Raw genomic sequence first — 288,358 nt, 5'->3', positions numbered from 1 at the left:
GTTATAACACTAAATAACAATTACCCTCAGGTGGTTCTTCAGGAAAAGCCTTTGTTGCCACAGTAATGTGGAGAATTAAGTTGATACGGCTTTTCCCTTTAGTTTTTATTGTTGCCATCAGGTCAAACAAAGCAAAACAACATGTAGTTGGCAAAGAGGAGAAAATAATTTATCAGGAGAGCTAAAATATTAGGTGGTTATCAGGATAATGAGGCAGAGGATATAGGAGTGAGCCAGAATGTGACCTACAATGCTGCAACCTAAACCATATTAGACAAATACTTGGAGGTCACAGCTGCCAGTGGATGCTAGTAATGATGGCTATGTATTCCATCAATATCCAGAGGTGCAATGCCCTTGGAATATCAGTTTCTGGGGAACAGCAGCAGAAGAGAGTTATTGCTCTTCCATGCCACTTTTGGGCATCCCATGGGCAATTGTTGGAAACAGTGCTGGACTAGATAGGCCTGCAGTCTGATATAACAGGGCTGCTCTTATATTCTTTTGTTCTTGCCACTCTGGAAAGTACCATGCACAATGATGGTGTTATATAAGTAATAAGAAGAAATGTTTTTGCCTACACAGCAAGGGGCGCAAGCATGGATGATATGAGTAGCTGACACAGAACTTACCTTAGAAAGCTTTCCAAGACTGGGCGCATTCTGGTAGCACTGCAAAGCTTCTTTGTCTTTGCTTCATTTTATAATTATGTTGATGTCTTAATAGCATTGTTCCCTATTGTGAACCGTTGGGAATGTTTGGTTTCTTCTTCATTGTCTGTATATTTCTGACACCACAGTGCAATTCTAAAACTTGTTTAATACTTTGATTTTATTATTTTGTTTTAGTGGTGTGCCTGATTGCCTATCATCTATTTTTCATGATGTTTTTGTGGTCTTACTGGAAAACAATCTTTACGTTACCAATGAATCCATCCAAAGAAGTAAGTTACAATTTGGTGTTAGAAAAACCTGTATGTTAATTTTGTTTGTGATGGGTAAGGTTCCCATTAACTTGTATTTTTGGAGTAAATTCATTCATTTATTTATGTATTCAGTATGCCACTCAGTAGCCAAAGCTCTTTGAGCAGTATATAACAGTTAATAAATGCAATAAAATACAAATACAAAATACAAAAAATAAAATTTAAACAATAAACTCATAAAATTACACTTAATAAGTTAAAAACAAATTTGAACAACTTCAACAACTAATACTGATCCATACTGCTAGGCCTGCTAGAAAAACAGCTGGGAATATCCTAGTTCCCATGTGCATTTTAGAGTTGGTAAATGCCTTTGTCAAGAGGGCAGTCTTAACTTGGACCTGAAAAGATAACATAGTTTGTGTCAGGTGGACTTCAGTGGGAAAATCATTGCATAATTTGGGGACTTTCACAAAGAAGGCCCCCCTCCTTTTTGCCTCTAACTGAGCCTCACTTGGAGATGGTATTATGAGGAAAGCTATGTTGCATTTAATGTTCAGCTATGTTGTGGTTGGAAAAGGCATTCTATCGGGTACTGTGATTACATATAATGTCTTGTATGAATTTGTTATTTTTAGTTCTATATCCCAGTCTTCTAACGGCCACTACTTAGCATCATATTTTTATTGATAGTGGCAAACATTTTACATCTGGGGAAATCATGGCTGATGCAACACATTTAAAGGAATAATTATTTCACATCATTTGTTTTTACCTTTCATATTTCCTGGCCTGCTAAAGTAGTATGGAATTGATATAAAAACAAATTGAACTTGATATACAAAAGGAAATGCTGTTGGATATTTGAGTTGCACTTCTGAGTGACCTTTATAATTACCTGATTTTCCCCTTAATGAGTATATTCAGTTAAGTGAAATCACCTTTCCATCCCTCACTCCTTAAGATTCAAAAGCTATGAGTTGAAATTAATCATGGAAGAAAGAAAATATAAAGTTTCTTTTTAAATAGCATTCTTTCAATGATAAGCATATGTTAGTGTTAAATATTGGCTTGATATGAGCTAATCAGCTTACTTGGGCATGATTAGGTTATATTAACCATATTCTTCATATTTTGAGAGAAGTCAGAAAAAAACGATCGCAAAGAAAAAAATTATTGTTTCCAAAGGTGTTGTTGTGTTTGATAAACATTTGTGCTTCTGCTGTTAAATGTTTTCTCCTTGTTACTCCAACTAGTTACTCTATTAAAAAAAAAATCTTACTCAGTAGAATGAGGCCCTCTGCAAAAGATTGGGAGGCATAGGGAACTGCAGAGAAGGAAAGACTGAAAATTGTTCTCATTCTGTTGATAGGTGTCTTCCACTGACACAGAGAAATGAGTTAAATTCCACGTACTGGGAAGCTTCACACAACACAATAAAACTCCTGAATTAATCACCCACTGGGGTTAAAATTCCTCTGTTCCTGACAGACAATCAGGAACGAGGGTTATGTGCTTTTTTACCCCATCCTTTGTTCCTCCTGCCATATTCAAGTGGATACTGCAAGAGTGCAAAGATGTCCTCTGAGCTTTGGCAAGCCACTTGGTGTTAGCCACACCTTGACTCTTTTTTTTTTTTTTAAGATCATGAAAACTTAAAGGAACCTTTCCTGAACTTGTTTTGGGGCATTCAAGGGGTGCCTCTTCAGATAATTCCAGTGGTAACTTGACAGTGCAACCCACAATTTGATTTAACTTAAAGGATCCCCCTCACTTCACTTTGCAGAGAGACAACCTGTCAAAATATGACCAGCTGGTTCCTTGCAAGGCCCTGGGAGAGTATGCTTCATGGCAAGGGGCTTTTTCCTCCTCCTTGCAGCAATTCCCCATTTTATTTGGGTAACTCCTACCTCAAGAGGTAAAGCAGCAGAGCACTTCAAAACTTGGGGAACCCTCATGCAAAGAGAAGGGTGTGTCCCTTTAAATCACAAAGCTTTCCACTTTCTGAGGTAAATTGCAACAATATGAGTCTAACTGGGGCTTCCTAACACTGGATAACCCTGGGATCATTCCATTGCATTACACTTATGTCTCACCCTCTTTTCCTGTTGCAAGGACCCCAAGGGTACTAACATAGCTCCATTCTAGTCTCACAACCACCACCATGTGAGGTAGATTGGGCTAAGAGACTGTGATCTGCCCAAAGTCACCTAGGGAGTTTCATGACCAAATTGGGAATAGAACCCAGATCTCTCAGGTCCCCAGTCCAACATTCTCACCACCATACCAGTCCTGCCTAGATGGGGCAAAATGGAGGAGGTGTCCACCAAAACATTCTTTTTAACATGTTCTTGAGGGTTTTTTTTTTTTTTTTAAGAAGGGCCCTTATACCTCTGTGTTATCCATACTTGGGAAGTGAGGGCAGCCAGGGTTACATGAGCACCTGCCAAAACCTCCAAGGATTCTACTGCAAAAGGTGCTGAATAGTTTGAGAATAGTTCAAAATTGTTAGCACTGGACTACACAGTTGCAATTTGGCATGTAAACTGTGGCCACATAGAGAAGTGTTCATGCCAAGGTGCATCTTTGGAACCTACTGTTAACTATTGTTTCAGATTTTTTTAAAGATGGGGGGTGTGGAAAGCATCCTTGACAGGTCCTTTGCAATCTAAAAAATTAAAGTCAAAGTGTTGCCAGTGCTAGATGACTCACTGCAGCTGTGGGGAGGAGGGAAGCTGTGGGGAGGAGGGAAGTGCTGGTTTGGCTTGTTGTGGTGCCTGAGAAAGGTGTCACTTGCTAGCCTCTTGGCTAGAGCAGCAACCATTGCTGCAACTTCTGCCAGCAGACTAGGTTTGGTTTTGTTTTTTACTTGACCGTGGATTATTTTATTGTCCTTTAAGCTCTACATAAGCCATGACTAACTGGTGTTCATAAGAGTGCTGGCTTTGGAGAACATGCTAAACTGACAAACAAGAGTAAAACAACCCACTTATGGGTAATGTGAAGGATGTTAGTGCAGGAGTGTGTGTTCCCCATCTGGCCCATGAATGTTTGAAGTTCATCTTTGGACACCACCCCTGGAGGATAGCAGAGGCTTAGGGAGCGGAATTCTTCTCACATTTCTGGAAAGCACTGATGATGGTGTGAAGGGGCTAAATGGACTGCACATGAATTATGAATTTTCTAAATGTTCAGAATGGATCACAATGATAGAGCAGTTCTTTTTTATTGGCTCTAAGGTTTTAAAGGACCCTGATTGCAGAGGTAGTCATCTTGCTTGTTCGCTCATTGTTTGTACTTTATCTGTACAACTTGTTGCTAACTTTGCTAATATTTTAGGCCTAGCATGACTATGCCAGAGTATATTATTCCACATTGTGTCTGCAGGCCCATTGCCAAGAGATGGTTCTTTCACTGATTCATTACCATTCCCCAAGCCATGAAACTGTGTACTGCATTTCCATTGCCTTTCTTTTTTTCTATAGCAAAATACACAACTTTTCCCTGATATTTTTTCATAAATAAATTAAAATGAATACTGCAGCATCAAACTAGAACATTTCAAGGAGTCATAGTATCATTTTCAGATTACACCCTGTCTTTGGCACACATTACTAACTTGCAGATTATAACTTTATTTTACAGGGAGTAAGGATATTAACTTATTCTGCTAGTAATTAACAATTGCATTATTTCTTAGTTCCACCTGTCCTATGCAGATAAAGAATTAATGGAGAGAGAATCTAGAACTGAAACTCATCAAGAAGTGCTGAAAAGAGTAGCCAGAGACCTCCCCATCTATACAAGAACAATGTCTGGAGGTAAACAGAAGTGATGTTCTGTTGTACATTACAGAAGACTCATTGCATAATCACATGCAGTGTAAAAGTTACATGTGAATCTTGGGATGTTACATATTAATTAGGGATAAAGAATGAGTCCCATTCTGGTCCATGTCACTTTTGCATATGTTCAGTTTGAAGTCCATTACATCCCGTTTCTGTACTAATTCACACAAATATTGCATTTAAAAATGTATTTTTCAATGGCTTTTCTCTCAAAAATGTGTTTCTAAAATAATTTCAGAGATTGAAATATACATTGTAAAGTATATTAATACATTTTTGAGCCAAGAACTACAACAGAACAATTAAGAAGTATAAAAACCAATGGATAACAAAATTCAGATCCAACATTCATCTGGAATCATGTTGGAATTTGCACAGGCTGAATTCCTTAAACATTTATACCTAAGCTAGAGTGATTTAATATCTAAGAAAAATACCAGTTGAGAGTAATTTTGGGATTAGTGAGCTCTTCAGTTTCCTTTTTTATTATATTTATGCCCTACCTTCTTTCTGCCAATCCCGGTGGTGCGAGGGAAGGGTTATATTTTCTTCCTTCTCTCTATTTCATCCCCATAACAATCCTGTGTGGTAGGTTAAGCTGAGAGTCAGTGACTGGCCTAATCTTCAGTGAGATTAATGGATGAGTGTGAAATAGAACCTAAATATACTGGGTCCCAGTACAGTACTCTAACCATTATACCATATTGGTTCTGATTTTATATTTAGCATTCTGAAAATATGTATGGCTGTTCTGTCAGATAATTGGCAATGGTCCTGTGTTTCCAGAGGAGGCAGAGAAGCATATGTTGAACACAGTTCCTGCCCAAGTGCTGACCAGCACAACTGCCAATTTCCTGTCAGAACTAGATGAGTACAGAGTGGGCTTGGGGTTAGAGACTCAAATCAGAAAATATTTTTCACCTGACAAGATATGGTTAAACAATACTACATTCACACTAAGGTATGGCAACAATACTATACATGATTACTTTAGAAAGCATCCCATTTAAATCAGTGGGATGTATTTCTAAGTAGACGTATACATGATTGCATTATAGATTTTTTTTTCTGCCTGAAGAAGAGAATCTTGGCAGAATAGTTGGAATTTGAAGTACTACCTATTTTTTGCTCCAATCTCTTGGTCTATGATAGCAAGAATATTAAAAATGTGTGCAAATCAGCAATAATGTTAAACAGAAGTATTTTATTTATTTATTTAATTTTGCTTTTACAGCAATCAGATACTGTGATAGATGCCAGCTTGTAAAGCCAGACCGGTGTCATCATTGCTCTGTTTGTGATAAGTAAGGAACAAATATCACAAGGCTAAGTGGAATTCATTACAATTTTCCCTTGTACTAAAAAAAATAACTAATGAAAGTACCTGTATAGGTTACTGAATAAATTATATACATAATTTATATGTATACATACAGACATACATATATATTGTGCTTATTTAATTAATTAATTTCAATCTAAAACAATTATTTGTTTGCTCAGGATGTGATCCTGCTATTTAAATTTGAGTAACTGTTTTGAAAATTATATCCTTTATATTTTGGAATATTGCATTTGTATAGGTTATTGCATTTGGCATAGGTTATACTGAGGGAACAACAACTTTCCTTTCCTGCCTGAATGCATGCAAAGTTTATACTCCGTTCTAGATTATTTATCAGTGGGAATTTTCTGTTGGAACTAGACACATGTATTATCCTTCCTGTCTCATATTTTCACACATATTAAAGTATGAATTAACTCAAATTTCAAAGGTTTTTCTTGAGGAGAAAGAACAGTTGTATGGAATCTCCATGTTATAGCACATGATTCATTTTACATAAATGTGAAATCTCAGTAATAACTATTGTGTAGCAGCCATTTATTACTTTTCCTCAAATATTCAGCTGCATCTTACAGAATTGAAATTTTGTCACAAATAGTATTAAGTTAAATATGGATTCAGACATTGGTTACTTACAAGGATTTTAGAAGCTGTACTGGATCATAAATTCATCTTTAGTGCTTGAAGCAGGAGTTTACAGAACTTACCTGCAGGAAGGTTCAGATGATTTCATGAATCCTCATTGTAAGAGGAGAAATAAAAATCTCACTTCATTGTCAGGAAACTGTATGTAGATGGCATCCATTTAATATCTAAGTGAACTGACACCTTTTGAGATTAATTTTGAAATTAGTTAGGCTTTTGGTTTCATTTCCTATTTAGCATTCTAAAAATATGAGTTCTTAGACTGCTAAAAAAGCAGCTTAGATGATGGTGGGGTTCGAGAGTTGCTGCTCCCAAGACAATGATTTGGTTCACATGGCAGCCCACTGTGGCTTAATTTATCCACAGGAACTGTTGCATTGTGTCAGGCATCTTGGGGTGCCCAGCTTGCCATGCCATGCAAATCCAGACAGCAAGATTGCCTCGTTCTCAACCTATGGCTTGTTTTAGGGGTATTTGACCAATGTCTAACCCTCAAAACAATTCCATACAATACAGCAAATCATAGCAAGAAAGCCTGGCACAACTCAACAGCCACTGCAGGTAGATTAAACCACAGTGGGTATCATGATGTGCAAACAGCTCTATTGGGTTAGATTTAGACCAAGTATGTCATATTTAACTTGACAAATTGACTTCTGCATTGATTTTGGTAGGAGCTAAGTATGACTAATGTAGCCCAGCTCCTACCCACTATGCTTCTTGGTGCGATAATACTACTTAATATGTTTTTATTTGAAAAACTTCACTTTTCACTGTGATTTCTATAGAGTAAATTATATTATTGTTGTTTGTCTTTTTAAGGTGTATTTTGAAAATGGATCATCATTGTCCTTGGTAAGTAGGGTGGTACTTCATGAGTTTGGACTAGATAATACATTGGAGAATTGCACTATCCTATGTCTTCTCCTGCCCCAGACATTGTGACCTCTCTATAGAGGTCAAGAGCAGGGTGGGAGTACCAAGGAGAATGGAGAGGCAAAAGCCACCTCCATCTCTCCTGCAGCAATCATCTGCCTGCCCACCACAGAATATTTGGAGTGCTGGTACACTGAAGCACTCATTTCAAGCTACTATATAATTTTAAAGGCTAAATTTAAAAGATTTACCCTTCCGGTAAACCAAGAAAATGAGAACTAATCATAGCTCTTCAGGGCATTCATTCCATAGTTTAGGAACAACACAAGAAAAAGCCCTTCTACACATTTCTAGCCAAAACAACTCAAAGCAGCCTCTCCTGTAGATCATAAGTCACAGGCAGCTATTTAGGGTTAAAAACAATCTTGAATTCAGAATGGAAAACAACTGGCAAACAGTGTAGGTCTTTCAAGACAGGTGTAGTGTGTTTCTAGTCTTCCTTTGTGCCAAGTAGTAAATGATTAAAATAGAGGAATATCAACAGTTGTTATAGGTTGGGAAAAAATCAGAGATAAAGTCTTCAGCTGGCTGATGAAGGGATATTATGGATGATACTAAATTTGTATGTTTTGTATGTATATGTGCATTTGCAGTGATTTATGCTTTATTTTTCTCCCAGGGTGAACAACTGTGTTGGATTCTCCAATTACAAATTTTTCCTTCTGTTCTTGGCATATTCTCTATTATACTGCCTTTTCATTGTTGCAACTGATCTACAGTATTTTATTAGATTCTGGACAGTAAGTTCCCTGAATTCAAATGTTTATATCTGTAAATATATCTGCTAGATTTACACTGCATTCCTAAACAAAATTACCTGGATGTAAGCCCTATTGAATACAGTGGGACTTACTTCCAAGAAAATAGGTATAGAAATGTGCTGTAAAAGAAATTAGTTGTTTCTAGATTGTATTTACAAACTACCATAATGACTTCATATTGTATATTGTTTTTACGTAAGGTCCTGGTCAATTGCAACAAGATCCACTGTCACTTGGCTTTAGAAGGATTTTTTATGGTGACTGAGAATTTACCAAAAAAATGTTTGGAGTACACCATGTCACCTACATTCATTCTCCAAGCTGATCCATGTAGTTCTGTAGTTCTTCAAGTATTGCCCCCATATAGGGCCACCCTTGCATCCTGTAGCTTTTAGTGTGAAAGGTTGATTGATTTTAATAGCACTTAAGTGCAACTAAATTCATTGAGATTCTATCTGTAGTCTCCCATTTATATTCCAGCCATACTTGAATGGAAGGCACAGCAAATATGTAGGTGCCTCTTTAAGAACTTAAAGTGTTTATTACATTTCTGAAATAGGCTGAAATCCAAAAATCAAGTGTTCACCGTATAAAGAATATTTATTTATTTATTTATTTATTAAAACATTTCCATGTCGCCCCATTCGCCAAAGCCTCGGGGCGGCTCACAACATAATACAAAAATAACAATATAAAACTAACAATATAAAATAAATAACAATATAAAAGAAGTCGCCCTGGCCAGATAAATAATAATATAATCTATCATTATTGAAGCATAGTGTATCATAAAAACCCCCTGTGTGAGATGGTAGAAAGTTGTCAGTTTTCTTCTTAGATTGTTCACATCATTGTCTATCTTCATTACCTCTGATATTGTAAGGAATATACAGATTTATTTATGAAATACAGTTCTTACTTGTTCAACCCCATATTGTGTTTGAGGCAGTTACCCCAAAAAATAAATGATAAAATATAAAATTAAAGTGAAACAAAAAGCTAACCAATTAAAATGCATTGGTTGTGTTGGATGGTATATTCATATCTGCTTTTCACATCCTTTATTTTAAGATCCTTCCTTACTTTCCAGTATTTAATACAACGTTCTTGCTGTTGTTATCATATAAGGAGTTAATAGCTCCTCTTTATGTGTGAGCAGAAATATTCAAAATCCCAGATTTATAAGTATTCTACTGATAGCAGATCAAAATTTCTTGGGCAACGGGACATATTCAACATAAAGAAAATGTTTGCAAATATAAAATGTTTTATTTTTATGGTAAACAATTGCATTTACCAGCTTTTTAAAACAATGTATATATTCTTTATCATCATCAAATTTTATTGTTTTTTGCCAGTGGATTACAGCGTAAACATATTTATGTAGTGCCCCAACTACAATTTTCTCTGCTTTCTTCCTTTATAGAACGGCCTTCCCGATACTCAAGCCAAGTTCCATATTATGTTTTTATTCTTTGCTGCAGCCATGTTTTCTGTCAGCTTATCCTCTCTCTTTGGATATCACTGTTGGTTAGTCAGCAAAAATAAATCAACGTTAGGTAAGTGATTCTAAATTTATTTGGTTTGTAATCCATTCTGTTCCATGCGGTGCATATGCTACTTTGGGTGAATTAAGGAATGTAAACATCTTTATTTTTCAGAGGCATTCCGGGCACCTATTTTTCGCCATAGAACGGATAAGAATGGCTTTAGCTTGGGCTTCAGCAAAAACCTAAAACAAGTCTTTGGAGATGAGAAAAAATATTGGTTGTTGCCAATTTTTACCAGGTATTGCTATCAGTATTAAATAATATGAACTGAATCATGTTTGAAGCTAATGCTTATATTGACATTTTGAAATAGTTTTAATGTTGCTTGCCTAGATAAGATGTTATATTTACTTTCAGCCTAGGTGATGGATGCTCCTTCCCTACCTGCCTTGTTAATCAAGATCTTGAACAAGCTTTTACTCCAACAGGACACAGTTCTTCAAGCAAAAAGTAAGCCTACATGAATTTCTTGTGAAATTTTTCTACTTACCTTGTTTATTTTATCTTATACTGTACTGCTTGAGTAGTGATTGTGTATATATTAAATTTGCATTGGCATAGAAGAGTATAATAAGTAGTATTTAGTGCATATTTATTTTTATTTATTTATTTAGGAGACTTCTATGCCACCCCATTCACTGAAGCCTCGGGGTGGCTCACAACCATAAATAAACTTCAAAATAGAATAATATAAATTAACAATATAAATTAAGTCACCCTGGCCAAAGAATAAAATGAATAAATAGTATTAACAATTAAAATAACATTTGAATAAAAAGGTTTTCTCCTGGCGCTGAAAAACAACGACGGCGCCAGGCAGACCTCTCTGGGGAGTGCATTCCATAGATTGGGCGCCACCGCAGAGAAAGCCCTTCTCCGAGTACTCACTCTCCTAATTTCCTTCATGGAGGGTTCCCGGAGAAGGGCCTCTCCTGCAGATCTCAAGGGGCGGGTGGGCATATATAAATAATGCTTATCAAAAATTCATAGATACATGACCATACATGTAGAAATGACCATAGGCAGCATTCCTTGGCATGACTGCTTTATGAAACAAAAAATAGTTCACCTTATCCACATGATTGATGGCACTTTCAAAGGACAGCATCTGCAGAAACTACCTAAGTAAGATTCTTTACCTTGATTTATTTTCAGTCAGATATTTATTTTTCTCAGTTTTATATTTACTAGCCTTCAATATACCTGGGAAGTGCCTGTTTCAGTAGAGTAACATAATTATATTTGCTTTATAGTGTATGAGACAACTTGTTTTCACCAATTTATACTAGATTAACTGAAAATGGCCTGAGAAAGTTTCCTGAGGTGCTTAAAAGTTTGCAAGAGCTCAAGACTTATACAAGACAGAAAACAGAAAGCACATATCGATTCCTTATATACAATGCATTAGCACACCATAAAGACCCGGTTAAATATATGTATTGGCAAAACACTCAGAATGGTAAATAACCATTATTGAACCTGCATACTTACAGGGTAAAAAGTTACATAGCTATAATGAAATTTACAGTATATTTTCTTCCCTTTAATCACTTAATATTTTCTAACAGTGAGAATAATCATCATTTTCCTGCTAAGCCTCTACGAGACTCCCAAAGCCACCTTCTTACTGACCCTCAGTCTTGGATAGAAACCAGTACAAGTCTTGAAAAGAACAAATTGGGTAAGAAATATGATTACTTTTCTGTACTGAGCCTTTTATAGGCAGGCTTGTAGGACCCAGGCATCAAACCTGATTTCAGTCAAATGTGGGGGAAAAACGGGTTTTCTGACCCATCAAATTAAATACAGCAAGAGGAATTTTACTTACTTACTTACTTATTGCATTTATATACCATCCCAATAGGCCAGAGGGCTCTCTGGATGGTTTACAAACATTAAAACCCCAAATACAATATCCAATCCTAAACAAATAGATTGGCTACACCACGACTGTGTATAAAATAATATGGTTAAAATGAATTGAATAAATATAAAATTAAAATTAATTAGTTTTAAAATATTGGTTAAATAAAAAGATCTTGACCTGGCGCCGAAAAGCATATAATGACGGTGCCAGGCAGACCTCTCTAGGGAGCGCATTCCATAGTCGGGGGGCCACTGCAGAGAAAGCTCTCCTCCGAGTACTCTGTCTCCTAGCCTCTTTCAAAGAGGGTTCCCAGAGGAGGGCCTCTGCTGCCAATCTTAGGGGGTGGGAGGGCATATAGGGGAAAAAGGCATACCTTTAGGTATCCTGGTCCCAAGCTGTTTAGGGCATTATAGGTAATAACCAGCACCTTGAATTGAGCCCAGACTTCCATGGGAAGCCAGTGGAGCTAATAGAGGACTGGAGTTATGTGAGAATAACAACAAGTCCTTGACAGCATCCTGGCAGCTCTGTTTTGCACCATCTGAAGTATCTGGACTGTCTTCAAGGGCAGCCTCACGTAGAGCGTGTTACAGTAGTCCAAACGGGAGGTGACCAGTGCATGTGTTACTGTTGCCAGGCAGTTCTTCTCCAGGTAAGGGCACAGCTGATGGATCAGCCATTGCTGAAGGAAAGTGCTCCTCGCCACCGCTTTCACCTGGACTTCCAGAGACAGTTCCAGGTCGAGGAGCACTCCTAAGCTGCAGACTCTGTCCTTTAGAAGGAGTGCAACCCAGGGCAGGGCCCAGGTCACTTACCTGGAAACTCGAATCACCTACTAACAGGACCTCTGTCTTATCTGGATTGAGCTTCAGTTTATTGAGTCTCATCTAGCCCATTACCTCGGCCAGGCACCGGTTCAGGACAGCCACCGCCTCACCTGGAGCAGATGTAAATGAGAGGTAGAGCTGAGTGTCATCAGCATACTGATGACTCCACACCTCAAACCTACTGATGACCTCTCCCAGCGGTTTCATGTAGATGTTAAATAGCAAGAGGGACAAAATGGAGCCCTGCGGTACTCCATGGCAGAGTTGCCATGGCACAGAGCCAAAGTCCCCCAGCACCACCTTCTGGAATCAGCAAGCAAGGTAGGAGTGGAACCACTGCCAAGCAGTGCCTCCTACTCCCAGTCCTGGCAGCCTATCCAGAAGGATATCATGGTCGATGGTATCAAAAGCCGCTGAGAGGTCCAGGAGAAGCAACAGGGACGCACTCCCCCTGTCCCTCTCCCTCCACAGGTCATCATACAGGGCAACCAAAGCAGACTCAGTACCATAACCAGGTCTGAAGCTGGACTGAAATGGGTCCAGATAATCAGTTTCATCCAAGAGTGCCTGGAGTTGTCCCGCCACCACCCGCTCCAACACCTTGCCGGAAACAGGATGTTGGCCACCAGTCTATAAGTGGCGGCCATCACTGGATCCAGGGATGCCTTCTTTACTATACTTTATAGCTAAAATGAATTCTAATTTGGAAACAGTACATTCTTGGACATACATATACTAAATTAAGAGGAGAAAGCTGGCAATGAAAATGGTACTGTGATTTTTTAACTAAATGTGTTGGACGCTAGTACAGGTCAACTTGTCCTTGCAAAATGATTTTCTGAATTAATTGATGAATTGGTACCTCCTTTATAATTCTTGAAACTGGCATTTCTTCCCATTAAGGAAGGAATAAGCCAACCATCCTTCTAAATCGCTGGTGACTGTTAATCCTCCCCAGTCCATCATGCCTGTTATGAATTGGCCTGACTAGAGCAAAGCAGGACTTTTCATGCAAGCTTTAAAAAACAGATGTAGGTTTTCCAGAGTTGGACTATAGCATGTTGGGGCTATAACCAAGCAACCTATGGAGAGTGCATCTACAAGTGAGCACATATCCAAAAATATTCCTATGTAGGAATTAGTGTGAGAGGTGTACAACTCCAAGAAGGTCTTGCCTAGGGTGCTACATTCTTATCACCAGGGAATGTGTCACTGAAAAGTACTCACACACTCCCAACAACTCTTGCAGAGTTTGGTCATACATATAGTTCAAATTAAGTTATCTCAATGATATCAAATGCCAATGTACAAAGACATTATTAGCTGCTTTCAGTTAAGTTAATACAGAGTGAAATTTATGTAGCAGCTAACCAAAGATATTACCAGATATCATGTAAAATCCTTACCACGATGCATAATCACCCACTGAGGTACAGCCTGTCATGCCATCTGAATCTGGGGCAGCACAGCTTACTGAAGAAGGAAACATCCCTCAAATATCCATTGAGTTATTGATTTCTCCCTCCAGTAAGCCATGCTGCCTCGGTTCAGATGAAACAAGCTAAAGCCAAGCAAATGGCACCCAGCATGCACCAAGGGTTGTAGAAGCTTCCCATGGCTTTTTAAGCCATGGTGATCTTGCAAATCAGTCCACTATGTAAATCAGGGGTGAGGTTAATGGCTTTGTATTGAAGAGACGTAATAGTCTATATATGAGCCTATTTAGTAAAGTTAAGAATCACTGTTTAAAAATATTATTTTGTTTCTTAAAGGTATAAGCAATCCTGCACTAACTATGGAAAATGAAACCTAGTCATGCAAGTAAAAGGGAGAAATCCTGGATCTTCAAAGTAAGCTACTAAAAAAAAACTTTGCTGAGTCCTGTCTTTTTTTAAACTTTCTGTAGGTCATAATATTCATGTCATTAGGGTATGGAGACATAAAAGCTGTTAAATGAGCTGGTTTGTCCTTGTTTTACAAACTGGTGTGCTTTAATGCTTTGTTGTAGTTCAGAATTGTTGATGAGAGAATAAGAGGATGAAGGATTCCTCCACAACTTCAGCGTCCATCAACCAGGTGTTCCAGTCCACTGCTGCGTGGATATGCCCAGAAGATTTTGCAAGTTCTACTTTAGCTGTCTCCCTGTTGTCACTTGAAATATAAGACCTGTTGACATCTCCTATGTGTATAAAGAATATTCTGGTTAACACAAAATATTGTTAAAATACAAAAGAGAAGTCTTGAAACTTACATCTTGGGGAAACAGGAAGCCTTAATACATACAGGACAACATTTACTCCTTTGCAGATTATAAGAGCAGTTTGTACATTGGTATTAATAACTCAGATGAGTGTGAGCTGTTTAACGTAAAACCTGAACATGCTCTTGCAGCAGTTCTTGAACCTTTAAGTCTTGCCTTCAATTTCTACCTGGAAACTATATCCTAATGAATATACTGTCAGCTCTGATGAATGCCCAGCAATCAATGCTGATGGTTTGCTCACTGGTTGGGTATAATGACTGTAACATATTTTGATTCCCTATCTTCAGCTGAATTAGCAACATAGTTTTAATTGTAAGCTAACCATGAAAATGTTTGCAAAAGGCTTTGTTGATACTAACATAATATTCCTGCCACACCTTTCTACATGGATCATCTACTTATAGCTAGGCTATAATTCTCTTAATTATATTGGAGAAACAGAACAAAACTCCACATATAATTTATGTCTGTGTAAGTTAAGGTCATGTAGTTAAACATGCTCAGAGCAAAGTTTTGTGAAAGTGTAAATGTGTGACAGCTTACTATTTGGTTAATCAACCTTATTAGAACTGTTTGATGTTAATATTTCTTGAGAATGCTTAACTTAAAGCTTAGCCCAAGTTTGCACCTGTAAGAGGCTGTTTTAATTACACGACCCTTTTCTCTGTTTGATTTACATTCCAGGAATTGCTGCATTCCTTAACATTACCCTGATATACATACAAGGAGATGTGTACTATGATTTTGACTGCGCTCTGTTAAGCCAAGAGGGCCTTGCAGAGACCCATTAGAAATGAATCTACGTTACCAGGGTTTTCAGGATAGCTTTTGTATGATCAGTTTAACTGCAAAGGTTTAAAACCTTTTCAGAAGTTTCTGATGCCAAGGAAATTGCAGTTTCATAGATGAGCTTTTAACAGTGCCTTTGCATGCACATTATGTCAAATGAAATGAATTTAATGTATCACACAAAATACATTATGCTGTTTACATAAGATAGGTAGTCATATATCTAATATCAAAACGGTTCATAAATGTTGATTATATTATTAGCTATGAAACAACAGTGAAGAAAATGTTCATCTCATTCAAGTACATACCCGAGGAGCAGAAACTGCAGCATCAAAAGTCAGTTTGGCTATCAATTTAACATTTTATATACACCCAGTACAATATAGGTCTGGCTTTACGACTTCACAGCTACAGTAGCACTAAGTGTTTCATACAACCATTATTTCTTTTGAGTGTAGCCAAGTAAATGGACTTTAGTTATTTCAAAATGATTCTTCTGGGTAGAGCAGTTCTATTAAAGTCAGATAGTGTGATGTCTCTGTGATGACATCAATGCAATTATAAGAATATGAATTTGAAGGAACATTTCCTCCTTAACATATGAATCCATGTGAAGAATCTTTGCAAGCTTAATCACCAAAAGTGCCAGAGTAGAACCCCTATGAGTTAGAATATTTGAGAATTTTATGTGCTGTAGTACATGGTTTTATACAGTGTATGTAGGCATTTTGCATTCCTTAGCATAGTGTTCTTTTCTATCTCTATTAAGACTTGGAAGTTGTCACAAAATCAGAGGGACAGAATAGCAAATACAGGTATTTCCATTGCTTGATCATAATGTTTGCTGACCTGGCATTGACAGTCGTGCAGTGGTTAACAAGCCAGACTTGTCTAATTATCCTCACTGGCAAGGCTCGGCACTTTGTCTGACCCATGGTGGCATGGCTTCTATAAGGTAAGGAAGCCATAACCCTCAAATAACCTACTGGTTATTGTTGGGTTGAGGGTTACTGCCCCTCCCACTACCAACAAGCAAGCCGTGACACTCAGATTTGGGTAGCAGAGCATGCTGCACGGACAATAGTAATTAGTGAAATCTGGCTGGCATATTTGATGGAGGAAATAGGTCACCATGGCTTATTTCGCTCACTGCAATCATGCAGACCTTATCTGTTGTGATGTGCTTTTCTGTTCTGTTGGGTTCTGTAATACTTGCTAGTGTTCATTAAACTGCATATAAACTGAAGGGTCTAGAGTTAAGGTCTAGAAAGGCAGAGGACATATCTAATATGGCTCTCACAACTGTTGTCATCAATATTTTCTGGAAAGGTGGGATTCATGCAAAAGATAAAGAGAGCCTTATCACAGAAAAGGTAATAAATGTAAATTAGGAATAGCTTTTCTGTGCTTCAACCATGACCGTATTACTCTGGAAATAAATTCCACTGATTTTGTGAGCTGAGACTTCCAATAAATGTACATGGTAGTCGGGGGGTGGTGCCAATGGAGTAGTGCTGATAGTAAGTATAGCTGTAAAGGACGAGCCTACCTACAGAAATCTAGAGAAGCTCTATAACTTCCAGATTGTGGGAAAGCAAATATCAAACTCCCTCTCCAACAACACCGAAGGAATACGTTCTCTTACTCCATCACCACTAACAGTAGGCATGGTTAAAGAAATTTTAGTTAATTGGGTGTGTGAGTTTGTCGATCAATTTTGTCTTATTTACTGAACTTGTAAATGGATAAAAACAGTAGCTTGGAAGGAAGAGGCATACTCTGTTTTTAGATGATTCAAAGCATTATATTAGAGTTACTCCCTTTTAGGCAAATGAAAAATGAAATGCCTATTATGATGTTCCTTGCTATCTTTTGTGTTTATGCTTATTTGTGTTAAAAATGTAAAACAGATCTCTCCTACTGAGCTGGGGTTCTTGGTTTTCATGTGGTTTATAGTGCAGTCCAACACAGCAGGAGTGTAGGACCATTGGCCCCTTGGGCAGTCCACAGAGTTTTCTGGGTTTCTTCCAGTGGATGGGAAGCCCCAGCAACAGAACCATCACTGTTACCTGAGGTCTCAGATTGGAGACAGTGTGAGGGAGGGAGGGGTTCGGATTCCCTCACACTGTAAGTACACACATAGCTGGGACTCGTGAACTTAATAGTGCCTGATTAAACGTGCACTAGAGATTGCACTGTAAACTAATTTCTAAACCATTTATGCCCCAATTTAGCACTAAAAAGTTGTTGTGATTGCTTTTCTTTTACACATCAATGTTCAAGTTTACAAGCTTTGGACTGGATCCAGGTTTTTGTGGGTGGCAGTGGTCATCTCCATCCTTTCCTCTCTGTAGCAGCCCCTTAAACGGCAATGTAGAGTCAGGTGATTCTGTACTGTCAGCAGAAGCAGGGATCCCAAGGTACCTTCCATACTTCAGAAGGCACATGTGCCCAGTTTTCAGAGATCTAATCCCATTCAGCAGGGTCTGCTAACTCAATAATATTTGAAGGGCTGTTTTGGTGGGACAGAGCAGTTTGCTTCCACCAGCTGTATTGCACAGACCTAAATCTGATTCTAATGCATGTGCCTAGGACATGAAGATATCAGTCCTATCAGTAATCAGTTCAGAAAGTCTACTATTACAATACATGCCTAGTGATACTTCAGTAATTAGAATACCTAGGACAGGTTTTGCAACCAATGGATCATTTGCGGCTAAGTATTTCTTTTAGAATTATAATTTTTACTGAACATTCAATTTAAGTGTAAAGCAATATTTGTGGAGTATATAGGATGCTGCTAAGACTTGCATACCTGCTTACAATGTTGTTATACCATTGTTGCATTTCAGAACTCTACCATTCCCTGACATTGCTTGTATAGAGCAGGTGCTTGGCCTCATATACCCTACTTTTTCATGTGAAAGTTTTTTTTTTTTTTTTTACTGCTATGGGCAACATATTTTTACTGCTTAGTTCAGTATTAATAGTCCAAGTTCCAGCAGCTCTGATTCTTTGTTTAGAGATTTAGTGTAGCAACATTTTAGTACACAAACCACTAACACATACTGACCAGAGGCCAAACCTCTCAAGTGTTTCCATTATGTCCTTACTGCTATCAGAAGTGTTTCAATTAACTCTTTCCAAAGTTTAAAAAAAATCTTTTAAAATCTTTTTTAAAAATCTGCAAAGACTAGCAGTGAGATGCGAGGGTTCACTGGCAGTACCAGTGCAGTTTTTATTGTTGACTTTTATAACTTTCTAGAACTAGTTATTTTTGGATGTTTCTTCTGCACATGGAAACACTCACCTATCTGATCAAATTGTCTCCATCACAACCATATACCTTTCATAGAAATCTGAGTAATCTCAAGCATTATTTTTAATGAAAGTCTATTAGCAGCAGTTGAAAATATATTTTCCTAGAAAAAAGCTTCAGAGAGAATACTGCCAGTCTTTATTGGAGATAATTTTATTATAGTGCTGATTCCTAATAGGGCTTTTGGTACAGCACATAATGTGCATTGAAAAGGGGAACAGGAGTGGAACTCCCATATGTGGCCAATATGCATGCAGTCATAGCTATTTTTTTTTAGGGGGGAGTACAACTGACCAACAGTACAGTAGGCTGGATACTCCCCATCTAACAAAGAACAGGCTGTTGCTATGTCTGTATTGGCTGATGACCTGCCATGTCTTTCTGATCAAAATTATGGACATACATTGTGAATAGATTTGGTTTCAAATATAGGTTTTGGATTGAACCTGTATTGATGCAAACCACCTTATACAGATGTTGAATTTTTTACATTGGACTATATACCAGCTCACACACTGACATGCCCACTGGGATATCTAAATCAATCAATCTCTCTCTCTCTCTCTCTCTCTCTCACACACACACACACACACACCATCAACTGCTTCATAGATTTCAGCTCACATGAGCTGTCAGCCAGCCACAAGCAATACATTTGTGAAATTATTGCCACTAGCTGTTTCTATTTAAATCCTGCCTCTCCAGATGGCTATTCCCCCATGTTTTGCAAGTCACAGTTGCATCAATTGTACCGCAAATCACTGCTCTTCTAGGGGAAAATATTAAGTTTGTAGCATACAAAACCAACAGTATTTCCTTCTATGAAGTATTTTCTCAAACACATTTCAAATTTGCCCAATTCCCTTTATCATTTTTTTAACTTCTTCAGATAGGCATTTGTCTGTAAGTAAACTCATTGCATGTGCTAGAGATCAAAGCTGCTAGCTGCCAAAACTTCCGTAGACTTGTGAGGGCCTATTTCCCAGCTTCTAGGAGCATGGGAGATCACTATTAGCTCACCAACACGATCTGTTCCCAGACCTATTGATGCTTACTCACATAAATGCCCCCTCAAGTACAACTGAAAATGCTTATGTGAATAAAAAATTTCCTCTGAACCAATCTTTAAATGAGTATCAATTATAACTAAGCAGATGGTGTAATAATAGTATTATCCACTTAGATGTGAAGCCCCTGTTTTGCTCTGTTTTAAGATGACGAAATAGGGTATTATATTGTAAAAGCCACTCAATGCCTGACATCCTTGTAAATACTAGTGTTCTTACACATAGCGGGTTTTACGTCCCTAGGGTGTTTAAATACTTAAACTATTTAACAGTGAAAGCAAAATCATGAATTATTGTCAAGCTCAGTTCCCAGTATCTTGTTTAACTGACAGTAGCTAACTCCTATAATGGCTAGATTCGGGTGCTAAAAACCAGCTGAGTACTAAGTATTAGAAGCATGCCCCTGAGGTCAACAGGTGTTTACCTTATGAAGGTGGTTACACATTCTTAAGGTGTTTTCTTGCAATGTTAACTTTATACCTTGAGCACCAATTTAATATCCAGAAGAGGTCCCTCTCCATGTGATTATTTGGCAAGAGAACTCTCTTTCTCTGAAGGGCAAAACATTTCCAAGGCTACCACACTTCTGCTGGTTAAGCCTTTAGACTTCAGTTTAGAAGATCATGATTTGTGCCTAAAAAGTTTGACAGAACTGAAGTTTCATATTACAGTAGAAGCAGATCTATAGGACAGGTCACCCTAAGTGGCAAACAATCCCATATGTGCAAGCTTGATAAATAGAGTAGACATGCATAGTCTTAAAGGGTGTTAATTTTGAAAACTCAAGGACTTTTATAAATCCTCTATATGGAGGCTTGGAATGCAAAACTAACAGGCAGACATTTCCTTTTACTATTTTAATATAGCTTTTACTAGTGCAAGAGCTTTTAAAATTCAGATTTCTGGGTAACAACTCCTAATGTTTATTGTTATTTTCACAGAAGAAAGTCCACTTTGAATGAATGGCTGTTTGAACTAAGGAAACTGCAGGGTAGGGTCCCTTCTGCACACTAGCATCAGTGCCAAGATCACCTCTCTACTAGTTGAGAACTATAATAATTAATGCACTTTAGTAATTGGGGTTCTTGTCAATTGCATATATGAAAACCAGTTTGAGACTGAAATCCTCTATGTGCTTACTTGGGAATAAGTCCTGTTGGATATGATGGAACTTCTACTTAGATATTTCACTGTAAAGTTCTGATGCTAAGCGAAAAAAAGGAGCTGCAATCTTGTAAAACAAAAATTCTCTCAGCAAAGTTTAGAACAATCAATAACAGTAAGATGTGATGTAAACGCAAGACCCACCACTTAATACTAAACAAAATCCACATAACTCAAACATACTCCACATCAAATAGGCAAACTATGAAAGAAAGAAAATGCTTATGAGTATTGTATGTAAACAGATTCAGCCTAGGATCTTTTATGCTCAAAAATATGGCATTTGGGTGAACTTTGATTCCAAATCCAATGCAGAGGCTGGGGGAAGATTTATGAAGAAAATGAAAATTAATTGCATCGTTTTCCCCAGCAGATAGCTTCAGTGATTTGACTGGTTACTGTATTACAGCATTGCTTTACAAGGATACCAAGTATGTCTTTACATGCAGAACATTCTGCAGAATGACTTGCAAATTAGCCTCTCAGAATACTCAGGGTACTGTGAGTGGACAAATGTTACTTTGCCTACCAGGAATCGGTTCTTGAGGACACAGACAACATTACTGCATACATTTGTTCTACTCATTTTCTTTACTCCTCTTCATGCTTTGCTGTTTCAGTAATCTTGGCAAGACTTTTGAAGCAGAATGAAGAATCCTTGCCTCCCAACTGTTCTGCTTCAGAATGGCTTTGAAATATCTTTTCATGAAACTTTTGCAATGCTTGCCTGAGTGCATGTTGCTAAGATGCAATATTGTACACAGCTACAGGTCTTGCGCAGAGTGAAAGAGCTTCTTGCTTTGCTTTCTTTTGTACTCTGTAAAGCAGTATTATGTATTTTTGTATATTAACTTGCTGCTGGAAAATAAATTAAAAACTTTAAGACAAATGACTTAAAGCATTCGGGCTTTGAATCTGAAAACTGGTAAATGTGTAACAGAGTACATACTGTTATTGAGAGTGTTATACTAATACGACTAAGATACATCACACCGAGATATGTTTGGTATTAACATTTGTGGTTTTTATGGTAATAAAACTTAGAAGGGGGATGAGCTACTGGATGCCAAGGGACAGATTGGCTTCTGTTAGGAGTAGCAGCAGCTCCTTCCTCCCTGCTTGTCAATCCAGAGCAAGAAATTTCTGAGAAGTGATTGTTACAAGCCTTGCTTGGTAGTCCACAGTAGTGATAGTGCTCTGGCCAACCTCAGGAGTTGCTTTCTAGAAAAAAACTAAATGGAGATTAGGGACCTAGATTAGGGACCTAGATTAGGGACATGTCCTAAAAACCGATGAATCCTTGACAGAAATATTGGCTGCAAACCTATACATGTTTGGAAAAAAGATGTCTTACAATTCCCACCATTCACAGGCTGAAAAGTTCTAATAGGTATAGGGCCTTTTTCTGTTAAATGTGTAAGGTTTGGACCCTCACTGGCTCAACACCATTTAAAAATTTACAATTATGCAACATAGTATAACACAGCCCATTTACTACATTGTTGTGCACAGGGGTTTTGGCTGTCAGTTATAACTCTATATTCAACATTGCTGGTAATGGAAAGCTGCATGGATTACATTAGAAACAAAGATAGTGTAATTTAAGCCAGGAGAGCATGAACAAGCTAGTCTGCCTTTCTCACATGTCTAAACTTACTTGGCACAAACAATTCCAGGGACTGCTCATTTTCCTCTGGGGAAAACTGACATATTCATTTATGGTGCTAATTCTACTGCCTGCTGATTATTGTTCTTACCATGCAACCTACTTAGGGCAGTTCCCTTAAAACTGTATTAAAAATTTAGGAGCAATTCTGGGGTTAACTTGACATCATTTGTTTAGGCCATTATAACTGGGTTAACAACAGAAGCAAATGTATATTAACTGGTGGAATATAGGGGCAACAAAACCAGCTATTAAGTGATCTAGTTGATGCATTTCCCAAACTGGTATCAGGATATAAAGGTAAAGGTTTCCCCATGACATTAAAGTCCAGTCATGTCTCTTGGGGACGGTGCTCATCTGCTAGCAGAGGGAGCCAGCATTTGTCCACAGTTTCTGTGGTCATGTGGCCAGCATGACTAAATACCAAAGTGCACTGAATGCTGTTTACCTTCCCACCAAAGTGGTACCTTTTTATCTATTTGCATTTGTATGTTTTCAAACTGCAAGGTTGGCAGGAGCTGGGGGCAATTCAAGGAGAGCTCACCCTGTTGTGTGGATTCAAACTGCCCAGTAGTTTAAACCACTGCGCACCCGCAGTCCCATCAGGATATACTGACAGTATAAAATTACACCAACTCTTTTCTGGCATGGGCTTAGAACATAGTAGTTCTGCTAGTCTGTAATTATAAGTTGGGTAGGTCAGATTAGGTTTTCTTGTGGATAGATGCAGGGAACAGGATAGGGAAGGGCTCCCACTCTAACACTTAGCTGAATCTTCCTGACAGCAGGCTCCACGCAGCCACACAGCGCCCTATGTGTGATGCACAGAGACCATGATGAACCATAAGAACAAGCCTGGCCCTAGGCCATGGACAGAGAGCCAATTGCTTTCCAGATGTTCTAGGTTATAATACCCATCAGCCCCAGCCAATGTGGCCCATCGTCAGGAATTAGTAGTATTATAATCCCAAATATCTAGAAAACACTAGGTTGCCTACTGGCTATGCTATTTCATACTGCCTGCCCTAGTCTAGGCAAGGATCCACATGATTAAAGCTTCTCCGTACAAACATTTCCTGCACTTAGAATATTAGGTGCCCAGCTTTCTCCCAAATAGGCTCATTTGCCATGTGTGGGATTTCTGTGTGTTTCTCAGGGTGGGTAGGGGGGCATTCTAGCATGTGGACTTCTATTTGTTGGCCAAAGAGGTACAATCCAGATTACCTCATCTGCTTATGCCTAAAATCTCCTGTCAGCAACTAAATTGTTTCTTAAAATTAAAGGAACACCCAAGAAAACAGCCACAGCTGTCACCTAGAAATGAAACTAAGTCCCCAAGTGCAGATCAGATGGCTCAGTTCATATATGTTTGCTGGGCATTTAAAATGTGGACACAAGAAGGGGACACTGCAAAGTGAGCACACACTGGGCTTTTCCCTGTTACAGGTACTAGTGTATACAGACCCGACATGTAGCCCTTAACCAAGTCTCCTTCTTGCAATTACATATGCTACATTGGTACTGAGAATAATAACACCCACACCACACAACAAATTCAGCTAAGTTAAATTAGCCAAGAATCCTGATTGACAAGAATCCTGATTGCTTGTAATGCAGCCTTCGTGGCCCTTTCAAAACCAGTGTTTACTGTTCAGCTTACACATGCGGCAGAATTGGTTCTTGGCCACAGGCAGCCACCTATCAGAGTGAGCTATTTCAGGAAAACATGTGGATTTGCTTAACATGCTCAACTGCAGTTTGAAACTAAAACCACAGTGGTGAAGAAATTTGCATCTATAAACAACATATTGCACTGGGGACAAAAAAGGCAATAGAATATCTTTCTTTGTAATAAACAGACAAGGGATTAGCTGGGTACACAGACATGCCAGTGGAGTTTTCAAAAAAAAAACCACAAGTCTGTAGATACGTAAGAAAACTTTTTCAAGCCTTTATTTACAAAAGCTTTAAAAACAAATACCCTCTTATGCAAATGTCTTTGTTTTTCTTTAAAAAGGACCACCCAGTTATACCATTGTAACTTAATGAGGGGGGAGAAGGAAAACAGGTTAAAGTACATGGTAAACAGATCAACTTGCTGAACATTGCTAATGTTTACGCCAATTGATTTTCAGTGTAAATGGTGCACGCAAAATGCTGCCACAGGCACTCCATTATTTCAGGGTAGGGTTTAGCTATTCAATACCAATTAAAGTCTTCCTGCACAACTGCTTTGTATGAGCATGCTCTGCATGGTTAAGAAAGTACTTTGTGGTTCTTTAATATAACAATGCATTTATACAATATATTGCTACGGTAGACTAAAAAAATAAGCTAGCCTTACAAGCCTCAGGTAACTTTATTAGGTACAAATGGATTTGTTGTTTTACAACATCTTTTGTAGCATCTCCAAATAAAGGACACATCTTCCTTTTCCATTTAGCTCAATATCAAATTGGCTTCAAATCTTTGGATATTATTCTTGAGATGAGTTGTGTTCATCTATTCAAGTAATCAATAAATAAGGTTTTAAAATAGAAAGTGTTTTGGGGCATAGCTTGCTGAAATAGGAGTTAGGAAATGGATCCACAATTAGGGAATGCTGTTAATTTAACTGCAGTTACCATCCTTTCAATTATTCCACTCACAGCCACAAAAGCAAAAAAAAAAAAAAAACCACGGAAACTTTCCTAAAGGCTTGTTTTCAGTCATGGGACAATTCACAAGGAATTTCTCTTAAATACTCCCATGAGAGCTGAAGAGTAGCACAAAGTATGTGTTGTGCCAGAGCCTTTCAGTTTAGTGAAGGGTACACTGGAGAGATTCTCCATGACTGCACCTAGTTATTTCCATCACAGAGCAGTGTTAAACCGGCAAGTCAATTGCAAGCTCGTGCGTACAAAACACACCTGGAAGACGAAACACCAGCTTAACAGTGAGAGCAGCTGCTAAGATTTCAGTAGTTTTAAACAGAGGTTATGCAGTGAGTGTGGATGATTCCATGGGTTTGAACCCAGGAGTGGGTTTGCTATGTTGGTGAATGAACATTTTTGTTTAGGTCAGGGAAGGAAAACCAGAACTTCAGATAAAACAGAGGATCTGACTCAGAGTCACTCTTCTAAAGTGCAAATGTGATGGTCCACAATCTTGAATAGCTAAAACTCCTGTACACTGGAAGGGATAAACATCAAATGGGGAAATTGGTTACAATCAGTGCCTAGTTCAGTTCGGGGGCAAAAGGGTAGGGAAGATAATAAACCAATACTAAGACCAATTAAAGTTTACCAGAAATTTCATTATCATTTTAGCTTTCCTCTTCTATCTGCCACACTGCTCCTACATGTGCTTACAGATGGGCAAGTTACAAGGCCACATTTAACCCAGAAATGCCTACACATTAAGGTCAAAGAACCAGGATAGGAACAGTCAAGTTTGGTACATATGAAGGCAGGAAAAACATGTCTGATAGAGAGGAAAAGAACGCCTTATTGTCCAAGGGATTCAACCAGAGATAAAACCTATGTACAAGCATGTGGAGCTCAGAAAAAGTGGCTTCCTATTTCATGTCATGATTGCTTGTTGGCTTCTTCTTCATATGCATTTCCTGTCCCATTCTGTACATAAGATGAACCAGAACCAAGGCCGTATAAGTGACCACAGTACTTGGCATCATCAATGTGATCTTCAAAGAACATCTGAAGAAAAATTATAACAGAAGTCATGATTGGCCTTTCTTTGAAGGCAAGCAATACAGAAGAATAATTATTAAAACCCTGCTCTTCTACTAGAAGTAGTCAGAGTAGTATACAGCATAAACATAAACCATAATATAAATCAGTAACATGTACAAATACCACATGCAATTTCTGGAAGCATTAAATACAGCCAATATTTAAAACACAAAACAAAAACCCACAAATAAAAGTTATTAAGAAATTAAAGCTGATTATAATAAAACTAAGTGTTACACATCCCATCAAAGTTAAGAGTATCCAAGTTCTAGTGAAAGACACACAGGAGGCCAGTTTTAATTGGGAGAACACTTCAGAGCTGCAGTACCTCCACACTTGTGCTCCCTTGCCAAATCTCAGGAATGGCCCCAAAAGCAAGGCCTCTGGGATTGAATGTAATTCCCAGGCAAGCCTATAATGGTTCAAAAGATAACCTGTTGCTACGTTGTTTAGAGATTTATATATCAGGCCCTACACTGTGAATTGATCCTGGAAGCCAAAGCAACTTAGTAACAGGTTATTTTCTTTAACATACAAATGCCAGACAAATTCTAGTAACTGCATTCTGAACCAATTAAAGCATCCTTCTTATCTTAAACAGCAGCCCCAAGCCCCAGTATTCCAGTCCAGAGGAAACAAGCATGGGTGACTGAAGATAAGTTGTTCTTCCCCTTTATGAGAGGCCATACTGCCAAACGAATAAAAGATAGTTCAAGCAACTGCCACCACCTGAATGTCCATAGACTGAAACTCCCTTGTCACCAAGCTGTGTATCTCATTGCTCAAGGCGGGTGTGGCTCCATGCAGAACAGGTTGAATAATCTCACAAAATTCACCAGTGCAACTGACTGAGTGTATTTTCTTGTCTGGGCAACTTTCAGCTTGCTAGCACCCATTCAACCCATTCCCTACCTGAGGATTCTCTATGCTTCCATCCAGCTGTTAAAGAAAAAATGAAGCGACCTTTGGGCACATCCTATCTCTTCCTACGTGCTCTCTATCTCAACTTTTTCTGCATTAACATAAATTTGCCTTCATGCCCTCACAAGATAGAAAACGGCAGGATATAAAATGCAATGTAATAACAATAAGAATAAATGTATCAGAAGACTGGCAATCACCCACATTTCCTTTGTTACTGCACCAGAGAAAATTCCAGATAAGTCTTGGCCACCCAGAATAAGAAGTCTCTGTCCCTCAGGAAAAGGCAGATGATTTGGAAAGCAATGGAGCCTGCTTGAACTTTTGTACTGGAAAGTTCCACTTCTCCAAGGTAGTAACTACACAGGCAGGCATGACCAGATCTTGTGAGAAGGTGGCCTACAGAAGACAGTGATTCGCTCTCCATCCACTATCTTAAACATAGCATATGGCACAAAGCAATCAATGAACAGCAAAGTGATGGGCAGACCATTACTAAATTTTAATAAAGTGTACAAGTATTTCCTACAGGTGAACACGGCATACTATAAAAACAGAAAGCATTATTGATTCTGTTTAAAACAAATGATAGGCCTTCATACTTCTTACATTTCCATGCATTCAGTCTACCCATGAAGGACATTTGACTGGCCCATCCCATTTATTTATTTATAGCTTTTATATCCTGCCATTCACTGTGTCTAAGGGTGGTATCACTGTGTCTTCCAAGACATTAGAAGCCAAGAGAGGGCTGTCTGGTCAACAACATACATAAAAGTTCCACTGTCATGCATTGATGACATTGATGTCATGCATTGATGACAGGTTCCAGAGGGTGTCCTCCACATCTGGCCACTGAGGGAACCATCTTACACTTTGAAAAATCCAATTCAGGGATTAATTTAACCAAGAAAAATCTCAGAGACATGTTAAATGATAGATTACTTTTATCTAAAGATTTAATATGGAACAAAAAATTTACACCAACCTCTCTCATTTTGAAGAAAGCCATGCCTGTTAGTAGAGAATCAGATCCTGCCTGATGCTGCGGGCCTATCCTCTCTAACTCTAACTGCTCAGCAACTTCTTGCAATCCACCCTGAAAGACAATATTGCAGCACGATCAAAAGATATGACAACATCTGCCAACCACTGAAGAATTGGTCTCCATCTCTCCACCCATTTTGTTTATCACAGTTTCTGAGGAAAGAAATGGACAATGAGTATGCAACTGGAAAACCACGTTTTTGTGTCAACCACATATTTAGCTGAAGTTACATGTTCTTTAAAGTCTTAGCAAATGGTTAAAGCAATGGCTTTCACCACACCTGTTTAGTTTTCTTTTTTTACAATTCGAGCTGCCAGAAACAAATGGAACAAAACAAATGTTTAAGTGTACCTAGTCCAGACCATCACTGAAGAATGCTAGTTAGTTCAAATAGTCTTTTAATTGTTCCCACAGCAGGCTTTGGTGGGATGAAGAGAGCTGCAGTGCTGCATAATCTATTCCCTTGGCTGAAATGAAGGGCCACTCGCTTCCCAGATGCCACTACCAAACATCAGCCAATTCAAGTAAAAGACCCAGTTTATAGGAAGCAGGCACCATGGCTCTACACAGGCCTTTGACTGACTTGCCTGACCATGACACTGGATGTCTTTTCAGGCCCAAAAATGCAGCACACACTCTCACAGTGGCATCAACAGACGTACTTTTCAGGGCCAAGACATCTGAGCAACAAAACACAGGCCTGCAATAGTGGGATGCACATTTTGCCCTTAAACTGTTATCTGAAATAGAAGATGCCAAATCTCCTCTTCTACTTAAGCTCTAGATCTGGATTTATGATATTCAAAGATTCCATCACTTAAGAATTCAGGAAATACCTGCATTTCTATTTTACTGATGTGGAACCCATAAATAGGAAGCATGCTTCATATATCAAATTCATCAGGGAATCCAAAGAAAGTAGGAACTTCACTCACTGATTTTCTTCTGAAGGATACCACACTGAATTTGAATATACAGTGCATTTTTCAAACCACACGGGCTTGAGAACTACTCTCTATATGCAGAATATATGAGCTAAAGCAGGCAAACCCCATTATTAAAATGAGTTATGACTCTGAACTATATTGAAGCACACAGAAAGAGAATAGAAAATTACGGAGTATCACACACAGAGAGACTCATTTTCCATAATTACGTTCCATTTATGACTGTGGGGTTGTATCACATCAGAGATCAGATAGCCTACTATCTAATAATAGGCTTGTACTTAAATATGAAGACAATTCACTTCGGGAAAAGAATGGAAGATGCCTTTTATCTCATGTTATGAGTACATTTATCCTAGCCATCACGTTTGTGCATTTGAGGAGCTCCCATTTCATCTAGCAGCCCAATTCATGTCAATTTCTCCTCTCCAGAACTATGCATACAGAATTGCAAGACTAGCTATAGACTAAAGGTATTTTTCAGAACTACCTTACATTTCTGCAAAGTCAAAAATCCTAGTACAAATTTAAACTGTGAGCAACTCCATTTTTGTGGGGTGAAAATTAGGTAGTTTTTAAAATTCATTTAGAGTAAGCAATGTACAGATAAACATAGTGACATGATATAGAACAGCCTTTCCCAATCTGGTGCCCTCCAGATGTGTTGGCCATGCTGGCTGTAGCTTATGGGTTTGTAGCCCAGTGTGAGCCAGTGCAGTAAGGTACTTAAGGGTGCTGAACTGGGTACCTGGGAGATCCGGGTTCTAGTCCCCACTCCCACCTGAAGCTCACTGGGTCAGTCACTCCCTCTCAACCCAGCCTACCTCACAGGGTAGTTGTGAGGATCAAATGGAGCTATTCAGGCTACCCTGGGTTCCTCGCAAGAGGACAAAAAGGCAGGATATAAATGCATTGTCATAGTAATGGTGGTAGTGATGACAGCAACAGGTCATCACATGTGGAAGGCACTGGGCTAGGGAAGGCTGATGTATAAGAATTCTACTATAGTAATAAATGGAAAATAAAAAGCGTATCTGTGAACTGGGAAACAAAATTACCATAAGGTAACGAACAAGCCAATTTATTTTGCAGTCCATGGATAATGATCAGGGCCCCTTTGCATCCTGGAAAGACCTAGCATAATCCTTGGTTCTAAGTTATATCACTCTTGCTTTTAAGCACATCTGCACTGAGCAATCTTCACTTAACTCTACCAGAAAGGTTGAAAATAAAGCCAGCAGTCAGACAGCAGTTGGAGGAAGACAGTGAATGCAGAATGACAGAGAGCGGTTGTGGGGAAAGGGATACATCAAAGCAAGTTGCACAAAGGTATCACCCAGTTTTTTTCTAATGCTGATCCTTCAAGAAGATTCAAAAGAACCTGCAAAAATAACTTCAGTCCTCTGAAGTTTTAAAAAGCAAACCATGATAAAGTTAGTGTTTTGTTCAAACCTGATTCAAATGTGCCTATCCTCCCCTGCAATGAAATTGCCTTCAAGTTGCCTGCACCACAAGAAATCTAAAGCACGGAAGAGATAATGCCATTTATTCCAAAAACCTAAGTAGATCCTTTTCCTAGCAAGTCAGCATAGCAAATAGCATTTGATTAATAATTTGTAGAGATTTAGGCTTGAGCAGCCATTATTACTTTGAAACAACATTAATTTTATCACTAGTGAGGATGAACATGGAAATCAAGCTGCAGAGTCAAAGAATTCTATGTAGTTCAAACAGTGAGCAATATTCCAGTAATGCAAAATGTCTAGTCACCTTGTTCTCAGTGACTAATTCACTGATCAGGCATAATTTCTTAGATTAATTCAAAGCAGAATAGGATGTCTCACCCCATTCTACAAAACCTTCAAGCACAGAATTTCCAGCATCTGGATCCTTTTCTTTAAAACCATATGAATTGTATGCAAGCACTTCGTAAGTTCGATTATAGGGCAAACAGCCTTAACCACAATTTTCATAAGTGACCCTTTTCTTTGTAATACTAAGCTATCTCTCGCCTGAGGTCAGTCACTTTTAGTACCAGTCTGTTTTGAAGGACAGTTTTCTGATGTCTGTTAACACCACAGGAACAATAACAATCCTCTTTGCTTTTCTTCCATTCATGCCTCAGTTTCCAGCATGCACTTGTCTTCCGGTCCAACATGTATCTTTAAATGATATGCCCAAAGGAACAAGCTGGTTAGAAGCCCAACTGGCTTCTGAACAGAGAAAAAAAAATCTCTATTTGACATGTCCAGTTGCCTTTAGCTGCATGCAGCTAATTTGCTGTTTCACGAACTACTTGACTAATTTCACTAGGTTACCCTAAGAAACTGAGCCCAGTTCACACAGGAGCACTGAACAGAACTGTTATATGAAGGGATATTTCCAGGAGACTGCAGTATCTACCACTACTAACAGCTGCTACAGCGACCCCTGGAAAGCCTTCCCGGGTCCCTCACAATGGTGCTGCCTTATAGACATAGCAAGTTTCTTCCTCCAATAATAAAGAAATTAAAACTCTACTAAAATACGCTGCGAGTTATTTATTCACCTCTGCTGACACCCAGTGGTAAGCTTTAGAGCTCCTGCATGAACTAGTCTCAGACTTGCATCACTGTCCTACCTCAGGCTTCAGGAAACTCTCAATGGACTGAGCACTTTGATTATAATTAAACAAGACAAAGGGCATGGACACATAGTTGGACTTTTGCCACCTAAGGTAAATGTAAAGTACTGCAAATTACTTGTGAAACTTAACCTTGTATTCAGTCTTAGGACTACTTACACTGTGCTCATGACTAGTCCCATTTCTTCAGTAGGTCTGCTCTAAGTAGGATTAACATGATTCAACCTCAAGTTTCAAAATCAGCTTATTACGCATTTAGCTTTCAATGAGAATCTCTCCATGCAGATATTTCTCTGAGGAGCAGGTCTAGTTGTAATGGTTTAGAGTTGATGACATAAAAGCAAAAGACAAAGCTTGTTGTATGTTCTTCATGTAGAAAAGAAAGACCAGTCCAGAAAGTGCTGCTTAATATCTGTAGAAAGCATTAGACCATTTACCTTGAGATTTTTGCAACTCTTCATAAGGTACTTCACATCATAAATGACAGGGAAAAACAATCTCAGTATCTCAAAGAAGTCCAGTTCTTCTTCAGGTAAATTGGAATTCGTCAAGATCTTGATCAGATATCCAAAGTCATAGCCACTGCAAAGTAATCAGAAATGGAAACAAAATAAAAACATTAAAATTAGGCAGGTCATCATTCCAAAAGGCCTTTACTTTTAAAACAGCTGCATGCTCAAGAACCATTTCCAGATCCTTTTTCTTTCCTTATGCATTTTTCCAGTATGAAAGACATGTTAGAATTCAATCACGCACATGAATCTCTTCCTTGTATGTAGTTATACCTTTATTGGTCAGAAGAATTATTGTTTTATTGTTGTATTTTATGGTTATAGTATAGTGACATTATGTTTAGTTTTGATAAGGTTTTTGCTTAGGAATAGATAATTTTGTGAAATATGCAATAAATGGGAAATACGTGTTCCCAAGGACCACTGGATCTTTCTAAAGATCTACAAACCTCTTTTTCCATGTCCAAATGCTGGTCTGACCCAAAAAAGGGCGGGGGGAGTCCAAGGCTTGTGCACATCCTCATTTCCTCCCTTGCAGAATCTGAACTGACAAACTATGGTCTCTGCTTGCTGTACAAAACAGGCTTGTAAACTGCAAGCTAGTTTGTCAAAAAACAGATCTGATGCATATTTTTCCATATAATATGGGTTCAGACACTCACACTTAAAATAATTGTCAAAAGGCTACTTTAAGTTAATGTAAAGTATCTATATTAAATGGGCATGAACAAAGTTTGCTAATATTTCATTTGAGTGTGGTACACAAAAGTACACACAGAGGATAGCTTGCCATGCCAGAGTATATCTCTGCAGGTGTTCTTTGTTTTAAACTGAGAGAGGTTGAAGAAGTAACCACCACCCCCTTTCTGCATATATGTATATAAACACTAGTTCCTGTTAAGTAAAAGTAGTCTGTATTTGGTCCACAACAGAGGAAGGATTCAAAGCACTGTAGACAGAAATCCACCCATATTATAGAGCTTCCAAATCACTCCATTCCCATGGCAATCTCCAAAAATAACTCCTCCAAAGGCTACACCTCCAGTGTAGCACAAGAAGCTGAAGTAGAAATGGAACCTGAAGTAGGAGCTACAGTATGTACACTGAAACAGCCATGCATGTACACATACATAGATGGCTCTTAAGACCCTGGGCATGAACTTTAAAAAAAAGATTTGGAATGTTATGTATCTGCACTTCTTAAAGCGCATTCCTGACAAACACACATACTTGTATACTTTTGAGGAACTGAGTTTTATGAACAAGCCATTCCTGAAAAGTGGCTTTTCATTAAAGCTTTTTTAGATCTAATGAATATTAGATGGCATTAGATGACATTAGATCTATTTTAGGAATTCCTTTCAAACATGGCCAATTTTATTTACAAGTCTTTCCATTTTCACAGATTATGAATGGATGCTAATACAATATTTTTTTAAATATAACCATCCAACTTAAATAGATAACATACAACTTAAGACATGAATGTGCATTGACATGTCTTCCTTAGACGGTTCCCTATCATTGTCCTTTTAAAAGAAAATATACCAGAGGTTGCATTTAATGGAGGTGAAACTGGGGGCATAACAACATGTTAGTTAACTTTTCTCTTAAAGGAATGATGAACAATAGATATATGAAACCTTCAAAGGCTGTTTATAACAAGTATGAGCAATTAGGCATAGTGCTACTCCTTTTCTACTCCTAGTGCCACTCTCAGCTCCTGTAGGTCAGACTTGGTGCCCTCCAGATACTTAGGATCTAAAGTTCCATTAGGCCCAGTCAGCATGTCCAGCACTCAGCAATGATGGAAGCTGTAATCCAAATGTCTCAAGGGCATCAAGTTGGGGAAGGCTGGGTTCTGATAAAAACATAGCAGAACATGGTGTCTTTTCATTCTCTATGTCTGCTCAAGACTTCCAGGTGTTGGACCTACAAACCAGTGGAAAGCATGAAAGGATAATGGTATTAATGTTGCTCATTGTAGGGATCATTGGCATGAAAGAACAGCTTAAAGAACATTAAAGGAAATGTAAATCTAAGCAACCTAGTCTTTTAAATCTCTCTCCACTATATTTATTTGTTGTTGTTTTACAGAGCTTTGAAGTTGTACTCTGCAAACCGGAGCCGCACTCTGAACCTTGATAATGGCCCAAATCAACAGAAAACAAAAGGTAACTTGAAGTTGCATCTGTATTTATTCTTTCCAAAAATTAGATACAGGAGGTTTTGCTACTACAATTTTTTAAATTGTTCTTTCCACAGTATTTATACCACATGCATATATATCTGCTCTCTGGTGCTTGGCTGTAAATATGCATACTTTGAACATTTGTTAATTTTAAAATACAGGAAAAAATCATCCCAAATGTATTATATAAATGTATATATTAATTTCTATTAAAATAAAAATTGATCTGATTTCATTACAATACTTAACTAGTAGCATTTTGTATTTTAATTGTTTAAAATTATATGCAGTTTTATGTCCACAATAATAACCAATAAACATTTTTTTCATAAGATGAAGCCTCTTTTTTTATAATCTATGAAATTCTCAATCTGTCTTCTGTTACTTTCTTGAGGTCTAACTGCATTAGAGCAATTGAGTATCCTTTCCTATACCACTAAAAAGGTATAACTGCCTCTCTCCCTATATAATAGTTATGGTTATGTTCATCATTACACTCCACATTTTCCCATCATTTCCTTTGCAAACTGTTAACCACAGTTTGCATATTCAAAATCAGTTCAGACACTATTAACAGTTATCCCACCATTGTAGGTTTCATCTATTTCAAAGGTCATATACAGTTCAATCCTACCCATGTTTACTTGAAAATCAGTCCAACCAGTTTAAATAAGCATACAAAGAATTGGAGCCAAAGCCTGTAGAATAAGTTCTACTCAATTCTGTGGAAATTATTTCTGAGTAAGCATGCTTAAGTTTGCCCTGTCAGAACTGTCTGCAGAGCTAACCTAAGAACATCTCATGTTATTTCTCTTAGCATTTACCATGTCCTTCCAATCATTGTCTACAGTGTTACATTACCACATAGATATAAGTGAATCACCTATGATTTGACAAGAAAAATATCTAAGCGGTATAGCAAAATCTCAAATTCTCAAAAAATTATAAAATGGTCTTACTTGCAATATTCAATATGGCAGGCTGTGTTGCATAAATGTTTCTAATATTTTATACCTGTACCATTCTGATGTTTTCAACTAGAATTCAAGTATAGTAAACGCAGAAGGAATTCTGAGTTTTTATATTCAGTAAAAAGTTGTATAAAACCAGTACTGTTTCGGGTCATCTAATTACTTTATAAAAGTTCTCTATGAACCTTATTTGCACAGGCAATGGCCCTGTATGTTATTGCTTGCTGCACTGCATTTCCATAATTTATTTCCAACCTGCAGATCAGCCTTCCTGGCACCTTTAAGCTATTTTTGACTACAACTCCCATCATCCCCAGCTAGGATGGACAATGATTTTGTATGATGGGAGCTGAACTTTAAGACATCTGGAGGGCAACATGCAGGGGGAAACTGATGCAAACCTGGTTACATTTTATGATCCCCAAACAATATGTGTATCAGATCTCAGCAAAATAGCAATATTTGGTTAATACATAAACAAGCCTTAAGATGATTATGCCAAAAGATTTGCATTTATTCCAAATGTTAAAATAATTCATCTTAAACAGGTTCTCTTTAAGGTTCAGTCTGGGTTTCTCTGCCAAATAATATCCTGTCTCCCAATGCACAAAGTAATTACTACACCAAATCTCCTGTGTTGGCACCCAGCAGTCGATCATGCCACAAAGTTAATGTATGGATAAGTTTGAGACTGCTGGCTTACCATTACTACACTGACTTGTTTCCTAGGAAATGACAACCCACCATATGAAACCAAGCATGCTTTTTACAAGCAAACCACCAGAAGAACTCCTGGCTTGTTTTATAGTTGTGATGGCCTGTTATGTCATCTGACCGCAGCAGAACTATTTCATTGTGGGTTTCCTGGAAGGACTACAAAGCCAATTGACAAGAGCTAGTGACACTCTGGAAGGACCATCACTTGTTCTCAGCTTATTACATTATTTTGGTGCCTCAAAAATGTGCAATTGGTGTCTTTATTTTTGTGCACACTTGTAGCTACCTGATACAAGCCGAGATCGCTCATCAGCAAATTTGCACACAGTTGCAAAGACTGGGGGATAAATAACCACAGGAGAAAGGAGGAACCCCATAATGCAAGTCAAAAACACTGAAAATGGCAGGAAGGGGGGCCAAAATAGTAAGTGCACCAAAAGTGTGGGGGCAGAGCACAATCTCTTCTTTGGCAATATGATCCTCTCAACCGATACTTTCCCATGTCTTCCACCTTTTCAAGTCCGCCACTACACCAGAAAGGATAGATATTAATTTCCTCCACCTTTTCAAGATTCTTTTTCACAGCTGCAGCTAGGACTGCAGGGCTTAGGGCTGCAATTCCCTGATAACACGTACACAAATGTAAAGCACAGAAATGTACTCCAGTGTAATACCTGCAGGTAAATGGGAAAAAAACTTGCACACTTGTAGTAATTGCTCCATTACTGCAAGTGTGCAAATTTCATTTACTTCCCAGAACTTGCATTTGTACACATTTCTGCACATGTGGTGCATTTATTTATTTAACCACTGGGGAAATGCAGTTTCAAGTACTCCCAAAAGAAGCTGCAGAAAGTACAGAAAGTTAGCATTTGATCTTTCTGGAGTAGATGTAAATTCAAGGAAGTGATGGTAAGTATCAACATTTAAATTGAAAGGGTTACATTAAAAATGTCTCCCCTTGGTGCACCTACGTTTGCCACTTTTCTCCCTTTACCTGGGGGGGAGGGGGGATACTTTTAATTTACAACTAGTCCCTGGCAACTGTAAATAAATTAGCCTAACCGGAGTCTTAGTCTTGTTAATCTGTTACCTACTCCACAGTTTCCTTTCACAGCAGAAACTAGCAAGGAAACTGATTAGGCACATAATGGACTCCAATAATGTGCAAGACCAACAAAACAAAAACTATCAAAAGAGTTGCATAATTTTCAAGGGCCAAAATATGAAATATGACCCCAGCTACACTTTTCTGAGGCTGTGAAAGGCTTTTCTAAGGCTTTTAAAAAGCAGCAGAAAAGAGGTAGAGGTAGCAATCAGAGCAGGGTGGAAGACAATTTGCCGTCTGCTGCAGATGACACTGGAATACATTTCAGAGCGGGCTGGTAAGACTGGGGGAGGGAAGGGGGAGCAACCATAGTAAGCCCCAGCAGTGTGCACCAAGCCCACTCAGGCTTACTGTCACAGTGGCTTAGCATGATGTGCAAATGAACCTCTCCCTGTTCCCTATTTCTGTGCTGGGTTTGTAATATATTGACACTACAAGCCTAAACGCATTAATTCTGTACTAAGCCCCACTGGAACCCATAGGATTTATTTCAGCTTAAGCATATGCAGGATTGCACTGCATGTGATATTCCACATTGACATCTTATTTAAAAAATATTTAGGTACTATTTTCAGTTTTGATACCACAGTTTCACCCCACATCCAGGATATTTTGTACTACATAGGCCTTCAGGAATGCTATGACTGTTAAAATCCTGCAGATTGCATTGAACTAGATGACCCGTAAAGTCAAGTCTCTCCCAACTCTAACATTATTTTATTCTATAGCATTATGTAGATATCAAATAGTCCCAACTGAAATGCATGGAATGGCTCAGTAAAAATTCTGGACAACAGAAAGGAGCTGCTAATATCTACATCTAATTAACCTACACAGCTAAATCTTAGCCTAAGTATCTAAACCCTTTGATATGATAGTTCACATTATCACTGCACTCTAGCATTTAGAATAATAAATTCAACAAATAATATATTAACAGAGGATTAGTAAATATTCAACATTAATCCTTTCAAAGCTACCTACTTATATTCAAAACATGCTTGCTACCTTTAAGACAAGTCATCCCATTTTTATTTTTATTCCATTTTCTCAATGTTTTGCATTGCTGCCTTTCATCATCTCTCTAAATTAATCCCAATTCACAGAAAACCATCTATTGAAAGATGACAGTAACAGCAAAGCATAAACTGATCCACTCTCTTCCTTTCCACAAGATTTTGTGGGACATCAGCCAAAATTGACCGTGCTATCATCAGGAGAGGAAAAGCATGGAAAAACAGACCTGTAATTTCAAAGGCTTTGAAATTATTTGAAGATTTATAGTATTCCTACAGCAATATGTAAACTGCAAACATGAACATAGTTCGTGTTTGGCTAGAATTAAGTAGTCGCAATTATGAAATGTGGTCTAATAATTTATTCTATTTACACAAAGTAGAATTTAAGCTCAACTAAAAGCTCCTGCTCAAATGAACATGTTACCTTCCCTTACTAGGTTCTTAAAAACATGTTCTTAAACATGATTAATGCAACCTACCTAAAATAGCTACTGCACACCCACTGTCATTCCAAAAAGCTGTGTTACTAGACCATTCAAGCCTGCTGAAACACATGCAGCCTGTGAATTAACACTTGACAAATCATGTCCATCAGCACTGGGTAATCTTGAACAAGATGGCTGATTTTAAGGCAGATACCTTTGCTAATGACTTTCCTCATAAAACTGTACTGTGTGAACACATGCCAATGGTAAGTTTCAGTAGGAAGCTATCCATGCAACAACCCAAGAGAAAATGGGGAACTTTTTCAGAACAGTTATCAAACTTTTATAGAGTAATCTACAGCAGTAGTGGGTCCAGTGGGCCACAGAGAGCTCAGCAAAAATGACTCAAATAATGAGAGTGCCTACACAGATACCTAGATCACAATCCAAAGCCTTCAAAAGTTTATCTTCACCACCTTCTCCTGTGTGGAGTGGGGTGAGGTCAGGAACACCAAAGGACTAGTACACTGGAACCAGAAAAGAAAATAATCCATGCACAAACCAAATGCAAGTTTAATTCCTCCATTATTTGGCATTACAATTAAGATAGAAGGTTTGTGTTTTCCCTACCAGTGTTATCAAAGAGTCTTCAGAGCTGCACTGAATTTGGGCTTTCCAACGATGTTAATCAACTAATTCCAGTTTCCATTTACCTGCTAAGCGTACACAAAGGGCAGAGATATGTGGCTGTTCCTTCCTCTGACCTGGGAAACTGTCAAAGCAAAATAGAAAAATACAGTGCTCCCTCTCTACAAGGCTTGACACTTTAGTGCCTCATTTCAAGATACAATTTCTTTGTTTCCAATTGGAGCCAAAGCATAAACTTGAGGTAACATTAAAGCAGCAAGGCCTTTAGAAAAACATCACACTTTTATGTCCGTAACTCATCCAGCCCTAATATTGCAGCTTAATTAGCATAGAGAATTTTTTTCATAGCATTAAGCAAAAATTAAGAAAAACAACAATTGATATGCTATGTGCTGCATTTACCTATGAAATGACAGCCACTTGACTCCTTCGCATAGCACTACACCCGATGTCATAAGAAGTTCAGCAAAGTACTGAGTCTCAATTCCTTCTTCCTCATGTTTTTTGAACTGGATTCCAGATGTTGTTAGTAGCTCTATAGAATCCTGGGCATACATGTCCTCTCTAGGAGAAACAATATGGAAAACAACCTCACTTTAATAGAGAAATACTGATGTAAAGCTGCAAACCAAAATCCAGCATCAACTGTACATTTTTAAAAGTGAATAAATGCAGAAACCATTGCACTAGTTAAGATTTACAACTTACTCCCACATGCGTCTACTTAGAAGTACGTTCCACACAGTCCTGATATTTACTGCCAGATAAGTGCGTGCAGGTTTCGTGCTGTTATATTAACTGTTAAAAATAGTTAGGATGTATCTCCAGAATACTCAAAGCATGCCGTTGATGATGAAAAAATCCTTCTTACAAAGTACTACTACTATGACCATAACACTCTACTCCCACTATGTTGCTCCTCCCTGGCCTAAGCTTTCTCTCTTAGCTTGACATCCCTTACCACTGACAAGTTTGCAAGATCAACTCACAAATGAGCATTCAATCCAACATTTCAGTTACAGCCTGGAAGAGCACTAGCTAATTAAATGTCTTCCCAGAGACTAAGGCTACAATTCTATGCATGGAAGAACTTAGCAGAACTTAATTCTGGGTAACTGAGGAAGAGTCCTGCTGGCTCAAAGACCTATCTAGTCTACCATTCTGTTTACACAGTGGTCCAACAGACGTCCATAAAGAGCCCACAAGCAGATGAGGGCAAGGGCCCCCTCCTGCTTGTGTTCCCAGCAACAATGGAGGCAATATGTACTCATCATGAAAGGTAGCCTTTGTTTAATTCTGCTACTAAAGCTGTCCAAGTTGTGGCATTCACTTTATCTTGCAATAGCAAATTCTGTAGCTTAACTTGTACTATGTGAAGTACTTTTTCCTGTCTGGATCTCCCATTTTATCCCATGGGGACGTTACTAACAGCCCACTGATCTTCTGGGTTGCCCATTTCTGCACATTTCCCAGCAATACTATGCGTTTTTACCAGCTCTCAGATGCACTGTGCAAATTTTAAACATGCTTAAGCCCATTGCCCTAGAAGCTTTTATTTTTAATAACATGGCTCAGTTTACAAAGTGTTTACAATGTTTTAGTTCACTTATGCTTTAAGCAGTACATAAATTGAAGCAGAAGTCCCTCCCCAAATCCAAATGCAGGTTCTTAAATTATCATACATTTGGGGGGGGGGACCTTATGCGAGTTGGTACCCCGATTCAACCACTTACTTGGAACAAACCTCTATTTCAGTCAAATATATGTATTTCCAGTGCTATGTTCTGCACATCATGATGGTAAGCAACCAAACTGGCTCCTACACTGTCTAGTGTACAACTGTGATATTTTAGTCCTACCACTAAAGCAGTAAGTACCTGTTGCCTTCAGTTCTACAGCTAAAATGGAACTCCCTAAAGTAACTAGCCCTTTTGTTTTCCGGGAGTAGCAGCAACTGCAGAAGAACAGATCTGGGTAATGGTAGCTGTCCAGACCACATTAAAGATTCATCCCTGGGAAATGGCATTTCTTTTCAGTTTCTAGCCCTATTTGTACATAACCAATATCTTTCTACACTAAATACATTAAGCTAAATTCCACTAATATCAAACACTTTTATTACAGAAAGTCAGTCAAGCAAGAGGGTTTTCTCACTTCCTCATCACTCCAGTCCTCAAACACTACTACTGAGGGTCCAGGGAACATCATAAATTACACTGGATAAAAACATTCAAGAATCTCTAAGGTGGAATGGGTAATTTGACAAAACTAAGCAAGAGGATACACCCAATTCAGCCAATCTCTCTGTTAATACAGCCCCATCCACACCATTCCATGCCATTCTGGAAGTTGCCGTGATCATCAGGATTGGCTTTCTCAAATGCAATGGGGACTGCAGTGGAAGGGGAAAGTCTCTGTGGTGAGCATTCTTCTTTCACCATACAAAACTCAATGAAATTGGGCCATTTTAAAATGTACATACATTCATACACAGATTGCATTATAACCCTTTCACATCCACGTTGTGTTTTGCAAATAACAATCTTAAGACAAGTGAATGTGATTAAAAAGCCTGAGCAAAAGATTAACTTAACATGGACATTTCATACCATTTCTACAATTGGTGCAAAAGCAGAGAAAAATACACAGAAACTGTTAACATCACTCCTTCAAACTTTTAAGATTATCCTTTATTATTCTAAAAGTAAAAATATATACAAGGTCAAGGTCTAGAACTTACGTTAAATTAAACTTAAAATTAAATTGCCACGTTGAAGTTCCCGGAGGGTATTCGCCTTGCTCATTCATGAATGTCAGCCCTAACTGAATTATCTTTAGTAAGTCTACATTACAGCGGAGAAGTTGGTACTGATAGTCTGCATTGCTTCTGAACTCTCCAATAGGCCGTGCAACTACACCTGGAAACTCTGTGTCCTGAAAAATTAACCACAAATAGCAATGACAAAATATTAATTACTCTTAAGAAGAGTATTCATACAATCTTGAATGTGTCTCCGACATCCATGATCAGGTCTGAGAGCAAACCCAGTCCCAGTGGCTGCTCCCAAAAAACAGTGCAAAGTAAGCTGTTAAATTATGAACTGGAGTATTTGGTTTGCATGATTTGTAATCAGAAGTAATAGCTTGTGGTTGCAACAAGGGCAGCAAATGGGTAGTCTTGTTAACACAGGTTATATGTGCAGCTGATAGATAATACAGCAGATAGATAATTACCTCCCACAGCAGCCTTCAGTTGTGCTGCTGGTACAGAAAAAAACAGTACCATTCACCTTCCCACTCATCTCCTCATTTCAAGTGTCATAAGTGTTGGACAAGACCCAATCAAAAACAACCAGCCACAGTGCTATAAGGCAGGGATGTAGAACCTTAGGCCCCAGGAACTAAATCCAGCTCTTCAGGGTTCCTTCAAAGTCCATGCCCCTTTCTCCAGAGACCAAATATTCTGTGCTTTCCTGGCTTTTGTGCATTCCTCCACTGCCTAAATTTAAAAGGCTAGAATGTCTCTTCTATTACTTAGCTACTGCCAGCAAAAATCAAGCTGAAATGTGTTAGTATTTAACCCTGTCGACCACTGGAATGTGGCATCAAGAGTTACTTTCTCATGGAATTTGGACCTCAGGCTGAAAGAGGATCTGCACATCTGCTGAAAAAATATTCTATACACCCATGCTTATGTGAAAGCAAGTCTTGCTGATTATTTGGAGCTTTTTCCAATAGTTTCTAAGATTATATTTTTCTCCTACTCCTTAATATGTACCCTACAACCTTCTCTTCAAAGCAGTTTTTAACCAATATTCCCACCTTTTAAAAAGAGCAACAAAAATAACATCATACCATAGCAACATAGTTAAACTTTCGTATAACTTGACGAATTTTCTTCATCTCTTCATCCAGGTTGCAAGCCCAAACTTCACAAATTCTTTGGCTGTGATCTACTGTAGCTGCTGGCATAGTTGGGAGGTTTCAGATACCAGACATCAAAGAGGTATACTTGGCAAAGGGTTAGTTTCATAAAATAGGTTTTAATTATATACCTAAAGAAGGAAATCAAAACAGAAAGTTATTACAAATTTATAAAACTGTTTGACAACTATAAAATGAAATTAAATAACTGAGGAATTTTTATTATGTTGGATGAGTTAAGTTATGTTTGCAGACACAAGAAAATTTACACATCAACTATTCCTAAATTTGATCTGCAAATTGTAAACAAAGAGCTCTCTTGGGCGGAGTAATTAATTACTAGACGGATACTTTTGTAAATGTGTATGATCAGAATGAATTTATAAACTGATGCCAGTTTTCCTTTTTTTTGGGGGGGGGTGTTCTTTCATTATGACTCCTTTCATCCCATTAACTGAGTGAAGTGATATGTAAATTTAGAGAGGGCACACTCCCATGCTTTCCAAGCTCAATCCGTGTAAGCCTTCAAACATGCATGCACAGAGCTAAGTTGTTACGCCAATGTTCACCACCTCACACTTCACATCCTGCACTTTATCTAGAAGCTATTTGCAGACCCATAGGTGAAGCACCATGGATGGGAGGAAGAGAGCCTGGAGAACCATTTGGATATGTTTGTATACCCTTAGCCCCGAACCTCCTTCCTTTGCCATTTTTCCTGGCACACCCTTTTCTCCTTTCCAAGGGCTGACATCTGACGTCAGAGATAGCGATCCCTTGCCCTGTCCTTCTTCCAGGTAGTTCCTACAGTTCTTTCTATGCTGACTGCAAAAAGGGCGGAGCAAGGGCTGCTTATTTGGTATCCCAGCTCCAAGGTTACAGGACCTCAGAGTCTGGACACTGAATAATACTGTTTCCCACCCAGACCATATAAGAAGGCCACTGGACTGCCCTCTTCACTAATTTAGATATTTGTCTAACCAAGACTAAAATTGTATACACTTAAGGAAATAAGTTCCACCATTCCTATCTCAAAAGGCCTTGAGATAGTTAACCGTTCTAAACCAAAGAATAATCTTACAAAATTTGCTTGCCTAGGAAGTAAGCGCCACTGCTTTCAACAGCACTTATGCCCAGGATTGCAGCTTTTGACTATTTATTTCAATGTAACTTGCTTCCAAATATGCATGCTTAGGAAGTCGACCATAACCAACTTCAATTTAGTAAAATATTTATTCTCACCATTTAAACTTCTTTAGTTCAAACAAACTCATGTAAGTGATTGACAAGGATTACTACAATGAAGGCCACTATTTGTAAGAGGCACTAACGTAAGCTAAAATGAAACTATGTCAATAGGTCAAAATATGCAGATAGTTAACACAAAAATAATAGCTTAACACCCTGCTGCCAGATGGCACACTCACTTCCTGGGTGTGTTAGAGGGGAAAAAAACAAACAAACAGGAGCAACTACTATATAATTGACAGTACCTTCTCCTGTCACAGATTTGTGCAAAGTAGAACAGAAGGTGGTACAAATTTGCACTGAACATGGGTGTATGAAAAACACAGAAAAAGGATAGTGCATATGCAGCGTACACACTTGTTTCTTACAGCCCTAACAACGTATGCATGGTTGTCCTAATTTGCAACCTCTCTTAGATTTTTAAAGAGCAGATTTGTACTTCTAGACTGTGAGCCAGATATGGCTTACCTGATATCCCAAATCCATTCCCTAAGTTCACCTGCTACCCCCTTTTTCCTATTCACAATCGTCTGGTGTGTTCCAGCTTTGCATGTTTTCTCATTCGAAAAGACTAAGATGCCTCCACTAAGGATCTGTAGCCCGCAATAAGTGCTTTAATACATTCTGATAGCTGCTCCTGCCCTTTCTTCCTTGGGCTTCCCTTAATGAGTGAATGAGGCCTCTAAAAGCTTCTCCAAAATAGAATCGGGCTGAAAGAGGCTCGGTATCCCTGTTGTAAAGCACACAGCAGACCAAAAAAAAGGGAAAGGGGCACATAAGCCAAAACGTTTCGTGAAACAGTTGCACTCGCAGCCCCTAACAATCCGGCCATGTGCATCTGCTGCCGTATGAACGCATTAGCACTGCCAGCGTCCTTTTCCAACTAACTGTAGAGCTTTGCCAAAAGCCAAACTCCGAACCCAGCATTGCTTGCTCTTGTGCTTTCCCCGAAAGAACGCTCAAAAGGGGATAAGCAAACAAGGCGTGCTCGTGGGTGAGCAACAGGTGGGCGAAGGGAACCCTTTCCAAAGTACATCCTGGGCGCCAGACCAGCTTCGCGCGCTTCCCCTCTCCAGCCCGCCTCCTTCCACGAATGGTGAAGCCCGGGCCAGGGGCCGCCGCTGGCTCCGAATCGCGCCTCCCTGCCCGCCCGGCCGACTCCTTCCCCTCCCACCTGCCCCCCGCCGCCCGGAAACGCCGCCGTCTCGCGCCCCACCGCCATCGCCTACCGGAAGAGGGGATGGCTACTCACGCGGGAAGGAAGAGGGCGGGTCTAGCCGGGACCCGGAGGCGGCGGAGGCAGCCCCAGCGCGGCAAATGGCAGCGAGAAAGCGCGGCAAGCTGCAGCTGCTACTCCTGCTGCCCCCCGGCCGCCCAGCGCACAAAGCCATTACATCATCACAGTGCGCTGCGTCCCTATAACCTTTCAACTCTCTCGACTCTCTCACTCGCTACTCTCCTCCTCCTCCTCCTCCTCTTCTCCGGATTGGAGAACCGGCTCTCAGCCAATCAGACCCTGGGATTACTCCTACAGGCACTTCCCACCAATAGAAGAAGGCGACCAGTGATGATGCAGCGGTGGTGGTAGTGGGCGCACGCGCAGCTCTTTCGAGGTTAGGCATCGAAAGCGGCCTCTCTCTTCTCTTCGGAGTCTCACCTTCCTGCGCGAGCGGAAGCAGGGTTGACTGAGGGGAGCTGAAGAGGCGAAGGGCGCGAGAGCAGCGGTGGCGGAGGAGGCAGGGAAGGCTCGGTCGCTTCCGCGCGCAGCCTCCGCCTCCTCCTCCCCCTCCTCCTCCCGTTCGTGAAGCGAGGAGGCAGGGCGAGAAAGGATGAACTGGCTGTTCCCGCTCTCCAAAGGGAGCAGTAGCGGCGGCGGCGCCGCCTCGGCGTCGTCCGCCTCAGCCGGCGGAGCTGCGCTGCCTGCGACCCTTACCAGCCTCCAGCAGCAGAGGCAGCGCCAGATCGAGTCCCTGCGCAGCGCCCATGCCGCGTGAGTGACGCGCGTCCCGGGGGTGGGGGAGACCGCGGGGGGGAGCTCGGGTGACAAGCGTCTTTCCCACTCACCAAGCGCCGGTCTCGAGATCCCGCAGGGGTGGCGGTGGGGTCGGGAGCCCCATGAGGTCGCTGACGCTGCTCCCCGCTTGTTCAGGTCTACAGGAAAATGCTGTTTACAACAGTCGAAATCCAGATGGCTTTGAATTGCTGCCAACAATAAGTGGTGAATTATGAGTTGTAAAACCGCCCAGAAAGCTGCTGCTATTGGATTTTATAGAACTGTAATAAATAAAAAGTAATAATTCGAGCTCCTGTTTATTTGATTAACAAATTAATTTTATACCGCCCAACAGCCGAAGCTCTTTGGGTGTTTCATTTGCCCTTCTAGTTGAAACCTGTTATTAAAGAAGAATGGAACGAAAGTAATATCTGAGTTGAACTGTTTGGTAATACTAAGAGGGTGGTGTCTGTGCATGGAAGTTGATAAAGTGAAATCTAGAGAAATAGAAGTGAAAGTATGTAGAAGCCCAGATAGGCGTGGTGGTTATGGGCACTTCACGTAAGGAAGACAGCACTTGCCATAATACAGAAACCAAAAATTGTTACCACTGCAAGTATAAGAGCTAAAACTGTCTAGACAAATTCTGTCTCTAGCTAAATAATTTACTGGCAGTCCACATTAGAGGATGGGAGATTTTTAATGCTGGCTCATATCAAAAATATCAATTGAAGCCAAGATCACCAAAGACTGTCATACTTTGGTCATGTCATGAGAGCTGACTCACTCAAAAGGTCAGTCATGCTGGGCATGATCAGTGGACAAAGGAGAAGGGGCTGTCCCAGCACCACTGGCTGGACACCATAAAGAAAGACACTAGGATGGACATGGCAGTCTTGAAGGAAGCAGTGAGGGACAGAGAGGCATGCAGAGCAATGGTACAATGGTGGCCAAGGGTCAGACACAGCTGAATGGTTGACAACAACAACTTTCACTTCTGAACACTCATTTCTATCTCAGCATATTCCTGTGAAGAAAACTAATTGCTATCCTGGCGTTTAAAATGTCCCTGTCAGTTTGTTTTTGTGGGATGGGGGGCACTACATATTTACCAGCTTTAGGTATCAAATTATCTTCAGAAGCCACTCCATAAGGCTTGAAAGTTAACCATAGCTTGTACTGCAAGTCAGTGTGACAAAACTAGAAGTAGTACATGGATCTGGAGAAAGCTAAGCATTTTTGATGAATAGATTTGGGTAAGAGAGTTAAGTTTAACCCTCCCTTTGAAATCATTGAAATGTTAAAATGCTTGATCATGTTATTTCAATCAGTGGATTTTGGTGAGCCAGCAACTATTGATATATATGTATTTGCATTTCTCTTTAACAGTATAGCTGAAATACAAAAAGATGTGGAATATCGATTGCCGTTCACTGTAAACAACTTGACAATTAATATTAACATGTAAGTAGGATGTGATTTAATTATAAGCCAGTAGCAATACTTAGCTGTACTTTATGGGTTGGGTCCAGATTTAACTACATTGGTGAAAGCAGACTTACTTCTCCCCTAAGTCGCTCCTTTTCCTAGTCCCTGCATGGCATGTAGAGTAGCCATGCTTTTTTTCAGCTGTTCTTGTCTGTAGCCGGCAAAATAGCTCATTTTGCACAGAAAAACCACCCAAAACAACGCAGTTCACAACTCAAGAATAAGCCATGAGCTTGCTCTGTGGGTTGTTCATTGTTGACAACCCATAGTTGACCTGTAGCTTCAGGTTTGCATGTAAAAACAACCTAGGGTTCAACAACCCATACCCTGGGCTGTCATTACATACAAGCAAGATTCACGCTCATCCAAGTAACTTGTAGGGAGTGGTTGAAACCATTTTCCCCTGTCTGTTTTAACAGAAGTTCACTGGTTGTATCTTTTATTTTTTTAATTAAACATTACCGATTAACATAATTAAACAATACTTTAGTATCAGTGCTACCGCCACCAGGACCAACAACTCCAGTTACTTAATGTAAGATTATTTATTCATTCAGGTTGCCCACTTCCCTTCCAGAACTGCATTGACTCTTGTGGTGGTTCATACCCCTTTCCTTTTATTAAAACATATTCAGTAAAAGGTCTGCAAATTTCAAATTTGTTTTCACTCATCAAACCCTTTTTCCATTTAATATCACATGTTATCATTAATAGCTATATTCCAGACTTCTTTATACCAGTCAACTATGATATTTGCCTTTTATTTTCCAATTCCTTACTATTATTAATTTTACTGCTGTTAATAAATTTATCATCTTTAGTATTTTGCCCCATTTGTTCTGTAAATAATGACAGTAATGCTAATCTAGGATCAACTTCAATATTTAAATTCAATATTTCACCAATTTCTTTAAATGTACTTTCCCAAAACTCATTTATATATTTATACTTCCACCACATATGGAAATAGGTACCCACTTCTTGATTGCATCTCCAACAAACATTGGAATATGCATTATTCGTGTAATTCAATTTAACTGGAGTTAAGTACCATTTCCAAATCAGTTAATACAAATTCTCTTTAATTGTTAATAACATAAATTTTGCAATTCTCTTGTCCCAGGTGTTATTCCATTCTTCAGCCCTAATATTTCTTTTTAAATCTTATTTCCCAAGACTCTGAGAGGATCATAACAATCCTCCTGTTCTAGTAATATGTTGTAAATTTTACTTCTCATTCCTCTAATCCACATATTATCTTGATTTTCTTTCTGTAAAATTATATCTTCAGATTTGTATATTCCCTGCATTTACTATTTTTCTTGAACCAATATTGGAACCATTGTTTAGTCCAGTAATCTAATTGAAGTATATTATACCAATTTACCCTGTCCCAGTGTTGCTCGTATCACTGTATGCACTGGTTGCATCTTAGTGGCAACATTGTCAATATTACATTTACTGACATTCAAACAAATGATCATGATTAAATTTTGCAAGCTTCTGTTCGGGAACTTTTCCTGACTAACTTTTTTTGAGAACATCCATTCACAGAAGTAAATACTTCTATGGCTGTTCCTCTGCCAGCAATGTAAGTGTGTCAGTAATCAGTCTTCTAAGAGATTTGAATTAAAAGCTACCTGGTGACCTGCTTTCAAAAGCTTGATTCAGATAATGACATAAAGCATGGTTTATGTCAATCTTTCCTGACCAAAAGAAGGGAGGTTTAGCTGATCACAAATGAGCCATGGCAAGCTTTTGAATTCTTAGGATTCCTTTCTTCTCCTTCATGAATGAGAAGAGGGGTGTGAGATGGGCCACTTTAGAACTAAGTGCAGTTTTTTGACAGCAGCAGTGTTTACTAACCTGCATCAGATCGTGCTTTCAGATCCTGGGTTGCTGAGTTTTGTTAAATAACATTTCCCAAACTTGTACATAACTCTGTCTTTCTCCATGTATATGTGGGAAAGAAGAATTCCAGGCTTGCTTTATTTTGTTTGTGATCATTCTAACCTGGCAGAAAGAGTGCCTTTTAAATTGTTAGCTGATTTGCTAGCAGAGGGATTAGGGGTAAGTGTAGGTTGAGTCTGTCCCATGGACTGTGCAGTGTCTGTACTGAAACCATTTGAATATGAATGGATATACAAAGTTTTGTGACAAAATACAGGAAGGAAAGTTCACCTCCTTTGCCAACTGTTCACATTTTCTAAGAAGGCAATTTTTATGCTTTGAAAAGAATTGTGGAAGCTAAAAAATACTTGATTTACATGAAAGTGATGGTGGTAATCAAGTATCTTGGTGTTTACAGCTTGCTTCCTCTTCAGTTTCCTCAGGAAAAGCCAGTCATCAGTGTTTTCCCTCCAATAGGACATCATTTAATGGACAAACATGGAGTGTATGTGACCTGCCCATTAATAAGCAATGTATGTATCATTTTCTCTCAGGTTGCATAGGTAACAATTATATTGCGTAGCAGCAATGATACTATTTTGTAAATTACTAAAGTTTCAGAGGTTACTGAACTATTGAAATATATGTTCTGTTTCGAAAAAGTTTTTTCTTATTTTATTTGAACTGGAAGCTTTAGCATTTCTGAGTAGTTTTCAAGAGTTAATTTCTTCAGTCTAGTGCCTTCCCGGTGTTTAGATTGCAGTTCTCATCAACCTTAGGCAGCATAGCCAATAATGGTGAATGATGGGAATTGTCATTATCTGCAGGGTACCATGTTAGGGAATGTGGATTTAGGGTTGTTTAAAAAATTAAGAAATTTGTATAACTATATTCTTCAGAGTTCATGATGTTTTATGGCCATAATAGGAAATGGAGATGAACACTGCCCCCAAGAGTCAGACATAACTGGACTTTAATGTCAATGGAAACCTTCACCTTTTTAATAATCTTGCAAATCCTAGATTATATTAGATTATGGGCATAACTCAGCCATTGTGTGGGTTGTTTTGGTGTTTTGCATGCAAGATATAGAGGCCTTCATATGTCCAAATAACCATTGGGGCCCAAATCTATATGCCATTGGCCTTGGAATTTCTCAGAGCAGATATAAGCAACATTGTGCTCCTGAGCATCATTGGTACCACCACAGTGCCCAACTTCTCCCATTTAAAAAATAATAATACATTTTCTTACTGTCAGAATCGCAGCAAAGTGAGGGCTTCCAGCAGCTGCCATTGATAGTTCACATGAATGCCTCTAGGCTTCATAGTGACTAGCCACACCTATCATGACAGCTAATGTAGGGTAGTTTCTTAAACTGGCAAATATGACCACTGCCCAAAACATTTGCCTTCCTCTGACCTAGAAGCAGCCTCACAAACGGCTTAACTACAGAATGGTCTCTTGTATAACATATAATGTGTTAGACATGCTTAACTGAACACAATTTTTAATCCTCTAATAGTTCACGATGCACTCAGACCTTGGAAAAATTGTTCAAAGTATACTGGATGAATTTTGGAAGACTCCTCCAATTTTGGCTCCTAGCTCAACAGCATATCCATAGTAAGTAAGCACAAAGGAATAGGGGCAAATAATTCTAAAGAAATGCATAAATACTTTTAATTCTAGATACACAGTTTTTAAAGTTTTCTGCCTTGAGAAGTTTCTGCATTTAAAGGCTGCCTCAAAATAATTTAAAATGCATTAATAAATCCATATATTGGAATTGACAAACTATGTTCCTGTTTTGGTGAAATTTCATAGCCTCCCTCTTTTTTTGTCTCCCATATTGAGATACTGTTCTTTACTTCCTGTTTGTAATGGGAAGGATCTGACTGTGTCAGGCCACTAGGCAGTATCTACTTAATGCTAGCAGAAAGCAACACTTGTATAATATCGCTGGTGCTTGCTAGCACAATAGATCTCCTATATGTCATGAACATCTGTTCTTCAGAGAAACCAAGTGAAAAATTTCCACTTGACATGCACAAGTCATGTTGCACTGGCATTGCTAGTAGATATCTTGATACTGACAATCAGGTTCATTGTGAGGCATGTTTCGGATTATTACAAATGTGCTTTATGAGAACCTGTTCAGTAATGCCTTCTGTATACATTGGCAAATATTTTCTTTGGGAAATGTGGCTGATGGTAATTTCCTCCCCTTTTCTTAGCCTTTACAGCAAACCAGCTGGAATTCCTTCCTATGGACAGAACTTTACATTTCTTTCTCCATATCTGCCACAAGAAACAAATAGATCGGTAGCAACTGTGCCACTTGCAGAATCCCTTTCTTCAGGTTATATTACAGACCGTCCTGCTGCTCCTTCCTTTGGCATGATAACAGAACTGCCATTACCTGTTCCAACAGCAGAAACACTGCCACAGGTATGCATATCTGTACTGAGCTTTATGGTCATACATCTCATTACATCAGATAATCTGGGGAAACCTGGAATAATGACAGGAATGCAAATTAAAGCATTTTGTAAAGATAACAAAATAGCTTAAAGAAATATTTTATACTTTTCTGCAAGTGCTGAAGTTATGTCATTTTATAATGAGTGGATGGCCCCTTCCCACTGATAGGCATTGCTGTTTCGTCTCACTAGTGGCAACATGGAAGCAGTAATGCCGTGGAGTGTGGGCATTCCCCTCTTCTGCACTGTTGCTGGAGAGTCATTTTTTCTGTTTAACTCGGAATGTGGTTCTGCATCTAGTTACCTAGGAGTAAGTTGCACTGATGTCGTTGAGTACACAGATACAGGATTGCTTTGTTTGTTTGTTTGTTTGTTTGTATTATCAGACAGGAATACAGTTTTGTTGCTTTTACAGATCTGATAGTCATGATTTCTATTAGAAAAGAAGTAATACTCATTGCCTCACTATTTCTTTAAAATTTTCAGGGGAGTCAAAATGGATTCAGTTACAAAATGCCTGAAATTCCTGATGCATTTTCAGAACTATCAGAACTTAGGTAAAAATGTTAAAAATACTTGTATCATGTAGAGATGTATTCTTAAACCATGAACAAGCTTTTTCCATAGCTGGATTTTTGTTTATTTGTTTAGAACAATGGTCCTCAAACTTTTTCAATAGGGGGCCAGTTGAAAGGCTGCGGTGACCCTCCCGGGCCAGTGGGTGGGGGTGCCTGGGGGCGCAGGCTGGTGAGGTGCCGTTGGGCGCATGTGGCGGTGGCTTGCTTGCTCGGAGATCTCCCAACGAGTCTGAAACAACCTCTGAGCGAGCAAGCCACCACCTCCCCACCCACACAAGGCAGCGGCGAGCACATGCATGCGGAATGCAGGCGGCAGCAGCGGCTTGCTTGCTCAAAGACCATCTCCGAGTGAGCAAGCCACCGCCTCCCCACCGACACAGCAAGCAGGCGCACAGGCAGCAAACGGCTGCACAGTCCGGATGGATGGCCATGGCGGGCCGGATCCGTCCCATGGACCATAGTTTGAGGACCCATGGTTTAGAACATTTGCATACTGCCTACTATGCAGTTCACTGGGTGACTTCCAATTAATAAATATAAAAAGTACATTCAAAATACAATATAAAATAACATTAAAGTCAGTGTAAATACAACAAACAAAATTTCCAGCAACTTCAAAGTGAAAACATAGACTTTATAATCTGAGAGGCCCTAAAATGTGCATCAGTGAGATTGTGTTTGGAGAAATTGATAAGAGAAATTCTTCTCTTGTGTTCTTAGAAAACATCAGGCTTAATAATTTTACTTGCAAAATGTTAGCATATGAAAATGAACCACCAGTGGCCGTAACTGTTATAATGAGAATTGTAATTCAACATAATTTAGAGGGGTCAGTCTTTTCCAGCTAGAGAACTTTTTTGCCTGAGGACAGGATATCTAGATGGTAGCTGGGACTATAAGTGAATTGAAGACTTTTCTGCAGATTGGCATAGATAGAATTTTGCAATGATTTCTAATAGTGCAAACGGTTACCTCAAAATCTGAAACAAATTCTAGCAGAAAATAAATATTCCCAGTGTCCTAGGCCTGCATGTTAAGGTTAAAAAGACAATATTTTTGTTCACTACAGTATATGGTACTATAGTTCTGTACTGTTCCTTCATTGTTTTGTGTGATTCTACAAAGAACAATTCTGGTTTTGCCTGAATGTAGCATCATGTCATGGGTTATTCCAAAAGCATTTGGCATTCACCAGAAATGTAGCAGTGATTGAACTTAAGCTTCTGAAATGACATTGCATTATAAAGTAACTGTGTGTGCAAGGTTTTGTAAAGAAGAATTAGCATTGAATACAGTGGATAAGCAGAGTATCCAGAAAGTTTGTCAAAATTAATGCCTAAAATAAAAATGTGTAGCTGATCTTACACAGGATTCTGTTTTGTTCCTTTTGAAATTCAGCATATCACAGTTGACAGACATGAATGAACAAGAAGACATACTGCTGGAACAGTTTGTTACTCTGCCCCAATTGAAGCAAGTCGTTACTGATAAGGATGACTTAGTGAAAAGTATCGAGGCACTAGCAAGTAAGACTTTAACATATTTGTTGGTGGAATAATGGTGTAGGAGTAAGCAGTGTAACCTTCTAAAATTGAACAGCGGGTTTACTTTGCAGAAAAAAATCTATTACTTGAACCGACCTTGGAGACAAAAAGACAAGCAGTGTTCGATAAAGTAAGTGAGTGAGGGGGAGTCATTTTCTGGGGCTTGGGAGAAGATACTTGAGCTTGCTTGCTAAACCTTTTTCCCTCCTAGTATGAACAGCTTACCCAGCTGAAGGCAGCATTTGAAAAGAAGATGCAAAGGCAGCATGAACTTAGTGAGGTAAGAGTACATAGAAAAAGAATCCATCTCAAGGCTCTGCGATTTTGTTCCTACATTCTGCTGTAAATAATAAATCTATTCCTATTTAATGCATCTAAATAAGGTTTAAATAAAGCAATATTACAGTAGTTAATATTTGTCCTGTATCCTGTTATTTAAAACAAATTCTAGGGTGGCTTTTCAATATTAAACTAGAATGCAGTCAGTCAATGAGGGAGAGAAAGTTTCCTCAGTGTTTTTTCTTTCTTGCAATGAGAATAGTATTGTCACTAAGCTTTTCTCAGTTACATGGTACTTTGTTTTTGTAGAGCTGTAGTGCAAGTGCTCTCCAGGCAAGATTAAAAGTAGCTGCTCATGAAGCTGAAGAAGAGTCTGACACCATTGCAGAAGATTTTCTGGAAGGGAAAACTGAAATAGACGACTTCCTTAGTAGCTTCATGGAGAAGAGAACAGTATGTAAAATTCTTGATGTTTTAAACATCTTTAGCTTTACAGTGAGCATATGTAAAGCTGTAAAACTGAGGGAATTTTTGAAGCCTTGGAAAAAACGTAATTTTTAGGAGGCAGTGATGAAAGAAAAATATAAAGCAGTATTTAACATCTCCATGCTCTTTACAAATCTGAAGTTACTTTGTTACTTTAGGAACATAAAATATATTAGGTGTAACTTGGCTCACTCATAAGATTATCAGTTCAATCAAAATCTTTTAAGGAATTCAGGAAATAATGCTTTAAACATCTGAATTATTCTTGAATCCAGAAGCGGGAAGAGCTAGAGGCAAAGGAACACTGGGGCATTGCATCTGTTCAACTTTGTGAGGAATTTCTTAGGGTGGCATTTAGGCTAATCTGGTCTGGAATTAAAACTATTAATGGCTTGTTTACCTGGATGCTTATCTGTTAGGAATAGTGACAAAGTATTAAATATGCAAGCAATGTCAATCTGTTATTTGGAGAGGTGACATTTTACTCCCTTTTGTAAATTCCCCTTATGAGCATCTTAATTCCTAATTTCTGAAATTTCTGCAGTGGTGGTATCTGTCCCATTCTTGATGTCTCAAATGAACCAGGCTACCAGTTTTTTTTAGGTGGTTGTCACATGGTGTTAAATTGTCTTCTGCTTATGATGACCCGATGTGAATGCTTTACAAAATACCCTGCCCTTGACAGCCCTGTTCAGCTCTTGTAAACTCAGGTCCATGGCTTCCTTTGTAGAATCAATCCTTCTCTTATTTAGTCCACCCCATCTTCTGGCTTCAACTTTTCCTCGCATTATTTCTTCTTCAGTGATCATTTATTTTGGTGGCAGCAGAGGTTTTGTGCAATATCCAACAGGGCCACTGCACTTACACAGTTGAGGTCAGTTATGTAAACACCACGTCAAGTGCTACACTAATAGCATAAGATGGCTCAGTGAGTAACCAAAACCCATTGTGCTAATTTAAGCTATTAGCATTGCACAAGAGGTTGATGATGGTGGCACTATGTATCCAAGAACAGTGCCCTTGTTGGATACAGTTTTTTATAGTTGAGGCTGCTTTCTATAACAGTGAGGTCTAATTGAGAAGTTTGCTAAGAACAAAGGCTGTGAGTTTATAGACCCAAGCTTCAATGTGTTTTGGTTTAAAATGAAATATAGATAACTATGTGGTAACTAGCAGTGGCAGGATAAGCTACAGTTTTTTCCCTGATGTGTGATTTGGAGCTATATTCATTGGCTGCTACATTATCTAACAAAACATGAGAAGTAACACAAGAAAGAACAAAACCTAATGATCAAAGATGCACATTGTTTTACCTGTTATGATAGGGAAGCTGAAATGAAATGAAGCATTCATAAATGTCTACAACTAAAACATACATTATGTCACTAATCTTAATAAGGAGTGGAAGAAGTAACTATGATGGAAATCTTAGAAATAATTAAGAAAACACTTTTCTCCCATGGTTTTAAAATATGCTAAAATTTTACATCTCTAGTGTTACATACAATGCATAGTTTTAAGAAATCGTTTTGTGCAAGTTAAGCCGGGGTAGTAATATATAAACACCTTGTTCGTGAAAAGTATATTCATTTTGAAAAATATTTCAGAATCCAAAATTTTTCAAATGCATGTGTGGGAAGGAAGAAGATACTTGGGAAAAAACAGAGACTGTTTTCCCCTGAATTTTTCCAGTTTTTCTGTACACTCACTTCTTTAAAATTGAAACCAGCTGAGAATTGCTTAAAGGATAGCATTAAGTTCTCTTATGGTGTTTTGAAAATAGGTACATAATTGTTTATCATATAGTTGAAATGTGTCTTGGTTCTCAGGAAGAGTAATTCTTGTGAAGTTTTCCTGCCACCCAGCACCTTGGGTGGCAGGAAACTTGGTATCCCAAGTATGCACTACATCAAATTACTACTTCATGAAAAATTAGTGTATACCAACCAGAGAAAAATAGCAATCTCAGAATCTTCCTGACTCCCTCAGTGCTTCAATGGATAATTACATTGCACTGATGGTATAACACAACTCTGTGTTTCATATTGGTAAATACACTCATCATTTTAGATATTGTCCTGGTTCATACCTAAGAGCAATTTCTGGGTTGAGCGTTTTGTACAAGCCTTTCCCAGTTTGATTTAAAAGCACATTTTTGTGATGTGTGAACATAGAAACTGGGTTGATTATGGGCTACTAGAACCTACGGTCATCACATGAATCTGATGGTGAGAGGTCCAGAATAGAAGAAAGGTAGTATTTCTTCAAACAGTGCATGCTTACATCATGGAATTTATTTCCACAAGATGGGGTGATGGCTACCAATTTAGATAGCTTTAAAAGGGAGTTGGATGAATTCATAGAGGTTGTCAATTGGTACTAGTGCTGATGGCAATATGGTGCCTCCAGTATCAAGATGGTCTGCCTGTTTACACCATTTCCTGTTGCAGTCATGACCTGCTTCTGGTTTTCTCATGGGCAGCTGTTTGGCTATTGTGTGATCAGAGAGCAGGACTAGATAGAATCTTGGTTTGATTCAGAATTGGTCTTCCGTTCTTGACCCAGAGCTGCTACAATGACAAACAATGAGTAATTATTATATTGAGCTAGGGTTGTTTAGTTTCAGGGTTTGCATATTATGAACCAGCCCAGAAGTGGAATATTCATTAGTTGTTCATTGACATTGGAAAAGTTCTCTCTGTGCAGCATCATTCCCCAGGAATTCCTGGTTTGAAATAGGGTCTCGTCTCTTTTTCTTTTCTTTTTTTTTTTTTTTTTGCACAACTGAACATGTGCGCAAGTATTATCTCATGCACTTGTGTGTGCACACACAGAGCCAGATGTGCAGAACTGTGGAACTATGCAACATTAAGTGAAATAGGCTTGCCTGTGCAATGTCCTAGGAAATATTTGCTTTCAAAGTTCATCAGATACCAACCATGGACAGTGGCCAAGAGAACTTGACAGTTGTCAAAGGAAAGCAAAGCCATGAGGAATCTTTTACCATGAAAGGAGGTGGCATATTTTTCCCCATTTGCAGCGAGATGCTCAGGAAACTTATTTTGGTAGCTAGCAAAGGCTTTTCTGTATAAAACTCAATGGCTAATTTCTGCACTTGCTTTTTGACAGGAAAACTTGGAGAGAGATGGCTATGCTCTGCAGACGGGGGAGCCCTAGTTTTTATGAAAGGGTTCATAATCAGAGCAGGAAAAGGAGACTAGATGGCTTTAGTCCCCAAGTCCCCTGCAATACACCCTGGGGAAATGAGAGGGAAGGAGCAGGAAGAATACACAGTGAGGCGTGCAAGTGTCAAGTGCACCCTGGGTAGTTTTACAAGCGGCCCATATGACATGGCTTATTTGCAGGGTATATGAACCATTATGTAAGCCGTCCTGAGGCCTTCGCAACAGGTCAGCATATAAATATTCTAGATGGTGATGATGAAGAATGTGTTTTGTGAACTTGGTCATTGGGCAGGCTCACTTGCCGTGCCAGCCCATTGTGCTTTGCCACAGTGGGTTGGTTGGTTCTGCAAAGTGCCTGCAATGAGTAGAACAGACAATATAACAATATTTTAACAATATAATTTTAATCCCTCTCCTCCAGGGGACACTGCAAGAGGAACAAGTGCTCTGTATCTCCCTGTTTTTGTTGCCAAACCAATTTCAGATCGCAGCAGCTTTTTCACACTTAAATAAATAAAAATATTTATTTATTTATCATTTAAAACATTTCTATGCCGCACCCATTGCAACAAAACCTCGGGGCGGCTCCCAGTAAAATTCTGGAGACTGGGAAAGCTGACTTGGCAGCCTGCTTTCTCAAGCACTGTTTGGGCAGCCACAAGTTGCCCCTTCAAAGTGACTGCAGCACTTTGAAGGGATTCTCCATGACTGCCCAGTATATTTTTAATTTAATTTGTGCCCACAAAAAAGTGCAAAAAAGTTATACTTTTACCAATCTTTATTTCTGCTAGAAGAACTGTGCTCATTTATAGAAATGCTAATGGGATGATTCTAAGCATCGGCTGGGGCATGCTCCCAAGGAGCATCCATCTTGGACATTGCACAGCAGTAGAGTAGCCTGAAAACCTCCCACCCCTCCACCCCATGGCAAACTGTCAAGAATCGTCTAAGCCATGAGGGATCTTTGGCTGACCAGGGAGTGTTGGAGGGAATTTTCCTCCACCTTTCCTCCCTTCCTCTTTAGTCCCTATCGGAGAACTTTCTTTGCACTTGCCCCCCAACCCCCATGGAACGTTTAAAGTGACTCCCCACATGAAAACACCTTTTCTTTAAAGGAAACTGAAGCTTCACTGTCATACTCTGGGGTCCTTTAAAATGAGGGTTTTGAGTGGAATCCCCAGGATTTGTACTGGGACATACCCAGATGTATGTCCTAGTAAAAATCCAAGCAGTTCCTGAGAATAGAAAAAGATCCCCATTTATACCAAAAAATAATCTGATTTTTTCTTTTCTTTCTTTTTTTTTGTAAATGTAACAATGATGTTCATTTGCAAAATAATAGAGCTGTTAAAATGTGCTTTGTGGGAGGATTCAGTCACTTGGATTACAAAGTCTAGTTGGCTGGAAATACCTGTGAAAATACTAACATAATTCCAGTGAGGGGATTTTTATTATGCACAAATCTAGCATTACAAATGCAGTAGTTTCAAATTAATCCAGGAAAAAAGTGGATGTACTTCCTTTATAGCCTTCTGAGCCCTTTGTACAATTCAGGTATTGTTGAAAACTTAAGAGTGGCTGCCACTGAGCTCATTATAACACAGCCTTATAAGTCAACTGTGTGGGATCACTTTTCTTTTAACTGTTATTCTTAATCATTTTCCCTCTCTGTTAAGTGCGGTAAAGACAATCTGTTCAATTGGTCTGTTTTTTGGTTTTTTGGTAATTATACAAACATGTTTTCTATTTAGGGAAGGAGAAACACTATATAAAGATGTGTATCCTTTCTTTTCCCTTTCTTACTGGCTGCCAAGTCTATTTGTTAAAGGTAGTTCAAGAACACAATTTGTGGCAGTTCAAGACAGAGCCACAATTTCTCTAGATAGAGCTATTCATTGGCTTCCAGTACCATATTCTTTGGAAACACTGCAAATGTGGATTCATATAATAAAGGGCCTGCGAACTGAAATACACCATGTGTGGCAGGATGGGGAGCCTCCAGTCTGCAGGCTTAGCCCATACACTGTACAGAATAAGAGCAATTTTAACTATTATTATCTCTTTTAGATTTGCCATTGTAGAAGAGCCAAAGAGGAAAAGCTTCAACAGGCAATAGCAATGCGCAGCCAGTTTCATGCTCCATTATAGGTACGTTTTGTGCACTGGGTTCACACCAGAATTACCTTGCATGCCACACACCCAACTGGCGGTACTGGCTCACACAGCCAGTGTATGCAAATCATTTGTGTTTGCTGGGACACTGTGAGCCCACATACATATTATATACCTGCACATATCCTGAGTCGGGCATTTCATAATTCTGCAGTGAGGAAGATATACACATGCTATCAATGTATGTGCAAAATGTTGCTGTGATGAGTTTGTTAATAGACCCTTAAAAATTCTCACAATGTTTTATATAAAAGCAGTGGCTAATCTTTTACCAACCAATCTCTTTGGAACATTTAAACTGCCCTGTAGCACTTTTCAAACAATAGCAGCTTCTGCATTCGGAGCGCACAGTGCTTAGATGCCAGAATTAAAAGAAATTCTCTGCATCCTATTCCATCTTAATGAAAGCTATGATATCATCAAAAGGGAAGAGGAAGTACATCAGCTTTCTTTTCTGGATTAATTTGAAACTGCTGCATTTGTAAAGCAAGAGTGTGCACAATGAGATATTTGACTAACTGTAATTATCCTTTTGTGTTCACAGGTTTTTCCAGCTAACTAGAATTTCTAAGGCGAGTGAATGAATTCAGCAAAGCACATTTTAATAGATTTATTATTTTGCGAATGAGCATTTCGTCATGGTTGTATTTATAGAAAAACTGTATACAGAGCTCAGATGATTTTTTGGTACAAATTGGAATGTTTTTTCTATTCTCATTTTACCACCTCCCCCCAAAAAATCATCCTTCTAATGCAATTTTTGCACTAATATTTCCTGTCTTTATTGATAAACCTTATATTTAAGTTCCCGCTGCTGTCTCCACCTACTTTATAGATTAAATATCTAAACATGTAATTTTGACTAGATTTTTAAATTTTATACAACATAATTCATAACTTTTGTATTAAACACTGGCTGGTTTGGTTTGGAGGGGGTGTAGAGACGCTGGTTACTTGCCAGTAAACTGTAAAGTGTTGAAGCAGGTTGTATCAGTTAAGCCCTCTTCACAAGAAAGTATCAGAATTCCATTTCTCAAAATACATTTTTATTTATGTTGACAAATGGTAGACTACATATTGGAATCCAGTGCTGATGGCTGAAAACTTAAAAGGCAAGGAGGTTTAAGCGCTCACTGACTTATCCCCCATTGGAGAGAAGGTAGTCCATTTCCTACATCTGGGATTAGGTCTTCCTTTTAGGGCAGGTATTGGGCAACCAGATGATTTGGTCCTACAGTTCCCATCACTCCTAGCCAGCATAGCCATTGCTTAGAAATGTTGGAAGCTATAAGACAAAGCATCTAAAAAGCCACAAGTTGCCCATTCCTGTTCTGTAGGGAGAGGCTGATGTTACAGCTTTTATTTTCTCTCCAGTTCGTGATCCTGCTATTCACTACATTAGGGGTATACACAGCCCATGAAATGGAAAAATCTGTACGTACATCTAAAACAGTAAAAGGTGTTGTTTCTATCAGACTTGCTTCTTCCCAACTTCCAGTTCCACAAAGAAGGGGAACAGGTTAAGAGAGAGGAAGTACAAGAGTGTAGGCAAATGTTTCATGAATACTTGTCCGACTTTCTCACCTCTCTTGGGTTTGTGTATAAGCCCCTTTTAAAATCACAAAGGAATGAAGGAGTTTCATCTTCTTTACATAATATATACATACAAGAGAAGGCTGAGAATAGAGCTTTTCCATTATCCAGTGGGGGCTCAGTGGGGATCAGAAATCAATATGTTGAGCAAAGTTGTCCATATATTTTTCTATATTACATCGATAGACATTTTTAAAGCCTTTCTAACTCATTCTCCTTCAGGGTGGAAATACAGGCTATGACACTTCTCTAAAACTAAACAATGTTGTTGTATAAAAATATTTTAGACTGCCCTCGTGGCTTGTGAGGCTGCAGAATGATGGCATCACTTCTCCAAGAAACTCAAAATTATTCCATTGATAATATAATTGAACCCTGTTTTCCCCCATGCAACTAGACAAATCTGTAAATGTGAATTCAGCAGATAACTTCATTCCAAGTGCAATCACTTGTCATCCCCATTGCCTGCCACACTTCCGTTACTACCTTTGTTATGAACTAAACTTGCTTTTCCTGGATGGCTTTATGGGCTTTTTGAAAAGTTGAAAAGTTTTTGTGTTGATACTTGTATTTGCAAAGCAGAACTTCTGGTTCCACAAGTGGAAAAATAGCTGTAGAATTCAGCTTTACTTTGGAAACTCCTCTTCATAATACTGAGTCTTGACCTGGAAATAAAAAGTTTGGTGGAACAAATATTGTTGCTTAATGTTTCATTTAAACTGTATTACCAACTATGTTGGCTTCAGGAGTCTTGGTTTATTTTCCTCAACTGCTTTTAAGAGCATCTGGAAATATTTTTGGTGGGGGCACACTTTTTTACATATCTGATAACAATATCAGTCTTATTCTGTGCTTCCAGTTTCTGGTACATAAGAATTCTGTTCAAAATTTACAAGCCCGATCCACTTGAAGATTTACTCTCTTGGAGGCTTCAGGAAAATACTGACTAGTATGAAAAGTGAGTTTCAACGGTAAGGCTACTTCCCCTCATTCTTCAAAATGTCCTTTCCATTGGTTTTTATTATAAATACTGGATACTAATGACAAATGTGCTGTGTGTGGGCAAAACAGTGCATGAGCGATGCACCCTGAGGCTTGGAAGGAACTACAGCTTTGGTAGAAGTACCCCAAAAATGCCTAGAAAAACACCTTGCTGGGGAAGGGTGGAATCCCAAAACATTCCAGTAATGACCAGGTGTGCAGTGGCAATGGAACACTGCTGTCTACTGCATGGGGCTGAGTGAGATGGATATCATGGAAAAGGCTGTGGCTGGCTGGAGTCCTGTGCAAGATCAACTCCAGACTGCAGCATTGCAGTCTCACTTGTTTAGATCTTCTTGTTGCTTTCCTTAACCCTTCAAAACGGATAGAATAGGAAACTGGCATGCTGCCCAGCACCAGAAAAATACCGTAGAAACAAAGTTCAAAGTGCATCTATGATACAAGAATTCTTAACTATGGATTTTTCCATGTTTCACATTTCTCAAGGGTTTAGTTGAGAACTTGGATTACAAAGCTCATGGAAGTGGGTTTCAGGGTGTGTATCCCTGCTGGATGGGGGGCTCCCTTGATCCAAAAGCTAGTGGTATGTGCAGGCATTTCTTTCTAGAAAAATTAAGCCCAGTACCCAATGGAACCAAGATTCTTACTTGCCTACTAAACAGTTGACTAGAGGGATTTAAACTTTTCATGGGGCCTGCATATACAGGTGTTTCTGCTCTGTGAACACTGCAAGGCTACAGCAGAACATTTTTTATAAAAGGGGCTAAAAAGAAGAATATGGATGGGAGAACTGGAAATTGCACTAATAAGGTATTGAATTTGCCACAGAAAAGCAAAGTAATTCTTGTGTCATATGTGTTTATTATTTAAATAGTCTTCATATATTTAATGCAGCATTAATACAGTACAATGCCAACTGTAACATTTAAATCAAAGAGCTCTGAGCTCCAAGTAAAACCACCAGGAGTTGATCAGTAACATCAGAGGTCTAGAATAGGCTGCATGAATTTCACTATGTGTATTCTAGGTTTCTGAAATACAAAGTAATAATAGTACATTTGCATAAATAGAACGGCCAGTTTTTACCCTCAAATCATCCATTCATATTTCACATAGAATTATGCACAATACATTGTGTTCTCCCGCTTCAAAGTTTTTGCATCATTTTCTTCCCTCTGGAAAGAAAACATTTTCTTCCATTGAGAGTGTACGTTGATATTTTGGGCAGGCTGTACATGAGTCCCCTGCTATTAGATTCACAGGCTTGCTTTGGCAAAGGCAGTAAATGTACGAGGAAGGGGGAGCATTCTAGCATCTCCCCCCCCCCACCATACACATACACACTTGCCTTGGGCAGACTGTCTTGACCTTGGGCTCAGCTTCAGTATTCATCACCTCTAGCATATAAATGTTTCTGAGCACCCAGTTCTTTAACTGCACACAGCATATTTATTATACAGGTTAGCTCTTGCAACCTGTGGCTGGGCTCATTTGCTTCAGTAGCATGCTCTGCCTTAATTTTAGCTCTTGCTTTGCACAATGCAACCAGGGTCTGGCTTACATTATGTGTTTTTAATAGGTACCGGTATGATTATGGGGAGTTAGAACGACGTAATGGTTCAGAAAGCATGTGTGATAACTGTACAGCTAAGACAAAACATTTTCTAAGGGCTTAGGTTTCCCCACCCCTAAACTCTACAGAATTCCAGGGTTCAGGAGGGGAGAGTTATGCCAGTTTGAACATCAGCTCCTTTAACTTTAAAAAATGGAATACATATCTTTATGGTATCACAGATACCTCCCCCCAATCAAACCATAAGTACATCAAATATTTTCCTTATGGTCAATTCCATGCTAACTGCTGGATGTGGTATAATCGTTTCCCCTGGGTGCATGCTGATATAAAATGCCTCCCTGGTATAAAATTGTCCCAGGCAATATGTCCTTCTTGACCACTTGCTGTGCCATCTTCTAGATCTTTGGAGACTGCTAGCTTAGGACAGGCAAGCAAGACTTCTTCAGCTTAACATCCTGAGTTAGCTTAGGACACTAATGTAGGCCCATGGTTTGTGATGGGGCACTGATGCTATAATTGATACTCCCCATCTGAACTGGTTATCTGCAGCAAGAAAGAGGCTTCTAATTGGGCTATAAATTACATGGAAAAATTATTAACAAGATTTTCTAACAGACCTTGGATTTACTAAGTTTCTTATAAAAGGAACCTCTGTCTGTGAAAATGCACCTCATGAGTTAATTTGGTTCAAGGCAAGCATCTCTACTCAATATAATTTAGGTACTCTCATACTAAAGTATAGTCATACTAGATATCCCTTTAAGCTACACTTTAGTGTAACCTTCTGAAAATACCAGTTTTTTGTTATATTGAGAATGAAATACAGACAGACTAAACCGGCCATTGGACAACTGATCAATTACTGCAAGATGATGCTATCTTTGGGGGAAGGGTGTATCTTCAACACTCAGGTAGTCTTACAGAAATAAAGGCTCATTGTAAAAAGTCCAGTGGGCATTTTTTCAGCCCAACTCCTGTGATTTGTGATGCCCTGGACAACTTGTATAGACAAAAGGAAAACCACTACTTGCCACACAAGGTAGTAAAGAATCTTCCTGATCAAAGCCTAAAGAAGCATTGCACTTCACTTGGAGTCTCAGTGTCTATGCCACAGACTTGAATTGATCTAAATGGGTATCAGCCTATGCTGACAATGGATTGAATCCAGTTAGTCCTTCTTAGAGTAGACCTATTGAAGAAGAGTTAACGAACATCGATGACAACCCAGTGATTATGATGATGGATCATTTCCAAATGCTGTCCTTCCACTGATAAAAGGCATTTAGTTGGTGTCTCAAGAGGGAGCAATCAGCCGCAGCAGTATCCTGCATAACCTTTCTTCCTCTGCCAAATGGTCCACCCAACCTTACAAAAAAGATTTGGAGAGGCACAGGAAAGGGGGAGAAATTACCTCTTGCCTGAAAACCACCTTCCCTCACGGGAGAAGCATTAATTGGAAATGAACCACTAGGAAAAAATGTGAGTCAACTTCATATTTGAGTTCAGCTTGACCTTCTACCTCTGCCTTTTCTACCCTGTCATTTTGAGCTACCTGTTTTCTGTCAACTCAGTGTTTGTAAGACCATAACAAATAAGATTAGGTGGTTTGGTTTTTTATTTTGGCCCATCTGAACTCCGGAAAAACAACAATGGCTTAGATAAAAAGGAAGTCATTGAAGGTTGCTAGGCAGTCACCAGTAATTGTAGGAAAAAGGAGCACGTCTAAAGTTCAAAAAGGTTAACCAAGGTATATAACCAAAGTAAGATATCTGGAGTTTCAAAGGAAAATGAATACAAGTGCTGAGTGAAGGACATTTTGCAAGTTAGTGATTTTTTTTTGCAAACTCATAAGGAAAAATAAGTTCACTGAAGCACGCTGGTTCTTCCAGTACAACACTGGCAAAGATCGAATCCTTCAATTATTTTTCTTAGGCAGGAATTCTATACCTACCACTGGGAGTAAGCTGGATTCAATGGGACTTTTGAGTTGGCATCTATAGGGTGACACCTTAAGTTCACTGTAGGTTTATTCAGGCACACAATTAGAATAAAGCAAGCAAGGGAGGGTGCCAATGTGCTGCCTATAGTTTGTTTGTTTTTTGGCATCATTTATATAAACATCTTTTTTGTGGCTTCTTCCAGCATCTACTATGGCCTACAGACAAAGCACTAATCAATAATTCTAAGCTAAATATAAAGCATTCATTCTGTATGGCTCTGAAAAGTAATAATGGATGAAATACTTAAAATACACACCCTCTTTAAATATGAAAGATGCTTCCCATTTTACATTCTGGCTTACAGCTGTGTTACATCTGGACTTGTGAAATGTGCAACCCCCCCTTCTTTGGACTTTTTGAAATACAGTCTGATCACCTGCTAGCTAGCAGTCCTTTCAGACAGTGAGACAGACAGCTTCATCTGAATCACGGTCTTTGGTGCTATCCTTTCTGGGCAGGCACCTTCCTCCATTCGGAGACTGACAACTCATATCCTCCACGCCTGATTCCTGGTCACTGTTGGCAGAAAGATCTGGATCTGAGCTTTTCAGGTTGTCTTGTGTCAGGATCAGGGCTGAATCTTCATCTCCCTGAGAAGGACTCCGGGAAGGAAATGATTCCAGATTGCCAGTATAATCCTGCGGGGTATTGGCTATGCTTTCGTTAGAGGTAGAATGTCCAAATCCATTGCTTCCATTTTGTCGTTTTGTCTTTGTCTCACCATGATTTAATTGCACTTTTGTAAGCTTTGCCAGTCTCTGAAAGATGAGAAAGAAGAGTTTGTCCCATTCTTTTTTATTTTCATTTTTATTTCCCAAGTAAGATAGAAACTGACCAACCAAGGGATATTACACAAATATATCTTAATTTCAACATCTAATATGTTCACAAAAAAGCAAACATTTCTTCTCTGCTATCCACAGTTAAATCAGCTTAATTAAGATATGTAAACAAACTGATCTAATTTATCAAACTAATTGTAAATAACATGGCATTAAATTAAAGCTGACTAATACTATTTTTACAAGTTCTGTTTTCTCAAATACTAATTACATTGCTTCTAATAAGCTTTCCATTTTTCATTGAATTCTTCTTTGGCAGGTCTTCTGTTTATATATAATTGGTTAGTTTTGCCATTGTTGCATACTCAGCTAGCTTATTTTTCCAAACAGTCTTCTGCTTTCCACTTTGATGCAACTGAATTCTTCCTTCATCTAACCATATTAACATCTGAGTAGGACTTAGTGCCAAGGGGTCAGAACCTCTGACATGGCTTATGGGGGTGATGCAAGCGCTGTAGGCCAGATGCAGGGCCTCCACACAATCTGCCCTGCCACTACTGGGAGCTGGAGAGAAAGGAAGGCTGCTGTTAGAAGTATCCTAACAGCAGGTTCCCCTTGCTCTGCATTGCCTTTCTCAAGGAAGACCTACTCACAGCAAAGCTGAAGCAGCTCCTCACATGAAATGACTTGGATCAGATCAACAAGAGGGAAGTAGTGAAGCTGGTCTCCCTTGGGGACTTAGAGAAGACTGCCTGCTTGTGAATTTTCCAGGCAGAATGGCCTCTTTTACACTTGAGAAAACATGTTTTGATGTTTCCACTTTTGGAAGGCTCTGTTTTGCCTTCAGAAGGACATCCCTGTTCCAAGTCTTCATATTTTTGCCTTATGAAGGAGGTGAAAAACTATTAGAAGAACATGATCAAAAGGGAGAAAAATACCTCTTCTTTCTTTCTTTTTCACCTCTTTCTATGGTTTTTATCACGCTTCAGAAATAGTTTTGTACATGTCTATACAGAAGTAAGTCCCACTGAGTTCAATGGGGCTTGCTCCCAAGTAAGTAGGTATATGATAACATTCTCGACTACTGCCATTGGTCATGCACCTCAAAGAAGGAGAAAAATAAACTCCACAAAATGTTACCACGGTTAAAGTTCCCAGTCTAGAAAACGAGACCAGTATGACACAGATGTGAATCGATGCCCACGTAATCGGTGCATAAATGGGCTCTGCTGAATTGGATGGATGGATCTATTGATAGAGGGGACAACAGCCATAGCTACCCAGGGCCACTTAGATAGGCATCATCAGAGCTGGATCAAGGTAGGGCAACAGAATGACTTCATCAAACCAAGAACCTGTACCTCCTCAAGAACCACCAGTTCTTCCTCTAACTGCTGTGTCTCCTCCTTCACCGCCATGAGGTAGTCAATAACAGACTGCCGAGGATGCAACCCTTTCTCAAAGCGGTTGTACATTCCACTCCAGAACCTGGAACATAAAACAGGCCATAAGAGGGGCTGTAGCTCAGCGGCGGTGTGTGTGCTTTTCAGGCAGGAAGTCCCAGGTTCAACCCCAGACATATTTGGGTAGGCAAGGAAAGAAACCCCGAGGAGTCACAGGTGGTCCAAGTGTCTGACTCAGTATGAGGCCGCTTCCTGTGATCCTAAGAATAAAGACGCAAGATCGACACTACACTCCTATACAAATCAAACTAGTAGTAAGTGCTGCTGACCAGGTTCACACCGCACAGCAGCACATCATGGGAAACTACTCAAGAAGGAGCTGCAAGAAGCAGGTGGCCTTAACATCTCCCCTTTCTGGACTAGCTGGAAATTTGGGAAGTGTCCCACAGGTGGAGGACCCTGAAAAGAACCAGTTCAGTACTTAAAACCCAAAAGCTCACCTTGGTAAGGGAGAGAGATACAGTCCACAACCCCTTTGGTGTTCTTAGATTCATTTTTTCCCTGCCATCTCTTCAGAATGTAAACTACAATGCATTCTTGCCTCCTTATTCAGTTACAATTTGACAGGTGTGATTGACAAGGCAATAGACAAGGTGAGGCTGAATATATCGGAAAGGCAAAAGAACTCATGCAACTCTGATTTTGGCTAAAAACATAATAGCAACAATATTTTTTAAAATAAAAGATGCACACACATTTCAGGAGCCAAAACATTAAAAAAAAAACCAACACAGCCCTCATTGTGCTTTTCTGAGTCTCCAGAAAAGAAGAAAACAAAACCACAATGAATGACAAAGGGGCACAATTGGAGCATGGCTGGGTGGGAGAATGCAAGCTGTATGGTAAGAGATCCTAGGATGCTGGAGTGGGGAAGGGACCCTGGAAGAACCAGGGCAGGGGGAAACGGAGGAGGACAACCATGGTGAACCTGCTGGTTCTGAGAGCAACCTAACCGTGGAGCCGATTCACAGGGTGGGCTGCTGTGTCATGCAACCTTATCCACTGAGTTCAATGGGCAAATGCCTAGACAAGGGCTTTAGGATTTGTTAGGACCAGTTTACCACACAAAAATTTAAACTGGCATCTGAAAATTTTTGCTCAGATTTTGCTTATATTTTGAGAGCACTTTTTTCATGGAAGGGTGAAAAAGCACTGACTTCAACCTCTTCTGAAGAAAGTTATTGCTCCCTTGGATGAGGGCATGTGCTTGTAAACAAAATGCTGTGTTCTATCAGAGTCTTGCTGACATGATGTACACATGGATCCCCTCCACCTTCAAGAGCTGACCATTTCTTTAGCGGAGGCCCACCAACAAGCATATTCATATACTTTGTAGGGGCCCCTCTATTGAAATAACAAGACAGTGCATGATAAGAGTTTCATGCATGGGTCAGGGCCCAATCTGATTTATGATGCAAATATTCCCAAAAAATGCATGTGTAATATTTGGACAATTTCTGTGCAATTGCTAAGTATCCTAGCTTGCTCTACATTCTGGGTGTTACTGAAGTAGGAAGTCAGTTCTTACTCAGCTCTTCAGGGCTGGAAACTGCAACCCTGACCCAGCATACAGGCAGCTGTTAAGCGATGCTTGCTTGCTTGCTTGCTTGCTGAAAGCACAAGGGCAAGAGAGGTGTATCCATGTACAAAGCAGTTCTTGGCTGGAAGTCGCATGAGAAACATTTCACATCTCACAGCAAGCAGGCATGTGATCACTGCAGCGGTTGGAGCTGTCAACTGAGCTGTGTGACTACTCTGGTTTTCTCTCTTGGCACAGATCAGTTCCCCATTAAGCTTGCAAATAAATTGCAGCAAACTGGGGTGAATTCTAAGGGAGGTTGTGGAAAATCTGAATGTGACAGAGCTGCCTAGCTGATTGCTGAATTCCTCCGGTTACATGTGGAGTGAGTCAATTTGTGTACACATAAGCAGCTCAGCAGCTGGGTTAAGTAACAGTAAGCATGGATTCAGAAGGGAGCTCTCTTGAAGGAGCTTGACACGCTAATTTAAGAGGCTTTTTAACATGAAATTCTAAGGATAGCACTCAGGAAACTTCCCCTCCCAGTGTCTCAAATCATTCATACCTCACTGTCATTTTCAAAAGGCAGTACTTGCCTGAAAACCTTTTGTTAAAAGCCCATTTCCTTACCAAGGAAAAAGAAAATAATAATAAACAACAAAAACTTCATTCCTATGGAGAAAGCTAATAAGAAAAGAATTTCTAACATAATTTTCACCATTTGCCTCTATTTATTCGTAACAATATTGTTTCAAATTAACAATAATATATATCTTAACTATATTATTGTTATAGTATGCAATAAAATGTTATGGGAGGAGTAAATAGCCATTAATATACTGCTAATGAATTTAGGGACTCGATGCCATGTTTTGGTGTATTTCTTTATTAATTAGAATATTTTAAAGTCACCTTTGAGGGCACATGGCCATGAGAAAAATGTCATCAGATAATATTATATAAAACATAGCATTATATACATTCATCAAACTAAAACCATACCCCTTAAATGAGCAGTAGTAACTAATCCAAACCACAGTAACTCATAGAATGTGCTCTGATTTATTTATTTATTTATTTATTAGTTCTAGAAGTCCTCTTAAAAAGCAAGAAACAATGGGGCCACAAGCAAGGGGCTGCCAAGGAACAAGATTGGTCCCTGCTCTTCCTCAGTTTAGTATCTCTATTTAACTGCCTATAGCATATCACGATTACAGTCAGGCTGGGCCTTCTCCCATCAGGTCTCTGACCTTGCTATGTGGAATGGAAAGCTCTGCCAGGGGTTTCTCCTTGCATTGGCTGGAAGGATCCTGCAGGCTTCCTGACTGCACTGAGAGCTGTTCTCACATTTAAGGGAGCATGAGTAGCAATCCCCAGCAGACTTCACCATTCCACACAGCAAGGCTGGGGAACCTGGTAGGCAGGGAGGAGCACAGAGGGAAGAGGGCAGGGCCAGTACGGGCATCCCTCTCCCCAGTTGCAGCCATCACACGTTCAGGGGAATGTGTAAAGAGGGCTTGCAAATGTTGCAATTCCACAAATGCACAGAAAAGGCAAAGACTTTTATACTGATCACAGAATTCAGCCTCTTCACAGTCTTATCTTCCTGTGACTTGGGCTGGTGGGAAGGAGAGGATGCCAAAGCATTCTCCAGCTCCCCATGATACAATTGCAGCTGAAATTGCCTATGGCAGCAGCGAAGCACCAGATTGGGGGGGGGGGGGTGGAGGGCACGCCAAAGCTGTCCAGCACAGGTCAGAGGGCCTCACTCAACCCATGGGCTCTGCACCCTTAACAAGAAGAACAGGTCTTATCAGAGAGAACCAAGATGGTTTCTGCAAAAGGGAAGTGCTGACTCAGTCACCACTCAGAGATCTTTGAGACGTCAAGAAGTGTGACTGGGACTGGCAAAGGTGCATGTGGAGGAAGTGGAGCTGCCATGATTAATATGCACCCTTGCTCCGGGGTTGCTGTGTCATGTGAACCTGGCAAGTGTGGGTTCAGCAAGCCATCGTCTCTTTTGGGATTATGCAAGTGTTGCTTAAGCCTTGCAAAACCCCTGGATGGCCAGGTTTGGATGTCATGGGAGCCCTCAAGTGGCGATAAGAGAAGCAAGCTGGAGCCCCCGAGGAGCGGTGGCATTGGATGCCTAGCTGAACCTGCTCATTGGATGCTTTCAAAAGACCAAGTCCCTCTGCCCAGGGCTCCTCAGTTAGGTTAACTGGGCAAGAGAGGAGGGGAGAGGTTCTCTTATGCCTAAACTGATTAAAGAACAGGAAGTAGAGCATAGGAATAAGCAGTCAGCTCTCACAAGGGAGGGAAGTCAGAAGTGAGCTCCTCCAGAAAGATGTACTGGGACTGGTATCTTCAACTTCTTAATAGATAACCTAAAGTTAGAGGTGGACTTTAAGGTAGCCATGCTTGTTGACAGCAGCAGATGTTCAGAATGGTCAGGACAAAACAAAACAAAAGATTGTGAATTGTTCCAAATGGATCTTTCCAAGCTAGAGGAATGGACAATAAAATGACCGACTTAATTGCCATTAAATGAAGGGACTGTCCAGGCCTGTTTCAACTGGACCACAGTCCACCTCCCACCACCACCAATATGGAGCAAAAGTGGTCCAGTGAAAAAGAAGAGGTGATGGAGACAGGAGCCCCAGGGAAACATCCGGGCCTTCTCTAGTTGGATTCTCACCCCTACCAGGGCTAATTGACATCAGCTCCCAGTAGGAGTGAGGGAGACAGGAAAAGGTTAAAGGGAGCACCTAGTTAGATTGCATCCTCATCCCCACTGGGAGATGAGAAGGGATTCAAGGTCATTCTACAAGCTCTGCTGATAGCTATTTATTTTTTTCCTCTTCCCTCCCCACCCCCATTTCCTCTTGTGTCAGATCTTTTTTGCTGGTAAGATGTTCTGTGGGCCTCTTTTGGCAAAAGGGGAGAGAAAAATACTTTAAATAAAATAAACACCTGTCCATTCTAAATGTAATTTCTTTGAGAATTGGCCCCAGTATTATTTTTGTGAATAATCCAGTAGCATAACACAATTTCTACATGAGTCATGACTATACATCTAAATCGAATGTGATTACCATATTTGTTCAGATCCTGGAATGAAACAAAGAATAAGCAATGGCATTTTGTCCCAGCGTTTTCCACTGCAGGAAATACAATGTCAGGAATGTCACTTACTTGTAGATAAAATGGCAGGGAGCTGACTGTGGGTGCAGGGTCCTATTATGGTCTTCCCTGTACAAAGGATTCACATAATCAGCACGGTTCTTCCACAAGTGAGCCCAAAGTGAATATGTCCGTTCCTGAATCCTGGGAGGTGTAAAAGACAGTTGCGTGAATTACACTGCATTCACCTTCAGCTCAAAGTCTCATTGTGCAGGTGGGTTAATCAGGTAGATCTATCTTTAGAAAGGCAGTAATTTAAATGTTCTGGATTGGGTACCCTTTGCTCTAAAGAGAGAGTGAACTTCCTCCATTCTGAATAGGGAAAAGCGTGCTGGTAAATTCAGCTTCAAATAAAAGCCAATAAATAGATTTAATGGCACACAAGAGTTTTGAATGTCAGGCTCCGTCTGTCTCCATCACCTGTTGCACCCTTAAACAGTGCTTGTGGATGCAGAGACAGCACCAAAGACATGGGAACGTTGGACCACCAGACCTCTAGAGGGGACTGAGCCCTCTTCCCTTCGCTTTGTGTTCTATTTACTTTGTGGTCCATAGTGGACCTTGCCATGTCCTGCTGCGATGCTGCCACAAACCGTTTTTTCTGCCGCTTTCATACGGCAAGAGTGACATCTAGGACTTCTTGTCATATTTAAACATTTTAAACATGAGCTCTCCTTTGTAACAGCCACATAAGTGAAAGATTCATCAGGTAGAACAAAGAATCAACTGGAAAAGTACCGAGATGTATGAGATGACACAGGGGATCATTTGGTTGGACAGAAGGCAGTGAAAGCAAGTGTGTGAGATGAGCGATGGAGTCAGCAGAGGGTAGACTTGAACCTGAGTTAGAGAATTTGGTGGGATCAGAGGTTGAAAGAGATAGAGAGGGAGAGAAATTGTATGTGAAAAGGCTGGTAATAAGTTTTTAACAAGCAGAACTAGTGAAGTTAAGTTAGGTTATTAGGTAGAACCATGATGTATCAGTATGTATTAAATGACAACTTGTTCCAGATGTTCCAAAAATAAATACATGTTTATTGTTTTAACCACTGGGTCTGTGTAAATTCTAAGGCTAGTGTATCTCAGCCCATAAACTGGCTTGGAACAAAAGAGCCAGATACCTTAAAGAAGAAGGAATGTCCTGCTGCCCTTAGAAAATCAGGCGGTGTGGGACAGTAGGGGAGCTGAACCAGCTGAGTATCTGATCCAGTGGGGACATGGCCTTGTAGAGGACACTTAGGTACATTGGCTGCATGTCATTTCGACTGCCATGGCCATCACCCTCACATCAGCATCCAGAGAACTGGCATGGCTGAAAAGTCTCTGCGTGTCTTCTCCAAACGAACAGCTTCCAGGGGTTCTCAGCGGTAAGCCAAGGTTATTAAACAAACTGAGGGCTATAGTGAGATGGAGAAACCTTTGGTCTGTAAAGTGGCGAATGGCATTTTGAGTATAAAGATCAACAGGCAAGACTGCCTTACTTCAGCTCTTGTCTTTCCTTCTGACTGTTGCACAAGAAATTTCCAAACTGGCAGGAATATATATGATGCTGTATGTGGATCAGGAACCTTTCGTTGAATTCAAAGGCACAAGGGAATTGTTCCATAAGCTGCCAAACACACTCAATGAACTGATCAATAACTGGAGATATCTCCTTTGGGTCTCCATCCAAATTGCCGTACCTAAACCAAACCCAGAAAATAAGTTACTTCATTACATGTGATCTCTTTAAACTAAGCTGAGTGAGCATCATGGCAAATCTAGTCCTAAACTTCAGTGTAAGACGTTGGTGTTTTCATTAAAGATTGCTTTGGCATTATTGTTCCCAGTGCCTGAGAGCTAAGATCAAGTGTGAGGTTTGCCATGTGGCATATACAGGACAGTCAGCCAGGCACTGCATAGTTAATATCTCAATATAACACAGACACATGAAATCAGGAAAAAGTCTGGAATGTATATTTAAGAGATTCTAACTAACTTTATTATTGGGAGGAATTAAACTAAGTCTAAACTTGCATAGAGGTGTATCCCTAGCCAGAAGTGCGACTTCTAGATCGAGAGAGGTATTACTACCACTCTATATGACTCTGGTGCACCCGCAACTGGACTATTGTGCTCAGTTTTGGGCCCCTCATTACAGGAAGGCTATAGCCAGGTTAGAGTCAGTGCAGCGTAGGGCCACAAGGTTGGTGACCGGTTTGCAGGGGATGCCGTATGAGGCGAGACTTGAGGGAACTGGGTCTCTTTAGCCTGAAGAGGAGGAGACTCAGGGGGGATCTGTTGGCAACATATGGGTATGTGAGGGGATGCCACACAGAGGTGGGTAGAGACCTGTTGTTCCCTGCAGAGGAAGGCAGGACGTGCTCCAACGGAGCAAAGCTCAGGGAACCAAGGTTCCATTTAGGTGCCAAGAAGCACTTCCTGACAGGTAGGACCCCAGGGGTATGGAATGGGCTTCCACAAGGAGGTGGTTGAGGCCCCATTGGTGAGGGTGTTCAAAGATAGGCTGGACATGCACATGGTGGGCATGTCATGAGAGGACCAGGAGACCCCTTCTGACTCACTCTGTTTCTGTTTCTGTAATGATGAGGTGAGCTTGAAACAAAATCCATTAAAACGAAATTCTATCTTAATTCTAATTAGACTGCATCAGATAATGGGACCCAAGCCTTCTTCATCAGTGCCCTCTCTCTTAAGCATCTGAGGACAGTGCCATACATCTCATGGAAGCTGGAGCTTAGACACTGCAGTGAGCATACAACAACATCCAAGCTTCCTGGACAGATTCCTCTTTTCCCTGCAGCTTCCTAGTATCTATTCTTTGAAAGATCTGAAGTTGAGGAACCCTCCCAAAAAGCTGGATGCTGCAGGAGGAAATGGAATGCTGGCCCCAAATCCACTCCTGCCAGCAAGAGCCTCCCTTCCCTTAGAATTCCTTCTGGAATTCCACTGAAAGGCAACTCAGGACCCGAGGCAATAGATGTACCCAATGGATACATTAAAAAGCAGGCATGAAAAGATAGAACCTCATTAGACCATAGCTTGAAGCAAATGGTGGCTTCTTGTGGACCGCAGTCTCACTGAAAGTCCAATAGTTCCTGCTGCCAACAGAGCTCACTCCAAAATGTTTCAAAATGCCACACAGTCATGTCATCCCATGTGCTCTGCCACACTGGGCCGTGGAGGCACCATGCAACAGGAGACCATGGTGTTTCTGCAGGCACGGAAGCCGCAGCTGCTGTGGCCATGCACAGAGTACTTCTTTCATGAACTTGGACTGTCCCTACATTGCCATTGCACAATTGCAAGATGCCTTTGCTGGCACAACAGTTCACTCATTATAGAGGAGATGCAGCTCAGGGAAAGAACAGTCTATGTGGAAAGCACAGTTCCTGTTCCACTCAGTCCTGACTAACTGGATGGCAGCTCATAAGACTGACATATATCAAACCATGCTTACCTGTGATTGAATTTATGACCAAATGAAACCCAGTCTTTATCAATCAATACCTAGAATAAGAAAGGGGTGCATAAGTAGCATCCAAGGAAGCGGGCATGAATTTTTAAGGAAGCAGAAGATCATCTTTTCTGTTGGCCTAAAGCAGCCTTCCACCTCCCTGCATTCCCAAAATATTTCAAAAACCTGCAATACCTATTTATTTAGAGGTGACAGTGGAAGAGAGTTTATGTTCTGGGAAGAAGTGCCGTATCAACCCCAAGCTACAGTATGTTCTCTTCAAAACTACTATCTGCCTCTCCTACGTGCTTGCGCAAGGGTTACAGTAATGGCTTGCTAAACGTTTGGCTGGATTTCCTTGGACTTCAAATTGATTCACGGCAACTGCTCTCATTTCACTCTTCCCGGCCTGCATCCTTTCTCAAACTGTGTACATGTCTACTAGGCATAAATATTAACCCTAAATGTAAGGACAGATTTCCAAAATAACCTCCCAGCCAATCTGAGGGTTGTTTCTCTTGTGTGCTGTCAAAGGAGAAAATGTCTCTTGCTGCCTAATCATTCCTGCTTAGAGGGGGAGAGTAAAGAATATGACCAATGCATCCCAGATCTATGCAGTTGCTTGAAGAGGCAGGCAAGCTTGGGCCCTCCAGAGTTCTGGATTAGAATTCTCAAATTCCCCGACCATTTCTACACTGCCAGAGGCTGATGGGAGCTGTAGTCCAGCAATTCTGGCAGGTACTTTCTTGCCTATCCCAGAATACCTCAGGGCACAGTTTAATGCCCTCTGAACCAGCGGCATTTTTGGCTGCCCGGATTTAGTGCCTGGATGGAGGGGGAGGAGGCTGGGACACCAACAGGAATTGATAAACTTTGACAGCTTCACCTTCTCTGCTTTCCTGCTCCTATTCCCTCCCTTTTCATGTTCCCTGATGCCCAACTGCAACTTCAGGGTGGCAGCAAGTGCAGTTCTTTCCACACTGCAGGTGAAGGGGATGGACAGAGGCTCAGCCTTCCTAAGCCGAGCTCTGAGGTTGCAGGACCTCACTGCCAGGGCTCTAAACCATCCTATGGCATCAGATTGTGCCCTTAAATAGCTTCAACAGACAGAAAGGGGAAAACCACTTAAACCCACTTCTGCCCTTTGGCGTGAAGTTCCCTCCTATCCCCACTATTCTAAAAGCTGGATGGGCCAGTATTTGGGTTTCCCATAAAACTAGAAGGCCCATAGATCCGGGATGTGTTAAAGGCTCTCCCCTCCTTGCCAGAATCAAGGGCAAGAGGAAACAACAGCTGCTGCTCCAGTGTGAGGGCTAAGCTGGGAAGCCGGAGTTTACTGCCAAGGTAGACCAAGTGACACAATGCTGCATGCAGATCTGCCAGCACAGAAGGAAAGAGAATGATCCATTATTTATACCTCCTTAAGCACAGAAACATCGCCATCCAGTGAACAGTCAAGCACATCACGTCCTTTTCTCTGTAAGGCAAGCATGCTTACCATAAATCCTTTCATGGTTCTGTAATACGGATCCAGTAACAGGCTCGCTACAGAGCACACCTGAGCTGTCCGGTCCCATCCATCTGAGCAGTGAACAAGGACGCTCACTCCTTCTTCAGCAACAGCCTAAAACACAGAGGAGGTGGAAGAGACGTCTCTGACAGTGGATCAAAACGCCAATGCTCCCTAGAAGTTTGGAGAAGAAAAGCTGCAGGATGGGATACACCAGAATGGTACATCCACTCTGAAGAATGACTTGCTCTGACTTGGGGGAAAGGCCATAGCCCGGTGGAAAACACATACCTTGCATCAGCCTTCTCCAACTTACTGCTCTTCTCCAATCATCCATGAACGGGCCATGGACTGGCGGTCCAGTCACATCTGGAAAGCAGCCGGCTGGAGAAGACTGCTTGCATGCAAAGACAGGTTCAGTCCCTGGTATCTCCATGTAGTGTGGGAAAGATCCCCGTAAGAAACCCTGGAGACCCTCTGCCAGTCAGTGTTGACAGTACTAAGCAAGATGGACTAATGGATTGGCTCAGGGTAAGGCAGCCTCCTACTTTCCTATGTTAAACTACACAGAACACTCAAAGGCAATCATAATATCATAAATTAATTGCTTGCTTGCTTGCATTTATTCACTGCCCCATAAAAAGGATTTCTCTAGGGCTTGTACCTTAATGATCAAATGCAAATGCAATCCCAATAAAATCAATAATATCAAACTATTACACATGCCAACACAACATCATATGCAGCATCACTTTGCAAGCACCAGGATATAAAGCACAAAAATGCTAGAATGTTAAAACAACAACTCTGTGGGAGCAATTCTATGGTCCCTGGGAGAGCATCCCAAAGACCATAGGGCAGCTCAGAATTCCTCCTCCAAAGCCTTAAGCACTTCTTTGACCTTGGAAAAGGGCATTGAATAGGGGTGATTTCCCCCTGCTCCTTGCAGCTTCCTCACCTGAGTCACAGCTCTGGTGTTGGGTGAGACAGCAAATAAGAAGGATGGGGGCATGGACTGGAGATGCTGAAGATCCAGAATATCTGGAAGCCTCCCAGCTCCTCTCCCTGTCCCTCCCTTTTCCATGACTCCAGTGAGAAAGGAGGAAAGAGCAGTAACAATTGTGTCTGCTGCTCTTTTTGCTCCCAATGACTGGCAAGACACGCATATTCAGAGCACTCCAACATTAGACTGCTATTTCAGAAAACACAGGACTGATCTCTAAAAGATGATGAAACATTTAAAGGCCTGGGGGATCACAAAAGGCTTAGCCTGATGCCAGAAGCATTGCAGTGTGGGTGCCAGGCAAGCTTCCAGCAAGAGAACATTCGAGAGCTGAGGGGGGAAATGCTTTCTCTTTTACTGTCTGAGCTTCAGAAGGGAGCACTTGAAGAAGGGTTCTCTGGATTACCCCAAGCTTCCTTTGATAGAACTTTGTCCATGAGGGAAAGCCTGTTCTGGGGGACCAGTGTGGGAGATACCATGCAATTTTCTTTTGTCGTCTTGGTTTGGTCACCTCAGGCTTGTGAAGACACAACACACATTAATCTTCTGTGGTGTCGCTCTCTGCATCCCACCGTTGTCCTTTGCTCTCATGCCTGTGCTTCAGTTCTAGCTACAGTGTTCCTTTCTGACAATCCACATGAGCACATATGAAATATAAGAAGCAAACTTGGATGCTGGGAGGGTGCAGTGAGGAACAGGTACTTCAGGTGTGTGAGAGCATGGTAGCCTGAAGGGACCCATGCCGCGATTTGTTTGAGTAACCCTGCTCCACAACATGCCTGTTGTCACACAGCAATGGCACCCCTTTCTCCAGAGCACAACTGATTTGGGCCATATTTTTCTTCTCTATAATGCATAATGTAGCAGTGAGCTGCAGTACAATCAGGCTTCCTTGTACCTGGAATCCACACTTTTCCAGTTTTTCTGCAAAGAACCTCATGCTGTACCTTTGCAATAAAGATGCCCGCATCCATGATGGCTTTGATATGTTTTAGCCAGCCTGAATTCTCCAGCCCCCAGAGGAAGTCACTCATCGAAGGAGATCTTAGCTCACAAACTGTAAAATAAACCAGTTTAGTAATTTAAAAAACTTCATTTACTAAGTTTTATAGATCCAGTATGACAACATAGTTCCACAGCGAACCTTTGCTGCTTCTCACAACATTGTAAAGCACAGCGCTTTTAAATGGAGCCAGCTAACGCCTTCAGGAGCAAACTGCAAATTATCACCAAACATTCATAACTTTTTAATGAAAAATAATCTAAGGAGGACAAAATCTTAAGTGACGGAATGACCTAGTTCTGGGAAGAGCTGCTTACCCCTTTACACTTACTGGCTGAGTGCATGAGCTCCATGTTTCAATCCCCAGCTTGCTTAGCTCAAGACACGATCATATCATTCACCTAGAGATGCTTATCCCTGTTTATCCCAAAGGCCATCCTCAAAATGGCATTGCACAAAACTGTCCCCATGATGATGCACTGCTGACAGCAAGAAATTTGTTAAGTGATTAATGTATCCCTGCAGATGGGAGTGCAGGCAATTAGCATCTGGATCAGATCTGAGATGGGCTGCCTCTTGTTTGGAAAGCACAGATGAAGCCAAATGAGAGCTTTTGCTCCCATATCAAAAACCAATATTTGCTCTTCACTTTACTGAGCAAAGTCCATAACGTCCTAAATTGCTGGCCTACGTCATCTGTGCAGCAAGCGATGATAGCCACTGACCAGGGGTTCAGCAAGGTGAGGAATTAAATCTCTAAGCAAATGTTCCATCAGACCCGCCCCCCACCCTCCAGCACCTCCGGATCTGCACATCAGCACCAGAAAACCTCTATCCATGGAAAGATTTCTCAGGGAGGAGAATGTGGGACAGATCTAGCTGTAAGGACGTGATGGGTGAGAGGAACAACGTACATCTCCTGCAAGCTGCAACTCACAAAATAACCTTATTTCTTTCTCTTCCAGGAGAAGGGAGTGGGGGTAGGGGGGAAATCAGGGGTAGAGATCCAGCCCTGTTAAGTAGAACACTCACACCTGTGCTAAGTTGCAAATTCTCATACTCAAACCCCACATTCTGTGCAGACAAACTCTCTTCCCCAACCTATTTTTGATAGCATAGGAACTCTGTTATACTTGGAAGAAGGGAGACTGTAGGCAGGAGAAAATATTTTGCCTTAAAGTAGGCAGGGTCCACCCCACCCAAGAACCTGATCTTAAAAAAAGGAAGAAGTGGACATCCTCCTAGTCTTTCCCCCAAAAGGAATGTTGGTGGGTTCACCAAGGTGAGCACATCACTTGATGACTGCCAGATCTGTTTGAATGGGCTATCCCAGATCTGACACATCTGGTGTTGTATCTTTTTACATTCCCTAAGGCACATGTGGAATAAATTCACATTGCCAGTCATCAAAGGATCCGCATGGTCAAAACCATAGCATCAAATGGCTACTTGCATATGTGAAGAGGCAATCACAGACAAAAGCCAAAAGAGAGCTTTTCATTTCACCTGAAAATGCAATGTTTTCAGTAGAGTGAGTTCACACATGTACATATGTGTTCACTCATTGAGTGTGACATGCGTGGTAAGCCCAAGTTGGGAGAAACCAACCAAGAGGTGTACACACTCATCTGAGTCAGCCCAAAGGCCCTTTTACACATTACATCGTTTAAACAAGGCAAATCTCTGTCTGTCTGTCTGTCTGTCTGTCTGTCTGTCTGTCTGTCGCTCCATCTCCATATTACTGTAACCTGGCAAAAGCGCATCTATGGCTCATGAGTCCATGGTGGAACCAGACAGATGTATTATTCCTTTTCACAAGACAGTTCCATTAAAACCACCTCAACCTTTTTTAACACTATAGAATAGTGATAGGCTAAATAAATCACTACAGATATGGGAGGGTCTTGTAGGAATTGTGCTCTATTTAAAATGTACCACTTCCAGATATGCATAACTGGAAATATTACCATGGTACTGCACTAATATACACATCAACATGGAAATTAGGTCCCACTGATGTGAGTGTCAAGGAGGAATGATAATTCAGTGGCAGAGTACATGCAGAGCACTAATTAAATAATCTCAGAAAACAACACTGGGAATGATTTATGTGTGAGTCTTTCACAGCTACAACCTGTTAAAGTTGACAGTCCTGGATGAGCAGGCTGACTCAGTTTAAGAAAACTCCTTATATTGTTAATGGAACACAGCTTCCATAAAATTGTGCTTTAAAACTAAATTCTTAAGACAGCCTTCCTCAGCTCTGAGCTCTCCAGATAGGTTGGGCTACAACTCTCAGAATTCTTCGTCTTGCATACCAAACCATTTGGAGGATGCCAGGTTGGGGAAAGCTACCTTAAGACTTTGACACCACAGTCTTAACTTTGCCGAATTAACTTTGAAGCAGACTCTCTACATTTATGTTATTTCTTGCTGAAATCCAGAGGCGTATGCAGCTTGGGACTGATATTTCTGAAACCCTTCGGAACCTCCCTGAAATACAAAGATGAAAGATAAGTGTTGCAAATTTGCCCTCGCCTTCTGCACAGGGAAAGTTTTACCTTCTAGCATTTTCTGGAGGCTGTTCCTCATGACATGGATGTTCTCAATCCCTATGAACTGAAACTTGATGTTGGAGTAGTTGTCTTCATTCTCATAGCCCTTGCCAGCTGCTCTGTTTGCCATCGCATTAAGCTGCAAAAGTAGAAAAAGGACAAAAAAAAAAGCCCTAAAGAACAACCCACACCTGTTCTTTCACCCCAAGATAAAAGAATAAAGCTCAATGTTTAGAAAAAGCAAAAAAAATGTACAGTTGAGCATTTAGCTTCATTCTATATCTAAACACTAATATCCATAATTTAACATAGGGAGGACTCCAAGCAAAACTAGAGCTTTGAAGTTGAAACTGGAGCTTTCTTTGAAGTTGGTGCTGCAGCAGCTCCAAGAAACAGTGACCCCAGAGGTGTGGGTGGGATCAAATCTAGGAGGATTTGGATCCTGGGGCTCAGAGTAGTATACATAGTCCCAACATATTTTATCCTTGCAAAAACCCTGTGAAATAGGTGAACCTGAGATACAATGATTGGGCGGAGAATCACCCAATAGGGGTTTGTATCCTAGTCCCCCGGTCTAAATCCAACACTCTAACTATTAATAAATGTAGCATGTAGCTTGCATCTAAAAGGCTCACTTTGTACAGGCCTAAAGACACAAGCTTTCTGTCAGTTTGGGCCCAGGCACTGGATGCTGGGGAAGAAGCCCATGTCCCCAAAAAACATTGTCCCCATTTATACTTTTCTCCATAGAAGTCATTGGCAGCTCAAGATGTTAGAGAAAGTAAAAAAAGCCTACCTACGAACACCGCTGGAGTATAGGCTGAATTGCTGCTCCCTGCTTAACCCCATTTTAACTTCTGTCATGCCCAATTGTGATGGAAAGTTTAATATATATACTGGCTTTAATACATACTGATGATGATTATTCTTATACAAATGTGTTGGAAGCTAAAAGAGCAGCTGCCTCTGTGTTAGCAGGAGTTGGTGCGGTAGAAATAGCAAAAGGGTCTTTCCAGCCAGTAAGGACCCTGCATTTTTCTCTTGGCCCTAAGACCAAAATATCAGCCAGCTTGTACGTGTGCTGGGATGCCCTTTCTTTTCAAAGTAGAAGGGCAAAGTCTGCCACTCTAAAAAAAAAAAAAAAAACCAAGGAGAGGTGGGCACTCCATTGGGATGGAAGATCACTGAAATAAAAACAGCAATGCTTAGTTCTTACCTAGTTGCGTTAGTGAAAATTTTGAGCCCTCAAATCAAATCCTACTGTCAGCTGCACATTTCATCCAGAAGATGGCAATCTCTTTTCTCTCCAGTACTACATTAGATCTGTTAAGCTGACCTGCTTTCAGATGCTGAATTTTTGATGGCCTGCATTGGTTTGCCAGAGTTATCAGCTGTTTAATTAACACTTTTAATAATTTGCAATTAATACTTTTAAAAAGCAGGAGAATTCAGGACTTTGTATGATGTTCTAGATGCAGAATATGAAAGGAATCTGCAAATGAAGTAAACAGCTGTTTCCTGTGTTGGAAAGGAACGGTCTCTTCATTCTGAGTGGTCAGTTTCTAAGATTAGATTGATCAAATCAACTTCAAGGAGTGCCTGCAGGGAGAAATCAGTGGCACATCTGCCCAGATACAAGTAATCTGGAATGAAACCTGCACTGGAGCCTAGAAGATTTTCCTGATGGCACATGCCATGCTGTGCATACCCAGAGGCCTCCCACATCAGTCCAGCATCTTGATTTCTTTATTGCACAACTCATCGGGAAGCCTTTGTAAGCTGTGTTACACATGCCCAGAGTTGGAGAAGGATCCAGAAGTGTCCATTAATTGCAATTTTTGTGTTGGTGGATTAGAAATTCTTACCTGAATTAGAATGTGTGTGAACGTTCTGGGACATCCCAGAATGGATTCCAGTCATGCAAGCAGTAGCACAAGAAAGCCCAGAAGAGCAAGCAGTTGATTTTATTATGGTGTTATAACTTTGGCTGGCTTGTCTCCAGGATGGAGAGCATCACCTGCAAATTCTGTCTGGGGTTTTTGGGAACTAGGGATATTTCCTTAGGAAAAGGGGCTGTGCAAATTATTCTCTGTGATCCTGCCAGAGCGGTATCCATTTGCCTCTATGCATGCTCTACTTGTATACAGTGGTACCTTGGCTCACAAACTTAATCTGTTCCAGGACTCTGGTCGCGACCCAAATTGTTCATGAGCCAAGTCAAATTTCCCCATAAGGTTCAATATAAATAAGGTTAATCCATTCTGTAAATTTTTTTTTTTAAATCACAGGGAAGACAGGCACAATTGCGGGCGCACTGGGGGGATGGGTGCAATCGCGGGTGCACTCGTGCAGGGAAGACGGGCATTATCGTGGCCATCTTCCTCCCCACCCCAGCATGATTGCACCCCTCTTCCCTGAATGAGCATGCCCATGATCGTGGCCATCTCCCCCCTCCCCCACCCCAGCATGATTGCACCCCTCTTCCCTGAATGAGCATGCCCATGATCGTGGCCATCTCCCCGCACCCCCGAGCATGACTGCAATCACACCCATGCAGGGAAGACAGGTGCGATCGTGATCGTCACCTGATGCAGAGTTCGCGACCTAAGGAGATTTTTTTCTGAAACCAATATTCATGACCCGATTTGGTCATGAACTGAGGCATTCGTGAGCTGAGGTACCGCTCTGTTTCAGAAGGAAGTCATTATTGCCAGGTATCCAATGCCCTTTCAATAGCATTGGATACCTGAGCCGCCCCGAGGCTTTGTGAGCCGCCCCGAGGCTTCGGCGAATGGGGCGGCATAGAAGTTCTCTAAATGAATAAATAGGAAACCAATCTGGTAGTATTGCTGCTGAAACATCCTACTGCTCTGGAAAACACAAGAGCAATCTGATGATGGCTGGAAATGTGAGATACAGCATTCTACTACACAGCTATTTTACTTTGCTGCGTGAGCTCTCCATTCCTTGGACTAAACTAGCCCAACAATGCACATGGCCCTTCTGTTTTGACCAAAACAGTGCTAGGTTGGACTTGCTTTAGCAGACAAACAGCAGCCTGTTTCCAGCACAATAAAACCAGAGTTGCACTGGGAAACAGTCATAGGTTTACTCAAAAGGAAGTCTCACTGTATTCAATGAGTAAGTACATTAGGATCAGAGCCTTCTTCAGATCTGCCAGACTCTCACTGGTTTTGCACCTCCCTATAAACATCTACCAAATGATGCTCTAGGAAGCAACATCCCTTCAGTCTTTCAGGATATGCCATAGCACAAATAGTCAAGGTTAGATCACAGGAATGACGAGTCCAGACATTTTGCAGCTCCTGGTCCTAATGCACCCAGACTTCAGGACTACAGTTAGTTTGAAATATAAATACAAACTGGGGGTAGTAATCCAAGTTCCCACCTGTTTTCTGCTCTTCTCTCCAGAGCACTTGGCACAAAAGAACATATTTCCACTTACTGAGATATATGCTGTTCACTTCAATGCAACTGAATGCTACCCAGCTCACTCCAATGAACTCTGTCAAACTTTTGCTTTCTGTGGATTTGTCAGTTCTCACTTAATAGTTACACAACCCAAGTATGAATCCTCTTACTTTTGGCCGTGTATCCACAACATAGATGAAATCACTTCCTGGATTTGCCTTTCTGATCAATTGTAGCATCTGCTCATCTTCTAGGCATCGTGCGCTGAAGCCCGACAGAGGCTGACTACTCCTGCATATAGAAGCCTGTACAAAAACGAAACAGAGACAGGAACATTTAGATTAATACACCTGGTTTGATCCAACATAGTCAACCACTTGGTAATGGAAGTTACAGCAGGTAGATTTGCCACTTGAAAAGTCAGAACACACCCTAGGTTACTGCGATGGCCATCTGGCCCTTCACATATCCTCCAGTTTCAAGGAAGCATGAAGTACTTGGGGCCAGGCTACCTTCTCTCATAATGGCTTGCTCAGGTTCCAAGATCTTCTGCGGAGGCCCTACTCGTGGTAACACCAACATCAGAGGCACATCTGAAAGGTCTTCTCTGGAACTGCTTGCTGAGCGAAGCTGGGTTAGCCCCATCTGTACTGACCTTCCTCCAGCAGGCAATCGTGTTTTTATTCAGGCAGGGCTTTGACAGATACCTTGGTTTGTTGCCCAAGAGGTTTATAAACATTACATTGTTGTCGTTTTTAAAGCTGTATTGCTTTTCGTGTTATGTTTTACTGAGATTTCATTTGCACATCAAATTGTCAAATTCTGCATATCAAATTTTCCTGTGAGCTGCTTTGATCATTTTCTGTGCAAAGGCAGGCCCAAAATATATCCATTATACACTTAGGCTGTTTTCTGCTAGGTGAACCAAGGGCTCTTTAAGTGTGGAATTTCTTCAGAAAACCCAAGACCAGTTAACTCTGCTTGTGGATTCAAACTACTTTCCAACCACCACAACTGTGGTGAACTGACCTTCTGGGTTGTCACAAACAGCTATTACACTTTCCACTGTGCACCTCCCGGTTAGCATCCTGCCAAAGGGCAGGCTTTCAAATGCATAGACAACTTACTCTGAAGGGAAGGCTGAACAATGTAATCGATCAATCAGTTAAATGGTTGCCTCTGTTCTGAATGCACTGGGCAGCGGATGTTAAATATTTGCAAATAATTTTAATACAAATATCTACAAAAACCATTGGTAGCAGACATCTTAGAAGAGTATCCATTCTCTCATGCAAACAAGCAAGATTTATAGCATCCTCTACAATACTAACTACATTACATGGCTAGAGAAATCCAGATAGTGCACTGAGATGTTTTCCATAGCATCATTTCTTCTTAATCATTTTAAAATTATGTTTAGATGGAAAACCAAGCCAAGCAGATTAAATTAGCCAAGATTTCAGTCCCATACTTACATTATTCTGCTTATAGTAATATGAAAGTGCTGGGAAACGTCTTCTACTACGGAATTTAGAGCTTCCCACAATGATATGGGCAGTGGCTGATTTGGGAACATACACTTCAGTGGGATAAGAGTTGCATACCTGTCCAAAAGTAGAAGAAAAAAAGTGAATTTTCTCGATTGGTTAAGATGCAACATAGTTGATCTAAATGATCAGTCCAAGGCATGCCTTCTCCTCCAATTTCTAGCTCTGCTGCATTTATCCCATGCTGTCAAACCAGTTTTCATGATGATTGAACAGGGAAGCTAATTGAAGCACCATTTACAAACCAGGATATGAAACCAAGATCAGGTACTGCTAGTGCTTAAACCATAGTTTTTCTTACTTTGGATGGCACTAGAGGAAGTAGTTTAACAAGACAGGATAATGAACGCTAAAGCTTGAGGGAACAGTAAGAGGGCAGATGGGCCAATAAACCTCTTGAAGTCCAAAATGGTAATTCCCATCTTGGGGGCCACAGTCCAGCTTTGGGTTGGGCCAAAGACAGAGTAGGTACAACTAACAAGTAATTCTTACGTCTATGTATTAAGCCTTCTCAGAAGTAAGCAGGACTATGCCTCTGCATGTCTACTCAGTGGCAAGCAGGCTTGATCATTCAGCAGAGCTTTCAAATAGCACCCCAAATATTGAGCCCCTGTATGCCTTCTCATACAAAAGCCTGAGTCCCGTATCAGCAAACCACTCCACAGGGTCCTTCCCAGGCCTTAACCCCTGTCTCCAGTGGGGAAGAAACTGACCCTCAGTCAGCCACTCCTCCCTGCTGGAAAATGGGGCAGAGCCTGGGGAAGTAGCAGTCTGGAGAAGGAAGCACTGAAGGCTGTAACTAGCACTTGGCCTGGTGACTCCCTATGCCTGCAATAAAGGATTATTTATTGTCCTGAGATTGTTGCAATTAAATTGGGCCATTAAGTTACCAGGGAGATGAAGAAAGGAGAAGTGGTTACTGCTGTCCTTCATGTTGTGCATAGTAAGTGGTTTCGGGCACAGATAGAGACAGGAATCAGCAAAGCAAGGACAGCCAGCCAACACTCTGCCTTCCCTCATCCTTGACTGAAGGGCTTTGAATTCCATCCTGGAGCTCATTCCGACTCAACTCTGTATCAGATTGCTGAGTTTTGGGGGGGGGGGGTTTCTCTCTTTTTGCATCAAAACTGCACGCACTTTTGTGCATACTGTTCCAAATGCATGTGCCTTTGAAATGCATGCATTCCTCTCCCACTTATGAAAGTGTTATTTGTCCTCCTTTTTGCAAAAGGGCACATGCTGTCAAATATATTTTTGGCGGTCCACAAATCACCCAGCAAGGTCGAAAATGTACAGACGTTGATTGCAGACTGGGTCCAAGTCTGTGTCCCGTCCAGAAGAGAGCAAACTCTGTAAATCCTGTTCAAAATGACTTAAAACTAATTTCTTTTAAATCCCTGGCCACGGACCACACCTTCGACAGCAGTGACTCACTCGATAATCTCTGTTAACATCACTGATCTGCCAGTAATTATTTGGAACTCCCATCCTATTATACTCTTCCTTCAAGTTTGTTAGATTCCAGCCCTTTTCTCGCTCTTCTTTGTTGAGTTTTGGGTTGAAAGAAAAGCAGTACAATTCCTCATATTTCACTGAAGGGAAGGAAAAAAAGACAAGAACAGATACTTATTATCCATTTGAATTATTATTCTTTCACATGGTTTAGTTGCTGAGTTGTGCCAGCTGTCATATTTTTCCCAGATAAAATACCAGAGGCAGAGTGCCAATGTGAACTTGGTTCTGGTCACTGAGCGTTATGCACTAATCTGGTAGGAATGCTTGCGCTGGGGGCCGGCTGCCTCAAGAACAGGGCCCTTACCTTCATGTCCATTCCTCCTCTGCAGATTTATTTATATGCAATGCCCACACCGTGATCACAATGAAATACAAGCCTCAACAAACTGGTCTCTTGCAACAGCTGTGTCCCACAGAAGCAGACTCTTCCAGGAAGTATTGCAGCTCTGGGACTTCTCCCCATGCAGCTTTAAAAAGAATGCACTTGTGTTGTGTTGTGTTGTGTTGTGTTATGGGGCAGACGGGGGGCGGGGTGGTCCTGCTGCAATAAGGTCAACTGGATTCAGTAAGGAACATGAACTGGCATTACCAGAGGTGACAGCTTCCTAGGTATAACTAAGGATCTTCTAAACATCTCCTTTGTCCAGTGGCATGCATTATTGTGCATGTAATAGCCATGCTCGTGGGCCAGCACACCAAACTACTGCCAACATCAACAGTGCTGTGATACTGACAGCTGCCAATCACACCCCAGTAACAGCATCTGCTGCAGAAGAGACAGCATCTGCCAGAAATCGAGCATGATACCCAGGAATATGGGTTACCTCATGTACAAAAAGACAACTTTTTTAAAAATTCAAAATACTATGAAACAGAGTGATACAGAATTAGTTTGCATAGAGCCCACTGAAACATACTAAATTCCCAAGCTCAAATTACTGACCTGGGTGCCATCTGGGAAGTGTATTGTACGCTACATAAATATGCCTGGCATTATTGCTAAGGCATTCAAACTGCATGCACCGCACTGCTCTTCCATGCCTCTCCATGAAGAGTAGGTCACAGTTTTGGGAAACTCAGTGTGGGATACCTTGAATTTGTTCTGCTCCATATTTACAGTCTCTTGGGTTAGTGGGTTTGAACAGAGTATAGAATTATTTGAATAATCTCTTCTTTTACCATGCATGAAAACTACATTTCTGGACCCAAAGGCTTCCAAGATAGGTTAGGTAAGAGTTCAAAAGCCAGAGCGAGATGGGATTTAGATGCTCTGAATAGGTCTTTTTTTGTATTATTGATTAATATTTTGTTTGCCATGGAGAAGTTCAGTCAGACATATTTAGTTCATTTGCATACTTCTATACCTATTGGAAAATCCATCCTTCCTTAGTATAGAATGAGGGAGGAGTGTTCAAAGAGGATTTTTATTTATATTTGTAGATTTATTTTGTGTAGACTTCCAAGAATATGCACAAGCTTCCCAAAACGAGTTGTTCACCATTGCTTTTTCCTGTAACTCACCCTCCTTCTTTCCCTTTCTAGCTCCTGTAATACTAGGACTCCATGTCACCAACTGACAGTGGTTGCCAGTAAGTGCTGAATGGATCAGACATTTTTGCATATGATGCACAATGCAGGAAAGTCACCACCACAACAAAGGGGAATGGCCTGTCATTGAGATGGCTTGTTTTCAAAGGGAATGTGCAAATTCACGGTGAGGGATAATCCAGAGTCATCCCTGGCCATGTCGACGTTTATATATCCTGGGGAACACACGGGCGCTGCTATTGGCGTGGTCACGGGCAATGGTCGTTACAGCAATAAGGGCTTAACATGTCCACGTAGAAGAAGGATGGACAGATGGCTGACACCTATCCCTCCTTCTGGTTCTGCCCCCAACCAGAGGGCTCCAGGTAGCCTTGTCAACCGCCCCTCGGGTCTGACGGTGCTGCTGCTCAATGCCAGGTCGGTCAATAACAAATCTTCCCTCATCCATGACTTGATTGTGGATGAGGGGGCCAACCTGGCTTGCATAACGGAGACCTGGGCGGGAGAGGGAGGGGATGTTGCCCTCTCCCAATTGTGCCCGCCCGGGTATCTGGTTCAACACTGTTCACGCCCAGAAGGGAGGGGAGGGGGAGTCGCGTTGGTTTACCGAGCCTCCATCTCTCTCACGGGTCTTCTGGTCCCTTCGAGACCAGGGCTGGAGTGCCTCTACTTGGTGTTGGACGAATGAGACAGATTGGGGATTCTATTGGTGTACCGTGCACCCTTCTGCCCAGCAGTCTCCCTATCTGAGCTGACAGAGACCGTCTCGGACCTGGTGTTGAGGACCCCCAGGATGTTGGTCCTGGGGGACTTCAATCTCCATGCCGAGTCTGGACTGACCGGGGCGGCTCAGGACTTCATGGCCTCTATGACGGCCATGGGCCTGTCTCAACACGTCATCGGCCCGACCCATGAACGTGGACACACTCTGGACCTGGTTTTCTCGACGGGGCAGGAAGAGGATGACCTGAGGGTGAGGAATTTATGTTTGACTCCCCTGTCATGGTCAGATCACCTCCTGGTGAGGTTTGTGCTCGAGAGCGGCCTCTCCCTCTATAAGAGTGCGGACCCGATTGTATGGGCCCGCCCCCGGAGCCGGATGGATCCGGATGGATTCCTGAAGGCCCTGGGGGAGTTTCCGGCTGACAAGACTGGTGCTCCTGTCGAGGCTCTGGTAGAACTGTGGAACGGAGAGATGACCAGGGCTGTGGACACGATCGCTCCCAAGCGTCCTCTCCCACCGGGCAGAGTCCGCTCTTCCCCTTGGTATACACCTGAATTGCGGGCGATGAAGCGGGTTGGGAGACAACTAGAGCGTAGGTGGAGGAAATCACGGGATGAATCTGACCGAACACACTTGAGAGCCCACTATCGGGCCTATGCTGTGGCGGTGAAGGCGGCGAAAAAGAAGTTTTTTTCCGCTTCCATTGCCTCCTCACAATGCCGCCCGGTGGAGCTTTTTCAAGTGGTACAAGGCCTGGTTCGCCCAGGTCCTAAGGAAGATCCGATGCCACCCTCAAAGGCCCACTGTGACGACTTTGCCAGGCATTTCAAGGAGAAAATTGCTCAGATTCGTCACGAGCTGGACTCCACTAATGAATCAGAGGTCTCTGGGGAGACGCCAATGCTACTGTCTGGTCCAAAATTATTGGAGGAATTTCAATTATTGTGGCCCGATGATGTGGACAAGGTGCTTGGACGAGTACGTCCCACCACTTGCCTATTGGATCCTTGCCCGTCTTGGTTAATAAATAACTCCAAGCACGGGATTGGGACCTGGATCTTGGAAGTGGTTGACGCTTCTCTGAGGGAGGGTCGAGTGCCTGCCCCTTTAAAGGAGGCGGTACTACGACTGGTCCTGAAGAAAGCGTCACTGGATCCAGAGATGGCCACTAACTATAGACCTGTGGCCAACATCCTGTTTCTGGGCAAGGTGTTGGAACAAGTGGTGGTGGGACAACTCCAAGCACTCTTGGATGAAACTGATTATCTGGATCCTTTTCAGTCCGGCTTCAGACCCGGGTACAGTACTGAATCTGCCTTGGTCGCCCTGTACGATGACCTATGCAGGGAGAAGGACAGGGGGAGTGCATCCCTATTGGTTCTTCTGGACCTCTCGGCGGCTTTCAATACCATCGACCATGGTATCCTTCTGGATAGGCTAGCAGGATTGGGGGTCGGAGGCACTGCTTTGCAGTGGTTCCGCTCCTATCTCAACGGTCAATTCCAGAAGGTAGTGCTGGGGGACTATGTCTCTGCGCCATGGCAGCTATGTCATGGAGTACCACAGGGCTCCATTCTATCCCCTTTGCTATTTAACATCTATATGAAACTGCTGGGAGAGGTCATCAGGATGTGTGGGCTGCGGAATCAATATGCTGATGATAGCCAGCTCTACCTCTCATTTTCCACTAATCCAGGTGAGGCAGTGGCTGTGCTGAACCAGTGCTTGGCCAAGGTAATGGAATGGATGAGGGCCAATAAACTGAAACTCAATCCAGACAAGACAGAGGTCCTGTTGGTTGGCGGATCAGGCTTCGGAGAGGGTGGATTTGACCTGGTCCTGAATGGTACAACACTCCCTCTTAGGGACAAGGTCCGCAGCTTAGGAGTACTCCTCGACCTGGAGCTTTCTTTGGAAGCTCAGGTGACAGCGGTGGCGAGGAGCGCCTTCCTTCAGCTTCGGCTGATTAATCAGCTGTGCCCCTACCTGGAGTACGACTGCCTGGCGACAGTGACACATGCGCTGGTGACTTCCTGCCTAGACTTCTGTAACACGCTTTATGTGGGGCTTCCCCTGAAGAAGGTCCGAACACTTCAATTGGTGCAAAATAGAGCTGCCAGGTTGCTGACGGGGACGGGGCATTATGCTCACATGACTCCAGTCCTCCGTCAGCTTCAATGGCTTCCCATTGAAGTCCGGGCCCAATTCAAGGTGTTGGTTATGACCAATAAAGCCCTAAACGGCTTGGGTCCTGGCTACCTGAACGAGCGCTTATGTCCGTATATGCCCAACCGCCCCTTGAGATCTGCGGGAGAGTCCCTTCTCCGGGAACCCTCCATGAAAGAAATTAGGAGAGTAAGTACTCAGAGGAGGGCTTTCTCTGCGGTGGCGCCCAACCTATGGAATTCACTCCCCAAAGAGGTCCGCCTGGCACCGTCGTTACTGGTTTTTCGGCGCCAGGTAAAGACCTTCTTATTTAAACATCATTTTAATTGTTAAAATATATGATCTGGCCAGGGCAACTTCTTCTTCCTTCTCTTTTCTCCTCCTATATTCTTTATTTACTTATTTTATACTGTTAATTTTAATTTTACATTATTATGTTTGTATCTCAGTGTATTTTTTGTATTTTTGTATTTAGTGGTAATTTATTATGTTCTATTGTATTTCAATGTATTTTATTGTGTTGTAAGCCGCCCCGAGGCTTCGGCAAGGGGCGCGGCATAGAAATGTTATAATAATAATAATAATAATAATAATAATAATAATAATAATAATAGTTTGTAAGCATGGGCAGGGATGGTAGGAACAAACTACAGGGGAAGCCAAACCTCTTCGTACCTTGCTTCTCAAGAGCCCAGAGACTGAGCACTCTTTGAAGCAGAATGGTAGGCATGTTGGAACTTTGGCCTGGTCCTGCAAAGCAATTTATCAGCTGGTGTCCCCGCCTCTGTAGTTTTCTGCCTCTTGCTTACACTCCTGACATTCAGAAGGTGGCAGTGATATTCAGACCCTGTGCATCCATCACTGCTCCATCACAATCACTAACCAACAGCTGCAAGTCAATACACTTGGTTATTTAGAAAAACACCATTAAAAATCCAAATGGTTGACCCAAACGGGCCTTTGCTTAAACATCTAAGCAAGAAATTAGGGCATTCTGTCAGTCAACAGAAAAAAATGGCCGTGACAAAGCAAAACTTGAAGATGAAACTCTTGATTGAAGGGAAACAAATATCAGTAGAATAATGAGAATATAAGAAGGAAGCCTAAAAAGAGAGAAGAAAGACGAATGGTACAACATAGGAAAAAGAGAGAGATGAGAAAATATTTCTAACAAAAAATAAATAAATTTAACTTGCCTATGACAAGAAGGAAACTAGTGAAGAGAAGTTAATAATGGATAGATTCAAGGGAGAGGAAAGCAATGGGACACACCTCACGAGCAACAGGGTTCAAAACAGATGTGTGAGACTGTAGAAGAGAAAAACAGACTAGAAAGAAGAGCACAGCAGCCATTGTGCAAGAAGGAGGAGGAAGTGGTATGTTTTTTGTTGTTTCAATGGAACAAAATGGATATATTTTGAGACGACTAAGAAATATAAACTGAAAAGGGAGACTGCATCTCCACCCCCACTGTTACAAGTCTGAGGAGAGGAAGAAGGAAGGTAGGGTAAAGAATATTATCGAGGCAAAGAGAACAGAAGGAGATTTTGGGTATAAAGAAATATGTTCCATTTTAGAGATACTGCTCAAAGAATGAGAGGATGTTAAATATGAAACTGGGAAAAGACTGAAAGAAATTTTGGTTAGTAATCAATCTGGAGATTAGAAATACTGTTCCAAATGTAAAAGTGACCACTGGATTTAAATGAGTAATACAGTCAAGTAGAACAAGTCAAAGCGTGAAAGGAAGGCTTCCAGAATGAAGCTCTTTCGAGCCTCCACTGTCAGCAGAAACAAAGAGACTCTAAGAGAGAAATCTGATGGTCCCTAGACATCATTGGCGACAGGGGCATAGAACAAGTCCAATTCCCAGAACCAAGACTGGAGACAGAGCTCTGACCTTGGGTCAGAGATTCTGCACTCCAACCCATCTCCCCTGCTTGACCCAAGAAACAAAAGCAAGAAAGCACATGATCAGGAATGGCTGAAGAGAAGAGAGATGAATGGGATTATCAGTAGTATCAAACACTGAAAATAGGTATGTAATTATTTTTTCACAGGTATATTATCAGAGAGGACAGAAAACTTTTAAAAACAGTAAAACAGGAATGACATTATGTCGAGTGAAGTTGTGTCCTTAATTGCTCTGCCTTCTTCTATGGCTTTTCTAGATGAACCTTTTTTTGTGCTTGCTATTCCTCTCCTGGTAGTTTATGGGTGCTTTAGGCAACAGTGTCATCCTTCAGGGCTTCTCCTGTGCTTCCCAAGCATTTTCAGGGGTTTGTTGACTGGGGAGAACCTGGCATTTCCAGGGATGGCAGAATGCAAACACTAACACAGTTTGCAATTCTGCTATACCACAGTGGCATGTAGGGGTTACATTGCAGAATATACATAAAGGCAGAGAAACCCCCAAAAGAAAGCCATGTGTACTGATCCAATCTTAATCACATGGTGGCAGTAAAGTTAGGGGCTAAAAGCCTCATCTAGAAAAGTCCATGCTCAGCATTACAAGCTGCAGGACAGCAGTCTACCAAATAACATCAGTGCCTGTGAGAGAGAGTCCATTCCCTACCAGGCCGTGCCAGACGTATTAAAGATATGTAGACATCATGGCAATCTCTTTCTTGAGGCATGATGAACTGAATGTTCTGGAAGTTCTTGCAACGAATCAGCAAAGGGCAACCAGTAGCAGTTGTAGCCTGTTTCTCAACAGAGGAGATTTGACTGTGAAGAATCTGAAAAAGAGAAAACAAAGGTCAGCCCGAATGGCAACAAAGGGTATGTCCCCATAAATCCACTTGGATGTAATGCCCCATAAGATAAGGAATGTAAAGCATAGTTAAAAGGAACCAGATTTAGACTAGACACCAGGAAGAATTTCCTCACTGTAGGAGCAATACAGCAATGGAACCTATTACCTGGGGGAGTTGCAGGCTCTTCCCTGCTGGAGAATATCAGAAAGTGTCTGGACAGTCACCTGAGTGGGAAGGTGTAGCTTGGTGTCCTGCAACAGCAGGGGGTTGCACCCAATGGCCTTCTGGCCCCTTCCAGCTCTACTATTCTATGATTCTAGTGCAGTCTTCCTCGAGATGGTATTGCAATTGAGCTCCCATCAAACTTGGCCAAAGAACCCATGGTTAGAATCCGTAGGAATTGTTGTTCAAAACATTTGGGAGCTCCCAGTTAGGGAAGGATGCATTTGTGCACTACACAGTTACAGAGGAGAGAAGGAGATGAATTTTGGGGCAGCTACCACCCAGCCGAAGTTTTGCTGCGTCATTATTGTTGCTGCTGCTGCTGCTGTTGTAGTTTATTTTGTTTCTATCCTGGCCGTAGCTGAACCTCTCTAGGTGCTTTACCACAAAATATAGATACAATAAAATATAATAGATGAAATATTAACAAAATTAAAATTACTTTAAAATAGCATGAAAAAGCATTTTTAAAATAATTAAAAGACAATAAAAAGATGTGGTCAAGAATTTAAAAAAAGGACTTGGATAATTGTCTCAGGCCTCTGAATGACCAGGAAGGTCTTTAAAGGCCTCTGCAAAGACAGTTGCCTTAACCTGATGCCAAAAAATTTGGTGCCAGGTGGGCTGCAGCAGGGAGGTCGTTCCAAAGATAGGGGACACCACAGGAAAAACCTTCTACCTAGTTGCCACCCTCTGAGCCTCATGAGGGGTTGGCACCCAGAGGAAGGTCCCAGAAGTTGAGCGTAGAGATGTGAGACCTGCTCTGACACTTATTGCAATCCCAAGGTCTTTATAGGTTAAGACCAGTCTCTTGACTTTGGACTGGAAGCATACAGACAGCCAGGGCAGGCAGGCCAGAACTGGTATTCTACGTTTGGACCTCCAAGTCCCAGTTATTAACCAGGCTGCTGCACTCTTGCCAGCTTCTGAATTGTCTTCAAGGGCAGCACCTAGATTATGTTGCATTAATCTAATCTACAGATTATCAAAGCATAGATCACTGAAGCCAGGCTGTCCCCGTCCAGGTAGGTGCGCAGCAGCTCCACCAGCCGAAGTGGGTGGAAGGCACTCCAAGCCACCAATGCCACCTGCACCTCAAGTGATAAAGGTGGATGAAGGAGCACTGCCAAGCTACAAACCTGCTCTTTCGGGGGGAGTGCAACCTCATCTAGAACAGGTTGAATACCTCCCGTCTGGCCAAGGGAATCACCCACCAACAGCATCTTAGTCTTGTCTGGACTGAGTCTCAGTTTGTTAGCCCTCATCCAGTCCATTATTGTAGCCAGACCAATTTAACACATCCACAGCCTCACCTGCCAACAATGAAAAGAGGAAGTAGAGCTGTGTGTCATCAGCCGACCGATGGCAACACACTCCAAAACTTTGGATGTCCCAACTCAGCATTTTTATGTAGATGCTAAATAGCATGGGGGGCAGAACAAACCTCTGAGAAACTCCATTATGGAAAATTCAAGGGCTGAGCAATATTCCCCAGTCACCACCTTCTGGAGACAGCTATGCCGTGCCTCCTATTCCCACCTCAGCCATCATCTCCAGAAGGAGCCCACGGCTGAAAGCCACTGAGACGTCCAGCAACATAAACAGTGTCTCACTCCCCTTATCATTGCTAGTTACTGGAGAATTGATCATACTTAACACTGAGAGCCAGTGTGGTGTAGTGGTTAAAAGCATGGGACTGGGACTCAGACGATCTGGGTTCTAGTCCCCGCTGAGCCATGGAGCCAACTGGGTGACTTTGGGCCAGTCACAGACTCTCAGCCCAACCTACCTCACAGGGTTGTTGTGGGGATAAGATGGAGGGGGAGATGTAAGCTGCCTTGAGCCCTTTGTAGGAAAAAGGCAGGATATAAATCAATCAATCAATCAATCAATATCATACTTAACAGCAAGGTTCATTTCAGGTGATATGTATGCTGTATTTCTGATCTTGCATTTATTTTGGCAGTTTGTTTGGTATAGCTATACTGACTGAAAAATATTTGAAAATATAATGTAGAAGAGAATACATTTTGGCATACTGGTTAGAGTCTTGACTTGGACCTCAGGAGATCCAGATTCTAATCCTGGCCTGACTAGGAATCTCCCTGGGAGACTTTGGACCAGTTACTGACTCTCAGCCTAACCTACTTCACAAGGTTGTTCTGTGGATAACATGAGAAGCAGATAGAGATACACAAGCTGTCTTAAATTCCTTGCAGGAAAAAAAGTGGGATATAAATATAGTAAATACATACATATGTATATTTATGTGGCATGTACCATGTACTCAGAACACATTGATGTTCAAGTGTTCGTTAAGGCAGTTGCCTTTATATGCCTGCATGATATATTTTACGTAGAAACAGGACACTTGAAAGGCCCAGAGTTCTGATTTCAGGATTGCTGTTGTTTGGTTTTTTAGATGCAAATGCAAATTCTTGCATACACAATGCAAATTCTTGCATTTGCAAACCACAACCTGGAAACTTATCCTGGGGCAAAATGTGTAGCACATGGATCCTCAAACTATGGCCCGTGGGCTGGATCCGGCCCGCCATGTCCATTTAACTGGCCCGCCCCAGAGGTTTTGCATTCGCCACGGGTGCGGGCGGGCACGCGGCTTGCTCACACGGAGATTGGTTTGGATTTGCTCGGAGAAAATGATCTCCTCGTGAGCAAGCTGGTGCCTCGCCTCGCGTGCCCTCCCCGCCGGCACCGCCTTGGTGGCCTGCGCCCACCACGGGCACCTTTCAATTGGCCCCCTGTTGGGAAAGTTTGGGGAGCCCTGGTGCAGCAGGAGGGTAACAGGAAAAGGTGAGGGCATTTTGTGGTGGGGCCCAGGACAGTTTCTCAGATTGTCAGATGTGCCCATAGTCCAAGCAAGGTTTTCTACTCTGCTATACACCGCAGGACAGGCAGTTCATGTGTTCTGCTTAGCTCCCAGACCCATCAAAACCAGAGCCAGCCATACCATTAGCCCCTGGGAGGCAGCCAGCCCCAGGCAGCTGATCTGGAGTGGGAAGGGCAGCAAAATTATATTTATTTTTCTCTGCCATAAAGTGATGTAGGTGCTTCTGGGATTTTCCCTGGTGCCAAAATGATTAAGCTGGCTTAGGATGCTATGCATCTTGTTATGGGGAGAGGCAGAAGAGAATATACAGTGCTTTCCCACCCGATGTAACAAAATGACTTGTCTGGCCCTGCTCTTGGCTCACACAGGATCCATTCTAGGCAGTGGCTTTTAAATTTTTTTCAAAACTTGGCACTCATATCACTTAACAGGTTCCATACCCAATTCACCAACAAAACTATACCATCTTCTAAATATGAGAAGTATAAACTGTTTATAGCCAAAGCCAGGGCTCTCCAGATGTTGAACTCCAACTCCCATCAGTCCTAGCTAGCATGGTCAGTGATCATGGAGAATGGGAGTTGCAGTCCAACAACATCAGGTAGGCCATAGCTTCTGTATTCCTGTTTTATAAGTTTTCTGCCTTCAAGCTGTAGATTTAATGTCAACTCCCTTTGAATGTGTTCAGTGTATGTTTGCAAAGCATTTTAGTTAAAAAAAGAAATAAACTTGGCTCCATCCAGATTAGCTTTACAGGATTTATTCAGCCGTAATCTGTAAACTGTCATACCCAAGTTTCTTTGCGAGCATCGGACTCATTTTCTACAAAGATGACATGGGTGGCTGTTAGATACAGCGTTCCTAATGCAGCTCTTTTGGAAGACATTCCATCAAGTAAGCGAACATTTTCCACCTAAAAGAGGGAAGACAAGAGTGAGAGGATTTAATTATGGGGGTCAAGGGGTTTTTTAAAATAATTTGCCAGAACATAGGTCTGCAAACATTTTTATGCTGAAAGATAAAATACCTATCGTTCAGTCTTTCTCCAGTTCTTCACATTATTACATGACATGAGACAACCCAGCTAGAAAGTTTCATCCTGTGTTCAAATGCAAAGAGTTATCAGAATTAACGAGGCTCCTCCCACCCCCGCAAGCTTCGAGGTAGATGGGGATTTGAACCTGCTAAAACTACCTTTACCAAAAAGATGTATGGAATCCTTCCTGTGTCTTTCCTGAAGCCAAGATTCTCATGCCTGTCTGTTTTCAGGTTTATCCTGCTCTCCTCTCCAGCCTCAGCTTGTTTTGGTAATGCAGGAGTTAAGAGCAGAACTCCAAGCTTTGACCCAGCAGCTTAACCCACCCGCCCCATTATGATTCACTGTTTTCTTGGTTAGAACTTACATGACCTATGTCAAGAGCTGGTCCCATAGCAAAAACTAAAGCACTTTTCTGACACAGATTTTCTAACAAGCTTGGCCTCTGGGAACTATTTTTGTGCATCTCTTACTATTCCCAGTGGAGAAATGAGCTCTGCTATATCAGCTCAAAATTCACCCTAAAAAGTGACTTACTGCCAAGTCAAAGTACTTAGGCCAGTAGGAGCTTCATTTTAAAAAAGCAAGACTTGCTCTGAAGAAAATGCTCAAAAAGGGCTTAATGGAAGGCTCAAATCGCAAAACTCAGGCCTGAAATAGATTAACTAGGGTTGTCAATTTAAATATTCAGTTGACTAAATTAAAATATAGTTTTATATTAACAAAACTTTATGAAAAGATACTTCTCTGGCTATTGAGGGAAGTCAAGATCAACCTGCAGTTTAGCAAACAAATTTGCTCACTTGTCGTCAGAGTGGACGTCTATAATCCAGTAACACATCAAATTGCCAGTCTTCATTACAGCACCACCACCTGAAAATCCTAGATGCGCCAGTTCCTACTCCAGAGTCAGTTCATTGTGTCCACAAGCCACTACATGTGGGTGCAGCTTTCTACATATATTGGCAAATGCTCAGAAGCATAACTGATTAGATCCAGTCCAAGTTGGTTCAACTTAAGTCATGCCTAACTGTTCTCACTGATTTCAGTAGGAAACACATCCAACTAGATGCAACCCAACATTTGCAGAGGCATGTCAAAGCTTCAAAGCCTGTATGTAGCAGGAGATATGTATAGCCAACTGGCCAAAGTATATAGGATTTTTGATATAGAATTGTTTCATTTACTCATATATTACACACAGTGTTAAAAGTTGCATTTAGCCAGAAGAAAAAACTTGGAGGAGAATAGGAAAAAATAGTATCTTGCTAAAAATGTTTAAATAAACATAAGGGTTCAGATGTGGATCATTTAGAACAAAATAATACCTATACCCAATCTATATAATGAATTCAGTAAATCCAAACAACGACAGAAATCTTTTTACATAAACTAATGGGTGTGCACCATTTTGCTTGAAGTGAATCAAGTTTAGCCAAACACTCTGCAGAAGGTGATTTAGTGCATTAGTTTTTTTCATAAGAGCCACGTCTCCAAAGACACTGGTTCCAAGAACTGTGGGTGAGTGGCCTTGTAAGCTTCCCATTGCCAAGCAAACTCCATCTGGGCAGCTGTAATGACAGATATTATCAGTTCTCTACGCAGTAATGAGTTCAGCTCTTCAATACACAAGCTGAGAAAAGACACCCATAGATCAGGGTTAAATATTTGTCCTGTGATTTTGCAAATCACTTAATGTGCCCATGTTCAAAGGTCTACCACATGTGGTAGAATAAACTTTGTGTATTGTAGCTTCAATAGCAATTTGGGGAGAACATTTTAACACACACAGTAGATACCTGCTAAGTTTTAAATGCATCTTTAAATGCCAGTGTGGTGTAGTGGTTAAGAGCATGGGACTGGGACTCAGAGGATCTGGGTTCTACTCCCCACTCAGCCATGGAGCCAACTGGGTGGCTTTGGGCCAGTCACAGACTCTCAGTCCAACCTACCTCACAGGGTTGTTGTTGTGGGGAAAAGATGGAGGAGGAGAATGGTGTAAGCTGCCTTGAGCCCTTTGTAGGAAAAATACAAGATATAAATCACAATATAAATAAATAAACAAATAAATCTTTGATTTTCCTAGAAATTGCTTTGAGTATTATATCACACAGAAAGGCAAAACTTGGATTGTACTGTTTGCCCTAGATGGACAACCTCCCATGCTATTTGTAAGTATGTAAATTATGAATTGATTAATGATAATGGAAACCAGTCATATATAGGTACATGAATTTTGAAGTATTAATTTTCCTGAGTCAGAGAAAACCTTAACCCAAAACTTATATGGCAGCTCCCTTGGCATCCACCATGCTCCCTGCACTTCCTGATTTCATTTTATTTCTTAAGATTAAAATAATAATGGAGATATTATTTGTATTATAAACCAATAATAATGGTTAGCATGCTGCAAAGTGAAGGTCTTCCCTCCTGAGTCTTTATTATTTGGGTTGAAAATGATGGTTTTGTGTTTTGGACCCAGGCCCAGCTTCTTTTTCCTTGCATTTAGGTTCTTCGGCAAGCTGCTTATATTTTCATGTCACTGGTTTGTCTTCTGGGAAGCAAACATTTTATGACTGGCCATGCCTACCATGGCAGCCATTTTATGAATGGACAGGCTCCTCCCTCATGGCAACCGTTATGTGAGCGCACCCACAAGATTCTTTAAAAGTTCACACTGACCTGAAAAGGCTGGGGACACCTGTTCTCATTTGATGGATTTTAAAGCAGTTAATTACTCTGTCTTGGAACATAGATAAAATTTGTTCTTTAAATAGGTGCTTATTTCCTTCAAGAAGAAGTAAAACTCTGGAGCAAGTATGTGTACCCAAGGACTTGCGGACAACAGAAATAGGCCAAAATCACCTCATAGGAGGGTGTTCCTTTTTAAATAAATAAATCAGAGAGAGAACAAGAAAAAGTAACACGAAAAAGCAAGAAAAAGCTATTGAGGGACCTTATACAAAAATTATGTATAGCACTAAGTTCAAGAAGTTACACAAAAAGTCAATTTAACATGGAGGGTTTTCAAAGGGTTGTAACATCCCTTTGTGAATCTACCATACAAGAGTTTCAAAAACCTGTAATTTTATCCCTGTTCCTTTACCATGAAATTCATATCCTATCTTTTTAAAGCACATTTCAACTCAGGTCAGTTTACAAGAACAGGGTTTTTTTAAAGACAGGTATAATAAAAGCAGTGTAATACACAGTCAAAAACAAAACCATGGAACAGTTAAGACTACAGGAAACAAGTGTCCCTTGGGATAAGGCAACTGACAAGGCAAATGCTCAGTTGATTAGCCTGAGTTAATTATAGGGTTCCATACAACAGATGGAAGGAGACTAGAATTTGGAGCAAGGTAAACAGGAATAGCCTGGCTTCTGTCTCTAGCTATCATTGGTAACCAGTGGAGCGTAGTTTATCATGGCACATCCCAAGGGCAAACACTGAGCCAGCTTTGTTGAGCCATATTCAACCTTCCCCAGGCTGGTATTTTAGATGACTGCCCCCAGAATTCCTGACTATTGGCTGGGGCTATTAGGAGTCAGCTGGAAGATGACATCTGGAAGGTGTCATCTGGGGAAGGTTATAGACACACACATTACATACTGAAAGACCACAATACCCAAATATATACCCACAAAATGCTGCTTCCCCAATGATCCTGGTCCATTACACCACAAGACGTAACTAAATGTTAGAAGGCCAAGTTTAGAATTTTGATTTAGCACCTCTTTGGAGGCAGAGCTGGCTCCAGACTTGAGGGCCCATCTCTAAGATATCCAGAACAAGTTAATCTACATTCTCCCCACCATTGCCACTAGCTGCTATTGCACCTAGTCTTCATTTTCATCCTTGGTCCCCCTTTCTTGTTTGATGGGTAGACAGCCAGGGAGGAAGCCGGCAGTGGCATCTGCTGCTCTTCCTCCTTCTCCTTCACCATTGCTATGGCCAGTGTGGAAGGATGAACAAGCAGATCCACTGGTAAAAAGAAAGAGCAAGTCCAGGAGCAGCAGAACACCTTGCAGGTGCCAAGCCATGCCTACCCTTGTCCGGGAACCAGTATTCCAAACAGAGCCATACCCAGCCCCAGAGGTCTCCTCAGTTCATGCTGAAATCTGATCCAGGTGATGGCTAAGTGGGGCTTTCTTACCCATGGACATGGCTGCAGTTGCAGGAAGGAAGGTTTTTCCCCCATCTCCTTAGCATTTGAATACTTGTGTAGCAGCAGGGAGAGAGGGGGGTGGGAGGGAGAGAGGAAAAGCTCCCTTCCTGCTGCTGAGGAATATGCAGCCAAGGCAAAGTAAGGCCATGAGAGAATTGCTGGCAGCAATAAGGGAAACCAATTTCACCTGATTGCAGGAGCAGCTCAACCGCACAGAGCCCTTATCTGCCAGCAACGCTTCTGCGCTGGGGTCCCTTTGCAAACAACCGTGCACTGATGGACACGTGAGGTTGGGGGTGAGGCTCAAAGAGTGGTCCTGCTCCCCTTTCAACACAGCAAGGCCATTAGAATGACATGTGAACAGGGCTCTTGTTCTGCACCAAACAAGGCCCAACTGAGCTCAAAATGAAGCATGTTTCCCCTCTCCCCACTCCACTGGCTTGTCAAATCCAACTTGAACTGTGACATGGGGGGAGTTTTCCCAAGACCAACCCTTGGAACTCCCAAAGTGTCCATGGAGATGGATTCCATTCTCAGGACACAATGCCAGGAAGTCTCATGCAGTCTTGATTAAATGATCCTAAAATAAAGAACACGCTTAGATATCATAAAATCCAAGAAAGAAAAATTACATGACATGTGCACTCACAACTCTCAAAAGTGGGCAAGTTCATGTTCATCTATAGCCTTTTTTTTTTTTAGCCATCGTAAATATTGGTCATGGGCATCTTAGACAGATTCTGAAAGGTGCAAAAATGTATCCATGTTCTGAGATCCGATTCTCCACCTGCACAATTTGGATCTGCAGATACATAAAGCTATTGGAGATTATGAGGTATATAAGAGATCACAGTGAGGAGTGCCAAGTCCATTGGATAGGTCACCTGCCCACATAAATCAGAAGTGACCGTAGTATTTATTTAGAACCACATCTGCCCATTACATTTTTTTCCTCGTGACCTTGGCTTTGTAGGATAAAAGGAGTGAGTCAGAAGAGAGTCAAGGGTTATATGGTGACTACTGCATCCCCTTACATGGAATAAAGTCAACCAACAATGCCGTTTTCAATACAGCCCTTCTTACATGCCAGGATCAGAGAGAGGCCAAAAAAAATAGAACTTAAAGGGAATTCAAATTGCAAACAGATGTTATGCTCTTTCAGAGAATAAACTTGAAAACTGACCTTCTGGAAAAGGTTACTGGGAGGCCATTCAAAAAAGAGGATGTCATATTTGGGAACAAAATGGGCAAATCCCTTTCCAGACTCACTTCGGAAAAGAAAATTCCTCACATTGACAGATCAGTTCTGTTTAAGTATTTGTACTGTTTTTGGTGTTCCAAGACATCTTTTGTCTATAAATAAATTCTTGCTGGAAAGAACAGTGGCATAACCAAAAACCATATTTTTGTATGTAATGTTCAGCTAGTTGACCTGCAGGGATTTGTAGGGCTGTCAGCTGCCATTTTGACTTATTCTAGGGTCATGTGGGGGTTTTGTAACCTTCACATAACCCATACACTCAGGTTTGCATGACTTGACAAGCCAAGGTATACTCCCTTCACCATGGCTTGTATATTCAAAATGGTGGCAGCAACCCACTGTGTCTTAAATGATCCATGGTTGGCTAAAGTTATATGAATATGATCAGTGTGGAGCAGAGGCCCTCTCTGCTCTGGTTCCTTTCAGACATTTAATCCACTTGTTCAAATAAAGAATAAAGGGGCCACTGGATTGTCTTGTTCCCAGTATCACTTGGTTCCCCACTGCTCTTCACTTGCACTTTATGTATTTGCATTAACATTAGGTCACTGCAAATTACTTGAAACAAAGGTGACTGCACAATACACACAGTATATAAAAAGTCATTTGGATACAATGGCATTAGAATATCTTCCAAACCTCTGTAAATTCCAGCAATTTGCTTATAAGATCTTGATTTTTTTTAAAAAAAGCAAATCCCCCAAACTTAAAGAGTGGACAATAAAAGATTTTGCATCAATATTTAATTTAATTATAACCATAAATTCCTTCTTTATGGCATGCTCTTATATTTCCAGTTTAAGTGCAGAAGGGAAAATGTGGCAATGCGATCTAGTAAGAAATTTTTTTATAGAGAAGTCAGTAAGTTCCAACAGGTACTCTGAAGACTATGACATATCTCATAATGATGATGGCATGCGGAGAAGTAGGCATTTTGGATTTCTGCCATTCTTCTGATCTCCTTCAAAGAGGGTTCCTGAAGAAGGACCGCAGACCTGGATCTTAGGAGATGGCCAGGCGTAAAAGGAAGGAGATGTTCCTTCAGATACCTAGGCCCTAAACTGTTTAGGACTTCATGTATCATTATTAACAGCTTAATTTGACCTGCACTTCAATTGACAGCTACTGTAGACAATATAGGACCAGTGTTACATGAGCATACCTACTGGTCCCTATCAAAAACTTGACTGCTCTGTTTTGGACCAACTGAAGTATCTGTACCATCTTCAAGGGCAGCCTCACGTAGAGCACATTGCAATAATCCAATTGGGAGGCTGCCAGCACATGGGGCACTGTTGCATCCATTTTGTTGGATGTTCTGCAATTACTACAAGAATAACCCCAGCATTTTCTGCACTCCGGCTTTTAGCGAGGCTCTCAGCTTTGGAGAGAGCTGGAAACTTGCCAGAAAGTAAGCAAAGCAGAACTTGGAGGATCAACATTATCCAATATCGATAGGACAGGGTGGGCAACCTGTTGCCTTCCAAATGCTTTGGACCAAAACTCCCATAATCCTTGACCATGAGCCATATTGTCTGGGGCTGATGGGAGTTTACCCTTGACTTAGAGGCTTCCTATGCAAGGCATTTCATGTGTACTCATGGTTTCACAATCATTTTTCATGAGAATGTCATCCTCCAGGGCCTCTCTTGTACTTTGTAACTGTGAAAGTGTTGTGTTTTTTTAACTCCTTAATGAAGAATAACTGATATTTCAGTGAATGGCAGCATGAAAACTTCCTGTATTTGCACAGTTCTTCTATACTGCAGAACCACATAATGGTTGTATAATGGAACATATAGAAACTTCTGGAAGAAAAATACCTGTAAAGAAGCTGATCTGAATTGCACAAGAATCTGGACACAAAGGCCTTGGTAAAATGGCAGGTTAAAAGCCTCCTGTGGAAAAGCTCCAAGGGATGTACATGGGGTTTTCACAGAGTAACAAAGAAATGGCAGATAAATACCAGGCGGTATTCACAATCAGCACTGAGGGAGCTGGGATGAGGGCCTTCTCTGCAGTGGTGCCCCATCTGTGGAATGCACTCCCCAGAGAAGTCCGCCTGGCACCATCGTTATTTGTTTTTCGGCGCCAGGTCAAGACCTTTTTATTTAAACAGTATTGTAATAATCTTTAATATTTATAGTTTTAATTATGCAGTCAGTGTGTTTCCAAGTTTTAATTGTAATTGTAATTTTATTTGTTTTATTTATTTGTGTTGTGAGCCGTCCCGAGGCTGTGTAGCAATGGGGACGGCATATAAAAACTTTAAATAAATAAATTAAATAAATATATTGCAATGAACAACAGAAAGATGGCAGGAATGAGATATCCAAGGATGAACATGAGCAAATGCAAGTACATACATGGGAACGTTGCTAGGTGGGCATGGGAAGCGTCCCAAGCACTTTGAGTTGGTGGGCACATTTGCAATTTTGCATGTGTATCCTGGATGCTCTCATAAAAATGGATGTCATGGGAAAGGAAGGTTTCCCATTCATACCATGGCTACCACGGTGAGCACGGCCAGTCACAAAATGCTCATTTCCCAGAAGGTGAACTGGTGAAATTAACTTGCCCAAGGATCTAAGTGCACAACAGAGAGATCCAAAATACAAAACCCAAATAAAGATGTCACTGGAAGGCAGCAATTTGCGTTGCAATGCCAATTTAAACAAGCACACATAATAAAATGAGGAGAGGCTTGAAATATTTGTATGTGTTACGTATGAACATATATGTTATTACTTTCAAGACCAGTTCAATATATTTCTGATCATGACTGTGTGGCTATGTTTGTTGTTGTTCTTTGGTGTTTTTGTTTTGATTTGTTCTCCCCTTTTTCCTGTGTATGTGTTTGTAGTTCTACTCTTGTTTTGTATTCTTAGCAGTTTTTTGCTGATGTTTGTTTTGTTGAAAGATTGTAAAAAATCAAATAAAAATTGTATTTTTTTAAGTGAGTGCCAGGAGCCTAGTGAGCATGAAGAGAAATAGCTTTGTACAAATCAGTACACACAAGCACCCCATTGGAGGCCTAACAGTTAAGTCAAAGGTCTCACAGAAAAAAATAGGTCTTGACTTCAGGTTGAAGAAAGCAGGCACCTGACTGTCATTCTGGGGAGGCATTTGAAACTTATGGGTCAGCAAGAGAGAACCAACAGATTCACTTAAGACAGCAGGAAATATAATGGTGGCTTGAGGGGGGCTGAGGGAGGAGGTGAGGGTCCTTGGTAGGTATGTAACTGGATATGGGCTAAGAGATGGGGCAGCAAGATTAACCAAGGTAAATTCAAGGAGTGCCAGATGTGGAAGTGGATAAGCCTGTTAAGGAGTTACCATGACAGGTATTTTGCAGGCTACAGCTTATTTTGTTAGATGTGTAACGTGGTGTGAAAATATTCCACAAATGTGATGGGAATGGGGTACATTACACATACAAGTCAAATATAGCATAAATCAAATCCTATGAAGACTTCCAGGAAAGAAGTCCAATAACGGGCTGGGAAATCCTGGAAATTGTAGATTTTTTATGTTTAAGTGTGGATAGGATTCCATCCTTCAATATGCTTGTAACTGGCATTCTTAGTGAAAAGTACCATGCAACCAGCTAGCTGTCTTTGGAATTTTTAAACACAAACCCAGACATATTTGCAGGCCATATGCAATTTGCCCTCGGTGAAATCATGGACATCAAAAGTCTCTCTCAGAAAAATAAATGCTACCAAAAATAAAGTCTATTTTTAAAATATTTGGTGGTCACAAGACTGCCATGGACATGAGATGGTTAACATAATATACTTGGCCATTTTTGTTTGGAAAATAGCATTATACAATTAGGAAGTAGCATTTGCACACCTGAGTTCAAACTAGCACAAAACCAAATACTTGGGGTTGCATCTTTTCCAAGTGAAATTCCTCACAAGATTTCACTCTAGAGGATAGCTAGAAAGAAAGCATTTCCACAGAGCCAATGCAATGAGCACTGAAAAAAGGAGGACACGAGACAGTCCAAAAGAAATAGACATGCTGTCCTTTTCCTTAGATAACCTCAATTCTACTGGCAGCAGAAGGTTATATGATTAAGTAGATGGAATAGGGGAATTTTCTAGCCTGTTGTAGGATAAAGAGCGCTCTATAAAATAATGTCAGTTCAGAAGGTGGCATAAGCTTCCAGCACAGAAACAAAGGCATTTGGAACCTGCCATTTAACAGGGTTTGGGAAGAAGAAACATGCAGTTGGAACAACAGATCTTAACTTGGCTCTGCCCATCCTTTTCTTAACAGAATGCTTTTAAGAACCTTTACCGCATTGAATGCATGTATATTGTGCATAACAATGCCGAAGAAAAGCCGGGCTTAAAGCTATGGTTGCGGAGATGTTTTGGACTGCAACTCCAATCATTCCTACCCAGTCACATCTGGGGGGCTAGAAAATATATTCAGTTATATACCATGAATATCATCCTAAATGTTCAGCATTTAGGCAGCTTCTGAGGGAAAGGGAAAGGTTTGTATCCTTTTGATTTTAAGTTAGGGTGGACGATGGGGAAGACTCATAGTACCCAGTTCTTTCTCAAAAACAGTGGGCTCCCTTCTTGACCATGAGGCATCCTACAGTGGCAAAGACATTCCACCGGTGCAAGGAGTCGCATACACCAAATACAGCTGTGAAAGCCACTGCTGATGCAGAACTGTCTCTGGGGCTCAGCCACTAAAGCCACTGACAACAGATGCCTGAGATCTGCTATCAGCTCCTAAAACCATAGGAAGGTTGTATTTTTCAGCTCCAAAAATGCACTGGAGGACTGAAGTAGGTTTCTCCCATAACTCGTCACAACAGCACCTATGGTCCTTCAAAAATGCTTCACAAACAGATTTGGAGAAACCTACTGGATAGTCTGGCTGTTGCAGGGCTGGTGTCAAAGATAGGCATGGCTGGACACCTGTTAAGGCCCCAATCCCAGAAGGGACCCACTAAAAAGACAACTCAGAGTCGCACAACAAAATATTATTCTGACTCAGCCATGATTCAACAAATTAGTTGACAATAAACCTCTTGGATTGGTGATGTTCATCAGATGATGAAACTGGACCTTGAAAACCTGGAGTGGAATTAAATCAGTTTCCTAAACCCCAACAACTATTTTATTCATTGTTTTCATAAAAGCTTCGACTGGTCAATTTCAAATGGATACACATTAACAACTTGCTAAAACCATGCATTTGAAGTGCAAATATCTTTCCAACTTCCACAACATTGGCCAAGGTTGTTGTGCTTCAGGTGTTGCTGCTTTAGCAGCAGGAGGGTTAAGTGTGCCCAAAGCAGCTCACACAGGATTCTTCTCATAGGACTGTCCCAGCAAAATTATGTTCATTAACTTCTCCATCTCACTTTTGCATGGCATTACATTCTTCTCTGAATAGCTTCACTTTGGGGAGCTCCAAAGGTGACTTAAGAATTAGTCCTGAATTTATATGAAATGGGACATGAGGATATCACAGGCCAGGCTGATCTCAGCCGGGTTTTGCAACAAACAAAAAATACTCAGGTTTTCAGCATCACCATCTTTGAACTCCACAGCCCTGCATATCTGTGGCACAAATATAATTTTTCCATAGATCATTTAAATGCTTGCTGTAAAAGAAAAAACAAAATTGCAATCACATGGAAAAAGTAGAACATCAGAGCAAGCTTTGACCACCCAAAATTCTGAATCAGAGAAGCAGATACAACATCAAATGAACCTCTGGTGTTATTACTGTAGACTCTAGGGACAGATTTGGCATGCTCATTGGAAATGCATTTAAATAACTCTACTGCCTATATATATATAGCTGCACTGATATAAATGGAAGAAATAATCCATCATGTGGCTTAACAAACTGTAAACTGTATAAAATGTCTTTGCTGTCCATCTGTTTTTTTGACCCCAATATTCCACACACAAGACACAGGGCATTTTCGTACTGTACAGGGATATGGCTTTCCCTCCGTGCTTCCATCCCATACTCTACTTTTTTCTGTCTTTTATTGTAAGGCCTGTTAAAGACCAATTATTCCTCTCTGTAGAAGGTTCAGTTTTCAGCAGCTTTCCCATGGACTTGGCTTGCCACAAACAAACAAAGGACAGCCTTTCACATCAGCCGTGACGCAGGCGAGGCCATAGGTAAGGGATGGCCCATAGCTCACTGACAGGGCAGATGCTATCATAGGTTCCATTCTTAGCATCTGCAGGTAGGACTCCACCTGAAACTTGGATGAGACACGTTTGAGCCAGAGAATGCTCAGTATACAGCAGCTTCCTATGCTCCTATGTGCTGAAACTTTGAAGAAGCAAAAAGGAGACAGAGAATGGATAGTTCAGATTCCCAGGTCCAAAGGAATCCCAGGTCCCAGGTCCAGCCAGTTTCAGCATCCCTTTCTCCTCCTCCTTTCCTTTCCTAGACCCTAGCCTTACTCTTTTTCTCCCACTCACCCCTTTATTTTGCTGCCTTGCTGTCTCCCAGATCTTTGCCTTGCGGTTTCTCCCCCTCCAAGCCCATTCTTCACCATTTCTCTCTCCCATTCTCTTTTCTCACCATTCCTCCCCCTTCACATTCTTTCTCCCCCTTCCTAGCTCCCAGCCTTTCCCCTTCTTTCTTTCCCACTCACTTCTTTACCTTGCGGTTTCTTGCCACTCCCATCCTCCAGCCTCACTCTTTTTCTCCCCTCTGCTTTTTGCCTGGCTTGCACTTCCTTTCCACTGCTCAGTGACAGGTTCAAGAACGGGAAGGGGAACCCACCACCCTGACATTTGCTAATGTGAAGGGTTTTGCAGATGCCATTGGAGGGACTTTCAGAACATCATGGCTAGATACTTTTTTCTTAAATTGTGAGACAAATTCAAAACAAAGTAGCTGTTTTTGTGTCTATTCACATATATCATCATGCATGACTTTTCCTAAAAATGATATATCAGTTTTGCTTATCATTTAATAATTACACTTTTTAAAATATTGTCTTCTTCCTTTAATCTTAGATTGTGTACACCAAGAAACAGTTACATATGTATTATTGCTACTCAGAAAATTGATAATAAATGTCAAAGATGAAGACTTCTTGCTCAGTCTACAAAATGAAAGGTAAAAAATTAATGAACAAGCAATGAGATTTGTTTAAATGAAGGGGAAAATATCCTTGCATACTTTCATCACATTTCCTGTCCAGGTTCCAAAGGCCCAATGATATTAAACTAAAGAAAAAGAAGCCATTATTTTGGGTCCATATTATTATAGTGACTAATAGTATGCTACCAGAGTTTGCAAATCAGGACCACAAAACCCATTTTAACTGGTTGGGACCCTATTATTTATATGCAACACTACCTAGTCAAAAGTCAATTCAATTAATTTTAGCATCATCACGACCATTTATTGTTACCTTTCAATGCATCAATTAGTATCAATTTTATTTATAAAGAAACAACGGCATTTCAGACTGTTTTTATGCTGTAATATTTTTTCTACCAGGTTAGAAGGAATTATAGTTGCATGGGTGCAGGTGTTCCTAGCAAACATGAGGAAGGGACCAGCATCTGAATTTCAAAAAGTGCAAGGAAAAAGTGAAATCAAGTCACTGGGTTGGGGTGAGGAAACGACAGGCCCTTTGCCTGTTTTCAAGGATGGATGCTGCATTATTACCAGTCATGGACAAGGAAGCGTCATCATATTGCTGACAGACTGAGGCATGGCCCAGTTTAACTGAGATGCAATACTGAAGCTAATTGCAATTTGCATTCAACATTATTAAAAGCCAAGAAGGAAGCCCAGGTATTCACGAAGAGTCACTTGTCTACCCTCATCCATTTAATAGATCTGGGTCAAGTTATTCCTGCTTGACCTCCACACCCACACAGAAGGAAGGGGGATGGGGTTGAGGGACCACTTTATACCTAATTAACCAGTTAAAGCAACATTCCATTATTGGAATGATTCTCTAGCCAGCTAAAGCAGCAGGCCCGGGCACCTCTTCCATCACGAGCATCCGTCGCCTGTCCTCTCACCGCCCTTTCCGATACTAACCTTGGGCATTCGGATGTACTCCATGGCGACCCGATCGCTCAGCCTGGGCTTCTCATGCACCTTGCTCCAGCAAAACAGATGCGCGCATGGAGCGCTGGGCACCTGAGAGGATCAGAGGATCCAGGGAAAGAAACTGGGGGTGGGGTGGGGGGGATGGATTTCTAGAAGGAAGGTGCTGGGAGGCAGGATCGGGTTCTCAGATAACGTGTCTCGGCTCTGATGCTGGCAGGTCAGCTCCTGGCTCCACCTCCTGCAGTGGCTGCCATGCTGCTCCTCTGCTTCGGATGCAGACGCGGCGAGCCAGAGCTGAACGGCTTGGCAACCCGCAAGGCCCTAGAGCCTGACGGGTTCCTCCTTGCCCTGCTTGCAAGGTGAGGAGCCTCCCGTGTGTCTTTCCAGGCCCGGCTCGCATTTTGCGAAGGCAGTCCCTGCCAGAGCTGTGGCAAGGATGCTCCTTGCTTCGCCCGCGCTGTGCTTTACCGCTGCCGGGCAGGCAAAAATGCAAGCGAGGGAAGCGTGTTTTCCTTCGGTATTTTTCCTGCAGGACCTGCAGCCCTCCAGATATTGCTGGACTCCGGTTCCTATCAGCACCAGCCAGTCTGGACTATGATGAGGGTCTGTGGGGAATTTGTATTCATTTACACAAATGCATAAATTACCAGTCCACATCACCAAATTATCAAATCATCTGTGCATGTTTAAAACACAAGTTAAGGAGGGGACTTGATCTAGACAGGAGAGAAAAGCGTCCTCATTTTTCATCTTCACAACAGCCCTGTGAGGCAGGCTAGGCTGAGAAGGAGGGACTGCCCAAAAGTCATCTATTGAGAAATGAGTCAAGCTGGTTGCAATGGTGAAGACGAGGAACAATTCCGAGCACCTTTTCTTAATGGACCCTACCGTGGAAAGGACTGTAGAGGGAAGTCCCACCATGCCTAACCTGGACACCAACCCTGAGCCAGCCCTGACTGTGTCTCTGTGTGGACCCTATCCTCTTGTGTCTGAATGAGGCAGCAAACCTCTGCCACTTCCCAGAGCGTATGTATGTGCATGACTGAGAGATTCTCTATGATTCTGGGGGCTTGTATGCACTGGGGGCTGGCAACTCCAACATCAGTGAGGTGGTATACCCCCTCTGGGATTTAGCCTGAACTTTTAAGGTGCAGTCTGTGGTGCTGAACCCTCAGCTCAATTAGATTCAGCACTAGGGATAGGTGCTTCAAAACTCTGACTGCAAGCCCTCACTGCTACATAATATGATGGACACTGGATCCACCAGCCTCTAAGTATGATGTTGTAATGGGGGAAGTTTGTGTTTGTATTTGAGTCCTCTAGCATGGGTGAGGTATTCATTTTTTGTTTCCAGGAAGGCAAAGAAGGTGATTTGTAGTAAAAAAATGTTTCTCCCATTATTGTTGTGCATAGAATAACTTTCTTTGACTGTGTGTACTTACATGTCATGAGCAGAGCCAGCTGGAGCTGGGGCAGACTAGATGACCCGGGAGACCCCTTCTGACTCTCTCTGTTTCTATATTTCTAAGTACAGATATTATGTGTATGTTCAGTATTTAGGAACAAGTATGGAACATGCTGCAAACAGCTAGATCTGGGGCCCATCATGCTTTTACAATTGAAGACCTTTTCTAAAAATTGTCTCTAGTGTTTATTTAAGGGAACTGGGTTTTCCTGCTGCTTTTGACTGAATCTGCAATACATTCTTACCTGGGAATAAGTCTCTCCGAACTTGAATCAACTTAGTTCCAGCTTACACTTTTAGTAAGGAGGAAGTTCCACTGAACATAGTGGGACTTACTTCCAAGTAAACATCCATAGGATTCCACTGAGGGTCTTATTTGTGGATTTTATTGGGGTATAATTAGAACATTGATATCAGCCTTGACAGTATTTGACTGAGAGCAAACTATTATTTTAATAATGCCTTTTCTTTTTCTTTACACAAACATACCCACAAGAGAATCCAAAAGGCAGTGTGGTATGGTGGTTAGAGTGCTAGGCTAGGGGTCTGGGAACTCCAAGTTCCAGTCCCCAACCAGTTATGGAACTCACTGGGTGCCTCTGAGCCAGTCACAGATGCTTGACCTAACCTACCTCACAGGGTTGTCATTGTCAGGATAAAATGGAGAGAAGGATAGCTGCCTTGAGTTCCTAGCAAAAGGAAGAAAAAGAGGGTATCAATGCAACGTAATAAGAATAATATTAGTGTGTGCTGGCAGTGGAAAGAGGGTATTACTCCTTTGTCCACAATGTCATCTTTGGGCCATACTAAGTGCCTGAAATTTGCATAGAGGAAAAAGCTCCCATTCACTTTAATGGGAGTTTTTTTTTTCAATGCAATTTCCTGGGAGGGCACAAAAGGTTAAAGCCCCCCCCCCCCAAGGTCTCTTCATGCTTTCCTTTGAATGAAAAGAACAGACTTGGCTCCATGCTGCATCTTAAAAGTAGCATTTAGTTTGGCCTTGAGCAGCAGGGTCTAAATATTTTAATGTATTTTCATTAAAGAGCTACACTAGAGAAGATCATTTCTTCTTTCCAGGGAACCCTGGGAAGGAGTTCTGTTAGCAAGGAGGGGTGTTTAAAATTTCTACTAGCTCTAGACACTCCTATCAAACTAAACATTTTCAGAATTCTTTTGGAGAAGCCACAACAGTTAAACGGACACAGAATTAATGTACTGTTTTTCATGTAAGCATGCCCACGGAGTCTAATCTTTGAGGTGTCAGGCTCAAGGAAAATGTAAGATTGATTTCTGTGTCACATGTTTATTCTGCCCTTCCTTCAAGACATTCAAGGCAGCATGCATGGTCTAACCAAAGGGGTTCAGAGCAGGTTGCTATGCTGGCCTCACAAGAACCTGTGAGGTAAGTAAGGCTGACAGGTAGTGATTGGTATTTACTGAGCCCATCCCATGAATTTTCCAAGAAATGGATCTGAACCGGAGTTAATCCATTGATCAAGAATAAGAATTCTTAGAGCAGACTTGTATCATTTCATCCAACAGGGGTTTTTCTAAGCATTAAATAGCTTACATGTACATTTATATAGAATTTCCTTTAATATGTTGATCCAAGCTGCCACTGTCACCATTTGGCCAAATATATGTATTACTCACTCCACATGATGTGGGTTTTCAGCTGTATCATCTGGGCTAACTTTATCACGGTATTTACACTGTGACAATCTGCTCCTTAAACTATAGCCGAGATTTTATGGTTAGTTTTTAAGCATACTTAGGGCCAAAGTAAACATAAAGTGAAGCTTTCGGACATCTTTTTCTTTGCCTAAAAGCAACTGTGGAGGTCTCTCAAACTGTATGAGGGTTGCAGCACCCCGGAAGTTGTCACCTTATATCCTATATCCTTTTTCTGATAGACATGCCCCCGCCCCACAGAGAGAGAGAGAGAGAGAGAGAGAGAGAGAGAGAGAGAGAAGGAAGGGGAAGCGGAAAGTGGCTGCTTGTCACTGCCAAAGTGTGGAGGGTAGAAGAGCAAGACGGGTGCTCCTGTCGAGGCTCTGGTTGAACTGTGGAATGGGGAGATGACCAGGGCTGTAGACACGATCGCTCCTAAGCGTCCTCTCCCACCGGGCAGAGCCCGCTCTTCCCCTTGGTACACTCCAGAATTGAGGGCAATGAAGCAGGTTGGGAGACGGCTAGAGCGTAGGTGGAGGAAATCACGTGATGAATCTGACCGAACACACTTAAGAGCCCACTATTGGGCCTATGCTGTGGCAGTGAGGGCGGCGAAAAAGAGACACTTCTCCGCTTCCATTGCCTCCTCACAATGCCGTCCGGCGGAGCTCTTTCGAGTGGTGCAAGGCCTGGTTCACCCAGGGCCAAAGGAAGAGCTGACTCCACCCTCAAAGGCCCGCTGTGACGACTTTGCCGAGCATTTTAGGGAGAAAATCGCTCAGATTCGTCACGAGCTGGATTCCACTATTGATTCAGAGGTTTTAAGGGAGACACCAACGCTGCCGTCTGGTCCAGAATTATTGGATGAATTTCAGTTATTGCGGCCCGATGATGTGGACAAGGTGCTTGGACGAGTACGTCCTACCACTTGCCTTCTGGACCCTTGCCCGTCTTGGTTAATAAAGGATTCCAAGCACGGGATTGGAACCTGGATCTTGGAAGTGGTTAACGCTTCTCTGAGGGAGGGTCGGGTGCCTGCCCCTTTAAAGGAGGCGGTAGTCCGACCGGTCCTGAAGAAGGCGTCACTGGATCCAGGGATGGCCGCTAACTATAGACCAGTGGCCAACATCCCGTTTCTGGGCAAGGTGTTAGAGCGAGTGGTGGCGGGACAACTCCAAGCACTCTTGGATGAAACTGATTATCTGGACCCATTTCAGTCCGGCTTCAGACCCGGGTACGGTACTGAATCTGCCTTGGTCGCCCTGTACGATGACCTGTGCAGGGAGAAGGACAGGGGGAGTGCGTCCCTGTTGGTTCTCCTGGACCTCTCAGCGGCTTTCGATACCATCGACCATGGTATCCTTCTGGATAGGCTGGCGGGATTGGGGGTCGGAGGCACCGCTTTGCGGTGGTTCCGCTCCTATCTCAACGACCGATTCCAGAAGGTGGTGTTGGGGGACTATGGCTCTGCGCCATGGCAGCTTTGCCATGGGGTACCGCAGGGTTCCATTTTGTCCCCTTTACTGTTCAATATCTACATGAAACCGCTGGGAGAGGTCATCAGGAGGTGTGGGCTGCGGACCCATCAGTATGCTGATGATACCCAGCTCTACCTCTCGTTTTCCACCAATCCAGGTGAGGCAGTGGCTGTACTGAACCGGTGCCTGGCCGAGGTAATGGGCTGGATGAGGGCCAATAAACTGAAGCTCAATCCAGACAAGACGGAGGTCCTGTTGGTTGGCGGTTCGGGCTTCAGAGAAGGTGACCTGAACCTTGTCCTGAATGGGGTTGCACTCCCTCCTAGGGACAAGGTCCGCAGCTTGGGAGTGCTCCTCGACCCGGAGCTTTCACTTGAAGCTCAGGTGACAACAGCGGCGAGGAGCGCTTTCCTCCAGCTTCGGCTGATTCATCAGCTGCGCCCCTACCTGGAGTACGACTGCCTTGCAACAGTGACTCATGCGCTGGTGACTTCCCGTCTTGACTTCTGTAACACGCTCTACGTGGGGCTACCCTTGAAGACGGTCCGGATACTTCAATTGGTTCAGAATAGAGCTGCCAGGCTGCTGACGGGGACTGGACGTTATGTTCACATGACGCCAGTTCTCCGTCAGCTTCACTGGCTCCCCATTGAAGTCCGGGCCCAATTCAAGGTGTTGGTAATGACCTATAAAGCCCTAAACGGCTTGGGTCCTGGTTACCTGAAGGAGCGCTTACATCCATATTTGCCCAGTCGCCCCCTGAGATCGGCGGGAGAGGCCCTTCTCCGGGAGCCCTCCGTGAGAGAAATTAGGAGGGTGGTTACTCGGAGAAGGGCTTTCTCAGCGGTGGCGCCTAAGTTATGGAATGCGCTCCCCAGAGAGGTCCGCCTGGCGCCGTCGTTATTTGTTTTTCGGCGCCAGGCTAAGACCTTTTTATTTAAGCAACATTTTAAATGCTAAATACAATTGAATTTTATCTGGCCAGGGCGGCTTATTTTATAATGTGAGTTTTAATTAAGATTATTTTATATGGATTTTAACTTGTTTTATCTATGTTGTAAGCCGCCCCGAGGCTTCGGCGAATGGGGCGGCATAAAAATGTTTTAATAAATAAATAAAATAAATAAAGTACGAAACAGGCTGAATATTTATGAGTGAATATTTGTAGCATGTTGCTATAATTACATGGCAGTCTCCCTTTGATGTCTCATTACTGGAAGCCATTCTATGTTGGTCTTACATTAAATGATAACATTACTGGGCATATAATTAACCAGCCACTCAACATGAATGAGTAGAACTGGCCATCAAACTAGACTAACAGGATTGTGTAAGATGAGAGGAAAAGTAGAAGAACACGGTGACTTGCTCTCCAGAAGGTGCATTCCAACAGGAAATGGCCCACATGAAACATTAGTAGTGATTTCAGGCTCGTGTATCTACGTTAGGGGCTGGGCCACATTTTTGGCACAAGGGCTTCCCATACCACTAACAATTATGATCCAGATGACTTTTCCCACACCTGTTATTATATTTATTACATTTCTATACCACCAATAGCAAGAGCTCTCTGGGCAGTTTACAACCATTAAAACCATAATATACAACAAGTTAAGACATGGTATAAAACATTGCTATATGATATATGGTATATAAGTCAGGATATAAAACATATAAAAGCATGAAGGTTTAATATAGGATTTAAAAAATCCCAACTAAATCCTAGCAGTGCTGCAAAGATTTAAAATAGAGTAACATTTTAAAACAACATCAACTGAAAGAATAACAGAGCAATCTTATGGCTCAAGTCAGCATCCAGAAATCTTTGGATTCCCAATTAAGAGACTATTAAATATTAAAAATACAACAAGCCAATAAATAAGCAGTGCCATGCTTGGTAGAAAGGTAGAGTATAAATAAAATCAGATCAATAAATAACACCCCTTTAAACCCCCTTCAGCTTAGGGTTTGCATGCTGGCCGAAGAATAACAGAGAGGGGACCAACCTCATTTCCCTTGACCAACGTTCCAGGACCTGGAGTGACCCTTGGGAAGGGTCAGGGTGGGTTGAAGCCTCTCCCTTACCACTGGGCAGTTGTCTCAGGGAGCAGCTTCTAGGAGGTGGCAGCAACACGTGGGGGGGGGGCAGGGGGACTGTGCATAGCAACCTGCTCTGAACCCCTTCGGTTAGCCTGGTGCCTTCAGGTGCAGTGGACTGTCATCAGTGTTACTGATAGATTCATCTGCTAATCCCACAGGCTTTTGGATTTGGAATGGGAAAGAGGCTCCATCTTGTTCTTTGCCTTCAGCCAGCCCTTTGGAACAGTGGCCTTTAATCTAATGCCCCGCTGATGGTTGATCTAGATTCTACAGACTTTAACAGAAATCAGTTTAAGGAATGACAGACAGGCAGACAGGCAGACAGTTGGTAAATCACATATCATCATCGTGACATACTTGCCCTGAGCACATCAACTTTTCCCCTACTTGGGCCCACCATGAAAGAACTCACGAGATGTTGCTCCTGAGAGAATGGGTCAGTTTTGTAAACTTGTAACCTTTAACTCTGCTTAATGCTGTTTAGCTTAACTTTTAACATGTACCTTAAGAATTACTCATTGATGTTCTCACAGAGGATCAAAGAAAATGCAGAAGGAAAGTAGCCATTTGGCAAAAAACAAACACAAAAAAAACCAGAACCCCGCTGCTACTTCTGTGGCTACAACTATAATATTCCTTTTTTGAGTTAATAAAATTGAAATGGGAACTTGGTAGTAATCATTGATGAAAAGGTCCCTCCAAACAGCACTTCTGACTGAGAGGGTAAGTGGGTGAGAGGGATGAGAATTACTGTATTGCACAATATTAAAGCAGCTATTTTTAACAATAAGACGGGAAATGTCTGGTCTTTCCATAAATTCAATCTCAGTACTTTTAATAAAATGTGGGATTAATAAATATTAGTATCATCATGTGACAGAAGGGAAACGATGCCTAATTTGATGAAAATATTACAGTTACAACTTAAGCAACTGAGCCACACAACTTAACAGAAAGAGGAAATTCCTTCTTTTTATGAATTGCTGCGCCACAAATAAGTTTGATAATGGTTCATGTGTAAGCTGCACAGAGAATCCTTATGGACTAGCAGGCAGCACATAAAAATACATAAATAAATCTGTTGGGTGAGTTCCATGTCATACATCTATGTCTTCATACCCCTTTACTATGGCCCTTCTCATGTACACAATTGTAGCTACGTGTTTGTAGGTTTGGCTTTAAAAATCATATTTTAATTTTTATAGTTTAATCTACATTTGATTTCAATTATTTTAAAGTTCACAAAATACGTTTGAGCGGAGACAGGATAAGTGTACAAAGCAAAGAAAGTGAATCAGAGAAAGAAAGAAAGAAGAAAACTACACCTGAGTGCAATCAACAGATTTTGAGGGTAATTAGTGCTGGGTACTGTTGGTCTTAGTGAAAATAAAGCACTTTGTACAATAAATAATTAAAAATGATAATTTTGTCTGCTCGATTAGTTACAGCAATAGGAAGTTTATATGTTCTCTTTGACTCCAAAATAAATATATTTAAGGAGCTGCTTGAAATGCTGCATTTGTGTGTGTTAACTGTATTACAATCAAGATATTAAAAAAAACAACAAAATGTTACCTCAGTGATAGGAATCTTAAGTAAATATTTTAGATATCTGTGGGGAACGTAGATAAAACAAACCAGTTTCATAAAATATCTTAGTTTTTTTCACTGGGTTATGTATAAGGCCCCTCATGTCACATTTTGGAATTTAAAATGATTGTATTAGTAAGTGGGTTAGAATAATTATTGGCTGACCCAGCAAGCCTTGTGATTCTCTTTTAGGGTTGCTTGTCTTGGCATTACACTGTGGTGCTAAAGACTTAAGCTAACTTCTTCAAAGTTCTGTCCGACAAGTTTTATCAAATGTACTGATGAAGAAGTGTTAATCTTCTAAATACAGAGAAGCACTTGAGATTTCCAAGAAAACTGATGATTAGGCAAAGGTCATAGGCAAACCCTGTTGCAAGGGGGAAAAGCATATAAAGTGGGGATAGACTAAAAGAACGAAACAAAATTAGAGTGAATAAAGGGGGAAATGCCTTTTCTTCAGATAACTGTGCAGGCAAGATTGTCACTACCCAGAGAGGTTGGAAGCCCAACTGCTGAAAGCATGATGGTTACTTATTTGCATTTGCAGCATCAGGTAGTAAGGGCATGCACGCTTAATTTCTTACTGCAATTGCAGACATAATAAGATTCAGCATTATACATGACACTTGGTTCATACTGGAACTCCAAGCAACACGTGTGATTATATATAGCATGAGAGAAAGTGCAGTCTGATTTCTGCATGGATGTTCTCTGCATGCATTCCTCTGTTCATTAACCCCCACTACCCCCTACTCAGAACAAGAAAAAAAATTACAAACTTAATTTCCAAAAATACTCAAATTCTTTAATCAGGAAGGGAGAGCAGAAGCAGGTGGATGGGTTTTCAAATAAATGATATCTTGTGAACACTGTTCAGAGAGGGGAAAGATCTGGGTTCAAGGTTTTCAGACCCATAATAGATTTGCTGCTGGCCATGTCCCACAGCATCCGTTTTTCCATGGCTTTGTGATAAAGATAAATCAGATAAGGTGATGGCGAACTGATTGGGCAATTCAGTGCATGGGTTGTATCCGATGTTAGTTCAACTTAAGGGTATATCCACTGAAATAAATGGGTTAGTTAGACTACTGCTGGATACAGTCCTATGTTTACTCATAAAATAACTGAGTTTAACCATATTTACTCCCAGGTTAGTATCTGTACAATTGCAACCTGAAAGTATTATCAAATAACAATACAGATTCAGAATAAGGATATACAACTTACTTTATTTGAGCCCCTTCATAGGCACTAGCATTTTCTGTTCTAGGGTTGAACTAATTAAATGGCCACCCTTTTTTCTTCCCTTCCTTTCTCACCAGACTTAATGTGTCACTTTACCTGTGGGGGGAAATGGGAAAATTTAATATGACCACATAACAGAGGACACCTTAGCCGATGGTCCTCTGGCAGCTCTTCACACTGTCCTTTGTAAAAGAGGATGCATGACCACCTTCAATTGTGTCACTCAATTCAGCACTGGAACCTGAATTGGTTTATTTTCTTCCTCCCTCCCTATTTTTATTTCCCTTTTCTTTCTTTCATAACTACTATATTGTTATCCTATGAGCAAGAACCATCTCACATTTTACTTTCTGTACACTACTTAGAAAAGGGCTAGGTCCTTTATAAGGGATCAGTAAAAATGATCTATCATTATGTGCCTGAGAATGTGAATTTATATAAATCATGCAGATTTATAAACATGTGGAAATACAGCACACACATACTCAAGCACATACATGATCCCAATGATTAATTTTACCAGATACACTCAAAGGTAAAGAGGGCAAACCCAAATCTGTCTGTCTGTCTGTCTGTCTGTCTTTCCTTCTGACCGTCCTTCCCTCTCTCTCCCTCTCTTTTTCTGTCAGAAGCATCACAGTTAAAATAAGGCATATTATAAAACATGTTATCTTAGAACTTACTATAAAACAAGAAATTTAAAATATAAAGTTAAAATGTGTACAAATTCGCCAGATCTAGCCCAGATCAGGAATTCGGAATGAGTTAAACTGATACAGCATGTACTGTGATCCTGGGAGCTTCCTATTTTTATCCCAACTCTCTATAAAGGGTTTTCCCATGTTCTCTTAAGAGACATTGTGACAAGTCACATTTTCCCCCCTGTGATGTGCTGCTTGGCTTGCCAACTCTCATGACAGAAATAATGAGTGTGAACACTATGGAGTTAAAAAAAAGTTTAAGTACTTTTCTTGTGCATTTTGCTGGGTGGTCATACAATGTTAGGAAAGAGCTGTACACTAACAGCTAATAAGGAGGAAGCATATTGAAAATGAAGTGAAATCTTTGAGGTATCCTAGCAGATGATGTAGCCAATGTTAACAGCTGAGATAACATCACTGGAAAAAATACAGAGGGGTGTATTTTTTGATTATTTATTTAATCTGGAGAAAAGGCAGGGCAGCACCTCCCATGCCTTGCATTGGAGCCTTGTGCACATCTGCAAAGGCTGATATGATTGCAACCTTAATGTTCTACCCTGGCTACCACTGTGGTAATAGTGTTAAAGGATTCTTGTTGATTTGAAGGAAATTGTATCTTACGTGTTTTCATAGTGTATGGTTAAAATAATAATCCAGTTCACACAATCAAAACAAGCCTCGGTGGCTTATTGTGAGCACTGGGCAGCATTTGCTTCATTATCCGCCCTGGTGCAGCTTGTCTTTTCATCTGCAACCGACTGCCCTAGTTTGTTGGAAGGTTAAACAACCCTCAAACAACCCTACAATACGTCATACCATCCAGGTTTCTGGGACATGGTATGCCACAGCAATGCAGGAGAGATGTTCCATTGGCTTGTTTTGAGTGTGCAAAGCTGCAAGTTAAAAATATCAACAGAAACATCAGAAAAAGTCCAAGGCTAAACCCAACTTGAAACACACCCTTTTCTTGATTGTCAGCATTTATTCTATAATTATCCTGCATTGTTAAAATGCTCCCTTCCTCTTGTGAAGTTTTTTTCCCCCAAATATTGAAAAACCAGCCCTTGATGCTTACTTTGCTATCTGCTGGCAGAGAGATTCTAGATAACACTTAAAAGTTGCTAGTGCCATTTTCCCATTGCCATTAGATACTTACCACATTTGGATGACTCCCCTTGGGGACAATTTTGAAGAGGATGTTCTTCATTTTCTGTGGAACTTCCTTCCAGTATACTGAACTTCATCTGAAAAGTGCTTGGCAATATGTTTATACACTCTTCTCTAAGGGCATGAAGGCTCTTGGACCTTGCATCTCATCTGGCCATCTTTTCCTATGGGAAGCTCACTTTTCAATCTCAACTGCTCTCCACAAAAATGAACAAAAAGCTCAGACAATCACCACCACAGACAATAAAAATTGGCACAATCAGATCTTGTTGAGTATTCTCTCACGACTCCACACAGATGTCCTCAATTGTCAGATGGGAGATAGATCTGGCACGGCAATGGATGTCCATTATGACATGTGTATCCCGCTTTTGTCTTCTTGCAAAGAACTCAGGGTGACTTACATGGTCCTCATTCTCTTTATTTTACCCAATAAGGTAGCTTAAGCTGAGAGTCAATGGCCAGCCTGGAGTCATACATTGAGTTTCATCAACAAGTGGGAATTAGAAGCCAGATCTCTTGAGTTGCAGCCCTACAAGTGAACCGGTACTCCAATTAGCTCTCATTCCAGGGATGCAGAAAATACAGTCCACAGACTCCCCCAACAAGCCTTTTCTGACAGCCTAGCAAAGACCCTGGTGTCACATGTACGCACAGGCCTTCACACACAAACCTGCCGTTGGAAAATAAGGGAAGAGTCTCCAAAGATGCCAAATATGACTCTACCTTAATATTTGCAAAAGGGAGTTTTAGCAGGTGTCATTTGCATAAAAACCTAAAGCTGCAAAAAAATCCCTCTGTTACAGAATGGTTATAAAGATGCAACATCCTCTTTTGCATCTGGATACACTACAAAGACGGTTTCTCCTGTATGCTCATGACATTCACTGCAAAAGCCATCCTACTTAAACGAAAACTTGATTGAATACCAAGTAAGAATGGATTGAAAAAAGCAACGGTGGTTAGCTTTTTGGTATCGGTGTCCTAAGTATTCAGTGAGACATGCAACCAGTCTATTATTATTCCATAACACTTGCACCCCACCTCTCTTCCTCTTGTTTACAAGGCTTTCTTCTTTTCTATTCTTTCCTTACGGCATCGGTGCTGTGAGGTAGATTAGGCTGAGAGTCAGTGGCTGGCCAAAAATCACTCGGTGAGCTTCATGGCTGAGTGAAAATGAGAACCTGGATATCCTGGATCCTAGTACAGCACTCTAACTACACAACGCCACTTAACAAACCCAGACTATTGTACTACAGACAGAAACGCAGTTCACACGTAGCAAGAAGCTACGATGGGTGAATTTGCCCGCGGGGCTTCTCCATGTTGCAGTGGTCACCATTTTGAATATTTGGGGTGCAGTATATGCAAACTATAGGTTCTTGTTATGTGCAGACTCAGCAAAGGTTCTTCTTACCCACAGCTCTGAAACAGCCCATGGGTTCTGGGCGGCTTGTCACCTACCCCTACAACCCTCATTGGGTTTGCACATAGCATGAAGCCCTAGTGGTGGGGCTTGGCTTACTTGCCTTTGGTGCTGCAAACCATCATGGGTAGAAGAAACGCACTTGCACCAGAATGCCCCAAACCGATAATTTTCCTAAAATATACATGCAGGTAATAATGAACCTCACATAATCACCTAGTAAGAGGAGGAAATGAGACTGTTACATCAACTTTCAGCTAATTATCACTCCCATCGTCAGCATATTTCCTCTCTTCCACACAACTTTATTTTTATTACACAGAAGTATTCAAGTTCAGGCAACCTCACTATTTGAGGACAATAAATGCTTTTTTCTTTATTTATTTAGTTGCTCTCTCTCTCTCTCTCTCTCTCTCTCTCTCTCTCTCTCTCTCTCTCTCTCACTCACACACACACACACACACACACACACGTATATATCCATGACAATGAATGCACATGAAATGTATAAATATGCAAATACAACTTTCTGGCAATTATACATAGACTTCAAGCAAAGTAAAGCAGATATCTATTTAGTTATCCATTTGAAGATGATGTCAATATGTCACCAATTCAAATACAGAAAGCATTGAAAGATCCTCCATCAATTGCATTACAGGAGGTGAACGTTCATTTGCTTTGTCCTCCCAATGTTTCAATATCAGCCTTTTAGCTGTCAAAAAGGAGGATCCATTTACACAAATCATGCATGTGCATCACCAAATACTGAAGTCTGTTCCACTACCCTATTTATTCATCTAATAAATTATACAAATAATATCTGGGAGTTGCTCCCCAATGGAAGGGGCCACTGGATACCGCCAAACAGATACTTCGCTCCTGGTTTGGGGGGCAAGATCTTCTCTTCATTCAGTGACTCTACTGTCTCACTAGTTACCAGCTCTTCTTCCTCATTGTTACTACAGCTCGCTTGTCAGGTAAAGAACAACTACTGCTCCTCCTCCTCTCCACCTCCATTGTCTGGGACAAAGCAAGAGACAAGGCTGTGACAGGGAAGAGGAAGAGCAGTCCCATGGACTTCTTGTCACTGGCCCCTTGCTGGGTCATGGGCCTTCATCTGGTGCCCAGCCACCTACTCTTGGCACTGTAGAACTTTTTTCCAGCTACTCACATGTGGGATTGTGCCCTTAACATCTCAGTTCTGTGGGATTTCCTTCCAATAGATCTGCATTGTCAGTGGGTATACACACCTGTTTCTCTTTTACAGCCTTCAGAATGAAACATGTTTACTCAGGAGTAATACTAGCTGAAACAATGGAACTCCTCTGTAAAATGTGGGATATATACCACAGCCATAAGCAGGCAGAACTTTTTCACAAATAATTTATTTCATCCTATTTAGTGCTATTCTCTCTCTCTCTCTCTCTCTCTCAGTTTTGGTGAGGTATCTGTTTTTAAAGTCTCTGTTAATTTTTGCCCAGTGTGTGTGATATTCAGAAAAGGTTAAGGGACACGCTGTCCTGGAAAATAGCATCTTTTATTTGCCTGGCAGACTATGTTTTAAGTAACCCAGTGGACAATTACTCTTGTTCTCCTGCCAGATAAAGGTGTTTCATACCCAGAAGGGCATTGCCTTTCTTTCCACAAATGATGAACTGATTTGTCATCATTCCTTCTTCAGAGACATAATTGATTCTGAATAATGTTTCCTGAAGGAGTTGACCCAATGCCCTTCTAAAGAAAAGCAGTTTCCTGTTTTTAATGTATTTTAACTTGCCATGTGATGCATTTCCTAGATATGCCCTGCATCGTTTTGGTTCAGTGCACCTTCTCTACACATGGATGTCATCAAATGTGCTACAATTTCATATGCGTTGCATCACTTCTAGGGTGGGTGCCATAAACCTGGAATGCAGCTGTAAACAAACCACACTCCTCACCCCCAAAAGGTTGTAAGAAAAAATCTAAAATCCTTCATATGAGTGAAATACCTTTATTGGGGACCTATCCTATAAACGGTCATATCCAATTGGTAGTCCCACTTAAGTTCCAAATTGTCTAATATAAATAGGAACAACATTAGATACAATCTGATAAATGTGCAACTTTCAAGATAGTGGATTTTTTTTATCGGGAAAGATGTTAGAAAACACAGTCTTGTGGGGCAGAGTAGGGAATGGGGAAGGGAAAAACTATCTTGATGCTGAAATCAACGTGCCTGCAAGTTCAGAGTTCCAAGATGAAATGTAGGAGGAGGGAGCTTTTACAGACATTCAGCTTAGGCTCTGCAGGGCATAAGAGATTTTCAAGGTTAGATCTGGAACCGCCCTCAGGGTTTCTGGGGGAAAAAGGGGGAGAAATCCAACCCCCAGAAAGAAAGAACTCAGTTTCCACTCTTATCTGTGCAGCTTTTATCAGTTTCTCATAGAGAGAAACTAGGCAGTCTTTATATTAACCAAACTAATCAGTACAGCACCTAAGGTGGCGATTTGGTTCATGTCCAGAGAAAATAAAGTTCTACAACTCCAGACATTCCTCAGTCAGCCTAAAGTTAGCTCCTGCTTTGTTATACAGAGACTGCCTAGTTTACCTCCGTGCCTGAGGAAAGCTGGTGTTGCAGGATTGTTTTTCTGTGCATAAGACTGGACCCTCAGGCTGTAAAAGTGATCATTTACCCACTTTTCTAGGAGCAAGTTCCACTGAGCTCAATGGACTTCCAAGTAGAACTGTACTTAAACATTTGGGGCTCCAGCTTACTGAATTATCCCCAAACACTGCCTCAGGTGCTTCCTGTGCTAGCCATCATCTTTAACTAGTAGGACTCTATATTACAGGCTGTCTTCTTTCAAATATCCCTCCCTAGGATCTAGAATTTCTGCCTCCTTCCTTCTCCATGGTGAAAACTGATGGGGACACGTTCTGGTACCTTCCTTATGGAACACTTTGTCTGGTGCAACCTCTCTGTCGATAGATAAAACTCACGTCTCTTTCCAAGCATGTCCAGGTTCTTTTTAAATGTTCTGCTCCTCCCTATTGGTTATTTTGTTTCTTTTATGTAATGTTTTATGAAATGTTAATCTTATGTTTTCATTCCGGATTGCTAGTATTTTTGCATGTCTTATCGTCAGACACATTAAATATGATACCTGTGAGGTATCATATATTCAGTATAAATATACTGATGAAACAATAGAAACAGCACACATTCTCACACAGTCAAAAATGGCCAATACCTCAAGGATCCAGACTGGAGGGGGCAAAAGAGGAATGCCATCTTCAGGCAGAATGAGGAATGGTGACTTGTACAATTATAAATTGTACTAAATTATTCCCATCACCACCACCACCACCATTTTCTTGTTTGATTGGATTTAACAGATCAGTCTGGTTGTGTAACTGTTGGCATTTTATCAATATGGAAAGAAAGGCAAATGGAGTTAGTTCAGTAATAGATGTTCATGTGCAGAAATGAGGGTATTTAGGCGGTTTTAGAGCACTGTTGTTTCAATAGCTGGGTGCTGCATAGAATACATGAGGTCATCCAGAAAAAATGCTCATATTCATTCTGAATGAAGCACATCAAAGAGCTTCACCCTGCTGTCTAACATGTATCCAAGAGATTATAGTACTATGGATGAAGCATAGTGTAGGCTAAACCTGAGATCTGCTAGTGTCTGATCTCCCATGACAATAAGAATTTTAACTGAGAGAGTAAGCACTGTAATCCTTCTAAGTCAGTCCGCATAGTTAGAAGGAGCCTTTGATGTACTATTGGAGCAATGCTTTTTAGACCGATTAGGTCTGACAGGATGTCTTTAGCTAACCCTTCTAGCTTCAGATAGCACCACTGAGTGTGTGGGAGTCTCAGTCACAACTGGATGCATTAATACACTCAGAGCAACTGCGTCATAAAATTCGTTTCTTCCCCCAACGGTTGATTCACATCCTTTACCATGTGGCTAGAAATTGTGGGTTATATACAGGACTGTAGTTGTTCTACCACAGGTTTTCTTCCTCCACCAGAGCCACAGTTTGCTGTTCCCAAAAGAACCTCAGAAATAAGCTCCCTTCCAGAAGCTCCACTGAGCTGTCCTGTTCTGGAAATGAGCATTTCCAGTTCATTGGGGAACCATTATTTTCAGCTGCACTAGAAGTGGTTTCTGCTAGTCTACAGTCAACAATCAATGTTGTTGACCGGAACTTGTAAAAGCTTTAATATCTAAGCTAGTTTCTGTGATTAGATATGCACCCCATGCAAATAACCCTTGCATATAAACGTGAACATAAGCACAGAAAGTTTTTTAGTTCAAACTAGTTTCTGAATATTCTGAATAAAGGAAACTCTGAATAGGACTGAACTTCAGCTTCTGTTACACAACTATGGTAAAACATTCAGATAATTCACTGAAATAATATCAGTACTGAAAAGGCAACTGGGAGATCATTTTCATTTGCTCCTTTGGTAAATGTCTCCATATGACTAATCATTAATATGAAAAAGCACCGGTTCTGTCCACCACTGCAGGTACTTTTTGGTGGTGGTTTCCTTGTGGGGGAGAAGGAGGAAGACTGGTAGGGCTCATGTGAGTTGGTTGACAGATCAAAATGGGGTGTGTGGGGGGGAACAGGACCTTTTGAATGTACCCTTATGCAGAAAATCTTCCTGCAAATAGAAAAATTGGGCCAGGCTAAAAGGTGGATTAAACCCCGTCTCCCTAAAATGACACTTTCTATCTGCAAGGAGCACTCTTAACATGGACAGTTCAAAAATGCTATTCCCCCATCTCAACCATTCCATGCTTCTTGTAAACATTTATATCCCACAATTAATCTAGCCACAATGACATTTAAATAATTATAAAGTAAGGATAAAACAATTCAAGAACAGGAGAAGAACCATAAGAAGAGTTCTGTTGGATCAGATTAATGGCCCATCAAGTCCAGAACACCGAGTACCCTCAGTGGCATTCAGATGTTTCTGAAAGCTTTGTCCTCCGTGAATTCTGAAGTCTGCTAGATTAGTGGCCATCACCCATCTACTGGCAGCAAAATCCATGTATGAATAATATTCTTTGTGAAGCAACAGTGTTTTCTTTCAGTTACCCAGACACTTGCCAAATTATTTAATAAATTTGATGACTTTTCTAACTTTCTTCATGCTATAGATAATTTTTAAAATCTTTGTTTAAACTCCTTAGCCACATTCTTCCTCACTCCACTCTTTTTTTTTTTTTTTTTTTTTGTAGCCTGTCCTCCAGTTCTCTGTACATGTTTAGACAAAGGCTGGCAAGTTCCAGTATGTCCCGGCCAGAAAGAAAGGGTGGGGTACATTGGATTGCATCTTTACTTGACCCCCCTCCCTTTTAAAGCACTTAATTTTTTGAAACATGGCTTATTCTCTCACCACATTTTGCACATGAAAACCCAGAAGGACAAATCTAGAGAATTTTCCTTGAGTGTCTAGTATTATAGAGCTAGTGCATAGAGCATAGCTGCCTGGTAACCCTGGAGGTTTTGGACCTTCTTCAGTCTAAACATGCATGGGGTTGCACCCTTAGTGATGGAAGTAGGTGAGGTGCATTTGTGCTTCCCATTCTAACTTTGTTTTGCACCTGTCCGTTTCTGACCTTGGAGTTGGCTTAGCCTATAGCAGAAAGAGAGCCAGTGCGGTGCAGTGGTTAAGAGCATGGGGCTGGGACTCAGACAATCTGGGCTCTAGTCCCCGCTCAGCCATGGAGCCAACTGGGTGACTTTGGGAAAGTCACAGACTCTCAGCCCAACCAACCTCACAGGGTTGTTGTTGTGGTGATAAGATGGAGGAGGAGATGTAAGCTGCCTTGAGTAGGAAAAAGGCAGCATATAAATCGAAAAATAAATATATAAATAAATCACGGGAAAGTTGTGGGGGTCAAGGAAAGGCTTAACCATGGAAGTAGCTTTCAGCATGGACTTTTGCATTGACGTGTGAATGGAGTGAGATCTTTTTAGCGTAGAAAGCTGTGTGGCAAAAGTCATAGCAATAGGACTGGAAGATGAAATAACAGAATAAAATAAAAATGCATATTGACATAAAATAATAAGATGTAACAGAATGAGGGCCACGTGGGGAATTGATATCCCATGGAAAGATTATTGGCCAATATGAAATTACAGCTTCCCAGCAATGTTTAACAGATTGCACGATCAGAAAGCAAAAGTTGGAAGGTTACACATCAGGAATTGCACAAATTTTAAAAGCACGGCATAAAAATCATATTTATTTATTTATTTCTTGCAAAAGGAAGGGAACGGAAAAAGCCAGGCATACATTCTTCCAGAATTATTTCCATCCTTTAAACCCTGCAGCTCTATGCGTTTCCTTCATGAAATCCGATCCTGAACTCATCGGGGCACGGTTTCAAATAAGTAGGTATAGGATTCCCTTATTTACACACGAGAGCGCCCCTCTCCACCACCACTACACACACATCCTGGGACTCATTCCCAAATAAGCATGGATTGGATTTAAGCTGCGCAGCGCGAGCCTACGAAAACATGCTTTCTGGGAAACAAGTTCCATGGCGCTGGATTTGCCAGACTTCGAGGTGAATATGCATTAGGACTCATACTGACTTCAGGCAAATATGCTCTGCTGGTATGTCCCGAACCATACACGGAGACATACTCGTAGATCCTTGCGTGACTAGCGCGGTCACAGGGCCCCCCACGCAAGCAATCCTACGCATGCTCAAACGGGAACAAGTCCTACACTTCCCACCCTGCCTTCACCAGCCGTGCTGGGATTTTTATTTTTAGCCGTCTATCCTGCGCCCTTATGGAATGCTTCGCTCCTTACGCCACTGTTGGATCCGACTCTGATTTTATGCTGCCGTTTCCCACTTCTGAAGTGGTGCCTCTGGCTTTACCAGCATCGCTGCATTTTAGGCGTTTACGCCTTGTGACCCTCCCGGGGAACTCCGGCTGCCGGGCGGGCCAGAAGCCTAATCTGCAAGAACACCCATCGAGGGAGCCCCTCCGAGAGCTGCCGCCGCCGCCGCCGCCACGGCCAGCCAGGGCGCCGAGCGCCAGAGGTCCGCCGCGGCGCGAGCGGAGCCCTGCCAAGCTTCGCCTCGCCTCCTTTGCCCATTGGCTGCGCGCGGCGGTGGGCGTGCGGCGGAGAGGCGGGGGCAGGATAAAGGGCGGGGAGGGGCGCCGGGCCGCTGGGGAAGCGCCGCGGGAGAAGTGCCGCGCGCTTGCTTTGGCGGGCTGGTTGAGCGCGGCTAGGCTGGAGCTAGCGGCAGCGTCTCTCCCGAGGGTCCACCATCCCCGCCGCCGCCGCCGCCGCCGCCGCCTTCTCCTCGTGCCTGCTCGTCCAAAGTCCGCCTCCTCCACCCAGCAGCGCCCGCCCTCGCGCTCCGGCTCCAGTGAGTGGAAGTCTTCACCCCGCCCTCCCGTCCTCGCCCGTTTGCATCGTTCCCGCCCTGCCGCCTCGCTGCTGGGGCCGCTTTTCTTGCAACTGGCGGGAAGCTGCAGCTGCGCTCTTGGCCGCTGCGCACGCGCGCACGCCTGGCAGGCCGCGGGGCGAGATTTTCCGGGCCCCCCTCCGCCCCAGGCCACGCTTATAGATGCTTAAAAATACTGCACTCGGCGGCGGGGAAATGCCACTCAGTCCGGAAGCGGAGCCATTGCTTGCTCAGAGCACGTGGGAACCGCTTTTTTCCGCGCTCGAGGTGACAGGAGAAAGTTGAGAAAACCGTGGCCCTTCGCATGCGGAAACGGGAGAGAAGTGGGGAGGAGAGATTTATATTTTCATATTTATGCATTCCCCTTGCTCAGTTACTTTGCGGGTGCAATCTAGGCACGGTTGGGAAGAAAGAAGCCTTACAGTTGCCAGCTGGGCGTTTTTCTGTCTAACCATGCCTAGGATTTCACTCTTAGAAACGGTGCTGGATCAGGGACTGGCTATATCTTGGAAATGCTAACTTTGCAGAATTCCCTTTCCTTTTATCTTCCACCTTGCTGATGAGTGCCATATCGGGTTGCATTCTGCAGAAGTCCTGGGCTGTTAATAGCTGCATGACAGGCGTTTGACTAACGCAACTTCTCTTGTCATTGTGTGTCTGGCTTGAAGAGCTCCTCTTTACTAAATGCCTGCTGCATGCCTTGTGGCTGGTAAGGGATACAGGGAGCTCAGTGCCAGGAGAAGAGGTGGTGATCTCAGTCAGTGCATCCTTTCATTAACATTATATGGGTTGCACTTGCTGAGCGGTGCCCCCTTCCACGAGCTACAAATGTCTTGTAGTACAATGTTCAGAATTCCTGACCCCCTCCCTTGCTGGCTGTGGCTGATGGGACCTGGTGTAAAAACACGTGGAGGGCACAAGGTTGGGGAAGGTTGTCAGAGAGGTGAAATATATGCAGATACTGCTGATTAAGTTAGCAAGCTCTTTCTTCTCTTTTCTCAGTTCCTTTTACGTTTCCTGTGCCTGCTCAGGCACAGCAAAAGTAAACAGATGCCTCAGATACAGTAAAGGACAACTTAGGGGCAATGCTGTTGTTTTCTAGGTTGAGCTGGTAACAATGTGTATTTATAGTTAGGCTTCATGACAGAAATGTGTCATTCATGGAAAGACCATGTTAGGAATTCATTGGCCTTTACAATGCAAAATTAAAACCCTTGGGCCTCATTTCAAGTGAGTGGGATAAAGGACCAAAACATTTAATGCCAGTTGAAAGTGCAAGTTGAAGAAAAGTTAAGCTGTTTTCTTTGCCTAGGTTATTTCTTGCCCAGTTTTTCCCTTGCCCAGTTTATTGCAAGTTTAGAACTGGCATGCCTCCTGACTGTTTTGTCTCCCTTCTATTCCTTCACCAAGTTGTGCACATTTAAATAGAGGACTATGTGCAAAGACTGTAAATCTGTTTTTAATAAATAAATTCAGCTGGAAAAAAATTCTACAGGTTCTTAAAATTTCATGTAAATAAATTTTATGTAAGCATTCTGCCTCCTCTGCTTAAAATAAATATTACATTCTGAATATGTATGCCAAACCACTTCTTTTAGCTAGATATGTATTTGCACACCTGTTGGTCTGTGAGGACCCTTCACTCGTACCCAGAAATTGTACCAAGTGTAAGGATAACCCACCACCCCTGTTTGAAATGGGGCCAAGGTGCAATGGATCCTTGTCTCCACAGGTTTGTTGGCCCCTGGACATACTGTACTCAGAATGCCTCTGAAACTGAGCATCCATTTAGGATGCATACATGTTGTGCCATGGGATATTGCCTTAGATGTGGATAATGACAGCTTTGCCCGACATGCTCAGCCACTTTGAGAATAAGTTACACAATGGGTTACTCACAGAACAATTCATGGCATGCCCAGCAAACACTGTGGGTTCATTGTGGCTTGTTTCCCCTGCTCCTTTCTCTTCAGTCCATCAGCTGGTGCCCCAGTGTCCTTCACAGCAGAACCCATCTTTTCTCTCCCTTCCTGGACTTATTGCTACCTTTTTTGTCGCTTAGAAAAGCTTGTATTCAAGCCTCAGAAATGTGTTGCATTGGGTTTCCCCCACAGAAAATTAGGCAAATGTACTTGGAATTTAGTTTTTTGTTTGTTTTTAGCAAGTTTATTCTTGCCATTATCTGAAATTTGTAGGCTTGCTTGGGCAACTTACTTGTATGTTTCAACTGGGTTAGGTAACATACATGGAAACTGACAAAAAAGAAATTGCATATAGGCTAATCTGGGCACAGTTGCCAAGTTGTCATTGGAACAGTGAAAAGACAACTAAGTAGGTGTGCCAAAAGAGGAGTAATATCTCTGCCTTGGCACTGTGATCCTGCCACTTTTAAATGTTGAACTGACATTCTCTGTGCCCTGTACCTTTCCAACACTCCCCCCCCCCCCCCCGGTCTCCAGCTACTCCAGAAAGAAGGTATATTAGTTTCTCTGTTTTTTGTAACTCCTTCTCAGGACACTTACTGCTACAATTACTGCAAATCTTTGACAGTTGTAAAACAAGACACAGAAGTAAAAATCCTTGGAATAAGTCCCAGGTTGCCAAGGTGGCTTCTTGCTGGAAAAGAATAAGTCACTCTGCAAAAAGTTGACTATGTTCAAGCAACATGACACCAGCCAAGACCATGATGATTAACCATGATGGATTCTTGAGTCATGGAACCAGATCAGAGAGAGTGTTCATGTCTTCTTAGTCTCTGCTGCTGGGCTACTGAGATATAGCATATTAGTAAGACAAATTCCTCAAATAGAATTATGTTCCCTGAGAATGTTATGTTACTCAGCCCAGAGTCTTACTAAAACAGGTGCCAGGGCAAATAGCTTCTAGAGGACTCCTTATGTAGCATCAGTGTAAAGCTTTAGATAAGTGGCTGCATTTATCCTGAAGATGATAAGAAACACAAGGAGGTAAGATATTCAGTGTATTAGACTTGCTTAACCATTTTTTACTTTTTATGGTGGAGGCTGAACAAACAGACTAATACTGTGGCACACTTTGGCCCTTGCTTTCAGTGGGGAGTACAACACACAGTAGGATGTCATTTATGTTATATCATTTATGTTGCTTTGTGCAATCACCTAGTGTACATTTCTTAAGGCAACAAGACAGCATAGAATACCCTTTTGGGGCCCTTCTTCCTATGTTTGCACTTTTTGGTAACTTGACAAGAAATGTTGAGCAAAATCCCAGAGCTGTGCTTAATTGGCTCTGTGTCAACAAAGCAAGCAGCTGTTGCAGCTTTTTTGAACAGATTGGATTCAGTGAAAATGTGGGCTGAAAAAGGCTGGTATTCATTCTTAGTTGGGCCTCTTTGCATGTTAAGTTTTTAAGGGACATACCTATTTCCAGGTCAAATGAAAGTGCTTTGTGTCATCAAAAACTGGCAACAGTGGTGTTTATGCCTGGTTAAACAAATCGATAACAGAATTAGCCTTTTATCCCACCTCCCCACAGTGATACAAAAAACCCAAAATATTTGATAACATTGCAGAAACTCTAATCAAAATTCTGCTTGTGATTAAACATTGCTACAAATCCTTTCAATTTCTTAAAATGTTTTTTAACCATATTATGCAACTTGGTTATAATGGATGTATTCCAGGTTAGATGAAAGCAGATAGAATTGCTGCCATAGACTTGAGTGAGTTGTGCAGTGTACATTACTGCTTAAGTCATAAGTATCCGTGCTTGGAACTTTCATTTGAAACTGGTGTTACTTGCTTTCAGGAAGTTCTGCCGAATTTATTTATGGCAGGTTTTAGGTGCTTAAATAGCGGCATAATTCACTAAGTAAAGGGTTCCTTCTTGCATCTGCATATGGAGGAAAATCCTTAAATTTCTGCTTGTTACGAAGCTCTTAACATGTAGGAACTCCATAAGTAAAGAGCTGACAAACCTTTTTCAAATAACTATGTTCCAGGATTTGAGTAGGGTAGTGCAGACTTGAAGGTATATGAACTGTGCACTGCCTACAAATGTATTATTTTCAGTGAAGTTTGCGAATACTAAGGCATTTCTCAACAAGAGAATGAAGTCTGCATCATAAAACTCCAGTACCTAGAACTGGATACTTGTATACGAACTTTAATAATAGCATGAGGTTTATGGATGATGTAAAATTAAAATGGTTAATAAAGTTTCTGAGTCTAGTTAGCATTTTGGAAATGTTTGTTGTATGGCAACGATAACATCTAGCTGGAAAATATAACCATTGGCAGGGAAAGATAGCTTTGTTCTTTAGTATTTCTAAACTTAAGAACAAACTTAAGTAGTGTGTGTCATTGAGGAAATAATGTCTCTATCTTCATAGACAGTTGAAAGCTCTCTCTATGAAATATAGTATAAGCAGTCTACATCTTTTCTAGTATCTCTGAGAATTGTCTTTAGGGACTAGTTTATCACAGGAGTTATACTTCTAGAATGTATATAATTTAAAGCATTCAGGACAGTTTAACAGAATAAAGTATCAGTGCGTTGAGTCAAGAATAAGTTAGTTGCACTTGGGTCCCATTAAAATAAATCAGGTTTAAATTAAGTCATAAGTCTTTGTCATAAATTGCTTTAAGCAAATAATGAGATGAATAACATGTATACCAAATATTCCTCACAATTCCTTATTGGAATCAGCATTTTAAAAATATCCCTTATTTACATTTAGAAAGGGCATCATGTTTTGTGTGTTGTAGTGTTTTTCTGGACATGCCTGCCATTTTTGTGCAAGAACTAACAGAGTTTATTCTGGTGTGCTCCAAATCAACACTGCAGAGGCTTTGCAGCTTATTTCAGTATTACTATTTTCCCATCATTTTAGAAACAGTCTCTCCATACCTCACTTAGGGCCAAATTAGATGTGTGTGCTTACTGAATCACCTTTTCACTGATAGTAACACAAGGGTGAAGCTTTTAATATTTTAGATTAAATGGTGTATGGGTGGGGATACCCCTTCCTCCTACTAGAGCTCATGCTTTCTCTCTGAAGCTTTTTGGAAGTACATTGAACCTGAAATGTATAAGATATATTTCTGAATAAACACAATCAGGCTAAACTGTTAATGTCATTCTCAAGATACTTTGTTCCCGATTTCCATGCTTTTAAAGGCCATCTTCCTCTCATTACAAGAATTGAATTTATGGCTTAGCTTTGCTACAGGAATTCTCCTAAGTATGTCCTTTATTTTTTTCTATTTTTAATGCATTTCACTGTTCTTGATGAATTTGAATTATGAAAGAAATTGGCACATTAGTTTTCAGATGAATATGTAAGCATAAGAACAATACAAGATGTCACAGGCAGGTAAAAAAATATCCCTCATATGTCAATTCTCACACCTCAGTTTCTGTTTTCCATTTAAAGATTTGTGCCTTTTCCTTTCTCTCTTTGCTTATGATTGTGTTTCTGAAGCATGTGCCCAAACAGTAGATAAGGAACCTCATAAACTTGTTTCTTGGAACAGAACAGACTTCAGGTTTATGGGATCCATTTTTTAATAGAACTCTGAAACCTTCTAACTGTGGCCAGGTGCAAAACGGTGTCTCAGAGGGAGGCACCAGAACTGAATTCAAGCCTAGAATTTTCTGTCAAAGGTCTCTGATTTCCTGAAGGTTACACCTTTTTTAGCAGCCTAATTTGGGAAGGAATCAGATACCCTTGTGTGGATCTACTATAGATCACTCAGAATATTTTCTGCTGAGTCCAGTCTTAGAAACATGGTTCCAAAAATATGGTGCTTCTTTGTGATGAGCTAGTGGTATAGAGGTGCAGGCTGCCTTGATTATGGGAAATGCAGAACATGATCAGAGAGCAGGGGTGTGGTGTGGTGTGGTGATGAGGGTGTTGGACTGGGGAGCCGGGAGACCCAAGTTCCTGTCTCTACTCAGCCATGAAGCTCACTGGGTGACTTTGGGCCAGTTGCTCATGGTTAGGCCAACCTATCTCACAAGATGGTTGTGGTGAGGATAAAATAAGCCTATGTAAGTCACCTTGGGTTCCTCACAGGAAGAAAAAGGCAGCATATAAATACAGTGTAGTACGGGTAGTAGTAGTAATAGTAGTAATAATATACTGTTGCTTGCTGTCAACTGCTGCAGGGCAGTAAGACCGCTCCATGCCTATCACAGATATCTCTGAAATCTCTCCTTTAGGTATTTTAAAAGGATTAATATGATCTACCTGCTTCTGTATGAGGACAGCCCTGGGATATGACATCTTTCACAGTTACTGTCAAATGATTTTCCTCACTAAGGGCTGCTGTATACAGGCAGAAAAATGTATCTGATGTTTCAGTTCAGAATGCAGGTGCAGAAAAGCAATTTTTAAATGTTTCTCCACAGCTGTCCTGTCAGGCACAGTCGTCTCCCTTATGTACTAGCTTTTATGTGCAGAAATGAGGATTTTGCTTTGTTTTGTTCTTGTTTAAAGTAATATCAATTTTAAACCTATAATATACTTGCTTGTCATTGCAGGGCTGAATCAATTTCATTATACATTGGCTACTTGCCCACCCCCAAAGATTATCATCCTGATGTGTTCAGATGATTTAATAAGCAGTTATAAATGATAATAAATTCAGATTGTACAGTGTAACTATACCAGTGTTGTCATTACATGCTGTCAAGTTGTCTCCAATCCATGGTGACTGCATGAATGAAAGCCTTGCAAAATGTTTTGTCCTTGAAAGCCCTGCTCAGCTCTTGAAAACTCAAGGCTGTGGCCACTTTTATGGAATCCTTCTTCTTCATCTTCTTCTGCCTTTGACTTTCCTAGGCATTGTCTTCTCCACCGAATCTTCCCTTCTCATGATGTACCTGAAATGTGACAGCTTCAGATTTTACATTTTTTTATTTCCAGGAAAGGTTCTACCTTGGTTTGATCTAGGACCTTCATGATCATTTTCCTTTTGGTCCAGGGTATTTGCAAAGCCCTCCAGCACTGTATTTCAAATGCATGAAATTATTCCTGACAGCTCTTTCCAGTGTCCAGCTTTCACACCCATGTATACATATTGATGGGGAATGCAACAGCTCAGATTATCTTGGCCTTGATTTCCAATGGAACATTGTTAGTGTTGATTATCTTATTGAGAGTTTTCAAGCCTCATCCTTCTTTCAAGTTTCTTGGCTGCAGTCTCCCTTTGAATTAATGACTGAGCTGAGGTATGTGAAATCTTTCACAATTTCCTTGTGTCATCCTTGCCTGCCAAAATTTCTTCATGAATTCTGGTCTTCAAAACATCAACCACTTATCTGTGAAGCACGCACCTTCAGGTTCTCTCCATCTTTGCCCCAGTTCCATTCTCTACTGCAAAGTCCCTAAATACAGTGGTACCTGGGCTCACGAACTTGAGCTCCTGCAGGGAAGACAGGCGCAATACAGCACAGCTGTGATCACGCACGTCATCCCGGCACAAATGCACCTGTGATCATGGCCATCTCACCACTCGGGGGGGGGGGGGGGGGCCCCGCTGCTGTGGGTGGGGGGGGGGGGGGATGACTGAGATTGCGTCTGTCTTTCCTGCAGGAGTGCGCCTGTGATCAGGCACGTCTTCCTTGCATGAACGCAACTGTGATCATGGCCATCTCCCCACTTGGGGGGGTGGGGAGATGGCTGCAAACTTGGTCGCTACCCAATGCGGAGTTTGCGACCCAAGTCAAAAGTTTCATGAAATTTTTGTTCGCAACCCGATTTGGTCGTGAACCAAGGCGTTTGTGAGCTGAGATACCATGGTATGCCTTTTTCCCCTCTGCAAGCTGTCATGAACCTTTCCCCCCTGTTGTTGAAATGCACACTCTCCACTTTTTTATGCTCTTCATGATTCTTGACACTTGTGCCATCTGATGCTGAGACAGCCTTTGATAGATCAGTCTCTGTTTTGCTGAAGGCATATGCTTCCAAGCTATGAGGTTAGTGCAGCAATTTCTCTGGAGTGCTGTGGGTCATGAGAAGGAATATTTAAATGAGTTTAAAATGAAACCAGTTTTTCCTTCAAAGAGTTCTGGAGCTTGGCATAGTCCTCTTTAAGTTTTTCTCTTAATATATTCATAATGGCAGCAATCGTAGGGTCTGCAGCTGTTGGAATGGTAAGCTTTTCAGAATAGTGCAGTTCACTTGCCTGGTTCATGATGAAGGACACAATTCTTGGGTTAAGCAACCCAGAAATTTGTCTACACAGGAGTGAGCAAGCAAGCATGTCATCTACCACCGTCTCTATTCCTGGTTTATTTTGGAAAGTTTATTTTGGCAAGGCAGGCAAAATGTAGCACGCTCACTTGCTGCCATGCAGTCATGTCAATTGTTGGGTTGAGTTAAGAATTGGCTATTACATGTACACCAGTTGTATATGTGCTTAATGAGTGAGCCCCAATGTTTTGAACATGTTGTGCTTCTAAGAAGTATCCTGTGCTATATAAGAGAGAGGAGGATGCTTTTTTTTAGGTACTATATGACTTTAGTAAGTTGTTGCATTATTTCAGAATCTGCCCAGTTAATCTTGGGTGTAGGAACTAATCTATTAAATTGTTTTCACCAAGAATATGTTGTTCTACAAGAATTCGCAGCAGTGGCTCGCTGTTAAGTTTTCTCTCCCATTATCCAAGCTGTTTGCCTTCTTCTGTCTTCCTTTCCAAAGCCACACTGGTTCCCGGACTCTGGACCTTGAATCACCAGATGGAGGAAGCTAAAGTTGACATTCTTATGTATTCCATAAACCAGGGGTCTCAAACTCAACTTACCTGGGGGCCGCTGGAAGTAGAGTCTGAGTGAGACTGGGCCACATCAAGTATTCCACCACCGCAGTGGTGGTGGGCCGCTCATCCTGCGGCCGACCCAGGTGCCACCGGCGCTTTGAAGGTCGCAGGGCCGCTCCTCCGTGCCCAGCCCGTCCCAGCAATTGGCCCGCGAGTTTGAGACCCCTGCCATAAACAGAGGATTGGTGACAGTGCATGGTTAGGTCTCTCTTCATCAGATCAGATTAAAGGGAATGCAAAAGAGTTAATTCATCATATTTAACAGAGAGGTGAAAGGAAGGGGTTATTTCTAGCCCTTCTCCATCTACTTTTTGATCTAATTCACTGCTGAGATATTTGAGTAGTGAAAACTGTATGGCAGTATTGTCATAAGGCTTAGTTTGTTAATTCATTATATTTATATCCAGCTTTTCTTTCAAGGGACTCAAGACAGTTTACATAATCCTCCTCCTCTCAATTTTAGCCTCACAACAACAGCCCTGTGAGATCTGCTGGACTGAGAGTCTGTGACAGATTGACATTATCTTTTTTTTTTATATGTGTAACAGTTTTCAAGTTGATTTATTTTTTAAATGGCACCGCTGTTGTCACAGTGATAAGCAATACAAGAGGTTGGTGCAGCTGCTAAACATTGCTCAGATGAAGAAAAGAAGCTGGTGCAGAGATAATAGGGGAATTAAAATGCTTGCAGACAAGGGTAGAGTATATATCTTAGGAAGCTGGCAGAGTACTCTTGGGCAGGAACAGATGGTTTTGGAAGGAAGAACAGAATACAGCTTGAGTGGGAATCTGTGGGAAACTTTTTCTTTGTAAAACAACCATGGATCTGCTTCATCCAGCAGTACTTGCACAATCTAAAGTTGATAGAAGCATCAAGTCAATTGCAATTGCTCTTTACTCTGCCTGCATAGCTGACTTCTGCCTAGTGCCACCAGTTTGGTGACAGCAACATGTCTCAAATGGAGAATGCTCAGAATCACCTCTTCTCTGCATTGAGAAAAATTAAGATAAGCAATATTGTACTAAAGAAAATTTGAATGTAGACAACTAGTATAAGGCATATTCATATATGCCACTGTGAACACTGGTGCACTGGGCAGTGCTGGAACACGTTTGCTTCAGCTGCTAAGGTTGCAGCGAAATGAATACTTAGCATGGAATGTACCATGTCTACAGACCCTGCAACTTTAATATAGTGGCTGGCTTCTAGACATTTCTTCTTGGCACAGGGTAATTTCTGTTTGCAGTCTAATACTGGATATTGCAAAAGTTTAGTCACAATTAGGCCACAATTTAAGGTGAATGAGCAAGACTTTTATAATTAAGACTTTTTAATTAAGTCAAAAATATTTTGCAATTTTAAAAAATCGCTGCTCTTTCACAACTGCAAATGGGTGCAGTTACATGAGGGTAGCACTGGGGAACCTGGGATGGGTAATGGACAGCAAGAGCCCTGCTAGTAAAGTTCAGCAGGTACCAACCTTGTGCAGTGTCGTCTGAGGTAATCCCAGTTAAGAACCATTTAGCAGAGGTCAGAAGGTGAGCTGCTAGATAGTTTCAAAAGTGCAAGAGATTCTTGCATATTAAAATGAGGAGGTGCCCTGATCTCTCCTTTTGCAGCAATACTTGAGTGTCCAAAGGCTGCCTTCACTTTTGCACTTGTTCCTGAAATTTTATCCGCTCAGGAACTTGCAGAATTAGAAGGCTTCCCATACAGGAGTCCATTTTAACAGTGGGATTTACAAAGGTAAAAAACTTGTTTCTTGGCTGTAAACAGTAGAGGCAGAGGGAGGAAATCTCTGCCAGTAACCCTCTAATGCCACTTGGAACTTAATGGCAGCTGACATTGCAAATAGGGCAAAAGTTTCTTGACACTGTTGCCAAGTGGCGAGGTAGAGGTTTGGCTTTAAACCATGGTGGGTTGCATTGTCTTGGTTTGAACAACATGACATACTACTGTGGCTTAAACAGAAGGAAAAGCCATGGCATATCAGGGTGACTTATAAACTGAATTTAAGCCATCCGACAAAAAAGCCATTGTGACTTCGTGTATCATGTAAAGCCAGTTGATAAGGGTGCAGTCTTCTACATAGTTAAGCAGAATAAAGTCCTGGCTGGCTGGTGAATGCTGCAAGTTTGGTGGCTTTTTTGGTTCATTTGCTTGAACATGCATAAGATTGCACCCTAAATGAGATTTCTAAGTTTGGAATTTAAAGCAGCACTCTGTTCTGCGAAGAAACTTTTAATTGGGGTAGCTTAGCTTGTTGGAACTTTTACACTCAAACTCAACTGTATGTTTCTGTCCCACAAAAGCAATTTTAAGCATAAATATAACTTGGGTAAATCTTGCATATATAAAGTTTTATTTTTCTTGATAATCCAGATTGGGCTGTAGAACTGTAATGGTCCGTTGTTTACTTAGTTGCCAAATAACATGATTTTAGCAAAGCTGAAATTAGATTTCTATCAGTTTGTCTGGTTGCCATTCTTTATCCTGTGCTGTGACAGATGGGGTAGCACTTAGTTCAGTGAACCACATAAAAGATCAGAACTTGCGTTAAATTACAGTTGACGTTGCACCTTTTTGTCCTCACAAAAGTGACACAGAACTAGCCTTCTGAAAAATAAATGAAGTGTTTATATTCACCACCTTCTGTCTTTCCCTGCCAATATCACTGAATATTTTTTCACTGCACTGTTCCATGTACTATATTTTGGAAACTGATGAAAAAAACATGATATTTAAGGCCTGTTTCTAATGTGTTTTCTTTTAATGTGATTTTAATTGTAACTGGCACAGAGTACAGATACATATGTTTATTTCCATTTGTTAAAGTTGCTTTGTAGTTTCCAGCACTATAAAAATATGTTTGTAGAAAATCAAGTTGCATTTCATCTCTTTACATAAAGAGTCCCATTTTTCTAGTGTGACTAGAAATCCACAGCCTGGTTCTGTATTAAAAATCCTATTCTGGAAATTCTTAGTTCCAGAAGTGATTGTCCATCTGGCATAGGTGGGTGCTGTTTATGAACTCCTGGGTGCATGGAACTAATGATATAGATTTTTGGACTGTGACTAGTGTTTCTAAATATGGTTCTATTGAAATGTAAAGTAGTCTGGTTAGATGGTTTGTGGAAGAAAATGTAAGAAATGTTTTTAAAAACCAAAAACTTAAGCTAAAACTGACTTTAAAACGGGCACACATCACTTGTAACATTGTGGCTTTAGTAAGTTGCAACTTGGCCTAGGAGATTGCACCAGTGGCACCATATGGGTTAGGTTTACATGAACATCAGAGAATATAACTACAATGATTCTTTCCCTGCCCCTGTGCATGCTGGGTATGCACAGCATAATTTTCCCAGTTACCCTAATGGCTTGCTGTGTTATGCAAACCAGTGAGGTACATGGTGGGGAATAACTGATTCTGCCTAATCTTGGAAGATGAGCAGGGTCAGCTCTGGTTAGAATCTGAATGGGAGACTTGAGTCTTGCATTGAGCAGGGGTTTGGGCCTGAAAGGCATCTTTCAGTTGTATGATCCCATGATAATGTTTTTGAGTGGTTTCAAATACATCCCTGCTATCCACTGTGCTGGGTTCAGATGACATGATAAGCTGCATGCTGTGAGAGTAATTAGGCAGATAATGTGGCATGTGCCTGGCATGCGCAGGGATGTGGAAGGGAAGACGCAGTGGCCTCTTTTCTCAGTGATTAAGGGAATCTGGCCATGGCCTTTTAATAATGAACAGCAAGTAGAATGAAGGGGTAGAGGAAGATGCGGGACAGTTTTAGCATATGTCTTATTGGAACTGTATACTGTTTATGTACAGTGTGAACATTTGTGGCTTTTCCCAAAGCTCAGTGTGGATGTGAAGAACCCTAACCCTTAACACTAAGAATAGCCCACGAGATTGCTATGTCCCATCCTTCTCCACAAATCTGTAATTTTCAGGGCTGCTTTGGGAGAAGGAATGACTACACACCAGTATGTCTGGTGTGTAGCTATGATCCCAAGAGATAGAGAGGCTGCTATGAGTGAGAGATGGGAAGAAGGAAAGAGTGACATACATATTAGAAGAAAATTGAAACTGGAACATAAGGTTGCAAGTTGGGCTTCAGGGTCTGAAGAAACAGCACACCTTTCATTAGCAAAGCAAACTGACACAAAAACATTAGGTCACTTAGTAAAATTGAATAGGGTCACCTTCTGCCTTTGAAAAAATCTACATGAACCTTTGAATTGCTTGGAACTTGAAGTAATGCCATGTGGCCCAAAATGGTTTATCTGCTGTCCTTTCATCAATAAATATTGGTTTCTGAAAAATGTGTGCCAACTTTATGTTCTGACAGCTGTATACCAAAAAATATGATGCAATTTGCCCAAATATTTTCCTGAAAATACGAGACCTTTTCTTTCAACTGACCATACTTTCAAAATTCTGTTTTCTCCATAGAATCTTTTGGATCATCTGAAATTTCATACTTCTATATTACTTTGACTTTCTGCCTCTTGCTTTGCTGTAAGAAAAACTATTCAGCAAAGCTATAGTTTTATATAAACTATTTAAAGGAAACTATATCATATGCAAGTGTGATTGCACTGCTTTTCCCACATGAAAATGTCTAGACCTTAAATCTTTCTAAAGCTTGAATCCAGACAAATTAGTTCCATGAACTTGAGCTTTGAGAATAATCCAAATCCATTAGGTTTGCTTAAGTCACTTTTTTACAATAATGCTTAAACTATTTGAAAAGAAAATAGTTCATATTCATCTGGCCTGTCTCTGATTAGGCTGGAGTTTGGTTTTGAAGCGTTACATCAATTATAAAGTAGCAGAAGAAGATATCAGAGATTTTTTCCCTAGCTTCATCTAAAAATGTCACTTAGAAGCAAGACACATGACTGCATCAGTGGTCCTTACTTGAAGTGTTTAGAGTTGTGGTTGATTGTCTTACTTTTCTGTTAACCAATTCATAATGCATATTATACCTCAGGCAGTAGCATATGTAATTCTTTGGAAATCCTCTGAAAACACTGTTTGTAGCAATGCTGTAGGCAAAACCCTGCTTTCTAGTATTTCTCTTTTTTAAGGTTTTGACTTTCAGGTTGCTTGATAGGCCTTTTACCCTGTGTTTCTGTTCTAAATACATTCAATACGTAGTAAGTTCTGATGAGTTCAATGGAATGTACTCCCAATTTTTAAAAAAATCACACTAAATAAAATCCCAGACACAAAAGGAATATAACAGCAAATAAAAACCTCTGGGGGGGTTTCAGTGTTTTGCTGCATGCAGAATTCCTGCTTCGGCATTTATTAGTATGTAAAATTGTCTAGAGAATAGAGGACTGTAAGATACATAGATATTTTGTGACACACTATATAACACTGAGCTAACTAAAATGTGATTGGAATTATAAAAAGTCCAGAGAGTTGTGGGTTTTTTCTCTTAAAAAAGGGAGTAGCCAATTCCTTGAACTATCTACATATGAAGGACTTACTTCCATGAAATAACTACATCAGCTTTGGCTAAGGGGCAGTATAGAAATGAAAAATAATGATAATAGGTGGGTGGAGGGTTTGAGGAATGCACATTAGTGTAATGGGAAGTTCTTGTGCCTTAGAAATAGACATCATTTAATGCAGGCAGAAATTTAATTGGTGTGTCAGTTCTGATAATAGAAAAAATTGCATCTGTGAGGTTTCCTGCTGGTCTTATTAAAGGCTGAAAGTCACTGTCAGGGCAAAAGTGACAACTCTAGGAACAAGAGGCTTCCATGACATCTATTAGGGTGCTAAGCAGATATATAATTTTCATTTATTTTTTAAAAACTTTTCTAAACTGTCCCATTACCGAAGTCTCAGGACAGGCTAACAATACAGAGTGTAAAAGTAAAACACAGTTACTTATCACTGATGCACCACTTGGAAAATAGAGAAGGTTAATTTATTATTATTATTATTTATTAAAAGCTTTTGTATGCCGTCCTATCATACAAGATCTCAGGACAGCTTACAATATTTAAAAAGACAATTAAAACAACAATTTCAATAAATAATAAAACAGAACAAAACAATAAATAACAAAACAAACAGAGCGACTAAACTTAAAAGCTAGTACATTCTAAAATACTGTTTAACTAAAAAAGGTTTTGGCTTGGTGCCAAAAAGAGTATAAACTTGGCACCAGGCGTACCTCTCTGGGGAGTACATTCCAGATCTGGGCACCACAGCAGAGAAGGCCCTACTCTGAGTTGATAACCTTTTTACCTCTCTTAAAGAGGATTCCCAGAGCAGGGCTTCTCCCATAGATCACTTTCACAACCCCATAATGAACACATGACTGATGACACTGGATACAGCAAAATAAAATATTTCATGCACTCTTAATTGTATATTGAATTGTTAAAATAGCAATGTTTTACAAACACCCACCTAAGTAGCAGAGAAACTAGATGGTTTGACAATCAATTTGCAACCACTGGATTAACTTTATATTTCACCCAGTGATAGGAGACGTATGTGTTTACAAAACCAATAAGGTCCTCGCTGTATTATATAGGATATATTATTCAGAATCTCTTGTCCATTGTTGTATTTTATCAGGAATTTGTGTGGGTCACCTAGTACTAATAACTTTGTAGCACACTGGACTTGCTCATAGTTGTTACCTATCTAAAAGCTTTACAGTATTGACTTTTGAGACTTTCAACTTGTTTTCCTGCTGAATATGTTTACGTAAGCAATGCATGTATTAATCTATAGGTTCTTCTTTTTATTTCTATGTGCCTTTTGTGTTTTTAAAACTCTATAAAAATAAGCAAACTTAGAGTTTCCTGCCTTTCCATACTACATATGAATTGTGCTAGGTAAATTACTTAACATTTAAGTAAAGCAAAGCTCAAGAACAGGGGTGGGCAACTTGTGGCACTCCAGATCTTTTGACATACCGTTCCCGTTCTCCCTCAGGTTTGCTTAGCTGGGTAAGCCTGATTGGAGTTGTAGACTAAAAGATTGGAAGTGCCACAAAATGCCAACTCCTGCATGATGATGATGCACCCACATCACATGTTTTTTCCTCCTGCAGAGATCCCAAGGGTGGTGTACAAGTTTCTCCTTTCCCCCAGTTTATGCTCACAACAACCCTGTGCAGTAGCTTAGGCTGGCCCAAAATCACCAGTGAGCTTCAAAGCTAAGGAGGGACTAAAAGCTGGATCTCCAGAATTGTCCACAAAAAGTGATTAAGCATGAGCACAGTATTTAATTATTGGCAATTTTTTAAATTCTTTGTATTTTGGAAGGTTAAGGTGAAGTGTTTCCATGGTAGGAACTATGATCACTTTCACCTACTGCAATGCTGTTTTGCCACCTGAAGAAAGTGTCACCTATCAAGCATATCTTTGCAGTACACAAATTGGGGTTATTTTTAGTCAGCCTGCACTCTGAGTTTAGATAATCCAGAGAGAAAAACTGACTAATATCTACTGAAGACGTGTAGGCTAAAGCGAGGGAAAATACATGTTGATATTTAAAGAAGTAAGATCTAAATGTAGCTATTCAGTGGGTGCTTCAGAGAACTTGGCTCCATTCGATTCCAGGAACCATAGAACCTGGTTTGAATACAGTACACCACATCTGGATTATCAGATCTCACATGGTGAGGACATGGCATGAGCCTTGTATATGAACACACCGCCTCTTCTTGTGAGCAGCAAAACAAACTAGGAAACTGTGGTTAATCATGGGTTCCTGTTACTTCGAAACAGAAAGCATGCTTTACAGCTTCCAAATAAGCAAAGTGTCAGAAGCCAATTCTAAACATGAAGCCAAGGTCTGGTTGCCTGAACTAACATGAAAACTAACTAGAGAATGATTATCATGCAAACACAGGAGGAAAAGAGGAAGAATGAATGAATCTCTGCCAAGTCAAGATTGCGGTTTTGGATGTGCTTCTGGAAAAAGCACTGAAAGTGGATGCCCAAGTTTTGGTAGTGGGCAGAGGTGTCTTGATATATACAGCTGAGACTAGTCTGCCTAATGTGCCTGGCCCTACTATGTCTGATCTGACAACAGTCACATATGCCTGCAGTATGTCCCATTTAGACTACTGTAAAGTGTTGTATGTGAGACTGCCTTTGAAAAGGGTTTGAAAACTTCAGCAGGTCCAAAATGCTACGGCCAAAATGATGACTGGAGCTTGTTATGGGGAGCACACGATGCCTGTTTTCAGACAGAATTCAACTTCCCATTGGAAAAGATATGAGATAGATGTTTCTGATTAAAAGAGTGAGGCTCTGGCTGTACTGTGGACTACAAAAAGCAAGGAATGTATTACCTTGTGGCATTTGACTGTTTGAATGAAGTAAAATGATGACTTTTCCTCCAGGTTATCTGAGAGACTGCCTTTTCCTGTAAAGCTTGCCTTGAATGCTACATACTGAGGGAGAGGGTTTACTGGTCATACAGCAGTCTACTGAGGTATATTTGGTCATGGTGTGGATGGGAGCCTTCTTAGTTGTGGCCCCTACCATGTGGAATGATCTTTTTATTGAAACAATATGGAGTCCTGATGTGAAGCGTTTCTGTCAGCTACTGAAAGCACACTTATCTGTCTGGTTGTTTTCTGACTGCTAGCATTGTCAGCCACCCCTGGTTAGTCTAATGATAGTTTAGTGTTTTCAACATTTATTGTTGTATTTGTGGAATGTTTTGGGATATATAAAAATGTGGCATACAATTTCTTTAAAGCAAATATACTTTAACAATTCCCATTGGTTGAATGTTGGCACAAACTCCAAACATGCAATGTAAGTTAAACTTTGACCAAAATTTGAAAGAAGACCTTTACTTGAGATGTTAGTGCATAAGTCTTCATCTGTTTCAAATTATCTTCTTGGTTGTTGAATTAAAAACCTTTGTGAAACAGCCTTTGTGGTTGTTTCACTGTGCCAACAGCTCTATTTGGGGCCATTCCCTGCTCTCATAATAACTACTTAACTAATAAACTTGGAGGAGGTAATAACTGGAATATTTGACACCAAAACTGCTCCAAGGTATAAACTGAAATGCTATGAAACTGCAAAATTGGTTTGGCCAGAGACCAAGGTAGGACTTTTTGCAGCACTAAGAACGATGACTTGGTGGTGCCAGCTCCTAAATCTGCAACTATCATATACAACTAAAAGGGGGATGAAAATTAGTGTGCAGTCTGTGGAGATGATCCTGGTGGACAGTGGCACATAGTTGCAGTCAAAATTTAGTCAGACAGATTCCATTACTTGGTATCTTCTTTGAGTAAAAATTTTAATGTAACCATTACTCAGCAGCCAACTTTCTCAGGCACATGCTGAGGAATAGGAGCTGCAGCCTCCATTGCTAGAGTGGCTTGTGAAATGTTTATCATCTAGCTCAAAAAAGGGAAGAAGAAAACCCTGTAGGGCATGGTGATTTGTTACCTTGAAGGCAAAGCACATTGCTCTGTCCTTGGTGCCCTGGGCAGGCACTCTGTGCTCTCCAGTGCACATAGTTCAAGTGGAGAAAGTTGCAACATATGCTTGGGTTAGCAGAAGGTCATTTGACGCAGCCATTGCGTGGTCAGTTTTAAAATCTCTGATCAGGTTCCCGATGTGTTTCACAAGGTACAACACTTAAAAGGCATAGCCCTAAATATACTGATTGCAATTGGTAGTTAAAATGAGTAAGAGGTAATCAATGTATTTCGCCAAATGTTGTCAACTTTCTATGGAAATTTGGGCTTCCACGTAACTGTGCATTTGGGGTGGTGGGGAAGGGAGGTGAAAGCATTTCATACTGTGTTACTGATACATTAAGAGCTATTTAAAGTAAAGGAATGAACCTTGAAAATGGAACTCTCTGGCTTTAGTTGCCTCAGTTATAAATAAGTGTTCAACTTCAGAGTAGAGATTTTATATTATCTTGAAGGGGCATGTTATGTATTAAAATATGCAGGAATGGATGCCTGCTTTTTAATAGCAAAGCCTAACATTCTTCTTGAGAACCGCCTGTTTTTCCAGGTTTAGATCCTTCTGCTAAATGTAAGACGTACAATAAATCCTGAAAAATGTAAGAAGGCAAGCCTGGTTGTGCTTATTACAGCTAATAAACAGTTGCTGGAAGTATAATCCCTTTGTCAGATGTGATTTGTTCTCTCTCTGTTTCTCTCTCTCTCTGTCTTTCTCTCTGTACTGTTCAAAGTGGATCAGTCTGTGGAAATTTGTAACATAATGAACCTGCTGGTCTTTAAGTTAGTTTTACTCTACAGTTTGACAAATGGTACTTTATCAGTCTCAAGTGGTGATGGAGACTATTAAAGGAATATTAAAGAGTAGTATTAAGTGGAAAGCCAACAAATATTAAGGGTGAATTTAGCAGGCAGCCTTACCTTTAGCACCAGAAAGAATGTGATAATAGATGTGAAGATCAGGTGGATGATTGCCGTGTGACTTAGTAAACAAATCATGCCTTTCTAACTTGTCAATGATTTCTCTAAAGAAGTAACAAAGTAGGGACTGAAAGTTTTGGTAGTCTTACGCAAGAGGTTTCAGTGGAAACTTCATAACTTCTAGGTAAGAAGTTAAACAGTGTTATTGATTAAAAGTAAGATACAATAAATAAAAATAAAATCTTTCTTTTCATGACGTTTTGGTACTGATCCTCATGAACATTCTTTCAAAGATTGTGCCTGATCCAAATGAGACTTGCTTCCAACTAATATGCTATAGGTTGTTACAAGGCCCTAATTTTAGTTCCATCTATTGAAACCTCTCCTGTTGAAACACATTACATGCATAGGGTTGAATCCAGATACAGGCATGCACAAGTAAACTGGTGGAAGTGGTGGTCTCCCATCTTGTTATAGTAGATGCACCCTTGGAAATGCTATGTGGAAAGTTGGGAAACCCTGCTGAATGGGATAGGCTGCAGTGGTCGCAGGAGGGAAATAGCCCAGAATTGGGTGAAAGAATCTTCTATGAATAGAGCAATTGTCTATATCATAATCTCTGAAGAAGTGCATGTCTAGTGTACGAAGACAGCAACTTTCTGATAAGAAATGTTCCCTTTTTAACACAACCTTGAGAGTTAGAATTGAACATAAATATGATATCAATCTCCAGCATGACATACAGCAAGGTTGCCTTTCTATTAACAATGTAGAAAAGAAACTTAGAGGGAGAAAAAGCGCTTTTCAGAGAACTGAATGATTGGTACATCATGTAATATGATTCTGATTTCCCCATATCACATATAGACATAGGTCAGTCTAGCCCAAAGCAATTCTTGTATGATTATGAATTGTATTGCTTATATTAACTTAAGTATGATCCTTTATTCACATGCAACAACATTTTTGCATAAATAGATTCAAATATAAAATAGGTGCATATAACTATGAAACAAATATTTCTCAGGTCAGGGGTGGGGGAAGTGTTAAAATAAGTAATGGAATGGTGAAAAGGGAACTCTAAAAACTTCTGGGTGAGCTGAGGATAAATATGTTTTATTAGTCCAAGCTAAATGCATAATTTTTTTAGGAAGCTAAGGGTAGTAGATAGTATGGGGGGGGGTGTTTGTGTGTGTTTAGGGAAAAAGTTATCTGTAGAGCCAATTTGCACTTAAAATTTTGAGTGCGGGCACAGAAAGCACCTTGTTTTACAGGGCAAAATACAAATACCTCACTGTCAGTTGTGAATGCTATATAAAGCTGACTTTCCATGGAATGAATCCTGAAGCCACTCATGGGTTTATTGCAAGAAGATCCAGCTATTTTAATAACATATATACCACTCACAGTTGATAGCACTGTGTGCCCAATTATTCATTTTGCTGCCCCAGATAATACATATGAATACTTCTGCATGAGAAGTAGTCCTGTACCTAGTTATGAGAGTTAAGCAGATTCTGTTGCTGGGGCAGAATTGTGGCCTACTTTGGTGCTAGATCAGCTTTCCCCAGCTTGGTGCCCTCCAGATGTTTTAGATTTGAACTGCCTTCAGCCCTGTGAGCTTGGCTAGAGGTCAAGACTGCTGGGAGTTGTAGTCTGCAAGATCTGCAGAGGTACCGCATTGGTAATGGCTGTGCTGGACCAGAGCTCGCAGCATGTGGGGAAGGAAGTGTGTGCAATTAGAAACAGTGGTTGGAGCCCATAGAGGTGTCCATGCCTATTTGTAGTGGAGCTGGGACACCAAGAGCCCTTTGCCACATAAGCACAGACATAAGAGGGGTAACTACATCCCTCCCACCTAGCATGTTCCCATGGAGTGTGAGTCTACAGAAGAAATTATTTCCACCAAATCTTGTCTCCAGGTTTGGAATAGGAAGATGGTGTATTGGCTGTATAAATGGAAAGTGCCATTTCATCTGCTCTTGCATCAGGTTAGCTCATCACGACAAAGTTCCAGGGCACATGCCAGTGCAGGTCAGCTTTCTGTCTTGTGAAATGTATCTTGTGGCTCTCAGTACTTTGTAAATGGAAATCCATTTTTCTTAGACAGGCCTGAACAATATGAGAATGATCACAATGGCTGCAGAATGGCTGCCTATATTACAAATCTGATTTTGGTCATTACTTTTTTTTTAGAGGGTGTCTGGCAGTGGTACTTCTTGAGTGAAAAATATGCCTCTGATCTGTGCAGCTACATACAGAATTATTTGCATCCCCACATTAAGGTCCCAGGGTTTGCTTCATAATAAAAGTGGTAAACATAGCTGCTTGCCTTTTACACTATGTTTACTGATTTTGCTAGTTGAGCAATTTGCCTTTATATGCACTTTTGTTGGGGTAATCTGGGCTTAATCTCATGAAATGAGACAATGATTCCCAAAGGAACTTTGGCTTGACTACACTGAACCCAGATTACCCCAACAAAAGGACTCAGGAAGACAGACTTCATGACTGCCAGCTCTTCATTTTAATGTGAGTAAGAATGCTTTAATTTCCATTCCCCCATTCCCCTCCCCTCCTTGTTATGATTTTTTCTATATTTAGACTATCTTTTTCTTTTGCATGTAAATTTATATATTGAACTTTGACTGCAAGAGTTTATTTAAGGCCTGTGTCTTTAAAAGGGTAGTTCCTCCCACAGGCTGCTGTCAAAATCACTGCTGTGAGGTGGAGCCGAGGACAACACTGCCAACAAAATTAATAAGTAGCTGTTTCACTTTGCTAGGGAACATCTGGAGTTCAGAGGGTGATATATAGTTGTAGGTCTCTGTAACCATTTTAGATATCTTGAAAGCCAGATTAAATTACTGCGTTTAGCAGTTATATAGCTGCTAGGTTCTTCTGTCTATGGAATGGATTATTCCTTTCCTGTGGACCTGATGCTGCTGCCCAGTGAAATGTTTTTGTGAGTTTGTTCTCACTTGGCAGTACCTCTGCTTACTGGTAGAGATAAGTGTGTTCTTGTGATTCTATATGGAAAATCTAGCACAGTACAAGGCTGTCATTTACAAGGTAACTTTTTCTGCCTAACACAAAGAGAATTGAAATTCTTAAGAACAACTTGAGAAAATTGGTGAGTGGTAGATGTTAAGAATTTCATATGATAACGCAAGGTGCAGAATTCAGTGGAAGTGGAGGACTTCCATTGGACCACCTGTTTGTATTTTAAATAAAGGGCCCCAGATTACCTGTTCAACCAGTCTAATCTGCATTAATTGTTCAATTGGCTGTGGTGTTCATATCATGTTTTGATTGCTTTCAAAAATGATTTCTTTACAGCTGTTTATTTTCAGTATATCAACAGAAGATTTTCTGAATCACATGACTGCATTCTTTATTGCTTCCTAAAGTCAGTAGAGAACACCAGTTGCTTAACTATAGATTATAAAGAGCTACCATTCTTAATTATGCACACGTGTGAGAACATGTCAGTAGTAGTAGACATGTTACAGGAATTCACTGCAAACTATGTTACAAGCTGGTATGGTAAGCTGACATGGTGACAAAATGAACATGTGTGGGTAATGTAAATTTCTTGTTGCATGTGGCACAAATGCTCTTATTGAAACCTGCGATGAATGTTACTGCTTAACAAGAAAGTGGAATCTAGAGCAATGATCCTGTGAACTTGGCATGTCTTGAATGCACTGTAATCACAACTTCCATTATCCCAGCCAGCATGGTAGTGATGCTAGGATTTATGGTTTAATAAATCTGAGGTTAGCAGGTTAAGAAATGCAACTGTATTGCTTTAGAAGTTGTGGAAGCATCAGAGCATTAAAAGAATTTTTTTGGATGTTCCAGCCTTCAGAAAAGCACACCCATATTGAAGGAGCCAAAAACTAGAAAGAGCATTTTGCTGTGTATGTTTGTTTGCATGTGTTTGTTAACTAAAGGTATGGTGCAGCCTAGAGGTTAAGATGGGGACCACAGGAGTGGTTACCACAAGAGAGATGAATAAATGCAGTATTAGCAATTTGTTACCTGCTAGAACAGTGCCTATTTGCTTCTGTCAGGCTCTGTTCATATAATTATGAATAAGGCAAATGCTCTAAAAGACTCCATAAGTTTTTAGCCCACTCTTATCCAGTGAGAAGCTTAAACCTTTGGCATTTGCCTTGCATGTCTCACTCCTTAAAGCAGAAAGGAGAATGTAAAACTGGTTTTAGAAATGAAATACTGTTTTCTTCAAAAGAAATGATGTGCTAGTGAGTGAGCCAAGTTGGAGCAAATCCTAAGACTCCTGAAAGAAATGAAGCTTTTGCGTAGCAGACATGGTATAAGGTAGTCTTAGACCACTTGGAGAGATCTCTCTTAAAGGGAACCTGAGCATCCTGGAACAGTCCCACATGCATCAGATGCAAAACTTAGGATCTGGTAGAGGGCTGCAAGAAGCTACATGTGGAAAAGGAGGATTGGTAACCTTGAAAGAGTCCCATATTGCATGAGGGAAAGAGGGGCATGAGAGAAATGCTCATCTGAGAAGACTGAACTATGAAGTATCTCACTGAGTAGCCCATGGAGGAGGCTTTGTTTTCCCCAGGGACCTGACAGCAGTGATGCATGCAAAAAGCTGGAAGAAAAGTTACAGGAATTGGGAAACCTTTGGGAAAACTGATGATAATAGAAGGGGTAGGAACAAAACTGGAAATGTATGGGCCTGAAGGAGATCAGCTGAACTCATAAGTCGGGGGTGTACCCCCCCACCCACCCACCCACCACACAGACACACTTTATTTTACCCAGTGTGTACACCATTAGGAATTTAGTGGATGAAATCAGGCTTCTATAGCTGGTATACTGCTAGAGGTAGACACCTACAGAGGGGATAATTCCAGAAGCATGTGAGTTAGGGGGGCAACATTGACTTGAAGTAATTACGATGCTTCAAGAAAGGGAGATTACTGACAGTTGGCCTGAATGGATCGTTCCTACTTGTCCAAGAAAAATATATTCCTTAATTCCTTATTCAAGGGACAGGGATCTGGCCTGTGCTGGGTTCCTTTCTAGCCCTCAGCTCCTTCTCATAGGCCCTGCCTCCTTGCAACAGCCTGTTCCGTTCCTTCATCAGCAGCCTACTGTATTTCCATCCTGGGCTGGGAGAAAGAAACCTCCTTCCTGCCTTGCAAGAAAAGATGAATATGTGTGTTATGTGTGGTAATTGCACTTGGTTATATTGGTGAGGGGGAAGCACTGATCTTCTGTACTTGTGCACTTCCTGGGGAGCAAGCACCAACAATAATAACAATAGCAATAATAAGCTCCATGCAAACTCTTCGCAGGGCTATGTGGTGGGAATAAAGCAACAGTGTAGAGAGAGTAGGCGGTGTAGTTGCCTTTTGGAGTGGGAGAAAGGTGGATGCTGACCAGCATGATGCTATGTGAACAGCCCTGCAGGTAACATAGCACACATGCCCTTCAAAATAATGCAAGCTCCAGAATTCAGGCCTCCCCATCCCTCTGTGTGTGTGTGCGTGCGTGCAACAGTGTGAGTCCCAAAAATCCTACAAGCCAAGCAAGCTGACACACAGTATTGACAAAACCAGTCGGTCTGGAAATTTCCCCAACATACCATTTGACTTGAAGGTTCATAGAAATCTAGCTAGGTATTCTTAGCCATTGGTGGGGATTGTGAGATCAGTTGAGTCCTTCCATACAGCCTCTGGACCTGGAAAAATGCACTAGACTGTGGTAATGGATTTGCTTGGATTCCTGCAAAGATAGAACCTGGCCTCTGTGAACTGTTTCTTGTACAGTGGCTTGAGGGTTACTGATAAAATACAAGGTTGGCTTTTTTTTCTTTTTTTTTGGTTTTTACATTTGGGTAAAATCAGCTCCTTTTTGACTGTTCTATATTTAGCATGTGGGACTGAAGGGAGAGGTTTAAACATGCTCTGCTGCATGAATTTAGAAGCTCCACCAGATTCCATTTCCAGTTTGGGAACTTTACTAATTTTTAAACTGTATGCCATTTCAGTGGTTTTAAACCACTGTGGTTTGTGTGAGCCCTACAGCAGTTGACAGATGATTAGCATACTCCTTTCTTTCTTTGAGCCAACATGGATATAAATTCACAAAAGTCAATAGTTGACTTAAAAGCTTTCAAGAGATGTTGGCATGTTTTACAGCTACAGTTACATAACCATCCAAAATTTTCATAGGTTTCAACGTAACTGGGAACCAAGAGGGAAAGGACTTATGCATCATGTCTGCTAGGAATTAGAATGTTTGGCCTGGACCAGAAATGCTTGATTCAATCACTGCTTGAATTGTATTTTTTCCTATGTGGCCTGACCTGGGACATGGGCCTTTCTTGGCTTAACTTTCCTCATACAAGTTACTTTGAAGTCTCTGCAAGGTAGGATAGAAATATGTAAAATATATTATATTTTTATTTATTAGTTTATTTTTGCTGTACCTGAGTAAAGCAGAAAGCCAAAAATCAAAGCCCCTACCTTGGTAGTACATCAAAGTTGATGTAGAACCTGAGAGGAATAGATAGAACTACAACTCCAAGTTTGCATAGTTATACATTGAACTAGTTTTTTTAATCACCTTTGCTAAGCTGGAAAGGTGCTGGCCTGCAGCAGGATGGGTGACCACATATGGAAACAGAGCAGGAGCCTGCACTTGTTAACCTTCTGGGCCCCTTCCAACTCTACTTCTATTCTACACCTAGGCCTTGACATCTATCTTCTTCAACTATTTTGTGTAATTCTTGAAGCTGTTGGCCTATTTGCCACGACTAAAATATTTAGGGAAGAAATCCTGTGCATGAGCAGAAAAAGCCCTACAACCCACAGCCTGGTTGGCTGGGGGAATCTTGGACTTGTAGCACTATTTTTCTTTCTAAAAAGGCATAGGCTTGCTCCCATAACCACTTATACATAGAAGGTACCCAGTTTCTTTTTTCCGTCCTTCTCTTATACATTTTAAGTATAATTCTGAAACAATTTTGCCTGCGGCAAGGCTCTCTTAAGTGATATGATAGATTGTTGAATGTTGTCTTAATTTCAATCCACTAAAGTAAGAATCTACTTCAGAACTGATAGTGTTTGGGATTGTAGCAGTCCTTTCCATGTCTGCTCAGTAATGAGTGCCATTGACCTGGTTTGCATGACAAGGCAGGCTCTTCATGGGTTATTTAACCTATGATGAGCTGTGGTGCATGGCAGGTGTGTGCTGACATTTTCTGTTAGCATTTGAATTGTGACTGCACTCACTGCGGTTCATCATAGACTAGAAGACCCATTGTGCATGTGAAATAGCCTATTCAGTTCAAAAGAAAATACACCCAGATAAGTCATTTATAGAATTGCATTGAACACATACAGCCAACAAGTACATTAGTTCTACTGAAATCAGTAAGGCTAAGTTCCAAATATGAATGTTTGGAAACCACCTGGTTCTGAGACAATAATCATAGAAAGTTATAGTGGTACTTACTAAAGCACAAGTACTTATTATCCTACCTTTCCACAGATATTGTACTTAAGGCAGGTCACAATTTAAAAATAAATCAAAATTGTAGTAATACAAGGAACAGTTCATTTATTTTAATAACACCAGGTTAAAATGTTATAGAAGAGGTAATATTTAATAATATACTGAAATGAAACAATTGTTGTATGTAATTATACGATCATTTAATCTTCTCTCAAAGTAGGCTCACAGTTTGTGGGCTGCAATTGGTTTGTCTTATGATTACATTGACTATTTGCTTGTATGGCTTAGCAAACAGATAGTTAAGATTTACTTGCTTAGGTAAACTTCAGTATTGCTTGCAGGAAAAACCATGTGTAAAATTGTCTTCCTGAAGCTTCCACTTACCTGGAGATAAGCACCTCTGAATTCAATTGGAAATATTTCTGAATAGACATGTATAGGATTGCACTGTGTGTTAGGATCAAGTCCATGACATAGGATAAGTAATTTCTTTTTCTTCTCTGCCTGCAGCAAACATATAGTTATTTTTGGAATGACACGCAACTGATGGATTCAGGTGATAGGTATCAAAAAAGGCTGTGTGTTATAAGTTATTATTAAAATATGTAGTGCTAAGTGTTTTCCTTGGGTACTGACCATTCATGCTGCAAAGTATTCTAGATGTTAGCTTAGGTGAGGTAAATAAGTCTGGATTTTCCACTTTTGACTCTGCCCTACTGTTTTCTTGGTCTCCTGTGCTTTGACTGTCTGGTGATGTTTCAAGGGATCTGCCATGAGGTTCTTTTGGAAACAATAGTGGACTCCTCTCTTGTGGCTTGGTTCCTTGTGATAAATGACATTTAACATATTCTAGACTCCTGACATGAGCTTCCCCTTTCAGCTGACACAAATGAAGTACCAGATTGAGATGGTTACAGCCGCTTGTGTTAAGTGCATTCAGGGAGCTCAGTTATCTATCTATCTATCTATCTATCTATCTATCTATCGATTTATATCCTGGTTTTTTTTTCCTACAAAGGGCTCAAGGCAGCTTACATCATTCTCCTCCTCCATCTTATCCCCACAACAACAATCCTGTGAGGTAGGTTGGACTGAGAGTCTGTGACTGGCCCAAAGTCACCCAGTTGGCTCCATGGCTGAACGGGGACTAGAACCCAGAACATCTGAGTCCCAGCCCCATGCTCTTAACCACTACACCACACTGGCTCTCTTTGTAGGTCTTCATTCACTAGACATGTATTAAGGAGAGCATTGGTGGAGGGATAGAGAAGAGGGTTTCACAAATGTTCCCTATGAGTTGGGTCAGGAAGTGTTGTTATACATGCATCCCACCTAAGCTCCTTGCATGGATCTTAGGACAAAAACCAGCTAGGTGCGCCCTCTTTTATTTCTGCTTTCTTTTCTGTGCTATGTCTGAAGATAAATATTGCTGAAACCCTGTTGCAAATGGCAGGAACTGCATGAGTATTGTTACTATAATTACTTATTCCAATCAAAGGATCTCCAGTTGCTTGTGCAACGCATGGCCATGCTGCTGCCATGTTACTAAGAATTGCCCTGTCAGTGCTAAAATCATCTCAAGAACGTATCTGTGATGCTTTATTTCCTCTTAGGTGAGGTGCAGCATCTTGTTCCCAGACAACTGTGCCGCATTGGGACAAAACAGTATGGAGTCTGTTCAGTATTGGACCAATACAGGTCCTACTAACAGTAGAGCTATTGCAATGAATAAGATTTAACTTAGTGATGGCTCACTTAAGTCCCACTCATTTCAATGGGCCTGCTCTAAGTAAGACTGACATTTGAATGTAGTTCTAGTCATCCTTGGGTTGGTTGTTGTTTTTAAGGTGGAATTACTTGTGAGAGAGTAGTGTGCAGAATTAAATGTGATAAGGCATTCATGATTCAGTTCAATTTAGTTACATTGTACAGGCAGAAACCCATTCCGAAAACAACTAGAACTTCCAGGGAAAGCACTATTATACATAAACTGAAGTTAAAATATACATTCATACTTAAAATTTAAAGGAGGCAGTGATCAGGCCTGTCCTAAAGAGGGTGTCCCTGGCCCCAGAGGTGGCTGCCAATTATAGACTGGTGGCCAGTATGCCGTTCCTGGGCAAGGTGCTGGAGCAGGTGGTAGCAGGAAAACTCCAAGCACTCTTGGATGAAATGGGTTATCTGGACCCGTTTCAGTCCAGCTTTAGACCCGGTTGTGGTATTGAATCTGCCTTGGTTGCCCTATATGATGACCTGTGCAGGGAGAGGGGCAGGAAGAAGTGTGTCCCTGTTGGTTCTCCTGGACCTCTCAGCAGCTTTCAGTACCAATGACCATGTAATTCTTCTTGATAGGCTGGCCCGGTTAGGAGTACGAGGCTCTGCTTGGCAGTGGTTCTGTTCCTACCTGGCAGGACGATTCCAGTAGGTGGTGCTGTGGGGGACTATGGCTCTGCACCATGGCAACTCTGCCATGGAGTACCGCAGGGTTCCATTTTGTCCCCCTTGCTATTTAACATCTACATAAAACCATTGGGAGAGGTCATCAGGAGGTTTGGGCTGTGGAGTCACCAGTACGCTGATGACACCTAGCTCTACCTCTCTTTTTGAACTAATCCAGGGGGAGGCAGTGGCTGTCCTGAACTGGTGCCTGGATGAGGTAATGGACTGGATGAGGGCCAGTAAACTGAAGTTCAGTCCAGATAAGATGGAGGTCCTTTTGGTGGGTGGTTCAAGTTTCCAGGTAAGTGACTTTGGCCCTGTCCTGGACGGGGTTGCACTCCCTCTAAAGGACAGGGTCCACAGTTTAGGAATGCTTCTCAACCCGGAAATGTCCCTGGAAGCCCAGGTTATGATGGTGGTGAGGAGTGCTTTCCTTCAGCTTCGGCTGATGCATCAGCTGCGTCCTTACCTGGACAAGAACTGCCTAGCAACAGTGACACATGCACTGGTAACCTCCTGGTTGGACTATTGTAACACGCTTTACGTGCGTCTGCCCTTGAAGACGGTCCAGATACTTCAAATGGTGCAAAATAGAGCTGCCAGGATACTGTCGGTGACCGGCCGTTACTCCAGTCCTCCATCAGCTCCACTGGCTTCCCATTGAAGTCCGGGCCCAATTTAAGGTGCTGCTTATGACCTATAAAGCCCTAAGCAGCTTGGGACCAGGATACCTAAAAGAACGTTATTTGTTTTTCGGTGCCAGGCGAAGACCTTTTTATTCAAGCAGCATTTTAAATGATAATATTATTGAATTTTATCGGGCCAGGGCGGCTTATTTTATATTGTATATTTGTATCTTATTTTAATGTATGTATTTTAAAATGTTATTTATGATGTTTTAATTTATTGTTGTAAGCCGCCCGGCGAATGGCTTCGGCGAATGGGGCGGCATAAAAATGTTTTAATAAATAAATAAATAAACGTCTTTTTCCCTACATGCCCTCCCGCCCCTTAACATCTGCAGCAGAGGCCCTGCTCTGGGAACCCACCTTGAAAGAGATTAGCAGACAGAATACCTGGAGGAGGGCTTTCTCTGTGGTGGCACCCTGGCTATGGAATGTGCTCCCTGGAGAGGTCCCCCTGGCGCTGTCATTATATGCTTTTTGGCGCCAGGTCAAGACCTTTTTATTCACCCAATATTTTAATGTTTAATAGATTTTTAATTTTTATTTCAGTCATGGGTTATTTAGTTTTATTATTGTTTGGGGTTTCATGATATTTATATTTATACTGTTGTATTTATTGATTTTGTTGTGAGCCATCCAGAGACGCAAAGTGATTGGATGGCCTAGAAATATCCCAAATAAATAAATAAATGAAACTGATTAAGATTTAAAACAAGGGAAGATTGAACTCAGTTTAAATTGACAAAAATATTGATTTGAAGTATTTATTTTTTAATTTTGTTTATTAGATTTATATTCTACCTTTTTTCTTTCTTTTTAAAGAACTCAAAGCAGCTTACATCATTTTCTTCCTCCTGCTCTCAGTCTTATCCTTACAATAGCTGCCCTGTGAGGTAGGTTGGGCTGAGAGTCTGTGACTGGCCCAAAGTCACCTTGTGGGTCCTATGGCTGTGGGGGGACTAGAACCCAGGTCACCTGAGTCACAGTCCTGTGCTCTTAAGCCCTGCACTGCAACACACACACTTTGCTGCAGAAAACAAATTTGGCAACTATTTCCACTATTACTTTGTTATAAGCTCATTAAACCTAAATATCACAGTTAATTCTGAATATTTAAATAAAATAAGCATATGTGATCTATTCCATGATCTTGCTAAAATTATTTAAAAACACATGCTTTAAGGTTTCTGTAGCTCTGTCCATATAACGACGACTAAATGGTCATCCAAAAAAGATGCAGGGGAAAACCTGTTAAAAACATAACTAAATTATAAATGCATTTTAAAATCCAGAGCAGTAGAGAAAAAACACAACGACCCAGTAAGCAAAAAGCTTGTTTATATAAAACGGTTATTGCTTGCCAACAGATGGCATCACCAAAGAGCTTAGACTTGAAGACCCACTGTGTACCCAAGAAGTATAATGGAAATAGCTTCACCCTTAGAACTCTAGTGGGAACTCAGCACCAGTTCTAGAATAGGGACATCTTCCTCCAGAAGGGGGTGGAGTGAGAGCAGAAAATGTACGATGGCTTGCTCTTGATCAGCAGGGATGGTAGCATTGCATTGCTGTTTTTAAGTGGTGCATGCAGACTGATACATGTGCATCTCTTCAATTCAAATGTAATCTTAGAAGCACAGCAAATAGTTTCAAATGCTTTGGAATATAAACTGGATATAATGAGCAGAGGACCGATACTCACTGTGGGTCCTGTCCAAGTATTGGTAAGAGCCATGGCAAAAAAGCCATCTGCAGACCCGCTGCAGCTATGCAGCTAGCCCTTTTGGGAGCTAGCTGACTTGGTATCAGGGTAAGCATCAGAGGAGCTGTGTCAAGGGACCTCACCCAGCAGGGGCTGAGTGGCAAGAGGACCCTGATTTAGTCCTCCTTTTTTGCCATAGCCACCTGCTTGCTCCAGCCCAGACAATGGTGGAGGATCACTGTGTACAAGTAGGGGAAGTTTAAACCTCTTGTTCAAAATTCCTGTTTTCCAAAATTCTCCCTCCCTGTGATTTTAAATCTTGATACCCCCATTTAATCAAAGGGGGTACCACATTATGACAAGATCGGTATATGGAAATAGGCTTCTGCTCGAGCATGGGTTGGGGTGTGGGTGGTGTCTGTCAATGCAGCCTTGCTTTCAGTTGTTTTTACATGTAACTTTGAGTTGGAGGTGTATATAGCTTTAGTGCACCTTTCCCCAACCTAGCACTCTCCAGATGGGAGTTGTAGTCCAGTACTTCTGGTGGGTGTTGGGTTGGGGAAAGGTACTTAAGTTGATCGACGCTTTCATTGCTTTTAGATAGGCTGGATCATTTAACTAGCTTTGCAGGCCTATATTTAACAGATGCCTGGTTTGCTGTTTAAATAGGGAAACAAGCCAGTGTGACTTCATTCACTTTGTGTATATAATGGGAATGACTTGTATGAATAGCAAACTTTTTTTTTTTTTTTTGGTTTGGCAAATAGGTGGGTAAGCACAGTACCATCCAATCACCTGCGGTTGCTTTTCCTCCACCCCCTCAGAGCAAGCAACTTCATACCACCTACTGCTTCTACTTTTTAAGGCAGATACTTGAGGAAAAATCCTCCTGAACCATTTGCTGCCTGCACCTAAGAAAAAGGAGACCTGCATAATCTGAATACTAGTTGTTGGGTGAGTAAAAGTTGGAACTGAAATTAAGCTGGTATTGAAATAGTTGTTAGAACAAGTTCCATGCTAAGGTAAATCTGTGAGTTACTTATAACATTGAATTTTAGGAATTCTTAAAAGCTGACCATTTTTCCTGTCATAAGCTTTCATGGATAGTGTTCACTTCACTCTGTGTACAGACAGTTATAATTACCTTAACTATTGTAATTCACAAAATAATGAGTAATAGCAAAAGCCCCATTGCAATGCTTGGCCAATTAACATATGTTAACCTACAGCAAACAAATTTTCTCCTAATGTCCTTATTCAAACCATAGGAAACTGATATAAATCTCTTGATGAATTGTACTTCAGCAATTTCATGCTTATCTATCTTTGGTAAATTGCAATAGTAATTTAGTAACCTGGAAAGTGTCCCCTAAAAGTCCTTTCCATCAGCAGCACATTTAAACGTAGAAGCTATGTTGGATACTTTAAAGGGGAAGAAACAAAAGAGAACAACATGTGGAATGTCCAAAACTCTTATCAACTCTGTTTCTCTAAGAATGTTCCTGCCTCTATAGATTAAAAGCATATAAGCTAGTGCATAGTTTAATAATATTTTGAGAAAGCATAGAAAATACAATACTCAAGTGGATGATAATACATGAGTAGGAACTACCTTCCCATGGATTAGTTTACAAAGGTTGTCTGGCTCATGAGGTAGAAATGAATTCTCTGGAGTTGGGGGTGAAATTCTGGTTTAGGTGGTGAAGGCTGCAGTAGAAACTTTTGATAAGATGTATTAAGAAAGACAAGAGAAGGAATGGAAAGGCTGGTGTGAGATTAATTTCATTGCAAGGGGAGAGAGATTTTGCACGTGGTAAAGAAACTGCTGTATAATTTCACTCTATAATGCCTTGTAACTGTGACATGTTGCTTTAAAAAGTTCCAATCTCTGAAGTGTATTTTGGTTTACTTTCATGAAGCACATTAACAAGCAAATAAACGTACAATCCTGGGCATGTTTGGACAGAAAACGTCCTTCATCTTCGAGATGTCACATTGCTCCTGCTGGCTGGAGCAATCTGGAAGTTGTTCAACTTCTTTTCTGTCTAAACATGCATAGAGTTGCATGCTAAATATGCATTTTATGGATGCCATAGGAAAATGTATAGAAATTCTCCATGACTTTCTGATGTGATGGAGCCCAGCACATGCTATGTCTTGTGGGATGTTTTCTCACAGTCAAATAGCATATGGCAATTCCTCTTATATATGCCCATGCTTGAGCATAGTTTCCCTCACTCCAGGTAATGGCTAAGTTAGACATTAAGTGCTTACTCACTTACCTGGGAGTAGTCTGACTGAACTTAATTGGGGTTTCCAGGAGAAAAGCATAGGATTGTGCCATCAGGTGTTCTGTTTTGAAGCATCTTGCCGTGAAGGATTATCAGTGCTTCTTGCTTATTACAGTGATTCTGAATGCCACCGGTGTATCTGTCTGCCGTGATAATGCATCTCTCATACTGAGCTCTTACTTTCAGGCACAATCAATATTAGAACCATTTCGCACATTATGACTTTTCTATGGGCAGCCGCAGATGCGCATTCTGGGGAGTTTTGGTTCTATAGGAATCCCTTTTCTCACCTGTGAAAAGAATGTGATTTAAGCAAAATGTAATGAGTTAAGTACCAACATATTGATGTTTATCCAGTGCTTGAAACTTCTTCAAATCAATAAGTAGCTGTCCAAGTAGCATTTTTTCAGCTTCCCTGAAAATAAAATTAATTCTGCACATGTTTAAATTTTCTAGTAATGAAAACTGCCTAAATTTTCCCTTAAATACATATTCTGTTATACTCCAGTAGATTTTGGGGGGATCGCTAATTCTTTATAGGTACTGTAATAATCTCTTTCATTTATTTTTCAGACTTCCTCATCCAAAATGATGACCTGCGGATCAGCCGTGTCATTTCTTCAGTGCCTTTTGCGGAGAAAAATCATCACTCTGGACAGCCTTGAAGATTCCAAACTATGTCGTTGTTTATCCACTGTGGACCTTATTGCCCTAGGAGTTGGAAGCACCCTTGGAGCTGGTGTTTATGTTCTTGCTGGAGAAGTTGCAAAATCAAATTCTGGACCTAGTATTGTAGTCTCTTTTCTCATAGCTGCTTTAGCGTCTGTGATGGCAGGACTTTGTTATGCAGAATTTGGTGCACGTGTTCCAAAGACTGGCTCTGCCTATCTGTATACTTACGTAACTGTTGGCGAACTCTGGGCTTTTGTTACTGGCTGGAATCTCATTTTGTCCTATGTTATAGGTAAGCCTGAAAGACCTTGGGATAGGAAAATGCCAGTTACAGACTGTTTGGCTTTCTTCCCTGGATGCTGTTCAATACTTTGAAGTCTCTCCCTCTCTCTCTCTCTCTCTCTCTCTCTCTCTCTCTCTCTCTCTCTCTCTCTTTTCTATGACTTTTTTTTAAAGAAGATTTGAGATGGACTGTAACTTGAAGGACAGTTCAAGGGACATTCATTATAACTTTGTTGATGTTTTAAAATTTGATCCTACAAATTTAGAACTCATCAACTTTGAAAAATGTTATATAAAGGTTAATACCTATATATTTTGTCACTGACATTTGCAAAATCTATGTCTTTTCCATTTTATTAAGGTACATCAAGTGTAGCAAGAGCATGGAGTGGCACCTTTGATGAACTTCTTGGGAAACAGATTGGTGACTTCTTCAAAACTTACTTCAGAATGAATTACTCTGGTCTAGCAGAGTATCCAGATTTTTTTGCAGTTTGTCTTATATTGCTCCTAGCAGGTAAAATATTTTAAATATTCACTTTTATTATATCCAGTATAATTTTGTGAAGAGGAAGAATCCACTGTTGTGACAGTTTTTGTTTTCGTATCTCAATTGCTGTGTATCTGTAATTTTACTAACTTGTCGGCCAAAAAATATTTATTTGGAGCAGCATTGCATGCTGGCAATTTGCCTTCTTGAAACAGATTGTGCTAATAGTAATGGCCATTAGTGTATTGAGAAGCTAGCAGTTGCTGGTGGAACCCAGAAGAATACCTGAAATGGGACCAGACAGTATAGTTTCCTTCTGGCAGCTTCACTAACTAGTCCCATTCAAGCTGTGGTGGTTTTGGCTAGCTTCTAGTTGCATTAGCAAGCATTGTTTTTTCATTGCACTAGCAGTCATTCCCACTAGCACAGCAGCGGCATTGGGAACTGCCCCCTGGTGGCACAATTTTCTGCTGCTTTGTTCTGTTCTAACATTATCTTAAACAGGCTTCCAGTCAGACTATTGGGACTCAGGTGATCTGAGTTCTAGTGCATGCTTGGCCAGTCACAGAATCTCAGCCCAAATTATCTCACAGGATTGTTGTGGGGATAAGACTGAGAGCAGGAGGAGGGGAATGATGTAAACCACCTTGAATTTGTTGTAAGGAAAAAGCAGGGTATAAATCTAATAAATACATAATAAATAAAATAAATCTGGGTATATTTCAGTGGAGATCAAACATTATGTGCCCACACTGTTGCAATTCTAAGATTATCATTTCTTCCACTAGTCATGTATTCATGTATATGCTAGATATGGCATGTACAAGGATAACAATCTGATTTAGGATAGTACAGTGAAAATTCTATTCCAGTGCAGTTAATTTAACAAGAAATATTCATTTTAAGAAGTATGGATTTAATCACCTGTATTATTTTGATTTATTAAGTAGATCTATTACATTATTCTTACTAATGGTTATGACTTTTCCCCCCTGTAAAACAGAGCATATTTAATCCAAGAGTACTGTTACTATAAACATAGGCTCCTGACTCTTGCTGGCTAAAGAGTGTAATAACTTTTTAAAGTAAGATATAGCATTCACCAACTCAGCAATCACATATATAGCAGCTCAGATGCCCATCAACTGCATGCACAATGTCTGCATCAGCTGAGGTTCACATCTGTATGAGTCCCACTCCTGCCATGTCAAATTCGTCCACCATCTTTTTTCCCAATGGCAACTTCAAACCTATGGTGTGCTAAAAGGTTCAAATGTAGCTTGTTAGGAGGAAAGAAGCAGTTCTCTCATAGAATGTAGCCCAGGGGAGAGTTCCATGGGAATGAAAATAGCCATCGGGGGCTCTGAAGTTACCCATTCCTATTGTACCACAAAAGTGCTTTGTAAATATTACAGGAATGTAACACTGTGCATGTATTCCCAAAGCAGGCTTCTGTTGCGCATGTAGTTGCAGGTGCTTAGGTGTATGTGTGGAGCATGGATCCCATGGTGTGCACATAATTTTCACCTTGGTGAAGGTGTGAGTCTGCCTTTTGTGATAACCAATGGAAATAAAATATTGTAAAGAAATAGAAAGCATTATAGTGAAATACAAGTAAACCTTCATTATGGTGGTACTCATTTACTTTTATAGGTCTTCTATCTTTTGGAGTAAAGGAATCCGCATGGGTGAATAAAGTTTTCACTGCAGTTAACATCTTGGTCCTCCTCTTCGTCATGACCTCTGGTTTTGTGAAAGGCGACATTAATAACTGGAAGAAAACAGAGGAATTTCTTACAAACTACACAGCAAAAATAAAGTAATATGGGGGATGGGAATGGTTAGATATCTTTTTGTCTCTTCAGGAGTGTTTGCATGTAACAGTAAATCTTGGTTTAGCTCTACATGGTTGAGCAGAAAGGAGACCATGCAAAGAGCTGAGCTTGAACTCTCCTCCCTCCCTTCTCTTCCCATTTAATTTCACTTTAGCAGATTGCTGACTTATTGTGAACCAGGATTGTGGCTGGTTCACAGAAAAAGTTCAAGGCCATTATTAAACAACAAAAAACTTGTTTGTTCTTTGCATATTTCACAAAGTAGAGTTCTTTTAAGCACAATTCCTAGTTTGTACATTATGGCAACCCAGAAATCTGTCAAAGCAGTTTATTCCTATGGATTGCATAGGAATAGAGAAGCGGGGAGTGTATAGAGCCAGTGCTTTTCATGGGCTCTCTTTTGCTAGCTTAGATTGCGGTTTAGCATTACCTGCAAATACTAGCAATATTTCTGCACAGAATGGAGATTTTGAATCATTACTGAAGTAGGAAAAATGTAATGAGACTTGTCCTTATTTTATTAACATAACATTACATGTAGTGTTTAGAATTCAAGTACAGTGAACAGTTCCATTGCAAATTGAGGGGTGAAGGAAGTAATGGAGTTGTGATCTTTGGAATGAAACATCTGTTTTGGTTGTGGGGAGAACTCTCACTCTTTTGTAAGATGTCTTGCAGGATAACTTTTAATTTATAATTTCTTAATCTAGATTCTGAAAAATCTTGTACTATAAGCCTTGTGGTTAAAATCTGGTTGATACCTTATGATTACCACCAGGATTTTGATATGGTGTATGCACTTTTTGATAGCAGTATGTCAAAAAAAAAAAAAAAACTTGCCATGGAACTGCCAATCCCTTTGATAACTATAAACTGAAGCACTTCTTAAAATAAGTCTGAACGTCCCAAATTCCAAACTATTAAGCTAGCACTGCTTAGCCCAAACCCATAGGTTCTGTACATATTGGACATGTGAAATGGCAGTGTTTTTCTATGCTCATCTATATGCAAACACCCATTGCATATTTAAATTACATTCACTTGGCAGTAAATGCTGACACTTCAGGAAGAATAGTAAAGAGTAAAAAAAACAAAAAAAAAAAACCAGATAATGAAATACTGTGTGTGAATTCTGCCTTTAATTATTCTGAATCTCTTGAGTGGGATTTGTTGTGTAGTTAAATAACTTTTTCAGCTGAAGATCTGGGATTTGAGATTCAGGTTTCTATAAAGAAGTGCTTGGAAACATGATCTTCCAGATTTTGCTGGAATACAAATAACAGAATCTTTGAACTTTGCTGATGGACTGATAGGATTTGGGAAGTCTAACAACATCTAGAAGGGCACAGATCCATCCCTCAATCCCTGTAATGTAATATTGGAAATTGCTTGAGTATTGCCAGAGCAAGTGAATAATAACTCATTAAAAGAACAATGGCCTTTATAATTTTTGAAATTGTTTCCTTCAGAAATCTATCATCTTTTGAGAACGTGACAAGTGCATTTGGAATTGGTGGCTTTATGCCATATGGCTTTACAGGGACTCTGGCTGGTGCGGCAACCTGCTTTTACGCTTTCATAGGATTTGATTGCATTGCCACAACTGGTATGTCACTGTTTTTCAAAAACTTGGTTACTCAGTTGAATTTGTGATTTATATGTAGTACAGCTACTGATCTGGTTTGCAGGCAACAACTGCCCAGGATTTATTAACTATGTGTTGCTTAGCAGTGTATGCAAGAATGCTGGCTCCTGTCCATTCAGCCTTTTATGCTTTGCTAAGCCGACAAAGTTGTCCTTAAGTTAAAACTGTAGATTGGTTCTCCCTTGACAATTCAGAGTTCCAGTTGTTGACCATGAGGTGCACATCATGGTCAACAACCAAGGGATGAGGCACCTCTGGGCTGTTTAGCAGAGTGAAACCTGCAACTGGTCCAATGCCAGCATGCTTGCTCACTGGTACCACATACTCCCAAATAACCCACAGTTGGTTAGCCCTGGGTTGTTTGTTGCATTTTAATCAGCTCAATATGTATAACTGCTGCACTCTGAAAGCTTGATTCTATAAATGTTGGAAGGAAGCCCACATCTCTGCAGTGGAGCACATACTTCATACATTGTTTATCTAATACTTTCCTTTGCCGCCTTTCAAGACTATGATCATCACACAGCGGCTTAAAAGCACCTTGCATTTAAACAATTGAAAAAACAAGACACTTGTAATAAAATGTCAGATGACTAACAAGTAAATATGACAAAATGTTTTCTTTTAAAAGTCAGAGACAAGGGGTATGTTTTTGAAGACTCTTTATAAACAGTCAGAGTTGTTGTTGCTTTTAAACTGCAAGGCTGTAGCAATTTCTAATATAGCATCAGTAAAAACAAAGTAATTGCTGTTTGGATGACTCTCTTATTTTCTTAGCAATTTTTATTATTCCAAATTTATTCCTTAATGTATTTTCCTGCTGCTAACAGCAGTCCTTATCATGCTTAGCAGTAAGCATTGTACTGTTAATACGTCTTTTGAATAAGCTTGTATGAGGTTGTGCTTTAGTCATATAAACTGGCATAATTTAATGTTATTAGTTTTTGTCAAGAATAAATTTCTAATCTTTATAAATAGAAAATTTTCAAACTCCCCAAAACTCAGTTTTGATCAAAAATATAATACTTTTTTGCAGTTTTTATACCTTTATGTGCACCGACTAGATTGGAAATTGTATTTCTTTATTATACCTTATGGATGAATTTGCTTCTCTGGATCTAGCTGTCATCATTCATACTTAAAATAAACATTTTAACTTTGTTTTATTCCATAGGGGAAGAAGTCAGGAATCCCCAGAAAGCCATACCCATTGGAATTGTAACTTCTTTACTTGTCTGTTTTATGGCCTATTTTGGAGTTTCAGCTGCTTTAACTCTTATGATGCCATACTACTTACTAGATGAGAATAGCCCTCTCCCTGTAGCATTTGAGTACGTTGGATGGGGTTCAGCAAAATACGTCGTAGCAGTTGGATCTCTGTGTGCCTTATCCACAAGGTAAAAACAATGGAATTGAAGTAATGGTCAGGAAAATGATCTTAATGAGGACATCAGCTTATTCAGAAGTGTTGATTCATTGGGTTCACAGAATTGTTAAGAAAATATAACTAGTTGTCAGTCTAATTCTGTTAAGGATTGTATCTTTAGTTGTATCCAATGTTAGATTCATTTAGAATGGGACTTAAGTTAGATGAACAAAGCATACAACCCAAGGTTCATAGTTTGTGTATATTAGTTAGAGGATAGTTTGATCATAGAATTGAGCCTGCCTATATCTTGTAGCCCTCCATGGCTTTTTCTATTTTTCTTTCTAGGAAAAGGTGGAATAATTGTATAATATATTTTGATTGCTAGTACTAGGAGCTCTCCAGTTGCCCAAGAAAAATTATTTGCATGGCTCCCGTTTGTCCCTCTTCCATTTATTGAACACAGTTGGCTGAATATTGTCTAGAGTTCACTGGAATAATATAAAAATACATGTAGATGTTTGCAACAGCAACACCCTTAAGTTTCCTTTTGCAGCCTCAGTTAAAGTTTATATGTGTTTCACAAATTGGTGCAGAATCAAGAAAAGCCTAATGCTGATGTATCTTTGCACTAAAATATATAAAAATTCTTCAACTGAAGTTTATGAAAATGTTTGCATATTTTTACATCAGTATGCATTCAGAGAAGCTGCATTAGACTTGAACTTTAAAACTTGCTTAAGCTGGTTGTACCTCCACTTCAGCTGGCTTTCTAAGGTTGAAAGAGACACAGAGACTATCAAGCCCAACCTGCCTATCCTAGTCAGTTTGAACTATATATGCCTTCAGTGCACCAAGTGCTTGCTGACTTAAACAAGTTGCAGAGATCATGTCTAGTGTTTAAAACTAGTAGCTCTGTATTTGCTTCCTAACATTTGCATATGATGGTTTGCTAATAATGCTGAGAATGTTTGGATAATGTAGCATTTAAAATTGGCAGACACTATGGCTATATTTAAATGACCTGGCATTTGGCATTCAGCAGTAAATGAAATTGGCTACGATATTCACTACGTTTTCATCTAATACAGATGTGGCATTCCTAATCTCTGAATCACACTTGAAAGATCAGGACTGGCTGTAGCATAATACCGTCCCTCCTCCACTCCTATGTGACTTCCCCTCTCCCTTTGAATTGCTAGAACCATGATAAAATACGACATCTGCATCTGTGCTAATCAAGATTGTCTTTGCAACCAAAAAACCCTGAAACTTTGGGTTGAAATAAATGTGCAAATCCTGAGTAGGACAGATTCTGTTAGTGCTGCTGTAGATGTAATACTCTAGCATGGTAAATGGAAGGGAAGAAGGGAGATTGATCAAGAGAAGGGCATGTGCAGTCCTATAGCACAATCATAATCTCTTAGCTTTTGCTAGGAAATCAGAAATATCAGATCTGCACAGGGTCAAAATGCCCCCTCAACTACTTAACAAGCATTTTCACTTGCATTGCAATCCTGGACTTGTCTATTCAGCCCTAGTGAATTAAGTGGAACTTATACCCAGTTAAGGATGTACAGGGTTGCAGATTTAATCTCATAGGCCATAAAGGTCCTTCTATTTCAGCCCCACATATTGCATATGGAGCTGTTATTCTCTTTTAAAATCAAATGGCTAAGTGTGTGTATCACCCCCAACATAACACAAATACATGTACAGGCGGTCCCCAGAACAAGTTCCATTCCTGAGAAAATGGAAATTTATCTTTAGGTCATATTTGTATGCAAGTCAGATCATGTATAGTTGACCTTCCACGTTTGCAGGAGTTAGGGGTGCAAGTCCTCTAGCACAACCCTCTGTGGCCAGGAATTGGTTAAGAGATTTCCCTCTCCGTAAGGGCAGGGTAGGGAGGCATGCTTTGGAGACCTCCCTGTCTACTCTTTCACTTCTTCTCTATGGTGGTGTTTTGGAGGCCTTTCTTCTCTTCCGCTTCCTCTCTCTCAATGGACAATTTCCTGCAGTAATTTTGTTAAATTAATAGGCTTTATGGCAGGCATGGGTTGTTCATTACTTGGATGTTCATAACTGGGAGACTGCCTGTACATCAAAAAACAGGAGTTTCCCCACTTAAATAGTGGGTACTGGAAGGACATTAGGATTATTAGAACTGTAGAAGAGAGCTGCAACAAACTCAAATGAGCTCCAATTTCTTTGAATTCAACTCATGGAGTGTCTTTTTCCAAATCATGCAGATTTGCAGAACAAGCTTTTAAAAATCTGTAATTTTACACAAAGTTGAAGAAAAAAATAGAAAAAAAGATAATAAAAAGTTCATTTTCCCCATAGGCTAAAGCATGCAAATACACATTTTGTGGGGGGGAATTTCTGCATTTTTTGGAAGTATGAATTTGCACAGGAGCAAATGTGTGTGAACATATTTGCACAAAATCCCATTTTGCAAGTGAGAGAACAACAAAAAGAAACCTCGAAAATCCACAGAATGTTGACAGAATGGATTTTTCAAATGGATTTGCACATCCCTACTTAGAATAATTGTTAAGTATAAAAGTAGAAAATAGAAATACATAAAATAACAGAGAAATAGGAATCATTTGGTGGGTTACAGCGCTCATTGATTTCTCTGCCCAAGAGTTGCATGTGATCCTTGCACAGTCACGCGCCACATAACCAGCTTGGAAATGTAATGCATTTTCCAAGTCTCCAGGTATTGCACTTGGATGTATGCAGATAGCTTGGAAAGTAACTAGTGAAGTCATATGAATGGCTCAACAAATGCAGATTTATTATGGCAAAACATAATCTAAGCCTGGTCAAAAATCAAAGGCAGTTTATAAAGCTTTAGCAAGAGACATTGTTCATCAATAGCTTTCATATTTCTGGAGGGTTTGCATTTTTAAACATATTGTTCCCTTTTACCCTCTCAGTAAAATTAAGTAAGAGCAACTTGGGGAGAGCTCACTGTGACAGAACCAATTCTTTGTATGGAGAAGATCCCAAGGTCTAATCCCAGGTCTTTGAGGATTTCAGATTGCAGGACTGGGCAGAATCTTTGCTTCCTGCCCTTAGCCAGTATAATATGATTTGCTGCCACACAGATTTAGAACAATGTTTCAATTTAAATTAATGTATTATGCAATTGATTATGGGCATTTTTAATGAGGATTTGTTGACTGCGGGATGATACTGCCTGTTCTTAATTCTGCTGCCTGGTGCAATCTTTTAAGGTGTGGTAATGCTTAATTGCATTGCAAATATTGCTAGATGTATACAGTATTGTAGAAGAATGACAGTGAAGACACAAGTTATTTTTGTTATCAGTTAATGAATATTTCATTCCAACTATTATGGACAGCAAAATCATTAATGGATAAAATTAACTATAATTGAGAAAATGATAACATTACATTCAGAGAGTTAACAAGTTACACCCTACAAATATTGTACAGCTATCACCTTTACAATTTACAAGCATTTTGTAAAACTTAAATTATGTTTGGACAAACTTTGTATTCTGGTTCCTCCATCTGTCACAAGCTAAACTTGGTTGGACAGAAGAAATACAATTTTTGACTTAGCCATTGGCACTGGACAGATCCCTTATCAAATTTGAAATTCTCCCTTGGTGTCCACCATAATGAACAAAATAATAAATAATGGCACAAAGCCTTTATCACAAGGACACCACAACTACAAAGGCACTGTCCTCTTGAATTTTATCATTATATCCCTTCAAAAATATCACTGTCAAACGCAATGAATGAGATGAGGTGCAGCTGCACTTCTACCAATGCAGAAAATATCAGAGCTGGGTCTTAAGGCTACACTGTAATATGCTGTTTTCTAGATATCTAGATATTAATTGAAGGCTCAAGAAACTTGTCTCTTAACTGTACTGTGTCTCTGTAGAGTGTACCCCCCATTCCCTCATGTCAATTATGTTTCTGGTATCACAGGCTTGTGATTAGCATTGTTGTTCTTTTCCCTAATACATTGCATGGATTTGTGTTCGCCATGTTGCATGTTCTTTTGCTTTTTATTCAGTCTCCTTGGATCCATTTTCCCAATGCCACGTGTAATCTATGCTATGGCGGAGGATGGGTTGCTTTTCAAATGTCTAGCTCAAATCAACCCCAAAACGAAGACTCCACTTATTGCTACTTTGTCATCGGGGGCTGTGGCAGGTGAGGCTGTAAGCAGGTTTGTTGTAAGGAAAATTAGCAGCTTTACCCATGTTCAAACATTAAAGTAAGATGCTGACAGGCAGTTTTGGTGCAGCTACAACTCATAGCATGTAAATATTTTGAGTAAACACAGTAATACTTTCGTCTCTGGCAGACCTTATTTTTGGTTGTAGAATCTTTTATCACAAGTACATTTTACAGATAAAACTCCCTTTCCCCGAGTCTGAAGTTTGGGTTAGCATTAGCATGTAAGATTGTTACTGTGGCACTTGAACAACTTAATTTTTTTGTTCTAGTCTTCTGGGCTCTATGTTCCCTTTGCCCCGCATTCTGTTTGCCATGGCCCGAGATGGTTTACTGTTTAGATTTCTTGCCAAAGTGAGCAAGAGGCAGTCTCCAGTTGCTGCCACATTGACCGCAGGGCTCATCTCTGGTAAGCTCTGTAAACTTAGGTCTCACTTTGTTGAGATCAGAACCCTGTTTTCACATGCATAATTCTGTGATAAGAGGGGTCTGCTTGCTAACTTTTTATGCATGTAAATTGGGAACAAAACTGCTGACTAATCCAGGAGGTGTAGCAGTTCTGAATTGTGGTGGTGGTGGAAGAATAAGCTCTCAAGGTTGTCTCTAAAACTTTCTTCCAATGTGACCAATGATACTGTGTTATGCATGTTTAAAGAAAGAAACATAAATGAATTCGTTGTAAAAGTCTGTGCTTTTTCAGGCCACTGAATTCTCCTTTTTGCAGTATTCATTATGCACAGTTCATCTAAGCTTTTCCTAAATAAAGCTCTGTAATTAATACTCTGATTAAGTTGTGTTCAGCAATTTTACAATTGCAAATGTAATGTGGCATCAGCGGTGTGCCCATCCACCATATATGGCATTGCTATTTAAAATATCAGCATGGGTGGTCTCAGTTTTAAACAGTGTTAAAATGAGACATTGACATTTTGCCAGTACAGAATATGCAGCCACCATGTAGCTGCTGTTTTCCTCATGCAATAGTCTAATGGCTAAAATTTGTACAAAGGGAAACAAGTAAAAGGTTTTAGAATCGAAAAAATAGTGAAGAACTGTTTCCTAAAAATGAGGACGTTCTGCAGACTTCTGTGATTTCATGTAGTATATATTCCTAAAACATTAAATGTCAAATACGACTTAACCATATTGATTTAAATGTATGAAGACTAAATAACTTTAACTTTTAAACTTTAGGTGATAACAATTTCCATCTTCTACTTTTAAATGTGTACTTCCCTCTCTTTTGCAACTCTTACCTCTCTGGGGACTTCTTCTCTTGCCCCTTCTGGTGTTGCCACCAGTGCCAACGATGGTTCCTTGTAAACCACCTTATAAACTATGGTTTGCATAGAACTAGTATTGAATCTACAAAGCATAGCAACATTAATGTAGAATCCATGCTATATTTCCACTGTGTTTTTGCACAACTCACAACCCCCAATACATGACTCAGTTTTAACACTGTTTAAAGAGGGATTGTCTTTTATGAGTACTTGCGAGCTAAACAGAACTCTTTGCATGAGCTTTGTGCAGGAAAGCAAAAGGAGCAAACTTTGATATGGGCAAAATGCATCAGGAACACCCATCAAAATGAACAGAATTTGAGCCAAAATAACAGCTTCCTCAACTCCCATTGATTAAACAGGAGTTATCCACAGTGGATTTTGCCCATTAAATTTATGCATGTATTTAAATATATGTCGTTTATTCTGCAAAAAAGTTTGATTTTCTTATGTTTAAAATGAACCATTGAAAACAATTGTGTAAACATGGGTGTTAATTTGCTAATGTTTGCGAGAATGAAATATTTAAATCAAAAACGCCATATAATACTGTTGTATTTTACATCGTCCATAAAGCACACGATTTATTATTTTCATAATTTATAGGCTGATGCCTTGAATTAAATGGACATTTTCCCATGCTCCAAGGCCAAATACTGAGCATTTCAGGATATGGTGGTAGGAAATAGCCATACAACACTTTAATACAAATTATGTTTCATTCTTCTAGCTGTAATGGCTTTTCTGTTTGACCTAAAAGCCTTAGTAGACATGATGTCTATTGGTACACTTCTCGCATACTCACTGGTAGCTGCTTGTGTTCTCATTCTTAGGTGAGTTCCAGTTTTGCATCAATCAGTAATTTGTAGGACAGTGACCTGTAGTGTGTGTGTGTGTGTGTGTGTGTGTGTGTGTGTGTGTGTGCGTGAGAGAGAGAGAGAGAGAGAGAGAGAGAGAGAGAGAGAGAGAGAGAGAGGGTTTCTTGCCCTCAAGAGGCTTTCTTGAGGGTTTTTTGCCACAAAAATTATTGGTATATAGTAAAAAATACCATTTAAATACAGAATTTGATTGAGAAAAACATGTACATCTGTGGCAGTGGCTGTTTGATTTGGATTAAATACTGTTGCTTAAATAAATGGTGAAGGAATGTCACATATCAAATGGATTTTGTCTGTTCATAGATGAGCTCTGAAGAGCTTTGTAAAAAAAATATTTTTTATTTATTTATTTATTTATTAAAACATTTTTATGCCGCCCCATTTGCCGAAGCCTCGGGGTGGCTTACAACAATAAATTAAAATAACATTTTAAAATATATACATTAAAATACAAATATATAATATAAAACATACAATATAAAACAAGCCGCCCTGGCCAAATAAAATTCAATAATATTAACATTTAAAATACTGCTTAAATAAAAAGGTCTTTGCCTGGCGCCGAAAAACAAATAACGACGGCACCAGGCGGACCTCTCTGGGGAGCGCATTCCATAACTTAGGCGCCACCGCTGAGAAAGCCCTCCTCCGAATAACCACCCTCCTAACTTCTTCCATGGAGGGCTCCCGGAGAAGGGCCTCTCCCGCCGATCTCAGGGGGCGGCTGGGCATATAAGGATGTAAGCGCTCCTTCAGTTAACCAGGACCCAAGCCGTTTAGGGCTTTATAGGTCATCACTAACACCTTGAATTATTCTGGAATGTATGTGGACTTCCATTTTCTTTCAGCCTGGTTTTATATAAACACCATTTGTGTGTTTTGTGTGTGTGTATGCATATAGGTACCAACCCAATTCAGACTATGAGCAGCCAAAATATTCAGCTGAAAAAGAGGCTCTTGCAGGACCCGAAAGAGAATCTCAAATTAGTATGATACCCGGGCACAGTTTTAGCCTACAAACGCTGATTAACCCATCAAGTTTGCCAACTGAACAGTCTTCCAACATGGTGAATTTTCTTGTGGGTCTTTTGGGTAAGTCAAAGTCTCTGAATACATGGGACAAGTAAACAAAACAAAATATTAAATTTGTCCTTAATGAGAGGAAGTGTTGTGTGGTGGTCAGAGTATTGGACTGCAAATGTAGAAAATCCAGGTTTTTGTCTGCACTCAGCCATACAGCTCACTGGGTCAGCCTAACCCACCTCACAGGGTTGTTGTAGTGAGACTATCAAGCAACAATGTAAGACACTTTGGGTTCCTCACAAAAAAAAAAAAAAATCACAGAATATAAATTCAGTGTAATGACAATAAATTGTAGAAGGGCCCATGTTCTGGGAGTAATATTGGAGTGACTGCAAATAATCTAATTTTGTTCTGATAATTTACTTTGAAATGAAGTGTTTGGAGTCTTTAAAAACCTTTTTTGAAAATATCTGTCACAGTTGCACAATTCAGATATTATGCAAATATTTGAGATCTTGAAATATTGACAAATTCTATCTCTTCCCTGTTTCCTTCTATAATTTCCACTAAGCTTTCCTGGTTTGTGGCTTAAGCATACTGACCACCTATGGGATTCATTTTATTGCCAATTTGGAACTTTGGAGTCTCTGTCTCCTTGGAGTTCTTTCATTACTGTTTATCAGTGTCATACTTGTCATCTGGAGGCAACCACAGAGTGAACAGAAAGTGGCATTTATGGTAAGGTGCAGGGAGCAGAGTGGGGCAGAGTGAAGGGAACTGACTGCCGAATGTCTGTGCTTTGTACAGAATGTGTATCCTAGCTGGGAAGTGGGGGATATGAAAAATGGAACTACCACTCCCTGTAGTTTGTATGGAAAAAATATAAATGTATAAATGAAGAACCATGACCAGCCACTTACTTACCAACATATTTTATAGCCAATTAATAAATAAGTTATTGCTTGTGAGAACTTACAGAACAATCTGCCTATTAGTTTGTATGGTGCTGAAATGCAGATTTAACTTGCTGGTGCAAACTAAAATGGTGGTTCCTTCTGAAATTTCCACTATGTAGAAGTTTAGTTTTACAAGGATTGTGTTGGTGTATGCGTGCATCCAAAATTAAAAGCAGAATTCTTTTAAAATAAAACATAATGGATCTGTAATACTATTGCATTTTCCTAAGCATATGTATGTAGATATTAGTAATTAAACCCGATATGAAGGATTGCCAGAACAATCGTAACTCCTACATTGATTGGCTGTTGAGGCCTAGGATGGGCTAGAGGTAGTCCTCTGTGGAATGATGCTGAAGGAGAGCATGCATCCCATCTAGAAGCCCCAACGTTACCTGCAGAAAAACTATAGTTGAAATGAGGTATTCTAGCAACAAGTTGAATTAATTTATTATTATTAATTTATTATTCAATTATTGCAGTTAAAATATGGAGCAGATTGGGATTATATTCATTAGAATTGTATAAAGTAGGATTTTCCCATTGAACTTTTATATTGATACATGATTATTTCCTTTTAAAAATGCATGAAAAAGTATAATGTGCTGAATACTTGGCAAATATACTGAATTGTGAAATATTTGTCTCCAGGTTCCACTCTTGCCGTTGTTGCCATCTCTGAGTATCTTAGTGAATATTTACTTGATGGTACAGCTAAGTAGAGAGACCTGGATCCGATTTAGCATCTGGATGGCACTTGGTAGGTGTTCCTGGAGTGGTAGCTGTCATGGGCTTTATTCTCGTAAAACATTCAAGGACATTTTTACATACGAGGTTTTCTACCATAAGAAATGTTGCTGTGCCTGGTTGCATCCATTCATCACACATTCATTTCTGTCTTGTGATAGTTTCCTGAGGTGGAAAGAGAGACTACTTACTGTTGACATAGCACAAGCTGATAAATGCAGTCTTACAAATTTAGGGTGCTACAAAATCCTATGGCAATTGCAATTGCCCAGGTAATATGTAAATCAGTAAAAGAAGCAGTATCTTTGCAATTCTTACATGAGTTCTGGGCTAGGCAACCTTTTGGCCCACAATTCCATCATCCCTCATCATTGTCATGCTGACTAGAGCTGATGGGAGTTGCAGGGCCAAACTTTCCTTCTCTGACACAATAGGTCAGGATTTAGTCTGTTTCTGGCTCCTTCAGTGCTACAGTTTTCCAGGCAAACAGTCTTGATAAGAGGAAATAGAAAGCTTGGAAATACAGGAAATACAAATACCTGGACAAAGCCTTCAAGCTCCTTTTTGTCCTGTTGAGCAATGACTGAGTAAGCCTAGTTTCAAATGCCTGTTCTGCCATGAAGTTCACTTGACTGTCTTGGGCCAATCACCATCTCTCAGCCTAACACACCTCACAGGTCTGTTCTGAGTACAAAATGGGTGGCAGAAGGGAATAGACTCATGGATGATGCTGTGAGTTTACCTGAGGAAGATTGTTTGTACATGTTAAATAATACTGGAATAGACACTCAGTATAGAGGGAGCAGGGAAGAAACCTCTGACTGGAAGCAAGACTGAGCAAATTCAAAGTTGACTCTACTCTGGTAATCTTAGGTAGAGGCTTAGTAATATTGTAGAATATATTCCAGGTCTGGGAAAAAAAATGCTTTCTCTTCTTTTGAAAGGCTTGCTTATTTACTTTGCCTATGGAATCCGAAACAGTGTGGAAGGTCATCCTAGGGAAGAAGAAGATGATGATGAAAACAGTTGCTCAGAAAAAAGTGAAACTCCAGAAAAAAACCATGTGGGAATTGCAAATGAACAAGAAAATGCAAGTGAAAGTGCTCAGTTTATTACGCACGAAAGGACAAGTGAATGTTGAAGGTGGCTGAATCCCATGCTATGTATGTCGTTCAAGCAGTGAACTGTAATGGAATGTAGTTGCTTGGGAGAGCAAAATGGTCCAACATTTACTCCCAAAAGATTCACCTACACCTACTTGCGCTTTGTGATATCATCTACTAGAACCATGAAAGATGATCTAGAGTGACTGCTAGATATATCATCCAAAGGAGATATTCTCAGGTGGTGGTTACCTGATGTGAAACTACCAAGAAAGTGGAGGGGAAGAAGATTTCCATTGAGCTGTCATGCTAACAATGTTGGAAACATGCTTGGCAGCATCCTACAACTTTAATTGACAAGACAACCTAGAACTAATTCCTTAGAGTATCTAGAGCGGTTTGACGTGGTTTACTAGAGAGATGTGGCTTTTGTTTCTGTGTTTTAAAATTGTGATAGCAGTGTTATATAAGCAGGTGACTAGATGTTGTCAGCCCTTCTGCTGTCATAGAAATGTTAATTCTTGAAAAAATATTTTAAAACTGCAGGTGGGTAGGTAGGGAATTTGGCATGTTTTAGCAATGCCATGTTATGCATACCTATAAAATAACGGTATATGTTACATCTTGCTCCACATTTTATGTGCAACTAATACAAAACATTAATAACCTTTCAAAACCTTGCTAATTATATTCAGAAGCAATGCTTGTCATTACTAACATGGATATCCTTCAGTCAGAATCTGTTTTGAAAGTATCTTTATAATAATCCTTTTCCAAATTCACCTTCCTCGTCAGTGAAAATTGAAAACTTAGGCCGTTGCTACTAACTGGCAAGAAAGTTTAATAATAAGTTCACCTACTGAATGTATTTATTTCTGCTGAATGACTGCTTGATATTGCTGAAAGAATGAATATTCTGAGTTTGTCAATAGCTACTACTGTTCCTTTACAGCAGTAATACGAACTCGTGTGAACGTATGCATACTTTACTTTTGATAGATTAGACTCTGGTGAAACAAACGTGTTCATAGTATTCTGCAGCTAAGGAAAACGAAACTCCTAGGACAGGGCTGTAGAACCTTAAGCCCAGGGGTTAAAGATAGCCTTCCAAGCATACCAGTCTGGCTCCTCAGGATTGTTCCCTTGACCCCATCACCTGCTATTTGGTGATTGCCTGGCTTTTGTGCAGACTTTCCCCATTCTGTAAGGTTGAAATGCCTCTCTTAAGGCTTAATTACTGGTAGTGAGGCTTTGGGCCAAAATATTTGACTTCAAACCACCAAAATATTTGATATTTTGACCCAGCTCCATCCCGCGCACCACTGAAATGCAGCCCTTGAGAACCTCTCTGAGGTGAAACTTGTCCTCAGGCTGAAAAAGGTTCTCCACCCCTATTTTAGGATGTCATGAAGCCCAGGGGCAAGGAATTTGGCAGCTTTTGCTTTTGTTTTTGTCCAAATCTAAAAAACTGTGGATCATCTTAACTATAGTTACATGGCAAATTTGATCTCTGTGTTGAAGCTGGCTTGTTTAAACAGACCATTGTTCAATACATAATTTAGTGTTCAGACATAATACTAAAGTCTGGATAACTTGCTTGCAGATAGTCTGATCGCCCACTTGCAGCTGTGGGAGATCTATGTCTTTCTATGGCTTGTTTTCATCAAAATAAACTATAGTTTATTGTTTCCATACACAGACACTGAGGGTTCTCTTACTTTGCTGGAAGTACTGTGCCCTTCAGTGGTTTGGATATTGCCATAGCTGTTCTAATAAGTTCTAAATAAATTATGAACAGACTTTATTTTTCCATGCAATGTGTTTCCATCTTAACGTGTGTGTGTGTGGGGGGGGAGTTTGTAGGAGGTATGTGGAAAAACAAATACCTGATCCAAGTAAGTTTTGAAAGACAATGTTTTGAGGATGATGGATGTTTCCCTATTTTGAGGTAGTATTTTACATATAAATTTTGAGGTCTATTTAAATGCTTAATTCAGAGCAAACAGTCACTTTTTGGTTGCATGTTGTTCTGTATAGTCATATCGATAGGCACTGTAGCTAATTAATAAGTTGCATTTAGGGTACACCATTTTGCAGAGACATAGCAAATACATTTTGAGTCCGGTTCACCTGCTTAGCTTGTTTGTAAGACAGCATATGTGAAAGTGCTTGAGGTAAATAGAGCAAAAAGGAAGCAGAACTGCCTACATCACTGTTTTCCTTCTTCCTCTTAGATGAAGAGAATGTAAGGATAGAGGGAGCTCTCTCCCCTGCAGGAATACTGAATTACAAAAATGCAGTTTGTCTGATGTCTTTTGCTTTGTGAGCTGTAACTTTTTCAAGCTTTTGATTCCAACTATGGGGTTAAAAAAGACATGTCTAAAGGGAAGAAGGACTTCCAGGATTTTAAGGCAGTTTCCCCCAAACTGGCATGCTCCAGATGTATTACATTGCAACTCCCATAATTCCCAGACACTTTGCTTTTTATGAATAAGCTTGTGTAAATGGCTGAAAAGAAACATTTACATAATTATGAAATCAGATGCTTGTGTGAGAAATTTTGTTAAGATAGAATATCTTGACGGCTAACAGTATGTAAATAGTATTACAGCAGAGTCTGAATTATATTCCTGTGATCAGTTGCTTTTTTTGCAGTGCTATAGACTCACTCATTTGAGAACTGCCTAAAGGATTTTTGTATTGGGGAAAAAGTTATTGAAATAACTGAAAAGAGTGTAACATTAAGAGAAGAGAAAAATAAGGGAGGAATGGTGCTTTTTAGTGACTGAAAAAGATTAAGTTTATAATTAATCTTTTAAAAGCATTGGATTGTGTGTACTGTTAAAAGTTTATGAGTAGTAAATATTATAAACAATGAAAACTTAATGAAGAGAGGTGTTATTCACCTTATCTGAGTGAAATAACCATAAATCTGAAGCAAAAGAATAATTTGGATTGTGAGCATCTTCACACTATACTGGATGTTCTTCACATGTGGAAAGGAATTGGCACTGTTGACACTGGCTTAAAAGCCAAATAACTTCCGGATCTCCTAATTTGGCATTTTGAATACAGTGTTGCTCACAAGTGTAGTCGTGGCTTTGGAAAACATGTGGAAAGTGTTCTCTATATACAAAAAGCCTCTGGATCCAGTTTAGCTTATTACTGTAAAAATGGACATATGTAACTGTGTCTTAGAAAAAAGCATTAACATGAAAGGCAGCCCTTGTTCTTTGGTTTCTAGAAGTAATTTAAAGAAATATTCAACTTGAGGGGATGCTCCCACAGGAAACTGGACTGAAAGGTAGCCAAACATTTCCCTAATCAGAGGGAAGCAAGTGTGAAGAAACAAGAATGCCTCTGCTTTATGCTCTGGCCAGCTCATGGTGGCAGTGAGGTGTGCGTTCATGCATTCATTTTAAAATAACAACTGAGGGATCCCGGATTGTTTTACTTCATGTGAATTTGAAACCTCTCAGTTAAATTAGATTAATCCAAAATTAACCCAAACATGCTGGAACTGCCACTGTGACTGTTAGCTATGCAAGAGCTGTATTTATGGTCACATGGATTATCTTTCCTTCCCAGTGCTTACTGGGGACCTGAACAGAAGTTTTTTGCAGTGGGTAGTGAAGGGTACACCAAGAAGTAACATTTTTACATCAGCATAGCTCTGCATTATAAGCTGAAAAAAATTACTACCGTATGAATTTTAAAAAATACAAATTCTTCCACCAGAAAAAGTGAAACCGTTTTCATACTTAATTTTACTACATTCTTTTAGTTCTTGTCTCATTTTATTTTAGTAGGCACTTTGAAAGTATAGGTTACTTTATGCAAGCTTTACATGAGGCAGATCAGAAACTTGGAAAAACATTTCAAAAGAGGGTTTAAAAAGATATACGTAATGTGTTGGATGCAAACATTTCTTTCCATGAACAGAAAAAACTAGGAGAGAAGGGCAATGTCAGTGTGATTTGTCATTCAGGACAACTTCAATTTTGAGTGTTAAAAGGTTCTAGATCCATGGTTCTAAATCCCAAAATAGGTCCATCACAATAGGTGGCTTCTATAATGCTCAAAATAAAAGTTGCACTGGGTAAGGAGCTCCACCTACAGAGGATTCAACCACTTTCCCTGGAAAGTACTCTTTTCCCCAGTGACAAATGGGCTGCTCCTGTCCAAGGAAAGGAATCCTAGTATGTGTGTTTTAATACTTTTCTTGAGAACACAGTGAAAAACATAATGGGAATATGGGTAACCAGTGTGAGTTAACGTGGTGAAAGTGGTTAGCATTGGACTGGGAATCAGTAGATCTGTATTATAGTCTCCACTTGGTCATGAAACTCACTGGGCCAGCATTGACTCAACCTAAGCTACTAACCAGGGTTGTTGGGAGGACAAAAATGGAATGGAGGCAGGACCATAGAAGCTGCCTCTGGTTCTCCTTGCAAGAGGGAAAAGAGCAAGCTATACATTTGATGATAATCATCTAATAAAGATTTTTTAATGCTAAAATTAATACACCATTTTCAGTATCCACAGGCGCATTGGATTATTACTTAATTCTGTGTATGTCTGTTTTGATCACGTGGCAGGTAAATGTTAACAAATTCTGAAAGTTTCAGTATGAACACAGAAGAACAGAATTACCCATCCCAGTCTCGGAGACCTGCAGATCTGCTTTTTTCCAGTGGAATGAATGGGGCAGCCTGTGCACTAGATGAGGCTGTTGCAGCTCTTTGAGAAGGCTTTCTTATTAGCAATTGTTTTTCCCTTCCAGTGAAGAATAGTGGACTGCCCAAGTCCACCCTTTAAACTTTGAATGGGGAATACCTTTGTTTCAATATATAGCCAAAAGCCAATTAAACGTTTCCAAATACCTGAGTTCTTACCATGTCAACAGTTATTACTAACCTGTAGCTAAACATTAGAGAAACAAACGATTTCTTCACTTTTCTTCCCAATGCTACAAAAGTTCAATTCTATTTTTGCCCACTTCAATTGAAGCCAATGGGAAAGAATTGTTCTTAGCCATTCCAGCACAAGCACAGATCACCAGCCAGTTTTGGGTGGGGGTGTCTAGGGGCTGGGAGAGGTGTGAACCCTCCTGGCTCACTTCCAGTACATCTGTCTTTGTCCCTTACTGGTGTTTAAGTTCTAACATTGGAAAGGAACTGCCACTGAAGTTTCCATTCTGGCTGGAGGAGAAATCCGAGGCTGGACTTCTCCACCTGTGGAAGAGGGGAATCCACCATATCTTAAGGCTCCAGGGACATCTCATACACGCACACTTTAGTCATTATTACCATGTATATGTATTTGCTGCACACATAAATAGGGAAAAATTGTTTTAGCTTCAGCCAGGATGTTTAATATACACCATGAAGAAAAAAAATCAGATTTTTTATTAATGTAAAGTTGCATTTAGATATGCAAAGGAAAGAAATACTTGGTGTTTTAACTTTTACAAGAAAATGTCATTACTTTATCGCTACTGTAGACTTTGAGAAGACATGTATAGTGCTGCTGTTCACTGTAAAAGAAAATGCTGCTTGGAACACTTTGTTGCCTTTGTTGTATATTTTTAAAATAAAGTTTAAAATTGTATATGCAGTACAGTTTCATTTTGCATCTCCCAAAGTGGTGAAGATCCATAATATCCATAAGGATCAAATATGGTTAAAAAGAATCTATAGGAACTTATTTATATTTTCAAAAAGATCTTGATAGTAATTTTACATGCATTTTGTCACTTTGTAAATACAAAATTTTATTCAAGCAAAATTTCACAGGATGAAGTGCATTAACAAGCCTATTTTATAACCCATGAACTGCACATCTGAAATAAAAGCTTCAATTCACAAACTGCAATAGTATTGTAATTCCTGTTGAGTAGAAAGATGGGTACCAAGTCATGTAGCTCACTGGATGGTCTGGCACCCATCATAGTGGTCTCTTTTGCACTGACCTTCCTATTACTGTATCCTCTGCCTTGGTAACTCAATATCCAGATCAGAACATTACTATTGCATTGGTTGGATATGTGTCACGGTGATCTCATCCTTTACTGTACATTCACCCTGTAAATGTCAGTAGCAGCCGCACTGGAGGAGTTCTAGGGATATATGCTGGTCAGACCATTGAAAGAGGAAAGGCTGGCTGCATCTGCTGTCTTTCGGCCTGATCTAGTGTAAGAGCAGAGAGAGTTCCTAGATAGGAGTTGGGGAAGTGTTGCGTGCAGATCCATTGGCTGCAGGGCATGTGATGACAAGAGAGTGGGAACTGGAGGTCTGATTATGGCAATACTTGCAGAAAACACCTGTAGGCCAGGGCACGTCCAAAAAGTGTTTTGGATTCTCTTATTTTGGGGAGCATGTTTACACACACTTAGAATTACTAAAGGCATCCTATTCAGACAGCTTTTTTAATTTCAGAATAATTCTACATTTGTTTTCCTATTCAGTTTTCAATCATGAACTTCTAAAATACAGCCTAGTTTCTCAACAAATACCCGCCTCATTTGTTGCAAAGCCCAATGTCAGTGCAGGAATGGGAGGTGATAATTCCACAGACTACATGTATACGGAAAATGTTTCAAAGTATCCTAAGGACCAAGGGTGCCCATGAAGTGCATAACCACTGTCTTTCAAGCTGAAACTCAAAAGTTGCTGGGGTGGGCTACTTGCAAACTAAAACAGCTGGAAGGCCACAACACACAACAGGCCTAGCCAGCATAATTGATGGTGAGAAATGATGGAAGTTGTAGAGCAAAACTTCCAGAGGGCACAAGTTGCCCAGCTTTTTAAGGGACAGTGATGCTTTAAATACAATAGGCATTCCCGGTTATAATTTTGTTTCTAGTGATGATTTCTGCTATTTTTGCAACCTGTATAACAGGAGTGGCCATACTGAGGGCCAGGATGTGGCTCTTTTGGTTTATTTTGCAGCTCGCCCCTTGCTGCTCGCCACCTTCCACTGATACCTGCGGGTACCTGCTTCTGGCTCTGAAACATCTGACATTTACCGTATGTGGCTCTCCTGTTGAGCAAGTCTGGCCACCCAAGCTAGACAGGGAAGAGGAAGATTGGGAACCATCTCTTGCCAGTAGTTTCAATGACTGAAAAACTGCGGGGAGGGGAGGGGCTCTGTATTGCTTACATATTTCACATTTCATGTAGAGATATGCACATGGGAATAGAAACAGGTACTGATGAATAAAGAGATTGTGATGGGAACAGTATTAAGAGATTACATTCACTCCAAACCCCAAGAACTGTGCAAAGAGGAATGTATTGAATACCCTCACTCCAAATCAAGTTTTGTTGGCATTCATGATGCCTCTTCTGTGAAACAGCATTGCCAAGTTTCCAGTTTTGGAAAATTTCTAACACTGTGTGGCTGAGGAATAGAACTCTAAATGTTGAAGACTATAACTCAAAGCAAGTGTATGCATCTATACATGCGTAAAATGCACAGGTGAGATGTCACAGCATGCTTAGGTGCATGGATCACATGATTTATGTGCATAGAGTATGCATTTGAATGTCCCTTTAAAAAAAAACTGTTATGGGGCAATGAGATTGGGGCCTGTCCACATCCCTTATCCTCCACTAAGACGCCCCACATTCAGTGTCCAGAAGTGTGCATGCATAGACATTTTGTCCCAGCAAAAAACCTGTTCCAGCAGCATTTCTTAGGAAGGAGTGTATCCAGCAATTTTGAGTCCTATCACACAATTGATCATAAAGCACAGGAGTCCAGTCAGAAAATTAGATGGGAAACACAGAGTACCTATGTATACACGTGTACAAGTCCCATGGGCCTTTCAGGTGTATGTATGCTTGCAGTCTTTCTTCGGATTATGTATTTTTGCGAAAAATATCAATAAACCCCATCTCCCATCCTTTTGCAATGCTCATTACATTTTCTCTTAACTTTTTGAAAACATGTTGTTAATAACTCCTTCACACACACACCCCGCATGAAATTACTTTATTGCAGGCAGAATTAAGAGAAGAAACCTTCTAGCTGCTGCAGGTAACCGATCCCCTTCCCCCAACCAGGCGCTCTCCAGATGTGCCGAGACTACAACCTCCAGATGTGTTGGAGCTAGTGGGTGGGGATGCTGGGGGGAGCATCCTGACCCATAAGGACGGCACCTCGTGAGGCAGGCGGGCTGGAGGCTGCATAGGTTCGTGGGCTGTCCCCCATCCTGACCTGCTCGCGCTGCCAAAACGGGGCGCCCCGCGCGCGAAGTGCGCCGCTCGCTTCCCGGGGATCGGCGGCGCTGCGCGTGGAGCGTCCTTAATGAGCCGCCGCTCGGCTGACGGACAGCACCGGGGAAGGGGGGGGGGGGGGGCTGAGGGCGGGAAAGGAAAGGGCCCTATTTCCCCTTCAGCCCCATTGCGCCGAGGAGCTCGTTCGCCCCGTCCTGCTCCAGCCGCGAGCTCGCTTCGCGCGCCTTGCACCGGAAAGGTTGGCGGAGGGAGACTCCCGGCCGTCTGTGCCTCGCTAACTTTCCACGGCGGCGGCGGACGGTCTTGCCCCGCGCTCCCGCCATGCGGCCCTGGCTCCTGCTCGGGGTCCTGCTGCTGCACCAAACGCTGCAAGATGGTGAGTTCAGCCGCGCCGCGCCGCGCCGCGCCGCCGTTTCCCTCCCTTTCTGCGCTCCCCTTTCCACGCTCAGGCTGGGCTCGAGGCATCCCTGGAAAAGGAGCCCCCTCGAGCCTGACTCCCGCCGTCTTTTCCCCTCCCCTGCCACCCTTCCCGGAGGATCGGGGATAAATATGGGGCGGAGGGGTAGGCTGAGAGATTATTTCTACCGTACAACTTCTCCCCGAGGAAAATGGGCAGCCCCAGCCTTGTTTTCCGTTACCTGACAGAGCCTCCTTGTAGAGCAAGTGCGCCTGGGAGTAATGGAGTCCGTTGGCTGCCACCCACGCCCCATTCAAGAATTTTGAGAATTTGGACACTTTTTTTCCATCTAGGATTGTGCCGTTGAGTGTGTCTCGCTATACATATTTCTTCCTCTCTCCTCCATCTCCCCCCACCTCCCACGCAAACTGTTTTTCAAGACTTGGATGTAGGAACAGGCTTCGACAAGAAAGGCTTCGTTTGTGGAAGGTTCTTCTGTCCAGTTCTCCCCCTCTCACAGTCCACCCCATTCATCAGGATCCCCAGACTCACTGATCTGGTGCTCACACGAGGACCACCCAGGACTTCTTCAGAGTGGCTGATTTTTCATGAACAAGCCACCTCTATAACCCATGGCTTGGTTCAGGGTTGTTGAAACCCATGGCACGTTTTTCTGCTGTCGAAACCCAGCAGCACCATTTTATGATGGGGAGGAATGGCACCATCTGGTGTGGCAAAAGTCCCTTGTGCCACTGCCATTCTCCCTTTACTCCTCTCAGCGGCCAGTAACCTGTGTTCCTTAAAATGGCAAGCATCCATATGTGACAACTAGCAATGGAAAGAGGCAACAAACTGGGAGCCAGAAGTGGCTGGAGCAAGGCACTCAGTGCGTGCTCTTACTTCAGTGTAAAGTGAAATAAGCTTTTAAAAAGGCAAGCTCTGAAATGGAAGACAAAATTAACTAGAACATTGACAAGAGAGGTTACAGTATTCTGGGCTAAATATCAAAGAATTGCTATTACGCAACAACAGAATTCCCAGGGCAAAACAATTGAAAGTGTTCCTGAATTCATAAGGGCTCTGAAAATTATTTCCAGTTGATGATCTGATGTGGGGGTGTTGAGGAGTTTCCCTTGATAGCTGGCTTCCCAAGCAGGCCAATTGCGGAAGGGATGTAGCCATAGGAATCTGAAGAAACTGACACCACTGCAACTGATCCAGTATAAATCTGGTTGAAATCCAGAATGTTGAAGTTCTGTTAAGCTTCTGCTACAGTACTGTGCAATATAAGATACTGAGAGAAAATATTTTAGATTCTCCCTTTCCTCCAAGTGACAAAAAGCACTGCATGTGCTTCCCCACTTCCATTTTATCCTCACACCCAGTGGGTTTCAGTTTATTAAACCTACGCCATAATAATTTCTTTAGTCTTTCAGGATGCTGGAAATCTCTTTGTGATTCTTGTGAGGCAGGTTAGACTGAGAGATAGTGGACTGGTTCACATGACAGTTTAAGCCCAGAGTGGCAGGGAGAGCAACTGTGACAGACTGAGCATAATGAGGGTCCCTGCAGCACCACAGGAGGGGGAAGACTGGAAGTACCAGCCGAGAGCGGGCAATTCTGCCTATCAGTGTCCTGCATACCCATGAGCCAGTCTGGGGAGATAGTGAATTCTGTCAGCACTGCATGTGTGTGGTGCTGGCAAATGAGTGTTCCCCCTCCCAACCTGACTCTCCTCTACATTGGGGGGGGGGGGGTAATTTTCCCAAGCTAATGGGCACTGCACTTCTGTGGGAGGAAGTGTAATACTCAGGTGGCTTGGCCTCCATTCCTCTGGAGACTGGAAGGTGCTGAAGCTGACTGCTGTTCTCTGCAGGTTCCATCTGCCATTTGGGTAGGCATGGGAACAGGCTTGCTTCACTTCACATCCCAAAAGGCAGGCAGGGACCTAGTGAAAGGGAAGAAGAGCTGAAGCTGGCTGTTCTTCGCTTTGGCTATATCCATGTCTGTCTGTCTGGGCCAGGATGGGAAAGGAGGCAGCTCCAGCCAGCCAGCTGAAGCTCCCTCTTCCGTATTGGCCCAAAAAGGCAGATGTGGCTGATAGGGAACAGGAACAACTGGGTCAGGTTCAGCTCCACTGGCTGTTAATTAATTAATTTGCTGGCATAGTGAGTGTAGCACTGTAACTGCATTGTCTTTTAGGATTTTGAATAGCTCAGCTGGAATACCTTCTCCTCCACTAGCTTTCTTGTTACTGAGACTTTCTAAGGCCCATTTGACTTCACACTCCAGGATGTCTGGCTTGAGATCCTGGTTATCAGGGACATTAAGATCTTTCTTGTATAGTTATTCTTGTCACCTCTTCCTAATCACTTCTGCTTCTGGTAGGTGTCTGCCATTTTTGTCTTTTTTCATGCCCATGTTTGCATGAAAGGTTCCCTTGATATTTCCATTTTTCTTGAAGAAATCTCTAGTCTTTCCCATTCTATTGTTTTCTTCTATTTCTTTGCACTGTTCATTTAAAAAGGTCTTCTTATCTCTTCTAGCCATTCTCTGCAATTCTGCATTCAGTTGGGTGTATCTTTGCCTTTCTCCCTTGCTTTTTGCTTCCCTTCTCTTCCTCAGCTATTTGTAAAGCCTCCTCAGACAGCCATTTTGGTTTCTTGCATTTCTTTTTTCTTTGGGATGGTTTTAGTTGCTTCTTCCTGTACAATGTTGTGAACTTCCATCCATAGTTCTTCAGGCACTCTGTCTATCAGATCTAATTCCTTAAATCTATTTGTCACCTCTACTGTATATTCACAAGGAATATGATTTAGGTCATACCTAAGTGGCCTAGTGGTTTTCCCTACTTTCTTCGATTTAAACCTGAATTTTGCAACAAGAAGCTCATGATCTGAGCCACAGTCAGCTCCTGCTCTAGTTTTTACTGAATGGATAGAGCTTCTTCTTGGCTGCAGAGCACATAATCAATCTGATTTCTGTGTTGACCATCTCGTGATGTCCATGTGTAGAGTCGTCTCTTGGGTTGTTGGAAAAGAGTGTTTACTATGAACAGTGTGTTCTCTGGACAATACTCTGCTAGCCTTTGCCTTGCTTCATTTTGTACTCCAAAGCCAAACTTGCCTGTTATTCCAGTTATCTTTTGACTTCCCACTTTAGCATTCCAATCCCCCATAATAGTAAGGACAACATTTTTTGGTGTGGGCAGGTGTTATAAATCTTCATAGAACTGGTCAACTTCAGCTTCTTTGGCATTGGTGGTTGGGGCATAGACTTGGACTAGTGTGATGTTGAATGCTTTGCTTTGGATTTGAACTGAAATCATTCCGTCATTTTGGAGATTGCATCCCAGTACTGCTTTTCTTACTCTTTTTATTGATTGTGATGGCTACTTCATTTCTTCTGAGGGATGTTTGCCTGCAGTAGTATACCTGATGGTCATCTGAATCAAATTCACCCATTCCTGACTATTTTAGTTCACTGATTCCCAATATGTCGATGTTCAGTCTTGTCATCTCATGTTTGATCACATCCAGGTAGGCTCATATGGGAAGAGGTCCTCCTTTAGATAACCTGGCCTCCAGCCTTTCAGGGTTTAAAATATTAATGTTAACATGTGGAATTAGGCCTGAATTTCAATTGGTAGCCAGTGAAGTTGATAGAGGACTGGTGTTATATGTTTGTATTGGCCAGTCCCATCAGCAGCATCGCTGCCATATTCTGAACTAACTGAAGTTTCTGGTTCATCTTCAAAGGCAGCCCCACATAGAGAGCATTACAATAATCCAGATGAGAGGTTACCAGGGTGTGAATTACTGTTGCTAGGTTCTGCCTGTCCAGTTAGGTTGTGGTTGGTAAATCAGCCTGCCTGAGCTGATAAAAGATGCTCTGGGCCACCAAATCCATCTAAAATTCCAGTGATAATCCAGGGTTCAGGAGCACCTCCAAACTATGAATCTTGACCCATCTGGACAGAAGATTCCCATCACCAACTCTGTCTTATCTGGATTAAGCTTCAGTTTATTGATCCTCATTCAATCCATTAACAAGCCCAGACCTTGATCCAGAAGAGTCACTGCCTCATCTGGGTTAGATAAAAAGGAGAGTTACAGCTGAGTGTTATCAGCATACTGATGACATCTCAGCTCACACCTCCAGATAGCTTCTTCCAGTAGTTTTCTGTGGCACGCCATGACATAATTCCATGGCACAGAGCATAATCCCCCAGCACTACCCTCTGGAATGAGCTGCCAAGCAGGAGTGGAACCACTGCAAAGCAGTGCCTCCAATTCCCAACCCAACCAGCGTATCCAGAAGTATACCATGGTCACTGCTATTGAAAGCTGCTGAGAGGTCTAGGAGAACCAACAGGGACACACTTCCCCTGTCTTTCTCTGGGCAAAGGTCATCCCACTGGGTGACCAAGATAGTTTCAGTTCTGAAACCAAATTGAAATGGATTCAGATGGTTCGTTTCATTCAAGAGTGCCTGGAACCACCACCTGCTTGAACCACCAGAAAGGGAATGTTGGCCACTGGTCTGTAGTTGTTAATATCCTCTGGGTCCATGATATAATTACCTGTCCCCCCAAAGATAGATCCCATTGAAATTAGTGGAATTAGATTGCTTCTTTTGTATAATTTACTTTAATTCCACTGAGGGGCTGGTTGTCTCCTGACCCATCAGTCAAAATGCAGGATACTTTGACAGAGATCTGCTTTGAGGAGGATGTAGTTGATGTGTGCGTTTGTTCTTATGCTGCAAAGTAGTCTTTCCCAATTGTGTGCCTTCCAGATGTGTTGGACCACATCATCCTCAAGCAGAATGGTCAGTGGGAACCTTGCTATGCAACATGAATACTGAACTATGAACAACGATAACTAATTAGTGGGTCCATAAATCCTATAGTCCCTAAGCTCATTGTCCCATGGCGATGTGTGTAACCCTCCAAGCTTGGAGTCTTGCAGTCATCCAGTGCAGGGTGGGAGGAATAACTGCAGTGATCTGGGCCTCCCTGTCCTCCATGCTCAAGCATTTTGAAAGGGAAAGGAAGGAGCTAAAGAGGCATTAGAATAGTTCACACCCTGGTCTTCCCTCCTTGCCCATGGAAACATCTCTTTTTCTCCCTCTGCAAGACTGCTTGCCCAGTCTCAGGAGCAGCTGTGTTCTGACTGCAAGGTCAGAGTGCACTGAGTGTGGGAGGTTTCTGATTCCAAGCTCTGAGGTCTCCAGCCATATTTTGTGAATCCAAAATATCTCATGGCCTCTCAGATGCTATCAAGGGCCCACAGGATCATTCCCTAAAACCTGTTAACAATATTTCTGCTGATGCTTACTCAGCTGAGCTTATATCTCTTCTATTGCATGCAGTGTCCACAGTGCCCTTCGTCCGTTTTGGGATTATATTGCCATTAAACTTGAGATAATATCCTGCATGAATTAATCATTACTAGAAATGCATGGCATAGACATGGAGGTTGCAGAAGATCCAGACACTGTGTGAAGGTGGCATTTTCCAAGTGCACAGATGATGATATTTTGTAAATACAAGCAGTTTTCCAGTATCTTGTGTCCCGGAGCTCACACTTCTATTGCAGTTGTCCATAGTGGTGGTATGAATGTCATGGGCATTTATTGAATAGTGCCCATGATCTCACTGGTAATGAGCAATACAAATACAATATTAAAAATTTATATTTTTCTGTAATTACTACTATGTTAGAAACTGAATGTTCCCCAGTGTATCACTCAAGCATAGTCACATAGTCTTCTGAAATATTTAACAAACCCATTGCAAACAGCAGCAAATTACCTCCTGTTTATACGGCGCAAGGGATATGAAACTGGAGACTCTAGCAATGTATTCTCTGTGGAAATGGGGATAAGGGAGTTGGTAACCTGCATTCTTCTGAACCTCCCTGCTTATCAGAGAACAGGTGGCACAAGGGACCGATAGGAATTCTTCTGGCCCCATTAGACTGCTGAAGCAGCCAATTACCCTGCAGCAAGAAAGGGGACTTCATATTCTGCTACTGTGTGTATCTAGTAAGTGCAGCTAGTCCAAGATATTTTGCTGCTTGAGGTGGAGCAGCAACTAGTGTCCTCACCACCCCCAGGTCAAACTACACAATATCCTTGAACATGCACAAAATTGGTTTTAAAGGTTTGGCTTCAAATCGGTAGATAGAGCTTGTCTCTCCTTCCCATAGGATCAAAGATTTAGATTCCTGACACCTCAAGAAATGGGGCAGGGCAGAGATACATTTTTGTTTTATGGTGCAGAATTTCCTATAGTTTTGTGAATGTCTGTGCACATACTTTTCGTTGCATTTAGTCCTAAGGAGTTAGTTGTGGAGCCTAACTCAGCTAACTAGGGGGTGGGTATTCTCATGAGGAATGGCTGGGAGCAGAAGGACTTCTTGAGGTGGCCAGCTCACTTTACCCAATGGCAAGGTTGGAAGCTCACTAGCACAAGTACAGTTCTAATAGGAAATTGTTTTGTTTGTTTTCGGATTTATATCCTGCCTTTTTCCTACAAAGGGCTCAAGGCAGCTTACATCATTCTCCTCCTCCATCTTATCCCCACAACAACAACCCTGTGAGGTAGGTTGGGCTGAGAGTCTGTGACTGGCCCAAAGTCACCCAGTTGGCTCCATGGCTGAGCGGGGACTAGAACCCAGATCCTCTGAGTCCCAGTCCCATGATCTTAATCACTACACCACACTGGCTCTCAATTGAATTGAAGATGTGCTAGAAAGAGCTTGATTAAAGATTAAGAAAATTAAAGATTAAAACCAGTTTTCAGCAGACTAAACTATGCCAAAATGCAACAGATTTCATGTGTACAAACCAAGTTTAATTTTCTAAACTTATTTCAGAATCTATCACTTCAGCGAATCCTTAAAATAACTACTTGTTGATAGACCTGCTGGCTAAGCATAGCCTTTGGCAAAGATACTAGATTTTATAGAGAAGTGACATTTCCCTTCAGGGGAAAACCTAGTAATTGCTCATTTGCATGTGATAATTTAAATCCAGGCAAATTTAAAATTGCCTATTGGTGATCATCTTATTTGAACTAACAAAAATGAACAAGATATCAGAAATAGATGCCATGTTGCTCTGACCTATTTAAGATAGATTTGACAAAAGGTTATGTCAAAAATGGAAGGTGTTGGTGGGGAAATACTTTCAAGAAAAATTGTGCCCATTGAAAACTAAAAAGTTGCATGTACAAAGTTGATACTTATCTCATATTGTTTATTTTTCTTCTCCTTTGTGATAGTTATTGGTCAACCTGCAAAGAACAAGCGTCAAAAGGAGCCAGGAGAGAATAGGATCAGACCTGCAAACAAAAAAGTAAAACCCAAAATTCCTAAACTAAAGGAGAGAGAATCAGATGTTTCCCCAAAGATCCATTCCATCATGACACAGGTGATGGATAAGGGCCGCTTTCAGAAGCCTGCTGCTACTCTAAGCCTTTCTGCAGGACAGAGTTTAGAACTACGGTGTAAAGGAAATAAAATTGGATGGAGCTATCCTTCTTATCATGACACCTTTAAAAACTCCCGACTCAGGTAAGCCTTCAGTGGGTGGAGATGACAAACATTGCATCTAAATTTTGCTATAATGAAACACAAATCAGAGCAAATGTGGATCGTCTCACTCTGCTCGAATGTATATAAGAAAAGATAAGACGCTCACTAAGAGTATTATTTATTTATTTAAAATTCTACATCATCTTATATGTCCAAAAAATCTCAAGATTTTTTGCACAAAAGAATTAAGAGCATTAGAACTAGGCAACAGTACTTGATTTAAAATAGAATAGATGAGTTATATATTAAAACTAACATTTAAAGAACGGGGCAAATAAAAACCTGGCACCTGACCTGGCACCAAAAAAAGAGTAAAATATCAGTGTCAGAGTAACCTCTCTGGGGAGCATATTCCACAATTGGGGTGCTACTGCTGAGAAGGCCTTTCTTCTAGTTACAGGCCTCCTAATTTCCTTCAAGAAGGGCTCTCAGAGAATGACCTCTGCCAATGAGCTTAAGGTCTGGGCAGGAGTATATGGAAGGAGGTGTTCTGTTAGATAGCTATCCAGGCCCCAATCCATTTAGGGCTTTAAATGATATTGTCAAGCCTTTAAATTGGGCCTGGACTTCAACTGGTAGCCAGTGGATCATGTCTACCAATTCCAGTCAGTAAACTGGCTGCTCTATACTGTACCAATTGAAGTAACCAGATGGTCTTCAAGGGTAGCCCTATGTAGACCATGTTACAACAGTCCAAATGGGAGGTTACCAGTGTATGGATTTCTGTTGCCAGGATCTGTCTGTCCAGGTAAGGATGCAGCTGATTGACAAGCCTTAGCTGGTAGAAAGCACTACCAGCCACAGAAGCCACCTGGAATTAGCGATAGCCTCATGTCAAGGAGTACTCCCAAGCTACATGCCCTGTCCTGTAGGGGGAGTTCAGAACAGGGCAAATATCGCTCACTTGAAAAAACAGACTTCCTACCTGTAACACTTCTATCTCATTTTGATTAAGCTTCAATTTATTGGTCCTCATCCAGTCCATCACTCTGTTGAGATACTGGTTTAGAACTGTCACAGCCGCACCTGGATTAGATGAAAATGAGATGTTTGAGCTGACTGTCATCAATATACTGATGACACTTCAGGCCAGACCTCCAGATAACCCCTTCCAATGGTTTCATGTAGATGCTGAACAGCATGGGGGATAAAATGGAACCTAGTGGAACTCCATGGCATAATTGCCATGGCGCAAAACCACCATCCCTCAGTGATACCTTCTGGCACTTTTCTGGTTGACATGGCATATTGCCTAAAGCAAAAGTCAAGATATGTAGGGGATTGCTCAGATGAATCACCTGAAAATGTCAAAGGAAGTAAAAAGAGTGATATTGGTGCCTTGTTTCACACAAGTTAGTTTCCAACTTCATTCCAAGAGATTTTCACCACTTTCCCTGAATAAATATTAGTGTATGTGATCGTGAGCATCTGTCAATATGAGAAAAGCCATGGGTGAAATAAGTGGCATATAAATGTTTAAAAATATATTGTAAGGTAGGAAATCAATCTACTTTATTTGGAATTAATTTTATTTGCATAAACATTCCATATTACAAACAATAAGAACCATGGTTTTTTTAAATTCTATGTATCTGCATCCGCAACTATAATGGGTTTTCAGTTGAGATTATCAATAACTATGAGTGAATTATATATATTGACATGAGCTGCATGCAAGATTCCTATCAGGTTTTCCTCTTTCCTGGGAGTGATGCTTCCCTGAGAGAGTTATCAAAAATTTTGTTACTAATTGAAGGAAATGGATATATTGTTGAAGAATAAATGTATACATTGATCAAATGACTGATCAAACATCAATATATGTGGTTAAGATTAGCACTATAGGGAAGCAAAGAAGGCATAGTGAAATGCAACATTGTTTCCCATAAGATCTTTTCCCCATGTTTTAGAGTGGTCTTAACTTCCTTCTTTGAAACTAGACCTTATTTTCCACTGGGACACTAAGAGCCAAACAGTTGCCTCAGGCAAAGTCTTAGAGAAAAAGTAAATCAAGTTAGTGTCTTGGAAACCTTTGTCTGAAACAACTTTGATTTTGTTGTAGTGAAGCTAATGATTTTCTTTCAGGATACTCTTTTTCTCTAGTTATTAGTTCTTACTGAGATAAGAGGGAAGAGCCCATTTTGCTATTAACCTAATCAAGGATTTAATTAGTAAAACTTGTCAGCATTGTGTACTTAAATGTAGAATTTTTTATAAGCTGTTTTTGCTTTCACTCCTCAAAGTATCTGCCCCTCATGGATACAAATTATATGAATACTTTGAGCAAATAGTGTGAAGCACATTTAGTTTGTAATTTGGAAAGTAACAAGGGAAAAAACCCAGGGGAAAATCTTTTCAAGGGCAGGAGGAAGGAAATTTTGAGTAATCTGTATATATCCATGAGCCAAAAGATTATTGACTGCTAGATTTGGATGAATGCTGTACACTAATGCGGTTTTCAGTATGGCAATACTTACTTTGAGATAATTAGAAATGAAACAAAAAATAAGCATTTCACTCTGTTGCTATTAAAATGTCAGATGTTGAATCATGAACTGTTCTATAGAAAGAAAAATCAGCTTGAGAGTTACATTTGAAGTATAAGAAATAGTGTTGGTTTTGGTACCTGATAAAAACCTCTTGATTTTAAGAATTCCCTGACTAACCAGCCACAGTTTTATTGATACTGTGTTTTATTAAAAATAACATAGAATTTCATTTTTTATATTATATTGGTCGCTATCCCAGAATCTATATGTGGAACAATAAATAAATAAATTCTCTCCCTTCCTCACAGAACTGCTTTATATCAGAACAGCTGTTTGATGATGGTTTTATATAATGCTTGTCAATGAGAAAAGAAACTTCTCCACTAAAATATATAGTAAATTCCTTGAATTATATATTTTAATGGGCACAATCCATCTGAATTGTGTTCTGTGTCATTTGTTGGTTTAACATCAGTCAGAACAAGCTATACGTTTGCAGCCACTGTTGCTATCAGCTCGAACCCAGTATTTCTCCTTGAGCTGTAAGAGGTAAGTAGTAACACTAGTTGACATTACAGGGTTGCTCATAAGGATTACGTACAAATTACTTGTGAACAATTTGAATACTGGGGAAAACATGCTAAGGCTGCAGTGCCCTTCAAATTTGGGAGGATGTATGCATCACTGAAAGTAACAGGATTTATTTCTGAGTAAACATACATACAATGTAGCTGTATGTGTTATTATTAATTCCCTAATTAATGAGATCCATACAAATATCACCTGAGCAGTGTGGTTTCCGTGGTGCTGTTATGGAAACCTCTCATGGGATCCAGTGGCATTTCCTTCATACATATTATTTTGCCATTTCATTTATGCTTCACTGATGTTAGGTTTGGTCTCTCCTTTGTAGTTCCAGCTTCTGTGGTACTTGCTGTGAATATTCACTATCTTCTGGGTTATATTTTTGACTCAGCTTTTTGCAGTGTGATCTCTCCCAAATAAGTACAGTGGTGGGACTGGGCAACTCTGGAGCTTTACAGAAAATCGGAGTGGTCCAAAGTGCCATTCCATGTGAGAGTAGAGTAAATAAGAGACTGATGGGAAATCTGAGGAAAGATGAGTGTTGTGTTGCTCAGTCTTGTGGCTCCATTGCAGCAGCATGCTATATTCACACACACGGACACACACACACACACACACACACACACACACACACACACTCCTAAATGACATGAAAGATTTGGCGTGCCATCAGTAGTAATCTTTGTACCCCTGTAGCCTTGTTTTGGCTTTGGCTGATCACTTACTGCTTATTTGCAGGACAGTGTTTTGGTTGAAGCTAGTGAAAGTTATTTTTTACTGAGAGAAGTAGCATTTGCAGAAAGACTCTTTTGGTTTCCAATGCACCTACTACCTCTATTTGTATAAAGATAGTATCCTATTTCTAAATGTGGATCTCTAAATATAAGATAACCATCCAGAAATGAGTATTATGGAAAACAGCCATGAAAAAGTAACGACTATTGCCACAAATTATAGTAAAAAACCCAACTGGCTCATAGAATTACTTATTGTAGGATATTGTGTTTGTTACAAGCATTGTTTATTAAATAATGGCAGGGAGGAGATGTTTGTGAAGGTACTAACCATGACAGACGGAAAACACAACTTCTTTCAGAAACACTGTATCTCCTAGATGCTGGGAACAAATCATGCATTACACCATCCATTACACCAAGGCTAGAGATAAGCCAGATAAGCTGTCAGTTTGGCAGCTCTGGTGATCTGGGTTTTATTTTGCAGTTAACTGAGCTTTATCACATCAGACCACTAGATGGCAGATTTTACTGTCAGATTATTGGCATCCACCTTTGATGGAGGGGGGACAAATAATTGTATAAACACACAGCACACCTTTTATGTGTTCATATAGTGTTAAATACATAGTCCATGGAATTGCCAAAATGCATTAACTATAAAAGTAAACTAGATTTGTAGATAAATGAGAACTTTTACCTGGGGACAATAAATAAAGTCCTAAAAGAAAATGGTAATGATTTCAACTAGGAGCCATGGGATTGAAATCAATTTAAAAATAGCCTGCAACAGCAGGAACTTAAAAACTGATTAAAGGCGCACTGGAGTTTTAGAAGTCTTGGCTGCCCTTTTGAAACTTGTGAGAGGGAGTTCTGCAATCTGGGTGCTGCTACCAAGTTCTGCCCTTGTATCCCCACCAAGCACACCCTAAAGAGGGAAGAAATGAAGCAAAGCATTGGATGCTGAACACAATACAAGAGTAAGTTAATGCAGGTGGAGATGGTCTTTCAGATAAAGAGAGGCTGCAACTTATAATCTGTAAAAGACTGCTACCATTAAGGAACAGACTGGCTGTAACTAATACTGCAACTTAAATATTGCAAAACATCAGTGCTAAGCACCTCTGTAACCCTTACTAATACTGGAGGAAAGTTGCTTATTATGCTATTGGTGATTAGAGTTTCCTTTAATTTAGAGCATCCCATAGTAAATGTTTGATACTTCTTTACTGTAATGCTAGATATGCAATATGAAACTTATGACTGCAAAATGTGAATCTAATATTCTACTTCTCTGTGTTTCTGCCAAGTACCTTGTACCAGCAGAAATGTTTAGAATTGTCATAAAGCATATTTTCATTAGTACATATTAACTGCTCAAAGCATCTCAGGTTCTGTGCAGAACTGTAAAAGTCAAGAGACAAAAAGGTCATCTACAGGAATATCTCCTGCAAATCAGCAATAAGAGAAAGCAGGAACACTTTCAGAAAAATGATTACAAAACAAAAAGCTTGTGATGACTCACCCAAGGGAACCAGGACACGTGCTGCATGGGCAGAAAGACACTAACCTCCTTTTAAAGCAGGGGTGGACAATGTCAAGGTCTCTGAATGGTCGTTTTGTCCCCACAGGCCTCAGTGTGTGAGGCACTAAGGCAAAAAAATGTAAACCACGACAAAAGCCTGAAACAACCAACCTTCATTTGAAAGCAGGTGAGATTCAGATGTTGTAGGCTTCTTTTGTGGCTTGCTGCCAATTTTTGCAGGCAAAATGATGATGTTTTGTCAGCACCATGAATTTCAGTGAGGATGGGCAGCAGGGGACACGTGGATCACATGCTGGCTGCCCATGTGATATTACTTTGGGTCCTACACTGTTTCTGTGCCTCTTTCCCATGAAAATCTACAAGAAATATTTGTAATAAATCGAGGACATCCAAAAATGTGCTCTTCGTATAAAATGTTCCAAGAGAGTATTTTAAATAACCTCTCAATGCATTGGTAGTCTTCTGCGTAAACACAATGGGTTTTCCCCCATTACTGTAAGAGTAAACTACTTTCAAGTGGTGAAAGGCCCAAGTAAGTTGTATGCATGGAAATGAATCAAGACATTCTACCAGTATTACATCATCAACACAGAATTCTATTATAATCTGTACCATTTTGTAGAGAAAAACAAAAACTCTCCTGGATTTGGTTCAGACTGAGATTAGAAAGTATATATAATATGGGAGTATAATTAAAACTTTGAAATGTACTTGTAAATCACCAGCCCTTCTCCTGTGCCCTCAGCCTCTGTCTTGAGCCCTAGACGCCTTCTCTGGAGCATTTCATTATGGGACAGTATTTGTGAGCAGGAGGTGGGCGGGGGGATGGAGGTAAAAAGACTCCATCTTTACTTTCTTCCCCTCCCTGTCTGCTACTGCTACCTCAGTATTTTAGTGCCAGCCGCTGAACTGCAGGCCTGTGAGCCCATCCAGTGCTCCTGGGATCCTATTTCTCAGACTGTAGGTCGTATACACAGAACCCTTGTAAGCAGTGGCTGATGACTCCAAAGTCTGTGTAGTTGGGTAGCCACTTTGGGTTTCAGCCTGAACTTGGAAGAGCTATCCATGGTATTGAACTGCATCCCCTCCCTACCTTCAGCACCATGGAGAGCTACATTAAACCTCAGGCTGCAGCTCAGATTACCATCTCACTGCCATTGGAACCACCAGCCTTAACTGTTTGTAAGACTAGCTTTGCCTCCAAACTGGGCAGACAAGGTAGGATAGCTGTTGCAAAGTGGGGAGACAGCTTCATTGGTAGATCCCAATACAGTCCTTATAAGCCCACAAATTAAAATAGGCTGCCACTAATCAGGTCAGTCGTGGTGCACTCCAGTCTGTCTAACTACTTGGGGAGTCTCAACTCTTCTGCCAAGTTTCTTCAGCCTAGCACTAGGGGAAAAAGTGGGGTTCTCTGGGTTTCCTTATCCTAAACCTAGGTGACCAGCAACTGAACAAAACGTTCTGAAATATCCAGTAATGCTTAGCAGCTGAAGTCTTAAATGTGGGGAAGGTTTTAGTGAGAAATCTCCTTTTAAAATAATGCAGCCAAATAGCCAGATATAAAATGTGGGAAAAACAAAAGCAAGGAAAAGAAAAGCATAAATCATAAGCACAGTATTCCCAATAAAAAGCAACATCGTTAAGCTAAGTTAGCGAATCATATGCTAGGTGCTTTGGTTATGTCTTGAACGTAAGAACATATACAGATTTAATTGCAGGGGGAATGCTTTGACTGAAAGCATGCTTGGATTCTTGCTCAGATGTTTTCAGGATGATGCAAACTGAGTGTGATCTCACATGTTTATGGGAATGTGAGTGCAGTCAATTCCAGCCGATTAGCAGGGAAAGATGGTTGCCCAATCAGAATTTCTTTTAGAGGCTACATATACTTACCTAATGGCTCTGACTATTTACATCAAAAGAGTGAGCTGGCTCTAGCTAGTTGTAGAACTGTGAAAGTGTGCTTAAAGTGAAGCAATATATGGGGTAGAGGGAGTACTGTTTTGCCTTCTGATGCATACCCAAGTGATGATGAAATGTAAAGGCTTCGGGGGGCACTCTTGCTCTGTTCCGAATATAAGGGCTTGTCACACTCACACAGTGACCTACATAGTTGTGATGAAAGCTCATAGTCACATACAAACTATCCCATGTAATAATAACGTGATGCAAGTAATATTAACTCCACCACCTGGTTTCATAGATACTGAAACTACTTCCGTGCTGCCTACACAGTTAAATATTCTGTGATTCAGTGTGGAAGAACTAGGAGAAATCTTAATTGCACTTTAATGTGCACATCTTTGAAAATCAAGGTGTATATGATAGACTTTATCAGGTAGTTTAATAGGCGCCATAGTCCACACCACATTTTTCAGTTCAGTCTTCCTGTCATCCTATAATTCATGACACATAGGCCTCTTGGCATAAGATATTCACCTTGCAGATGGCATACAAATTGTTTGCAGGGTAGCCCAGATTAAATGATTTGGAGCCATGACAGATAGCTGCAGAGAGCTTGGGCTTTATGGTTTCAATTTTAGAATTCTCTAAATTGTGATAAAGGAACATTGCCACCATCAGTATGTAAAGCCCTTTCCTTGCGGTTGAAGTTATATAAACCATTAAGGGTAAGCAGGTCACCATTGAAACTACTTGGTAGAAGGACATTAGTGTGATCCTGCAAAACTTTGACACATTTTTTAGATATTTTAGCTGATACATTTTTGATGTCTGAACTAGGTTATTAGATTACAACTGTTACAGCTCTTCTGGATACTCAGAATGTCCATTCCATGAAATGATACATATTTATTTAGATTTTATAAAAATAGTACAGTGATTTTAAATTTCTTCAGACAAACTGTAACAATGTAAATTTGCACTCCTTAAGCTCACAGTCACTTTGATAATTAATGCTGCCAGTAACGTTGTGTGTGCTATGGTGACAAGCAGCAGTGATCCGATGCAAGCGTTCCCCTGCAGGAGCTGATGACACCGACCATCTCTGCTCTTCCTTCTCTCAGCACTGCACGTTCTACCCCCTCTTCAGGCTACCTTATCAAGGACTATTTAAACAGGCTGTTTGTAAATATCCAGTCTGCTGTAATCTGAGAGCGAGTGAAGGAGAAACCCAGCTTATTTTGTGCCTTTGCCCCATTTAAGAGAGAACCCTAGTACTTCATCATGGGATGCTTTTCAGCTAGCTGTTTACTTCAACAATGATTTGTACATATAGAACAAATAAGTAATATACTGCAAATTGGTGGCAATGTGTGATGTTCATTTTGCAAATCAGTCATTCAGCTGTAGACTTGGTCTTTGAAGAACTACATAGCTCTGAGAAACAGGTGTACCTCATTGGGGAGGTGATTCCATAAGTGAGGTGCCACAACTGAAAAGGCCCTTCTTCCAATTACCCTCCTTATTTCCCTTGGAGAGGACTCCCTAAGAAAGACTTCAGAAGATAATCTTAAGGCCTGGGTAGGTGCATAGGGGAAGAGGTGTTCTTTCAGATAACCTGGCCCCATGCCATGGTAGGCATGTCATGAGTGGAGCTGGCTGGAGCCAGGAGTCAGACTAGATGGCCCAGGAGACCCCTTCTGACTAACTCTGTTTCTGTGTTAGTACAAGCACTTTGGATTGGGCCTGGAATTCAACTGGCAGCCAGCATAGCCGAAAGAAGACTGATATGATGTGACCTCATGGGCCAGTCCATTAGCAGTCATGCTGTCCTGTGTTGGAGCAGTTGAAGTTTACAGACTGTTTTCAAAGGCAGCCCCGTGTAGAGTGCATTACAGTATTCCAAATGAGAAGTTACCAGTGTGTGGATTACTGTAGCTAGGTGCTGCCTGTCCAGATAGGATTGCAGTTGGTAAATCAGCCTAAGCTGATAGAAGTTGCTCCATGCCAAGACCACCTGAGACTCAAGTGACAATTCTGGATGCAGGGTCATCTCCAAACTATGAACCCTGCCCTTTAAGGGGAGTGCAACCCCATCCAGGGCAGGTTGAATATCCCCCACCTGGGCAGGCACCAACAGCACCTCCACCTTGTCTGGATTGAGTCTGAGTTTGTTGGCCCTGTCCTGTCCGTTACTGAGCCCAGACACTGATTCAGAGCGGCCACTGTGTCACCTGGGTTGAGTGAAAAAGAGAAGTAAAAATAAATAAATAAAACTACCTGTAGCTACTGATATTTATTAGGTTTTAGGAATACGCTGATAGTTAGGGCTATATGTTATACATTAAAAAAAGAAATCAGCATGAAAGCGTATATGCCAAGACAAGTGCAGAACTCTACAATATGTATACATTATGCAACTTAAGCATCTTCACTTACGTATTTTGCATAACATCTTCTGGTAATCACTGGGAGGGCTTCTTGCCACAAAAAAAACCTTACTCATTCCAATCTGCCTCCTGAGCCTTCACCAAACAATTTAAAGGAAAAGAATGACATTACTTGTGATTAATATAATTCATTACAACTTATTTCAATAATGATTCAAAAGAACTGATTCCCTGATTTCAATACAACTAAGTTTTAATAGATTTCTCCCAGATGTTCCCTGTGTTATTTCCTCTGTTCAGTCAAACTATCTTTGCCCTAGTTGTGGATATTCACTCCAAACTCAAATATGACATTGCAGTACAAGGAATTTGAACTGCTCAGAATGCTCTGCCCATGGAGTCTGATATGAATGTATTTTAAAAAATAAACATGTATTTTTCATTTGTATAAAATTAGCTCCTTCTTATCCAAAGGTATTATGAGCAAATAACATCAGCTTCATATATAAAAGAGAAAAAGGTTAGAGGACTAGGGTAAGGAAATGAAGGTAACAATGAAGCAGGAATGTACTAGTGGTAATTTTGAGAATACTTTGGAAATTGTTTTGCATCAAATGCTGGAATTCTATTCTGATCATCTCAGGTGATCAGCCACAATAACATAGTGCAAAGTCTTTGTAAAACTCAGAAATGAACTGTAAAATATAGCCTGGTGTTCTAGCTATTCTGTTCTCTCTCTCTTAGAAGCAGTAGTCAGTTGTAATAGGCCACTACTGTTCCAGTTCAAATAAATGCTGGACATGTTTTATCCATTTACCAAAAATAGAATGAGAAAAGGTAGTAAAACTTAAATATAAATCAATAAAATAAACAATTACAGTAAGGCAGGTTTTTAAAATTCAATTACCACAGGCGCAACCAGATTTTATAGATGTTGAAAAAATTGGATTGTTCACTAAAAATTAGCATTAATTACTGCATGGCTTTTAAGTAGACAGTTGAGTAGATCAAATTGCATACTGAATTAATTAATGCTGACCTGAATTTGTCTCATCTGATGGGCCCTCTAACCACGTATTTAGCAGACAGTTAACTTGTGCAGTAAAAATTCCTCAGGCATAACTGCTTCTCAATATTGTGGATATTCATTACTGAATCATACCATTTGTCTTGCAGCCATGTAATCATATGCTATAATCAAATTATTCACTTTTCAACTAGTTCCACAAAACAGAGTTCAAATGACAACAGACTGCTGTGAAATATTAATAAAGTCCTGTTGGTCTAAGTCCAAATAAACCTGACTGGAATTACCATATCTGTGTTTCCTTTTTTCTCATTCTTGAGCAAACACTTCTTTCCTTCAAGATATGCCTTTAGAAGAGTTCGCGTTTAGCCTTCTTTTCTTGGAATTCCTGTAATCCTGCTGGAACCAGGGGTCAGACTAGATGGCCCAGGAGACCCCTTCTGACTCGCTCTCTTTCTATGTTTCTATCTAGGGGCTAGGGTTCAGCTGGCACTGCCAGCCCATTGCTAATCTTTTGATAATGCCCAGGGCAAGCACAAAAGCCAATCTCACTATTTAATATTACCTTTGCTTCTTTACATAGATGATGAAATACCAGAGTGCATCTTGGCCTTTGTCCTTTTGGTCATTCAAACGTGCAGAGCATTTATATTTTTATATGCAAAAGCACTTGTAGGTCTGATTTGGGCAACCTAAGTTTCCCCTCCACGGCTTAGAGGGAGGACAGGCTGAGGTGCCCTCAGGACACACATCCCAGTTGATACTGCACTGCTCCCTGCTCCCCCCACCCCCGCTCCACTTCTCAGCCAGCTCTGGCTCTACTGCCACCTTTCCATCCTTGGGGCTACACAGCACAGTTCTTTCTGTGCCAGCAGAGAGGGTGGAAGGAGGGCTCGCCAAACTTGGAGTCCCAGCTTAATCCTCAGATCACATTTCCAAGGTTGGAGCTGGGCTTCCAAATTTTCCTATAGCCGTCTGGCCTCTGTCTAGCAGTCTTGCTCCCTGAATGCTTCACTTACAAATCATGGTTGTTGTAAGAATAAATTAGTATGTTGCAACATTAGAATTTGGGATAAACCATATTTTCTTGCAAAATTCTCATATTTCTGGAAGTCTGAAATACTAACCAAATGCTTTATTTTAGTTTATTTATTGTTTTACATGTTTATTATTTGATTATGCTCTCGTTTAAATTGAATTGTTTTATCTGCTGCCCTACAGTGTAAGCTGCCCAGAGAGCCTTATGACTAAGGGGTGTGACATACAAGTATAATTAATAAACAAATAAAAGATATGAAATATTTCACATGCAAAGCTCTTTCAGAGGTTGCAGGAAGTTGGATATTATTGCATACACTGAAGCCCTCATGTAAATATTTCATGAAGAGTTGAGGAAGAATAGAAGATCATTATAGTCCTTCTGTTCCCAGAGGAAAATTTAAAACATTAGCATTCATAAAGGATAAAATTACCAATGAAAGATGGCTCCTTTTTTAAAGGTTTGTTTCCTTATATATGTAATTTCCAGTGAACAGAGGTGTGAAAATGAGAGAGAGATTAAATCAAAATAATGAATCCAAGTAACAGGAGATTATGAAACCAGCACAAGCTGGATTTGGTTGTGCTTTGTCTTTGTTCTTATTAGCATCAAGCAACTTGACAGATATGGTCAGCTGATACTGAGAAATTCCACTGCAGCAGACACTGGTGAATACAGCTGTTGGCTACTGCTGTGTAATGACTACAGTTGCAAGAAGGATGAGTCAAAAACAGGCTCAACGTACATCTTTTTTTCAGGTAATGGATTGAATAGATATCCATCAGTGGTAATTAAAGAAGGTCATTTCTGTTTTTGCATTTCATTGCTTCTGTGAATGCCAGGTTAAATATGCAAGTCCTGTCAGGGCTTGTGACACATGAATTCAGCTCACATAACCCCACAACCCTTCTGTAACTCCAAAAAAGATCCCATATTATATGAGGGCTGCTCACCAGCTACAGAAAAGCCCAAGTGGGAGTTCAGTATTAAAGATGGTAGACACACATGCCATAGCTTCACTAAGGTTAAATAAACCATGGGCTCTTGAGTCATGTGAACAGACCCATTAATTGGTTTGACTTGGAGGGAGAGGGAGGGGGGAGAGAACGAGAGAGATTTCTGCTTCTCTATGCAACATATGTTCTCAAGACATTGTAGAAGCCAACACTGTTGGTTGGATTTACAGGCCCAAAATACATGAGTAAAAATCTGGTGTTCACGCAAACATACACAGAAACCATGAGTTTAAACAAAGGAAACTAAAAGAAGGTAAGATAGTAATGCATTCTTACTCGGTTAATAGTCTAAGTAGGAAAACAGATGAATAAAGCCAAGCTGAAAATAATTTCACTATAATGATGGTGTCAGTGGTCATTCATGATAAGAAAAGCTGCCAGATGCATAATGCTTCAAGCCCAGTAATATCCTTAATTAATGAAGTAACCATTAATTAATGAACTTGGAGTGAAAAGGTTTATAAAATACAGCTTTAAACTGAATTCATCTCTGGATCTAGTATGTGCAGCAGTGTTAGACTATTACAATGCAAATTATCAAATCATCAGCAGCTTAATCCTTTTAAAAGAACTAATCTAAAATGTCACAAAATAGTCAGCAAGCCTTGCAGGGATCTTCTTTAGGCTGGATGTCATGCTAAAAATAGCAAAAAATGGTACAAGTTGAGAAATTTAAAAAACATAATTTCAGAATTAAAAGAGAGATGCTGCTTTCTTGAAACTCATGACACTGAACTAGTTCAGATGACACAACAACCCAACAGGGGCAATCAGCTCTGGTGAGCTGGGGTGTCCTCCGAATCCTGTGCAGTTTTGGCAGAGTGGCTTTTTTCTTGGACAAGTCATGGCTTGCTTTGCAGTACTCATACGGGCAATGGCTCCTTGTGTCATCTGAGCCCAGAAGGGTGATTTTATCATAGGTCACTGAAAAGGGCTACATTCAGCATGAACTACCAGAAATGTGCTTTTTCTCTAAACTCCACCTAACAACAGATTTGTTGGCAAGCGAAGGTGGTAAGAGGGGCGGGGACAGTGAGCAAAACCTGCTTCTTGCTCAGTCAAAGAAAGCATTGAGCTGCAGAGGAAGCACAAGACGAAAACAGAAACTACAGAAGGGAATTTTGGGTTTACAATGTTTATTTGAAACACAAGCATAGGCAAGGGTTGGAGTACTTCCTGTTGGGAGCAGGCAAAAGTAAGATATGGCCAGAACACCCAGTGGACCCATTGCATAAAGGCTGCTGATGCAGTGAAGGAGTAAAGGATTGTGGTACAGCCATTTTTCCCATAAGGCCCCTGGGGAACATGCAAGGAGCAAGCATTTCAGTTGTTTTTCTTTTGAAAACTACTTTGAAAGGCGGCTGCAGCCTTTCAGAATCTGATACCCTCCAAATGGTTTAGATGACAATCCTGCCATTCTTGACCAGCGATTATGCTGGCTGGAGTTGATGAAGTCAAAACACTCAGGCAGCACTAGATCGTGGAAGGTTGCATTACTAGATATCATTGTATGGTTGGATTCAGACTTGCAGAGTGAATATGCTTCTGGATTCAGCTCTGAACTTGGATGCCAGGTTCCAGTGGTGACCCAGAGTGTGGCTGGACAGCTGAGGCTGGTGTTCCAGCTGTGCCCATTCCTAGAGCTGTCTGATCTGACCACGGTCATGGACACTTCCTTGCATCTCATTTGGACTGCTGTGGCATACAGTATACACAGTTTGCTTTTGCTTGTCCAGGGTCAGTTACAGGGAGCACTGGCCTGCCTCGCTACAACAGCATCACCAGCTACCAGTCTGTCTTCAAGCAAAAACCTAAGTGCTGCTGATGGCCTATAAAGCTTTATATGGCTTGGGAGCAGACTCCATAAAACTTTCTTCCTGCTCATGAACATACCCAGGTCTTGAGTTTTTCAGAAGAAGCCTTTTTTTGAGTCCATCATCTTCAGCAGCACATTTGGTGACAACATGATTGAGGGCCTTCCTCAGTGGCCATACTCAGACAGTGAAATTGGTGACTGGCTCACCACTTTTATTTTTATTCAGGCTGACCTAGCTCCCCCTGCCCCCGGTTTGTTGTGTTTTATTGCATTTTTAATATCAAGTATTATTTGTAATTTTAAGCCATCTTGTATCTCCTTTTTCTTGGGAGGGAGGTGGGATACAAATCACAATCAGTCGATATTAGTGAAACTCAGAATTGTAATAAAATCGTTTGTGCTTCATATTTTTGCTAAAGTGTCAGAGTTAAAATTGCAAAGAAGTTTATGGTAGTCATGCACAATGCTCACTTGTTTTTCTTCATACAGATAAAGGGGAGCTCTTTGTTCCCTCCCCCAGCTATTTTGAAGTGGTCTATCTCAACCCAGATAAACCGGCAGTAATTCCTTGCCGAGTGACCAACCCATCAGCAAAAGTTACTTTACATCAGGAGTTTCCAGCAGAAGAAATCAAAGCAGATGGAACCAACCTTATGTATGACGTGAAGAAGGGCTTCATCTATCAGCACCCAACTTCTGATAGCAGAGGAGTGGTTTATTGCAGAGCTGACTCATGGGGAGCTCCTCAGATTTCCATTAAATACCATTTGCTTTATGTGGAAGGTAAACTGTGAGCTGCTCTGTGCACAGGACAGTTTTGATGCTTGTCTATCAGGATCAGTGGTATAAAACCATCCTGAGTAGTTTTTTTTCCCACATGGGAAAAGTGGTGATCTGTGCTTGACTGTGTTTCCAGATGACTGTTTCATCACAAGGAAACCACATATGATCACACAAATTACATTAATACACTGACAACCCAAATAACTGTGGAGGGAACTAAAATGCCTCTGAAAGTATGTTTACTAGTGGAACCTCACTGGAGCAAGGTGCAATTCTGCTCTCTTAAAATCAAGAGTCTTTTTGCAAGACCAGTATCCCACAGAACCTCTATTGAAATGAAATTGCCTCACAGGGAAAAGCACAAGTACCTTGGAAATTTTAATGTCATTCTTTGACATGAAAACATTCATCATTGTCTCTGATAAGGTGCCTTAAACATTTGTTTGTACTGTTGTATATGCATCCTTTAAAGCCTGTCCAGACTTGACATTCACCTCTAATACCTAGCCTACAAAATTGAGCCCACTTAATATTTTCACTCTTTTTCATAGGTGGGGCAGACATACAAACATGTAAAAGGATGAGGGATATGCTCTGAGGTCTTCAGAAGCAGGGCTGGTTCAAGGAAACACAGTTGCACTGTTGATTTTAATGTAAATCCTTAATGAAGTAATAAGTTTCGCTTCGTCTCTCAGTATGAGTTCTAAAAACAAAGAGGGACTCACAGTATTGCTCTTGTGTCCATCTTGCTGTTGTCCTGAGGGCATCTGATTGGCCATAGTGGGAAACAGAATGATAGGCAGGCTCTGATCTAGATGTGCTGGGACACCATACGCCATGGAGTCCTGAGCATCAACCTCAGGACTCTGCCCACCAGAAGGGCTTGCAAACTGCAAAAGGTTCCCCCAAGGCCCAGCCCCATGGGGCAGCCCAGAAGGATACCATGATTGCTGGTGTCAAAGCCTCCTGGGACATCTGGGTGAGGTAATTGTGTTGTGCTGCCCCTCTTCATTATCTAGTTCCCAGTGCAGGTCATTCACCAAGGCCACCAAAGCAGTTCTGGTCCAATATCCTAACAGAATCTTCAATGGAAATGGCTCTAAGCACATAATGAGTGTTTTTTGTTTTTGTGGGAGGTTTTTTGGCAAGTTAGCAACCACACTACAATTTAATTTGGGGGAAGAGCCTTTCATTTTATCTCATTTTTCTTTTTGACTAGTTCCTCGTGGCCCGCCTTCAACTACGATCAAAGCATCATCCAATAATGTAGGAAGTGGTGAAGATGTCAATGTTCTGTGCACAGTTTTGGGGGAGCCAGATGTAGAAGTGGAATTTAATTGGAGGTATCCTGGACAAGAGGTAACATGCTGCTTCTTTGTTTCTCAGAAGCTAAAATAGAACTTGATGTACATAGCACTAGCAGTAGAATGGATTTTAGAGAGGTGTGGTGACAAGGGGCAGTATCCTGCCCTGTCATTCTGTTGAGTACAAATGCCTTTGGTCTAGTGGAAATTAAATTCCAAACGGTGCACAAGAGGACAAGCCATCTAAAGTTACGGTTGCAGAAGTGGAGTTGTGGAAGTAGTTGCACATTATGGCTGTATATCCTATTGTCCAACTGCTTGTGCGACACAGATGAATTCAGATGTTTTTGTGATGAATTCAGTAGTGCTCTGCTAGCACTATTTGAACATGCAGAATGACAGTGTTGAATAATCACTACTTTACACTTGCTGCAGGGAGAATTGCTTATGTCTTGAAGAAGAAGATTTATATTCAATAAATAATTTTGAAGGCTAACCTGTTTTTATTACCACGCACAGCTGGGGAAAGATGCCCCAGTGTTGTTGCAAAAAAGGCCTATGGAAAGGGCATTAAAGCTCTACCTAGACGAGCTGGGAGGTAGAATGTCTGTTATAGACTGCATTTAGCATCCAAGAATAGATTATGCAAGTATCTGTCAAGCATGTTTTTTTCTAGGAAACTCTACTAGAAAAAAAGATTCCTTCACTTCCTTTTCCATAGCAATAGGAAAAATGTCAAACTATTATTTTTCAGGGCAACCTACCCTTTTGAGGTTTCCTTTTTTATCAAGCTGAAAATGTTATACTTTAGTTTTAGATCCACCTGTAATCTCAGTGACCTAGTTCATATCACTCAGCAGCCTGCTACACTTCATTTGCCCACAGGTAAACTAAGTCACAGTGTGCTGTTCTGTTGCTCCAGGAAGCTGCAGGCACTAGTTTTGCATGGCGTTCTGCTTGCTTTGGCTTGTTCTGTCATGTAAACCCAGGCAGCAGGAGTCGCTTAAGGATTAGGCAACCCTAAAATAACTCATGTCTGACCCTCAAATAACCTCTGCTGCTGGCTTCACAGGACACAGCAAGCTGGGCATCCTGCAAAAACAGTTCCCATGAATGCCCAGCAAAATACAACAGTCTTTGTGGGTAAATTATGCCGTGAGGAACTGCCATCATTTGTGAGCAGGTCCTCTGCTTTTCTTCAAAAAGAGTCGGAGAGCTAAAACAGACATTACTTTAACTCTAGGTCTAGGAACTATTTATTTTATGTGTATCCTACCTTTCTACCAAAAACTGGCACTTCGGGTAGCTTACAGAGCCAATTAAAAGTGATTAAAACCATAAAATGCATTTAAAGCATGACTATCACAGGGAGAAAGGGTTATTAAAAGCATCACCTAACCCACCATACACAATTTCCACTTAAAGGTATTCTTAAATAAAGCATTCTATGTCTGTCAGTGGAAGGACATTAAAAAAACCCATCGCTGATGGGCTGGGTTCACAATGAGCAAGCCTGCGTTGTTTCCATGGTTTTTGCCTGGATGTGCCTGACAGATGCTCAACTGGTTTTTATGCTGGCGTGGTTTCCTCCCTCCTTGCTCAGTCCTCCCACTGTTGGCACATGTCCCATCAGCCACTGTTCCTGAAATTCAATTTCACACTAGCTGGCTGGAGCAGTCCCTGCAGTGGCCATTCTTTTCAGGGGCCTCTGCATTCCAGGACCATGGAAACCTCATTGCCAGGTTCAGACAACTGGAGAAACTGTGGGGAAGTATGGAAACCCTAGAACATACCGTTGTTTCTTATCCCGGTTTCTAAAAACCAAACATACCATGACAAAATACCATAGCAGGATTCAAACTGTGAAACAGACCATACCGTTCAAGAATCCACTTTGACTTGTCATGGGGCCTGTGCCAACCTTAATGTCTGTTTTGGCCCCGAGTTGGTAGATATTGCTCATACTGTATGTGTGACATGCGAATGAGTGAGGTCAGATTCATTCATTGATTATAATGAAACATTTTATAGAAGAGTCCAGTTTTTGCTAATGATGCTGCTCTGTTTTCTTTCACTGGTAGAGCACAACTACTGCTTAGAAGGGTATCACAAAATAGTGATAGTATCCCTAGCAAGGAAGGGTCACAATTAAAGTCATCATGCCATAGCTTCATTCACAGGGCAGACTTCTAATCCAGGGTGAGCAGATGCTTGGCTCATAACCCCTGTCAGCCCTAGTGAGCATAGCCAGTGGGTGTCTGGCAGGGGAAGCTGGTGACTCCGATGTCAGTGGGGCTGTGTAGCCATTGCAGCTTTTATTCTAAGCTTCACAGGAGTTCTTCATGGTGCTGAACCTACTTCAGAGATGGAGTTCAATGCCATGAATAACTTATAAAGTGCCAAAGAAAAGCTGAAGTGGCAGCAGGGGGGCACCACAGACACAGGACTCATCAGCCTGCTTGGTGATCGAACATGGGAGGTGCAGGCCCCTGTTCTAAGCAGTGGAATGGAATGGATTAGGAGAAGTCTTGAGTGGAGAGTGATTAATATTTACCTAATAAGGCTTAAGCAGTCTATGTAAATATATTTTATGGCTTTGGTTTTGAGGGGAATTTAGGCTGTAAAGCGTATTTGAGGAATAGGCCGTGGAAAGATGGTAAGGCAAATTATCAAGAGCATGGCAGCTGGGAGGCTTAACATGCATGCTTTGAGCATATCCTTTTCTTTTTACCCCTGAAAGGATCCGTTCTGAGATTAGATCTTTGTAGAACTGTATAAAATAAGAGCGCCTGAACCAAGGGTGTCCTGATTTGTACTGTCTGGAATTTGTACATAGACAAGTTGTGGTTCAAAAGTGTGCAATGTTGAACTTTGAGATGTACTTTAATACTGCGGAACACAATCAGACTTGATAAAGCTAATGATAAATAGCCTTGTTCGAGAATACTATTTTTAGAGAAACAGATGGCTAACTGAAAATGTTGAGTTTCTGGTTTGCTTAAGAACCAGTCCAACTACATCACTGTTGCAACTTTAAATAGTTGCAGTTATTGACTCACTGAAAAATTAAATGTGTAGTAAAGCTTCTTTACGGTGACATGACTAGCAACATAAAAAGATTTGCCTACTGGAGTGCAAAATATTACAATGCCATAAAAAAATTAAATGTGCCTGAAGTTCCAAAATGCTGCACCTAGTTCTTTATGCAGATTTACTCACACAAACATCAGTAGGACAATTATGCAATAAATCTTAATACCTTTTGATGCAATCCTAAGGCCTCCCAACATGGTCTGGGAGGCTGTAGGATAGGTTGGAGCTGAGACTCTAATTTGCAGGGGTGGCAGTGCAGGGTGGAAGGCGCAGGCATCCTCTAAGGAATTGCAACATCTTCCTTATCCTCATCCTCTAAGGAACTGTGACATTTTTCACCTCCTCATCTTTACATTGAATCAGCCATCTCAATATTTGGGAGGGTGAGGAGATCACAAAGTTCAGTCAGCCACAGTGGAGAGTACCTTCAACCCCCTTATGCATGATGTAGTCTTTAAAGGATCGAGTTTTTAACATCCTGGATATTGCTTTATATCAGCATGTGTTGAACTCACATGAGGCACCAGGTGCTTAAACTAAAAAAAGTAAGACAATTAACTGGAGTCTCCAAGGCATTTAAACTGGACATCTGCGTATCGTGCCTTTGAGAATTCAAATGAAATGGCTCTAGATTTAGGCATGCTCACAACAGACCCACTGAACTCAGTTGGACTTTAGCCATGATTAATGCTGATTGAATTCGGTGAGTATCTGTAACCATGAATAAGCCTAGCTCCAACCCTAAGGCTGCATTCCTGTGTACACTTGTGAGCAAGTCCTGGTGCCACATTCATTGCCTCTTAATGTTAAACTTGCTTAAAATCCACTTGAATCTCATTTAAATCCCCAAATTAAGCTGCCTGTATGTGGCTTATGTGAATTAAAAAACAGAAGCCGCTACAGTTCCAACAGAAACATCTTTTTTGTAGGTGATTCTATTTCAGACTAGCAGCCTCAGTCACTTCCCTTAATGGTTCTGTAATTCTGATGAAAACATCTGCGTATTCTTTATGTCAACTCGTCCTCCAGCCGTGGCTGGCTGGGAAAGATGGGGGTTGCAGTTCAACAGGTCTGGGCACCAGCTTGAAATGCTACTAATAAAATTCAGTATAATATAGTGACCTGTACTCTACTACTTATGTTATGTGGGTGTTTTCCAATTAGCACGAAAGGCCTGTGGTTATCCAAGACTCTTGGAGGCTGATCGACAGAGGAATTGGTCATACCACAAGAATCTCTGAGAGTGTTATCACTATTGAAGATTTTGAGACCCTTGATGCTGGAAACTACATTTGCATAGCTCAGAACCTTCGGGGACAGACCACGGTAGCTGCCTATATTGAGATGACGACGACATTCTGAGCTCTCGGGATAGCAAACCAGAACAGGAAATGGACTGGACTGCTGCTCGCTAGCGTGAAAGTCTGAACTGGATCTAAGTAGGAACAAATGTTAATATATTCCATTCCTGGCCCCCAGTTAATTGATTATGAAAAGAACAGTGACTTGTTCAACAATCCCTAATTCAGATCCCACCTTCTCCATGAGCCTAGGGGTTCAGTGACCTTAGCCACCGAAGTCATTAGCTTGCCCAGCCTCCTCCTGCCTGGGCTCATGATGGAAACACTGACTTATCTTGCATGGTCTGTTTGTTGTAAAGATCGCTGAAAGAAGGATAAGAAAGTCACTTTTAAAGAAACAAACAATTTCTTAAAAATTTCCCCAATAATCATTCATGATGCTAAAGCTACAGCCTTAAAGCTGGATAAATTAACAGGAAAAGTATACTGTATTTTAGTTTGTTCTTTGCCTTCTTGTGCACACAGGAAAAGGAAAAGATCAGTTGCAATGTTCACTCACAAAAGGGTGTTTCTCTTGGAGGATTGGAATTTAACCCTTATTTTACTCTAAGATGTATGTCCTTTCCCCCTCCCCCAGCAGAATTAGTCATTAGCATAAAATACTTTTGCTGTAGTTTCAACAGTATGTGAATTTTAATAGGTTTCTTAGGTATATTCAGCTGCTGCAGCCACCATCACAGCTGATGTTGGTGTCTTAAGAACATTACACGTTGAACAAATAAAATATTTTGCAAGTTTAAGTATTTGGAATCCATAGGTTTTTTTTTTACTATAGTTAACCATTCTCTCTCATCTTTTTTAGGGTATAGCTTGATATAGATTATTTAGTTTTCTTGAAGGAAGTACCCCACCGTATGGTATCCCATAAAAGGTACCATGCTGAAGTGTAGATGGAATGGTAAACATGTGATTCAAAGAAAATTCAGAATGCTGAATCTTTTGCATTTTAATCAGGCAGCCAACTTGTGGCCCACTATATGACGCTGGACTGCAGTTCGCATCGTTCTCATCATTGGCTGTGTTGGCTAAGTCTGGCTGGGGAGCTGCAGTCCTGCAACGGCAAGAGGGCCTCAAGTCACCAGCTTGTACCTGCGGATGCTTATGGGCGGTATCCAAAAGTGTCACTCCATGTAGCACCAGCAGAGTTCTGCCAGATCATTTCACTGTGCAGCCAGTGGCATAACTGCACTTCTGCCAATGTAGGTTTGGTTGGCTTCTCCTCTTCAGAGCCATGCTTCTGCTAGTATAACGTCACTTGTGCTAGTTGAATTATACAGCTGGATGTGGCTTCACGTGTAGCTATTCCACCTGAGCCTTTTGGGAAGAGAAAGGTGTGTGCATCCAGTGCGAGATGTGAGGCACAGTGGCGGCCATCTTTGCCATCTCATGCTCAGCATTTTCTCTAGATACTTTTGTTTCGGCCATCTAAATGATGTGTCATGGAGAGGGAGGAAAAGAGATTGTCCACTGCAGCTTCTGTTCCACCTCCCCACCCCGTCACGCACCTTTTTTCATCCTATCCAAAGCCACTCTGTGGAGTGAGTCAATGGCATTCTTTCCATATCAGCTCTAAAGGAGAGCAGGGTGGGGGCTTGGCATTAAAGTCCCAGCTCCAAGCTCATGGGACCTTTGACTTGGAACTCTGACTAATGTTATGCCTCCTCCTTGACAATCTGGGACTCAGGAAGGCACTGGATTGCATTATCCCCTAAAAAGGCCTGAACAATTTTATCACCACTCAAAAGACTCACTGGACAGACAAGGATCAGGGGTTGACGTGTCCCAAATCATATTTACAAGCAGCATTCCGGGGAATTCAACTAGCTCAAATGTGCAGGACTACAACTTCTAAGACTTTTCCAGAGATCCAGAACCACAGCAGCCCTGTGAAGATGCCACACCTTATAAAGGTGCATTATGCCAGGCAATCAGGCCTCCTGAAGAGATTGCATTATACCATTTCTGAATTGTGCCCGCCTTCCTATTAAACCAGACGCTGTTCTTCCATGCTCCCTGGGTTCCATCTACAGTCACTGCTGCCCAAGGCAACAAGTATGACCTAGTTAGGAAAGAACAGTCTACAGCAATTTAATCTCTCTCTGTCAGCAGGTTTGACTTCCCAGTATTGGGAAAAGCCTTCTAGTTTAGTACAAGGGGGAATATCTGCAGAATTTAAAGTGGTCAGGTTAGTGTGAAGTCCACTTAGTTGGAAGAGGTTAAGCAAATAAAAGTCCTATAGCCCCATGTCTTATCATTTCGCTATATTAAAGTGTATTTCTTATAATTATGTTCAAAGAAAAAAAGACAACTGATATATTCTCCAGTATACCGTATATGCTGCAAGATGTTCAACAAAAAGTATTCAAGTCCTACCAGTAAGCACTCAAAAAGGCTCCAACCCTGGCAATTATTTTCCTTAATGTTCATTCCACTGTCCGGTCATGTTCTACATTCAGAGGTGAGTGAGTCCCACAACAAGAGGGTTGGGGAAGTAGAAAAAAATCTCTTGAAAAACACACTGAAGAGGCAAACCCTAGAAAGAGTCCCAGCGAGTTCTGCGTATGTTCCTTGTCAAACCGTTGGGGGGGGGGTGAGCTAGAGTGCAGTATCGTGGAGGACACATAACTGATCAACTGAAATTGAACAGGGCACTCCTCGCTGCAAGGTTTTGTTGTAGGCCCCACCTGCTTATTGAAGTTACAGTTTACTGTGATATAGAAGATAGCCAAGGCTGTTGCTTCTTGCTTACCAAATGCATTGTATCATCTTAAAAAATGATATTGACAAGAGTGCACAGATGACTAACACATGAGACTAATTTTATAAGTCATGGCTTTGGTATTTGTCATGGGAGCTCGCACATTATTCACATTTCTGAACAAAGATGACCAATAATTATGCATGATGCTTTTGTAAGAAGCAACTGCTTAAGGACATGGTTTACATACACCATTAGCTTTGCTTATGGGGCTCCTTTGCTACTCCCTCCTTTTACTGGATGAAGTAATGTCATTTGTATAGCTGATCATTCTTATTCCCTTTGTCTTTGTTCTAGATGCTTGATTCAGATCTCGACTTGTGTGCCAGTTCACAAAAATTTGTGCATGCATACTGATCACAGCACAGCACGCATGCCATACTGTACTGCAGTAAGTGCAGTGCATATATTAGTATGCTTACCAAGCTGGGTGTAAGAAACAGAATCCGCCCTCTGGAGGTTGAACTACTCATCTCATCTTCCCTCAGCACTGGGAGGGGATGATGGGAAAAATGACTCCAAAAATATCTGAAGACCATGGTGTTCTACATTTTAATTAAATGAGCTCTCAAGGTACAGATGTGTGTGTTTTGTTCTGGAACAAATCCTACAGAAAATAATTACACACAGTAGTACAAGATAACAGGTTGCCATAATGCTCCTGAAAGATAGTTCCATTATTTATTTGGAATGAGAGTCGGTGAAAAGTGAGAAAATCAAATCATTTCATTCTTATCTTCCCTGAATGAGCTGATGTGTGTACTTCTGCAACATGTAAGACTCTCCTGATCTATGTATTTCGCTTTTTATTTTATTTTTAAAAGAATTTATATTGCTTTTCATTTAATATAAATTAATTACATCATTCACAATATGAAATGATAAAATTTATAAAGCAATGATAAAACAGCAGTAAAAATAGTTAGGAGAGCTGCCACAGAGAAATTAGAGAAGCGGTAGGCTAAGAAGTGTGGCTTCAGTTGTCCATACCAGAAGCGCACTTGATCTCCATGGGGAGATCATTTTATGTGGTGGGAGCCATGACTGAGAAGGCCCTCCTCCGCACCACAGCCAAATGAACTTCACTAAGCTACTGTATGATCAGTCAGGTATGCGGCATTAAAAAAACAGCAACCCTGAGGAACCCAAATCTACTTTGTTTTTTTTGGAATAGAACCCTCTAATCTGGCACAGGGTATCTATCAGCAGGAGGTATCTTCTATACACACAGAAAGAGTAGATGGGGATGCGTGCCCCTGAATCCACATCCCTGCCCCGACAATGCTCATCAGCATCCCACAGAACTGGCTGAAGACCTCTTCCAGACAGCCATCCCCATTTGGGACCACCAGTTACCTGTGGGTTGAGTTGGATCATAGGCAGTGGGACAATCACAGTTCCATTTCTAGGTCTTATAGCAGTTGCTGCTCTCTGAAAACTCAGTTCTCAGTGATAATCAAAACCCCTTGGTTCATTGCATTAGTACCTTAATCTAAGTGGTCATACGGACAGGCAGGGAAGCACCAACAATTATCAGAAGCTATAACAAGAGCTTCATTCCAGCACCTAACCAGCTTTGATTTCAAGTGGAATTGGTGCCTGTGGAAATCTGCCAGTCCTCCCTGTAATGCTGCATATCGGGAGGTTGCCTAGCTGCAGCTGGATTGCTCAGGTGAGAAACTTTCATGCTATTTTTGCCTGAGCTATATTGCAAGGCTTCATGGCATTAGCAGCAGAGAGAGCATAACAAGGAGCTTGGCCCAAGGCCCTCTCTGGACATCTTGCTCAGAGCAGCAGGCTTCTCTGACCATCCATTCTAGCTGATAGGAGCCTTGCTGTTTACTGATTGAGAACAAGCTAGCATAGTTAAGTTCTTCAATTTACTCAATAAATCTCCTTGTAAGCAAACCCAGACCCGGCATATCACTTTCCTTGAGATTCCAAAGAAGATTGAGCCCAATGCACAGGACACAATGCACAGCTTCTATAATGTAAGAAGCTCTAATGCAATCTCTAAGATAGTTTTTACATCAGCCTCACATAGCTTGATCTACATATGGATAGTTACGTCTCCCAACAAAAAGTTTAGGAGATTGAAATACAACTCGAAACACTCAATGGAAAAGTAGAAGTTGCAAAATGGATGTTGGAGAACGCCATTGCTTACAGTCCTTATTATGAAAATCTAGCTTTTTCCATCATTATTCTTCCACATCATTGCAATAAGGGCCACCCCTACCAAAAGGCAGAACAAAGCAGCTTTATTGTTGGAAGGTGATGTCCTGGCACCAGTGCTGAAGTCTGACCTGGTCCAGATGGCTCTTGTGCATGAAATGAGGCAGGGATGGGGAAGACTGCATCTTGCTCTTCCTCTCAGGCAGCAAAAAGCAGCCTTATGGAAACTTCAATTACGATTTTGATGTCACCAATTTCAAGTGCAAGCTCAACCTGAATAGCCATGGTTGCCCAAATGGATCAGCCACTGGACAGCATGCTCCTCATATAGTTATTAAAAAATTCCTTGCCATTTAGCATTTACACTACTTTTGCTTCGGTGTTGTTATATATAATCAGAACAGAGTCTTAAACTGGTAAAAAAAATTTATTTCAATTTTTAACACTCAGTACATATGATCAAATATGACTTTGCCAAAGAAATAAATTGCTCCAAGACATACTTTTAAGCCAAGTTTGAGCCTACAGCGGATTTTCACGGTTATATAAATCAGTCTCTGGACAACAGCTTATTTAGAAGTGCTGACATCTCTAGCTACAGTGGCGTGTATAGTGCCATAAATGGGGGTGGGCAAGTAAAATGTTCCATGGGGGAGGCACACTTTATACAATATAAAATTAAAGTATTTCAGCCTTGAATTTTTCATATTACAGAGCACTTCCATAATTACAGAACAACTAAAACCTTCCTCCTTTACAGCCAACGTTTTTGCAACCTAGACAAAATGTTTGGTTTGACATTTTGTTTACCAATTTTCCCCAAGACTCACCCTTTCGGTTTTTTGGAAGAGGCAATGATTTCTGGTAGATCTTGAGATCTTTGCTGCAAAAATAACAGCATGAGCTCATCAGCCTTTGGCTAGCAAGTTGACTATTTAACAGCCAAGGCAGCATCAGTGCGTTCTGGGGTACAGCAGTGTAGCCTTAGCACTTATCCATTCCTTCTATACTTGAAAGCAGAGACAATATTTAATCTTAATAAAGAGTGCGCTTGTACTTACAAGACATGTCAAAGCACCAAAATAAATGTTGAATAGGTCATTAACAAGAGCAGACATGCACTATGTCATCTTTAAATTTGTAATACAGTACTAAATGTTAACCATGACAGTAACATCTTCCGCATATCGATTCAGCAAAACAATGACATTTTGCATCACCAATTCAAGGAAGTAAGAGAAAGCCTCCAGCCTGATGAAACTGAGAATGCAGTCCTGCAGCCAATTATAAAAGGTGGATAAATCTGTTACATAGGAACTACATAGGAATTTTCCATGTGATGGTAGCTAGTTAAAGTGCACATCAATGTTATCAATTCAGACTGTTTGCTCCTCACAATGCAAGGAAGAAGAAAAAAATAATCAGTAGATCTACAAGTTTCTCTTTTGTTTTGAAAAACTGTCGTCTTGGGTAAAATCATCTCCTTGTTTTTGCACTTTTCTTTCTACAGCTGTTGGCTGCCTGTCTGATTTTCTACCACTTTTTAAAAAGAAAGAAAGAGGGAAGGAGGGGACTGTAGCTAGTGTGGTTGATAAATGAGGTTGCCTAAAATATTTTGAACAACGTGTTATGTTTTAAGAGATGATGTCATGATAAATTCCACTATGAAGTAGGCAGACAATGACAAAAATCAAGCAAAAATAGCTTCTCCTTTCATCTTTTTACTAAAACTGAAGTAGAGGGATTAGGAAGAACATATAGCACAAGTGGTGGCTTTTCCTTAGTCCCAGTGCGGGGGGAAATCTTTGATAAAACATGCATAATGACAATATTTTATTCATGAAGTACTTGTCACTATATTCTTCCAGCTTTTGTCCTTTATAATATACATGGTGAAGGCGGCGGCATCCGACACACACACACACTTACTGTGTGCTACATACAATTCATTCACGCCACACCCAGAGTCACAAGAAGGTTTCTATAATAAGGAACATATTAAAGGTTGTGATCTTTTATTTATAAGCCCCTGAGCATTTTTTCCCTAGAGTTAGGTGAAAAAGGCAATAATGAACAAGACTCTTCTTGCTCTTTTAAGTGCTTTGTGCAACAATGTTCAGAGAAGATACTACTGAAGTCTTTTTGGAGGAGCACTGTGTTGAATCCTACTCCTGAACTTTTCCGTATGTTATAGTTATTTCTCACAGCAGTAGTTTTCCAGTTACATTTCAGTCACATGCAGCTCATATAGCTCTTTGCTCCCTTGATCTTTGTCTTTAGTTCTGCAGAGCATGAATGAAATGCTTGTACAGCGAGTCTCTCCTTACAGTGGTGTCATCTCGGTGACACAGTTGGGCTGGAGAAGGAGCTGGAATTCCTTGGCGACTGAAAAGGCATTGGTGGAGTACTAGGGGATAGTTTTTTTGGACTGCACAGGTCTCCGTTATGTAGCTTCCACAGAAGTTCTTCGTTCTCCATGGACAGGCGTTTATTTACCTTGGATTCTTTCTCCAGAGACTCTTGTAAAACTGCCTGCTCAGTGGACAGTTGCCTGTTGAGAGAAAAGGAAAGCTGGGAATGAGTAAGTTTCAAGTGAGACGTGCAATGCAATGTTCCAGTTGCATCCTCATTGATCATCTTTGCATGGCCATGCTAGCCACGGATGAGGAGTGCTGTACTTCAAAATGTCTGGGGGGCACCAACTTGGAGGCGCTTGCAACAGAGCAGCTCCATATCGATGCTGAGTGCAGGCTATGCTCTTGCTTATTTTAGCTTGGGACCAACCGCAGTACATTTGGTTCAGGGTAGCTTGGAACATTTCTTTGCACCTGACCTGCCTATGTCTCCCATCACACCAAAGCATTATGGCTCTTCAACAGAGCAGACCGATCAGAATGAATTATTTAAGGTACCTGGAAAGTTCCATGTGTTTGTCCATCCGAGCTTTCAATTCTTCATTCTCCTGCTGAAATTTTCTCATTTTCTCCATTAAGGCAGCGTTGTTCTCCACCTTAGATAAAATGTGCAAATTTTATGTTTTTAGAAATTTTATATGAAGTCAAGTGCTCATTCAGTGTAGGGCTCCAAGAATAAGTTAATAAAATGGAGCTCTGATAGCTTGTTGTATCTGATGGACTTCATTCCATGAAAGCTAATGCCAAATTGTTACACCTCTAAGGTGCTGCAAGAATTTGATGATGTCAAACCGAAGAAGCAAGCATCTTCAGACATGTCACTTTTTTAAATCACTGCCCAGAATGTGATTCCCTTACTAGAAACAACTCTGGTGTAAACTGTAAACCAACCACCTTGCAATTTATTTAACTAAGGTCACATGGACTGTACTGAACCAGGAAAGGCCTGAACTGATGTAATCTACATTCAGATTTTCCATCCATGACCTCACAGGATGACCCTGGGGCTCTCTGGCTGAACAGGGCTGTTATAAAAAGGAAATGGAAAGAAATCCCATGCTTGAAGGAAGGAGTAGAAATATGGTAAGATCAGAGCATTTCAGAACAATAATGAAAGCAATACAGAGTTGGTAGAGTTGGCCAGTAACATGATTAAGATCTTCCTGTCAATACACATACCTGGGGTCAGGGGGAGAAGGAAATGCAGAAGTGGGATGCCAGGTAACATAAGCCTGCTGCTACTTGGTTGTGCTCCCACTAAGACCCTAGAGCCAAAAGTCATTTCTCTAGGCCTAGCAAAAACTTGCAGACTCCATCTCAACAGAACCCTCCACAACCCTTATCGGGTCTAGCCTGCCTTGAAAACTTGGTAAGAAAGAACTTAGAGGAAAAAAATGGGTTGCTGTCTTTGTTTCTTTTAATTCCTTTTGCTTAAACTTGTTTCTACCTCTCTATTTCCATGGATGAAGCCATCCTAAAAGTGATATAACAACTATTCAAATATAAATATAAAAATCACGGTTGAGTATCCAATGTCCTTTAGATATGATTCTCGTCATGGTACCAACCATCAATAACTCTGAAGACTACTGGCCAAACCCAAATATACTCGAAGACCACTGCATCATGCCAGAGCATAGCTGTCACAGTGCCCGAAACCTCAGTGTTCCCAAATATTCTAATATTTATTCCTTCTTCCGGTTGGCTTCTCTTGTCTGTACACTGCAGAAGAAACAACTAAGACACTGAGATTTGTAGCTCTTGGAGGAGCATGTGACATGTGGAGGCATACATTTGTCTCTCAGACTGTTACCCATAGCCCTTAGGGGGAGAACGTGCAACCCAGAGAGCTCATGTGTGTGTTGCCCCAGCACCTTTGGTGTGTCAAACTGGTGGCAGCAAAAAGTCAAACACTGCTTTAAAACACAGGGTGCAGGGAGCATGTGCCTACAAGCACAGCTTTGCTTCCAAAGAATCACATGTTCCTTGTTTTAAAGAAAGTTGCCAGCTTTTGCTGCCCTGACAAATTTTAGCAGCACAAGCAGCAGTATACTGAGATCCTGCCCTCAGTGGGGTCCAGGGGAATCGGGGCCCGAGGCAATGCCCCTTTGAGCCTGAGAAGCTGCTAACCTATGTCCTAGAATTTCCTGAGCAAGCATTCTCTATCTAGGCCTAAATATACAGTTCAGAATGTTGCTTGTTCTGTTCAGCCTTTGAATCACTCTAGCAGAATCTTAAAAGACCTGGATGCTACATTTATGCAAACAAGGAAATAAGTTTGCTTTAAAAAATCCACATGCATGACCTACAATTTCACTCAGTTTATTACTCATGGTAATACACTGCAGCTGGGCTCTAGGCCCACTAAAGTGTTTCCATTCTGACTCCATGTGTTGGGCTCCAGACAATCCCCAAGCTTAGTGAGGTTTAGGCTCACTAGCCTTTTAAAGGGAGGCTTTAAAAAATGAGGTATAGGATTCAGTGGTCAATCTAAGTGGCCTTTTAATAAAACAGTCTTTCTCATCTTGCTTCACAAGATTTCCCACCAAGAATCTCACATGCTTATGATACACATTGGTCCTTTGCCATGGCCAGGGCTGGATCTACTATGAAGCCATGTGAGGCAACCGAGTTCCGGTGTCAGACAAGGGCAGTTGGTTAGCGATTTGTTTGTATTGTACGGCTGCCGCCAGGTAAGGGGAAAGGTGCTTATAGGATCTGCTACCTCAGGCACCAAAATAACTTGGCTGGCTTTGGATACTATGCGCCTTGACTTGAAGAGGCAGATAAGGTACCATCTGCTGTTCTGCCTTAGGCCTGGCCTGGCCTGGCGATGGCAAAAAATCTGTGCAAAACAGACAAAAAGGCACCTCTTTCTTATACTATTAACTTCACAGGACAACCTGTGCCCTTTGCTTAGAAGTCATCCAATATGGGGCTTCGTTAGTAGAGCTTAACAGATTGGCCATTTCAAGTTTAAAGGAAAGAAGCCCTTTGTGCATCCCAGTGACTACTCCAACTCTCATTTCATGTTAGAAACTGCTTGGGATCTTCCCACTGGGTTTCTTCTGCCTTTAAAAGCCAAGTTTTCCATCTTGCTGCAAATCTGTATCAATTACTTCCAAGGGCTCCAAGCTGGGCCAGGACTCATCAGGCTCAACGTGGAAATATCCAGTAACACACATTCCTGTGCAGAGTATTCAGTAAATGAAAGTGAAAAGAATTGGATTAAGGACAAGCAGGGATCACAGGCTCACAGAGCTTGGCTTACATTACTCTACACTATTTTAAAACTTCAAACTTGATAAACTAGTGTAAGTTGATTAGCCCGAATGCTTTCTTCTTTACATACGAACAGTATAGTACAGAACACATGCAGTTTGTGATCTTCCTAGTTCAAGTCAGGAAAGTGAATTTAAAAAGTCTATTTCTTAACTGAGTGAAAAACTAAGACATGATTATTTTCCCAGGCTTGCAAAAGAGGGAGGGGAGAATGCATGAGTTTCACTGATGTTCGCTATGGACGATCATAATTTAGGTTTTCTATGGAATGGAATGACTGCATACTTGGCCATAAGATGAAATGCTTTATTTTTTTCTCTTGGACCTTAAAAGTCAAAATACTACTGCCGGGTGGAATTGTAATTTAACTGTCTGCAGCCCTTATTTCTGCATGCTTAGAACAAATCCAGATTTTGGACGAATACCACTTCAAGTTGCGACCTCACCAGTTTTTCCATCTTCAACAGTTTGATATCTTGCTGATGTAGTTTCTCATTCTTGATCTCCAACACTGCTTTCAGACTTTCCAGTTCTTGTTCCAGGTACATGATCTGAGGGGTTTTCTGAAAAAGTACATTTAGAATAGCTTAGGGGGCTCCTCAACATTGCTATGAGCACTGAATGTATTTGGAATTTGTACAGTATTGCCTGATTATAGATTATATCAAATTAAAAATGGGCAAGGAAGAAAAAATGAAAAATATATTTAAAATATAGCCTACAATATGGCCAAAAATACCCAAGCTCAAAATGGAATCTACTCTTATAGAATGATGTTATTGGTGTAATTGATTCTATAATGTTACTCTATTGCTGCCTTTTAAAAACAATTAATAGGACAACCTAAAGGAAAATATACCTGGCAAGAAACTTTTATGTGGCCTTCTAATCCGAAATCCCAGGAAGACATCATGTGGTGAGAGAACATACGAAAGTCTGTTCTGTTCATAATTGCATTATGTTTAAAAATTATGGAGATTCAATATATTCTTGAACAAAAGCAATGATGTTGGATGTGCTATTTTAAATACAGTTAGAAGCAAAAACTGTGTTTGTAGTTTATGGACACTACCAATTCAGATTAAAGTTTAGCATTAAAAATTCTCAGAGAGCACTACTGATAAATGGGTATTCCCCAAAATACCCTAGATTTTCTTCTAGCCATTTTTGCCTCAAATAGTAGCATAAATTATTCAGTTTCGCAACACATACACAACAGTATAAAGAGAGATCAAAGGGTCTCAGATAAGAAATCAAGTTACACTGAAAAAAGATCCAAGACAACAAGAAACACTTTCTTTTAAAAGGTCAGTGTCTGAACACCTGAATCATTTCCCTATAACTGCAACTGCTTAAGCTTCTCTTTTCCTAAGATCCTATTCTCCATTAAGGTGAGCATGGGAAGGTTTTGTGAAGGACATTGGTTAGCTAATTACAGCAATGGATCAGCCTCAGAATTAGTATGTACCCATATTGTAGGGCCAGAGTCCTCTAGCCAGGCACAGTTTCCGTTGTATTGTGTATGTAAATGGCACCAGGTAACATACAAAACCGAAGAACTAAGCAGAAAAGCAACAGTCACAGTCATAAGCAGGTAGGACTCTGAAACCAAAAGCTGACAAATGTTTTAAGAGAGAAGGGCATTCAATGTTTTCCAGTTTAAATTTAGCCAATAGTATGTGTAACAATTTATTATGTAGGATGCATTTTGAAAGACTAATATCTGAACATCTCAACAGAGAAAGCCAACTTTCAAGAAAACAAGTTAAGAAAATCAATCTAGGAAAATACTGACTAAATGCTGGATGGATGGATGGCTAGATGTGGCACACACAAACAGACATCACACCAATGTGTATTTAGCAATTGAGTTTAAGTTTTTTTTTTTTTTTTAAATCAAAATCAAAAGTTGTTTAAAAATAATCCATATGGAAGATTAGCCTATATCAGGTTTCAACATTGTTAGACAAAGTATCCACCTAAAAGCCTAACCTGCAATGTGGAAGACACTTCTTATCTCTGTGTTTGTTTTTTCCTTTGTTATTCTTTTTCTCTTTATTCTTCTTAAAATGCAAAATGGTGCAATCAACCTGGGGCAGCCCACCTTTAAGCTTATGAACTATAAGTTGAAGGTGTCCATTAATTTTAGTAGCAATTTATTAGTTAATATGAGATTTTTGATGTTCAACATTTTGGACATTTAGTTAGAAGTGAAAATTCAAAAAAGTCAAAGATTTAAGATAGAAAAATGTACATTCTTTGCCTCTGAAGGAAAAGGTTCCCTTGTTGTACAGTTAAGGATGCAATCTATGCCTAATATAGAGCCAAAGGAGCACTTGAGCATCAGAAATGTGCTGAGGCTGGAGGTGAGACTCAACATTCAGAGGTTTTCATGTATTGGCTGCAGCTCTGAGGCTGCAAGAGACACCTGTGCCCCAGTGCTGGCCGGGGGCGGATTGGGAGGGGGGGGCTTCTGGAGGGCATGTAGTAACAAGGCTCTAGCAGGGTATGATGTATCCTGGCAATGCCCCAGCCTTTCCTCTGCATAAGCAGGTGCAAGAGATTTAGCCTTCCACAGTGTGGAAGAAGCAAGGAGGTGAAGGATGCCTCTCTCTTTCCTCAACAGGAGAATGCTGATATTCCCCGAATCCTTGCAGAAAAATGTCTATGTTAGATCAAACAACCCAATTTTCAAAAGGTGTAGGACTAAAAGACCTCTAGGTTTATCCAGACGTTGTCCAGACATAAGGTATAAGATCAAGTCAATACATACAAGATTGGCTTTTTCTTTGGCTATACGTTTTTGCTCTTCCAACTTAAGCTTTTCATTCAAAGCATCATTTTCACGCTGTAATTCTCCAATTTTTTCCTGAAAGATTAAAAAAATAGTCACATATAAGACCTGAGTCTCTCACATGATGCCAAGAAACAGTTTAGGAAATACTATCAAGCTAGGCAGAGTGGGCACAAGTTAGAAAGAGCTGATATGGGAATGAGGAATCACAGTAATCCTTCATACAAGCTTTAGAAGATGAATGGTCCCAAGTAGACAATCCTACTCAGGCAACTGAGCTAAGGTTACCAAGGAGTAACTAGAAATATGCATGGTTTCTCACACCATGGTGAAGGGTAGCATATGACACCCCCAACACAAGGCACATTAAAGATTTTGGTGCTGTGGCAGCACATAATCTAGAAATGTATCTACTAAGTAAGAGACATTCCAAACCTCTAGCTGTTCTTGTTTCTCATGGAAAGATGCATCAAGAGTCTCCCTTTCTGATTCATGGGTCTTCTTGAGTTCTGGAAAATGTTGAGAGTTTTAATGTGCACAAGTGTGCCTGCTTAACATTCACTGCAGTCTTCATTCTAATTCTTAGGATGCATGGTGTTAAAGTGGCAATAACAATGATAATCTTGGTAGGGAAAACATAGTTTGATACGTAATTAAAAATCTCATCCCAGGGCCAAGATGTTAAGTCGATCAGCCTTCCCCAACATTAGACCAGCCTCTTCCAATCTGGTGCCTTCCAGATGTGTTGGACTACAAATCCCATCATTCCTAGCCAACATCGGCAATAGTGATACTGATTGGGAATGACAATTGCAGTCCAATACTTCTGGAGGGCACAAGGTTGGGGAAGGCTACTTTAGAAATATTTAACAGCTTGACAGAGAAACATTCCATATTTTAAAGCTCTCAGACAGTAATGAACACAATGAGGGCAAATAAGCTGTACAATTTACCTGAAAGGGATGATTCATAGTCCTTCTTCAGCTCATCTATCTTTTCTGTATGACTGGTTTCGAGTTCTAGCTTAAAATTTTCGTGTGTAACATTCAAGTTGTCTACCTGATAAGTAACATTTTTCAAAACATGAAAGACATTCTCATTTATGATGAGAAATTAAGCTTTTTCTTTTTTATTTTGCATTGAAACATCTCAGGAAAAAAAATATAATTCGAGCCAAAGGGAAAGTAATCCAATACCAGAGGATCAAGAGTAACAAATCCAGTTTCTAAGGTTCTACTTCTTGGGTAATGCAAAATAAAGACCTCCAAGGTATGGACAGTTTTCAGGACAACAGTTTGATTTTCTGTTTACACTAGAAGAGAAATAGTCGGTTCCAAAAAGAGCCCTCCCCCCTCACCCGACGCATTCAGAGTGCTCTTGCAAAGCTTTACCCAACTCTACAGGATTGGGTCATGTCATATAAGGAAGTACCCTGCGCTGGAAAGAAGGGGTGTGGAGGAATCCCAGATGCACACTGAAGCTGCTGCACGCCCAAGAATCATCTGCCTGGGAACTTCAGTAGGGACACCCCAAGCAAAGCAAGATGGTATGAATCCGCATTGCCAATTCTAACCACAACAAAGTCATGGGGTTCCGATAGGATTAGTGAGCATGGCTAGCACCCAAGGTGTCTGGCTGAATCGTATATTGCCTAGCTAGTAATCAGGCCAACAGATAACCTGAAACTTTACTGAAGGAAATACGAGGAACTTCAAACCCTTGTTGTCTGCAATTGAGCCAACTCCACGTTTTTTGAAGTCAGGACAATGGCAAGGTGGAAGCACACTGGCACTAAAAGGAGCAAAGCTGTCCAAGTATTTCCATGGTTGAAAAGCACAAAATAACACCCTCTGAGGTGAGAGTGTTTTACATACAAGGGATGTCACCGACTTAAGCAACAGTAGAACAAAACAGGACTGCAGGAGCATGTGTATAAAAACTGGAAACATGAATCTCACTCCAACTCAACTTACTTGCTCCTGAAGCTGAGCTTTGTATTTTTCAGCTTCTTCAATGCAAATGTTCTGCAGTTTTTCACATTCTGCAGTGTAAAACTGCTTCAGCCTCTCTTCCAGTTCAGATAAATCACTTTGGTGTTGCTGGTTCAGCTTCTGTACAAACGCTTCATAAGCTGCTTGTAATTCATGTCTGTCTTTCTCCAATTTCTCACAGGCTGCGGAACTGGTTACTGGGGGGAATGAATAAAAACACCCCTTTTCAAATCCAAGAGTTTTAACAAACACGTTGCTCAAGAGTTATGGTATTTCTTCTAGAGAAGAGGTACCCTTACTATCTTCAACACAGGAGAAAGGGTAACAGCCTCAGTGGCAGGTGGGAAGCGCCTTCTGTGCCCTGAATCCTTTAGTCAGTGGTTCGTGCCCCCAGCAAACTGCTGCCAGAGGCAAGAGGGGAGAGAGAAGCTTCTCTAGTCATCCCTAGGGAATGGCCCATGGCTCTGTGGTAAAGCATGCAAGGACCCGGATTTGATCCCCGACTATCTCCAGTTAAAAGAATCAGGTTGCAGGTGGTGGGAAAGACCTCAAAGATCTTGGAGAATTTCTGCTAATCAGAGCAGGTATCAGTGGGTTGGCCTGACAGTCTGATCCGGTAAAAGGCATCTTCCTCTGTTTCTACAGAAACACTCTACTCCATATAATCCTTACTCAAGTCCCACACCTTAAAAAATAGTAAGACAACAACTTTCTTTAGCTATGTTTTCAGGAAATGTAACTTTTGTGAATTCTCATTTGACGTTACAGAAGGCTTATAGTTTTCTGTACAGTTCAGTTTTCTATTACAAATGTTACCCAGAGACATCCTAGGCCTCTCTAGTTCAGCATTTTCTATATTGACCGGCAGTGGTCCTTTCCCAATCATACTTAGAGCTAGTGGAAACTGCACTTGGGGCCTTCTGCCCACAAACCATGTAAGGAGCTATGGTCCTTCTCTACCGGCTCTCCTGAACAGCTTTCAACACCATGATCAAAGTCATCCTTCAGGGCCGTCTGTCTCTGCTCCACATGTACCATCTTGCTCCACTATAGCATCTACTTGCCTGGGGAAATCGCCAGAAGGTTTGTGTTATACCTCTAAATTCCACCTATAAATCTTGGAAAGGCTGAAATTCCTTAACATGTGTCTGAAGGCAGTTTTAGGGTACATGAGGGTGGACAAGCTGAAGCTTCATCCCAATAGGTCACAGGCAGGTGAAGAGTACAGTCATCATTCATGGAAAAAATATTTGTACAGAAGAAAGAGAGGAAAATCAAATAAGAGATGGATTGATTCCATAAAGGAAGCTACACCCTTGAGTTTATAAGAATGGGCAGGACTATCAAGGAAAAGGCATTTCATATGTTCACATTGTCACCATAAGCTGGAAACAACTTGACAATGCATAACAACGTAATTATAAAGCATTATTAATTTAGAATTTTTAGAACTTGCAAATTTTGACTTTTAATAATATAATTTATATTATTTAATTTCTTGGTTTATATTTACTGTAAGCTGTCCTGAGAGGTCTTCGTCCTGAAATGTCACTTAAAATGTTTTGAAAACAATAAATTATCTTTATGAAAAACAAAATACACTCAAATGGAATCTCACTTAGATTTAGCAAACCTAATTTTTAATCTGTTTTGATTTTAATATTAGTAAGACTAAGCAATCTGGAACTAAAATTTGGAGGACTGGATCCAGTGGTATCTTGGATTGGATCCACAGAGAAAACACTAGCAGAATAGATTCCCCTCCCCCGCTGCAGTCTCCCTTGTGCCCCTAAATCTGCTCTGCGAGGAAGAGGATGGAGAAGTCCTGTTCTGTTAGAAGACTTCAGCTCTCACAACAGTGGATTGCACCTGACACATTAAAGCCCTCTATTCATAAAGAGGATTATCTCATGTTATTATAATACAAGAGAAGAAGGATTCAAGCTGCCAACGCGGTAACACCAAATCATCATAGAACAAAAGAGGACTGCCGTTCCAAACCAAGCAATCAAATCTTGGGACTCTCTCTGCAAAGCCCTTTTCTAACGTAGCTTAAGTGATATGCAATAAATACTATGATATGTCAAACCACCACTTGGATGAAAATTCTTTTTGCAAATTTATTCCAGCCTTTATTTGCAAGGTCTGCCTCAGGAACAACTGTTGAGTGCATTGCAGAATAACTTACTATGAGGGGCAAGAGCCTCTCTGCAGTGATCTCAGTTGCTCTCATGAGCTTCTAGAGCTCCTCCCACTCATGCTCAGCAGGTACCTCTCTCTCTCAGTGCAAGCAAGACTCTCTTCTCTTTGGGATGACAACTGCATCCACCTTTGGAGGCCTTGCTTCGTGTTCCACTGCCAAGAGTTTGTGGCCAGCAGGGACATGAGGCAGGGTCTTTTCAGCTGTGGCTTTGCAAGATCCCCTGCCAAATAGCTAAGACTGGCCCCTTCTCTGATACCTTTAAGGTGAATGGATATTTTTATTCTGCTTTTGCTGCATTTTAATTCTTGTTTGTAGAATTAGAAATAAAATGAAGGTATGTTCACTTGTAAAACTACTGCAGCAGGAGTGCTTTTTAGGGCCAAAAGGTAAGCAATAAATACTTCAATCTATAAATAAAATATTCTATATCCAAAGAGCAACTAAAATAAATGCCATTTGATCCTAAACCTCTTTACCCTTTTCAGGTGACAATGTTTTAAAGAGAAACAAAATAATAATGTTCAACTGTCTGATGTCAGAAGTATAAGCTACCAAGTGTTATAATCTACCATGATTTTGAAAAAGTTTCTCAGTTTGAATGCATATTCTGCTGCATATTCTTTCTACTCGAATAGAAATAACTCCTACAGTACTTCAACTAATAAGCTACAGAACATATGTGTATAGTTCTGCACCTTTTAGGAAAGTGAGTAGAGGTGACAGTTACCATTATTTAAACTAGGGACATATTAAAATTTCATTTTTGCTTGAAAAATATGTGACTAGGTCCTATTTGAAGCCCTGGATATGCATGTGAGCATGTGTCTGTGGAAAATGTTTGCAAATTGTGTAGTCTCTTTGCTGATTCCCAGTGTGACTGATTGATTTACAGTATTTGTATGCTGTCCCATCGCATAGCCTTGGGACAGCTTACATAAACTAAACTAAAATTCAAATAAAATCCAGATCCACCCTGGCTACAGATAAAAACCTATCAGCTGACGTTAAAAGTTATTAAAATATTGTTGAAATAAAAAGGTCTTAGCCTGGCTCCGAAAAACAAAAAACGACAGCGCCAGGCAGACCCCTCTGGGGAAAGGTTTACAGAAATCTTCCCAAATTTGTGCACATCTCCCATTCAACTGCTGCTTGATTTTCCCATTCACACAACCTGAGCAGCAATTGCAAACAGGAGCCGGGCCCAAGACAACTGGCAAAACAATGTTTGGAAAATCCTGGAGCTCATGGAACAGTAGACCCAGAAGGGGCCAGAGGGCCATCAGGTCCAACCACTTGCTCAGTGCAGTTAAACCATTCCCCTCAGATGGCTGTCTAGCTGCATCTTGAATGCCTCTAACCTCCCTAAGTATTTGGCTCCACTGCCGTACTGTTCTTCCTGAAGTTCAGCTAGAACCCAGCTTCCTGTAACTTGAGCCCATTATTCTGAGACCTGCATTCTGGGATGACTGAGAAGAGATGCTGTCCTTCCTCTCTGTGACAACCTTTCAACCACTTGTGAACGCTATCATATCTCCCCTTAGTGTTCTCTTTTCAAGGATGAACATGCCGAGTTCTTCTAATCTTTCCACAGGGCTTTGTTTCTGGTCCCTGGATCATCCTTGTTACCCTCCCCTCTGTACCCTTTCCACCTTGTCTGTGTCTTATTCTAGAAGAGTGTAGACAGCTTCTATATCAGTTTTTATAATAGTCATTATTGTGACTAAGCAGAGACACCGGAAGTGGATTGCACACAGGTACACATTCCAATGAATGTGGTTGGGTCACTGACAACTAAGGAGGTTGGATCTTCTATCCACCGAAACTATATTTTCAAGTGCAGAATTTTACTTTTCCACACTCTATGGGTAAACAGCATGAAATGAAGAGGAACTGTCCAATACCACCACTGAATAATGAAGGCTTGATCTATCTCCTGCCTTGTAAGTTTGAGGAGTAAATTTTGTTCCTTCCTCACACACTCCAGCTGTTGTCCTCTTTATTCCCCCGGATTCAGCAGAAGTCAGTACAAAGAAAACTTGTTTTTCTCTCTGTTGCCTCACCTCAGGTGCTTTGTCTTGGCCATGCCATGAGACAGAACTGGCCCTTCAGATGTTGTTAGAGTACAGCTCCCATCATCCCTGTCCACTAACCATGCTGGCTGGGGCTAATGAGAGCTGGAGTTCCACAAGAGCTAGTGGGCAACAGTTCCCCAATCCAACCATAGCAGGCTATGTACAAATGGCATAATGACAACTACAGTCAAATAGCTCAGACTTGGAACATACACTTTGCATCTCTTTTCCATAGGTACTTCAAAATTTGACTATGAAACCATTTAGCCATTTTCTTGGTCCTGACACATGATAATTGTGTGATGCCCTGTCTGCTAGAATAATGTAGCCAAATCTTAGGAGTGGACTGCAGCTTTATGCATGTCTGTCCCAAGGGAATACTTGCTAAGCACGAGCAAATTTCAGGAGGCCTGTGCAAACAGGCCTTACGATCTCCCTGCTTTCCCACACTGCACACTGTATTTCAAAAGAGCCATGCCAACACAGGAGAAATGGTTCCAACACCAACCATAGCTTGGTTTGCAAAGTAGGCCAGTAGCACAGAAACCTGCAGATGACAATTTCCTGAGAAACCCAGTGTTTTCCAGAGTTTTTTTTTTAAACATGAGCAACTACTTATACAGGAATAACTAATTTAAATAACTGCATAAGTGTGGATCAGCAGACAATTGCTATTTTATTTTGTCCGATATGCTTTCAAATGTAAAAAAATCAGATAAAGAAACAAAAGAACAAACTGGGAACTACCAAAAGCACATACTTTAAAAGGCTACTTCAGATCGCAGGAACATAAGCATAGGGACCATTTGCCACCAAGTGAAACCAGAAAATGATGTATATGAGAAATGGTTCCAATGTGACAAGATGTGAAGATCACAAATCAGCATATCTTGCCAAACCTGTAAGCGAATCCATGAGTGTTTCCCAAAGTAGGTCAATCAACACCAGATAACCTTAGGAACTTTCATAGGGATTCACCCCACAGTGAGACAACTCAGACATCCAATTTCAGACATGAGAACACAAGTTGGATTTAAAAAATGCAAGTCACTTTAGCTTTCTAGACACATCCATTCAGAACTAGCCATCTCAAAACTGCTCAACTGATCAGTTTTACACTAGTACTCCCTGTGCTCCCAAGAAGAGCTCACTTTCCCAAGGCCATGGCTTTTAAAGAAGGTTATTTCTGTAGTTCCAAAAGATGAATCTCTTTTTTTCACCAACTACCTGGATGCCAAAAGAGGGTGAAACCACGAGCTTTGGTTCCTTTAAAGTTTATTTAGAATAAAAAAATCACTACCCAACATGTTCTCCTTTCCTGCTGTTCCCCACATATTCTTTAGAACCCTGGCTCAGGACTCTCAAAATCGAAAGGAATTAGCCATCTTTACATAATGTTTAATTCAAGACTCATCATCAAAACAATGCAACGCTCACTACTGTTCTAACTTTCAAACGGGTGGTGGGGTGGGTGGACAGAGAGACAAGAGCGGAAAGAGACCCCTCTAGGACTGAGAAAAGAGATACCATACCATCTTTTGCTTACACTATGTTTTTTCATGTGTATAAAATTAGCAGAGCAAGGGACAAAGGCAGCATTTCATTCTCCCTTGGGTGCGACAGCACAGCAATATAATCAGCATTTGAAAAGGGATCCCTTTTGACATTCATGCATTTGATTTACATAGAAGCCTTAGAAAGACATTAATAGCCCCAAACACAAAAAGGTCCTTTAGTTAACCTGTTGTTAGCTTCTGATACCAAGCCACAAGACAAGACTAGTCCACTGACTGAAACTGTGTTACAAATGTAATGAGAAACCTTGTTTAAGGGTCAAACAACCTAGCAGTCAATCTGATCACGAATCATGGGTTAACTGCTGGACTGTTTAGTCCCTAGCTCTGGGTTCACACATCGTACTTACAACCTGGGGCCTAGCCAATCAAAGGTTGTTGATTAAAAGTGGGAATGAGGAGCAGGCAGGAGGAGGTGATGTACTCACCCACACCCACTTGCACACAAGAAATTGTGAACAGTTTACATGATTAGCCCACAACTTGTCACTGTATGTTAACTAAGTCATTATCTAGTTCATTCCTACAGCAAGAGGCCAGGCTAATTATATTTCCACATTATAGAGGAAGCTGAAGCTAAGTGTCAGTAGGTCTTGCCTAAAAGCATCCAATGAGATGCAGCCACAGGTGAGATGTGAATTGGCCTTGTTCTCTTAGCCTCTACAGTGGTTAACCAGTTCTTGCTTTAAAAACTCTCAAGCTCCTATAAGGGGCAAACCTTCATCAGGCAAATTTAAACCGTGTCTCATTTCAAATCATGTTAAGTGTTGCAGTAATCTGCTGTGCTGCTGCCCTGAACCATTTAATCTGTTTATGGTGGCATTTTTCTCTTTTTCATTTGTCTGTTCTCTACTAAGGCTCAGCATGACACACCATGAATAAAATATAGCATATTTTACAGTTGCTTTGTTTACTGGAAAAAATGTGAAACAAAGGTCTGTAAAACTATTTAAAACGAACAGGAACAAATGCATATTGAAAATACAAGCACATGCACACACACAAGTGAAATGTTTTCACCATCAGATACATGTTTCCAGAGGCAGCTCTGGAAGGATTAGTCAAGTTGGTGCCAAGAATTCAAATGAACCCAGGGTCATGCCGTCAAGGCTCCAGAGAAACACAGAGCATAAACATTTGAACAGAATACAGTCCAGGGATCAGATTGTGCTGGTTCAGTACTATGACCAATATCTTAACTCAGTTCTGCAGATGCGTTTTATTTTTTAAAACGAAGGACTACACAAATAAGCATGCTCTTACCCAATTCTCCACGCAGATTGAGAAGCTCCAGTGACAACTCTTTACGCTGTTTCAGTACTTCCTCCCTCTATGGAAAAAACAACACAGACACACAATGTTAGTGAACACTCCAGGCAGAAAACATGACACCTTCCAATAATTAACTTGCATGCTATCTGTCGAATGACAAGAGACAGAAGAGCAAAGCCAAGTTATGAATCATCCAGGATAACAGTTTTATAACATTAGAAAAACACAGATGGCCCTGAGTGAAGGCAACTGACATGTTTAAATAATAATCGGCACTGGTAAGTAAAATTCATTGAAACATTTACTTCCACATTTATCAAAGCTAAGTCTGCAAGTTAGGTAGGAGGCACTTTAATCCTTAAACGGTGTAGAACTAGTTTCAACTAACTTTCTAGGATCCACGATGCATACCTCTAGTCCTTAACTTCTGAGGACATCATGCAGAAATAAACACTATGTGTAATGTACTCTGTAACAAAGGTAAACATGAGCCTAGGCACTATATACCTAGCCTTCCACACAGATAATATCCCACTGCAAAATCTAGAAGGCAATACAAGGGCAAGTTGCTCTGTGCATCAGACTGAACACTCAAAACAACACAGTTGTCTTTTGCATAACACTTCTGTGGTTAAACACAAAATAAAATTAAACTTCCCAAAGGGTCTTGTTCAAGCATTCTCTCTCCACTCCCACTTACCAAACACAGCATTAAACAAGTTCCAAAACAGCCCAGCAAAGAGTTTAACTAAACAAGAATCAAGCAACACCCACTTAACTCTACCATCTGTGAGTGCTCCAGTGCTCTCCTTGCCTTCTAGATGCAGCCACTGCTGTGCAGAGCTTAAAACTGCAGAGATCACAAAGATCCAGGCTTTCTCCCCGGTCGCTTGCTGCTGGAACCATTTTCACCTTGCTTGCAGCAAACCCCTGCTTCAAACTCCTTGACATTATTCCAGAAGAGCACTACAGAGCAAATACTAATTACCTTTTTTGCAGCACACTGAGAGTACAGGCACATTCTGCTGCTGGAGCAGCCCATTGTACACAGCTGCTGCCCCCAGCTTCTTTGCTGCCCCCCGCCCCCCAGTGCACACAGCAGGCAGGAGCAGCGCACAGGTGGCAGGCACTACCACGGCCAAACTGGTAGGGCCACATTTAAGTCCTTACTAGGTACCACCCCATTGGACACTGCCTCAGCCCTCCTTCATCATGCCGTGCAGCTACCGTACTTCTTCTACTGGCCTCTCCCCCAACACAGAAGCAGACACTGCAGCTTCTGCACTTGGCACAAGCAGCCAGTGATTACTTAAAGCCATAGCCCTTTCATTTTTGAAAAATGAGAACCAGACATTACAAAGATCGATTGCCACTTACTCAAATATCAACTAGTACAGTGGCGGGAGCAGGCGGAGTGGGGGGAGAAAACATCCTGACCACCTCCTATGGATAATGGATGTTATTTTTAGCTTTACTGAATTAGTTATTCTAGGCTTTCACTCTTAATTTATAACAGAAAAAAGTGACATGAATTGAAAAGTGGAGAGCAAAGGAAGAGACCTCACCAATATTCCTCAAATGTTATTGGCTACGCAGCTCCAACAGCATTCAGAGTGGCTTGTACAGTGACAAGGCAGAGGAGACAAGTCCCTGCTCCAAGGAGCTTACAATCAAGATTCAGGCAGTGAGGGCAGAAAGATGAATGGGTCAGGAGCAAGAGATGAATGTGGGCAACCCACATGTGAATATTTCACCATGGGTTTGGTGGTCACCTAGCCAAGCGCCCCTCGATTTAGATTACTATTTCTGCTCTTTTGTAGACATTTAGTGACTGGCCCCATCTACTCCTTTAGTCCCTACCATAAGGACAAAGCGCAGAACCCAAATCCGGCATTGTTGAGCCTTCTCCTGTAGTATTTGTCAATTTGGGGTGAAAATTATAAATTTTAAAAGAAAATTAAAATCCTATAAAGTTTATGGGTCTCTTTTTCTCTCATTGCACAAACACACAAGTTCTGAGAAATTCAAATCTTGCTCACCACTTAAGTGCCATACATATTACAATTTTGGATTTCTTTTTCTAATGGTTTGCTACTATTTAATAATTTTAGATTCAGTGTTGGCATTCCAAATCGCATAAGATTTTGTAGGAAGATCAGGGACCTACTACGAGGGATATTTACGGTGCAGAAGGTAAGTTCTGTATAGCAAGCTGCACATTCTGTAAAGAATATTCTTTTATTAATCAAGAGCATAAGTATTTTGCAAGCAGCAAGTATACAAGGAACTACGGTAGCTGAATTCAAACAGCAGGAACTGCCAGGCAGGCAGACAACAGAGAAAGCCCCACCTTGAGAATACATTTATTACTTTCAAGACATTCATTCCAACTGCAAATTGGCTTAAAACTCACAATAAGAAAAATCCACTTATCTGATAACCTGATTAGTGGCCAGCCACTCCTATTACCCCTGGGTAATACCAACAATTCGGATACTGTTCTTAGAGATCTGGGGGCAATAAAGTAGACATCCACCCATTAGGTTGGCCAGAATGCACTACTGTTAAAATGAATGGCTTACTATTCAGAAGGTCAGCAGGCTAGACATACTAAATTTGCAGTGGTTATAAGCTGAACCAACATCTTGCAAGTCTCAACCAAACAAATAAAAAAGGGATTAAAATATTTTAATGACAAAGTCAATTAGCAGCCAAGGTGGGCCATGTAACCTGTCAACATCAGCAAACACTAAGCACTTTCCTTAGGATGAAAATAGTGATATAGTGGTGAAGCAAGCCAGCTGTGCTCTGAAGAAACTCCCATGGATGCCTGCCCCACAAAAAGAATGATGGAAGATTTAAGCTATTTTAAAAAGCAAGATCCAAAGAACTGTATAGGCTCATACAAGTAGCTGTATTACCTAGAGAGGTAACGTTTCCAGAAATGTTCAAGCAATGGCAACATTTTAATTATTGAAATACTGAATTGAAATTACAATTGACAAAACACAGCAAATGTGGTGAAAAATGAAAGAAGCAGCAATACTTCCTTTTGCATGCTCTTTACAGAACTAAAGCCATTCTGTTACACCCAACTTGGAGCCCTCTAGATATTTTGGATTTCAGCTCCTTTCAAGCCCCAGGCAGCATAAGCAAAGGTATAGAATGCTGGGCATTGTAGTCCAAAACATCTCGAAAGCACCAGGGAGTAGAAGGTTGATTTACAAAAATAAGGCAGTCTTTATGGTCATCAATATATAATTTTGTTTGATCATGAAAGTATTATATTTAAAACTTCTATAAGTAAGTATATTTCTAATTGTTGTCTGAGGAAAATATACATTTAAATCTGAATAATACTATCAAAACATGACAATTTTATTAAAAACCCAATTATATATAACAGATGTTGGGTTCCTATTTTACATCTTTTTAAACTAATTTTATAGTGAATTTTGAAAGCAAAACCAAAGCACAAGAAAGGGAAGAATAAAATAAAAAATAAGACTGCAGTTTTCTTATATGAGATTTAAGTACATCTGTAACTGAATGAGAACAATCAATTGAAATTGAACTCGTTTTACTCTTGGCTGTGTCTGTCTTTTTATTGTTTTAATATATTATTAAATTCATTTTCACTGTTTTTATCTATTGTATTTGTTTTTACACCTTTTTGTAAACTGCCCAGAGATCTTTGACTATGGGTGGTACAGAAATGTAATAAATAATTTTAAAAATCTTAATTTAAGTACTGCTAGTTTTGCATTTTTGTTTTGTTTTGTTTTGCTTTGGCTATTCATTGCTATTGTTTAGTCGCAAAATCGTGCCTGGCCCATCAGAACCCCATGGACAACATTCCTCCAGGCTTGCTATTCATAGACTTCAACAAAGTTATCCCACATACTGGTGCATTTGTAAAGTACACCTAAAACCCACCAGTCCAGAAAGCAAAAGTTTTAGCAAGTCTTCTACCCCTTGTGTTATTGCAGTGGACAGTTATCCTCCCAATGTTGTAATAATACTCTTTCAGCTAACAGAATGGCACAGGCAATCGATTTATGCTGAGCTTGCGTTAAGTTCCAAGAGTTGATAATTAAGATGAATGGGCAAATCCATACTTAAAGAGATTTCTATCACAAAATTTACCTGAATTATTATCCCCTTCCAAGAGGAAGCAGTCATTGGGCACTCCCAAAACATATGAGAAAGAGAAGTTTTAATTTCATTTCACCTCCAACAATTGGCCAAATTAATTACATCCTTCTTGTAATGATGTTGTGTTGTCCAATATACTTGAAGCATCATTTTTTGCAGAATTAAATGGAGCGAATGATCTTAACTATCATTTTTTTTCTGAATTAAATGTAACCTATGATTCATTACCTGTCCTGGAATAGATGCCAATGAAGTATTCCACTGACTGGGCAAAAGAGGGTGCTCCAATTCATTATTCCATTCTTGTTTAAGACCCTGTGTTTCATATTTGTTCACTAATAATTCATATCAATAAACATGGACTGTGGGCTCTAAAAGGGGCAAGGCTTAGTCAAGATACTAATCTAAGTTTCAACTACATATATTGCCATTCAGCCATTGCTGGAAAAGCATGTTTAGCACCCACAGTTCTTATCAGCTGCTCTTGAAAACTGAGTTTCCCCAGAAGGTTAATTTTGCATGTGAAAATAAATCGAACTGCAACTGATACAACGCTATGTGCCACACTCCTCTGACAGCTGTAACTGCAGGAGGCATCCTATCAGTTTTGGCATGCCAAGAGGCAATCCATTTAGGGAGAGACTCTAAACATGAAGATTCCAAAATTGATCAGGGAGAAAAGTCTAATGAGTGGAAAAGTTTAGTGCCAGTCAGCAAATGGGCCTAATGATAGAAAAATGGACTGGGGAAGCTAAATCCACCTTCTTTAATGGAAAGTTGACTTTTTCCAAAAGTATACATGGTAGAATGGGATTCAGTAGATATTTATGAAACAAACCATCACATTTTTGAAAATGCTTGTTGAGTACAGAGTAATACTATTTAAAAAACAGGTAATTTGAGGTACTATGTTCTGTTTAAGTATATTCACTGTACTTCATAGGCTGTGAGAGCAATGCTGAAAGAATGGTATATAAACATCTTAAATAAATAAATCCCATTAATCGGCTTACTTAAATTTAGCTTAATCTTTTATCCCTAGGGACAAGCATTCCCAAATAAGTAATAAACTCTGGACACAATCTGAATTGCCAGCCAGCTAATACACTATGGAATATAATATCTCTAATCCATTCAGATTTTGACCAGCAAATTCGATAGCCAGATAAATATCTGAAATTATTAACTGGTCTGCATCAAAGCTGGAAGAGATGACAGGCGTTCCAAGACGAACAATGGATGATAAAGCATAAAGAAAGGATAAAGGAAGGATCCTTTTCTAATGTCTGACTAGAGGGAACTTTTGTCCCTGAAACACCTGGATCTTCCTAAAAGCCAGAAGAAGCAGGAAGAACTGGAGGCAAAGGAAAACTTACGTACAGCATTTTTTCCTGTTTGTAAGGAAGTTTAGGAAATTCTTAAACCTGTTCCAGTATGTGGGATGAAGAGCTTTGAGAAATCTGATCTGATGAAAAGTATCGGGGAATATAGCTGGGAAAGATGCAGTATGACACTGATAAGCAATCATATTCAAGAATGTTTAAGCAATCTCATCTTACTATTCGCAGGGTGACTTTTTAAATTTTTGTTAATTTTAATTAAATTTCCATTAATGAACAACTTATTTTTTGTTCATTTAGAAAGGTTGTCTCTAATGGTTCTATCAGTCACATCTCAGGCTACTGAGTTTCTTTCAGATAGAAAGGCTCTATTCTAATGGGAGCAGTTAAAAATTTCTGTAGCTTAGGTAGCATTTCCTCATGGTGTTGTCCAAACAGGAATTTTGTTTAAAATTGTGATAGTGAGTTCTCTAGAACCAAGCCTTAAAGTAATTTAAAAAAGAAAGAAATATTTGTGGAATAACTCACAAGTTGTTCTGTTACATCTGGTGACAGTGGCAGGGTAACCTACGGTGTTTTTTTCTTTCACATGTGGGTTTTAGATTACAAATACATTAATTGACTAGTACAGCATCTAATGAGAACAAGCTCAGAAAGAGGACTTTGTAGCTCAAAACCCAAACGGGCAAGAAAGCATATTTTCTTCCATATACTATGACTCTGCTTGCACGATGAGAAACTAAGCATGACTTGGACCGTCCCTGAATATCTATCAGTAAAAGATACATGAGATCAATCATGTTAATAAGGAACAGAAGTAGTAACTGTGCTGGGAAGGATGATCTCTTTCCCCACAGTGCCACTGTTTCTAGTCTATCTATAAAGGTATGCATGTTACATAGTTTTTAGAAATCATCTGGGAGGAGGGGAGTAAATGCTGGATAACAAAAGATAAGTATCTTGTCTTAAATTGCAAAATATTTCATAAACCAAAGCTGCTTATTGGGGGGGGGGAGAAAAGCTTTTTCTTAATTTTTCTAGGTCTTCAAATTGCTATTGCTAATCCTGGTTTGTTTGTTTTTTTCCCGTTGTAAACTGCTCCCATATACAGCTACATATAAAACTTCCCTCAGTTTTGAAGGTAATGATAGCAGGGAGGAGAGCGTATTCTTTAAATAAAATACAAAGGCCTAAAGCCATGCCAGCCTGACAGAACTTGACATAGCTCTTTGAATCATGGATAAAAGTACAGGGTTAGAAAAGTTACAAAAAGTATAGGGGTACTTATACCGCATCATCTTTCTATGAGTGTAAATCACTGACCCACATAACTGTCTCAGTTGTCCATTTCCTCTTCCAGTAAAGCACAGCCAGTACTAGGTATCAATTTGCAGACTTAACAATCAGTAGTAGTATATAGCCAAACTGCATAGTACTTATACAGGTCAATTCTCACATTTTAAATATAGATTCATGGCAGTGTGCAAAGAGTAGAGAATTCTATTTAAAGATGAACATACAATAATGCTGCTGGGAAAATGTGAAAACAAATGCTTATTTTTGTTGTGCAGTGGCATCTTCATATAATTATGTATAAACTACATCCAATTATAGCAACATTCAAACTGAAACCTATCCTGGGAAAGGTAAATTTTCCTTTTCAAGAGTCATTTCTTAAACATTATAACTTTGTAGAAAATTTTACAGATACTGAGGTCAGGTCTCATAGATCACTATTTAATGGGAGAACTGTGATTAAATAGAGGACAGATAGTTTGAATTTGCGAAACCCAAAGTGGGTTTCATCATACATCCAGGGACCACACAGAATTAAAATAAATGAGGTTACATTCCCTGTGTTTGCACTTAACTTCTTTCTCCTATATTGTAAAGCTATTATTAATTTCATTTCTATACTGACCTACGGCCAAAGCTCTATGAGAGGTTTACAACTATACATAAAAACCAATAAAATTATGTAAAAAGAAACAAAAAATAATAAAAATAGCTCAAAACATACACTGAAGAAAGACATCTGGGATGGGTAATCCCCTCCAGCCCCTGGATAACTATGTATAGCTTTAAAAGCCTCAGAATAAAGGGCTGTCTTAACCTGGTGCAGAAAAGATGACAAGGTTGGGACCAGGCAAGCTGCACTGGGGAGGCCTTTCCAAAGATGGAGGCTACCACAGAGAAAGCCTTCCCTCTTGTGGCCTCCTGTGCCTAGACTGTGCTCTGGTTGTCTCAACAGATTTAACTAGAGTCCAATTCCCAATCAATGCAAGATATTTTTCCCTGGAAGTGCTCAATACTACAGCAGGCCTTAGTTGGGTGTAAGATCTCCATGGGGCTGGCAAGCAGACAACTCTAAACAGCTCTGCTGGGTGGCAAATGAAAGACAGAATGGAGGCAGCGAGATGTTGTTTCTTTGCTGTGCTCACTGCCTCTATGGAGACCCAGTTATAGGCATAAACAAGGGTTTGATCGCATCCACTAGGAATCCATCTGCACTCAGGCTATTTCCAAGTTGTTTCATTGTTCTCAGGTCCGGTGAGATACCATGGAGATGTATGAGTTCTACAGCACAAAAAGTGCTTAGGAGCAATCATGTCAACTAACTGGGTCTTTTCAGTGCCACACAGCTCAACCAGGGCTTCAACAGAAGTGCCAACCATTTCAGTTGTTGTGAACTGTCCCAAGACGTCTGTGATGGGATGGTACAGAAGTTTTAAATAAATACATAAATAAGTTGGCAAAGTCCCCCAGGAGCCTTCTGGAAGCTATCCAGATCTATTAGCCTCTGAAGGTGGACCATCTTAATTGGTCTCCCCCTTTTGGGGGGCAAAAGCAACTATCAGTCTAAATCTCAGTAGGCAGTGAACTGACCATGACAAAGTGTCCCAGACTCACAGCATCACCCTCACACCTGGCCAAAAAAGCCAAATCCAGAGTATGTCCTGCTGTGTTGATGAAATTTTATTAAGATTAAGAAGAACAATGGTCAGCCATATGATAAAGAAGGAGCTTGCTTGTCTGTGATGACAAGAATTTTAACAATGCAAGATCTGTAAGTTCCAGAAAATCCCAAAATGTCTAACATTTCATATCAATAAATGCTGCAATTGAACATTTGCACCACTCAACTTATGAAGACATGATTATTTTCTGTTTCAGAAGGAAAAAATGGAATGACCAGCATTTGACCCTATTTTCGTAAGTTTCTTTATGGAAGGTTGCATTTAAGCTGCAAAACTTGTCATTGAGAGCTGAGCCTACTATTAGGCAGAGAGAGACGGCTGCTGTGGGGATTAGTGGTGAGTATACCACACTGTCTGCTTTCGACCCCTAAGCTACCCTGCTTTCCTCAACTACAGTGTCTCATTGCCAGTATAGAATTGGCAATTAAGATTCAACACAGTTTAGTCAGCTTCTGTAGACAGAATGGTAGTGGAGAGAGTTTGGAGACATTCTGACCCTTACCTCAGGCAGTGAAATGCCTCAGCCTAACCCATCTTTGTGGATGCACTTCTTTTTTCGGGACAAAAACATTTTTTCTCAACTGTTGTTTCCCTTACATGTCATTCCTCGTGGAGAAGGCAAGGAAATCCATCCCTGTTTGAGGAGAAAAAGTCCCTCATATTGGGATGTACATTCAAATGAAAGGGAGATATCCAGCTCTTGGTCTCATCTTCCTAACACAGGGGTGCAGAACCTCTTTCAGTCTGTGGGCTAAATTCCATTTTGGGGAAGCTTTTGGAGGCGGCATTCCAGGAGTGAGCAGTGGCAAAGGTAAAAGAGACAAAGCCAACATGGCAAACATATCAAGATGTTTTATTTTAAGCCCTTCCTGTCACTTAAACCTTGGGAGAGGTATTTTGATCTTCTAGAATAGGGGAAAAACCATACAAAAGCTGGAAAACCACCAAATAATCAGAGGCTGGAGATGAACCATAGCCTAGAGGGATGCAAAAGCACTCACAAAAATGTACCACCTCCATTTTAGCAACAGGAGTGAGCTAAAGGGAAATTTAAATAGCAAAACCATTTAAATGGCTGTTGTACCTCTACAATGAGATAAAACTATATAGTTGGAAAGATGATATATTGATGTACACTAGAAAAAGCCCCTTTCCCATAACTACTGTTGAAGCATGGTGGTTAATAAAGGAGGTGATCAAAATAATTTTGTTAATTATTCTTTTTAATTAGTAATACAGCACTATACTTATATAACTTTAACTCTTTTTCTCTAAAATTGCATTATAGCACACTCTTCCCCTAGACTGTTCATGTTCAAAAACATTAAAATTGACATTTCTGGTCACTGCCATTAACCTTGCTAAAATTATCCTGAATGGAAAGGTTTACAAAGCATTATCATACTTTAACTGCATAATAATATGACACTCTAAGCCCTTTCCTTCATTCCTTGTCTGAAACTCCAAGTTTCTTCTGCATAGTCCTGCTCAATCCTAGCCCATTTTTGTGATCACCTTGTCTAAGAGACTTAGGTCCAAAATGTTCCTGGATAGCATAGGATAAAAATAGCCATCTCTTCCACGCATCTTCTGAAGAAAATCTTCTGACAGAGAAGGAGACCTTTGGGTAGTCCTACTGAAGGCTTTCCAGCACTTTTTCCTCCCTTGCTGCCACAGCTAAGAGATACACGTTATTACTTTTAGGTGAAGTAGCATATCCAGACATGATACAACTAGACAAACATTATGACTCCCATTGATGTAAACAATTCTTTAGCCTTTTCCTCCCCAGCAAGGTGGGAGATGCGATCCTCTATACCCCAAATGTGCAAGCTACATTTTAATAGCCATCGATCTTTAGAGAAAAACTTGCCTACTTCTGTTGGTTTGTGGAATTTGTAGGATGGAAAAAAGTGAATTGTTTATTGTGATTTTCCACATTACCAGAAAGCTTTATAGGAGAATAATATAAAGAAATAGCAAGATATGCTTTTAAATATAAGAATTGTCTGGATTAGCATTACTACTCAAAAATTTTGTTTTACTATCAATATATAATCGTAGTAGACTTACCACCTCTTTCTTGCAGCTGGTTATTAAATCAAAATGAACCAATTGATCGAATCCAAAAAAGGCATGAAAGAATTTTGCCAGTTTGCAACCCATGTGTTGTAATAAAAGATAAGATGAAGTCTGGATAGCTCAATAAATTCATGGATAATTAATACTGTATTTTAGAGATCTGACATGGATACTTTCCAGAGAAAAGACAGACCCATGCTCTCTGGAATTCCAGTTTGGGGAAGAGGTTGCATATATTCTTAGAAAGCTTATTTCAAGAACTGAAGGATTTGTGTTTGGACATTTTTCCAGCCATCTTTTAATTAAAAGCCTAAGTTTAAGGAATGATGAGCCCACCTCAAGATCAAGGTTCTGAAATCAAAACAAAGGTCATGACATCACGTTACCGTAACAACAGAAGTGTCATTAGAATAGCTTTATGACCTCACGAAGCAGTGTATGCTCAGTGCAGCCTTTTGAACAAAACTTCTGGGCAAATATTTATTTTTAAAACTTAAATTCTTTCTGCAGGTTTACCTCCCAATAGTAATAATTATCATGCCCTTGACAAGCTCACTGAGTTGCATAACGGCGGGGTTCTACCTTAGCTTTTCCTTTGTTGTGTCAGTTTTCTACAAGTGGGGGAAAACAGTCAAGGAAGTGGGACAGAAGACACTTTGTCCAGGGTCCACTTAAACCTGGCAGTTCCTCTGTTGCATCAAAAACTAAGGAACTAACTGATAAAATGTCTAATTAAAAATAATAATAGAATTAACTGACCAGATAAACTAAATACTGTGGCCTCACTAAACAGGAAATTTTGAAAATGGGCTTCATGTCCAAATTGTTCTGATTGTGGACCTAAGGTTGCATTACTGCCTCATTTAGTTGTTCAGCAAGGGCTGGATTTAAATTCCTCCCTTCATAAAGTCTTTTACTCAGAAGATAAACTCAGAAAAAGTTTGTTCTAGTAGAGGGATCATGAGGGCGTAAGAGGATGGGTAGTGTTTTCCCAATTCCCCTTTCTAAGTTGCACCCAGTGCTACCACCAACATGATCTGGAGGATCCTCCACCCTTCTGGAAAACTATTTGGTCCCGATCAGCCTCCTCCTCGTTTCATTCTGAGCTCTGCTTTTGGCTTTGGCGTGCTGCCTGTCAGCTTATTTCTCACCAGTCCAGCACTGTGTTGAGGTGCCCACTGCTGAGACAAGCCCAGATGACCTTCACCTTCACTTCATCCTCTCAGGTTTCCTGCAATGAGGCAAACATGAAACATGTGGACACTCCCACTGCAGTTGTGCTTTAAACGTGTTTCTGTATTTTAAGAGCTTCCCCCCTGCTGATTTTTATGCTAGTTTTATCCTGTTTTAAAGTAAGTATGCAATAGTTTAGGGTTTAACTTTTTTCACAAATTGTCCAGAGAGCTTTAGCTATCGGGCAGTATAGAAATGTAATAAATAAATACATACTTTTTGGCTAGCATAATGGACTGCAGGGGGAAGTGGGAATTGGCAAGTCACCTCTTGTGCTTCTGCCAATGGAAGGAAGCATCCTCTAAAGCTGAACTCCATTCATGGAATGCTCCCAATGGTGAGAGCAAAGCCTGGATACAAGCCCAAATGTTTCAAATTGCTATAGCAGCCACTTGATGCTATGCTTGTCCAAGAAATATATGCATTACATTATAGGGGAAAATTAAAAGTGGTCTCTCTTGTGCTAGATTAATATCACTAATTTAAAAAGCCTTGATTTAGCTCATTCCACCCTGCTCCTGAAATAAGTGAAACTCAGAATGGATAATAGAATCTCTTCAGGAGTATGTAACTGCTGTGTTTTTACTTTTTAAATATTTAAAGAGAGCTTTGGATATTCTATGGTATAAAATGAAATACATAATAAGTTATAGTTCATCTTTTTTATAAACAGGAGTACATTTAAAATGCACTATTATTCCACATTTTAGTGTTCTTTCTGAAGGGATATGAGACTGGTTCCTTTTCTTTCCTTTAGAAATGCAGTACAGACTAGTTTTTCTGTTGAGCAAATAATAACATGAGACATGCACAAACGCATATAATATTGTATTTGAGATTTGTTCCCCAAGGGTAAACCAATTTTCATGGAGTCTCTGCCCAGGGCCTTTCTCAATGGGAAAATGAGCAGGATGCAAAGGAACCAGATCGGTCACTCACGCTACTAGACAAGCTATGAGACTGGTCAATCAGCATCAGAAGGGAAGCCTTATTACTATGTGGCTGGCTGCTTCAGGAAAGCAAGCAATAATACCTCCTTGGAACTTAAGAGCCAATGGAAAACTGATCTTGTTTTCACAGGTTTCAGATTTCCAGCAGAATCATATGTGGTCATTCCCTTATCCACTATTAGAACTATTGGGCGACTATGGAAGAATCCCTGAAAATGGTGCATCACCGGCAGCGTTCCCCTTTCCCCTTCTAGTATGTCCCTAGGGTTATCCCTGCCCTTTTGGAGAGATTGTGGTTCAAATGGCACACTGAGCCACAAGAGAGTGTGGTGTAGTGGTTAAGGGCATGGGACTGGGACTCAGGTGATCTGGGTTCTAGTCCCTGCTCAGCCATGGAGCCAACTGGGTGACTTTGGGCCAGTCGCAGACTCTCAGCCCAACCTACCTCACAGGGTTGTTGTTGTGGGGATAAGATGGAGGAGGAGAATGATGTAAGCTGCCTTGAGCCCTTTGTAGGAAAAAGGCAGGATATAAATTGATAGATAAATAAATAAAGTAGTTTAGCTACCAGTTCATTACAGAATGGTGTGGAATGTAGATCCGGGTCTTAATGAAATAACAACTCAAATGAGGGGGTGGTGTTAGGTAGCATTGTTTTTATGGTCAATTTTTATTGGTTAGAAAGAGAATTTGACATACAAGGACTTGATACAACTCCTACTGGCAGCTGCCTGCTTGGAAGTAGCAGCCCATTGAAAAATGGGACAGACAAAAAGAAGGAACATGGACTAGATGGATGAATGGATATGGTCAGTGGCACTCAAACTGACACATAAACTGAAAATATCAAAAAGAGTGGAAACTGGAATCATAGCAGTGTGGCTCCCATTTGTATGTTAACGAGAAATCAAAAACACATGGTTGACCTGACATTCAATGTCAGTTTTGGAAAGAGAATATATATAACTACTAATGGTGCATTTTTTGCATCCTGAAAGTAACATGCTGTATAAGCTTTAGTTTTATAAATTTCACATAAGAAATTCAAAAAATTAATAATAACGTGCAATGTTTTGTGTCACTTTTCTATTTTAAAGTTGCCCTCAAATGTTACTGAATAGTTTTTGCATGTGGGCTTTTAGGGGTTTTAGAATGTTTTAATGATTTTTTAAAAAATAGATTGCATGGAAGCAGGAGGGTGAGAGCTGGTTCTAAATTTAATAATAATGGCAACATAGTGTAGAAGTAAATTCATAAATTTATTCTGAGGCACTGAAAGTTGCACTTTTATGCATTTCAATCTATATTTCTTTATGAAAATCCTTAATAACTCATCTTTCCAACTTATATAAGCTATCCAAAGAAGTTTGCATCACAGTGATTTTACAACTTTTGGTAATTATGTTCTAAGTTACAGGAAGACTAATCTCCTCCCTCAATTTTCCTCCTTACCTCCTCTTCTTTCTTATCCCCACTCCACTCTGCTCTGCTGTAGTTCCTTTATAAACAAACTTCTGAAAAATGAACTGGGAAGGGGTCATAGCCAGAATGATACAATGATCTCCCTCATTCTGAAACACACTCAAAATAATGTGTAATTTAAGCCTGAATATACTTCAAAAGTTTTCTGCATCTTCCCATTACAAACATCACTGCACCACACTTGCCAAAAAGATAGCACTGGCTAAATACAAAGCCAAGTTTATCTTTAAAACACAGAATGACAGATGAGATTTACCATCAAATTCCAACAACTTTTACATAAATAAACCTGTAAAAGTGACATGTCAAGCATTAAGAGAACAATGACAGGTATAATGAATTAATGCTTGCAAGTCACTTGTGCTAGTTTATTCAAAGGCCACTGTGACAACTTGCCAAGTATTTTATAAATTCAGAACTGCAATATTATATTTTTTAAAAAATCTGTCAAATGCATTCACCAAAGATAGAGAGTAAAAGTCACATCTGGTGCTTCAACCAAATTGTAAAGAAACGATTCACATTAGTGTACTGAGCTTCTTTTGTCATAGTTCTTCCTGGCTATTAATTCTTGATTTATCTGCAACAGCCAAGATGCTTTGCTTATCAAACACACTCAAATCCCCCCTTTTAAGTTTGACATTTTAGAAAAGCAATATTTAGGGCAAAAATGGTTTTACATATTGAAAGCTTCCCAGACTAACCACTGAACCCACTTGCAGCCATCCAGAGGAGTTTCTGGGAGTTAAATTATTTTTAATTGCAACTCATGGAAAAGTCAACGTTCAGCTTACCTTTTCAATCATGCTATTAGTCTACCAAGTCTGAGAACTAGATATGGTAAGCGGAGGCCGAGAAGATAAGCCTCAAGTATTTTGCTATCTCCTCAGCCACAAGTATTCATAACTAAAAGGGGATTGGATATATTTATCAGGGAAATAACCAAGCTTGCTTTAAGGGCTCCAAGTAATGGGCAAGGATGGCCATGAGTACCAGATAGGAGGAGGCCTGGAATGCATATGATGGACAACAGCAGAAACCAAATGGCACAACAGCAGAAACCAAAGGGAATAACTTAAACGGAGACATTTTTCTGGGGATTTACAAACAGGTAGGGGTAAGACCAACAATATTCCAGTTAGAAGATGTATAGAAACATGGGCTATGGTTAGGCATGTGTTGAAATGTATCTATAAATATATATTAAAGCTTAATGGGATTGAAAGAAAGAGGGGAAAGAGGCAGATCACTAAAGTAAAAGAAATGTGGGATCAGGAGGACTAGGAAAGGCAATGTGGAGATTTTTTGGAATGTTTCCCAAAATAGCACTGATATTACCTAAAAGTTATATGTGGATAAAATGCTGTTGAGTTGGGAAAAGAAAAACATGAAAATCACACACCTCATAAATATTATTCCCTCTCAGTGCATTTAATATTTACAAGTAATAGATGTCAGATTCTGTGTAATCTGAATAGATTTGGCACTAAGTGGGCAAGCTGTTAAGAACCTTAAAAACAAAGGCATTCCAATTCCAACTTATACATACAGCATGCCATTTAATTATGGCACATCAGTATAGGCTTAATCTCTTGATACACCCAAGGAAGGAACTTTTAAGTTTTGAACACACTTTTGGCATATTGTAACTCTTGTTACAAGAGTTTTACCTTGTTTTACCTGCTTGTTTTACGTTTTGAAATATTCCATGCTGTCACAAACCCTAACACAATGGATAAAAACCTACCTGTTCAAACATTACATTGTGAATATTCCACCCTCTGCATAAACACATACACACACATTTTCTTTTAAAAGGCTGTTAAGTTGCTGTATGGACTGCTGCTTTCATTGCAGACTTAAGATCAGGTCTCTACACAAAGGGCTTTTCCTTTCCTGCCTTTCCATTACATAACATCTTGGTGGCACTGTAGTACGGAAGCATAACACAATTATGCTAGGGCAATATTGCACCTCGTTGTGGAATTAAAAGAAAGGAAAAAACAATCTGCAATTTTCCCAGTTCAGCCTGCCCATCCCATCCCTCAAGAGGTCCTCACCTTCCTTGAGATGGAACGTGAACTCACTAACTGGGTGATGCTGCTTTATATGAACACAGACTCTTCCCTGGTAGTTTTTTAATATTCAGGGTTAGGTAAATCTGAAGGTCTACTAATGACTGGATCTCCCAATTTGGACAATCGTGCATACAATATGGGAAGTAGGATGCTGGTTTGTGGGGGAGTGCAGATCTGTGTCATGCAATGTACATCTAGGTTTCTAAACACTGAACCTCCTCCCCGCCATATTTAGATACCTTAAAAACAAGTCAATCAAGTGTGGGTAAGGCGTAAAAAGCAAGCAAACACTGCTAATTAAAAGTACATTCAGAAATGTAAACTTTACCTCATACTGCAAGTGTTGTATCACAAGAGCCAATGCTTCAAATTTCTGGTTACTGCTCGCCAGGCATTTCTTCAATTGTCGGATAATTCCACTTTGGTTTTCACATTTTCCTTTGTATTGTGTCAGCTGCTCATGGGTTTTTGTTTCTGTTGAATGCACTTCAGTAGAAGTCTGGGTTTGAATACACGAGTTCTTGGGATTCTTTTGCTTACCCTTGTCAACTGCAAAAAAGGCAAAACACAACTTTTAGTCATAAAATACTAAGAGTACAAATAAAATTGTGATCAAATAAACCATTGTTAAAGGTGTACTTCTGAATATTGTAAAGTCCCTCAAAGAATTCAAAACTATGAACAGTCATTACATGCATTGTCAGGTTGTCAGCAAAATCTTACTTTTTATTTATTTATTGCATTTGTATGCGGCCCCAAACCCAGAAGCTCCCTGAGTGGCTCACAACACTCTCTCCCCTTCTATATATACATACACACACACACAAATAAAAATAAATAACAACAAAAAATAAATAACAATAATAAAAGTCCAGCATTTACAGCATTCTTGGCTTTTTCATTGTTAATGCTCTGCTCACTGATAATTAGAAACATCAGACATTCACAATGAAAATGTATATCTTGCAGTACGTTTAGCACCATTGCTGATCAAGGAGATTACATAAATGAGATTAAATCTCATTCTATTCTCCAACATTACTTTCTAAAAGAGCATCCCAAATACAGTGGTACAACTCACCATGTTTTTGTCTATGCCTTAGGGAAATCCTCAGCATGGTATAATACAATGCATAAGTATTATGCTTAGTGTTACGCATACAGCTAAAAATCCAGTTTTGGATTTGTAGAATTATTCCTTCCATTTTATAAGCTTGCCAACTTCACATGCACACACTCCAAAAACGCAACATAATGACCCTCTGAGATCCACAAAGAAAATCCATTCCAGAGGTACATTTAGAATATGCAACACACTGGCTTTTCTTATGTTGTCATAGTTTAAAACATTTTATATGAGAAGTGTTGAAAGGAAATATGATGAAATCATATTATCTGATTATCTGATGAAATCATATTATCTGATTTCATCATATAAAGATTGAAGAGAAACAAAGAGCAGAACAATATACAAGCTACTCATAAGCAGCTTTAAGGTTCTGAATATTCTAGGCCCAGAGAAGTGTGTAGATTACAAGACAGATCAGCATCACCAAAATGGCCAGAAGGCCATTTCTTACAGCCCCCATCTTACAGCCCCCATCAAATAGAGAGCAGAAAATAAGTATTTGGCTTTAAAAAAGGTCCAAACTAATAGGATGGGCACAGGCCAATGTGTGCCTTCTTCTGTTAGACTAAAGCAGTCAAATCTGTCTTTCTGTATTGCTCAAGATTAGACAGAATTAACCTGGCTGATAACCAATAAGCCCATAATTACAAACAAGAACCTGCTTTTAGAGGGACTTATCTGGGCACCTGAGTGACTTACCCTTACCAGAGCAATACAGTATTTCAGGTTCACATGCCAACTGCACAAGCTATATTTTGCTTTATCTTTAGTGCTAAGCAAATAAGCAATAAACATGATGTAGTGGTTAGAATGCTGGAAAGGGACTGGGTTCTAATCTCAGCTCAGCTGTGAAGCTCACTGAGAGCTTTTGGGCCAGTCAATGTCTTTCAGCCCACAGGACTGTTACAAAGAGAATGGAGAGAAGGAGGAAGAATAAGTAATCTGCTTTGGGTTCCTTACAGGAAAAAAAGTAGGATAGAACTATAATAGATAAATACACATGCACATACGCTAACAAGGTAATTTATACTTGCTTCAAAAATTTGGATCTTACATCTTGTGATAAATAATAAAATATCAAGTGTCTTGTAAGAGTGGAACTCATAGACAATATGCACCTTTAAGGGTTCTAAAGATATGAGTAACTAGATTCAGGTTGTAGAATTTAGAATGTGCATTGCCTTCTACTGCTCTAGCCACTTACAAATTATCCTGATTTAGTCTGGAATAAACTTTTGGAAGAGTAGTCTAGTTCACCAAATGCTCAGACAGAGAAGATAATAAATATACATTGCTAAGTAAACTATAAAATAATTTTAGTTCTTAGTAAAAAGAGAACAAATGCCATCTAGTGCTTCCTACATACTCTTCTCCAATATGCTAATTATATATCTCAGCATTAACAAAACAAGAATAACTAGAAACAAACAGAACCTATTTACTAGACAGGATGGTTAAAATCAGTGAGGCTCCTTCTGTCTCACTTTGTTTCTACTGTTCTTTAAAATATTTTTTTATTTAAATCAGATGTTTTTGATTTAAATTGGATTTTTTAAAACAACATGCTTTTTGAGGAAAAATATCTAAAGGTAGTTTTCTATTTAACATACATTATAGTCCAAAGGTTATTCACCATGAAATAAGCATGAGTTTTTAACTATGTAGCATGAGGCTGTATATTCATGCAATGTTTAAATTTTTTGGTAAATGATCCATTGACAATGTCATACTTTTCCAGAGGTTTGTGTAAGATTATTGGGCAGTTTTTATACCTAGAAGATATTAACACAGATGCTTGGTTTTCCAGTTCTCAAAACTGTGAATTTGTGTCTGCAGAGGTCACATGCCTCTTCTTCACAGCAAAAATGTTATAAAATAAATATGCAGAGTGGAGGGAAAATACTTCAATCCTATTGTTCCTTTGCAAATATACGTACACAGAATCAACCCTATACCTCTTAAGTGCTAAATTCCAATGAATAGAAGAAGATTGCTGGGAGTGGAATACATCCACAGAAGAAGCTAAGTGTGAGGAGGGAGGGGCAAGCAGTAAAAATGAAGCAAAACCTTCTGAGAAGAATACTCCACAAGTCTTTGGATCTTTTTGTGTATAGCCTCAGGTTTACCATATTATTCCTTTCCTGGAGGAGAAAACCTATAATGGCAGCAGGCAGTAAAAAAGACCCAGTTTAGGAATATTTTAATAAAGTTCCTCTACCTATGGGTAAAGCTGGTATGCATGCAAATTATGTAGAAAACCATGATTTCAAATCTAGTCCTACAGACTAGTGATTTAAATCATGATTAAAATTGATTTAATTCGAATCCACCCTGTTACTAGAACAATGAATTTGTATGACTATTTAAAGAATACCCTGTGAGAGTAAAGCACTCTCCTCCTCTTAAATGTGTAAGCTGTTTTCATGTGCCTTCAAGACTATCCATCTGGGAATTGTCAAAGAACACAGATAACACATGACAATATGCCACACTTTAATTATGCAGATGAACCACCCCAGAACATCAGTTGCCAAGAAATAGTTGTAGTGAGGCCAGTTCTAGCGAGATGTATTACATTCCATGTGGTTTTATCATCGTGTTGTCAGCACTCCCTGCTTTATCGTAACATGTCTCTTCACCTCAGATGGTAAGACCTGAGTCCACACTTTGTAAAGTCTTCAAATCAAGTCACTGCTCAAAGCAGAATGGGGTTAGAGATCCTACCCTAAGCCCAAACCACATGGTGCAGGGCTTCCCTCAACGGAACTGAACAGACATGCAACAGGAAAATATTCTATTACTACTTTTCTATTGATGACCATAATATATTTCTATGGGATACACTGTGTTATAAGTTCTTATTTGTACCACTATGCTCACCCATGTTAATTTGCAAACTGCATAGGTGTCCAATGCAGGATTCGGTAGTTATCAAGCATTCATGTAATCAATATGTAAGGATTTATGACTGAGACCTAAAATGGGGACCTTTTCTGCAGCCTGGTACCTATTTTCAGAATGATACCTGAACTGAAGAAAAAACATTCAAATAACAGTTGCGCTTTGATTTGTAGTAGAACAAGTTCAGTAAATGATCCAATGAGACTGCCAGCAATTTTCAAGTGGTTTGCAAAAAAGGTGCAAAGTAGGTCTTAAAAATATTTACCTAACAGCAGGAGCATGGCATCATCAAGCATTCAGCAGGACAATCTCAGGGATTAATCCAATTCTCTCATTCACAAAATGAACGAGTATAGCAAATTTATAAGCACTCAAACCAACACCATAAGATGTAATGTCCTGCTTAATTTACAAGGTGAAAGATCTATGCAGTAAGCATGCTACTGTACCAACAGTTCTTGAATCAAAGAGGAGGAAAATTGTTCTAGCAAACATTCTCTCTTGCGAGGTTTTTTTAGCATTGCTCAGTCAATTACCATTTAGGCACTGGGAAAGGATGGCAGCCTTCTGGAAAGGTTTTTTCTTGGCCACAGCAATGCATTTGCCCAGGCTGAGTCAAGAGGCATCCAAACCACAGTCAAAATGCACATGGACAAGATATCAGCTGCACTACTTTGTATTATGTTTCCTTAGTAAATATGTGAAGATCCATATTATTGGACGTGACAGTATTTCAAGAGACCCATGCTTTATAAAAACACAGTTTTTACACCCACCCCCAAGACCACAGAGTGGGGTATATTTAATTTGTTACACATGTTTTCAGGTATACTTGTCTAAGCCACCTGGCAGGCTCGTTATGTATTTCTTAATATAAGGATTCACAAACAGAAACTCTAGCACCTCTAATTAGCTTCCCTTAACCCAGGTTACAGAACAAAACAAACTTACAGAACTTTATCGTCTCTCAGGTTACGGAGCAAAACTTAAATGCCTCGTACACAGAATTTCCTACATCACTTCAGTATGTCTTCTTCTTTTAAAGCCAAAAACTACTTTTCCTACTTGAAAGTCTGAAATAATTAAGAACAGGAAGCTTCCTCCCAAGTTCCAAAGGGGTAAAACAGCTTTAACTTTTCACTTCGTAAGTCTTTAATGCTATCAGGAAAAACTATCATGAAAGTTGCATCTTACCCAAAGCCAAAACCTCTTCATTGCCCTCACTCAAACTGTTAGTTCCCCACTTGTCAATGCTTCCAGCTTTCTCATCCAAGAATTGGAATGTGCAGTCTTGAACATCTCCTGCAACACAATTCAAGCTGGCAGGCATTTTCACTGTCTGAAAAACCTTAATATTGGACAGGTTGTAGCTGATTTCCTTCATCAGCATCAATAAATCGGCCTGTGTTTTTAGTCTTATTTCCATTTCCATCCATTTTTCCTTGATCTCCTCAAGTACACATTTTATTTCCAACTGACTGGATTTGATCTCTGCTGCAAGATCTTCTTTAATTGCCTTCTGTATCTTCTGTAAATCTAAGGTGGTTCCAAATCCTTTCTTAGATTCTACCAAGATGTTAAGTTCCGTTTGTTCCACGTTTGTCCTCTCCTGGTTGACTGCAGATTCTCCTATGATTGCAGCTAAGCCATCCATCATTGTGAAAGCACAATCAAAAAGTCCCCACCATCCAAGTCTTGCAAACAGGAGGCTACTTCTTAATGGAATAAGTCAATCTTTTTTTCATTAATGGCATTTTTTTCATAAAGAAATTTAACCTTTTTCATTAGCTGAATAAAGACAGAGGACAACAGAAGGGCACATCCTTCCCAGTCCCTGAAGTTCAGCTTAACTGCAAGTCTTGGCAAGAAAGTGCCAGTGTAATGGATGCCTGACATGGCCACACCTAAACCAATCAAATCCTTTGCTGCATTTATGAAAGATGTCATTCAAATGATACTCAGAGTCATTATATCCACATGCCAATGAAAAGGATGCATATGGGTGTTGTCTTATTTGTATGACAAGTTTGTCTTCTGGCAATGCAAGAGATGGTTAATAGGAACTTGTCCTTCCAAGTACAGAAGAAACCATCTACTTGATGAGAATTATGCACAGTTGTTTTAGAGGGACTTGTTTTCCCAGTGTAGCTCATCATGTGAACATGGTGTCTTGACTTGATGGCTTGATGGCTTTCTGTCTTACAAAAGTGTCCATATCAGCTACATGAATTTATAGCTTGCCTTTGCCACAGTATCACCAGAGCTGGTATTTCAGCTACCCTGATTTTTAAGGCAACTTAAAATTTAAACAAATTAGCAGAATTATTAAGAAGTTAAGAAAGAAAAATTAAGAAGAAGATATCTTACATGACGAAATAAAGCTATACTTCCAGATGTTTCAACCCTGTAAAACTAGAAAGCCTGAATTTAAAATAAGTAATACGTAGAGCATTTAAAGTTCAGTACAAACAGATTATTGTAAAATATTTTTTATCGTCAGGTAGCTTCTATGTGTACAGCTAGGTCGCAGAATGCCAAAAGGAAAAAATACCTCAAGATGTACCGCATACATACTTACGAATGCTTCACACTTTACAAGAAAGATGTATTTCCTCTACAGGAGTCCACTAAGTGCCTCTACAGGAGTCTTTGTGGCACATGTGTGAGGAGGAGATGAGGGAAAGCTTTGTAGACACACACCAGGAAGCCAGAATCAAATCCAGTTCTTTGTTTTTGTGACTTTCATGATCTCTTATCTCAAATGTGACACACATCAGGAACATGACATAAGAATGATCTGACACTTTTGAATACAACATTACAACATCTTTGTTTCAACAGAGATACAAACAAGTTAATGGTTTCTAGGAAGGTGCAGTATAACTGCAAAGTGCTTGACTACCCAGGTGTACCACCATCTGGGAGATGTCATACCAAGAAATATCACCCAAACCTATGCATGTATTCATGTATTTATTTATTATTATCTATTTTCATGTTCACAGGACTGTTCAGGACACCAGGTCACTGAGTCAGTGCTTAGGGTGGAAAACATCTGGGGAATGGGAACAACCTTTTACGAGCAGCAGGTAATTGCAATAAAGTAGCCAGAGGAGGGGGAGCAGAAGCAGGAATGGAATATTCTTGAGATATCCAATCTTTTCAGCCCTGCAAAAAGATAGCCTTGGAAAGACTGAGTAATTCAACTATGACTAATATGTTTGAGATCTCATTTTACTTAGGGAAGCTAATTTTCATGTATGACAGAGGCATATCACATCTAGCTCTCCTTCAGGAAGGTTGAGTTCACATCAAACAGGATGTGGGCAAGGTGCGTGCACAGCAATTACTGCCAAACTTGAAAGATGTGTGGGAATTCTGCTTGTGAATGCAAACTTGCCATGTCAGTTGAAACATGACATGTTTAAAAAGGCAAAACAATTGAACCTTACAGATAAAAGTATTTGAGCTAAAAAAACAAGGCGCCTAAACAGAAAAAAACCCATTCACAAATCAGTATTAAGAACAAATATTGGATAGAAATTGAGTAACCTTATTTTCTTGTTACACTGTTATATGGTTTTAGGTTGCTATACATGAACTCAAAGTGAGGCCTGAGGTGACTGCCCATTGTGATATACATTCAGGGATCTACCATTTATTCCATGCTAAGAATTAGGCTTCTGATCAGTTAGAATGAATATGCTTGCAGTTCTGATCTTCAGTTCCAAGCCTGCTGGTATTAGTTGTAAAAAACAGGTATAACATAGAACACAGGTTATTTTAGAAATAAATTTTATTTTATTTATTTAAGTGTTTGCTGTGTTCATTAGAACTATTATTTTTCTTCATATAAACCTTCCACTGATGGACAGAGCAATACAAAGGCTCCTAGACAGAATCCAGATGGCTACAGGAGTGCATTGATTCCCCATTCTGAGGGTGGAAAATTACTCTGACCTTAGAGCTGGATACCCAAACTTGAATCCTCCTTCCCCCCACTTTGCAGCCAGTACTGAAAGGACTGTACCAGCTGCTTCTCCGAAGTCATAAAAGCAACCTTGGGGGGAAGTGGGCATTGAGAGGGCAGGAGTGGAAAGAGACCTTGCTGCCAACCTATACCCTATCTTGGTGACACCTCAACTTCCCTCTCTGTGCCACTGAAGTGCCAGGGCAAGACAGCTGAAATTGGCCATCAAGCTATTTTGGAGAGCAAGAGGAGGATGGAGGTGAGCTTTGTCTCCACATTCTTCCTGCTTAGTATTTGTTGTCACTGTTTATGTGCCATGAAGTCAGATTCACAGGGTTGCAGGCATTCCCACAGAATTGCACCCTAACACTGCACGTATTTGTTCATGATTTGTTCGTTAAATTCAACAGGGTGACAGGCCTTGTTTTCAAGGATTTCTGCTTGTTCCTCTCTGCAGCCCTCTGCAGGTCGTTTCTGTATTACAACCTATGACCTAGGAGATCCGTTTCGCAGTTTAATAAGCAAGTAATTGTTCAATCTTTTCTTCCGAAAAAGAACCAAAGCAATCAAGATGTATTTCATGCTCAGGTTGACAGAACAAAGGTCTCAGAATCCCATTTCTCCTGTAAATGCCTAGTTAAATTTGCTGCCAATTAATACAGAATATTTAAAAGCAGAGTTACTGCTTCTCACACCGCCGTGTAACAAAGCCTTGTAAGCTCTCCTTAATATGTATCAATGGCACGCCCAAGTCATGCATCTGGATAGGGCTTGGCATCAGGGGGTGTTTGCACCTCCCACCTGCTCTCCACCACCTGACTGCAACTGAGGAGGCCCTGTGCCAGGTGCTTCTTAAAATGCTATGCCTCGTGCTATTCCTCCCACCCTGCCCATATATTCCAGCTTAGCTTCTCTTAGCCTTTTAATTCTATGCAACAGATGGTGTATAAGAAGTAAGATCAAAATATTTTCTGAAAGCCTACAGCTATTTAGAAATGCAACTTTCTGCTCCAGAAGGCGATTGAGCATACTAATGAAAATACCATGTGGGCAGCTCAGAAGTTGGATTCAGAGTTAGCAGACATTTTACATCTTTTCCTGGAATAAAAATGTACTATCCTACCCAAAATACTTTTACTGCATATATTCTGTATTATGGCATAGCACAGCATCATAAATGCCAGGTTAACCACACATCCAGAATATGCATCATTGAACAGATGTACAGCTTTTTAACCTTTTTTGCTTCTTGTTCATATTCCTCTTCTGAACATCAAGATAAAGCCAAGAATGCTTATATTATATACTTATGCACTATCTAATGGTGTCATTCTGCAAATACAAATAATGCCAGTGGATCTCTGCCGAACTTTCCCACACTGCAAGTGACTATATAATATACTTGCACAACTGGTTCAGCAACTCCTTATGCAAAGTGCGATATGCAACTGGTTGTGCAATGGACTGTGCAAGCAAAATGTGCAATGGGTTGCACAAGTGGTCTGCACAACTGCCTGAACGATCAGAAGCACAACCACACTTGCAGAATTGCAAGTTCCATTAGATTATCCTCTTGCACCTAGTTTGGAATAAAGTGCAACTTTATTTGAATTTACACTGCATTTGAATAACACTGTTGGATACTCCCCATTACACACACACACACACACTTCTAAACTCACTCTGCCTCTTTAAGGTTTAAAAAAAATAAACTGAGCAAAAATTGCCATCACAAGCATCTCCCCTCCACTAAGCTTGCTAAAAATGCTTGCTTTGCAAAATACCTTGGAAAGATTAAAAGTCCTTACAACCTCTGTGCAGCAGAAGGTTGTTAATTTGATTGGGAAGGGGTGCTGATAGAAACTTGAAAAGTGTGACCAGCATTAAGTCATCCTTCATTGCCAACCAAGTCCTTCTCTGATGCTATGAAACTACAGGTTCTTTTCAGGTTCTTCCGCTGCACAATCTAATGTTCAGTCATTCATCAGTGAAACAGAAAAAAGAGCAAATTCAGTCCCTTATCTCTTCTAACCCATGGTAGTCTTATAGCTTCCTACATAGTATACAGCAAACATATTATTTGGATTTCAAAACTGCTGATTTAAATGCAGTTGACTCATACACAATGTGGTTAAGATCATTGCATGAGTCCATTTAAGATTAAGCAATATTACTATGGGTTGGATACAGATATTAGGCAGGTGCAACAGAGCTGGTGGAAGCAAACTTCTCTGTCCCCTCATTCCCACAATAGCTCCTCCAGCCCTCTGGAATAACTGTGCAGAAAATCATGGGCTCTGCTGAACAGGGTGAGCTACGAAGTGCAGAAAAGAATGAGGATTTCCCTAAATCATGCAGAGGCACCCTGCGCGAATGGAGTTCTGCTGCTGGAGGCTTTTGATTCCAGGTGGCAAGCAGAGTCAAACAAATGAGTAGGCAACTTAATGGTAGCCAAAGTATTCGCACCTCCTATCCTAAATTAGTGGGTTCTTATTGAGATTATGCATTGACCCAGTTTGCAGAAAATGAGGGGACACCATAGGGTAAATATTAATGTGGGTGTGGGAGGGGTTGTTATGGCAGCTGCTGCCCTTCTAAATGTTCGGTTCATGTCAGGGCCACACCATAGCTTTTCATTACATGCAGACGGAGTGAGGATGGGTCATTCAGCAGTCACCTACAACCCTAGAACAGCCCAAGGGTTCCAGGTGGCTTGTCAGCCACGTCAACAGTCCACCCTTGTCAGGTTGCTAGGTAACAAGAAGCTGCAGTACACTCCACCATGCCCCATGGTAAATGTAAGATGGGAGAAGCATCTGTAACAAGAAAAGAAATTGACCTGCAGTTGCTTCTTGTTACATGAGAACCAGGCCAGTAGCACTAATCTGTCTGTGTGTGCAGGCAAAGGTTCACATTCTAGTGCAATTGATTATTTAGTGTTCCATCCATGCAGGTCTGCCATTTCAACCTCCCTGCTTTAGAAGCTTACATGTAGGGTAAAGAAGAGCATTAGAGCAAAGTAACCCCCCCGCAAAAAAGTTAGAGACATAGTATTTCTTTATCAGTCCAACCTGAAGAAAGTGTTATGCCGATTTGTTGATTCCACTAGAAATATTCTATGGGCCCAGAGTGCTCTCCTATTCCCAAATGGGATTGACATGACAGGTGGAGAGGGCTAACTAGGCAAGAGGAAGATATCCTATCAGATTTGCATTAAGCCACCATGCTTTGTTTTGGGAAGAAGCTTCCACAAGACCACCCTGATGTGGCAGCTGCCTTTGAACATTTCCTAGTAGCGTTCAGCATGTTCACTTGCGAGCCATCCTGGCTGTTTGATCGTGAAATGCTAGAATGAAGTACATTGTTTGCTCCAGTTCTCCATACACTTTTCTGGTTGGTGCACCTAATCCTAGGATAGTTAGTGCATGAAAGATACTGTCTTTGGGTATGTGGGGTGGCGGGTGGGGGAACTAGCTCCTTATGGTTTTACAGTTGCCTCAGTTTTAAAAGGTGTCCAAGTTGAACTGTTTAAACAATAGTACAAGGCAAAGCTAGAATGCTTGCTGTTGGCCATTACAAAACAGAGTCATGACCAAAGTCGAGATAAGGGTTTAGCATAGTTCCACAAAGTGCAGCAAATAATAACCTAGTTCACGTGTAATGACAGCTGGGAGAGACAGTAACTAGCTCATTCCCCTTGAGGAAGATGATCCTCTTCCTTCCATAGTTAGGATGACTGATTTACCTCTGGGTGACTACACACCATCCCAGTTTGGGACCATGGTAATTTTGGAGGGCGGGGGATTTAGGTTTCCTCTTCCTGTTTTCATGCTGAAATTTCCTTGCCTTGAAAAAATAGAAGAGGTTTTGTATACATGTATATTGAAGTCCCTCTCCCACCTAGAGCCTTAAAAAAGGAGTTGATGAGCACCAAAGAGTATGTATGTATGTTTGTTTTTAAGAAATCACATCCTTGTGATGTGGGGAAGGTTTTGTACAGAAAAGTATTTGTGGGTGGAGGAGAAAAGTGAATGAAAGCCCCTTGTCCCAAAGGAACAGCAAAATGTTTAACCCTTCATTGCCCCCCCCCCCCCATCTACACACTCATATTTAGTTTGTCTCCTGTTTCTCACAAAACACTTTGCAGGTGGCGATCTGTCTGGGAATAGGGAAAGAAAGCAGTAGAAAACTTTCCTTCCTGACCCAGCAAACACAAAACATCCCCCATACACAAAGTGTACCAATAATGAAAAGGCTGCTGAACTAAGAAAGCTGCAAGGGCTCTTGGAATACATGCCAGGAACAGGTGGGAGGCTCTGGGGAAAGCAAACCACGGCAATGTGCAAAGTGCTTGATGGAGTTATATGGGCTAACAAGCATCTAACCAACCCACCATGGCTTATTTTCAGCATAGCTTATGACGTGGAGATCAGACCATGATCTTTAGCACACTTCCTCCCTGTTCTTCCACGACCAAGCATGGCATACTTTGGTTTATCCCATTGGAACCTTGAGATCTGCACTAAGTTTTCCCTTGTCCCAATTAACAGTAGTTCTATCTGCTACATGGCATTGCCTCTTAGTTACTTGGCAACTTCTGCAGCATTCATGAATGCTATTTTTATTCCAGTAAGAAACTCAGTTGAGCTGATCCAGTGCTTTTGTATTAGCAGCTTAGCTTTAGCCAGAGTGCAACATCTTTGTTTGGGTTAATAAAGATACCACCCATATTATAGACAAATGCAAAAAACAAGAATGGCATATTCACAGGGGCAACTGCATAGCACATGACTATCATTGTTCATTCCAATATGCAGTTTCATTACTAGCTTTAGGAAATGACAGTTCACCTGATCTATAAAAGCAAACCTCCTGGACCCAAGTGAAGAGACTAAAAATCTGTTTCCACCAGGGGCCATCTAAGTTCAAATTAAAACATAGTATGTGCTTCAGAAGAGTATTCAGTAACACAATGTAACACCATTCTCTCTGGTAAGCAATATGAATAGAAACAGAGCGAGTCAGAAGGGAACTCCCGGGCCATCTAGTCTGACCCCCAGCTCCAGCCAGTTCCGCTCATGGCAATAGCAACTCACCTAATCAGGTTTCCTATATTACAAACCCCCAACAGAACAAACATATACACCATGCTGGTTCAAAAGGCTGGCATTACTTTTGCACCAGTCTGTCTACTCTAAAATTGTAACCTTGTTAAACATAACACGGTCTGAGTAATAAAAAAATCAAAGTCTCTTAGTACCTTAAGAGCCCTCTAGTGCCATAGGATTTTAATATAGATACTCAGTGCTGAACAGCAAATGCCAAAGAAGGTAATTAAATGTTTAATTAAAGAGTGACTCATTTCACAGTCTTGCATCGTTCTCTTTAATCAGGCTGGTCAGTTCTTCAGGACAAAAATAAATGCATAAATGTTTTTGGATGCTTGTACGTGCAACTCTTCCAAACTTGGAGCAGCTTTCTAAACATAAAACTAAAATATCTCAGGTGGCATGCAAGAAGCAAGTCTTAGACCTCAAAAGTCAACTGAACTGAACATAAGCTGCAATACTATACCCCCTAAGCAGAGTGTAAACTCCAGTGGACTCAAAAGGGACTTACTTCTAAGTAGGCATCTACAGGACTGTCTGTTAGTACTTCTGTTAGTCACAAAATAAGTTATTAGCAATGAAGAGGACACTATGTTCGTTATTGCATTACCACATTCTTAACGGCTCACACTTCTGCATAGTCAAGAGCCAGATGGGACTATGTGGAAGGGAAGGCACACTGAAAAACCTGTCTTCGACCATGAAACAATTCATGGTCAATTCTTTTACCGTGAAGCTGCCAAAAAATACACAAGGAGACTTTTTCCTTGGCTGGCCTGCAGCCTGCATGCCTGTGTTCTTCCCTTCAATAGCAGTTTCAAGAGCTCACCCTCTGCTCCCAGAGGCTCACTGCAATGTAGTCACTCCTTCACCCTCTTTTGCTATTCTTTACATTCACCCTGGGTATCAATGAAAAGATACCTCCAAAACAGTTAGAAGACTGAAAATTTCTGACATTATTTCTCTCATAACAGCAATCAACATTCAAGCTAAGACCAGGTCCAGAAAACTGGTAATGGAATGCAAATGGCTAGGACTGTTTAAGTCCTTGAGTTAAGCATATGTTTAATGCCTGCCTTGAAATCAGTGAGCTTTTTAAGCAGGATCAAGGGGGGGGGGGAGAGAGAGAGAGAGAGAGAGAGAGAGAGAGAGAGAGAGAGAGAGAGAACGAACGAGAACACATGTACACTCGTACACAGAGGTTTTAATTTAGATGGTAAGCAAATACATGACATAGATCTATACCAGGTTATTTAAGGCAAGTTATTTCTAACCATGTGATCATACACTTTTACTTTGGGTGTATGATCAAGAACTGTGGCCAGAATGGTGCCAACCCTTTCAAGGACTGGCCATACTAAAACACCTTTTGCTGCAGGAAATATGTCTATATTCTAGTGTTCACTTTACTTTTAGTTCACAGTAACAGACAAGTAGTTTTAGCCGGACATAACAATTTTATACCAGGACACTCAATAATATGGACAGATTCAGTCACTTCAGAAACTGTTAGCATTCCAGTTCATCCCATCTTTGTAGACCACTAGCTTCCAGCCAATTTGTAAAGTATAAGGTTAAAGACAAATTACACTCAGTATTATCAATATAATTTTCCTATTAATGATTCCTGTGGTTAGAAAGCTCCAGTAATAATTGAACAGATAAAACTTTAGTTACATGGATACCCTAAGTATCCATTTAACATTAGTCAAGGCATATCCAGCAAGCAAGCAGAGAAACCATCCAATTGCCTTGGACTTTGAAAAGTATCAAAGAGCCAAGAATACAGCATTCCAATAGTAGTCATTCATCTACAATATGGCAAACCACAGTGGTTTTGCATCTGCATCCAACAATGAAATGAGTAATTGGCAGTGGAATTAAAATGGTAATTCCACACAATGCTTTATAGTGCCCTGGTATACAACAGTACCACAGCTACTATAAATTAATTTAGGGGCCTATTCAAAGTTACTCTGAAATTTTAATGAGAAGCTTTGTGCTTGCTGCTTCTACCTCAATTGTTCCTGTTTGGTGTAGCAGTGACATTACTGACGCGCAAGCCCGTGAGTCTGTTTCTCTTCCCTAAAGGAAAGCTGCTTTGGTATTTGCTTCTTATTCTTTTCAAATTGCAAAATATTTTGTGATTTCCTAATTTTTAAAGAAATAAATTAGGGGCAATAAGAAAGGACATTTCCCCCAAAGAACAAGCACAAATGAGGAGATCATTTCATTAGTTATGCTGCTGCCATACTGAACAGGAAGTAATTAGAAGGAGAAGCTGCAAGGTGAAAGTTTCTAATTAAAGGCATAGCATCCTTAGGAAACATCAATGGAGCTTTACTTTAGTCCACATTGATCAGGCTTGTACTTCAATTGCATTTTTAAGTTGGGTCAAACATTCACAAATCAAGTCTGGGAAAAATGGTAAGTGGATGATACACTGGGATGCTAGTAGCTGGCAATCATGGCATCTGAATTATATTTTAAAGTTAGCAATTAACAGCAATTCCAGTCTAAACAGTTGCATGGAGGCAATCTAACCTGGGCCTACTGTAGACTCCCATATTCCTGCTTTCATATTATTACAGAAAAGCAGCAGTTTAAGGAAATATCCCAAAAAAGGCCATGAACCTTTTCCCCCAGCATACCCTACACTGTGAGTTCACTAAAAACAAACCCAAGTTGGTGGACCAGCAAAGGTTGTGAATGGTTTCTCACATCAGCAACGGTGATCAGCAGAGACAGCTGCAGACCAAACCTCTTAGGCACCCTAGACTCTGGAAGGGTGCCCAGAAAGCCCCAAATGTGAATCCATCTAGATGAGCACACATTAGTCTGCAGTAGAACAGACTTAATTTGTCTTCCACCTCAGAGCAGCAGCAACTTTCTGCTCATTTTCTCCAGCAACTCGAATTGAGAGGCTTACTGGTCCTCTCATTAAAGACAATACAGAGCCATGAGTAGTATGCATTAGTAGCCTTATCATCCATGGATTTGTCCAATGATGACAACAAATTCCATTATTTCACTATGTGCTCTGTAAAGTACTTCCTTTTATCTGTTTTGAATCTTCCACTGTTCTACTTCATTGGATGAACCCTGAGTTCTAGTTTTAGCAGGAGGAGGGGGAGAGATGCCCAGTTTATTTTTCTCAAACTATATCTAAATGTATATAACTACATCATCTGCAATCTTACCACCATTGCCATTTCTCTAGGCTAAAAAGCCCTAAAATTTGTAACATTTCCTCATAGGTGAACTGCTGAGGAAAGGTGATTTATTTCTCCTTTTTATAGATTCTGGATTAACTGGTAATTTAGAATTATATGATGTCAACTCCTGTCAGAGGTATGATATTACCTAGGAGGAATTTCCTAAGGAGAATGCCATATGGCACCATTTCACTTTACACTGTTCGTCAGACAATCATAGTTCAATGCCTACAACAAATACTTGCCTTTGCTAGAAAATTGTTACATCATAATAGACGTACCATAACCACTCATGTGGTTATCCAGATGGTCCTGAGCTTTTTCTGAATGAGCCACTTCAAAATTCAACAAAGCTCTTTCTATCTATACATCACATCCAAGCTGTTGTGTCTTTCATTCTTGGATATGTTTCTTCAAACTATATTTCAACCCCTGTTCCAGATAGCTGAATGCAAAACATGCACTGTTTCAACTGTTAAGGACATGTATCTTCAAGCTTTACTGCTGCTTCTTCTCACATTTGGAAGGCTCTCCCTAATGAGATTCACCTGGCACAATCTTTGTATTCTTTTCAGTGCCAGGAGAAGACTTATCTTTTTAAAAGATATTTTAATATATGATTTCTCCCATGGATGCCACTATGACCTGTGGGATAAGTTAATTTATTGGAATTTTATATTTGTACTAATGTATAGATTAATTGAATTATTGCTGTTTAGACATGTGTGAAGCATTCAAAATGGAGGCCTGTACTCTAAGTGAGAAAATAGATACTACCCTTACTTGGTCCTCAGACCCATAAGCAGAGCATCAGGGTGTGTAAAAATTAACCCCATGGATTTAAATAAACAGTTAAATCTCTTCCTCTAACTTTCATCACAGTGATCTAAAGATGTTTATTTAGTGTGTCATACAAATGATGTATGAAGATGTTTTTAATCCAACTGTTCATCATTCAGGTTTTTTTACTGGTTCTAAATAAATGCTTTTGACATTTTAACAAAATAGAAACAACTCATATTTAACTAATAGCTTATGTGTCTTCTGTTTGATGTCCAAGGGATTGTTTAAATATTAACAAATGCTTGTAATGCTCTAGATTTTAAAAAGGGAATTCACAGGGGGAATATTTACTGTTATATAACACTAAAAACAGGACACAGCCATTGCAGCATTTCACTAGAATATGCTTCAATATATAAAAGCTACAGAGCATTGTTCTATTGTACAGTAAATTTTGCTTTACTATTTGGACAAGTTGTTTTAGCACTAATCCTGACTGTGCTAAAATAGGTTTAAATCTTGTAACTATAGTACATGGACCATTGTAGAAGCTAGACACTGCTACGGCTCCTTTCATTTCCCTGAAAGCACATAAAAGCAGGTGGACATAATTGCCGCCATAACAAATCCCATTCCATTTCCAATAAAAACTAGAAGGGAGCTGTTCATCAAAAGCCAGCACAAAAATAAAAAAAACAGGATGGCTTGTGCTACAGAAAGCTCTCTATGCAAATCCTATGGTTACAGCATGAAGGTATCAATAATTCAAGTAGTACATCAGCTGCAAGTTCTTCTAATTTACTCTGTCTTCTTTTCAGTTGTGGCCATTTTGAGACAAAGCAGAACTGGGCTGATCTTGGGAGAAATTGTGTGTCTTTGTGAAACATTTCTTACATTTCTTAGGTACTAGGAATCCACTGCTAACTCCCCAAAAGCATAATCTAGTGGGGCTGCCCAAAACCCACTGAATTCAGAGCTTAATGACCATCCTGTGCAGGGCACCAGAAGTGTGGAGGAAAAAGATGCTTTTGGATGGCCCCTCCCTTGCAAAAGATGTAGAAGGCAGATGTTGGGTTCCAAGTGGCATGTCTCAGGCCACAAGGAAAGGAAGCTACTTTGTGTGTTGGCAGAGTCTGTGGGACTCTCCTTGTCCCCCTCCCCATCCACTTACAAAAAATGGAGGTAATACTGCCACCAGAGCAGGGGGCAATGCTCCTTCTCAGGAAGGAAAGCCTCTTCCAAGATCGTACCTACTGTGACACAGGTGAGCACCACATGTAACATCTAACCATAATGTTTCATTTATTCTGTGAACAAATGTTTTGTTCGCATGCACATTTAAATCAAATAAAGCATTCACAATGCTGGAAAACACCACCTGTGCACTCCCTGTTGTTACTTGATGTAACATTGAGGGCCAAATAATAAAGCTCAGGCAGCAACAGAAGTATCTCTTAAAACACTTTCACCAGTATCTATGCCACTATGATCAGATCACTGCAAGCGTGGGGATGCATGCTTCAGATTAACTAGTTGCCAGCCTTTATAATTGATCAAATGCTGAGCTGTGTAGTTCAGATGATACATCAAGGAGGGTTCGCATTTTTGACCCAGATCTTAGGAACTCTCCATCCCATGTAGAGCACCATTCCCAGTGGCTGTGCCTTGGAGGGAGCAGGAAAGCACTGCTGCTGCTCATAAACACCAGAGGCACCGTACACAAGCTAAAGATTTGTATCCTCATCTCCCACAGTTACATGAGTAATAGTTCTTTCCATCCAAGCGCTCTGCCAGCAGCCATTGCAGAAAGAGCAGTTAATGCTTGAACCTTAGCGGAGAACACGCAGCTTTCATTTGTCACCTATATGCTTAAGAAACAAAAATATGGCCAACTTCAATGAATGGCCTGTTACTGTGTTAGTGAATTTAACTCAGCATTCCAAGAGCAGCATTTCCTGTCTGTAAAACACTTATGAATGCAGTGCAATGACCCAACAGGGGTATGAAAATCTCTATGGGTTATTTTTTCCCCATGGTCTGTAAATAACAGATTGTATAAATAGACTGCTGAAATAACAGTTTTGAAATTTCACTTGTTGTTAAGGACATCCAATATTGTACAAGAGCAGGCACTTTAAAGACAGCCATGTTTCTCAATCTGTATGAACCAGAGTCTTCATGTAAACACTTATTCTGATCTGACTCTGGATCTAATTGCATTCTATGGATACATTCTTGCAGTTGGATCACAGTTTTGTTTTTCTACTGTAACTACACTTTAAGGCAGCACACAATCCACACATTCACCAACTGTTCAGTAACAATGTTAACTGGCATATCTACAATGGTACTCAAATGATGAGTTTTACTCTTTCACATCAGCAATGCTGCTCGTGTTAATGCTTGCATGACTGACTTGTCCAGGAAACATTCAAAACTATCATAATTGACATCAGTTATGAGCTCAGTTTGACTACCCTGCTAAGCAACTGGGAGAATATGTACACACGTGTGCACACACGCATATGTGCACGCACACGCACACATACAGGCACTTGCACCCTGAGCAAAGGTAGAGCAGGCAATCTACATAGCCCTGCTGATTTGCATGTCAAAAATACCCAGGGGACTGAGAGGTTAGGAAAGATTATTAGTTGCCAGGCTGGAAAGGAAATACCCATGGGATGAGGAGGGGTGGCAGAAAGAAACACTCACAGGCAGCCAGAATTAAATTGCTTGAAAATACAAGCATGGTTCAATCCAATAAAGAAAAGAGGATATTATGTAATTCAGTTATGTATTTGCTGTGTATGCTATTTTAAACATTTTGCATTCCTACAATAAAATACAAAAATATTGATTCCAATGTATTTAGGTCACATTTAATAGCATTCTACCCATTCCCGTCTTTCCAGGAATTGCATTTACTGTGTTCCTACTGCCTATCTATGTGCACTAGAACCAAGGTTATTAATATAATTCAGAATGATTTACTCTTTAAATGTGGAGATATCCTTTCAGAATTCCAGGAACAGCTCCTATGTAAAACACATACCATAACTGCATAGAGCACAGCTTTACAGCTATGATCTGCACATTCTGACAGCTACAGACTTCTAATGGGTGAACATCTGACAGTATCAAAATGCCACCCTAAAAAGAGCTTTTTACCAAAATCAGGTTCTTCACTCTGTGCACAGATTGCACATCTGTCAGGCAAACATTCCCTCATCACTCCTCTCTCTCTCTCTCTCTCTCTCTCTCTCTCTCTCTCTCTCTCTCTCTCTCTCTCTCACACACACACACACACACACACACACACACACACACACACAGAGCTCTGTGAGAAAATGTTTAATTAGTCTGACAAATGTCTCAGATCTAATGCTGCGGGAAACAGCACTCTGAACAAATCCTAATTGTTATCAATAGCAACAGAAGTAAACAAGATGTCCTCATGCATACAGAAAAATTACCAACCTGCATGAAAAATAACTGTGCTTTTTCTATACCCAGAAGGAAGGCGAAGGTTTCTGAGTAATCCTTTTGCAGTTAGTCGAACATGCATGTTGGATAAGGAGAATTTCGGGGACCATAACATGTCTTCAGAGCAATTGGAAGAAAATCAAGCAGGAAACAGTCTCCATGAACTGTCACATACTATATTTGTAACTCAGCACTGAGGCTACCCAGTAGCTGGCCAGAAAAAACAACCTCACGACATATCAAAATCTTCCCTTGTTTCTTCAGTAAGATTCCACAAACAGATATAAAGCCAGGAGAATCCAGAAAGGCAGATATTATATCCACAGTGTAAATGCTGCTGGCAGCGTCTTTCCCCACCAGATGCTGCAAAACAATGCTCACCCTTAGAATAAAACTGTTCTGTGATTCAGAAGACAAGCAGCCTCTGAATTACATCACACCATTCGTGTTTAATCTACTATGGGATCCAACACGGAGGAGAAGCAGGAGGAGGAGGAGGAGGAGAAGTGGGTGGTCTCTCAAGCTGAATATATCAACCGGTAATGTCACAGATTATATCATTCTTTAAAAAAAAAAAAAAGCTTGAGGAGAAAATTAATGTTGCACAAGATGGATTAAGATTATATTTCATAAAAGCAAGGAGCCTTTCATCCATCAGAGTCCGTTTTCATCATCCTGGAACATGTTTAACCCAACAATCATAGGCAATTGTATTTTAGCACTTTCTAATCAGATACCAGTAATTTTAATTATTTATTCCTATTATTTATGTGCCTATAGAACTATCAGTGAGCATTCTTTGCATAAGTAGGATGAAAAAATGTTCCTAGGGAGAGGAGCCAGACCATTTTTGCTCCTGCGAGTCACTAAAAAACCCTCAGTTTAGTGATACAGCTATCAAGTCACCAGTTTTCCTAATATTGGATTGTGATACATGCCCCTTCCCCAGTCGTGTGCCCCCCAGATGTTCTGTACTACAATACCCATAATCTCAAGTTAGCTGGTGGTAGTGAGACTTGTAGTCCAAGACATCTGGAAGGCATCCAATTGGGGGGAGGATGCTTTAAATAGTATGTACCTTGACAGCTGCTAATTCAAGTAAGGATACCAGATGCATTTTAAAGGGACCCTCTCCCCCAACACACACACACACGCCATGATGGCCTGCAGGGACCCAAATATCTAGAATTATCTAGGGTTAATTTTTCAGATCCCTCTGTTGGATACCCACTTAGAGTAGCAAGGGGGCCTGAGAGTGTCAGAGAAAGGCAAGGGCAAGGCCATCAGGGGGCCAGATTCTCTCACTAGTCCAGACTCCTCGCAGAGTCACCCAAGGTGGAATGGTCAAAACTTCAGTGGAAAATAATGGATATCTCTTAATGGTCATGGAGTGTAGAAACTCCTGAAGGGGGCAACTATTGGCCAACAGCTGTAATGAAGGCAATACTGACAGCAGTGATGCTCAAGCTAACTCTGATTAGTACTGTGCAGAAGGCAGCAATGGTAACGTACTTGTGACTTTTTTAAACCTTGTAATCCCTATGATGAAAGAACCTAAATGAAGCAAGAGATGTGCCAGAAGATGAGTCTCCCAGGTGGAAAGGCTTTCAACAAGCTACTGAGAAAGAGCAAAGGACAAATATGAATAGCGCTGTTGCTAATGGTGCAACTGGATCAAAGCCGCAAGGAAGCCTAGCAGCTGACGTGCACAGAGGTGAAAGGAAAGTCTGACGCTGCACAACAAATTGGAACACGAAACATGAGAAGTATGAAGCAAGGCAAACTAGGAACAATAAACAAAGAAATTTAGCAGTTAAACTTCGCAGTGCTTGGTGCAAGTAAAGTGGACTGGAATCAAACATGTTCAGTCAGACAAACTCAAATGGTTTTACACTGGAAATAGTACACTTAGAAGATATGGAGTGGCTCTAAGACTGATGTAAGCTGAAGCACCGGCAGGGAGGGGTTTATAATACAAAGTCTAGCTGAATAATATCAGTCAGAATTCTTGGAAAACTTATCAGCACAGCCATCATTCAAGTCTATGCTCCAGCAATGCTCCTAGAGGTCAGAAATGAAGCAAGGGAATAATTCATAAAAATCTGTGAAGCCAAGAATCTCTTTATGGTAAATACACACTTCAGGCAACCAGTCATACCATCGTACACCTGCTGGCCAATATAGAAATCAGATAACTATGTAATTGGAAGTATAAGATGGGTAGTCTGTAATCTTGAAACCAAAATATCACCAGTAGCAGACTGTGGTTGTGACCATGAATTCTTAATTTGAACAATCAGAATAAAGCTGAAAAAGGAGACTAGTGCCAAAATAAATAGCATTCCTGAGGAATTCAAAGTCCACTTGAGGTACAGATTTGCATTACTGAGCTCAACTAAACTAGAAGAACTGTGAACTGAAACCAAAGATTTTATTAGGGAAGAATAGAAAAAGACAATTCATGTAGCAAGAAGAAAGAAAAAGCCTAAGTGGGTGCCAGAAGAAACACTCACAGTTGTTACAAGCAAGAAGCAAATGCAACATGTGACAGAAATAGGGTCAGACTCCTGAATGCAACTTTTCACTGTTATGGTGACCACTACAAAGAGATAGAAGAGAACAACAAAAGTGGAAAAACAAGCAGTCTCTTCCAGAGGATTCAATAAAGCAAAGGGAAATTCAGACCTAGGTTAGGAACACTGAAGAGAACATCAGGAAAACTACTATCTTACCAGGATGAAATAAAGAGAAGGTGGAAACAAGATACAGAAGAACTATATAGAAGAAATTAAAAAATGGCAGGCTCCATTGGAGAGGAATCCTGTATTAGAAAGTCAAAGCTGCTCTGAAAGCACTTGGAAGGAATTAAGCACCCAAAGTAGGTGGGGTCCCAATAGAACTTCTGCCAGCTGCAGAAACTGAATTGGGCCAAATTCTAGCAAGAATATGCCAACAAATGTGGGAAGCAATGGCCACAGACTAGAAATGTTTGATACATACACCAGTCCCTAAAAAGGAAACACTAGGGAATGCAGCAACTACAGGGCCATGACAGTCATTTCAAATATAAGCAAGTGATGTTCAAGGAGTTGCAACAAAGATTTTTACCATATATTGAAAGCCAATGTTAAAGCTGGATTCCAAAAAGGAAGGCACTAGATATTGCAAATATATGTTGGCTACTAGAATGTAAAAAAGATTATCAGAAGATCAGTTTATGCTTTGTAGACTACAGCAAACCTCTGACTGTGTGGATTCTACCAATGGTTCTGAAAGAGATGGGGGTGCATCAACACTTGATTGTCTTGATGTGTAACCAGTATTGTGGACAAGAAGCTACTGTTAGGACAGAATTTGGAGAAACAGAATGGTTTCCTTATAGGCACATGTGTCAGACAAGAACGCATTTTATCTCTCCTGTTCTATCTATATGCAGACTGTATCATAAGAAAAGCTGGATTAGGATCAGAGAAAGAAGGAGCAAAAATTGGCAAAACATACATCAATAATTTAAGATATGCAGATGATGACATAATACTGGCAGAAAGCAGCAGCAAAGTGAAACCATTCCTGATAAAGTGGAAGAAGAAGGTGCAAAAGGAGGAACCTCAAGCTGAACCTCAAGGCAACAAAAATCATGACTATAGAAGAATGATGTTAATGTCAAAACTGAAGAAACTGAAATTGTGAATGATTTTTCATATTTTCATACCTCTATTTCAAGATTTTTTAGCCCCATCATCAATTCAAAGTGGGAGTGTGGCCAAGAAATATGAAGACAACTTGACAAAATTCATCAAGTTTCACTGGACACCAAGGCCAAGATCATCCACACTATTGCATTCCTGATCACTCTGTATGGTTATGAATGCTGGACAGCAAAAGGAATCTGACAGGAAGAAAATTCATGCATTTGAAACATTTTGCTGGAGGAGAGCTTTGCAAATACCCTGAATTGACAACAAGATGAACAAATGGGTCCTAGATCAAATTCAACCAGAATTTTCCCTGGAAGCAAGAATAACGAAAGTCAAGCTGTCATACTTTGGACGTATCACAAGGAGGCAAGAATCACTGGAGAAGACAATAATGCTTGGGGAAGTTGAATTTGAAGGCAGCAGAAGAGAAAGACCAAATATGAGAATTAACAATTCCATAAAGGAGGCCACAGTCTTGAGTCTACAATAACTGAGCAGGGCTGTCAAAGATCAGACATTTTGGAGGGTTTTCATTCATAAGGCTGCCATAAGTTGGAGATGGCTTGATGGCACGTAACAATAACACCAACAATTTTTCAGAATGAAAGATGTCAAAAGTTACAACAGATTAAAAGGAGGTGCTGAACTGGGGCTTGGGGAGGAAGCAAAGAGCTGTGAGGATTTGCCCTAAACATAAGGTTAGGGTGCATAAAAGGAATCAACCTTTTCAGTTGATCAGTGGAAATGCTGGTCCTTCATAATGATTTCCTTCATTATTCTGTACCTGACTGTTGCTAGGAAAGCCTTTCACTCTTGAACAACATGGGGACTGATTATGTTCAGCCACAGTGGATAGCCAACCATGTACTGAATTCTCCTTTTAACAGGAACATCATATCATTTCCAAAAAGTTAGCCAAGACAAAATCAAGAAATCAACACAAAACAGAGAAAACACTGCTTCCCAGTTTATGGGAGCTAAGATCCTATTATACACTCTGTATGTGTATATGTAGTTTTATGGGCAGGGGTGATAAGTCAGAGGAAGTTTGCTTTTCCCAGCTTCCTAGGACATTTTGTTTCTTCCAGGTATCATAACCAAATTTTCCTCTTCCCTCCAAATGCTCACAGAACCCAGAAAAGAAACAACAATATTGAAATCCTATAATCTCCATAGCCAATCAAAACTTGCTGCCTTTCTTCTTAGTTCATCAGCAACATAAAATGCCTAATGAATTTTACACCTACACACCATAAACCATACTCCTTTTTTACTGTAATCCAAAAAGCATCTGTTTTGTTTTAATTTGGTGAAGTTTAGTTTTGTGTTAATTTATCTTCTGCACATAAAGGGACTGGGTAGACATTGGAGCAGATAGTCCTGTGAAAAGGGGATGGAATAGATGGCCAAGCAACAGAGTTACTCTGGATAGAGGAGAGACAGGGCAAGTGCTTAATTCCTCCTTGGCAGTAATTTTTCAAAGGATCGTAGTTCTAGATGTGTTTCTTTGTTTGCAGCTCTTCTATGAACAGTTTGAAGTGCTACAAAACTTGAAAATGTAGGCTGGGGAAAAGCACTAAAGTGAACAAGAATTAGTAATTCATTTTAAATACCATCCTTGTGGGCAGCATACATCCAGCATGACTAAGACTGGCTGTCTAAAATAAAATACACAATAGATGGCAGGCGATCAGGCTACAATACCACCCCCAACTCTTGGAGAAGCTGTTTTGCACATTTCTCAAATGGCAGACAATTATTTAATAGAGCAATTGTTCCCAGGTGAATTTTTTCTAAAACATTCTCAATTCCCATCGTGCACAGAAATCTTTAATGTCTCACTCATCTTTCTTTGCCCATTTCTAGATGCATGTGCATTGCTTTATAAAGTGTGGACAGATCTAAATAGCCTAGCAGGATGTCCCAAAGGTGCTATGCACCCTGCTGTGCAACTGTCGCAACAACAAATGCCGGCCTCACATTGCATATGCAGATATGTTGCATCTGTCCATTGACTGCCATAAATATTTTTGATGCACCGATTAATCTGACTGCAAGTGAGTCAGTTTCAGATGATGTGATACTAGTAATCACTACCTTAACATCCAGCTATTTAGTCAACAGGAAGAAGTCCCGAGGAGTGAATGACAGTGTTGGGAACCCTTTTATAGTTATCGGTCGAGAAGCCCAGTATCAGATGTCTAGCTTTACCACTTCATGTTAAGTAATACTT

The 288,358-nt window shown here is 40.6% G+C and overlaps 7 protein-coding genes across 22 annotated transcripts in view; 4 read left to right on the top strand and 3 right to left on the bottom strand.

Annotated features, from left to right (window-relative positions):
* The window catches only part of ZDHHC2 (zinc finger DHHC-type palmitoyltransferase 2), a 72,655-nt gene extending 37,696 nt beyond the window's left edge, over window positions 1-34,959 (top strand). For 2 of the 3 annotated variants that reach the window (XM_044455216.1, XM_044455214.1), the window contains exons 3-13: window positions 849-943; window positions 4,626-4,746; window positions 6,008-6,077; window positions 7,586-7,618; window positions 8,319-8,439; window positions 9,887-10,019; window positions 10,122-10,248; window positions 10,368-10,460; window positions 11,579-11,691; window positions 14,477-14,554; window positions 14,713-22,201. In XM_044455216.1, coding sequence (XP_044311151.1) covers window positions 849-943; window positions 4,626-4,746; window positions 6,008-6,077; window positions 7,586-7,618; window positions 8,319-8,439; window positions 9,887-10,019; window positions 10,122-10,248; window positions 10,368-10,460; window positions 11,579-11,691; window positions 14,477-14,517 — 947 coding nt within the window. In that variant the 3' untranslated portion in view covers window positions 14,518-14,554; window positions 14,713-22,201. Of the gene's footprint in view, window positions 1-848; window positions 944-4,625; window positions 4,747-6,007; window positions 6,078-7,585; window positions 7,619-8,318; window positions 8,440-9,886; window positions 10,020-10,121; window positions 10,249-10,367; window positions 10,461-11,578; window positions 11,692-14,476; window positions 14,555-14,712; window positions 22,202-34,854 lie in introns of those variants that run through there. The other variant, XM_044455215.1, reaches the window with a different exon arrangement.
* On the bottom strand, window positions 24,903-46,449 carry CNOT7 (CCR4-NOT transcription complex subunit 7). 2 transcript variants are annotated; one of them, XM_044455218.1, is made up of 7 exons: window positions 46,238-46,449; window positions 43,692-43,891; window positions 42,577-42,770; window positions 40,239-40,400; window positions 32,683-32,827; window positions 28,616-28,726; window positions 24,903-26,670 (listed from the first exon to the last, which is right to left on the bottom strand). In XM_044455218.1, the coding sequence occupies exons 2-7, from the start codon at window positions 43,806-43,808 to the stop codon at window positions 26,542-26,544; spliced, it is 858 nt and encodes a 285-aa protein (XP_044311153.1). In that variant the 5' UTR covers window positions 43,809-43,891; window positions 46,238-46,449; the 3' UTR covers window positions 24,903-26,541. The 2 variants fall into 2 exon arrangements, with proteins under 2 accessions (XP_044311153.1, XP_044311152.1); XM_044455217.1 differs by having other exon boundaries at window positions 46,261-46,448.
* A 182-nt stretch (window positions 46,450-46,631) lies between these two features.
* On the top strand, window positions 46,632-63,392 carry VPS37A (VPS37A subunit of ESCRT-I). 2 transcript variants are annotated; one of them, XM_044454777.1, is made up of 12 exons: window positions 46,632-46,998; window positions 48,391-48,465; window positions 50,798-50,912; window positions 51,905-52,005; window positions 52,617-52,830; window positions 53,349-53,419; window positions 54,839-54,966; window positions 55,056-55,114; window positions 55,196-55,264; window positions 55,573-55,716; window positions 61,002-61,082; window positions 61,651-63,392. In XM_044454777.1, the coding sequence occupies exons 1-11, from the start codon at window positions 46,838-46,840 to the stop codon at window positions 61,080-61,082; spliced, it is 1,218 nt and encodes a 405-aa protein (XP_044310712.1). In that variant the 5' UTR covers window positions 46,632-46,837; the 3' UTR covers window positions 61,651-63,392. The 2 variants fall into 2 exon arrangements, with proteins under 2 accessions (XP_044310712.1, XP_044310713.1); XM_044454778.1 differs by lacking the exon at window positions 46,632-46,998 and having other exon boundaries at window positions 47,076-48,465; window positions 50,814-50,912.
* A 4,193-nt stretch (window positions 63,393-67,585) lies between these two features.
* Window positions 67,586-124,741, bottom strand: MTMR7 (myotubularin related protein 7). Of its 2 annotated transcripts, none has more exons than XM_044454776.1 (14): window positions 124,584-124,741; window positions 101,304-101,426; window positions 97,260-97,422; window positions 90,166-90,323; window positions 88,660-88,788; window positions 87,355-87,489; window positions 83,759-83,891; window positions 81,142-81,251; window positions 79,180-79,305; window positions 77,685-77,734; window positions 75,706-75,906; window positions 74,237-74,368; window positions 69,421-69,547; window positions 67,586-68,035 (listed from the first exon to the last, which is right to left on the bottom strand). In XM_044454776.1, the coding sequence occupies exons 2-14, from the start codon at window positions 101,397-101,399 to the stop codon at window positions 67,673-67,675; spliced, it is 1,923 nt and encodes a 640-aa protein (XP_044310711.1). In that variant the 5' UTR covers window positions 101,400-101,426; window positions 124,584-124,741; the 3' UTR covers window positions 67,586-67,672. The 2 variants fall into 2 exon arrangements, with proteins under 2 accessions (XP_044310711.1, XP_044310710.1); XM_044454775.1 differs by lacking the exon at window positions 124,584-124,741 and adding an exon at window positions 115,041-115,163.
* Window positions 124,742-135,169: 10,428 nt separating this feature from the next.
* Window positions 135,170-201,714, top strand: SLC7A2 (solute carrier family 7 member 2). Of its 8 annotated transcripts, none has more exons than XM_044455796.1 (13): window positions 135,170-135,301; window positions 167,647-167,833; window positions 169,744-170,134; window positions 170,486-170,641; window positions 172,268-172,433; window positions 173,919-174,055; window positions 175,269-175,491; window positions 179,523-179,662; window positions 181,700-181,802; window positions 182,749-182,939; window positions 183,442-183,608; window positions 184,478-184,586; window positions 185,518-191,286. In XM_044455796.1, the coding sequence occupies exons 3-13, from the start codon at window positions 169,759-169,761 to the stop codon at window positions 185,712-185,714; spliced, it is 1,965 nt and encodes a 654-aa protein (XP_044311731.1). In that variant the 5' UTR covers window positions 135,170-135,301; window positions 167,647-167,833; window positions 169,744-169,758; the 3' UTR covers window positions 185,715-191,286. The 8 variants fall into 8 exon arrangements, with proteins under 8 accessions (XP_044311731.1, XP_044311738.1, XP_044311737.1 ...); XM_044455797.1 differs by lacking the exon at window positions 135,170-135,301 and adding an exon at window positions 201,602-201,714 and having other exon boundaries at window positions 167,062-167,833; window positions 185,518-185,716; XM_044455803.1 differs by lacking the exons at window positions 167,647-167,833; window positions 179,523-179,662 and adding an exon at window positions 179,959-180,095 and having other exon boundaries at window positions 135,198-135,301.
* PDGFRL (platelet derived growth factor receptor like) lies at window positions 194,058-223,742 on the top strand. Its single transcript, XM_044455804.1, has 6 exons — window positions 194,058-194,292; window positions 201,602-201,893; window positions 214,236-214,387; window positions 216,951-217,244; window positions 218,464-218,603; window positions 222,806-223,742. Exons 1-6 carry the CDS (start codon window positions 194,238-194,240, stop codon window positions 223,001-223,003), a joined length of 1,131 nt encoding a protein of 376 aa, XP_044311739.1. The 5' UTR covers window positions 194,058-194,237; the 3' UTR covers window positions 223,004-223,742.
* A 4,601-nt stretch (window positions 223,743-228,343) lies between these two features.
* MTUS1 (microtubule associated scaffold protein 1) overlaps window positions 228,344-288,358 on the bottom strand; it is a 110,203-nt gene continuing 50,188 nt past the window's right edge. For 3 of the 4 annotated variants that reach the window (XM_044455759.1, XM_044455758.1, XM_044455760.1), the window contains exons 8-16: window positions 262,164-262,384; window positions 245,529-245,595; window positions 238,399-238,613; window positions 237,379-237,484; window positions 236,861-236,934; window positions 236,405-236,500; window positions 234,078-234,194; window positions 230,848-230,945; window positions 228,344-230,486 (exon numbers count right to left, since the gene is read on the bottom strand). In XM_044455759.1, the coding sequence (XP_044311694.1) occupies window positions 230,270-230,486; window positions 230,848-230,945; window positions 234,078-234,194; window positions 236,405-236,500; window positions 236,861-236,934; window positions 237,379-237,484; window positions 238,399-238,613; window positions 245,529-245,595; window positions 262,164-262,384 (1,211 nt within the window). In that variant the 3' untranslated portion in view covers window positions 228,344-230,269. The other variant, XM_044455761.1, reaches the window with a different exon arrangement.

Source organism: Varanus komodoensis, unplaced genomic scaffold, assembly GCF_004798865.1.
Source record: "Varanus komodoensis strain SLA01 unplaced genomic scaffold, ASM479886v1 scaffold8, whole genome shotgun sequence".
Classification (NCBI taxonomy): domain Eukaryota; kingdom Metazoa; phylum Chordata; class Lepidosauria; order Squamata; family Varanidae; genus Varanus; species Varanus komodoensis.
The sequence above is the reverse complement of the archived record's forward strand: the minus strand, read 5'-3'. Positions and strand labels throughout refer to the sequence as shown.

What these genes read in the sequence shown, in the direction of transcription:
- SLC7A2 (XM_044455797.1), top strand. Translation starts at nt 169,759, where the DNA reads ATGATGACCTGCGGATCAGCCGTGTCATTTCTTCAGTGCCTTTTGCGG. An exon ending in AACTACACAGCAAAAATAAA is followed by an intron (nt 172,434 to 173,918) that starts GTAATATGGGGG and finishes TGTTTCCTTCAG; the next exon opens with AAATCTATCATCTTTTGAGA. An exon ending in TGATTGCATTGCCACAACTG is followed by an intron (nt 174,056 to 175,268) that starts GTATGTCACTGT and finishes TTTATTCCATAG; the next exon opens with GGGAAGAAGTCAGGAATCCC.
- VPS37A (XM_044454777.1), top strand. Translation starts at nt 46,838, where the DNA reads ATGAACTGGCTGTTCCCGCTCTCCAAAGGGAGCAGTAGCGGCGGCGGC. An exon ending in CTGCGCAGCGCCCATGCCGC is followed by an intron (nt 46,999 to 48,390) that starts GTGAGTGACGCG and finishes TCTCTTTAACAG; the next exon opens with TATAGCTGAAATACAAAAAG. An exon ending in AGCTCAACAGCATATCCATA is followed by an intron (nt 52,006 to 52,616) that starts GTAAGTAAGCAC and finishes CCCTTTTCTTAG; the next exon opens with CCTTTACAGCAAACCAGCTG.
- CNOT7 (XM_044455218.1), bottom strand. Translation starts at nt 43,808, where the DNA reads ATGCCAGCAGCTACAGTAGATCACAGCCAAAGAATTTGTGAAGTTTGG. An exon ending in AATTTTAAGTTTAATTTAAC is followed by an intron (nt 40,401 to 42,576) that starts GTAAGTTCTAGA and finishes TGTTTCTCCTAG; the next exon opens with AGAGGACATGTATGCCCAGG. An exon ending in AGAGTTGCAAAAATCTCAAG is followed by an intron (nt 28,727 to 32,682) that starts GTAAATGGTCTA and finishes ATTGTCTTTCAG; the next exon opens with GGTGGATTGCAAGAAGTTGC.
- MTMR7 (XM_044454775.1), bottom strand. Translation starts at nt 115,064, where the DNA reads ATGGAGTACATCCGAATGCCCAAG. An exon ending in AAGGAAAGACAAGAGCTGAA is followed by an intron (nt 74,369 to 75,705) that starts GTAAGGCAGTCT and finishes TACACCTCCCAG; the next exon opens with GATTCAGGAACGGACATATT. An exon ending in AACTGGTGGTTCTTGAGGAG is followed by an intron (nt 68,036 to 69,420) that starts GTACAGGTTCTT and finishes CTCATCTTTCAG; the next exon opens with AGACTGGCAAAGCTTACAAA.
- PDGFRL (XM_044455804.1), top strand. Translation starts at nt 194,238, where the DNA reads ATGCGGCCCTGGCTCCTGCTCGGGGTCCTGCTGCTGCACCAAACGCTG. An exon ending in AACGTACATCTTTTTTTCAG is followed by an intron (nt 214,388 to 216,950) that starts GTAATGGATTGA and finishes TTCTTCATACAG; the next exon opens with ATAAAGGGGAGCTCTTTGTT. An exon ending in GGAGGTATCCTGGACAAGAG is followed by an intron (nt 218,604 to 222,805) that starts GTAACATGCTGC and finishes TTTTCCAATTAG; the next exon opens with CACGAAAGGCCTGTGGTTAT.